This window comes from Haematobia irritans, chromosome 5, assembly GCF_050003625.1.
Source record: "Haematobia irritans isolate KBUSLIRL chromosome 5, ASM5000362v1, whole genome shotgun sequence".
Taxonomy (NCBI): Eukaryota; Metazoa; Arthropoda; class Insecta; order Diptera; family Muscidae; genus Haematobia; species Haematobia irritans.
Window position 1 is genome coordinate 157,518,535 of NC_134401.1, and position 218,588 is coordinate 157,737,122.

At 29.5% G+C, this 218,588-nt stretch overlaps 6 protein-coding genes and 1 long non-coding RNA gene across 14 annotated transcripts; 1 reads left to right on the forward strand and 6 right to left on the reverse strand.

The window, feature by feature from the left end:
• Positions 1-33,855: 33,855 nt before the first annotated feature.
• Positions 33,856-52,226, reverse strand: Phm (Peptidylglycine-alpha-hydroxylating monooxygenase). Its single transcript, XM_075310720.1, has 8 exons — positions 51,383-52,226; positions 45,611-45,668; positions 45,465-45,552; positions 41,157-41,229; positions 40,961-41,093; positions 37,251-37,299; positions 36,843-37,181; positions 33,856-34,316 (listed from the first exon to the last, which is right to left on the reverse strand). Exons 1-8 carry the CDS (start codon positions 51,587-51,589, stop codon positions 34,148-34,150), a joined length of 1,116 nt encoding a protein of 371 aa, XP_075166835.1. The 5' UTR covers positions 51,590-52,226; the 3' UTR covers positions 33,856-34,147.
• A 6,181-nt stretch (positions 52,227-58,407) lies between these two features.
• Positions 58,408-168,395, reverse strand: Obsc (Obscurin). 4 transcript variants are annotated; one of them, XM_075313169.1, is made up of 32 exons: positions 168,246-168,395; positions 167,697-167,841; positions 153,639-153,766; positions 153,404-153,559; positions 153,088-153,258; positions 138,653-138,818; positions 97,177-97,269; positions 88,413-90,912; positions 81,132-81,410; positions 80,590-80,832; positions 76,559-76,694; positions 76,312-76,493; positions 74,817-76,241; positions 74,443-74,730; positions 74,206-74,372; positions 74,023-74,137; positions 69,627-69,863; positions 69,066-69,434; positions 68,752-69,008; positions 68,466-68,677; positions 68,272-68,411; positions 67,142-67,334; positions 66,076-67,068; positions 65,700-66,001; positions 65,285-65,639; positions 65,081-65,221; positions 63,584-63,769; positions 62,701-63,520; positions 61,933-62,633; positions 59,958-61,742; positions 59,780-59,885; positions 58,408-59,113 (listed from the first exon to the last, which is right to left on the reverse strand). In XM_075313169.1, the coding sequence occupies exons 2-32, from the start codon at positions 167,703-167,705 to the stop codon at positions 58,982-58,984; spliced, it is 12,987 nt and encodes a 4,328-aa protein (XP_075169284.1). In that variant the 5' UTR covers positions 167,706-167,841; positions 168,246-168,395; the 3' UTR covers positions 58,408-58,981. The 4 variants fall into 4 exon arrangements, with proteins under 4 accessions (XP_075169284.1, XP_075169286.1, XP_075169287.1 ...); XM_075313171.1 differs by having other exon boundaries at positions 81,132-81,248; positions 89,247-90,912; positions 168,246-168,394; XM_075313172.1 differs by lacking the exon at positions 81,132-81,410 and having other exon boundaries at positions 89,247-90,912; positions 168,246-168,394.
• Positions 168,396-179,699: 11,304 nt separating this feature from the next.
• Positions 179,700-186,425, reverse strand: Ak2 (Adenylate kinase 2). Its single transcript, XM_075313179.1, has 4 exons — positions 186,235-186,425; positions 181,191-181,427; positions 180,956-181,123; positions 179,700-180,887 (listed from the first exon to the last, which is right to left on the reverse strand). The coding sequence occupies exons 1-4, from the start codon at positions 186,337-186,339 to the stop codon at positions 180,672-180,674; spliced, it is 726 nt and encodes a 241-aa protein (XP_075169294.1). The 5' UTR covers positions 186,340-186,425; the 3' UTR covers positions 179,700-180,671.
• A 1,959-nt stretch (positions 186,426-188,384) lies between these two features.
• LOC142241410 (uncharacterized) lies at positions 188,385-208,474 on the reverse strand. Of its 5 annotated transcripts, none has more exons than XM_075313178.1 (8): positions 208,334-208,474; positions 201,822-202,067; positions 201,577-201,751; positions 201,205-201,518; positions 196,772-196,951; positions 196,573-196,704; positions 189,005-189,163; positions 188,385-188,796 (listed from the first exon to the last, which is right to left on the reverse strand). In XM_075313178.1, the coding sequence occupies exons 2-8, from the start codon at positions 202,059-202,061 to the stop codon at positions 188,764-188,766; spliced, it is 1,233 nt and encodes a 410-aa protein (XP_075169293.1). In that variant the 5' UTR covers positions 202,062-202,067; positions 208,334-208,474; the 3' UTR covers positions 188,385-188,763. The 5 variants fall into 5 exon arrangements, with proteins under 5 accessions (XP_075169293.1, XP_075169290.1, XP_075169289.1 ...); XM_075313175.1 differs by lacking the exon at positions 208,334-208,474 and adding an exon at positions 208,179-208,318 and having other exon boundaries at positions 201,577-201,748; XM_075313174.1 differs by lacking the exon at positions 208,334-208,474 and adding an exon at positions 208,179-208,318.
• Positions 189,327-194,440, forward strand: LOC142237758 (uncharacterized). Its single transcript, XM_075309150.1, has 6 exons — positions 189,327-189,333; positions 193,325-193,352; positions 193,425-193,449; positions 193,512-193,670; positions 193,938-194,121; positions 194,188-194,440. Exons 1-6 carry the CDS (start codon positions 189,327-189,329, stop codon positions 194,292-194,294), a joined length of 510 nt encoding a protein of 169 aa, XP_075165265.1. The 3' UTR covers positions 194,295-194,440.
• A 90-nt stretch (positions 208,475-208,564) lies between the features above and the next one.
• On the reverse strand, positions 208,565-217,888 carry mr (anaphase promoting complex subunit morula). The gene is made up of 8 exons (XM_075313173.1): positions 217,782-217,888; positions 216,579-217,026; positions 216,251-216,495; positions 215,813-216,005; positions 215,040-215,747; positions 214,705-214,968; positions 214,403-214,644; positions 208,565-208,846 (listed from the first exon to the last, which is right to left on the reverse strand). The coding sequence occupies exons 1-8, from the start codon at positions 217,833-217,835 to the stop codon at positions 208,646-208,648; spliced, it is 2,355 nt and encodes a 784-aa protein (XP_075169288.1). The 5' UTR covers positions 217,836-217,888; the 3' UTR covers positions 208,565-208,645.
• LOC142240327 (uncharacterized) lies at positions 210,590-211,551 on the reverse strand. Its single transcript, XR_012723234.1, has 2 exons — positions 210,961-211,551; positions 210,590-210,795 (listed from the first exon to the last, which is right to left on the reverse strand). It is a non-coding gene; the product is annotated as an uncharacterized LOC142240327 (long non-coding RNA).
• Positions 217,889-218,588: the final 700 nt, after the last annotated feature.

Here is a 218,588-nt window from a genome sequence, read left to right on the forward strand (position 1 = left end):
TTTTATTTTTATAGAAAATTTTGTCAAAATTTTACTTCTAAAGAAAATTTTATGTCTCTAGAAAATTTTATCAAAACTTTATTTTTATAGCAAATTTTATCAAAATGTTATTACTATAGAAAACTTTACCAACATTTTATTTCTATAGAAATATTAGTCAAAATTTTATTTTTATAGACAGTTTTGTAAAACTTTTGTTTGTATAGGAAATTGTATCAATATTTTAGTTCTATAGAAAATGTTGCCAAAATTTTATTTCTACAGAAAATTTTATTCAAAGTTTTTGTATATAGAAAATTTTGTGAAAATTTTTGGTATATAGAAAATTTTGTCAAAACTTTTTGTCTATAGAAAGTTTTGTCAAAACTTTTTGTCTATGGAAAATTTTGTCAAATTTTATGTCTATAGGAAATTTTGCCAAAATTTTATGTCTATAAAATTTTGTCAAAGTGTTACTTCTATAAAAAGTTTTGCCAAAATTTTATTTCTATAGAGAATTTTGTCCAAATTTTTTTTCTATAGAAAATTGTGTCAAAATATTATTTCTATAGAAAATGTTATCAACATTTTTTGTCTATAGAAAATTTTGTCAACATTTTATGTCTATAGAAAATTTTGTCAAAATTTTATGTCTCTTGAAAATTTTGTCAAAATTTTTTTGTCTATAGAAAATTTTTTTAACATTGTTTTGTCTATAGAAAATTTTGTCAAAATTTTTTGTCTATAGAAAATTTTTGTCAAAATTTTTTGTCTATAGAAAATATAAATTTTGTTTTACAAATAACACTCATAACAATTTAATTTTATAAATGTAATTAAATAAAAACAAAAACTCCCACACACTATGCTAGGAGAGGGAAGCTAATTTCTCTATAGGAATATTTTGCAATTAAGGCATTGGTACAAAAATTGACGTAAATCGAGGTGAGTTTAATAGCTTACTAGCCTACACTGAAAAAATATTATCCTAACATGTACGAACATTTTCTTCTGATTTGTTTAGTATTGAACTTATTTTTATGGCCATTGTAATTTATATAGTTCATAAAATGTTTCACATATAATTGAATTAAAAAATATTAATTAGGCTAGGGAAATTTTCTTAAATTTTTTTTACAAATAAACTAAAAAAAAATAATTTTAGTAGCAATAAAAAGAGCATGCTAACCATTGCACTACGGGAGCCACCGTGCCAAAAATTTCTGTAGAAATAAAATTTTGGCAAAATTTTTTATAAACATAAAATTTTGACAACATTTTCTATAAACATAAAATTTTGACAAAATTTTCTATAGAAGTAAAATTTTGACAAAATTTTCTATAGACAAAAAATTTTGACAAAATCTTCTAGAGACATAAAATTTTGACAAAATTTTCTATAGACAAAAAATTTTGACAAAATTTTCTATAGACAAAAAATTTTGACAAAATTTTCTAGAGACATAAAATTTTGACAAAATTTTCTATAAAAATAAAATTTTGATAAAATTTTCTACAGAAATAATATTCTGACAAAATTTTCTATAGAAATAAAACTTTGACAAATTTTTCTATAAAAATAAAATTTTGACAAAATTTTCTATAAAAATAAAATTTTGACAAAATTTTCTATAAAAATAAAATTTTGACAAATATTTCTATAGAAATAAAATGTTGATAAAGTTTTCTATAGTAATAACATTTTGATAAAATTTTCTATAAAAATAAAGTTTTGATAAAATTTTCTAGAGACATAAAATTTTCTATAGAAATAAAATTTTGACAAAATTTTATAGAAAATTTTGTCAACATTTTATGTCTATAGAAAATTTTGTCAAAATTTTATGTCTCTTGAAAATTTTGTCAAAATTTTTTTGTCTATAGAAAATTTTTTTAACATTGTTTTGTCTATAGAAAATTTTGTCAAAATTTTTTGTCTATAGAAAATTTTTGTCAAAATTTTTTGTCTATAGAAAATTTTATCAAAATTTTATTTTTATAGAAAATTTTGTCAAAATTTTATTTCTATAGAAAATTTTATGTCTCTAGAAAATTTTATCAAAACTTTATTTTTATAGAAAATTTTATCAAAATGTTATTACTATAGAAAACTTTATCAACATTTTATTTCTATAGAAATATTTGTCAAAATTTTATTTTTATAGAAAATTTTGTCAAAATTTTATTTATATAGAAAATTTTGTCAACATTTTATTTTTATAGAAAATTTTGTCAAAATTTTATTTTTATAGAAAAATTTGTCAAAGTTTTATTTCTATAGAAAATTTTGTCAGAATATTATTTCTGTAGAAAATTTTATCAAAATTTTATTTTTATAGAAAATTTTGTCAAAATTTTATGTCTCTAGAAAATTTTGTCAAAATTTTTTGTCTATAGAAAATTTTGTCAAAATTTTTTGTCTATAGAAAATTTTGTCAAAATTTTATGTCTCTAGAAGATTTTGTCAAAATTTTTTGTCTATAGAAAATTTTGTCAAAATTTTTCTTCTATAGAAAATTTTGTCAAAATTTTATGTTTATAGAAAATTTTGTCAAAATTTTATGTTTATAGAAAAATTTGCCAAAATTTTATTTCTACAGAAATTTTTGGCACGGTGGCTCCCGTGGTGCAATGGTTAGCATGCTTTTTTTATTGCTACTAAAATAATTTTTTTTAGTTTATTTGTAAAAAAATTTCAAGAAAATTTCCCTAGCCTAATTAATATTTTTAATTCAATTATATGTGAAACAAATTTATGAACTATATAAATTACAATGGCCATAAAAATAAGTTCAATACTAAACAAATCAGAAGAAAATTTTCGTACATATTAGGATAATATTTTTTCAGTGTAGGCTAGTAAGCTACTAAACTCACCTCGATTTACGTCAATTTTTTACCAATGCCTTAATTGCAAAATATTGCTATAGAGAAATTAGCTTCCCTCTCCTAGCATAGTGTGTGGGAGTTTTTGTTTTTATTTTTATTTAATTACATTTATAAAATTAAATTGTTATGAGTGTTATTTGTAAAACAAAATTTATATCTATTTCTAATCACCAAACATGTTATAGCAAAAAACATGAAAAAATGTAAGTATTCAGATTATTTTGTTATTTTTACAATAAAATTCTAAGCATGCTTGTCATATAGGAGAAGGAATTATTTAAATGAATAGCAAAATATTTCGTCATACCAATTGGCGACTATCCCAAGCATTTCCTGATTGAAATGCATTCGCACGCATATTCAGTGTTTTTTTTTTGCTTTTTTTCGATTAATTTATTTTAAACTGACAACTAAAACCAGGGATTTGATTTAGAATTTATGATATGGAAATTGAAAATTTCCACAACAATGTTGTTGTTGTTGCTGCTGTTGTTTTTTTCTGCTGTAATTGCCGCTATTATGGTTATGTTAGGGTGGCCAGTAAGCCTTATTTTCAAGCATTTGCATTAATAACCCCCTCTAGATGCTGTCACTTGTCTTTCACGCGCTCATTTAGTGGTACCTATGACGATGATTAATAATAATTTTAATAACAGCTTTGCAAATTAACGTCATGTATGTTATAGACAACAACTACGATTACAGCAACAACAACAATAACTACAAAGTAACTAAATCAGCAAAAACAAAAAGAGCGGGTACTCACACACACTCGCATGAGTGCATACAATTTGTATTGCTTGCACTCGTCGTCATATGTTCGCGCCTGGCTTATTACAAACTTACATATGCAGGCATACCATCATCCATCACGTCCATATGTATGTAAGACATTTAAACACGTAAGAATCAATGTTCCTACGCCCGAAATATTTGAATGGTTGACGACATAGCCGGCAAGATGGTACTTTTACAAAAAATACGAAAAACCCTCAAAACAGCATATTCTCAATGCAAGTCGGAAACAGAGAATCAGAGCGGAGAATGAAAATCTAAAGCTGAGTACTGTGTTCAGTTTTCAAGCTGAAATCAAGCTTGTTTTCACGTCTACTTTTTTAAATTAATTATTTTAGATATATAAAATGATTTGCAATTAATTCCTTGGATCTTTTCCATCCTTTATTTGACGAAACTTAATAAAAATATAATAGTCTTCATATATACATTTTTGTATTTTTAATTTAGTGTTTTGGTGAAAAAACCGAACATAGTATTCACCTTAAGGATAAGAAAGAGCATGTTAATAGAATTCATTAAAAAAAATCTCATACTAATTTACCACATTTTCTTTTAGTATTTTAGTTAATTTAATACCATATTATTTAAGATGATTTAATTAAATTAATAGCGTAATATTCTTATCGAAAATTAATTCTTAAATTCAATGAAGTAACCCCCACCTTAAATTTTCCCCACATTTTCAAGTGTCCTAACATCGAGAGATTAATTTTTACACTCAGAAAAGTGAACATATTTCTCTCATGTGGGAGAGAAAGATGTTCACTTTTCAGAGTGTTACGTTGAAGAGTTTTTTCTGTACTCATAATTTTAAACTATAAGGTTCAACACTGGTGAAATTTTTACTCAGTGTAATCAACCCCCGCTTAGCCGAAATTCAACATATAAATGAGGTCAATTATCATTCGAGCTGATCATCGTTTCTTCACATGTCCCTTAAAAAAAAAACAAAAACAAGCAAACCCTATGACGACAATTTCAATTTGCTTATCTCATGCCTAAAAAGCACCATTAGAAATGTCCCAATGTGCACGGATTCAATGAGCAAAGCAAAACCGTGCTATATTCAATTCTACCGAGTAACGACGTTGCGTCAAATAGAACTTTTTAGTCTTTCACTGTACGTGTATGTTGGCCAATTTTAATACTCGTATGGGGCGACAAATGTGATTTTAATGAAAAATCACGAACTTATTGAAAATGTTCGTTCAGGCAAATGAGACAGACAGACAAATGCATCGATGGACGGACAATCATATGGGTGAATGTACACAGACAGATTGATAGAAATAAAGACAGACACAAGCGGAGAACTTTGACAAAGTGTGTACTTTGAGAATTCTAGGAGAAAATTTTCCCATTTTCAAATTAACCATTGGATGGATGATGGATGGTCAGACAGACAGACGGGCATTTTGATGTTCTAGTTCTAACAATATTAGTTTTTAATAGATGACAAATTCATGAATTTCTCTAAGATTCTATCCGGGGGGTTTGCTATGGTTAGTATAGAGAGTTTGCTATAAGTGTCGGGTGACTGATGGAAGTGAATGTGTGAAGTCAGTTTTTGTCTAATGGGGTTTGAATGAGTATTTAGATATACCGTATGATATCTAAATACTCTTTTATCAGTTTTCTGTGGGTCTAACTCTTAATTTCATGCTCATTTTTCCAAATTTAACTTTTCTCCTCAATTTCAAATATGGGTTTACCTAAATATTTTTTTTATTTATTTAGTGTAAATTAATTTACAAAAAATATAAAAAAATAACATTACGACTAGTTCCCAGGACCTTCACCTATAATATCTAATAATTGTTTATTGTTTATAAGAAAAATTTTAAATCATTATATATTTCTAAGAATGTTAGCTGGTACGTGTGATTTCAGTTGGAAGTAGTCGATTTCCTGAATGGATGCTGTAAGCGATTTTGAGTTGGTATGGTTGTCTTACCTAAATATGCATTTATCAGCCTATCTGTCTTTTATTTCAATGGAAATCCTCCTCTCAAGAAGAAAATGAGATCATAATTCAACCGTCCATTCATCTTTAGGTGAAATACTCTCAATTGAAATTCCCCCTCTTCGGAAGGAAATTTCATCTCTGAGAATGATAAGTGTCAAGTGAGCGTATATAGTGAGTTTGCAAAGTAATGAGGTATATCTAATCATCAATTTATCAATTTATCAATCTGTCCATCTGTATTTCATATTTAGAATTTATTTAGAACCTTTTTTAACGTAAATTCTTGCTCTATTTAATTAATATTTTGTTGTTTGTGTGATGAGTTTTATATAGGTATACCTGCATATGCATTTATCAGTCTGTCCGTCTATTATTTTTGCATCCATTGTTAGACGAAATACTCCACAATTGAATTCGCCCTCTCAAGAGGAAATTTCAACTCTGAGATTACAATTCAACTCCACATCCACATCAAACACACTCAAATGAAATTTCTCACTCTAAAGGAAATTTCATCTCTGAGAGTGATAACAGGTTGGTTGATAAGTCCCCGGTCTGACACATAGATGATTCGTATCAAAATTTGACGTCTGTAAGTCAATTAGTTTGTGAGATAGAGCGTCTTTTGTGAAGCAACTTTTGTTATTGTGAAAAAAATGGAAAAAGGAATTTCGTGTTTTGATAAAATACTGTTTTCTGAAGCGAAAAAATACGGTGGAAGCAAAAACTTGGCTTGATAATGACTTTCCGGACTCTGCCCCAGGGAAATCAAAAATAATTGATTGGTATGCAAAATTCAAGCGTGGTGAAATGAGCACGGAGGACGGTGAACGCAGTGGACGCCCGAAAGAGGTGGTTACCGACGAAAACATCAAAAAAAATCCACAAAATGATTTTGAATGACCGTAAAATGAAGTTGATCGAGATAGCAGAGGCCTTAAAGATATCAAAGGAACGTGTTTATCATATCATTCATCAATATTTGGATAAGCGGAAGCTCTGTGCAAAATGGATGCCGCGCGAGCTCACATTTGACCAAAAACAACAACGTGTTGATGATTCTGAGCGGTGTTTGCAGCTGTTAACTCGTAATACACCCGAGTTTTTCCGTCGATATGTGACAATGGATGAAACATGGTTCCATCACTATACTCCTGAGTCCAATCGACAGTCGGCTGAGTGGACAGCGACCGGTGAACCGTCTCCGAAGCGTGGAAAGACTCAAAAGTCCGCTGGCAAAGTAATGGCCTCTGTTTTTTGGGATGCGCATGGAATAATTTTTATCGATTATCTTGAGAAGGGAAAAACCATCAACAGTGACTATTATATGGCGTTATTGGAGCGTTTGAAGGTTAAAATCGCGGCAAAACGGCCCCATATGAAGAAGAAAAAAGTGTTGTTCCACCAAGACAACGGGGCGTTGTCATTGAGAACGATAGCAAAAATTCATGAATTGGGCTTCGAATTGCTTCCCCATCCATAGTATTCTCCAGATTTGGCCCCCAGCGACTTTTTCTTGTTCTCAGACCTCAAAAGGATGCTCGCAGGGAAAAAATGTGGCTGCAATGAAGAGGTGATCACCGAAACTGAGGCCTATTTTGAGGAAAAACCAAAGGAGTACTACCAAAATGGTATCAAAAAATTGGAAGGTCGTTATAATCGTTGTATGGCTCTTGAAGGGAACTATGTTGAATAATAAAAACGAATTTTGACAAAAAAATGTGTTTTTCTTTGTTAGATCGGGGACTTATCAGCCAACCTGATATGTGTCAAGTGAATGGATATGGTGAGTTTGCATACATTTACAAAGTAATGGGATATATCTAGCCATCAATTTATTAATCTTTGTGTTCATCTGTATTTAATATTTATGCCCATCTTTAGAGCCAAATCTCCCAATTACAAAATCCCACCACTTTAGATTTTATTCTAGGAAGCAAATTTTAATTTATTCGTTTCCCATTTTTAACGGTTTTTTTTTTGCTTTGTGGTGATAATGGTGATGACGAAAAAGTAATAAAAATGTATTTAAAATTTACTTTTCGAAGTCAAAATTACATAATATTAAATTTAAAGACTATTGTAAAAGTATATCTATATTTGGATTTGGACAATTTTCTAAAACAATCTTATTTTGCAAAATTTTATTTCTGCGAAAATTTTCTCAAAATTTTATTTCTGCGAAAATTTCCTCAAACATTTTATTTCTATAGAAAATTTTGTCAAAATTTTATTACTATGGAAAATGTTGTCAAAATATTATTTATATAGAAACTTTTTTGAAAATTTTTTTTCTATAGAAAATTTTGTCAAAATTTTTTTACTATAGGAAATTTTGTAAAAATTATATTACTATAGAAAATTTTCTCAAAATGTTATTTCTATAGAAAATTTTGTAAAATTTTATTACTATGGATAAGGTTGTCAAAATTTTATTTCTATATACAATTTTGTCAAAAAATTATTTCTGGGAAAATTTCGTCAAATTTCATTTCTATAGAAAATTTTGTCAAAATTTTATTTCTATAAAAACTTTTTTGAAAATTTTATTTCTATAGAAAATTTTGTCAACAATTTATTTCTATAAGAAATGTTTTTTGTAAATTTGATTCTATAGAAAATTTTGTCAAAATTTTATTTCTGCGAAATTTTTTTATTTCTGGCAAAATTTTCTTTCTATAGAAAATTTTGTCAAAATTTTATTTCTATAGGAAAGTTTGTCAAAATGTTATTTATATAGAAAATTTTGTCAAAATTTTATTTCTATAGAAAAAAATTGTTGCCAAAAATTTATTTCTATATAACTATTTTTTGTAAATTTTAATATATAGAACATTTTGTCAAAAAAAATTGTCTAGTTTTTATTCTTTAGGAAATTTTGTGAAAAAGGAAAAATTTTATTCTTATAGACAATTTTGTCAAATTTTTATTTATAAGAGAACATTTTGTCAAATTTTTATTTCTAAAGAAAATTTTATAAAATGTTTATTTCTAAAGAAAATTTTATAAAACTTTTATTTCTAAAGAAAATGGTATAAAATGTTTATTTCTAAAGAAAATTTTGTCAACATTTTATTTCTATAGAAAATTATGACAAAATTTTATTTCTGTAGAAAATTTTTAAATTTTTTTATTCTATGGAAAATGTTGTCAAAATTTTATTTCTATAGAATCTTTTGTCAAGATTTTATTTTTATAGAAAATTTTGTCAAAATTTTATTTCTATAGAAAATTTTGTCAAAATTTTTTTACTCTAGAAAATTTTGTCAAAATTTTATTTCTCTAGAAAATTTTGTCAAAATTTTGTTACTCTAGAAAATTTTGTCAAAATTTTATTTCTATAGAAAATTTTGTCAACTTTTTTATCTATAGAAAATTTTGTAAAAATTGTATTTTTATAGAAAATTTTGTCGAAATTTTATTTCTATAGAAAATTTTGTCTAAATTTTATTTTTATGAAAAATTTTGTCTAAATTTTATTTCTATAGAAAATTTTTTATAGAAAATTTTTTTTATTTCTCTTAAAAAATTTTGTCAAAATTTTATTTCTATAGAAAATATTGTCAAAATTTTATTTCTATAGAAAATTTTGTCAAAATTTTATTTCTATAGAAAATTTTGTCAAAATTTTATTTCTATAGAAAATTTTGACAAAATGTTATTTCTATAGAAAATCTTGTTAAAGGTTTATTTCAATAGAAAATTTATGAAGAAGTACCTCTTTGAAAAATCTACCATAATCAAGAATTCTACTAATCTACAAAACAGTAAAAACTTTACCATTTTTTTTAGAAATTTACCAACTGCGGCAACCGGCTCAGGGCCCGGCTCCAGGTTTTCATGTTAAGCTCAATGACAAGGGACCTCCTTTTTATAGCCGAGTCCTAACGGCGTTCCACATTGCAGTGAAACCGCTTTGAAACCTTTGAAATGTCACCAGCATTACTGAGGTGGGATAATCCACCGATGCAAAACTTTTTGGTGTTCGGTCGAAGCAGGAATCGAACCCACGACCTTGTGCATGCAAAGGCGGGCATGCTAACCATTGCACCACGGTGACTCCCTCGGCTCTAAGCATTATTGCTATTTCGTCTCCTTCTGGTCGTTTCAAATATATACACTATCTTCAATCTCCGCTATGAACAATTTTTAGAGTTGAGTTTATATCTGAGAAAAGTTCACATTTAGGGCAGAATAACTCTATATAAAAAGTACCAAATGGCTCGAGGTCGTGCCACGGTACTTTTGGCAGTCGAAATGTATCAAAAAATCACAAAAGTGTCTACATTATTAACCCTGCTCTCCATTTGTAAATGTATCAAAAAAGCACAAAAGTGTCTACATTATCAACATTTGTATGTTATATTTATGCTCATGTATAGAATAAAACTCTCTCTCCTCCACCCATCTATGTTATACACTTTTTTAATGTAAGTTATTACTATTATTATTAAAAAATCGTAGTTTGTGTGATGAGTTTTCCTATATACATAAATTAATAGAAATTACCAAAATAGGAATTTATCAGTTTATCTGTCCTTTATTTCTATATAGATTGTTTGACCGAAAACTCTCGAATTCACCCTAACAATAGGAAATCTCATCTTCCCATTCACCTTTAGATGAAATACTCTCAATTGAAATTCCCCTCTTAAAAGAAAATTTCATCTCTGAGAGTGATAAGTATCACTTAAGTGAGTGTATATTGTGAGTTTGCATACATCTACAAAGTAATGAGGTATATCTAGCCATCAAATGTATTAATCTGCCTGCCCATAATTATGCTCATCATTAGAAGAAAAATCTCCCCCTTCCTCCTTTCACATCATAACTATGTTCTAAACCACTTGTGATTGTAACTTCTTGCCATATTAAATCTTTGTTTTGTAGTTTTCCGACTTTCTTACCATCTTGTAATAGCGATTGTGTAGTTGTTGGTTGTATTTTTTTTTTTTGTATTCCATACTCAGTCGTACACATCGAACGTGATAACTCAGTGATTTGCAGTTGTTGAAAAAATTGTTCAACATCAACAATTTGAATTTTACAAATAGGCAAAAAATGAAGTAAAATACTAATGAGTAAAAAAACCGCAATACAAAATCAGCATAACAAAAAAATGGAAAATTTTTACACTTGCCCTATGATTTTCATTCATAAAAGAAAATACGAAATGTATTCATTCATTAAATGACCATTTCTTTTCTTATCACGTTCATGCGTACGTCCATTGCAACTTCAGTATTCTTACACACTTGCACACATCTCCAGCTCATCAACGTAATTTAATCCATTGACTGACTATTAAGCCCAGTGATAAGATCCGTCTGTCTGTCTGTCTGTGAGTCTTCGATAATGGTGATTACAGCACGCTCACACTAGAGGTGTTTTATGCCGCATCAACAAAAATATTGTTATAATCAAGGCTGTGGCTATGGTTCAATTATTCCTTTGTAAGATTATGAATAGATGATTAATATTTCATGACAATTTCGATTTTTTTTTCGCCAAAGTCTACGTGAAATATATCAGAAAGCGTTTAGAAAATAGGGCCGTCAGAGATCAAGGGTCAATGTGAGAGAATTCGATCTGTATATAATCCCAAATATGTGCAATGTGAAAACTGCTGTACACACAATAATGAAATTTGTTAAAAAAATTAAACGAATGTGTTTCAATCATGACAATCTTCGATGAAAATTTTGAGAAGCCCTCAGAACTTTATCATTTGAATCGTACTTCTGGAATATTCTTGGGGACGTTTTACCATTAAATCCGCCAGTTATTCGACGGGTTAATTTTATTAATTTTAATTTAATTTATGCCTATATGCAATTTATTGACCATATGCTGAAGGAGATTGCATGGTGAAAGTTGGCTTAAAGATTACTTAAACTTTTGGGGGTTTCATGTTTATCTGCACAAAAGACAATGTCTTATAACTAAAGAATAATTGTACGATTATTACTAAAAATAAATAAAATAATAAAATTAATTTTAATTTAGTTAATAAATAAAATTAACATAATTTAAAGTGATGAACTCCAAAGCTACTCGTAATAGAATCAAGGCGACTGATGTTCACTAAAACTCTCTCTCTCTCACTTTACATTCAAACCATACGAATGAAATCCGAAGAGAGTTGTAGAAGGAGAAATTCACTTAAAAGAATTTTTCTCATAATCTGAATGAAACGTTTGCCACAAGAGTCTATAAATTGAAATAAATGGTTCGTTTAAAAAAAAATTGTTTAGCAGAGAGATGGGTCATCTATATAAGCAATGCTGCCAATTTTGCCGATTTTTACTCAAAAAACAGAAAATGACGATATTAGCTCCATTCACGTAACCAAAATTTTTTTAATAATTTTTAAAAAGTTTTACCCGATTACGCCAAACAAACCAGCAAAGAGAGCCCGAGAGAGAATACATTTGACAGATAGAGAAAATGCTAGTTTTTGCTAGAGTACAATGTACATGATTCGCAATTACAATTGGAAGTTACAAAAAAAAAATGGATACGTTTATTGTTCCAAAGCTACTCATAATAAATAGAATCAAGGCGACTGATGGTCACTAAAACTCTCTCTCTCTCATTTAAAATTCAAACCATACGAATGAAATCCGAAGAGAGTTGTAGAAGGAGAATTTCACTTAAAAGAAGTTTTCTAATAATCTGAATGAAGTGTTTGCCACAAGAGTCTATAAATTGAAATAAATGGTTCGCTCTGACAATATTTTGTTTAGCAGAGAGATGGGTCATCTATATAAGCAATGCTGCCAATTTTGCCGATTTTTACTCAAAAAAAAACAGAAAATGACGATATTAGCTCCATTCGCGTAACCAATATTTTTTGATAATTATTAAAAAGTTTTACACGTTTACGCCAAACAAGCCACCAAAGAGAGCCCGAGAGAGAATACATTTGACAGATAGAGAAAATGCTAGTTTTTGCTAGAGTACAATGTACATGATTCGCAATTACAATTGGAAGTTAAAAAAAAAATGGATACGTTTATTGTTCCAAAGCTACTCATAATAAATAGAATCAAGGCGACTGATGGTCACTAAAACTCTCTCTCTCTCTCATTTAACATTCAAACCATACGAATGAAATCCGAAGAGAGTTGTAGAAGGAGAATTTCACTTAAAAGAAGTTTTCTAATAATCTGAATGAAGTGTTTGCCACAAGAGTCTATAAATTGAAATAAATGGTTCGCTCTGACAAAATTTTGTTTAGCAGAGAGATGGGTCATCTATATAAGCAATGCTGCCAATTTTGCCGATTTTTACTCAAAAAACAGAAAATGACGATATTAGTTCCATTCGCGTAACCAAATTTTTTTTAAAAATTTTTAAAAAGTTTTACACGTTTACGCCAAACAAGCCAGCAAAGAGAGCCCGAGAGAGAATACATTTGACAGATAGAGAAAATGCTAGTTTTTGCTAGAGTACAATGTACATGATTCGCAATTACAATTGGAAGTTAAAAAAAAAACTGGATACGTTTAATGTTTTAGAAATTAAAATTTTGAATATGGAAATAGTTACTGGATGGTGTTTTACTATTTTTTTAATGGATAAGTTTTGCGACAAAAGTAGCTAATAAAGCGTAAAAAATGGTTTTTGTTTTTTATATGAAAAAAAAATTTAACCAAATTTTTGTTTGTTTGTTGTAATGTTATTTTTATACAATATGTCATTTCAATATGTCATTTTCTGCTTTTTGTTTATATGAAAAAATATTTTTGTTTTTAATTAAAAAATATGTTTTATTTTAATATTATTCACATTGCAGATTTTTTGCAGATTTTTAAAAAGCAAGTGCCGATTATTACAATTTTTCTTGAATGCTTTTATATAACTAAAGTAATATATGAAAGGTTTGGAAAAAAATTCGGAAAAGAGCGTAAAATTTGTTTTTTTATGAAATAATTTAATTTTTAACCAAAAATATTTTTATTACAATGTTATTTACATACAAAATTTAATTCGTTATGATTTTGTATTGAAATACATAGTTGTAATTTTCTGTTTTTTTGTTTATAAAAAAATATTTTTTTTAATAAAAAAAAAATATATATATATAAATTTAATATTATATACATTGCCCACTTTTAAAATGCAAGTGCGGATTATGACGACGTTTTCTCAAAAACAGTGAAGGCTTTTCTTGAATTTTTATTGGCAGCGCTGTATATAGTGCGACAATTTTCTTTTAATCAAAAATTCTTTATTAAAAAAAGAAAAGCCTTTAATATTGTGGAAATTTCGTGGCTTTATAATTTTAATATTTTGCAATTCTAGATAATTATTTCCCATTTGAATTGTTTTTCTGTCAGTGCATGTTAATATGTTTCATATGTCTGCCTAAACATTCGCACATACGACTACATGACGTTAATCAGTTCCTTATTCTACTATACTAACAAATTGCATTACTTGGCCAATTTAACCCGTTTTGATTTATAAGGCATGTATCAAATACCAGTAGATTCAAGTCAAGTGCTTGTGGTTTTGTTGTTCTACATAATGGGTTTTTATACAAAAAAAAATATATATATATATATATATATATATATATATATATATATATATATATATATATATATATATATATATATATATATATATATATATATATATATATATATATATATATATATATATATATATATATATATATATATATATATATATATATATATATATATATAAATAAATAAATATATTCTTTTAATTATTCTCATATAATTGTGATCTTTTTTTGTTGCTGCAATTTTTCAACAACTCTGATCGCAGTGTCTACGAGTTTATTTATTTTGTTTTTGTTTTTGTAAAACAAGTACCCAGGCCAACTCAACTCAACTAGCTAGCCAGTATAGCATTATTGTCTGTCAAGAAACAAAATTGAAACTTGCAAGTAATACATCATATTTAATTAAATTTATTTATGTTTTTTTTTTCTATTCTGAAATTTATTATTGTTAAAAATTTTTATTCCATACATCATATCATGACGGACATGTATTATGTTTTAAGTGTACAAAACAATTGTATTACATTTCTTGCTCTTGTTATTTATGGAATATTTATTTTATATAAATTTTACATATTTAACAATTCATGTTTTTAATTTAAATTTCAACAAGAAACAAGTGCATTTTTTTTAATATTTATCATTATTTAAATACCAAATGCCCATATTCAAAATGGATAAAGCATACAATGTAATGCTGTTATGATTAGTCAGAACTTGGTATTAATCAATACGGATTTTATATTATATAATGCATTTTTGTATGCCTAATGGTATAAAATTTGGATATTCATTCAGGGAAGTAACTACGGTTGCCACAGTTGGTAGAATTCTACCAAAAATTATAGATTTTTTTTTGCAAAATTTTCAATACAAATAAAATTTTGACAAAATGTTAAATAGAAATAAAATTTGGAAAATTTTCTACAGAAATAAAATTTTGGCAAAATTTTCTATAGAAATAAAATTTTGTCAAAATTTTCAATACAAATAAAATTTTGACAAAATGTTAAATAGAAATAAAATTTGGTCAATTTTCTACAGAAATAAAATTTAGGCAAAATTTTCTATAGAAATAAAACTTTGGCAAAATTTTCTATAGAAATAAAATTTTGGCAAAATTTTCTAATGAATTAAGTAAATGAAATGAATGAAATAAAATTATGAAAAAAAAATTCTATAAAAATAAAATGATGACAAAATTTTATATAGAAATAAAATTTTGGCAAAATTTTCTATAGACATAAAATAAAATTCTGTCAAACAAATTTTATTTGTATTGAAAAACAAATAAAATTTTGACAAAATGTTAAATAGAAATAAAATTTGGGCAATTTTCTACAGAAACAAAATTCTGTCAAAATTTTCAATACAAATAAAATTTTGACAAAATGTTAAATAGAAATAAAATGCGGACAATTTTCTACAGAAATACAATTTTGGCACAATTTTTTTTAGAAGTAAAATTTTGGAAAAATTTTCTTTAGAAATAACATTTTGGCAAAATTTTCTAATGAATTAAATAAATGAAATGAATGAAATAAAATTGTGAAAAAAATTTCTATAAAAATAAAATGTTGACAAAATTTTCTATAGAAATAAAATTTTGGCAAAATTTTCTATAGATATAAAGTTTTGGCAAAATTTTATATAGAAATAAAATGTTGGAAAAATTTTCTATAGACATAAAATAAAATTCTGTCAAAAAAATTTTATTTGTATTGAAAAACAAATAAAATTTTGACAAAATGTTAAATAGAAATAAAATTTGGACAATTTTCTACAGAAAAAAATTCTGTCAAAATTTTCAATACAAATAAAATTTTGACAAAATGTTAAATAGAAATAAAATGTGGACAATTTTCTACAGAAATACAATTTTGGCACAATTTTTTTTAGAAGTAAAATTTTGGAAAAATTTTCTTTAGAAATAAAATTTTGGCAAAATTTTCTAATGAATTAAATAAATGAAATGAATGAAATAAAATTGTGAAAAAAATTTCTATAAAAATAAAATGTTGACAAAATTTTCTATAGAAATAAAATTTTGGCAAAATTTTCTATAGATATAAAGTTTTGGCAAAATTTTATATAGAAATAAAATGTTGGAAAAATTTTCTATAGACATAAAAAATTTTATTTGTATTGAAAAACAAATAAAATTTTGACAAAATGTTAAATAGAAATAAAATGTGGACAATTTTCTACAGAAATAAAATTTTGGCACAATTTTTTTTAGAAGTAAAATTTTGCCAAAATTTTCTATAGAAATAAAATTTTGACAAAATTTTCTATAGAAATAAAATTTTGGCAAAATTTTCTAATGAATTAAATAAATGAAATGAATGAAATAAAATTGTGAAAAAAATTTCTATAAAAATAAAATGTTGACAAAATTTTCTATAGAAATAAAATTTTGGCAAAATTTTCTATAGACATAAAATAAAATTCTGTCAAAATTTCCAATACAAATAAAATTTTAAAAAAATGTTAAATAGAAATAAAATTTGGACAATTTTCTATAGAAATACAATTTTGGCACAATTTTTCTTTAGAAGTAAAATTTTGGCAAAATTTTCTAATGAGTTAAATAAATGAAATAAAATTTTGAAAAAAAAAAAAATTCTATAAAAATAAAATGTTGACAAAATTTTCTATAGAAATAAAACGTTGGCAAAATTTTCTATAGACATAAAATTTTGGCAAAATTTTCTATAGAAATAAAATTTAAAATATTGGGAAAATGTTTCTATAGAAATAAAATTTTGACAAAATTTTATATGGAAATAAAATTTTCAGAAAATATTCTATAGAAATAAAATTTTCAGAAAATTTTCTATAGAAATAAATGTTTGACAATATCTATTATAGAAATAAAATTTTGACAAAATTTTCTATAGAAATACAATTTTAGCAAAGTTTTCTATAGAAATAAAATTTTGACAAAATTTTCTATAGAAATAAAATTTTGACAAAATTTTCTATTGAAATAAAATAAAATTAAAATTAATGAAATAAATTTTTGACAAAATTTTTTATAGAAATAAAATTTTGGGTAAATTTTCTATAGACATAAAATTTTGACAATAGAAATAAAATGTTGGCAAAATTTTCTAATGAATTAAGTAAATAAAATAAAAATGAAATGAATGAAATAAAATTTGGTAAAATTTTATATAAGAAATAAATTTTACAAAACTTTTGAAAAAAAAATCTATAAAAATAAAATTTTGACAAAATTTTCTATAGAAATAAAATTTTGGGAAAATTTTCTATAGACATAAAATTTTGACAATAGAAATAAAATTTTGGCAAAATTTTCTAATGAAGTAAGTAAAAAAAATAAAAATGAAATGAAATGAATGAAATAAAATTTGGCAAAATTTTATATAAGAAATAAATTTTACAAATTTTTCTATAGAAATACAATTTTGACAAAATTTTCTATAGAAATAAAATGTTGCCAAAATTTTCTTCAGAAATACAACTTTGGCAACATTTTTTTAGATAGAAAATGTGAACAAAATTTTCTTTAGAGAAAAAGTTTTGACAAAATTTTCTTTAGATTTAAAATATTGGGAAAATGTTTCTATAGAAATAAAATTTTGACAAACTTTTATATGGAAATAAAATTTTCAGAAAATATTTTATAGAAACAAAATTTTGACAAAATTTTCTATAGAAATACAATTTTGACAAAATATTTTATAGAAATATAATTTTGACAAAATTTTCTATTGAAATAAAATACAATAAAAATGAAATGATTGATATAAAATTTTGAAAAAAAAATCTATAGAAGTAAAATTTTGCCAAAATTTTCTAATGAAGTAAGTAAAAAAAATTAAAAATGAAATGAAATGAATGAAATAAGATTTGTCAAAATTTTCTATAAGAAATAAATTTTACAAAATTTTCTATAGAAATACAATTTTGACAAAATTTTCTATAGAAATAAAATTTGGACAAACATTTTCTTTAGAGATAAAGTTTTGACAAAATTTTCTTTAGTTTTAAAATTTTGGGAAAATGTTTCTATAGAAATGAAATTCTGGCAAAATGTTCTATAGACTTACAATTACGAAATGTGTATATGTTTTTTTTTAATTAAAAACTTATCGAAATGAAAGGCCTTGTAAATTTTATTTCCTTCTTTCAAAACACTATCCTTTTCACAATAAATTATGTGTCATGTGAAAAAATTACTCATTACAAAAATAGAAAAAAAAAAAATAAAATAAACAAAAAAATTATCTACCGTTGGTTTGGTTTTTCATAAATGGCTTTACAATTTTGGCAACATTTTATTTAGAGTTTTGACAAAATTTTCTTTAGATTTAAAATATTGTGAAAATGTTTCTATACAAATAAAATTTTAACAAAATATTTTATAGAAATAAAATTTTGACAAAAATTTCTATTGAAATCAAATGAAATAAAAATGAAATTAATGAAATAAAATTTTGAAAAATAAAATCTATAAAAATAAAATTTTGGCAAAATTTTCAATAGAAATAAAATTTTGGCAGAATTTTCTATTGTAGTAAGTAAAAAAAATAAAACTGAAATGAAATGAATGAAACAAAATTTGGCAAAATTTTCTAAAGGCTTTACAATTTGCGTAGCATTTCTGCTTGGCTTTGAGTCGTGTGGCGCATAATCAACATGACCGCTGTCAAGTTAACCACACTGCATATTTTGACAAAATTGTATTTCTATAGAAAATTTTGTCAAAATTTTGTTTCTATAGAATATTTTCTGAAAATTTTATTTCCATATAAAATTTTATGTCTATAGAAAATGTTGCCAAAATTTTATTTCTAAAGAAACATTTTCTTAAAATTTTAAAATTAAAGAAAATTTTGTCAAAACTCTAAATAAAATGTTGCCAAAATTTTCTTCAGAAATACAATTTTGGCAACATTTTTTAGATATAAAATTTGAACAAAATTTTCTTTAGAGAAAAAGTTTTGAGAAAATTTTCTTTAGATTTAAAATATTGTGAAAATGTTTCTATAGAAATAAAATTTTGACAAAATTTTATATGGAAAAAAAATTTTTCGGAAAATATTCTATAGAAACAAAATTTTGACAAAATTTTCTATAGAAATACAATTTTGACAAAATATTTTATAGAAATAAAATTTTGACAAAATTTTCTATTGAAATAAAATAAAATAAAAAAACAAGTAAGTAAAGTCTAAAGTCGGGCGGAGCCGACTATATTATACCCTTCACCACTATGTAGACAAACATTTGTGTTACCATCTCAACTAGTTCAAATTTGCTGGGAGCTATATAAAGGTTTGCATTTCCAGATACAAATACTTTTAATGGAAACAATTTTTTGTACTTCTACAAAAACTCTAGAATTAAAATTTAAATCGGTTAACGTCCTGGGATGAAACACAATGTTAGTAAAAAATATGGTAAATATGAAGCGAGAGAAATTTTAATGCAATTGTACAAAAGAGATTTATGATTTTTCAGGCGATACATATGTATTCGAGATATAGGACAATTTTTGCTACTCTGCAGTGGCGATGTTACAAGGATATTGGTTAGATCTCGCCAAGATATGTGGTCAAGTGTGGGTTGTGATATATTATTTGGTCTAGTCGGGCGACTTGGAGCCTTATTTAAAACTCATCCGTTCTGTGGAAATTTTGGCATTGCAGTGTGTAGGATATGGCTAAGATATGGGGAAATCATCACAGAATTTTGTGTAAAGTGTTAGAATTTTGGCCATATTTGTATTCTCTGAGGAAACTATCCAGTCAATTGGAGGAAAATCCCATTGAAAATGGGTCTAAAATATGAAACAGTTTACCATATTTCCCCAACTCTGGTGTACGTATATATGGGAGCTATATACAATCTGAACCAATTTTGACTAAATTTGACATGCATAGTTAGAATAATAATTCTGCTATCTATGCGAAATTTCGCGTAAATGGGAGTATAACTTTGGTCCCCCTGGTCATATGAGTGCAAATCGGACGGGAGATATATATGGGAGCCATATCTAAATCTGAACCGATTTCAACCAAATTTGCCACAATTACCTATACTACTAAACGTACTCTTTGTGCGAAATTTGAAGCAAATCACGGCAGGCCATATAAGTTCAAATCGGACCATATAAGTTCAAATCGGACGAAATATATATATGGGAGTTATATCTAAATCTGAATCTATTTTGACCATATTATTTGGCACATACAATAGTATAGTTAAAAGTACCGCTTGTGCAAAATTTGAAGTAAGCCAGGACAAAACTCTGGCTTTTGAGACCATATAAGTCCAAATCGGCCGAAAGATATATATGTGAGCTATATCTAAATCTGAAACGATTTTAACAAAATTTGACACACTTAACGATACTATTAAACGTACCCCTTGTGCAAAATTTGTAGCAAATCACGGCAAAACTCTTGCTTTTGTGGCCATATAAGTTCAAATCGGACGAAAGATATATATGGGAGCTATATCTAAATTTGAACCGATTTCAATCAAATTTACCAAGCATTGGTAGAATGTCAATTCTACCCTCTGTGCAAAATTTCACGAAGATCGGTAGTAAACTTTGGCCTCTGTGGTCATATGAGTCTAAATCGGACGAAAGATATATATGGAATCTATATCTAAATCTGAACCGATTTGGCTGATATTTTGCAAGATTTTCGAGATTCATAAAATATTTGGATGTACGGTATTTCAAGAAAATCGGTTGATAAACACGCTAACTATGACCACATCTTGAATAAATATATATGGCAGCTATATCTAAATCTGAACCGATTTTTTCCAAAACCAATAGCGATTGTCTCTGTTCCAAGAAACGGCCCTATGCCAAATTTGAGGACGATCTGACTTAAATTGCGAGCTGTACTTTGTGCACAAAATTACATATACAGACAGACGGACAGACAGACAGACAGACAGACAGACAGACAGACGGACATCGCTAAATCGAATCAGAATTTAATTCTAAGCCGATCGGTATACTAACAGATGGGTCTATGACCACTATTTCTTGGCGTTCCATACAAATGTACAAACTTATTATACCCTGTACCACAGTAGTGGTGAAGGGTATAATGAAATGAAATGAATGAAATAAAATTTTGAAAAAAAAATATAAAAATAAAATTTTGGCAAAATTTTCGATAGAAAATTTTGGCAAAATTTTTTAATGAAGTAAGTAAAACAAAAAAAAAATAAAAATGAAATGAATGAAATAAAATTTGGCAAAATTTTCTATAAGAAGAAAATTTTACAAAATTTTTTATAGAAATACAATTTTGACAAACTTTTGCCAAAATTTTCTACAGAAATAAAATTTGGACAACATTTTCTTTAGAGAAAAAGTTTTGACAAAATTTTCTTTAGTTTTAAAATTTTGGGAAAATGTTTCTATAAAAATAAAAATTTCGCAAAATTTTCTATAAAAGTAAAATTTGAGCAAAATATTCTATAGAAATAAATTTTTGGCAAAATTTTTGGCAAAATTTTCTTATAGAAATAAATTTTCGATAGAAATGAAATTTTGACAAAATCTTCGATAGAAATAATATTTTGACAAAAATTTTTATAGAAACAAAATTTTCTATAGAAATAAAATTTTGACAAAATTTTTTATAGAAACAAAATTTTCTATAGAAATAAAATTTTGACAAAAATTTCGATTGAAATACAATTTTAACAAAATTTTCTTTAGAAATAAAATTTTGATAAAATTTTCTAGAGACATAATGTTTTTTTTTAAAGAAATAATTTCTATACAAATAAAATTTTCAGAACATTTTCTATAGAAATGAAATATTTTATAGAAATAAAATTTTTACGAAATTTTTGATAGAAATAACATTTTAACAAAATTTTCTATAGAAATAAAATTTTGTTTACACAGCACAAATATACTAATCGGGGTCAAAATTAACTGATTCTGATTCGATATAGCTCAGAATTTCCGTTCATTCGTCCAAATATTTACAGTTCACAAGACAGAGGTAGCAGTTTTTAATAGATCTTTGGAAGTTGACAAGCTTTTTTCAGTGCACATATATTAATCGGAGTGAAGATTTACTAATCTTGAGTGGGAGCCTCCGTTGTGCAATGGTTAGTATGCTCGCCATGCATACACAAGGTCGTGGGTTCGATTCCTGCTTCGACCGAACACCAAGAAGTTTTTCAGTGTTGGATTATCCCACCTCAGTAATGCTACTGACATTTCTGAGGGTTTCAAAGCTTCTCTAAGTGGTTTCACTTCAATTTGGAACGCCGTTCCGACTCGGCTATAAAAAAAAGAGGTCTCTTGTCATTGAGCTTAACATGGAATCGGGCAGCACTCAGTGATAAGAGAGAAGTTCACCAATGTGGTTTCACAATGGACTGAATAGTCTAAGTGAGCCTGATACATCGGGCTGCCACCTAATCTAACCTAATCTTGTGTGGATATAGCTTAGAATTTCCCTCCATTCATTTATCTCTTTACAGGGATGGCCGCTTTTAAGAGATCTTCATGAAATTTGGTATTTTTGTCAGCATAGAGACAAACGCTCAAAACTCTATTAAAATTATTTTTTTTTAGTTTTCAAATACTTATAGAAATTTTATAATTCTTCCCATGAGAATGACTCAATTTATGGCTTACATTTGCTATTACGGAATGTGTATATTGTTTTTTTTTTTTAATTAAAAACTTATCGAAATGAAAGGCCTTGTAAATTTTATTTCCTTCTTTCAAAACTCTATCCTTTCCACAATAAATTATGTGTCATTTGAAAAAATTACTCATTAAAAAAAAAATACAAAAAAATAAAATAAATAAAATAAACAAAACAAATTATCTACCGTTGGTTTGGTTTTTCATAAAAGGCTTTACAATTTGCGTAGCATTTCTGCTTGGTTGTGAGTCGTGTGGCGCATAATCAACATGACCGCTGTCAAGTTAACCACACTGCATAGTGAGTGTGAATGCGATTAAGAAAATCAGACGCAGCTGCAGCTGCAGCGGCAGCAAGTAATCCATAATACCACCAACAATAGCATGAATTTGACTTGATCCAGCCATATTCGGAAAAAGCAACTAATTAATTATCCACACTGATCGTTGGGAATAAAAATAAGAAAATAGCAACAAAAAAAATCGAAATAGAAAAACTATATTCTACATAGTATAAATGTCAACATATAAATGTAGGAATGTATTGGGAATATTTGTCCGTCCAGCTCTATTGATTTATATAGAATTATATCTAAAGAAATGTCTGTCCATATATGACAATTTTGTTTTTTTTTGTGTAAGATAGTAACTTTGTATGTTTTCTAATCGCACGATACATTGACATAAATATCGTATTGCTGTATTGAGAATTTTATTGTAATAGACCACATGGCCAATTATTCGTAATGCAGAAAAATGAAATTTTAGAGAAATCATGCCATAATAATAGAGTATAAAAACTATATTGGAACAAGTACGAAAACTATAGTAGAACATATATAGTGAACAGTGATAGCTTAGGTTAGGTTAGGTTAGGTGGCAGCCCGATGTATCAGGCCCACTTAGACTATTCAGTCCATTGTGATACCACATTGGTGAACTTCTCTCTTATCACTGAGTGCTGCCCGATTCCATGTTAAGCTCAACGAGAAGGTACCTACTTTTTATAGCCGATTCCGAACGGCGTTCCACATTGCAGTGAAACCACTTAGAGAAGCTTTGAATCCCTCAGAAATGTCGCCAGCATTACTGATGTGGGATAATCCACCGCTGAAAAACTTTTTGGTGTTAGGTCAAAGCAGGAATCGAACCCACGACCTTGTGTATGCAAGGCGGGCATGCTAACCATTGCACCACGGTGGCTCCTTGAACAGTGATGATAAATGTGTTAACGAAAAAGTACTAAAAAGGTAAAAAAAATGTACTCGAAGCCAAAAGGCGGTAAAATTACATAAAATCAAATTTAAAGACTGTAGTAAAAATATACGTATATTTAAATCTAGACCAATTTGGACATTTTTTTTTAGATTTTCTAAAAATAGTCTTATTTTGCAAAATTTTGTCAAAATTTCATTTCTATAGAAAATTTTGTCAACAATTAATTTTTATAAAAAATTTTGCCAAATTTTATTTTTATAAAAAAATTTTGTCAAAATTTTATTTTTATAAAAATTTTTGCCAAGTTTTTATTTCTATAGAAAATTTTGTAAAATTTTGATTTTTATACAAAATTTTGTCAAAATTTCATTTTTATACAAAATTTTGTCAATATTTTATTTATAAAGAAAATTTTGTCAAAAATTTATTGCTATAGAAAATTTTGTCAACATTTTGTTGCTATAGAAAATTTTGTCAAAAATTTATTTACACAAAAAAAAAAAAATTATTTCTATAGAAAATTTTGTCAAAATTTTATTTCTATAGAAAATTTTGTCAACATTTTATTTCTATAGAAAATTTTGTTAAAATTTTATTTCTATATAAAATTTTATCAACATTTTATTTCTATAGAAAGTTTTGTCAAAATTTCATTTCTATAGAAAAATTTGTTAAAATTTTATTTCTATAGAAAATTTTGTTAAAATTTTATTTCTATACAAAATGTTGTCACAATTTTATTTATGTAGACAATTTTGTCAAAATTTTATTTCTATAACAAATTTTGTCAAAATTTTATTTCTTTAGAAAAGTTTGTCAAAATTTTATTTTTATAACAAATTTTGTCAAAATTGTATTTCTAGAGAAAATTTTGTCCAAATTTTATTTCTATAACAAATTTTGTCAAGATTTTATTTTTATAAAAAATTTTGTCAAAATTTTATTTTTATAAAAATTTTTGTCAAATTTTTATTTCTATAGAAAATATTGTAAAATTTTTATTTTTATACAAAATTTTGTCAAAATTTCATTTTTATACAAAATTTTGTCAATATTTTATTTATATAGAAAATTTTTTCAGACATTTATTGCTATAGAAAATATTGTCAAAATTTTGTTGCTATAGAAAATTTTGTCAATATTCTATTTCTATAGAAAATTTTGTCAAAAATGTATTGCTATAAAAACTTTTGTAATTTTTTTTTTATTTCTATAGAAAATTTTGTCAAAATTTTATTTCTATAGAAAATTTTGTAAAGTTTATTTCTTATAGAAAATTTTATCAACATTTTATTTTTATAGAAAATTTTGTCAAAATTTTATTTCTATAGAAAATTTTCTCAAATTTTATTACTGTAGAAAATTTTGTCAAAATTTTATTTCTATACAAAATTTTGTCAAAATATTTTTATAGAAAATTTTGTCAAAATTTTATTTCTATAGAAAATTTTATCAAAATTTTATTTCCATAGAAAATTTAGTCATTAGCTTAAAGCCATGAATTGACTAAACTACAAGTGTAGCTTAACGAACAGAGGAAAAGTATGCTTGTCAAATTTATTTGGGCAAAGCCCAAATGCATGGCTTTAAGCTGAGATCAAAAACAACAATAACGATTGAAGAGAAGCCAACAATAACAAACAAAACGAATGAAGATAGAGGAAGCACGCTCAAAAACAAACCCAGCCAAATACATTCAAATCGATGATTTGAGTTTGGCAAAGGAAAAGAGATATGCTGGCAAATTTGTTTAGGCAGTAGCCGACTATCAAACCCTTTTTCGGGAGGTTCAAGTGTAGTTCACTTTGGGTTGAGTGAATTACCCGAATTTATTCTGATAATTGGTTGATAGTTTTGCTGCAAGTAGAGGATGCTGATGAGGAATGTGGTAATTCCGAAACGTGCGTCCATCCAACCATCTTGCAGTCTACAGGGCTTTGCCCAAATAAATTTGACAAGCATACTTTTCCTCTGTTGGTTAAGCTACACTTGTAGTTTAGTCAATGCATGGCTTTAAGCTGAGATCAAAAACAACAATAACGATTGAAGAGAAGCCAACAATAACAAACAAAACAATTTAGTCAACATTTTATTTCTACAGTAAATTTTGTCAAAATTGTATTTCTATAGAAAAGTTTGTCAACAATCTATTTCTATACAATTTTTTTAAAAAAATTTTATTACTATAGAAAATTTTCTCAAATTTTATTACTATAGAAAATTTTGTCAACATTTTATTTCTATACAAAATTTTTTAAAATTTTAAAATTTTTAAAATTTAAAATTTTATTTCTATACAAAATTTTGTCAAAATATTTATATAGAAAATTTTGTCAAAATTTTATTGGTATAGAAAATTGTGTCAATATTTTATTTCTATACAAAATTTTGTCAAAATATTTATTTAGAAAATTTTGTGAAAATTTTATTTCTATAGAACATTTTATCAAAATTTTATTTCCATAGAAAATTTAGTCAAAATTTTATTTTTATAGAAAATTTTGTCAACAATTTATTTCTATAGGAAATTTTTTCAATAATTTATTTCTATAGAAAATTTTGTTAAAATTTTATTTCTATACAAAATTTTATCAACATTTTATTTTTATAGTAAATTTTGTCAAAATTTTATTTCTGTAGAAAATTTTGTCAAAATTTATTTCTATAGAAAATTTAGTTAAAAATTTATTTTTATATAGAAAATTTTGTCAAAATTTTATTTCCATAGAAAATTTTGTCAAATTTTTTTTCCATAGAATATTTTGTCAAAATTTTATTTCTACAGAAAATTTTGTCAACAATTTATTTCTATAAGAAATTATGTCAAAATTTTATTTTTATAGGAAAATTGATAGGAAAAATGCTGTCAAAATTTTATTTCTATATAAAATTTTTGAAAAATTTTATTTTTATACAAAATATTGTCAAATTTTTATTTCTATAGAAAATTTTTATTTTTATACACAATTTGTCACAATTTTCCATAGAAAATTTTGTTAAAATATTTTTTCTATAGAAAATTTTGTCAAAATTTTATTTCTATACAAAATTTTGTAAAAATTGTATTACCATAGAAAATTTTGTCAAATTTTATAACTATAGAAAATTTTGTCAAAATATTTATATAGAAAATTTTGTCAAAATTTTATTTCTATAGAAAATTTTGTCAACATTTTATTTCCATAGAAAATTTAGTCAAAAATTTATTTCTACAGAAAAAATTTTCAAAATTTTATTTCAATAGACAATTTAGTCAACAATTTATTTCTGTAGGAAATTTTGTTAAAATTTTATTTCTATACAAAATTTTATCAACATTTTATTTTTATAGAAAATTTTGTTAAAATTTTATTTCTATAAAAAAATGTATCAACATTTTATTTTTATAGAATATTTTATCAAAATTTTATTTCCATAGAAAATTTAGTAAAAATTTTATTTCTATAGAAAATTTTGTCAAAAAATTTTTTCTTCAATGTCCGCTATTTATAATTTTTAGATATCTGAGAAACGTTCACATTTAGGACAGAATAACTCTATATAGAGTAATTGTAATGAAAAAGTACAAAATGATTCGCGGTCGTGCCACGGCACAAAAGTGATAACTTTATCAACTCAGATTGTGATAAAGGTAACTTCACAAGTACAAAAACCATACAAAGAGCGTATAGTGTGAGCCCTCCTTAAGCTATTCACAATAGATCTGTTTGAGTATTTTTCCCGTAAAAAATATCCAGTGTAATCTTGTAAGAGAGGTTGAACGGATTTGGTTACCACCGTGGTGCAATGATTAGCATGCCTGCATTGCATACAAAGGGACATGGGTTCAATTGCAGTTTAGACCAAACATCAAAGAGCTTTTTCAGTGGTGGGTTATCCCCTCTCAGTAATGCTGGTGATATTTCTGACTGTTTCAAGGGTTAACTTAGTGTTTCCACAGCAATGCGAAACGTCGTTCGGGCTCGTCTATAAAAAGGAGGTCCCTTGTCATTGAACATAGAATCGGGAAGTTCAGCACTGTTCAACACCCAACGGACTGAAAAGTCTAAGTAAACCTGAAATATCTGGCTGCCACTACACCTAACCTAACGTTATCTAGAATGGATTTTACTCTCTATACTAAATTTAGTCGAAATACGAGGTTTGCTTTTTATATTTAGGGTTTAGAGGACAAAAAGAAATATTAATTATACGTCGTTGTTTTTCAAAATATTCCCTATTAAGATATATACACTTTTGCATGCCTCTGAACCAAAAGACGAAGCATTTTTGCCACTCTGATTGAGGTATCTCCAAAACAAAAGTTACTGTAAACGACCGATCTGTCAGTTGGCAACACTAGGATTGCCCAATCACGAAATATAAAAGACAACCCTCGTACCATAAAATTGTAAACGGTAATACTACACATAAACAAAATAATGACAGTATTATACAACGTTCACACTATACTCGAAATCTCCTTTTTGTCTTTTGAAAACAGCAATTTGTGAACATAGTGTGAACATATGCATTTTACATAATAAGCAAGGCGAACTAATTAAAAAAAAATTGAACCTACCAGAAAAAATTGGGTTAATTTTAGAACTGTTTAACTAAATTATATTACCAATGCTGATATCATAGAAATAACTTTGGCAAATTCAAGAAAAATTAGTAGACAAAATTATTTGCTTTTCACTCATTGAAGAAGATTTCGTATTTTGGAGGAAAAAAACCTGTTTGCGAACTACTTTGTAGGAAATTCAATAATTATAATTTTATGCTTCATATATTTTCTTCATGTTAAGTTTTTTAACTAAAATAAGCTGAAAATTATTAAAATTAATGAAACTTTCTCATATAAGAAAAATTAAGACTATGACATAAGCTATGAATTAAAATAAACTTAAATTGGCTTCAGTGTCCCCTTTGTTTGAGTGTATAATAGTACCATTCTCGATTACATTTAGAGCGAAAAAAACACTAGCGAATTTGACATGAACATGGGCTTGGAGAAAACCAATTGACTACCTTATGCATTACTTTTTCCAATTGACTACCTTATACACTACCAGTAAACGATTGGTGAATTAGTTCAGAATTTTATTTCTGATTTGTAGTACGCTAATTATCGTTAGTTAATCGATGTACTTACGTGTACACAAACTAAAAAAGTTAAACAATATGAGAAATACAGTAAAAACTCGATTTCACCTTACAATCCTAAACAAAAAATCGATTGCTAAATAATTATTTCTTTAAGAGTAAAACGGTTGTCAATTTTTCCCTTTGTTATTTAGGCCAACTGGGTTGGACAACCAATTCAATACGTATACACATCTGTTACAATGTAACAAAATCATTTGGACATACATAGTCGATATCATTCGTTGGGATATTTAGATGAACATGAAACATGCATACCCGTGCACTCTGTGCCACTTTAATTCGAAACATATCGAAGGAAAGACGTGATGAATTGATTTTCAAGTATTGCTGCTGCACCCTACTTGGTATTGAGGTATTGTGAAGTTATTTGTTGCAATCACCAGGAAATGAAATATCACAAGAATTCAGTTTATTTATTTGGATTAATTTTGTTTTCTATTTTCTGGATAGGCAAATGTAAAAAAAATATCAATAGGAGTGAAATCACGAATTAGATTGTGAAAAAAGTTAAATACAGAGTATGGAGAAGGTCTTTACAGAAGATAAAACTTTGGAATAATTTTAAAGAAATTTATTTGTTAATATATTTTATTAAATTAATTTCAATATTTTACGCGTCTATGAGTTGGATATCAAATTTTTTATTTTCTATTTTTAATTTGGTAATTTTTCCTCATTGTGAATTTTGTATCTTGCTGAACAGTTGGCGAATTAAACTTATTGTGAATTGTCAATAAATACAAACTTAATAACGTAGACTTAATACTTAGGGCTTTACATGAATTTTTGCACTCTTTCTCGGCATCCATTACTGTCAGCATCAAATCTTTACTCTCTTCTCAATAAAACTGAATTTGTACTCACTCACTTCCCACATTGATACATGTTTTCTTTGCATTTTTGCCTTTTGGATACTCTCGAAGTTAATTCAACTTATTATTTCTCATTGCTGAGAGAAATAAGATACAGTTCACTAATACACATAGGGAGCTGTGCTCTTCTCCATCTCGATCTCATCATGCTCCTAATAAAGGCGATTTCAAAGAGACCCCCGTCTAGCCTGTGCAAAGAGTATATTTCAACATAGAAACATAGTGTAATCCAAAAGTCTATTGGTATAGGGTATACACAAATCATCCCATCCATATACATACCTTCATAATCGATCTGACATGGACTTTGATCGCACCTGTCGTCCAGTTGCCAATAATTTAAACGTTTTTGGAGTTTCCAGTATTTTGATTTCTAATGACATTCAGTATTTTATTACATGTTTACAGTTACAATAACACTTAAAATGTACTTGGTTTGTTTTTGTTGTTGTTGTCATGAATTGTATGTTGTCTGGTTGTTGTATATGTTTGTGTGTAGCTATGTGAGTGTATATTTAGTAAATGTATGTACGAAATATATATACGAGAATAGATTTACAGTTGGTTTTTCGTTTTATTTTAAGACTTTTGCTGTTTCAGTTACAGTTTTTAGATATTGTTTTTTATTGGTGTGAAATTTATTCTTATTTAGTATATTTATTTTGTTTTTTTTTTTTAATCTATACAGTTTTGTTTTTTGTTATGTTATACATACAATACAGTACAATATAATTGTATATAGGTTGTAGATATATAATAGATATTTTTATTTATTTATATATATTTGATAGTATATTTATATGTTGTATGTTTACGATATAGTGGGAAATTTGATATTTTGTCACTTTTCCAATGTGACATTGTGATGTTGTGGTCATCCGTTTAGAAAACGGAAATGGAAAGTCACCATTTCTACGTGTGTGGGAGAGAGAGATGGAGAATAGTAACTGTTATAATTTTTGCTCAAATCACTGGGAGTTCTCTGCATTTCACTTTAGTTTGTGAAATAAAACCATGTAGAGTGAGGATAGGCAAAAAAATCTTCCGTGGAGAACGTAGAGGGCAACCAAATTCATTTTTACTTTTTTTAAGCATATTTTTTATCCGTTCGAGAACCCGACAATTTTTTATAACTCTCACATACTTACTTGAGGTCGTTTACTCGAAAAAGCAAGCAAGAATTTTTTTGTCAAAATTTCATTTCTACACGCAACTTTGTCAAAATTTCATTTCTATAGAAATTTTGTCAAAATTACATTTCTATAGGAAATTTTGTAAAAATTTCATTTCTATAGGAATTTTCGGAAAAATTACATTTCTATAGGAAATTTTGTAAAAATTTCATTTCTATAGGAAATTTTGTAAAAAATTTCATTTCTCTAGGAAATTTTGTAAAAATTTCATTTCTATAGGAAATTTTGTCAAAATTTCATTTCTATATGCAATTTTATTAAAATTTCATTTCTATAGGAAATTTTGTCAAAATTTCATTTCTATAGGAAATTTTTCCAAAATTTCATTTCTATAGGAAATTTTGTCAAAATTTCACTTCTATCGGAAAATTTGTCAAAATTTCATTTCAATAGGAAATTTTGTCAAAATGTCATTGCTATAGGAAATTTTGTCAAAATTTCATTTCTATAGGAAATTTTGTCAAAATTTCATTTCTATAGGAAATTTTGTCAAAATTTCACTTCTATCGGAAAATTTGTCAAAATTTCATTTCTATAGGAAATTTTATCAAAATTTCATTTCTATGGGAAATTTTGCCAACATTTCCTTTCTATAGGAATTTTCGTCAAAATTTAATTTCTCTAGGAAATTTTATCAAAATTTCATTTCTCTAGAAATTTTTGTCAAAATTTCATTTCTATAGCAAATTTAGTCAATATTTCATTTCAATAAAAAGTTTTATCAAAACTTTATTTCGTTAGGAAATTTTGTCAATATTTCATTTCTATAAAAAATTTTATTAAAATTTCATTTCTATAGGAAATTTTTTCAATATTTCATTTCTATAGGAAATTTTGTGAAAATTTCATTTCTAAAGGAAATTTTACATTGTTTTTCAAAATTTATTTTTTCTGATTCAATCACGAAATTAATTGATCCAGTTAATTTTTAATTGAAATGTCTTCAATCACAGAAATGATAGTATCAATTAAAAAATTAATTCATCCAATAAAAAAATTAATTGATCCAATTAAAAAATTAATTGATACTATTAATTTGTGTGACTGATTTTTATTTCAATTAAAAAATTTGTTGATTCAATTAAATGTTTAATTGAATATTTTTTAAAACTCAATTAAGATTTTAATTGGAAACATTTTCGTGAATTTTTTTTCTGTGTAGGAAATTTCCATTTCTGTAGGAAATTTTGTCAAAATTTCATTTCTATAGAAAATTTTGTCAAAATTTTATTTCTTTAAGACATTTTGTCAATATCTCATTTCTATCGGAAATTTTCTCAAAATTTAATTTTTATAGGATATTTTGTCAAAATTTCATTTCTATAGGAAATTTTGTCAAAATTTAATTTTATGGGAAATTTGCCAAATTTAATTTTCCTATAGGAACTTTTGTCAAAATTTCATTTCTATACAAAATTTTCTCAAAATTTCATTTTTATAGGATATTTTGTCAAAATTTCATTTCTATACAAAATTTTGTCAAAATTTAATTTTATGGGAAATTTGTCAAAATTTAATTTTCCTATAGGAAATTTTGTCAAAATTTAATTTCTATAGGAAATTTTGTCAAAATTTCATTTCTATGGGAAATTTTATCAAAAATTCAGTTCTATAGGAAATTTTGTCAAAATTTAATTTCTATAGGAAATTTTGTCAAAATTTAATTTCTATAGGAAATTTTGTCCAAATTTCATTTCTATGGGAAATTTTGTCAAAAATTCAGTTCTATAGGAAATTTTGTCAAAATGTTATTTCTGCAGAAAAGTTTGTCAAATTTTTTGTTTCTATTGAAAATTCTGTCAAAATTTTACTTCTATAGGAATTTTCGTCAAAATTTCATTTCTATAGGAATTTTCGTCAAAATTTCATTTCTATAGGAAATTTTGTCCAAATTTAATTTCTATAGGAAATTTTGTCAAAGTTTCATTTTTATAGGATATTTTGTCAAAATTTCATTTCTATAGGAAATTTTGTCGAAATTTTATTTCTGAAGGAAATTTTGTCAAAATTTTATTTCTGAAGGAAATTTTTTCAAAACTTCATTTCTATAGAAAATTTGGTAAAAATTTCACTTTTATCGGCAAATTTTTCAAAAATTCATTTCTATAGGAAATTTTGTAAAAATTTCATTTCTATAGGAAATTTTGTCAATATCTCATTTCTATAGGAAATTTTGTCAAAATTTCATTTCTGTATGAAATTTTTTCAAAATTTCATATCTATAGGAAATTTTGGTAAAATTTCATTTCAATAGGAAATTTTGTCAAAATTTTATTTTTTTAGAAAATTTTGTCAAAATTTCATTTCTATAGGAAATTTTTTCAAAATTTTATTTCTATAGGAAATTTTGTTAAAATATCATTTCTGTATGAAATTTTGTCAAAATTTAATTTCTATAGGAAATTTAGTCAAAATTTCCTATAGAAATTGAATTTCTATAAGAATTGTGGTATGAGAAAGGCGATTTTAAATCAAATTTCGAGTAGTATCATCTCGCATTCGCCTACCAACATTCGCTATGATTGTATATACACACTTAGGTGGTGAAGTTTTCCTTAGGATATTTAGTAAATTCTTTAGGATTTATTTTTGTTTTTTTTTTTTTTTGATATTTTGTGGTTATCCTTATGATTTCTCTTTTTGCTAGTTGTGTTTTTTTTGTTGTTTTTAACAATTACCTCTAATTTTTTGTCTAAATAAAAATTTTTTGCTGTTTTTGTTTTCTTGGAAATAATTAAGTATATAAATAAAGCTGTTTGGTTTGTTTTTTGTTTTCTTTTTGTTGTTGATTTGTGTTGTCGTCGACATTTTGTGATGTTGCCTGATTTCATTATGTTTTCATGAGATTCTCTTCGTTTATAGATTTGCAGCTTCCTACAATGTACTTGCTTCCTTGTGCGGTATATTGTTCAGACCTACGTCAGGATTACTCCAATAATAACTAGGGGGTCCTTGACTAAAGCAGTATTTCATTGTTAGAGGTTCATCATTATCGACATAGTACATTAAATAGAAATTGCACATCTCATCATTGTTTGTAGCTCTGAAATTGAATAAAATAAACAAAAATTAAATTAAAATAGAAATAAAATTTTGACAAAACTTGCTATAGAAATAAAATTTTGACAAAATTTTCTATAGAAATAAAATTTTGATAAAAATTTTCTATAGAAACAAAATTTTGACAAAATTTTCTTTAGAAACAAAATTTTGACAAAATTTTCTTTAGAAACAAAATTTTGACAAAATTTTCTTCAGAAATAAAATTTTGACAAAATTTTCTTCAGAAATAAAATCTTCTATAGAAGTAAAATTTTGAGATATCCTTTACATTTTGACAACATTTTCTATAGAAATAAAATTTTGAGAAAATTTTCTATAGAAAAAAAATGTTGACAAAATTTTATATCGAAAAAAAAAATTCATAAAATTTTCTATGAAAATAAACTTTTGACAAAATTTTCTATAGAAATAAAACTTTGACAAATAATAAATAAAATTGCGAAAAAATTTTCTATAGAAAACATTTTAACAAAATTTTATATGGAAAAAAAATTTTTATCGAAAAAAAATTGACAAAATTTTATATCAAAAAAAATTTTTGACAAAATTTTATATAAAAAAAATTTTTTTGACAAAATTTTCTATATAAATAAAATTTTATCTAATTATACAATTATTCTTCGAGCTTTATGGACAGATATAGATTAAGGAACATGGTCAATAGAGCAATTGAAAAGAAAACGCCAGATACCAATCTATAAACGCCTGGACTGTACATGTTTCGGTTCGGGCGAATGAACCTTTCCACAGCCTTTAGTATAGATCTGGGTATAGGAAAAGCACGACTAATGTACGCGTTAGATCCCACTGAGATCATCGGTCAAAAGTTCCCTCATTGAGACGTTCGGCCTAACAGTTACCCACTGACACCTCAGATCCTGCAGTTTTCCCCACTTAGACCTCTACAAGTCCTTCAGACATACAGTTGCATTTCGAAGCACTGAGACCATCAAACCTATTGTTCCCCCCATACAGTTCTCCCAACAAGACTTTCTGCATACAGTTCCATTACTGAGACGTTCAGCCGTTAATAGTTGCCCCAACGGAAACGTCGGTTCTACAGGTTTCCTCACTAAGATGTTCCGCCTTGGAGACCTTCTGTCCTAGTGTTTCTCATCAGTGAAATCTTCGGGCTTACAGTTATCCCACGGAGACCATCGGTCTACAATTCTTTCACTGTGGAGATCAGCCTAACCGTTACCCCACTGAGAACTTTGGGTCTACAGTTCCCTCAGTATGACCTTCAGACATGCAGTTCCCTCCAATGAAAACTTTGGCCTTACAGGACTCGTATTGAGGCCATCGCCCAACAGTTCCCTCACAGAGACGTTCGGCCTAACAGACCTTCGATCCTGCAGCTTTCCCCAAATGCGACCTGCTACAGTTCCCTCTGCACGACCTTCGAACGCACAGTTATAGTTCTTTCCACTGAGGCATTCGCGCCATCATTTCCCTCTCTGATAATTTGGCATCTACAGTTTCCCCGCAGAGTCGATCTTCTTCTGCGATCTTCTAATATACAATTCTCTCAGTAAGATCTTTGGACATACAGTTACCCCCACTAAGGCCTTCGCAATTCAATTCTACAATTCAATCCACTGAGATTTTCGGTTTTACACTGTGAACCTCAAAGCAATAGTTCTCTCCACTGAAGCATTCGGACCAACAGTTTACTCACTGAGACATTCGAGAAACACCGTGGTGTAATTGTTAGCACGGCATACAAAGGGTCGTGGATTCAATCCCAGCTTCAAGTTTTTTAACGGTGACATTTCTGTGTGTTTCACTACAATGCGAAACGCCGTACGGACTCGGCGTTAAAAATTAGGTCCCTTGTCCTCATGCCGTTGACTGCATCAAAGGCATTCGATACGGTCAACACGGAGATCGAAAACACGTCCTTACGGGCGCCAGTCGTATGTTGAATTTAGGGATAACAGGTCAGGACTCTGTAGAGTGAAATTGTAAGTTCACCAAGGTGGGATGATAACTCCGATACTGTTCAATCTCTACCTATCCTTTATTCCTCTCCCTCCTGAGGAGTCGCGATTGTATCATATGCGGATGATTGTATAATCATGGCATCCGGGCCCATTGTTGATGAATATGCGAACTACCTTGCTGATCTTATCAGTTATTTCGTTGCTAGAAATTTTATTATATTCGCCACCAAATCCTCACTACCCACTTCATGGACGACAGAAGTTGAATGTCAGAGACGATGGCGAAATAAATCCGTCTATAAATTACCCCTAGATACTCGGAGTTACATTCGCTTGCCGGCAGCACTTGAAGTGCGATTTTAATCCTGTTCTGATTATTCGATTTCGTAAAATTCACACGAATTTAAATCGCTTGTAGGTGAGCCCACGAATACGATTACTCAGACCTAATAGACGGACTGAGTTGGAACAAAATTTTTGGTTCCCAATCTTTTAATTTTCCCCTAAAAATATCTTCAAAGTTTTTACACTCCAAAATTATTTCGTTTTTTTTTCATTCTTACCCGATTTCTGTTATTCTCTTTCGATGGCTTTCCATTGTACATCTCGCCGCAATTAAATCACCTTTGACAATTGGCTCCTTATTCTCGACGGGATAGAACATTTGTGGTGTAAGGGGATCTCGTTTGCCCAACAATGTCCAATGATGCATGCCATGATCATCGGGACGGACACGATAACCAGAGACAACTTTACCCAAACTATGGGTATGTGTGCGATATGCAATGGGATAGATGGTTTTATTCTCACTTATCTCACAGGATGTTTCCATATGTTCCACAGACATGGGTGGTATCATGCCAGCTGTGCCCATAAGTAAAACACCAGCTAATTTATCCATGCTGTGTGAAAAAAGAAGAAAGGATTTTAAATAGAATATTTTTTTATTTTTTTTAATAAGAGTGACTTACGGTTTCTCTGTGTATCTTATGAAAACTCCTGAATCATCAGTGCTGCCATCTATAGGTAGATTAAAAAGAATTTCATAAATTAGTGATTTTTAAAAGGGTTATGGTATATGGAACACACACACGAAAAACTTGTTTATGGTTGTAGTGTCGACCGAACCAAAATGTTTAGGGATCCCTTTCATTATAACAAGGACATTTTCTTTTTAAGAGTTCAGCAGTTCATTATATTAATGCTTACATTTGATAGGAAACTATGTTCCCTACGGGAAATGGATCAACCCAAGGACCGGTACAGAACAAGTCCCTGGTGTGTATGGACCAGTCCTAGTTTTAGTCAAAACGGGAAGGGACCGGTCATTTTAAGATCGATTTGTCATTTTCTATAGAAACTAAAAAAAATTCTATAGAAATAAAATTTTGACAAAATTTTCTATAGAAATAAAATTTTGACAAAATTTTAAATAGAAATAAAATTTTGACAAAATTTTCTATAGAAATAAAATGTTGATAAATTTTTCTATAGAAATAAAATTTTAACAAAATTTTCCATAGAAATAAAATTTTGACAAAATTTTATTTCTATAGAAATAACATATTTACAAAATTTTCTATAGAAAAAATGTTGACAAGATTTCCTATAGAAATCAAATTTTAACAAAATTTTCTAGAGTAACAAAATTTTGATAAAATTTTCTAGAGTAACAACATTTTTACAAAATTTTCTAGAGTAACAAAATTTTGACAAAATTTTCTAGAGTAACAAAATGTTTACAAAATTTTCTAGAGTAACAAAAATTGCTAAAGAAATAAAGATTTTACAAAATTTTCTGTAGAAATAAACTTTTAACAAAATTTCCTATAGAAATAAAATTTTGACAAAATTTTCTATAGAAATAAAATTTTGACAATATTTTCTATAGAAAAAAAAAATTGTCTATCACAATGGACTAAATAGTCTATGTGAGCCTGAATCTTAATCGGGCTGCCACATTAACCTAACCTATAGAAATAAAATTTCGAAAAAATTTTTACAAAATTTTCTATAGATAAAATAGTTGACAAAATTTTCTATAGAAATAAAATTTTGACAAATTTTTCTATAGAAATAAAATTTTGACAAATTTTTCTATAGAAATAAAATTTTGACAAAATTTTCTAGAGTAACAAAATTTTGACAAAATTTGCTATAGAAAAAATTGTTCACAAAATTTTCTATAGAAATAAAATTTTGACAAAATGTTCTATAAAAATAAAATCTTGACAAAAGTTTCTATAGAAATAGAATTTTGACAAAATTTTCTATAGAAATAAAATTTTGATAAAATTTTCTATAGAAATAAAATTTTGACAAAATTTTCTATAGAAATAAAATGTTGACAAAATTTTCTATACAAATAAAATTTTGACATAATTTTCTAGAGTAACAAAATTTTGACAACATTTGCTAGAGAAATAAAATTTTGACAAAATTTTTACAAAATTTTCTAGAGTAACAAAATTTTGACAAAATGTTGTAGAGAAATAAAATTTTGACAAAATTTTTACAAAATTTTCTAGAGTAACAAAATTTTGACAAAATGTTGTAGAGAAATAAAATTTTGACAAAATTTTCTACAGAAATAAAATTTTGCCAAAAATTTTCTATAGAAATAAAAATTTTGACAAAATAGTTTCTATAGAAATAAAATTTTGCAAAAATTTTCTATAGAAAAAAAGTGTTTACAAAATTTTCTATAAAAATAAAATTTTGACAAAATTTGCTATAGAAATAAAATTTTGAAAAAATTTTCTATAGAAATAAAATTATGACAAAATTTTCTAAAAATAAAAAAGTTGACTAAATTTTCTATAGAAATAAAATGTTGACAACATTTTCTAGAGTAACAAAATTTTCTATAGAATTAACATTTTGACAAAGTTTTCTATAGAAATAAAATTTTAACAAAATTTCCTATAGAAATAAAATTTAACAAAATTTTCTATAGAAATAAAATTTTAACAAAATTTTCTATAGAAATAAAATTTTAACAAAATTTTCTATAGAAATAACATTTTAACAAAATTTTCTATTGAAATAAAAGTTTGACAAATTTTCTAAAGAAATAAAATTTTGACAAAATTTTCTATAGAAATAAAATTTTTACAAAATTTTCTATAGAAATAAAATTTTGCCAAAATTTTCTATAGAAATATAATTTTGACAAAATTTTCTATAGAAATAAAATTTTTATAAAATTTTGACAAAATTTGCTATAGAAATAAAATTTTGACAAAATTTTCTATAGAAATAAAATTTTGACAAAAATTTCTATAGAAATAAAATGTTGACAAAATTTTCTATTGAAATAAAATTTTAACAAAATTTTCTATTGAAATAAAATTTTAACAATATATTCTTTAGAAATAAAATTTTAACAAAATTTTCTATAGAAATAAAATTTTGAAAAAATTTTCTATAGGAATAAAATTTTGCAAAAAAAATCCTATAGAAATAAAAATTTTGACAAAATAGTAAATGTTGATCAAATTTTCTATAGAAATAAAATTTTCACAAAAATTTCTATAGATATAAAATTTTGACAAAATTTTCTATTGAAATAAAATTTTAACAAAATTTTCTATTGAAATAAAATTTTAACAATATATTCTTTAGAAATAGAATTTTAATAAAATTTTCTATAGAAATAAAATTTTTACAAAATTTTCTATAGGAATAAAATTTTGCAAAAAATTTCCTATTGAAATAAAAATTTTGACAAAATAGTAAATGTTGATCAAATTTTCTATAGAAAAAATTGTTGACAAAATTATCTATAGAAATAAAATTTTGACAAAATTTTCTATAGAAATACAATTTTGACATAAGTTACTATAGGAATAAAATTTTGCCAACATTTTCTATAGAAATATAATTTTGACAAAATTTTCTATAGAAATAAAATTTTGAAAAATTTTCTATAGAAATAACATTTTGACAAAATTTTCTATAGAAATAAAATTTTGAAAAATTTTCTATAGAAAAAAAATTTGACAAATTTTTCTATAGAAATGAAATTTTCACAAAATTTTTATAGAAATAACATTTTGACAAAATTTTCTATAGAAATAGCATTTTGATAAGATTTGACTAAATTTTCTTGAGAAATAAACTTTTGGCAAAATGTTGATCAAAAATTTCAAAATAAAATTTTGGTATATTGGTTAGAGTTTTATATAATTTTCTTCAAATTTTGGTAGATTATTTTTGGCTCGAGGGGCAACCTTAATGAGGCCACGTCTTGGACTCATTCCAAAGGACATGTCCCATGGCAAATTAGTAGGATTACTCCTAAATAACTCATCATCATCTAGTCTGGGACAAACTCTCCACCAGAAAGGAATATATAGAACAATAGATTATTCTGATAATTGTATTTCAGAAAATGGATAGATCCAATTAGATTTTAATACCAAGAGTATAGAAATCAATAAATTATATGAAAATTTCAAAATTGCGATAAACTGGATCACTTGTACCAGTCCTTTGATAGATCCGTTATTGGCAATTAGCACCAATTTCCCGTAGGTTTAATAAATCTTAGTTTGTTTCTAGAGAAGAAATCATGACATTTAAAAATCTGCGATGGATGGCATGGAATATAAATCGAAAACTACAACCTTGTCAAGTTTTTTTTTTTGCATGTATTAGGAACTTAATTTTCTGCTCTTACCTTTGAATTTTGCTATGCTGGCATAATGCACCTGCAACACTATGTATTTTATGGGAGAATCACTGCCCACCTTAAATCCTACACCTTCGGGTAATTCCAATTTGGGTGCATCTCTAGCCCAGGCATATAAAATCTGTTAAATAAAAAATGCTTTACACTTTGAATTTTAATTAATTTTTTTCTTTTAGTTTCATACCTGTGAATGTGATTGGACCCCACAAGGACTTGCTGTCTCTTCGGAAGACTTTTTCGCCATCTCTCCACAATTCCTGAAAAATTAGTATAATAATAATTAAATAATTGGAATTATTAAAGTGGGCTTGATGAGATTTGGAACCATTTCCTAATGAAATCATCCCTGAGGAAAACCAAGCATTGATTGACAGAATTATCCCCTGGTTTACTATTCTACAAATTATGGCTTCTCCCAAAAAAATAAGGAAGGATTTAATAGCGTTGAGGGCGTAAAGATGCCAGATCGTAACCGATTTAATACCAACTCTGGTAGGATAAAATTGCTTTCTGAACCGTTTCCGTATGTGGATTTTTCCAGGCCACTTTTTCGATGTTTTAAAGGGTACTTTTCTTGGCTTTAGTATAAATAAGGAAGGGCCTAGAGATGCCAGATCGCTGCCGATATACAGTCTAGTGAGCCTTCGCTATAACTGTACCATAGTAAACGAGTAGGATGAAATGGCTTTCTGCACTATTTCCGTATGTGGCTTCTTTCAGGTCACTTGTTTGGATTTTTAAAGGGTACTTTACTTGACTTTACTAAAAATAGGGAAGATCGTAGAGATGCCAGATTGTAACCGATTTAATACCAATCAGCTATGTCTTCGCTATAACTGAACCATACTACTCTGGTAGGATAAAATGGCTTTCTGAACTGTTTCCGTATGTGGCTACTTCGAAGCAACTTCTTTGGTTTTTTAAAGGGTACTTTTCTTGGCGTTAGTACAAATAAGGAAGGGCCTAGAGATGCCAGATCGTAGCCCTTATACCACCGATATGGCATGTCTTCGCTATGAGAGTATCCACACTATACTTGTAGTATGATATGGCTTTATGAACTGTTTCAATATGTGGCTTCTTTCAGGTCACTTGTTTGGAAGTGACCTGAAAGGCGTAGAGACGACAGGTTGTTGTCGATTTAATGTCGGTCTGCTATGTCTTCGCTATAACTGTACCATACTTAACTGACATGATGAAATGGCTTTCTGAACCGTTCCCGTATGTGGCTTCTTTCAGGTCACTTGTTTGGTCTTTTAAGGGTACATTTCTTGTGTTTACAAAAAATAGGGAAGGTCGGTAGAGATGCCAGATCGAAACCGAATTAATACCGATCAGCAATATCTTCGCTATAACTGTACCATACCACTCTGGTAGAATAAGATGTCTTTCTCAACCATTTCCGAATGTGGCTTCTTCCATGCCACTTTGTTCGATTTTTAAAGAGTATTTTCTTGGTTTTGCTAAAACTAAGAAATGGCCTAGAGATGCCAGATCGTAGCAATTATACCACTGATATGGTATGTCTTGGCTATCACAGTGTTCACACCACACTTGTAGGATGAGATAGTTTTCCGTACCGTTTTGGTATGCGCTTCTTTCAGGCCACCTGTTGGATATTCTCAGATGGTACCCTCTTAAAGACAGAATGTTTTTCTGTGGAGTAGGTTAGGTTAGGTTATGTGGCAGCCCGATGTATCAGGCTCACTTAGACTATTCAGTCCATTGTGATACCACAGTGGTGAACTTCTCTCTTATCACTGAGTGCTGCCCGATTCCATGTTAAGCTCAATGATAAGGGACCTCCTTTTTATAGCCGAGTCCGAACGGCGTTCCACATTCCAGTGAAACCACTTAGAGAAGCTTTGAAACTCTCAGAAATGTCACCAGCATTACTGAGGTGGGATAATCGACCACTGAAAAACTTTTTGGTGTTCGGTCGTAGCAGGAATCGAACCCACGACCTTGTGTATGCAAGGCGGGCATGCTAACCATTGCACCACGGTGGCTCCCTTCTGTGGAGTAAGAAGTGCGAAATTTAATATCAACGAAAAAATACCTTCAGATATCAATATTAGCTGGGTTTGGTTCTCAGAGATACCCTTCCAAAATTCCAAATGGTTTGGGTTGTTGTTGTTGCTACAGCGTATTGCATTATCATCCTTTTCGTGTTGCGCTGTTGTTACATGAATCCAGATCGAGGAACTCTGCGACTAAGATGGTATGCGTCCTCAGTGATCAAGTGGGGAACCGAGTAAACCTTCCTAACCAGGAACTCTGCGATTACATAGTATGCGTCCTCAGTGATCTGGTGGGGAGACGAGTAAGCCTACCTAACCAGGAACTCTGCGACGAAGATGGAATGTGTCCTCAGTGACCTGTTGGTGAGACGAGTAAACGTACTCGCCAGTCAATCCTGGACAAGTGAAAATATGACGATGTGTCATGTGACCCTTGAATACAGATGGGTCACACGTCAGCTATGCTGCTATCAATCACTGATAGGTAGGAATTGAGGCGGTTGCGCTGGTTTGATCTTAGTTAGACAAAATATGCTCTAATCTGCCGTGGGAGGTCGAGCTCCGAGAACGGGATTATCCTTGTATCCTTCTCACCGCTTCAGCTAGAGTATCCTCATGAATCCTAGATCAGATCTGCATGATATGTTGTCTGATCTAGAGGACTGATTCTCGCGCTCTAGATAATGTAGATCAATCCTTATATTCCTGGGTGGTGGTTTGGATGATTACTGCGATAACAACCCAGGTGATACTGCTTTGACAACAAAAAATTGTGTCTACGTACTGGGAGGATCTTGGTCTCCACATAAAGGTCATCCAGGGATGTGCTGCTGAGACATGCTATCGCATTTCTAAGGGAAGCGTTCGGGCAGGTCTGTATTCCACTGTGTATCACTTGTCTGAGGTGTCCCCACTGGCGCATACTGGGAGGATCTTTGTCTCTACTGGCTTATAGGTATTCAACAAAGTTTCTGTGTCCGTGATTTGGGTGCTCAATCTCACTGAACCTGGTAAGGAGTATGTCTACGTACTGGGAGGATCTTGGTCTCCAAATAAAGGTGATCCAGGGATGTGCTGCGGAGACATGCTATCGCAGTTCTAAGGGAAGCGTTCTGGCAGGTCTGTATTCCACTGAGTATCACTTGTCTGAGGTGTCCACACTGGCGCATACTGGGAGGATCTTTGTCTCCACTGACTTATAGGTAGTCAACAAAGTTTCTGTGTCTGTGATTTGGGTGCTCAATCTCACTGAACCTGGTAAGTAGTATGGATCGCTGCTTCACTGAGAGTTTTTCGAGCTAATGATGCAGATTTCGACGTTCTAGATTGAATTACAGTGTCAGATTACGTTACACAAGCTCTTTTTGATATGCAAATCCGCAGGGCATGTGGCAGTACTACTTAGAGAAACGTTGAAACACTCAGAATAGACAACAGCATCTCAGAGAGGAAAATGGGAATGAAACTCCTAGTGGCCGGTGTTGGCGTGGCTCTTGCTGCGCCTCAGAAGCACAGACAGAGACGGCATTTTGAGATTTCTACAAAAGGAGGCCACGTAATCGATAAGTGGTTGATTACACCAGTAAAAAATTTATCTTGTATCGTCTCCTTGTCGTTTTTGGCAAACAATGTCCCAGTTTTACTAAAGCTAATAAAGTTATTAAACGTGAGAATACTTCTGGTTTAGGTTAGGTTTAGGGGCAGATCGCTGTTTCAGCCTCACTTCAATTATTCAGTCCATTGTGAGATCACAGAGGTGAACTACTCAAATATCACTGAGTGCTGACCGATTCCATGTCTAACACAACGACAATGGACCTCTTCTTTTTGGCCGAATCTGAACGGTGTTCCACATTGTCATTAAACCACTTACAGAAGCTCTGAAACATTCAGAAATGTCACCAGTAATATTGAGAGGGGATAATCCATCACTGGAAAACTGTTTGGTGTCGGTCGGATTAGACTCATGACTCCTAGTATGTAAGACCCTACTCCGTACCGACCGATTCCATATTTAACTCATAGAAAAGGTACCTCCTTTTTATAGCCAAGTCTGAACGGCGTTTTGACATTGCAGTGTAACTACTTAGAGAAGCTCTGAAACACTCAGAAGCGTCACCAGTATTAGTGAGAAAGGATATTCCACCACGCACAAACATTTCGGTGTCGGCCGGATTGGACCCATGACCCTTTGTATGTAAGATCCTACACATGGGTAAAAATGTGAATACCGAGAGGATGTATTAACATCTGTCCGCATCACGGAAATTTGTAACCGGATGAAATGTGTTCTGACTGGTGTGGAGTTAACTTAAGTAGATTTGGCAGAGCTAGTAAATAAGAGACCTGTTTCGTACCGCCCTTGGATAAAGACATTGCACTCATCGGTCACACTGCTATCAATTGCGGATGACTAGGAGTTGAGTTGTTGGCTGCGAAAACTTTCCTTCGATTTTCATAAGAATACTCACCACACCGTTTTACTTGAGCCTGGTTCTCCACATCCATAAACCAGCATGTGATGCGCAGTATTCATGGTAGCATTTGGCTCATAACCCACTAAAAATTTCATCGATGATTAATTTGGGGAACCCATATTTCAAAATTCATTACTTACCAATGTAATAACTCTTGGAGTAATCCACTTTAATCGGTGTACAGAGATACAATTCGGGCTGAAAGACAACACAAGACAATATAGATAAATTAGATGATATTGTCCTCAATTAAATTTATAATAAATTTTTTGGTTGTTGCAAACTAATGCTTGAGGATAAGAAATCGAGTAGACAGACAGTCTAATAACAAATTTCTTTGGGTGTTAGATTATGTTTATAATAAGAGTCAGATTATCTAGGTTCCCTATCTTAAACCTAAGCTTCCACTTCCCAAATTTATTGTGTTTGCTGAGTAGACTTCATTATATTATCTCCCGCAAAGTCACGATGACTATGTCTTTTGAATCCAAGACAGCGACATGCTTGCCATACGCCTTTCAGTAATTATAGTCAATCAATTTATTGGACACAAACGAGTTTTACTCCCCTTCGAGACCCCGTGGATTGAATCAGGGTGTTCCCCAAGGGGGCGGGGGATATCTCCGGCCCTGTTTAACCTCTACTTATCGTCTATTCCACCCCTTTCTGGCAGCATCGAGATTGTATCATATGCGGACAGAATTCACTACACGGACGGCAGAAGTACGCAGGGATTTGAATTTTGGAGTCGACGGTGAAATAATTCCTTCGACAAACTTCCACAAATATTTTCGGGTTTACATTCGACAGCCTTTTCTTCTACCCAGGCCACAGAAATTTGTAATAAGATCTGCGGTAGAAATAAGGTCCTCATGTCGCTTACTGGCAGCACTTTGGGTACGGATAAAGAAACCTTGTTCCTTACATCTAAGGCAACTGTGGTAGTCTAACATATACAGGGAATAATATAATACAAACCTGTCAGAACTCTGCTCATAGAACTGTGACAGGATGTCTCTTCAGTACACCTATATGTGGAGACCAAAATTTTCCCTGTGCGAAGACACACATGTTGTCAAAGCGGTATGTCCTGGGAAGTTATCGCGGGACATCTTACCCAGGAATGTAGGAGTTGGTCTTGACCATTTAGAGCGCGAGATCTAGCGTTACAGACCAGGCAGCGTACTTGATAGGTCTGAACAGGATCCATGAGGATACTGTAGCTGAGGCGATGGGAAGCTACAAGGTTAATTCTGTTCTCGGAGCTTGACCGGCGCCCGTAACACCGGAGGAAAGAGACCTCCCGCGCATAGTTTTGACCCAACTAAGATCAGACAAGTGCAGTCATCTACCCATGCCACTCAAATTTGTTATAATATCTGCGTTAGAAACAAGGCCCCTCTTATTGAATGCATATAAGGCAATTGGCCGGATGGCATTAAACTATACAGCGAATAACATACAGACGTGACAGAACGTTGATATTAGAACTGCGACAGAATGTATCCGCAGTACATCCATGGATGATCTATGTGTGGAGAACAAGATCTTCCATATGCAAATACACAATTAGATGTTGTTAAAGCAGTATGTCCTGGGTTGTTATCGCAGTAACCATCTAAATCACTACCTGGTGAATGGGAAACCACCACCCAGGTATATAAGGGTTGATCTTCATCTTCTACAGAACGAGATCCAGCTCAAAAAAAGAGAACCTCTAGACCAGACAGGTCTGAGAAGGATTCATGAGGATACTGTAGTTGAAGCGGTGAAAAGCTCCAAGGTTAATCCTGTACTCGGAGCTCAACCGCCGCCCTTAGCACCGAAGGAAAGAGACCCCCTGCGGCAGACCAGGGTAGTTCTGGCCCAACTAAGGCCAGTCAAGTGCGGTCATCTCAATTCCTACCTATTAGTAATTGATAGCAGCGTAGATGACGTGTGTCCCATCTATAACCAAGCGCCACGTGACACGAGTCGACTTTTCACTTGCCCAGCCAAATTTACTCGCCTCGGTACCAGATCACTATGGAGGATTCCATCCTAGTCACAGAGTTTCTTGATCAGTATACCAACTGATGGACCAAAGCATAGAAAAAAATGGATGAAATCACAAAAACATGTGAAAACAAGAACTCCCCTTCACAAGTTCCCGGGTTTTGCTTTGGTTGGGGCTCGAAATAATTTTCACGTCGACCATTCAATCCAAACTTGCATTCTCCAACCATCCGTTCCACCTTGCGTTCTCCATGTTTGATGGTGGTTTGATGTGGTATGCTCCACAAACCGGATTTGTCTCCTCAAGCGGTATAGTATAGTAGTCGGGGCAGAACATAGGTTTCTAGTTCCATTGTATGTATCCCCAAACTCTTACTGTCTCTTATTCTTTTTCAGTCTGTATAACAATTTGGATGATTTCTAGGGTTCTTCCTTTAACATTTAGAGTAATTCTCTCCACCTTGCTTGAAATATTGCGATATGACCTAATGTATCAACCTCATTAACGTTCATCAAGTGAGTGAGAACAATTCATCGAAAGTATTTTTAAATTGAAATCAAGACGACGATCTTGCTACGTCTCCGTAATCAAAACTCACCAAAGGAGGGCCTCTGTTCTATCAGCAAGAGTCTCGAGAATACATGAGACCATGAATAAACAATGATTAGAGTGACGCTCATTCACTCATTTTATTCTTGACCATTCAAGGCAAATGAAAAAACAAACAGCAAAGACGAAATTCTCTAGAAGGTTGGTAAGAATCGGGAAACGAAGGAAAGATGTAAGACAAACACACCGCAAAATACAAATAAATGGTTAGGGAATGTGTCTCGCATATTTCTAGCGTGGGTAACATTAGCCAGCTCAGCAGGAGAATATGATGATGACAGTGTTACATTGTTACTGAGAGAGTGTAGGTGTTTTAATTGCTCCATTTTCTTCATTCGGCTTTGGGGGCTTATAACAGTGACACTAATAGCAACAAAAACTATATAAACACAGATGTCGAAGTATTAACACTAGGGTGGAACGACAAAACATTTGACACTAAACGAATGGGTATTTAGCAGAGCGCATATTAGTAATGTGGGATTGACAGATGGCATAGAGACAATATTCTCTTAGTTTCTATAGAAAATTTTGTCAAAATTTTATTTCCATAATTTCTATATAAAATATTGCCAAAATTTTGTCAAAATTTTATTTCCATAGAAAATTTTCTCAAATTTTTATTTATATAGAAAATTTTGTCTAAATTGTCTAAACATGACGTATTTCTTTTAATTTTGCATTTAAAAAACCTGAACACCCCTCATTTTGAAGGTGTGTGTGAAAAATGTTGCTCCTATTTTGATTTTGGAAGTGAATTCAGTTGTCAAAATGCCGTCCAAGCAAGAAGAGCAGCGTATCAAAATTTTGCTCGCGCATCGCGAAAATCCGAGCTACTCGCACGCAAAGCTGGCAAAATCGCTAAAAGTTGCCAAATCAACCGTTACAATTGTAATTAAAGTGTTTGGGGAACGTTTGTCGACAGCCAGGGAGTCTGGATCGGGGGAAATCGAAAACCGGAAGCCGCTGAGACGACAAAGAGAGTTGCCGGTAGTTTCAAGCGAAACCCTAACCTCTTTCTCCGAGATGCCGCAAATAAGCTGGGTGTATCGTCTACAACCGTGCATCGAGCCAAAAAACGAGCCGGACTATCGACTTACAAGAAGGTAGTGACTCCAAATCGCGATGATAAACAAAATACGACGGCCAAAGCGCGTTCCCGGAGGCTGTACACGACGATGCTGACGAAGTTTGATTGCGTGGTAATGGACGACGAAACCTACGTCAAAGCCGACTACAAGCAGCTTCCGGGAGAGGAGTTTTGTACGGCAAAAGGAAGGGGAAAGGTAGCAGATATTTTCAAGCACATAAAACTGTAAAAGTTCGCAAAGAAATATCTGGTTTGCCAAGCCATCTGTACCTGTGGCTTGAAAAGCAGCATTTTCATAGCTTCCGGGACTGTCAACCAAGAAATTTACGTGAAAGAGTGTTTGAATAAACCGCTGCTGCCTTTCCTGAAGAAACACGGTTGTTCCGTACTGTTTTGGCCGGATTTGGCATCTTGCCATTACGGTAAAAAGGCCATGGAGTGGTACGCCGCCAACAACGTGCAGGTGGTTCCCAAGTACAAGAACCCTTCCAACACGCCAGAGCTCCGCCCAATTGAGAAATACTGGGCTATTGTCAAGCGGAACTTAAAGAAGACCAAAAAAACTGCTAAGGACGAGCAGCAGTTCAAGGCAAACTGGCTTTCTGCGGCGAAGAAGGTGGACAAGGTGGCTCTACAAAATCTGATGGCAGGTGTCAAGCGTGAGGCCCGGCAATTCGGATTTGGAAAAGGAAAGCCTAACTGAATATTTTTCCTGAATTTTATACTAATTGAATTTGAAAAAGAAATTTTATTTGATTTTTTAAATAAACAATTTCAACGATTTACACGCGTTTTCCCTTGACCAAATTTTGACCGTATCACCCTTTATATAGAAAATTTTCTCAAATTTACGTATAGCCCCCATATAAACCCAAATTTGGCTTGCGGAGATCCTTGGAGGAGCAAAATTCATCCGATCCGGTTGAAATTTGGTACGTTGTGTTATGTTATTACATGGTCTCTAATAACCGTGCAAAAATTCGTCCATATCGGTCCATAATTTTATATAGCCCCCACACTCAAAAAAAAAAATTGAACTCTCTATTTCACTAAGGCCAATATAACTTTATTTTAGTTCATAGAATTATTATGTTTGGAGAAAGTTGCCTTTACTCTAATAATTGTTTGCGTACGTTATTTAAATTAACTAAAAAAACGGGAAACAATTATACATAAATTAAGCATAAAGACTTACTAAATTCGTATTTCTCACAACATAGTTCATTATTTCTTTAATTTTGTAAATTTTACTAGAAATGCGTTCATCATGTACTTCGTATGTCACTAAAGACATTCTTGCAATTTTGAACTCCAATTTTTTCCTTCAAAAATTTTGTCAAAATTTTATTTCTATAGAAAATTTTGTCAACATTTTATTTCTATAGAAAATTTTGTCTAAATTTTATTTCTATAGAAAATTTTGTTAAAATTTTATTTGGATAAAAATGTTGTCAAAATTTTACTTCTATAGGAAATTTTGCTAACATTTTAATTCTATAGAAAAAATTGTTAAAAATTTTATTACTATAGAAAAATTTGTCAAATTTTTATTGCCATAGTAAATTTTGTCAAAATTTTATTTCTAAAAAATTTTGTCAACATTTTTTATTTCGATAGAAAATTTTTTTCAACATTTTGTAAAAATTTTTTTCTATACAAATTTTGTCAAAATTTTTTTCTATAGAAAATTTTGTCAAAATTTTTGATTTCTATAGAAAATTTTGTCAAAATTTTATTTCTATAGAACGTTTTCTTTAGAAAAAAAAAAAAACAAAAAATATTGAATAAAAATTTTAATGCAGGGGGACACTACTACCCTAATAAACACATCAATACAATTGAAGTTGTTGACGATAATCCCAGCGTTTGTTTGATGGATGAGTTCTATTGTGATTCTATGACGTTCAAACACAAGTGTGTAGGAGTTTATACGCGTACGTGTGGGTTTATGACAGTGTGTATCAGGCAGATGAAAAACTGCCACCTGTTAATTTTTCCTCCATATATATGTAGACATAATTTTCTTCCTTATCAGATATTTAATAAAATCACAATATGATATGAAATTCTTGATTATGGACCCCACAATAAAATGTGTTTTTATATGTGGGCTTATTTATGGCTGTGGGTATTCATTACACAAAAGGCCAAAGGTGAATGTTTTTTTTCACCTACCAAACTTTTGCACTTGCCTTGCGAAAAAGTTAATCAACTTACCGTTTTCGGTCGAACATTTGGCATTAAGAATGGAAATCTCCCCACTTCTTGATTAAGCTGCTCCCGCATTTGTTCTCTATACACAGAATTGTATTCATCCTCATCCAAGATACCATATGTTAGGCGCAAACAACAAACGGCCAATACGGCAAGAAATGTTAACACTTGTAGCCTCTTTCGAGCCATCCCTGAGTTAAGAAATGCCATAGCGCAGTGTGTGTGAGTGTGTGCCGATAGGGAGTGGGGGATTTTTGTGTGGCGTTGTTGTTTTCAAAACTGAGTACTAAGCTGCTGTTGTTGGCTATAGTATATTGGTATGTATGTGGTGGGGGGTTTTTTGTTTAACTTTTATTTTCTTATTTTTGACACAATTTTGTTTTTTGTTTTGTATTATTATTATTGGATTATTCCATTTGGCTTTCAGCTATTGGGGTACGACTAAATCTGATTCTAAACCACTTTGCACTTTTTGTTAACAATTTGGCATAATATTAGGTTTTTTCTCTTTTAGGTTCTCTTTCTTTTATATACAATTTTTTTTTACAATATAGAAATATGGAATTGACTATAGTTTCTTTTTTATTTATTTTGCTATTATTGATATTGAGTTGAGTTTTGTTTCCTTTTTTTGTGGGTTGTATGTGCGCAATATTGTACAAAAAAATCCGGAATTTTACTTTAAAAATCACAATTTAATAAATAGAATTATGTGTACTCATCGTCTTGAGATTTCTATTTGTTCTCTAGTTTTTCTATATTCCACTCTGACTGACCGAACTCTCCGGTATTTCGGTATTATTGACTGCCGTCGTCAGTGGTTGTCGTTCGTTTGATGTATGGTGGACTTTTGTTTGGCTCTCTCTCTTAGCTCAGAGCTCTGAGTTAAAATACTAGTTAAGGCAAGTGTCAAATTCAGAAAACCAAGCAATTGATAACAGTGATGCTAACTAACTAACACAGCACATTGGGCCACAGTGAGAGGTGAAATCATTTTCTCACCTTATTGGAGAAACAATGTGAAATGAAATGAAATTCTCTCTCTCTCATATAACATATGTAGCTTAAACCAAAGCATCAGGGGTTTATTTTGTATAGATACCTTTAAGGAGAACATTTAAATGTATGAGAGAGAGAGTGGAAGCCCCCAGAAACCTGTATTGTATTGGCCTACCACAATCCATTTCAGTCCAAAAAAAAAAACAAAATCAGCTGTTTTGTAATTTGCTAATGTCATGGCATGCATGTACAGTGAAATGGAATTATATTTCCGTTTCCTTTTAGTCTTTAACATGGCATTGTTGTTTTGACATTGAAATTGTTTAGGGTTTATATACAAATTAAGTGTTCGAAACATGTTAAAGGGGGTTGTGTACAAATTGGATTATGACACTATATAACGTTAAAATAAGTGTGCTTAAAACAAAGTGGAATTTCTATTAAAATGTTGCATCAACAATTAATATGTTGGGGTAGAAATGCACAAAGAAAATAGAAATGGCGACAATTATGAATGAAAAAAAATTTAAAAAATATATATGAAAATTTTCTGCGGACATAAATGCTTTCAAACTCGGCAAGAACCAAAAGAAGAGTACGATCAGGATGTAATTTCGATAATAGCAAATTCATATCAAATGTATATCAATAAAGACAAGATAACTGAAGAGAAGTTTTGGGAGAGTATAAGTACGGCAAAAGTGTTTAAATATAACAAAAGCGATAGGCGAAGACTTGTTAACGTGGATTTCAAATGGGAAGGCCAAAATCAGCAACAACTAGCGTTGTGTCGCCAAATTAAAATCTATTCTAATTGGTGGAAAATAGGATAGTGTTGCCATCGCTTATCAAAATTTTTAACTCACCATTAGGCAATGCTGTTGCCTGGCTCGTGGTATTCTTTTTTCTCTTTCAAGTGTTTAAGTGTTCAACTTCAATGGTATTTATCGAACGAGGTACTCTATAAAATATCCAGGAATACTGCTAAGAAAACAACGCCGATAACCCAATAACTCAACAGACTTAGGCGGTCCGTTGCCAAAAAAGGGAAAGCTCCTAATGGAAGTATGTAATAGTGTTCTATTAACAAAAGCGAGATATGGGAATGCGCGCTAAAACATGCAGGACACAAACTCTTCGTGCAGTACACTGTTGGTAAAATTCTATCAAAACTAGTAGATTTTTTACTGTTTGGTAGATTGGTAGAATTCTTGACGTTTTGGTAGATCTTGCAAAATATTCCTCTTCACAAATTTCCTATAGATGTAAAATACAGACAACATTTTCTATAAAAATAAAAATTTGACAAAATTTTCTATAGAAATAAAATTTGGACAAAATCTTCTATAGAAATAAAACAAAATCATCTATAGAAATAAAATTTTGACAACATTTTCTATAGAAATAAAATTTGTACAAAATTTTCTATAAAAATTAAATTTTGACAAAATTATCTATAGAAATAAAATTTTGACAAATTTTTTGTAAAAGTAATATTTTGACAAAAATTTTTATGGAAATTAAATTTTGACAAAATTTTCTATAGAAATAAAATTTTGACAAAATTTTCTATAGAAATAAAATTTTGACAAAATCTTCTATAGAAATAAAATTTTGATAAAAATGTTCAATAGAAATAAAACGTTGACAAATTTTCTATAGAAATAAGAAAATTGACAAATAAACTTTTGACAACGTTTTCTACAGAAATAAAATTTTGACAAAATTTTCTATAGAAATAAAATTTTGACAATAATTTTCAATAGCAATAAAGTTGTGACAAAAATTTTCAATAGAAATAAAATTTTGACAAAATCTATGGAAATAAAATGTTGACAAAATTTTCTATAGAAACAAAATTTTGACAAAATTTTCTTTAGAACTAAAATTTGGACAAAATTTTCTATAGAAATAAAATTTTGAAAAAATTTTCTATAGAAATGAAATTTTGACAAAATTTTCTATAGAAATAAAATTTTGAAAAAATTTTTCATAGAAATAAAATTTTGACAAAATTTTCCCTAGAATTAAAATTTTGAGGAAATTTTCTAAAGAAATAAAATTTTGAGGAAATTTTCTAAAGAAATAAAATTTTGACAAAATTTTCTACAGAAATAAAATTTTGACAAAATTTTTCATAGAAATAAAATGTTGACAAAATTTTCCAAAGAAATAAAATTTTGAAAAAATTTTCCATAGAAATAAAATTTTGACAAAATTTTCTATAGAAAAAAAATTTGAAAAAATTTTGAAAAGAAATAAAATTTTGACAAAACCTTTTATAGAAATAAAATTTTGACAAAATTTCCTATAGAAATTAAATTTTCAACAAATTTTTTATAGAAATAAAATTCTGACAAAATTTCCTATATAAATAAAATTTGGCAAAATTTTTATTGAAATAAAATATTGACAAAATTTTGTATAGAAATAAAATTTGGACAAAATTTTCTATAGAATTAAAATTTTGACAAAATTTTCCATAGAAATAAAATTTTGAGGAAATTTTCTATAGAAATAAAATTTTGACAAAATTTTCTATAGAAATAAGATTTTAAAAAAATTTTTCATAGAAATAAAATTTTGAAAAAAATTTCCATTGAAATAAAATTTTGACAAAATTTACTATAGAAATAAAATTTTGAAAAAAATCCTATAGAAATAAAATTAAAAACAAAATTCCTATAGAAATAAAATAAAAAATAAACAATTTTCTATACAAATAAAATTGACGTTTTGGTAGATCTTGCAAAATATTCCCCCTTCACAATTTGTCTATAAAAATAAAAATTTTACAAAATTTTCTAAAAAATTTAAATTTTGACATAATTTTCTATGGAAATAAAATTTGGACAAAATTTTCTATAGAAATAAAATTTTCAGAAAATTTTCTATAGAAATAAAATTTTGACAAAATTTTCTGAAAATTTTCTATAGGAATAAAATTTTGAGAAAATTTTCTATAGAAGTAAAATTTTGAGAAAATTCTATAGAAATAAAATTTTGACAAAATTTTCAGAAATAAAATTTGGACAAAATTTGCCATAGAAATAAAATTTTCAGAAAATTTTAGATAGAAATTAAATTTTGAGAAAATTTTCTATGGAAATAAAATTTTGAGAAAATTTTCTATAGAAGTAAAATTTTGTCAAAATTTTCTATGGGAATAAAATTTTGAGAAAATTGTCCGTAGAAATAAAATTCGGAAACAAAATTCTATAGACATAAAATTTTGAGAAAATTTTCTATAGAAATAAAATTTATTTCTAAAGAAATAACATTTTGAGAAAATTATCCGTAGAAATGAAATTTGGAAAACATTTCCTATAGAAATAAAATTTTGAAAAAATCTATTGAAATAAAATATGGCAAATTTTTAAATTTTGACAAAATTTTCTATAGTAATAAAATTTGACAACATTTTCTATAGAAATAAAATTTGGACAAAGTTTTTTATAGAAATAAAATTTTGACAATATTTTCTATAGAAATAAAATTTTGACAAAATTTTCTATAGAAATAAAATTTTTACAAAAATTTCTATAGAAACAAAATTTTGACAAAATTTTCTATAGAATTAAAATTTTGACAAAATTTTCCATAGAAATAAAATTTTGACAAAATTTTCTATAGAAATAAAATTTTGACAAAATTTTCTATAGAAATAAAATTTTGACAAAATTTTCTATAGAAACAAAGTTTTGACAAAATTTTCTATAGAAATAAAATTTTGACAAAATTTTCCATAGAAATAAAATTTTGAAAAAATTTTCCAAGAAATAAAATTTTGAAAAAATTTTCCATTGAAATAAAATTTTGACAAAATTTACTATAGAAATAAAATTTTGACAAAATTTACTATGGAAATTTTTGACAAAATTTTCTAAGAAATAAAATTTTAACAACATTTTCCGTAGAAATAAAATTTTGAAAATAATTTTCATAGAAATAAAATTTTGACAAAATTTTCTATAGAAATAAAATGTTGACAAAATTTTCCATAGAAATAAAATTTTGAAAAAATTTTCCATAGAAATAAAATTTTGACAAAGTTTTCTATAGAAGAAAATATTGACAAAAATTTCTATAGAAATAAAATTTTGACAAAATTTTCCATAGAAAACAAATATTGACAAAATTTTCTATAGAAATGAAATTTAGACAAAAATTTTGAAAAGAATTAAAATTTTGACAAAACCTTTTATAGAAATAAAATTTTGAAAAAATGTTCCATAGAAATAAAATGTTGACAAAATTTTCTATAAAAAAAATATTGACGAGATTTTCTATAGAAAAAATATTGACAAAATTTTCTATAAAAAAAAATGTTGGCAAAACTTTCTATAGAAATAAAATTTAGACAAAAATTTTGAAAAGAAATAAAATTTTGACAAACCCTTCTATAGAAATAAAATTTTGACAAAATTTTCTATAGAAATCAAATTTTCAACAAATTTTTTATAGAAATAAAATATTGACAAAATTTCTATAGAAATAAAATTTGGACAAAACCTATAGAAACAAAATTTTGACAAAATTTTCTATAGAAATAAAATTTTGACAAAATTTACTATGGAAATTTTTGACAAAATTTTTATAGAAATAAAATATTGACAAAATTTTCTATGGAAATAAAATTTTGACAAAATTTTCTATAGAAATAAAATCTTGACAAAATTTTCCATAGAAATAAAATTTTGACAACATTTTCCTTAGAAATAAAATTTTGAAAAAAATTTTCCATAGAAATAAAATTTTAAAAAAATTTTCCATAGAAATAAAATTTTGACAAAATTTTCTATAGAAAAAAATATTGACAAAATTTTATATAAAAAAAATGTTGGCAAAACTTTCTATAGAAATAAAATTTGGACAAAAGTTTTGAAAAGAAATAAAATTTTGACAAAACCTTCTATAGAAATAAAATGTTGACTAAATTTTCTATAGAAATTAAATTTTCAACAAATTTTTTATAGAAATAAAATTCTGCAAAAATTTTCTATACAAATAAAATATTGGAAAAATTTTCTATAGAAATAAAATTTGGACAAAATTTTCTATAGAAATAAAATTTTGACAATTTTTTTTTTTGTAAAGGTAATATTTTGACAAAATTTTTTATGGAAATGAAAATGAAATGAAAATTTTCACAAAATTTTAACCAAATTTTCTACAGAAATAAAATTTTGACAACATTTTCTATAGAAATAAAGTTTTGACAAAACCTATAGAAACAATATTTTGACAAAACCTATAGAAATAAAATTTTGACAAAATTTTCTATAGAAATAAAATTTTTACAAAATTTTATATAGAAATAAAATTTTTACAAAATTTTCTATAGAAATAAAAATTTGACAAAAGTTTCTATAGCGTTAAAATTTTGACAAAAGTTTCTATAGAAATAAAATTTTGACAAAATTTTCTATAAAAATAAAATTTTGACAAAATTTTCTATAGAAATAAAATTTTGACAAAATTTACTATGGACATTTTTGACAAAATTTTTATAGAAATAAAATATTGCCAAAATGTTCTATGGAAATAAAATCTTGACTAAATTTTCTATAGAAATAAAATCTTGACAAAATTTTTCATAGAAATAAAATTTTGACAACATTTTCCATAGAAATAAAATTTTGAAAAAAATTTTCCATAGAAATAAAATTGAAAAAAAAATTTTCCATAGAAATAAAATTTTGACAAAATTTTCTATAAAAATAAAATTTTGCCAAAATTTTCTATAGAAATAAAATGTTGGAAAAATTTTCTATAGAGATACAATTTTTACAAAATTTTCTATAGAAATAAAATTTTACATAAGTTTCTATAGAAGTAAAATCTTGACTACATTTTCTATAGAAATAAAATTTTGCAAAATAAGATTTTTTGTTTGGTAGTCTTTTTGGTAAAATTTTCTCACAATTATAGAATGAGACGGAATGACCGCGAAAAGAGATTCTTTTTTGATTTCTTTCAAATATTTGCCTAGTGTGACCGTACCTTTAGTGTTTATAAAAAAAAATAACTTGTGATGAAAATCATTAATTAAAAAATTTTCAAGCATTTTATTGTTTTTTTTTTAATAAATATTTATTAAATAAATATACAACTTAAATTGCTTTTCTTTAGTTTTTATAATTTTTTTTTTGTAATTTATTTATTTTTTTGTAAATAAATTTTCTAAAAATAGTTTTTCTTAAAAATTTTTATACCAATAATTTCAACAATTTTTTTAGATTCCTTTTTAATTTCTATAGATTTTTTTCTGCATAAGTTTTTTTTATTTTAAATAAATTCTCTATAAAAATTGTAAGATTTTATAATAATTTAAGATGTGTGTTTTTCGTTTCGTTTAATTATGGACATGGGCATTATAATGCGCTTGTTGTTGTTTCTGTTTTCTTTTCAATGAAGAAGAAATAAATTCGTTAATATTACAGAATTTTCTTTCATAACAGCGATGAAATTGAAATTTGTTGAGTGAAAGTGACTAGTGAATGATGTTTTTGTTCCACAGTCCCAAATTTTTATATTAAAAAAAATAATAAAATAATAATTTTAATAATAATGCATTTTGTGTGTGCGTGTGTGTGATAAAACTTAATAGGTGGTGAAGAGCTCTTCCTGTATGCTATTAGATCGCAAAAGTTGTGAAGGTGTGGGACCACCTTCATAGGAGATTTTAGGAGCAGCGCTGGAGGATTTTTCTGCATGATATTCATCAGAGTATTCCTAGAAAGAGAACATAAAGGAATTACAATTAAAATTGTGATAAATATTATAAATTAAAAAAATATATTTTTTAGGTTTCCTTAAGGCAAATAAAGATATGGCAACTCTTCAACTTTTAGGGTAACAAAGAGAATCTAGTTAATAAGCGAACAAAGTGCTGTGGAAGAAAATACATTTTCTGCTATTTTTTTCAAGAAGCCGAAATAAGTGTCACAGACACTTTCTTTATTAATTTTCTATACTAATATTTTGCCAGTATTGGCTAAATATTGAATACTTCAACATTTTTCAATCTTTAACTAAAATTATTAATATTTATATAAAAAAATTTATGCAAGAGTTGGAAGTATAATTAAATTGGGGGATTGATAATGTTGTAGAATGGGCGCCATCTAGTAGTCGATAGCAGCATTTAGTGCTATCTTATTTTTAAAAATTCTTTTAGGCGCTAGATGTCACTAGTTGTAGGTTCGGCTTTAAGATGTCTTGGAGTTGGCATTTTGCTTTGGCTCACAGCCCAAAATTTTTAATTTGGACGAACAAAAATTGAAGTGGACATTATGACACAAATTGTTTAGAGAACTTTCAATGAGAGCATCTCCCGATTACATCGCCAGTCCCCAAATACCAATTTTTGTGTTTTTTTTTTGTTGACTTGCAACTTACCTTAAGACGATTGCCTAAGAAATGTGCTCTCTCACGCTTCTTAACCATATAATCGGAGGCCATAAGCCATCTGTGTTCTTGACACTCTTCGGTGTAGGGACGTTTGCTGTAATGAAACAAAAATAAATAAATGATTAAAAATCATTCCCCACAACTAAAATCTCCTAAGAATACTTACTGTGGATGACGCTTGAACAAGAACATAATAAATCTTGTTGCCTCTGGAGTCACTTCCTTGTAGAGATTCTCAAATCTATAACGGACAAAGGCAATATTCTGTTTAGTCTCATGCTCATCAACACCACGGAATGGACTGGTGCCAGACAACAAGAGATAGGTTAGGACACCCACTGACCAAATATCAGATTGTGGGAAGACAGGCTCTTCCAATACCATTTCGGGTGCCTGGAAGTCCAAATTGCCACATGGCTTGACGGGAATACCCAATTTGTTGACACGCTTCGTACAACCGAAATCAATCAATTTCACTTGCATGGAACGCACTGAAGCCATGACCACATTGTCGGGTTGTATATTCAAATGGGCAAAGCCACGCCAATGCAAATATTGCAAAGCATCCAACACCTGAAGAATAACGGTGGCTACCATTTGTTCTGTGTATTGATGGCGACTGCTGAAATAGGTTAGAATATCGGCTCCCTGTAGTTTCTCCATAATGAAAATGGCTATGGGAACATTTAGAGGTTTGTAGGCAGCAAAGAGAGCGGGTATACGTTCATGTCTCAAGGTCTTGAAGTTATCGAATTCGGCTACTATGTCTTCTTCATTCTGTTCGTTGATCTCGAAGATTTTGGCTACTACCACGGCGTCACTGGACTTCTGGATACCCTTTACAATGGTGCTGAACTGGCCACGGGCAATTTCTGAGATGAAACTGTATTTCTCATTGACCGAATGATCTGTGACCCAATTTGGAGGTTCCCTCTCACAGTGATAGTCGGTATGGACACGTTCCTCTTCTGGGAATACCTCATGGCCACTCTCGGTCAATTGTTGTAAATGTTTCATGGCCTTGGTAATGTGGATCTTGGCAGCATCCTGGCCACCTGTAGTGGCTGTTATGGGAATTCCCATTTCGCTCCAGCCAATGCGATTGCGGGAAGCCAAACGGAATTGATATTGGGTATTGGGCTGTAGATCATGCACCAAATAGAACTCGTGGTCAATATTATCGGCAATGGTGGTCCAGGCATCCGTATCGGCTCGCTTGTATTGCAAACTGTAGCATAGAACAGAAGTGTGGCCATCATCACGTGGTTGTTTCCAACGCAACAGAATCTCGGTGGCACTGGCGGCAGATATTTCGGGCGAATCTGGAGCATCGGGCAACGTGGCAATGACGACACGACATCTAGCTACAGTCTGGCCAACCTTATTACGAGCCACAGCCTTGTAGACACCCACATCGAATTGCATGGCAGGCTCAAAGCGCAAAATCGAACGACCATCCTCGTCAGTGTGGAACTTAATGCGGGAACTTTCAATCAAAACCATATCATTCTTGAACCATTGGACCAAGGGTTTCGGGTCACCGACAGCAAAACAATGGACATGGGCTGGCTGACCTTCAGTGATGGCCAAGGTTTGGGGCTTCTCACGGAAGAAAGGTGGATATCCTTCACGGCGGGTCTCAATATACGCCTCAGCTTCGGTGTATTCATCCAAGCGAGGTCCCAACTCAGTACGCAGCCGACGAATGCTGTATGAGTCTTGGGCCGAGTACATGCTAATGCGACTGCGTGTGCGTTCGTCATCGATTTCTTCGTCCATGATGTCGGTGAAGCGACGACGTTCACGAATGATGGGCAAAGACCAATCTAAGCATTCATTGGCTGCGAACGAGGGGGAACGGCGGTGAGCCACTTTCATGTATTCACGCAAGCGTACAGGGAAGCTGACGTCACGTAATTGCAGCAAATAGGTATCAGGTCCATATTGATAGCTACAAAGAAAAAGGGCAAACAAAAAGAAAATTCAAATTAAATCTATTCTCTTAGCACAAATCACATCACAAGTAAGCCTGGTAAGCCAAAAGCGTTGCGAAAAATGTCCATTCATAAGCATTTCGAAAGCAGTTTCTAAGCCTTAAGCATTGCGGGGGCGATCCATTCACTTCCCCTTTCTATACTTACTGGCTCTCCGATTGTATAATACCCAATTCATAATCAGGATGCAAGAATTTCGAATATGTCTCCACACGCTTGCTGCGTATTCTGGGCTCTGGTGTACGTTCGGGAGTGTCCTCGGGAGTATATACCATACCGGGAGGATAGACCATTTTTGAAGGATGAGTCCAGCATGTACTCAAACGCCGGCGTCTGAAATAGTGTTTGCACGAGGCATTGGCATACCAATCCCTGAAATCGTTATAATAGTTCCTCAAACGATCGGTCTTAATGAGATATTCATCTTCGGAAGCCTTGCGGTCCAACATAAAGAACCAAGGATGTCTCAAGGCAGTCTTTACATCCATACGCTCCTCGGGACTATAGACAAGTAAGCGTTTAATGAAATCACGACCATCATCAGAGATATGAGTCCAAATGGAATCGCTAAAGTCCCAATGACCTTCCTTGATGCGCTGCAAAGTTTCGCGATCATTGGAGCCGCGGAAGGGATTAAAACCAGAGAGTAGAACATAGGTGATGAGACCCACACTCCACATGTCATGAGAGAAGCTAACGCCCTCCTTGTTAACAACTTCAGGCGAAACATATTCGGGCATACCATAATCCAAGGTAGTCAAGGCATGGGTATGAATACGACGGGCCAAACCGAAATCAGAGATTTTCAAAAAGTCTCCACCTACCACCGAGATCAAAAGGTCCTTGATCTGTAAAGGAGACATAGGAAAATTAGCATTGCAAATCGAGGATAACCTACACCATCAATCTACTCACTGTCAAACCCATATGGCCCACACCAGCCTCATGCATATGTTCCAAACCCCAAAGGGTCTGTCTAATATAATTGGCTATGTCACGTTCTCTAAAGTAGTCACGTTTCAAGAGATTATCACGAACCAATTGACCACCTGCCGCCAATTCCAAAATCAAAGTAACATTCCTGTCCAAGTCATAGGCATCATGTAAACGTATCAAATTCCTATGGTTCAGCATGTTCATCATCTCCAGTTCATTCAACATGAATGGACGAATTTCCGATTTGCCAAACATAATCTTCGCAGCATAATTATCACCTGTGGCACGTTCTACAGCATGGTAAGTAATACCTTGAGTACCACGACCCAATTCATCGCCAATATCATATTTATCCTCGAAACGGAAGTTCTTGGCTCGCACATAGGGATGTCTGCCGTAGGTATTGAAGATGTAGGTATCTTCGTTATCTTCAATGTGGACCATAACCGAAGAGGTTACTGTACCAGCTACATTGCGGGCACTAATGGAATACAAGCCACGATCCTTAAGGATAACATCACTCAATGAGAGAATATATACATTTGGTTCCAAGAAACGCATCTTAATGCGTGTCGATTCGGCCAATGGTTGCCAATCTTTGTACCAGCGAATTTCAGGATGTGGCACTCCCACAATATGGGCCTCAATACGACCATTCTTGCGGGCCATAATAAAGGTCTCCTCGGGGCGCTTAAGGAAACGAGGATGTTCAGCAATTTCCAAACGTACACGTTGGCGTGCTTCACCATGTTCATTGGTGGCCACAGCTTCATACCAGCCAACATCACGATCCAACATTCTACAAGAGATGAAATTCGGATTAGTTGATGAAGGTACGCCTATTAATTGTTGAAAAACTTACTTGTTGACGAACAATGTTGCTTGGCCATTACGAGTGTAACTGTAATCAAATCTGCCGCCAGGTTCAATAAGCATATCATCGAAGTAGTAAGTCATCTTGGGCTTAGGATAACCATACACGTACCAGGTAAGTTCAGCATTATGGCCCTTAACACCATAAGAATGTTCATTTTCACGACGCAAGAACCTGAAAAATTAAGGAAGAATACATCAAAACTAAGAAGCTGGGCCATTCACGAGATCATAAAACAAATTGGGGGACTTCTCTTGATATAGATTGGAAAAATATTCATAGGGAATTGAGATGACCCTGAAGGTAGAATATCGAATTATAGATATTAGAGAGAGCGCGTTTGAAAATCGCGACATCTTGTGTCAGGAGTGAATCGGGACCACGACTACGATTGGGGGGTTTTCTCTTAATATAGATGTAAAAATATTCATAAGGAATTGATATGTTCCTAAAAGTAGAAGATATTCAGGAGAGAGAGAGCGTTTGAAAATCGCGACGTCTTGTTGTCAGCAGATAAATAGGATACACAATTCTTTGGAACCGGAACCGCAACCACGACCACGATCTAATAGTGCTTCATTGGGGGACTTCTCCTGATATAGATTAGTTCAATATCTATAGGGAATTGATATGACCCTAAAAGTTTAAGATATTCCAGAGATAGAGTGTAGGTTAGGTTAGGTGGCAGCCCGATGTATCAGACTCACTTAGACGATTCTGTCCATTGTGCTACCACATTGGTGAACTTCTCTCTTATCACTGAGTGCTACCCAATTCCATGTTAAGCTCAATGACAAGGGGCCTCCTTTTTATAGCCGAGTCCGAACGGCGTTCCACATTGCAGTGAAACCACTTAGAGAAGCTTAGAAACCCTCAGAACTGTCACCAGCATAACTGAGGTGGGATAATCCACCGCTGCAAAACTTTTTGGTGTTCGGTCGTAGCAGGAATCGAACCCACGACCTTGTGTATGCAAGGCGGGCATGCTAACCATTGCACCACGGTGTAATTAGCGTTTGAAAATCGCGACATCTTTTGGTCAGGAGAGAAATTGGATACACAATTCTTTGGAACCGGGACCTCGACTACGATCTAATAGCGCTTCATTGGGTATAGTTCATAGATCACCCCAACGATAGGGTATCCGATTTAAGATATTCCAAAGATAGAGAGAGAGCGTTTGAAAATCTTGACATCTTGTGGTCAGCAGAGAAAGAGGATAAATAATTCTTTGGAACCGGACCGCGACTACGATCTAATAGCTCTTCATTGGGGTATAGTTCATAAATCGCCCCATAGATGGCCCTAAAGGTAGGATATGGGATTTAAGATATTCGAGGGAAAGAAAGTAATTTGCTTTTGAAAATCGCGACATCTTGTGGTCAAGAGAGAAATAGGACCCAAAAAAATTTTGAAACGAGACCACCCACAATCTAACAGCGCTTCATTGGGGGTATAGTTAATAGATCACCCCAAAATACTTACTGTGGAGCTTGAGCCAAACCATCATGAGGAGGACATTCAATATCAAAGTCCTTGGGGAAGTAAGGAGATGTTTCCGGTCTAAAATCAACACCAGGAGCCAAATAAGTATAGCTCTTAGGAGAATCAGGCAACAATTTCGATCTGTAATATGGGTACAAAAAAAAGCATTAATCACATAACTCCAAACAATCTGCCTTGTCTTACCTATAGGTCTGAGCATAAGGACTGGGATCGCTAACACCAAATTTATTCTCAACACGAATCCTGAAACGATAATCTCTGAATGGTTCCAAATCCTTGATGTGACAAGCACAGCTACGGACACCAGTGCGTACAGTTCTCCAATCACCTTCGGGCAAATCCATCATCTCTACTTGATAGGTGACTGGATAGCGGGGCATATTGGGAACCGAAGGTCTCCAGGCCAATTGTAAATAACGATCGGTCATCTTGAGAATGATAGGAGCATCGGGCAAGGGATTAGGAACACCGGTATGCTTATATTTCTTATAGTCACGATATTGATCGGCAAGGGCACCTTGCATGGGACTGTCAATGGCTGCAAACGGATAATAAAGTTAGAACACAGGACTACCAAGGATATCACACACACACTTACTGTCAAACATTAATTCTGCTTCACACTGATCATCACCATGGGGATTGAAAACACGACAACTGTAACGACCCACATCCGATTCATCGGCATTCTTAATACACAAACGCATTAAGCCATTGCCTTCGGTTTCAATGTGGATACGATCGGTGGGGAAAAGTTTTTGGCCATTTTTGAACCACTCAACCTCGGGTCTGGGATAACCAGTGGCCATGGCAGTGAATTTAGCATCCATTCCAGGATAAATATCACAATCACCGATTTTCTTCAAAAATACTGGAGGCTCCGAGCGGGCATGTTTCTTACTGCAAAAAAAAAAAAGAACAAAAATCAAAATTGGGCTTGGTTCCCAAAGAAATGCAATCCTCGCCCTACTTACATTTCATTGACAACATCCAAGCGTCCTTGAGTAATATCCTTACCCTCACGATTGGTGGCAATGCACTTGTAAACACCCTTATCACCATCACCACAATCCCTAACGGTCAATGTATGATGATCACCATCGTGTTTAATGTAGTACTTATCGCCATCCTCGATGGGTTTATCATTGCAATACCAAGCCAGCTCGGGATAGGGAACTCCGGATACGCTAACCGATATTTTGGCATCACCACCGTATACTTGCTGTTGGTCGGTAATCTTTTGTGTGAATACGGGCTTCTTGTAAACCTTACGGACATTGGCATTACATTTGGAAGTGTCCTCACCCAAAGGATTGGCCAACAAACAGCTGTACACACCCGAATCGGAAGTCTCTGCAGGATTAATTATCAACCCGACATGTTTGCCATCACAGGTCATCAAAATACGTTCACTGGGCTGCAGAGGAACACCATCCTTGCTCCAGATAGTCTCAGGCATGGGATTACCCAAGAAGGGTGCTGAGATCGACAATTCTTGACCTTCGTCGGCATTGGCATCACGCAGAGATGAAATAAAACTGGGAGCTTCTTCAGCAGCATTTTCATCGGTAACTGGAGCCACAAAGAGTTTAGCCTTAGAGGCAGCACTGCCCTTGGGATTAGTGGCAATGACTTCATATAGACCGGAATCAGCCACCGAAGGTTTTTCAATGATCATGCTATAGGTGTGATCAGGATTTTCCAAGAGGGCATGACGTTTGTCGGCCGCGGAAATTTCTGTGCCATTGTGGAACCATTTAACCTCGGGTTGAGGATAGGCCAAAACCTTAACGTCCATTTTAACGGGGAAACCTTCAATGCTACGAGCATCCTTCAATTCAGCAACAAATTCTGGTACAGTTTCCTTGGGCAAGACTTGGACTTTGGAAACGCCCACCAATTCACCGCCCTTGTTGCTGATGACGCACTTGTAGATACCAGCATCTTGGGGTGTGGTGGCATCAATACTGAAAGCCAAACACAGACATAGATAAATCCCTGAAATCCTCGATCTACTCGTAGTTTGGGAAGTATACTCACGCAATACCAATTTGACCATTGGGATTATTGATGAAATTAATGGCCTTGCTGGGATGTAATTGTACACCATCTTTGTACCATTTAATTTCGGGAGCAGGGAAACCATTAACCTTAGCATTCAATTTCAAGGGTTCGCCAACTGTGAGTTTTTGATCTCCAATGGGTTCTACAAATGTGGGACTCAATGGTTTAGCTGGAAAGGAAAGATGGATCAAGAATTAATACATGCGAAGAAGTCCATGAAACTAGGAATATAAGGCAACTTAGGTTAGGTACAGTGGCAGCCCAACATTTCCGGTTCACTTACAGCCTCATATCCGAAACGAATGCTTTCGTTCGACTAAAATGTCCAAAACAGCCGAATTTATAAAAGAAAATCAGCCATTCTTGGGATTTCAGTAGAACCCAAACTTTCGTTTCGGATATAAGAAATTGGCTATTAGACTTTTCAGTTGTAATAGCACTAGCGGTAAACTCCTCTCTTATCATATCACATTTATAGGTTAACACCCAAGGAGACATACATAGTTAACAAATTCTACCTGAATTCCTTTTTTAGCATAGTCAATACAAACCTCCCTGGCTACGTTTAAGGATATAAAGCCGTATGCCCATATAGGAACAACGAAAAATCGGTAGGGCAAAAAGATACGGAAAGATGACAAAACGTAGCGGGAAACCCCGAATACTATCAATCCCAGGGAGTGAGAGCAGACAATACGAACTATCTTTCCTGAAGTTTAGAATAGGCAAGTTCAAAAGGCTGAGTTAAAGCTATTGGTCGCAAATATTGGATTGTTGGCCAGGGAGATCATCGGAATACTATGACGCGTTGTGAGCGAGAGCGTATCCGGGATATCGCTGAAGGAATATAGGATAAAAATTCTGATGTTACCGAACTCCTCTCTTATCATTGAGTGCTGCCCGTTTCTATGTTGAGCTCAATGACAAGGGATCTTAATTTTATAGCCCAGTCCGAACAGAATTTCACATGGCGGTGAAACCACTTAGGGAACCTTTGAAACACTTGGAAATGTCACCAGCATTACTGAGAGGAGCTAATCCACCGCTGAGAAACTTTTTGGTTGATCCCATGACCTATTCCCTATTTTATTCCCCAACCAACTTACGTGTTACAGCTACAGCACACAAAGCCACCTTCTTGCCATGTTCATTGGTAATGGCCAATTTGTAAGCACCCGAATCGTTGGGTGTACATTCCTCGATTTCCAATTTGCACAAACCCTCAGGAGTGGTGGTGATTTTAATACTAAAACAAAAATATTTACTAATTGATCTTTTTACCCATAAATTGCTAACTTACTGTTCACTAGGTTTAACTTCCTCATTATCCTTGAACCATTGGATAACAGGCAAAGGACTACCATCGACAACACATTGCAAAGTCAAAGGTTCAGTTTGATGGACCTCCTTGGTGGGTTCCAGATTCTTAACGAACATGGGAGCCATATCCAAGAGAGTGAGTTTGAAGGGACCCTCAGTGGTACCAATATCATTGGTAGCCACGGCAGCATACTGAAATCGAAGAAAATGGGAGAAAATTGCATACCTCCTGGTTTTTCAACGATATTGCCAATTTCGCTACTCACCTTTCCAATATCGCTCATTCTGAAATGTAAAACCTCTAATTCACTGGCAATTTGATCACTGGCCACAACATTTTCCTTAATGCGATATAGATTTTCACCACTAGCCTTATCGGTGGCTTTCTCATCAATTGCTTTGCCATCCTTGGTCCATTGTACCTTGGGCAAGGGAACACCATGGACAACAACTTGGGTTAAGGCAGGATGATAGTCGTGGACCACCTTATCCTCAGGTGGGGTAATGAAGGTAGGCTTCTCAACTAGAAAGAAAAATTTATTATTTCGGAGTACGAAGAAATTAATTTCAATATACTCACCATGAACATTGAGTTTAAAGTCCTGGGCTGTGGTACCCTCATTGTTAACCGCTGTCAAGGTATAGGTACCCACATCGTTCGATGCCACCGATTGGAAGACCAAACGATATTTGTTGGCATCAACATCGGCAATAACTTCACAATTTTCATTATTGCACAAATTTTCGTTGCCACGGCTCCAAGTGACTTTAGGCTTAGGATTGGCCTTGACCACAACATCAAAGCAAACAGTTTGACCAGGCATGCAGCCTTGATCCTTGAGACCAATAATTTCAGGTTTCGATAGGACATCAGCATAACAGCCAACATTAACTTTGCCAAATTTATTTTCCAATTGTAATTCATAACGGCCATTATCCTCGTGGACAGCTAAAATTAAGAAAAAAAATTGAAATTCATTACATCGGAAAATAATTCGATTACAGCCAACGAAATTTTCCAACACTGAATTTTATTGGGGCTATGCTTATTGGAAAATACGAAACTTCCAATTTGGATAGTTTGTGTCCGTCCATCATTCAGTTGTAGTTACTAATTCGTTTCGTTTGTCCCAATACTTACTCGAGTCAATATTTAATGTGCAGGTATATTCCACCAAGCCATGTTGCAATTCCTTCTTGTTCACACTCAATTTTATGTGTTCATGATTACTGTCAATTGGTTTACCATCCTTAAGCCAAACCATTTTGGGTTCTGGGTCAGCAGTGAAGACAACTGGCAAACTAAGGGGTTTACCCTTATGAGTGCTAATGTCACTGAGGCCCTTTTTGACAATGGGTTTGCGATATTCAGCAATGCCTGGAAAGAAGAAAAGTTGGGGAATCATAATAAGGTTTAAGGAAATTTTATAGTTCTAACGGATCACCCTTAACCTAGACGTTCGCGATACGTAGCTCAATTCATAGACGCCGAGCGAAATTAATTAAGTAGCCTTCGTTTTAAGACATTGAAAGCACTGTTTGGCTTCACTGATTGTTATTGATACGTACACACACACATACTCGCGGACGGAAATGTCAAAATTATCAACGATACCCAAACCAGCGATCAAATTTAATTTGGACATCTTCAGATCCATTTTAATTGATTTTAAGAGATCAATTAATTCCACTGTTGTTATGTAAGTAAATTCATCTCACATTTTGAGGTTATGTAATACACCCAGAGAGAGACGTAGATAACAAATTCAGGTATTCCTTCTTGAGCATGGTCAATATAAACCTCTCGGACTAAGTTTAAGGATAGGCAGTTGTATGCCCATATTGGAACAGCGAGAAATCGGCAGAGCAAAAAGATACGGAACAATGACAGGACGTCGCGAGGAAACCCGAATGCTCGCAATCCCAAGGAGTTAGGGTCGGACAATATGAAGTACCCTCCTGAAATTTAGAATATGTAAGCTCAAAAGATCTCACACAGGCTAAGTTGTTGGTCGCTAATATTCGATTGTGGACCAGGGAGAACATAGGAATACTATGACGCGAATTGAAAGAGAGCTGATCCAGGACATCACTGAAGGAATATAAGTTGAAAATTCTGATGCTACCGAAGGTAAGCATAAAGTCTTTGAGGCTTTATTTAAAGGAATGATCTTTAGACATAAATACAGGATGGAAGAATAGGTAGAAGAATGTTGACAAGACATCACGTAGGACAGGCACACAGTACGAACTAGCTCCCTGAGAGAACATTGAAGGTACAGGGAGCCATGCAGGCTGAGTTAAAGATGTTGGTCGCATAAAGTGGAATGTGAACCAGGTAAATCGTCGGAAGAATTATTGGGAGACACGAGGCTAGAGATCTAATGAAGGAAAGTCACATGTATATATCGACTGGAGGGTCCAATAATTAACTATAATCCCAACTTCAGCATGCGCACTATTGATTAAGTCCACGAGGGCAGGCAATACCAACTACCTTCCTGAAGGTTAGAATATGCAAGTTCAAAAGATCTGCCACAGACTGACTTAAAGGTGTTGGACGCACATATTAGATTGTGGACCAAGGAGAGAATCGGAATACAATGACGCGATGTTAGCGAGAGCAGAACGGGGATATCACGGAAGGAAAGTAAGTTGAAAATTTTGATGCTGCAGGATCGACGAATATGTAGAAGGACGTCGACAAGATATCCACAGAAAAACTCGAAGGACACCAATCTCAGGGAGTAATAGCCACACGCTACGAACTAGATCCCTGAATTTTAGAACATGTAAGGTTCGCAGAGCCCATGCATGCTGAGTTAAATATGTTGGTCGCATATACAGGAATGTGGACCATGTAAATCATCGAAAGAATGGTTGAGTGGCCCAACGACGCCAAAAAACTAATTATGGAGAGTAAAGGCGACGATTGATAGGACAAGAAGAGTGACATGTATACATCGACTGGAGAATCTTTAGTTCACTTTAAACCCAACTTCAGCATGGGCTTAATCGATAAATTCCACGAGGATTGATTTAAAGTAATGAGCGTTGAACACAAATAAAGTATCGAGGAACAGGTAGAAGGTCGGGAAAATCCGAACAATATCCATCCCAGGGAGTGACGGAAACACACTACGAATTATTTTCCTGAAGTTTTGAACATGAAAGGTCCAAAATGCCCACGCAGGATGAGTTAAAGATGTTGGTCGCATATACTGGAATGTGGACCGGGTATATCGTCGAAAGAATGTTTGGCAGGCCCAACGAGGCAAGAGAACTAATGAAGGAGAATAAATCGACGATTATAGGACAAGAAGAGTCATATGTATACATCGACTGGGGGTTCCTATAATTCACTTTTAACCCAACTTCAGCATGCGTACTATGGATTAAATCCCCGAGGATTGATTTAAATGATTTAGCGTTAGACACAAATAGAGGATCGGGGAACAAGAGTGACGGGAACACTGTACAACTTAAGTTTAGAACTTGTCCAAGAGTCCTAAGGCCCACGTAGGCTGAGTTAAATATATTGGTCGCACCTATTGGATTGTGAACCAGGTAGAGCATTGGAGTGTCATGACGAGATGCGAACGAGAGCAGAACCAGGGAATAACTGAACGAAAGTAATGTGAGAATTCTGTTGCTTTCGGTAGTTGAGTATTCTATATTCAGGGTACACAATATCTATAGAGTCCACGAGGCTTAATTTAAAGGAAAGAGCTTTAGACATAAGTACAGCATCGAGGAATATATAGAAAGTCGGAACGTGACAATGACGGAAATTCCGACCGACATCAATTCCAGGGAGTGACGGGCACTCAGTACGGACCATCTTCCTGAAGTTTAGAACATACAAAGTCCATAGAGTCCACGCAGGCAGAGTTAAAGGTGTTGGTCACACATCTCCCTTTTTATTAGGTTTTATACTGCGTTTCTAAGTCACTATATATGGCTGTCACGTTTGGTGAACAATCGAGAACCACTAAAATTAATAGGATAAATAGGACGACAAGCCCTGTGAGGACCACAGCCATTGCCGCTGTAGAGCTACTGATGGGAGGCTGCCCACTCAATTTGCACATAAACAAAATAACAGAGGGGACGCTCACAAGACTTAAAAGCTCAGATATCATGAAAAGCCGAAATTTAATGTACCAAGTATGGAAGAGTGGGAAGAAAGGAAGTTACCGTTCGGATAACTGGTAAGGGAATTTCTACAGCCACAAAAGCTGCTGAGTCGCTGAGGATGAGGCCGTTATTTAAAAGCGATATCAGCTTTTTTCTTCGACAGCCAAGTTCTCACTCGACAGTATATTGTACCTCTATTTTGGGGACCTTTGCTGGCAAAGGAGGGCGCTCGTGGAAAGAATAATGTACTTAAAACCATGAAGTGATGCGAACGAGAGCAGAACCAGGGAATAACTGAACGAATGTACTATGTGGATTCTAATGCTTTCGGTAGTTGAGTATTCTATATTCAAGGTACACAAGCCGAAATTTATTGTACCAAGTATGGAAGAGTGGGAAGAAAGGAAGTTATGTTTCGGATACCTGTTAATGGAATATCTATAGACAAAAAAGCTGTTGAGTCATTGAGAATGAGGCCGTTATTTAAAAGCGATATCAGCTTTTTCATCGACAGCCAAGTTCTGACTCCAGGGTATAATGTACCTCTATTCTAGGGACCTCTGGGCACTGTGGAATAATGGGAAATGAAAATGCAGATGTGCTGGCAAAGGAGGGCGCTCGTGGAAAGAATAATGTACTTAAATATATTTTTCTTCCGCTGTCTTTATATCTTTACAGGAGGCATGTCGAATATGATGAACTATGGGTAGGGCATTGGTTCTCCTCGAAAAATTTGCTAGAAAACCAAGTTGATGTGGGACATAAAGATCCATAGGAATAGGCATAATAAGATAGTGTCGGAACCCTGAAGTTGCGGAAGGTTCGTACTACTTCTTGTATCAGTGTCCAGCATTATCCTTCAAAAAAGAAACTGGACTCCTTTTTCCTTTAGGCCCCCCGATCTGCATGAGTGTAGCGTAAAGAACATACTCGCCTTTGGCAGGGCCTAGTTGGACGTTTTAAGAACCTTTAAAGAAGACTGGTAAATGGAAGTTCTTGAGCAAATTTCACCTCCCGAAGAATAAGATGAGAAAATTACCTCGAGGATTGACAATGAACCTTTAGTGGTCCATCAACTCCATTTCAAAATTGGTGTCACCCTCTACAACCTAAACTAACCTATTGGATTGGTGAACAGAATGATAGGAAAACTAAGAGGGAGACCAAAGGAGGCCTTACAAATTTTTAAGGAGATTAATCAACGAATATAAGGACAAGTAGAGTCACAGTTATACCTCGACTTGAGGATCCTATAATTCACATTTTTAACCAAACTGAACCCATGATCCATGAGATGGCAAAGAAATCCAGAGTGCTCTCAGCCAGCTTCCCGAAAAAAAACTAGTTTCATACTGCGATCTAAGATTTTAAGGTGATCATGTCAAAAACAATTCACTTACCTTGCAAGGAGAGAACACCTTGATGGATCTTCTCACCCACTTTGTTCTTAATGACAACTTTATAGGTGCCAGCATCTTCCAATTTCAAGGATTTCTTTTCCAAACGATATTTATCCTGGAAGAACAAAAGAACAGAAAATCATAAATAAATAAATTCTCTCCAAAGAATATTTCCACACTTACTCCTTCCACAATAAGAGCTGTATTGACATCCTCTTTAATTTCCTTGCCATCCTTATACCAAATGGCTTCTGGTTTTGGTATACCATGAGCAATGACTTCATATTTCAAAGGCACCGACTCGAAACTATTTTGTTCAAAGATATCAACATGATCGATTTCAGGTTGAGCTAAACGACACAAAATAAAAAGATTATGGTCGCTTTCATTCTCTATTATGGTCTCATTTCCAAAACTTACTCAATACATTAACCTGGCACTTGGATATACTTTCGCCGACATTATTCTTGGCCCGTACTTCATAGACACCAGTATCCTGGACTTTGCACAAGTTCAAGGTCAAGTTATATTCCTCATAGCGTTTAGAGTCATGGATGATCTTCAATCGAGCATCAGCTGAGCATTCTTGGCCATTCTTATACCATTTGACTGTGGCCTCAGGTTCCGAATAGATTTCGGATTCCAAAGTGAAGGACTTACCTTCTTCAACTTCAATGTCCTTCAATTGTTTCTTAATCTTGGGTTTGCCTTTATTGAGAGAAATTACGGTCAATCAAATGATTCTTTTGGAAAAAGATCTAATTCCCCCAATTTATCCTTTACCCCATACTTACAGTTCACAGTGACCACACATTCCTGTTGCAATTTACCATAGTCATTCATAATGACCACACTGTAAGTACCTTGCAAAGCGGTAGTGGCCTCTTTCATGATCAATTTGTATTCATTGCCGCCATCTTCTTGACGACGGAACTCCTTACGCTTCTCATCGATTTCAATGCCATCGATGAACCATTTGATTCCGGGTTTGGGATAGGCATCAACGGCCACATTCAATGTGACATCGGTATCACCCTCGGTAATTATGAGGTTCTTCAAACTCTTGGTAATCTCTGGAGTACATTTGATCAGCAATTTTGTCTTACTAGTTGAGGAACCATGCTCGTTCTCAGCCTTGACTGAATATTCACCAGCATCGACCCGTGTCACTCCAGTTATTTTCAGAGTGTAGGCATTGCCATCGGAAGATACCGAATATTTGGTATTCGTGACATTGATTTCCTTGCCGTCCTGGTACCAGGTTAACTTTGCGTCAGGGAAGGCATCCACGCGACAGGTCATAATAACGGTTTCTTTTTCACCGTGAATGTATTCCTCTTCCAAAGACTTGACAAATTCAGGCTTGGAATGGACTGTTACATTCCAGTATTCTGAGGTTTGGCTCAACTCATTGGTAGCCCTCAAGGAGTAGCTGCCAGCCTGAGACAATTTGATTTCCTTAACTTCAATGGTTATCTTCTCGGTACTCTTGCCCACATTCACTGCGGACATCTTAATGTTCTTCTCCTCGGTAATGTCCTTACCATTGTTGGTTAGATTCAAAATGGGTTTGGGACTACCCTCAACCTCTACCTCAATTTTAACAGTCTCCTTGACATGGCAGACAACATCCTTGACCTTTTTGATCTTCGGTGGTGCCTTAACGACCAAGCTAATCTCTGAAGTGTCTTCACCCAATTCATTCATGGCATGAATGGTATAGATGCCAGCATCATCGGTGGTGGCGTTCTTGATCAACAGAGACATGCTCTCATCACTCTCGTACAAGAACTTGTGGCGATCATCCAATTCAACCACCTGGCCTTCGTGTTTCACCTGGACGGCTGGTTTGGGGAAACCCTTGCATTGCATTTCCAAAATGGCAGTGCCTCCAACGTGCGTATTAGCTTCACGGTGCTCAATGATCAGGGTGGGCTTCTCTGGTTCCCGATATAATGTTTGAACAGATCCTTGAACCGAAAGCTCAGCACTGCAGGAGATATTACCAGTAGAGGTTTGTGCAACACAAGTATAGATACCAGCATCCTCGGGTTTGACATGTTGGAATACCAGGGCCAAGGAATCTTCGTCTTCGCCGAACAAAACTTTAAAACGTTCTTCGGGATCAAATGGAGCACCATTGCGTTTCCAGGTAAATTCGGGCTTTTCACCAGGCTGGAGAATTTGGCCAGCCAAAGAGCCGAAGGGATTTTTGTCCTCTACGAAAGCAAGAGACCCAGATTATTAGCCACAAATATAGAGATCAAAATGTCCAAGGTAATAACTTACCCACAGTGGTTACTTGAGCCTCGCAAAGAGCTTCACCAAACTTATTGACAGCCTTGCATTGATAGGTGCCAGCATCTTCCTTCATGACTTCATTGATAACCAATTCATAATAGCCCAAGTAGTCCTTCTCTCGTACAATATGAATACGATCGGATTCTACGATTTCCTTGTCATCCTTAAAGCTACAGAAAGGAGATGGAATCACTAACACATCATCCTCAAGATTGATTATTTGCAGTATACTTACAATTGCACCTTGGGCTTGGGATCGCCCATCAATTTGATTAAGAAGCGGAATTGTGTAAATTCCAACATCTCGGCATCCTTAAGGCTGCAAAGGAAGACAGGAGCCACATTTGTTTGGCTTTCATCGTGACCGGTAACTAAGGATGAAATGCGAAAGATGAGAAATAATTAATAAAGACGATTCCAGCTATTTATTTCACTCCATTTAAATATGTAAACACAACCATAGAGATAGGCGAAGGATTTTTCCGCGACGACCAAGCGTAATAAGCTTTCCTCTTTTCTTTTTTTCGAGAGTTTTTCATGTCAATAAAGCATTTTTTTTAATAATCAACATTGGAGTTGAATAAAAACGTATTATGTTTTGTTATTTATTGAGTTATTTCAAGAAAAAAGAATTTCCACGTGGCTAGGCAACGATAATGACTGGTGAGGAGTACAAAAATTTGATCTTCGATGGCAACACTATATCATTTTCAGCCAAGGAATTAGAATAGATATTCCGTCCACTGTTGCCAACGTCGGTAGAATTCTACCAAAAATGGTAGGTTTAACATATATTCCTCTCCAAAAATTTTCTGTATAAATAAAATGTTGACAAAAATAAAATTTTGACAAAATTTTCTAAAGAAATAAAATTTTGACAAATTTTATGACAAAATTTTATATAGAAATGAAATTTTCACAAAATTTTCTATAGAAATAAAATTTTGACAAAGTTTTCTATAGAAATAAAATTTTGACAAAATTTTCAACTAAAATAAAATTTGACAAAATTTTCTATAAAAATAAAATGTTGACAAAGTTTTTTATAAAAATAAAGTTTTGACAAAATTTTCTGTAGAAATGAAATCTTGACAAAATTTTCTATAGAAATAAAGTTTTGAAAAAATTTTCTACACTACATTTTCTACAATAAAATTTTGGCAAAATTGTCAACTAAAATAAAATTTGACAAAATTTTCTATAAAAATAAAATTTTGAAAAAATTTTCTACACAAATAAAATGTTGACAAAATTTTGTATAGAAATAAAATTTTGGCCAAATTTTCTATAGGAATAACATTTTGGCAAAATTTTCTACAGCAATAAAATTTTGGCAACATTTTCAACTAAAATAAAATTTTACAAAATTTTCTATAAAAATAAAATTTTGACAAAATTTACTATACAAATAAAATTTTTACAAAATTTTCTATAGAAATAAAATTATAAAAATTTTTTTTTTTGACAACATTTTCAATAGAACTAAATCTTGACAAAATTTTCTAAAGAAATACAATTTTTGAAAAATTTTGACAAAATTTTCTATAGAAATAAAGTTTTGAAAAAATTTTCTACACAAATAAAATTTTGACAAAATTTGCTATAGAAATAAACTTTTGGCAAAATTTTCTATAGAAATAAAATTTTGGCAAAATTTTCTATAGCAATAAAATTTTGGCAAAATGTTCAACTAAAATAAAAGTTGACAAAATTTTCTATAAAAATAAAATTTTGAAACAGTTTTCTACACAAATAAAATTTTGACAAAATTTTCTATAGAAATAAAATTTTGACAAAATTTTCTATAGAAATAAAATTTTGACAAAATTTTCTATAGAAATAAAATTTTGGCAAAATTTTCTATAGCAATAAAATTTTGGCAAAATTTTCAATTAAAATAAAATTTTACAAAATTTTCTATAAAAATAAAATTTTGACAAAATTTACTATAGAAATAAAATTTTTACAAAATTCTCTATAGAAATAAAATAGTAACAACATTTTTTTGACACCATTTTCAATAGAAATAAAATCTTGACCAGATTTTCTAAAGAAACACATTTTTTGAGAAATTTTCTATAGATATACAATTTTGATAAAATTAAAATTTTTTATAGAAATAAAATTTTGACAAAATTTTCTATAGACATAAAATTTTGACAAAATCTTCAATAGAAATAAAATTTTGAAAAATTTTCTATGGAAATAAATTTCTGACAAAATTTTCTATAGAAATAAAATTTTGACAAAATTTTCTATAGAAATAAAATTTTGACAAAATCTTCTATAGAAATAAAATTTTGACAAAATTTTCTATAGAAATAAATTTCTGACAAAATTTTCTATAGAAATAAAATTTTGACAAAATTTTCTATAGACATAAAATTTTGACAAAATCTTCTATAGAAATAAAATTTTGACAAAATTTTCTATAGAAATAAATTTCTGACAAAATTTTCTATAGAAATAAAATTTTTACAAAATTTTCTATAGAAATAAAATTTTTACAAAATTTTCTATAGAAATAAATATTTTACAAAATTTTCTATAGAAATAGAATTTTGACAAAATTTTCTATAGAAATAAAATTTTGATAAAATTTTCTATAGAAAAAATTTTGACAAAATTTTCTATAGAAATAGAATTTTGACAAAATTTTCTATAGAAATAAAATTTTGATAAAATTTTTACAAAATTTTCTTTAGAAATAAAATTTTGACAAAATTTTGTATAACAATAATAATGTATAAAATGTATAAAAATGTTGATGTATAAAAATGTTGACAAAATTTACTATAGAAATAGAATTTTTACAAAATTTTCTATAGAAATAAAATTAATACAAAAAATTTTCTATAGAAATGAAATTTTGACAAATAAAATTATATAATTATATTAAGAAATACATTTTTTGAAAAATTTTCTATATAAATAAAATTTTGATAAATTTTCCTATAGAAATAAAATTGTTACAAAATTTACTATAGAAATAAAATTTTGACAAATAAAATTATAGAAAAAAAATGTCAAAATTTTCAATAGAAATAAAATCTTGACAAAATTTTCTAAAGAAATAAATTTTGTGAAAAATTTTCTATAGAAATAAAATTTTGAAAAAATTTTCTATAGAAATAAAATTTTGATAAAATTTTTACAAAATTTTCTATAGAAATAAAATTTTGACAAAATTTTGTATAACAAAAAATTTTGACAAAATTTTGTGTAACAATAAAATTTTTACAAAATTTTCCATAGAAATAAAATGTTGACAAAATTTACTATAGAAATAAAATTTTTACAAAATTTTCTATAGAAATAAAATTAATACAAAAAATTTTCTATAGAAATGAAATTTTGACAAATAAAATTATATAATTATATTAAGAAATAAATTTTTTGAAAAATTTTCTAAAGAAAAATTTTCTATAGAAATAAAATTTTTACAAAATTTTCTATAGAAATAAAATTTTTACAAAATTTTCTATAGAAATAAACTTTTAGAAATTTTTCCTGTAGAAATTAAATATTGAAAAAATTTACTATAGGAATAAAATCTTGGCATAATTCTCTAAAGAAATAAATTTTTTGAAACATTTTCTATAGAAATTAAATTTTTGATAAAATATTCTATAGAAATAAATGGCAAAATTTTCTGTAGAAATAAAATTTTGACAAAAATTTTCTATAGAAATAAAAATTTGATAAAATTTTCTATAGTAATAAAATTGTTAAAAAAAAATTCTATAGAAATAAAATCTTGATAAAATTTTCGATAGAAATACAATTTTGACAAAATTTTCTATTGAAATAAAATTTTGACAAAATTTTCTTTAGAAATAAAATTTTGCCAAAATTTTCTATAGAAATAAAATTTTGACAAAATTTTCTATAGAAATAAAATTTTGACAAAAATTTCTAAAATTTTGAAAAAAATTTCTATACAAATAAACTTTTGGAAATTTTTTCTATAGAAATAAAATTTTGGCAAAATTTTCAACAAAAATAAAATTTTGACAAAATTTTCTATAGAAATAAAATTTTCCAAATAAGATTATTTTATTTTTTTTTTTTTTGCTTCCCATACAAAATCCACGTAAACAAGTGTTCACCTATCGCTATGGTTATATTTAACAAACTAATGAATAAATTTCGGTTGCCAAAAACAGGGTGGCACAGCTGAAGTTTCTATCTTACTTAGCTAGTCATACCACAATATTCCTTTTGAATATGCGAAACTGGATGTTAATTTTTATTAAACCAACTTACCTTGACCTACGGCCAATTGAGCGGTGCAAGTGGTAATTTCGGCGCCAGTGCTAGCCTTGGCAGTATAGGAACCAGTATCACGTTCACTGCAATTTTTAATGTCCAAACGATATGAATTCATTGGAGCTTCAGTTTGCACAATGCGATCGGCTAATACGTCATCCAAGGGTTTGTTATCTTTTAGCCAAGTTACTTTGCCGGGTTTTTCTTTGTATTGAATTTCAAAATGGGCAGGTTCGCCAGCTAAACAAATCAAAGGGAGAGCGACAACAAAACAAGAGAAAAAAAGAGAGAGAGGAAAATATTAAAAATCGTCTATTCGTTACCATGATAGATGGCAACACTGGATATCTACAGCATTATAGCACTACAGTTTTGTTCTCATTTTCTTTTTTATAAACGAACACAATTTACGTTTCATGCCATTGTGTGTCTTGTTGATATGAACAAAAATCAAAAAAAAAATCAAATGAACAAATAACAAAAATACAACTTTGTGACAAAAAAAAAATTGTTTCTCTTTTTTTTTGGAGACCACTTACGTTGAACCTGTACACATCGTAGCATACGGATGACAACAGGTTTCTCAATTGATTTGGGTGCACGGCCCTCCATCATTAAGGATGTGGTGGAGCGTGCTCCGATGGTTCTATTAGATGCTACAGATAAACGGGAATAAGGACGATCTTCTAATTGACTGTCAGGACGTAGTGTTAATGTAGTAGTGCTTCCAACTAATGCATTTCTTGGTGCCTTTAATGCATCTACATCAGCTATACTATCGTACGAAGCGCCTCTCGAAAAATCGCGTGGTCTACTGCCTTCGCATTGTTGAAGGGCAGTAAGGCCAGGCGATTGGCGCAATCGAGTCAAACGATCAATCGATCATTCACAGCAATAACACACAGCAATCGAAGCAGCGGAGCCATTAGCATAAGCCATAAGGATATGATTGTGTTTCGTAACATGCCCGAGCAGTAATGATTCGGGAACGGGATCGTGATTGTGTTGGTGCATAAATTTTGTTTTGGTGATATTGGCAGCGTGATGATTTTTTTAGCGGTGGCATGGGATAATTTTGAAAAAATATTGTTTTTTTTTTTGTGGGGGAAAAAGAATAATAGAGAAAAGAAAGCTTAAGGTTAGATTTTAGATTTATGAAAAATTTTACATTTATTGACATTCATTACGAAATAGTTTACGCTCAAGAAACCAACAAAAAATTACTCAAAAAAACATATAGAATGACATTGAAGATCTTCACATATCTTTCACAAACATACAAGGACATTTCAAAGAAAATATAACAAATGTTGAAATATAAAAATTAAAAAAAAACTTTGACTAGAATGCCTAAAGAAACAATTAAATGCGAAATGTTATAATCAGCTATCCACAGCTGATTGCTGAAAACTCCATTTAAATGTCAAATACCCTATATTGACAATTGACAAGTTCGATGTATTTTTTTTTTTTTTTTTTTTGAAATAGAGCCTGCACCTTGTGCCTTTATAGTATGATTAGTAATATTTCATTTTTATCCCAAATCCCACAGAGATTACAGATTTAATCGGTATATAATATATTATTCAATTATATTGAATAAACTGATATAAATTTGTTTTATTCGGATTTTTATCATATAAAAAGTGAGTGCAATTGTGTTCATCATTTCCTATGTTTAGGAGGAACAGTAGATGCCAATTCGATGGACTTTTTATTTTGTCCATTTCAGAGGGTAAAACGAGGACTACAAAAATATGCCAGTATGTGGGCATATGGAGCAAATGTTAATTAAAACATCAAAACATTTAACATGAACCTTGAAATACAACGGTAGACAAATATGCTATTTACGTAACTTCATAAGATTGATATCGATGCAATCGATAACAAATACCAAACAATAACAGTCATCACCACGGTTGCCACTTGAGCCAAAAAAAAGTTGGAGAAAATTCTACCAAACAAAAAATCTCCTTTTGGAAATTTTGTCAACATTTTATTTCTATAAAAAATTTTTTCAAAATTTTATTTCTATAAAAAATTTTTTCAAAATTTTATTTCTCTAGAAAATTTTGTCAAAATTTTATTTCGCTAGAAAATTTTGTCAAAATTTTATTTCGCTAGAAAATTTTGTTGAGTTTTTTTTTCTACAGAAAATTTTGTTGAAATTTTATTTCTATAGAAAATTTTGTCAAAATCTTATTTCTATAGCAAATATTGTTAAAATTTTTTTCTATAAAAAATTTTGTCAAAATTCTCTTTCTGTATTAAATTTTCTCAAAAATTTTCCAAAATGTACTAAATTTTTGTCAAAAATGTTTAAAATATTTTATTTCTATCGTAAATTTTTATTTCTATCGTATTTTTATTTCTACCGTAATATTTTATTTCTATCGTAAATTTTGTCACAACTTTATTTCTATCGTAATTTTTGTCAAAATTTTATTTCTATCGTAAAGTTTGTCACAATTTTATTTCTATCGTAATTTTTGTCAAAATTTTATTTCTATAGAAAATTTTGTCAAAATTTTATTTCTATAGGAAATTTTGTCAACATTTTATTTCTATAGCAAATTTTGTAAAATTTTTTTTCTATAAAAAATTTTGTCAAAATTTTCTTTCTGTATAAAAATTTTGTCAAAATTCTCTTTCTGTATGAAGTTTTCTCAAAAATTTTCCAAAATGTACTAAATTTTTGTCAAATTTTTTTAAAATATTTTATTTCTATCGTAAATTTTTATTTCTATCGTATTTTTATTTCTTTCGTAATATTTTATTTCTATCGTAATTTTTGTCAAAATTTTATTTCTATCGTAAATTTTGTCACAATTTTATTTCTATCGTAATTTTTGTCAAAATTTTATTTCTATCGTAAATTTTGTCACAATTTTATTTCTATCGTAATTTTTGTTAAAATTTTATTTCTATAGGAAATTTTGTCAACATTTTATTTCTATAGCAAATTTTGTTAAAATTTTTTTCTTTTTTTTTTTTTGTTTTTTGATCTCAGCTTAAAGCCATGCATTGACTAAACTACAAGTGTAGCTTAACCAACAGAGGAAAAGTATGCTTGTCAAATTTATTTGGGCAAAGCCCTATAGACTGCAAGATGGTTGGATGTACAGCTGTTTCGGAATTACCACATTCCTCATCAGCATCCTCTACTTGCAGCAAAACTATCAACCAATTATCAGAATAAATTCGGGTAATTCACTCAACCCAACGTGAACTACACTTGAACCTCCCGAAAAAGGGTTTGATAGTCGGCTACTGCCTAAACAAATTTGCCAGCATATCTCTTTTCCTTTGCCAAACTCAAATCATCGATTTGAATGTATTTGGCTGGGTTTGTTTTTGAGCGTGCTTCCTCTATCTTCATTCGTTTTGTTTGTTATCAGCGTTGCCAGAATTGTTTCACCAAAAACCGCTAGATTTGTCCCAAAAACTAGCCAAAAAAAGCTAAAAAATTTTAAAAAAATAGCTAGAAAAAAAGCTAAATTTTTTTGTATCAAAAGTCACATTTTTGATTGAAATTTAACAAACTTAAAGGCTTTATTTCACTTAAAATGCATATTATTTTTTTGTATTTATTTTAATTACATTTCTGTGAGACTGTAAGAAAATCTAAGTCATATTTGCTTACTATCACAAATGTTTTCTGGAAGTCCTTCTTTTATATCTCCTAGTAAAAACATTTTTCCCAGTAAACTTGCAATTGTCAGCTGGTTAATCATCAACAAGTCCAATGTGCGATATATTGCACAATGTCGCATAGAACTGCATTAGAAGATATCGATATATTTCGTTTTAACCGAATTAATGATAAATTCGTGAACGTGTACACTTTTCCTAATTTTACCCAAGAGAATAAAACCCATTCTGTCTTGAAAGTTTATACTGAATAACTTTTATTCAAAAATTTCCCATACAAACCTATTGTTGTCCAATTTTCGTAAATGTAAATCCATTCCATTATAGCAGATTTGTTTTGATCCTATCACTACGAATTTTTTATTGCATTTTTGTGATGTTAAAAAAAATAATACCACATTCAAAACTCTATTATTATTTTATTTATTATTATTATATTATTTCTATATTTGGTTCCAAAGATTTTGTACACTAATGATTTTGGTATTGATTCCGAGTCAAATTTCAATTTATTAGTTTTTTTTTTCAGCTATTTCTTCATGAGCTATCACAGTGCTTTAAAAACGTGCTAACGACAACTTATATTTCCAAATTCAGACTCGACTTTTAGTAGAAATTATTCTATGTATACTTAACTATAAGGACAAAACGACTTTATCGGCTTTTAGACAAGGAAAACAGTTTATATAAGAGAAATTCACAAGTGCTATTATAACCAAAATTCGCGTTCGTATTTTAAGGACATGAAATCTTTGGCCTCACGACAATATTGTTTCAGTGTACAAAGCAATTCACATCTACTATTTTAATTTAGTAATATCATAATAAGTTTAGAATATTAAAATAACATAAAAAGGATAAACGAGTCAAATGCTTATATTCCTAATAATTTAATGACAGTTTATATAAGGAATTTGTATGGTAATAGTAGAATTAAAGTTTACCATAACTTTTATGAATACGGGGAAAAAAAATTACAACAAGGTGCATTTGCTGCAAAAATGCCCGCATAATGGCTGGAATAATTATTAATGTTTCAATTGAGCTTTGAAATATGTAGAAAACCTTATTCTGGCAGCAAGGCTTAGATAAAAACGAAGTTTTATCCATATTTCAATAGAAACATGTCGAAAATAAAAAAAGCCAAAAATAGCTAAAAGGGTCATGAAAAAAAGCCAGAAAAAAAGCTAAAAGCTAAATGCATACTTTTCCCGCTAAACGTCTTCAAAAAAAGCCAAATCTAGCGGGAAAAAAGCTAAATTGGCAACGCTGTTTGTTATTGTTGGCTTCTCTTCAATCGTTATTGTTGTTTTTTTGTTGTTGTTTTTCTATAAAAATTTTTGTCAAAATTTTCTTTCTGTATAAAAATTTTGTCAAAATTCTCTTTCTGTATAAAATTTTCTCTAAAATTTTCCAAAATGTACTAAATTTTTGTCAAAATTTTTTAAAATATTTTATTTCTATCGTATTTTTATTTCTTTCTTAATATTTTATTTCTATCGTAAATTTTGTCAAAATTTTATTTCTATCATAATTTTTGTCACAATTTTATTCTATCGTAAATTTTATCAAAATTTTATTTCTATCATAATTTTTGTCAAAATTTTATTTCTATAATTTTGTCAAAATTTTATTTCTACCGTAAATTTTGTAAAAATTTTATTTCTATAGAAATTTTTGTCAACATTTTATTTCTTTTGAAATTTTTGTCAAAATTTTATTTCTATAGAAAATTTAGTCAAAATTTTATTTCTATAGAAAATTTAATCAAAATTTTATTTTTATAGAAAATTTAGTCAAAATTTTATTTTTATAGAAAATTTAGTCAAAATTTTATTCCTATTGAAAATGTTGTCAAAATCTTATTTCTATAGAAAATTTTGTCAACATTTTATTTCTATAGCAAATTTTTCAAATTTTTTTCTACAAACATTTTGTCAAAATTTTCTTTCTGTCAAAATTCTCTTTCTGTATAAAATTTTTTTCAAAATCTTTCTGTATAAAAATTTTGTCAAAATTCTCTTTCTGTATAAAATTTTGTCAAAAATTTTCCACAATTTACTAATTTTTTGTAATTTTTTTTTAAATATTTTGTCAAAATTTTACTTCTATCGTAAATTTTGTCAAAATTTTATTTCTATTCTAAATTTTGTCAAAATTTTATTTCTATCGTAAATTTTACCACAATTTTATTTCTATCGTAATTTTTGTACAAATTTTATTTCTATCGTAAATTTTGTCAAAATTTTATTTCTATCATAATTTTTGTCAAAATTTACTTTCTATAGAAAATTTTGTCAACATTTTTTCTTTTTTTTTCAATTTTGGCAAAATTTTATTTCTATAGAAAATTTTGTCAAAATCTTATTTCTATAGAAAATGTTGTCAACGTTTTATTTCTTAGCAAATTTTGTCAAATTTTTTCCTATAAAAAAGTTTCAAAATTTTCTTTCTGTAGAAAGTTTTCTAAAATTTAATAAAATTTTGTCATTTTTTTTTAAATTTTGTCAACATTTTATTTCTATCGTAAATTTTGTCAAAATTTTTTTCTATCATATTTTTTTCAAAATTTTATTTCTATAGAAAATTTTGTCAACATTTCTTTTCTATAGAAATTTTTGTCAAAATTTTATTTCTATAGAAAATTTTGTCGAAATTTTATTTCTATCGAAAATTTTGTCAAAGTTTTCTTTCTATAGAAATTTTTTTTCAAAATTTAGTTATTATGGAAAATTTGGCCAATATTTTATTTCTATATGACATTTTGACAATATTTTATTTCTATAGGAAATTTTGTAAAATTTTGTTGCTATAGAAAATTTTATCAATATTTTATTTTTATAGAAAATTTTGTCAAGATATTATTTTTATTGAAAATTTTGTCAAAATTTTATTTCTATACAAAGTTTTGTCAAAATCTTATTTCTATAGAAAACATTTTATTTCTTAGCAAATTTTGTCAAAGTTTTTTCCTATAAAAAAGTTCGTCAAAATTTTCTTTCTGTAGAAAATTTTCCAGAATTTATTAAAATTTTGTCAATTTTTTACAAATTTTTTCAAAAATTTATTTCTATCGTAAATTTTGTCAAAATTTTTTTCTATCATAATTTTTTTCAAAATTTTATTTCTATAGAGAATTTTGTCAACATTTTGTTTCTATAGAAATTTTTGTAAAAATTTTATTTCTTTAGTAAATTTTGCAAAATTTTATTTCTATAGAAAATTTTGTCAAAATTTTATTTCTATAGAAAATTTTGTCAAAATTTTATTTCTATAGAAAATTTTGTCAAAATTTTATTTCTATAGAAAATTTTGTCCAAATTTTATTTCTATAGAAAATTTTGTCCAAATTTTATTTCTATAGAAAATTTTGTTAAAATTTAATTTCTATGGAAAATGTTGACAAAATTTTAATCCTATAAAAATTTTGCCAAAATTTTATTTGTATAGAAATTTTTTTCAAAATTTAGTTTATATTGAAAATTTGGCCAATATTTTATTTCTATAGGAAATTTTGACAAAATTTTATTTCTATAGAAAATTTTGCAAAATTTTATTTCTATAGAAAATTTTGCAAAATTTTATTTCTATAGAAAATTTTATCAACATTTTATTTCTATTGCAAATTTTGTCAAAATTTTATTTCTATAGACATTTTTGTCAAAATTTAATTTCTATGGAAAATGTTGTCAAAATTTTATTTCCATAGAAAACATCATCTATACAAAAATTTTGCAAAATTTTATTTCTTTAGAAAATTTTGTCAAAATTTTATTTCTATAGAAAATTTTGTCAAAATTTTATTTCTATAGAAAATTTTGTCAAAATTTTATTTCTATAGAAAATTTTGTGAACATTTTATTTCTATAGAAAATTTTATCAACATTTTATTTCTATAGAAAATTTTTGGAGAGGAATATTTTGCAAAATCTACCAAAACATCAAGAATTCCAATCTACCAAACAGTAAAAAATCTACAATTTTTCGTAGAATTCTACCAACTGTGGCAACCGTGGTTTCACTCATGAATATCACCATAACTATCATCTCAGCTAAAATGACATGACAACTATCACTCAGCCAAACACATGTATGTACATATAACGACGCTCTCTCTCTTACACTCAAAACACACGCACACACCCACACATACAGTAATAGCTTACTGTCGTATTGCCTTCGTGAAGCAACCGAATGATAATCTTCAGTACGAGCCACACTATGCTCTCGGGTATGCATTCCACTATACATCGATTCCGGATAATCATCTTCGTAATCACTGAGTCGTGAAGGTTCCTCAACAATTTCATAGATGGGTCGCTTATGCTTAATGGGTGGATTGAAAATGTGAATGAAATCTCGTGAAGAGGCTTTATTGACCGTATCCACGGCATATTTTGTAGAATCTTTGGATTTCATAACCGTCGATTTGATGGAGCGAATTTTCTTCTTGGCATTACGCAAAGAATTATCAAAATCATCGGTGACATAGATGCCCTCCAGGAAATTGGCCGATTTCATTTCCAGGGCCTCATTGTGAACAACAACTCTCGGAATTAGGGTAATGGGTGGTGGGGGCAAGGGGACAGATTTTACAAGGAGTATCTCAATAGAGGTCTCATAGGCAATACGGGGTAGGGGTTGAAAGAAGCCTGGCATGCGTACATAATGCGGTGGCAGGGGAGGAAGCGGTGGTTCCGAACCATCGCTAAAGCCGTCACGGCTGTGTTGTATGCTAGCAAGGCGATTATTCCACAGGGCAAGCGAAGCATTATCTTTAATGGTGTAAACATTGGAAGGACCCCCAGAGCCACCGCCGCCGGAGGTGGAACCTTCACCTCCGGCAACTTGGCTTAGGGATTCCTGATAGCCAGCAATGTCGGTAAGCTCTATGGTCTTGTGTCGGGGTACTAGTTCTTGTGTAACGGTAATACGTGGTAGAGCTATAGGCTCGGGTTCTGGCGTTAAAGCGGTTTGGGGTTCAGGCATTTCGATCTTACCAAGATTTTCAGATTGAATTTCAGTTGTTTGCGACTGACTGACAGCAGATGAAGAGATCTGCTCTTTAATGATTACCTCCTCCTGCTGCTGCTGCAGCTGTTGTACTTGAGAACTTTCTATGGCCTTGATGCTGGATTTTTGTTCGGTTTCAGAGATTCTCTGAGTGTCAGTCACCTGTGGTTGTTGTTGCTGTTGCTGTTCGGTGGATTGTTTGAATTCCTTGAGTTTAGCCTCAATATGTTGATTACCCTCGGAAGATTGTTTTACACCTACAGTCTCGATGGATGATTGTTGTGTTGTTTGTTTCAATTCCTTGAGTTTGATCTCTAGGGATTTGTCTTTTTCGGAAATTTGTTTTATCTCTGAGGTTTGTTGTTGTTGTTGTTGAACAAGACTCTGTTCTCTTATGGCAACAGACTTTTCCAATTCCTTGGTAGCTTCGAGTGTCTGAGATTTAACAGATTCCTCGGATGTCGGTGTTTTAGGTTCAGGGGTTTTGGCCCTAGGTTCTGGCAATACCTTAGGGTCTTGGGGTTCGGGACTTGTTATTTTCTTGGTCGTAGAAGGAGGTTCCGTTGGCGTCTGAACTCTTGGAGGTTCAGGACTTGTAATTGGCTTTGGTGGAGCCGGAACTTCTTTGGAAGGCTCCGCTGGTATTTGAACAACAACCTCGGTTTTAGTATCCTCCGATGAGCTAATATTCTTTTGATGCTGTTGATCTACAATCTTATCATCGTGAACCACAACCTTTTGTTGTTCCTGGATAGATTGTGATTGGGTTGTGGTGGTTGTGGTCTGCTGACCACCTTCGGTCTTTTGAGTTACCTGTCTTACAACTTCAGATTTATGTTGTATTTCAGATTGTTGTTGTTGTTGGTGATGATGATGGTGTTGATGAAGTTGCTCCTGTTGTTGAACCACTTGATTCGAAGCTATGGACTTTTGTACGGATATCGTTCGATTGTATAACTCTATGGATTCCTGCTCCAAACGTAATAACTCCTGATATTCAGCCTGATAGCGTTCCTTTTCCTCTTTGGTTAGGAAATAATCTTTGGCCACATCCGAAGCCTTAACACTTGAATCGGGATTATAGGCCTCAGCCTTTTGGGGTAAACCCAATGTGGTATCTTCCAAAACTTGTGTCGAATCTATGCGTATATCATCGGCTCGATGTTCCTGCCACGTTACATCCTTATCCAGATGCGTACATATTTCCGCATACCATTTCTGTCGCAAATTCGTATCGTCCTTATGGGGCTTTAGGCAAATCGGTAAATTATGACTATCCTTGGCATTCGGTTTGGCTGTAAATCGTATTAGATTCTGACCGGCATCCTCTTCCACCTGACACTCAGGCAATTTTATCAGATCCTGTAGCACAAAAATCGATTTGTCGTCGCCAACCTTTCGTACCTTACAAATCAGTATGCGTGACTTGAATAGAAAGAGATAACGTTCGTGGGCCTTATTCTCTTTGTCTAGCACCGTCCACCATTCATGGAGTAGCAGACGTCCGATTTTACTGATATTGCCGCGATATCCTTCAATGCTATTTAGAAATGCGCTATCATAGGCTCGGCTGGGAACGCTAAGCATTAACTCTAAAGCCTTTTGGATATCTTTGATATTTTCTTTTAAGCTCAGTGAAAATTTAAGCAAATCCTGTGAAGTAAAACAAATTTTGGTTTGGTTTGGTTTTCGGTTTGGTTCGGTTCGTTGGTTCGTTAATTTCTTGTTTTTTTTTTTTTTTATTTTGTATTGATCACGTTAGAGTTTTGTGGTGTTTTAGGGAGTGGTGTTTTATTGGTGTTGATGGTTAAGGAGCATATTTATAAGAGGTGTGTGGTGGTGGTGGGGGGGGGGGGGTGGGAGGTCAATTAATTTGAATAGAATTTCAAAAGAAACATTTGACTGAAGAAAATATACTCGGCAATAATGTGTATGTTTATAGCAACTATTCATAATTTTGGAGAGAAACAATACATAATTGCAACACAACTATTGTTTAGCCTTTGTAATTAAATTACAAAATTATAAATATATAAATGAATTCATAAAAATTGTATTAAAATATAAATTAGAATTAAAAATAAAAATAAGTATAAAATGCGATTTAAAAAATTTTCGAAATAAAACATTTCTATATTAATTTTATTTTTTTTTTGTTTTTTGACAATATAATTAACATGCTTTTATACCCTCCACCATAGGATGGGGGGTATATTAACTATGTCATTCCGTTTGTAACACATCGAAATATTGCTCTAAGACCCCATAAAGTATTATATTCTGGGTCCTGATGAAATTCTGAGTCGATCTGAGCATGTCCGTCCGTCCGTGCGTCCGTCCGTCTGTTGAAATCACGCTACCTTCCGAACGAAACAAGCTATCGACTTGAAACTTGGCACAAGTAGTTGTTATTGATGTAGGTCGGATGGTATTGCAAATGGGTCATATCGGTCCACTTTTACGTATAGCCCCCATATAAACGGACCCCCAAATTTGGCTTGCGGGGACTCTAAGAGAAGCAAATTTCATCCGATCCGGCTGAAATTTGGTACATGGTGTTAGTATATGGTATCTAATAACCATGCAAAAATTGGTCCACATCGATCCATAATTATATATCGCCCCCATATAAACCGATCCCCCGATTTGGCTAGCGGAGCCTCTAAGAGAAGCAAATTTCATCCGATCCGGCTGAAATTTGGTACATGGTGTTAATATATGGTCTCTAATGACCATGCAAAAATTGGTCCACATCGGCCCATAATTGTATATAGCCCCCATATAAACCGATCACCAGATTTGACCTCCGGAGCCTCTTGGAAGACCAAAATTCATCTGATTCAGTTGAAATTTGGTACGTGGTGTTAATATATGGCCTCAAACACCCATGCAAAAATTGGTCGAAATCGGTCCATAATTATATATAAATAGGACCTATATAAACCGATCCCCAGATTTGACCGGACCCCCTTGGAATAGCAAACTTCATCCGATTCGGTTGAAATTTGGTACCTGAAGTTAGTATATGGTATCCAACAACAATGCAGGAATTGGACCGATATAGATCAATTTTTGCATGGTTGTTAGAGACCATATACTTACACCCTGTACCAAATTTCAGCCAGAGCGGATGAAATATGCTATATCTTACAGGCTCCGCAAGCCAAATTTTGGGGTCCGTTTATATAGGGGCTATACGTAAAAGTGGACCGATATGGCCCATTTGCAATACCATCCGACCTACATTAATAACAACTACTTGTGCCAAGTTTCAAGTCGATAGCTTGTTTCGTTCGGAAGTTAGCGTGATTTCAACAGACGGACGGACGGACATGCTCAGATCGACTCAGAATTTCACCACGACCCAGAATATATATATACTTTATGGGGTCTTAGAGCACTATTTCGATGTGTTACAAACAAAGTTAATATAATGGTTAATAAATGGTTCCAAGAAATGGCAACAGTGGATGATCAATTTTCGAAGAAAATCATCTTCATCATCAGATGAGGCACATTTTCACCTCAGTGGATTCGTCAATAAACAGAATTGCCGCATTTGGGCGAATGAGAATCCAAGAGTGTTTGTCGAAAAACCAATGCACCCACAAACAGTGACTGTTTGGTGCGGTTTTAGGCTGGCGGCATAATCGGGCCGTATTTTTTTCCAAAATGAGGCCGGTCAGGCAGTTACTGTGAATGGTGTTCGCTATCGTGAGATGATAACGAACTTTTTATGGCCCGAATTGGAAGATATGGATGTGGACGATATGTGGTTTCAGCAGGACGGTGCCACTTGCCACACAGCTAACGAAACAATGGCTCTTTTGCGCAACAAATTCAATGGCCGTGTTATCTCACGTAATGGCGATGTCAATTGGCCGCCAAGATCATGTGATTTGACACCGTTGGACTTTTTTCTTTGGGGTTATTTGAAAGAAAAGGTGTACGTCGATAAGCCGGCAACAATTCAAGAGCTAAAGGATGAGATAATTCGGCACATTAACGGCATAGAACCTCCATTATGCCTCAGCGTCATCGAAAATTTGGACCATCGAATGAAGGTGTGCCACAAAAGTCGCCCATTCAGCCAATATATTGTTCCATACATAATTGAGTAAACCAATATATCATTATAAAATAAAATTACAATAATTTGCTAAATAGTTTGTCAACATCGGCCCTTGAAATTTTAACCACCCTTTAAATAAACTATACATTTTTAATTTAATTTTGAATTAGAATTAAAAATCTCCACTACATATGATTTAAAATAATTTTTTTAGGAATATATATATTATTTAATTTAATAAATGAATAAATAATTTAGAAAGTATATATTTTTAATTTAATTTTAAACTTGATTTAAATTAAATTTCCACCCTATATGATTTAAAATAAATTCATTTGCGAATAAAAAAAAAATTTTACAAAAATTTATTTTTTTAATAAACTGAAAATAAATTTAAATACCATCAGATTTTCCTTAATTATTTTTTTATATATTCCTTAATTATTTTTTTTATATTATATTCGAAATGGTATTTAATAATTTATTGTTCCTCGTATAAATTTAATTGCAACTGAAATCCTTCGTATTCATTTGGCTCTCATTAAAAAATTGTATTTTTGTTTTTTGTATGTTTGTTTGTTTTGCGTCACACTGTGGAACAGGGTATTATAAGTTAGTGCATATGTTTGTAATACCCAGAAGGAGACGAGATAGACACATGGTGTCTTTGTCAATAATGCTCAGGGTGGGTCCCTGAGTCGATATAATGTCCGTCTGTCTGTGAACACATTTCTGTGATCAGAGTCTAGGTCGCAATTTAAGTCCACTCGCCTTCAAATTTGGCACATGTTCCTAATTTGGGTCAGAATAGAACCCTATTGATTTTGGAAGAAATCGGTTCAGATTTAGATATAGCTCCCATATATATCTTTCGCCCGATATGGACTTATATGGCCCCAGAAGCCAGACTTTTGGCCGAATTTGGTTGAAATTTTGCACTAGGAGTACAATTAGTAGTATAGTCATGTGTTCAAAATTTGATTGAAATCGGTTCAAATTTAGATATAGCTCCCATATATATCTTTCGCCCGATATGCACTAATATGGACCCAGCAGCCAGAGTTTTATACCGATTTGCTTGAAATTTTGTACAAACATAACACTTAGTCGTATAGTCAAGTGTGCAAAATTTGATTGAAATCGATTCAGATTTAGATATAGCTTCCATATATATCTTTCGCCCGATATGGACTTATATGGCCCCAGAAGCCAAATTTGTGGCCGAATTTGGTTGAAATTATGCACTAGGAGTACAATTAGTAATATAGTCATGTGTGCCAAATTTGATTGAAATCGGTTCAGATTTAGATATAGCTCCCATATATATTTCGCCCGATATGGACTAATTTGGTCCTAGAAGCCAGAGTTTTGGTCCAATTTGGTTGAAATTTTGCACTAGGAGTACAATTAGTAATATAGTCATGTGTGCCAAATTTGATTGAAATCGGTTCAGATTTAGATATAGCTCCCATATATATTTCGCCCGATATGGACTAATTTGGTCCTAGAAACCAGAATTTTGGCCCAATTTGGTTGAAATTTTGCACTAGGTGTACAATTAATAGTGTACTCAAGTGTGCTACATTTTATTGAAATCGGTTCAGATTTAGATGTAGCTCCCATATATATCGTTCGCCCGATTTACACTCATATGACCACAGTGGCCAATCTTTTACCCCGATTTAATTGAAATTTTGCACAGGGAGTAGAATTAGCATTGTAGCTATGCGTTCCAAATTTGGTTGAAATCGGTTCAGATTTAGATATAGCTCTCATATATATGTTTTTCTGATTTCGACAAAAATGGTCAAAATACCAACATTTTCCTTGTAAAATCGCCACTGCTTTGTCGAAAAGTTGTAAAAATGGTTCTAATTTTCCTAAACTTCTAATACATATATATCGAGCGATAAATCATAAATAAACTTTTGCGAAGTTTCCTTAAAAATGCTTCAGATTTAAATGTTTCCCATTTTTTTTTTTACTAAAATTGTGTTCCACCCTAGTGCATTATCCAACTTAAATTTTGAGTCTATAGATCTTGTAAAAGTCTATCAAATTCTGTCCAAATCGAGTGATATTTAAATGTATGTATTTGGGACAAACCTTTATATATAGCCCCCAACACATTTGACGGATGTTATATGGAATCGAAAATTTAGATCTACAAAGTGGTGCAGGGTATAATATAGTCGGCCCCGCCCGACTTTAGACTTTCCTTACTTGTTTTTTACTAAAATTGTGTTTCACCCTAGTGCATTAGCCAACTTAAATTTTGAGTCTATAGATTTTGTAAAAGTCTATCAAATTCTGTCTAAATCGAGTGATATTTAAATGTATGTATTTGGGACAAACCTTTATATATAGCCCCCAACACATTTGACGGATGTGATATGGTATCAAAAATTTAGATCTACAAAGTGGTGCAGGGTATAATATAGTCGGCCCCGCCCGACTTTACACTTTTCTTACTTGTTTTGTTTTGTTTTAATTTTAATTTGAATTACAAAAATAATCATCGTATATGATTAAAAAAAATTGATTTAAAAATAAAAATTCTCTAGAGACACTGTTAATAAATTTAAATACCATTTGGCTTTCATTAATTATTTTTTAAAATTTATTCATCGAAATGATCTATTTAGTGGGAAACTTTTAAAATAAGTGTGTCAATTTGATAAACGTGTTATCTTTTATAGTTTTTTATCTCTCCGTGAGTGTGAGTTTGAGTGTGTGTGTGTGAAGCCTAAACCAGAGAATGAGAGAATGAAGCCATCGAGTAACGCTGACGCTATTAGCCGTCATCATTTAATTTTCACCGTTGATTTCTAGAATGTAGGCGACTATTTATTAAAAATTTCCAATATTTACGAAGGGTGATTTTTCAAAAATTTCTGATATTATCACCACAAAATTAAGAAAAATCTAAATAGAACATTTTAATACTATAATTTTATGCTCAATTGATCAAAATCTTGCTCAAATTAAAAATTGTCAAATAATCTTAGAAATGTGCGTAGTCGTGTACATTCTTGCGACCAAACTGCTAAGCAGCAGCCGAGGCTAAAAAGTCGACCGACCAAAATGGGTCGACTTAATTCTCTGCTTTGGATCAAACCAATTTATAGAATTGAATTAAAAAAAATCCCTTATTTCTCTACAATTCTATTCATTTAAGGACTGTTATGTGGATCAAGGATATTGCTGGTATCTGTGTGGTTATCTAAAGTTTCTTTAGGTTTGGATAAATGCTGATGTTTGTTTCTGGTGGGGAGTTCATGCATGTTTGAGGGAAATATATTGTGTATTTGTAAAGCTTTTTAAAAGCATGGCTTTCTATGAATGTTTAGTTTAGCTTTTTCATTGTTCACTGTGAATGTGAATATGCGAGAGTAATGTTGTTTTAATTTTTTTTTTTTGGTTTGAATTTCTGAAAGTGATCTTTCCAAAACGGCCCAAAAATTTGTGAAATTTATTAAAATTTTAAGTTTCAATTTTTAATTTACTCGATATAGTGAATATGAAAATGTTTGTTTAGATCAAAACTATAAATATATGTTTGCTTGTTAAATAATCGTATGTAGTATTTTCTTGAATATATTTTTATGATTTATAATGTGAAAATTTATTAATTCAACAACTGTTTATAATAACAAAAAAAAAACATAGTTGTGCCTATACATATTTATATGTAGGTAGAGTAGATATGTGAGTATTAAATATGTATATAAGAATATACGAAATTAATTAAAAATTGTGTATTCTTGTGCATAATTGTAATAACTCAATAAATTATAGGTATTGAGGGGAATAATTGTGTACGTATGTATATATTCATTACATACCTTTAGTAATAATTGATAGTCGTTAATTCGTTGTATGGGTAATTTCAAATGTTCACTTAAAGTTTTTTCGTCGTTATATCTAGTCGAAATTTCCTGGAAAAAAATAAATAAATAAATAAAATAAGAATTGAAATATAAAAATAAAAATTGAAACAAGTATAGCACCTCCCTTTAATATGCTATAAAAATATACTTTTTATATATAGTGCAATCTCTCAAAAAATCTCTCTCGGAAAAACAGATATTTCAATATTTTAGTGAAACAATTAACCAATTAACCCTTAAATGGGCACTGTATCTTTTAAGATACAACCAGGAAAAAATTCTTACATCTTAAAGTTTTTAATTCTATGAAAATAAGTTTGTTTAATGTTAATACATCATAAGGCTGTTTTTAAAAATATATTTTTTCCGGGAAATGTGTAGAACTTCTGAGTAATCTACAGTCAAAATTGAAAATTAAATTTTTACCAAAAATTCATAAAACTACAAATTTGAAGATAAGTAATATTTACCAGTGATGTCAATAATGTTGGTAAACAAAACTGTGTAGTGTTAATAAATATTTATTAATATTCTCTACTAAAATCAAATTGTGTATTTGTAAATAAAAACTTAGTTTAATACGCACTAAATTTTTTAAGATACTGTCACCGTTTAAAAAAAAACACATAAAATGTTTTTTTTTTTTTTTTTTTAATGTGGTATGCAGATTTTCTTTATTTACCATTTGGGATATTAGATATTTTTTTGCGGAAGAATCGGTCTTGCCCATTTAAGGGTTAACTACCCATAAAAGGACTTATCCCAAATGTGGACAAAATTCTACACTCTCAGAAAAATCGCTTCTGTAACATATACCCCAAACACATTTTCGGGATATTTTCAGGATTGGTCCAAACAAAATATTGTTTGTATTATTCAAACATATTATGTTTCACCTTAGGGCATACACTGGTAGAAAAAATTTTATGAATTTTTTTTGTGTGTATATATTTTTATGGCGCCAATTGGATGCTTCCATTATTTTACTTGCAGCATACTCTCTAGGTCTCTCTTTCTAAACACATATATGTTTATAGGCTATTTCTAAATTAATATATGTTTGCATCCAAGCATATTATATTTACAAACAATTTATGTTGCAAACATAATATGTTCTAACATATTAACATATATGTCCCAAAAATGTTATGCTGGTTTAGTTTGAATATTATATGCTTGCACTTATTTTTTATTATTGATTATTGTTTTATTGTGAATAGTAATGATCAGTGCAATTGTGAGGAGTTGGTGTAGTTTACAGCGCCGATATTTCTGTAGCAGAATTTCTGAATTTTTTACCCTTTGTCATTTGTAGAAACTATCAACATTTTTCTCTATAGAAAATTTTGTCAAAATTTTATTTCTATAAAAAATTTTGTCAAAATTTTATTTCTATAGAAAATTTTGTCAAAATTTTATTTCTATAGAAAATTTTGTCAAAATTTTTCTCTATAGAAACTTTTTTCAAAATTTGGAAAAATTTTATTTCTATAGAAAATTTTGTCCAAATTTTATTTCTATAGAAAATTTTATCAAAATTTTATTTCTATAGAAAATTTTCTTAAAAATTTATTTCTATAAAAAATTTTCTTAAAAATTTATTTCTATAAAAAATTTTATCAAAATTGTATATCTGTAGAAAATCTTGTCCAAATTTTATATCTATAGAAAATTTTCTTAAAAATTTATTTCTATAAAAAATTTTATCAAAATTGTATATCTGTAGAAAATCTTGTCCAAATTTTATATCTATAGAAAATTTTATCAAAATTTTATTTCTATAGAAAATTTTGTCCAAATTTTATATCTATAGAAAATTTTCTTAAAAATTTATTTCTATAAACAATTTTGTCAAAATTTTATTTCTGTAGAAAATTTTGTCAAAATTTTATTTCTATAAAAAAAATTTTGTCCAAATATTATTTCTATAGAAACTTTTGTCAAATTTTTTCAAAATTTGGGAACATTTTATTTCTATAGAAAATTTTGTCAAAATTTTATTTCTATAGAAAATTTTGTCAAAATTTTATTTCTATACAAAATTTTCTTAAAAATTTATTTCTATAAAAAATTTTGTCAAAATTTTATTTCTATAGAAAATTTTGTCAAAATTTTATTTCTATAGAAAATTTTGTCAAAATTTGGCAAAATTTTATTTTTATAGAAAATTTTGTCCAAATTTTATGTCTATAGAAAATTTTCTTAAAAATTTCTTTCTATAAAAAATTTTATCAAAATTTTATTTCTGTAGAAAATCTTGTCAAAAATTTATTTCTATAGAAAATTTTGTCAAAATTTTATTTCTATAGAAAATTTTGTCAAATTTTTTCAAAATTTGGGAACATTTTATTTCTATAGAAAATTTTGTCAAAATTTTATTTCTATAGAAAATTTTGTCAAAATTTTATTTCTATACAAAATTTTCTTAAAAATTTATTTCTATAAAAAATTTTGTCAAAATTGTATATCTGTAGAAAATCTTGTCCAAATTTTATATCTATAGAAAATTTTCTTAAAAATTTATTTCTATAAAAAATTTTATCAAAATTGTATATCTGTAGAAAATCTTGTCCAAATTTTATATCTATAGAAAATTTTATCAAAATTTTATTTCTGTAGAAAATTTTGTCCAAATTTTATATCTATAGAAAATTTTCTTAAAAATTTATTTCTATAAACAATTTTGTCAAAATTTTATTTCTGTAGAAAATTTTGTCAAAATTTTATTTCTATAAAAAAAATTTTGTCCAAATATTATTTCTATAGAAACTTTTGTCAAATTTTTTCAAAATTTGGGAACATTTTATTTCTATAGAAAATTTTGTCAAAATTTTATTTCTATAGAAAATTTTGTCAAAATTTTATTTCTATACAAAATTTTCTTAAAAATTTATTTCTATAAAAAATTTTGTCAAAATTTTATTTCTATAGAAAATTTTGTCAAAATTTTATTTCTATAGAAAATTTTGTCAAAATTTGGCAAAATTTTATTTTTATAGAAAATTTTGTCCAAATTTTATGTCTATAGAAAATTTTGTCAAAATTTTTCTCTATAGAAACTTTTTTCAAAATTTGGAAAAATTTTATTATTTCTATAGAAAATTTTGTCCAAATTTTATTTCTTTGTCATTTGTAGAAACTATCAACATTTTTCTCTATAGAAAATTTTGTCAAAATTTTATTTCTATAAAAAATTTTGTCAAAATTTTATTTCTATAGAAAATTTTGTCAAAATTTTATTTCTATAGAAAATTTTGTCAAAATTTTTCTCTATAGAAACTTTTTTCAAAATTTGGAAAAATTTTATTTCTATAGAAAATTTTGTCCAAATTTTATTTCTATAGAAAATTTTGTCCAAATTTTATTTCTATAGAAAATTTTATCAAAATTTTATTTCTATAGAAAATTTTCTTAAAAATTTATTTCTATAAAAAATTTTCTTAAAAATTTATTTCTATAAAAAATTTTATCAAAATTGTATATCTGTAGAAAATCTTGTCCAAATTTTATATCTATAGAAAATTTTCTTAAAAATTTATTTCTATAAAAAATTTTATCAAAATTGTATATCTGTAGAAAATCTTGTCCAAATTTTATATCTATAGAAAATTTTATCAAAATTTTATTTCTATAGAAAATTTTGTCCAAATTTTATATCTATAGAAAATTTTCTTAAAAATTTATTTCTATAAACAATTTTGTCAAAATTTTATTTCTGTAGAAAATTTTGTCAAAATTTTATTTCTATAAAAAAAATTTTGTCCAAATATTATTTCTATAGAAACTTTTGTCAAATTTTTTCAAAATTTGGGAACATTTTATTTCTATAGAAAATTTTGTCAAAATTTTATTTCTATAGAAAATTTTGTCAAAATTTTATTTCTATACAAAATTTTCTTAAAAATTTATTTCTATAAAAAATTTTGTCAAAATTTTATTTCTATAGAAAATTTTGTCAAAATTTTATTTCTATAGAAAATTTTGTCAAAATTTGGCAAAATTTTATTTTTATAGAAAATTTTGTCCAAATTTTATGTCTATAGAAAATTTTCTTAAAAATTTCTTTCTATAAAAAATTTTATCAAAATTTTATTTCTGTAGAAAATCTTGTCAAAAATTTATTTCTATAGAAAATTTTGTCAAAATTTTATTTCTATAGAAAATTTTGTCAAAATTTTTCTCTATAGAAAAAACTTTTTTCAAAATTTGGCAAAATTTTATTTCTATAGAAAATTTTGTCCAAATTTTATTTCTATAGAAAATTTTGTCCAAATTTTATTTCTATAGAAAATTTTCTTAAAAATTTATTTCTATAAAAAATTTTATCAAAATTGTATATCTGTAGAAAATCTTGTCCAAATTTTATTTCTATAGAAACTTTTATCAAAATTTTATTTCTGAAGAAAATTTTGTCAAAATTTTATTTCTATAGAAAATTTTGTCCAAATTTTATATCTATAGAAAATTTTCTTAAAAATTTATTTCTATAAACAATTTTGTCAAAATTTTATTTCTGTAGAAAATTTTGTCAAAATTTTATTTCTATAAAAAAAAATTTTGTCCAAATATTATTTCTATAGAAAATTTTGTCAAATTTTTTTTCAAAATTTGGGAACATTTTATTTCTATAGAAAATTTTGTCCAAATTTTATGTCTACAGAAAATTTTCTTAAAAATTTATTTCTATAAAAAATTTTATCAACATTTTATTTCTGTAGAAAATCTTGTAAAAATTTGGTTTCTATAGAAAATTATGTCAAAATTTTCTTAAAAATTTATTTCTATAAAAAATTTTGTCAAAATTTTATTTCTGTAGAAAATGTTGTCAAAATTTTGTTAATTTTTTTTTTGTATAGAAACTGTTCTCAAAATTTTATTTCTAAAGAATATTTTCTTAAAAATTTATTTCTGCAGAAAATTTTTTCAAAATTGGTTTTCTATAGGAAATTTTGTCAAAATTTTATTTCTGTAGAAAATGTTGTCAAAATTTTATTTCTATTTTTTATTTCTATACAAATTTGGTCAAAATTTTATTTCTATAGAAAATTTTCTTAAAAATGTATTTCTATAGAAAATTTTCTTTAAAATTTATTTCTGTAGAAAATTTTGTCAATATTTTATTTCTGTGGAAAATTTTCTCAAAATTTATTTCTATAGAAAATTTTGTCAAAATTTTAGTTCTGTAGAAAATTTTATTTTTATAGAAAATTTTGCAAAATTTTATTTTTATAGAAAATTTTGTCAAAATTTTATGTTTATAGAAAATTTTGTCAAAATTTTATTTTTATAGAAAATTTGTGAAATCTTCCAGTAAAAAATTTACTATATTTCGTAGAATTCTACCAACTGTGGCAACACCTCTAGAGAAGCCTCTCCATTCTCAATGTGAGACTACCGGTCCGCCCGGGTCGTTGGACTTTATATAGAATATGGGGTAGTCACTTTGTAATATGACTATGAAAAATATCATGAAAATGATAGAATTCTGCCAAAAATGGTAGATTTTTTTTACTGTTAAGTAGATTTGTAGAATTCTTGATTTTTGATAGATTTTGCAAAATTTTGACAAAATTTTCTATACAAATAAAATTTTTACAAAATTTTCTACAGAAATAAAATTTTGACAAAATTTTCTATAGAAATAAAATTTCGACAAATTTTTTTATAGAAATAAAATTTGTACAAAATATTCTATAGAAATAAAATTTTGAAAAAATTTTTATAGAAATAAAATTTGTACAAAATTTTCTATAGAAATAAAATTTTGACAAAAGTTTTTATTGAACTAAAACTTTGACAAAATTTTCTATGTAAAAAAATTTTGACAAAATTTTCTACAGAAATTAAATTTTGACAAAATTTGGAAATAAAATTTTGACAAAATTTTCTATAGAAATAAACTGTTAATTTTAAAATGTATAGAAATAAAATTTTAACAAAATTTTCTATAGAAATAAAATTTTGACAAAATTTTTTATAGAAATAAAATTTTGACAAATTTTTCTATAGAAATAAAATTTTGAAAAATTTTCTATAGAAATAAAATTTTGAAAAATTTTCTATAGAAATAAAATTTTGACGACATATTTTATAGAAATGAAATTTTGACAAAATTTTCTATAGAAATAGAATTTTGACAAAATTTTCTATAGAAATAAAATTCTTATTTGTAGAGTTTGTAAGTTTTTATTTGTAGAGTTTGTTTAGTTTTTTTTTATTTTCAATTTTTTTTCCAATATTTCGAACACCATCGTTGTCCGTCCTCAGGGAAATTAACTTTAACAAAAGAAAATAAACACAAATTAACCAAACAAAAATACAAATATGTAAAAAATATGTTACAAAAATTTACATATTTGTCTTTCTGTTTGGTTAATTTGTGTTTATTTTATTTTCTTTTGTTAAAGTTAATTTCCCTGAGGTTTTTCTCTGCTTAACCCTTTATTTCTTGTTTTATTTTAATCATCGACGAGCAAAATTGTTCTGTTCATTTTCTATCTCTTCTTTTAAAATCATTTGATACCATTCGATTGTCTGTCCATTTTTATTTTTTGCACGTCATTTGCTTTGGATGATCATCATGATGACGATGACGACGACGATGATGATGATGCGCTGACCCAACCACCCACAGTTCTAGTGAGAGAATATTAAAATCGTCTATTTTTAATTCGATTTCAAACTTTGTTTACGATTTTTCACCCACAATTTGGCAACAAGCTAAATATTCTATTTGGCTATGTTTCATCAAGAGATGGCTGCGATATTTTTGACTTCCATTTCTCAAAAATATTTTTTTTATTTTCCTTGTATCGCTAAGATATTACACTTTTATAATAATTTAATGTTTCACATTTGTTACTTAGTAATTTTTTGTTTGTTTTTGATATTGCCGTGTGTAGTCATCTTGAAAGATTTTAAAATTGTAAATTATTTGATAATATAACGACATGACATAATTAATCAACAGTTTTTATTTTATTTATCAACAGGATTTCTTTGAGGGGAATTTATACAAATAGACAAACATTTTTAATATACATAAAATTTTGTTATGTCCAAGGGAAGTACATAATAAATGCAGATCTGTTACATTCTTAAGGCATAAAGGTTCAATTCAAATATTATTGCATTAATTCATATTCATCTAAATAAGATTTTTGCTAAATAAAATTTTCTATAAAAATAAAATTTTGACACAATTTTCTTCAGAAATAAAATTTTGGAAACGTTTTCTATAGAAATAAAATTTTGAGAAAATTTTCATTAGAAATAAAATTTTGACAAAATTAGCTAGAGAATAATTTTAGTAAAATTTAAAATTTTTTATAAAAAAATATATGTACAATTTGCCATAGAAATAACATTTTGACAAAATTTTCTATAGAAATAAAATTTTGACAAATTTTTCTATAGAAATTAAATTTTGACAAAATTTTGACAAAATTTTATACAGAAATAAAATTTTGACAAAACTTTTAAAGAAATAAAATTTTGAAAAAAAATATAGAAGTAAAATTTTGACAAAAACTTCTATAGAAATAACATTTTGACATAGAAAAAACTTTTGACAAAATTTTCTATAGAAATAAAATTTTAACAAAATTTCATATACAAATAAAATTTTAACAAAATTTTTTACGCAAGTAAAATTTTGACAAAATTTTCTATACAAATCAAATTTTGACAAAATTTTCTTTACAAATAAAATTTTGACACAATTTTCTTTAATAACAAAATTTTGACAAAATTTTCTATAGAAATAAAATATTGACAAAATGTTCTATAGAAATAAAATTTTGACAAAATTTTCTAAATAAATAAAATTTTGACAAAAATTTCTATAGAAGTAAAATTTGATAAAATTCTACAGAAATCAAATTTTAGGAAAATTTTCCACAGAAAAAAAAATTGGACAAAATTCTACAGAAATAAAATTTTAGGAAAATTTTCTACAGAAATAAAATTTGACAAAATTCTACAGAAATAAAATTTTAGGAAAATTTTCTTCAGAATTAAAATATTAGGAAAATTTTCTACAGAAATAAAATTTTGAGAAAATTTTCCATATAAATAAAATCTTGACAAAATTTTCTATAGAAATTACATTTTGACGAAATTTTGAAAGAGATTTTTTTAAATTTAGTAGACTTTTGGTAAAATTTTTATCAAATTTTGGTAGTTTTTTTGGCAAGAGTGGCAACCATGGTCCTAATGCATCCGTGCATTTACAAAAAATTTCTATAGAAATAAAATGTTGACAAAATTTTCTATAAAAATAAAATTTTGACAAAATTTTCTATAGAAATAAAATTTTGACAAAATTTTCTATAGAAATAAAATTTTGGCAAAATTTTATATAGAAACAAAATGTTGTCACAATTTTCTATAGTAATAAAATTTTGACAAAAATGTCTATAGAAATAAAATTTTGATAAAAATGTTTATAGAAATAAAATTGTGACAAAAATTCTATAGAAATAAAATTTTGACAAAATTTTCTATAGAAATAAAATTTTGACAAAATTTTCGATAAAAATAAACTTTGGACAAAATGTTCGATAGAAATAAAATTTTGACAAAATTTTCTATAGAAATAAAATTTGGACAAAATTTTCGATAAAAATAAAATTTTTTGACAAAATTTTATATAGAAACAAAATTTTGCCACAATTTTCTATAGTAATGAAATTTTCATTTGTTTTGTTTTGTTATTATTGGTTTTGATAAAAATGTCTATAGAAATAAAATTTTGATAAAAATGTCTATAGAAATAAAATTTTGACAAAAATTCTATAGAAATAAAATTTTGAAAAAATTTTCTATAGAAATAAAATTTTGACAAAATTTTCTATAGAAATAAAATTTGGAGAAAATTTTCGATAAAAATAAAATTTGGACAAAATGTTCGATAAAAATAAACTTTGGACAAAATGTTCGATAGAAATAAAATTTTGACAAAATTTTCTATATAAATAAATTTTTGACAAAAGTTCAAAAGAAATAAAATTATGATAAAATTTTCTATAGATATAAAATTTTGACAAAAATTTTCTATAGATATAAAATTTTGACAAAATTTTCTGTAGAAAGAAAATTTTGACAAAATTTTCTATAGAAATAAAAATTTGCCAAAATTTTCTATAGAAATAAAATTTTGATAAAAATGTCTATAGAAATAAAATGTTGACAAAAATTTCTATAGAAATAAAATTTTGACAAAATTTTCTATAGAAATAAAATTTTGACAACATTTATTATAGAAATAAAATTTGGACAAAATTTTCGATCGAAATAAAATTTTGACTAAATTTTCTGTAGAAATAAAATGTTGACAAAATTTTCTAAAGAAATAAAATTTTGACAAAATTCTACAGAAATAAAATTTTGACAAAATTCTACAGAAATAAAATGTTGACAAAATTTTCTACAGAAATAAAATTTTGACAAAATTCTACAGAAATAAAATTTTAGGAAATTTTCTTACAGAAATAAAATATTAGGAAAATTTTCTACAGGAATGACAAAATTTTCTATAGCAATAAAATTTTGACAAAATTTTCTATAGAAATTACATTTTGACGAAATTTTGAAAGAGATTTTTTAAATTTAGTAGATTTTTGGTAAAATTTTCTTCAAATTTTGGTAGATTAATTTGGCAAGATTGGCAACCATGTTCCCAATACATCCTTGCATATTTTATATATAGATATAAAAGTGTGACACAATTTTCTACAGAAATAAAATTTTAGGAAAATTTTCTACAGAAATAAAATTTGACAAAATTCTACAGAAATAAAATTTTAGGAAAATTTTCTTCAGAATTAAAATATTAGGAAAATTTTCTACAGAAATAAAATTTTGAGAAAATTTTCCATATAAATAAAATCTTGACAAAATTTTCTATAGAAATTACATTTTGACGAAATTTTGAAAGAGATTTTTTTAAATTTAGTAGACTTTTGGTAAAATTTTTATCAAATTTTGGTAGTTTTTTTGGCAAGAGTGGCAACCATGGTCCTAATGCATCCGTGCATTTACAAAAAATTTCTATAGAAATAAAATGTTGACAAAATTTTCTATAAAAATAAAATTTTGACAAAATTTTCTATAGAAATAAAATTTTGACAAAATTTTCTATAGAAATAAAATTTTGGCAAAATTTTATATAGAAACAAAATGTTGTCACAATTTTCTATAGTAATAAAATTTTGACAAAAATGTCTATAGAAATAAAATTTTGATAAAAATGTTTATAGAAATAAAATTGTGACAAAAATTCTATAGAAATAAAATTTTGACAAAATGTTCGATAGAAATAAAATTTTGACAAAATTTTCTATAGAAATAAAATTTGGACAAAATTTTCGATAAAAATAAAATTTTTTGACAAAATTTTATATAGAAACAAAATTTTGCCACAATTTTCTATAGTAATGAAATTTTCATTTGTTTTGTTTTGTTATTATTGGTTTTGATAAAAATGTCTATAGAAATAAAATTTTGATAAAAATGTCTATAGAAATAAAATTTTGACAAAAATTCTATAGAAATAAAATTTTGAAAAAATTTTCTATAGAAATAAAATTTTGACAAAATTTTCTATAGAAATAAAATTTGGACAAAATTTTCGATAAAAATAAAATTTGGACAAAATGTTCGATAAAAATAAACTTTGGACAAAATGTTCGATAGAAATAAAATTTTGACAAAATTTTCTATATAAATAAATTTTTGACAAAAGTTCAAAAGAAATAAAATTATGATAAAATTTTCTATAGATATAAAATTTTGACAAAAATTTTCTATAGATATAAAATTTTGACAAAATTTTCTGTAGAAAGAAAATTTTGACAAAATTTTCTATAGAAATAAAAATTTGCCAAAATTTTCTATAGAAATAAAATTTTGATAAAAATGTCTATAGAAATAAAATGTTGACAAAAATTTCTATAGAAATAAAATTTTGACAAAATTTTCTATAGAAATAAAATTTTGACAACATTTATTATAGAAATAAAATTTGGACAAAATTTTCGATCGAAATAAAATTTTGACTAAATTTTCTGTAGAAATAAAATGTTGACAAAATTTTCTAAAGAAATAAAATTTTGACAAAATTCTACAGAAATAAAATTTTGACAAAATTCTACAGAAATAAAATGTTGACAAAATTTTCTACAGAAATAAAATTTTGACAAAATTCTACAGAAATAAAATTTTAGGAAATTTTCTTACAGAAATAAAATATTAGGAAAATTTTCTACAGGAATGACAAAATTTTCTATAGCAATAAAATTTTGACAAAATTTTCTATAGAAATTACATTTTGACGAAATTTTGAAAGAGATTTTTTAAATTTAGTAGATTTTTGGTAAAATTTTCTTCAAATTTTGGTAGATTAATTTGGCAAGATTGGCAACCATGTTCCCAATACATCCTTGCATATTTTATATATAGATATAAAAGTGTGACACAATTTTCTATAGAAATAAAATTTTTACAAAATTTGATAGATAAATTTTTTGGCAAAATTAAAATTTTCTACAATAAAAAAATTATGGTACAATTTTCTATAGAAATAAAATTTTGAGGAAATTTTCTATAGAAATAAAATTTTCTATACAAATAACATTTTAACAAAATTTTCTATAGAAATAAAATATTGACAAAATTTTCTATAGAAATAAAATATTGACAAAATTTTCTATAGAAATAAAATTTTGACATAATTTATTATAGAAATAAAATTTTAACAAATTTTTCTGGAGAAATAAAATATTGACAAAATTTTCTATATTTAATAAAATTTTGATAAAATTTTCTATAGAAATAGAATTTTGAACATTTTCTTTACCATTCATCCTCAAAATGGAGACAATGTTAGATATATGTAGTTTTCAAGCTTTTTTCAATATTTCAATCTTTATCTCTTTTTATTTAATGGAATATCTTGATTTATGTTTTTGATATTTATTTTCAATTTCTATAGAAAAAAAAACAACATATTCTATAGAAATAAAATTTTGACATAATTTTCTATAAAAATGAAATTTTAACAAATTTTTCTATAGAAATTAAATATTGACAAAATTTTCTATAGATACAAAATTTTGACAAAATTGCCCATAGAAATAAAATTTTGAGAAAATGTTCTATAGAAATAAAATTTTGACAAAATTTTCTATAGAAATAAAATTTTGACAAAATTTTCTATAGAAATAAAATTTTTACAAAATTTCCTATAGAAATAAAATTTTGACAAAATTTTCTATAGAAATAAAATTTTGATAAAAATTTTCTATAGAAATAGAATTTTGAATATTTTCTTGACAATTCATCTTCAAAATGGGGACAAAGTTAAATATATGTAGTTTTTTTCTTTGTAATTCAATATTTATCTCTTTTTATTTAATGGAATATTTTGATTTAAGTTTCTTGATATTTATTTTCAGTTTCTATAAAAAAAAAAAAAAACAAAATTGTCTAAAGAAATAAAATTTTGACATAATTTTCTATAAAAATGAGATTTTAACAAAATTTTCTATAGAAATTAAATATTGACAAAATTTTTTATAGATACAAAATTTTGACAAACTTTCCTATAGAAATAAAATTTTGAGAAAATGTTCTATAGAAATAAAATTTTGACAAAATTTTCTATAGAAATAAAATTTTGACAAAATTTTCTATAGAAATAAAAATTTGACAAAATTTTCTATAGAAATAAAATGTTCTATAGAAATAGAATTTTGAATATTTTCTTGACAATTCATCTTCAAAATGGGGACAAAGTTAGATATATGTAGTTTTTTTCCTTTGTAATTCAATATTTATCTCTTGTTATTTAATGGAATATTTTGATTTAAGTTTCTTGATATTTATTTTCAGTTTCTATAGAAAAAAAAACAAAATTTTCTAAAGAAATAAAATTTTGACATAATTTCTATAAAAATGAAATTTTAACAAAATTTTCTATAGAAATTAAATATTGACAAAATTTTCTATAGATACAAAATTTTGACAAACTTTCCTATAGAAATAAAATTTTGAGAAAATGTTCTATAGAAATAAAATTTTGACAAAATTTTCTACAGAAATAAAATGTTGTATAGAAATAGAATTTTGAATATTTTCTTGACAATGATTTATGTGATTTATGTTTTTTGATATTTATTTTATGATTTATGTTTTTTGATATTTATTTTCAATTTCTATAAAAAAAAAAACAAAATTTTCTATAGTAATAAAATTTTGACATAATTTTCTATAAAAATGAAATTTTGACAAAATTTTCTATAGATACAAAATTTTGACAAAATTTTCTATAGAAATAAAATTTTAAGAAAATGTTCTATAGAAATAAAATTTTGACAAAATTTCCTATAGAAATAAAATTTTGACAAATTTTTCTATAGAAATAAAATTTTGATAAAATTTTATATAGAAATAGAATTTTGATAAAATTTTCTATAGAAATAGTATTTTAAATATTTTCTTGACAATTTATCTTCAAAATGGGGACAAATTTAGATATATGTAGTTTTTTTCTTTTTAATTCAATATTTATCTCTTTAATGGAATATTTTGATTTATGTTTTTTGATATATATTTTCAATTAGTTATTGCATTTTAAAAGGGGTACATAGAAAACCACAATATATCATTTATTGTATTTGATGTGTGTTCAAGCTAAAAAGCTAACCAACACTTTCACCAAAAGCTCAACTACTTAAATTTGTGCTTGTAAAATAGAAAATAATTTTAATGGTTTTCAAATTGGCATCGTTAAATCACAAAATGTCCTAATTTCAAATGATTCGATGAAGAAGCTCAAGCAGCTAGCAAACCAACCAGCCAACCAACCAACCATCTAACACAAATCACACCCAGAGTACATGCAGTTGTCATTTTCTGATGAAGTGGGACAACATTTGTTTCGATTTTTAATTGAAGGAAAAATGTTGCTGAGATCTCTGTGCTTGTTTCTTCTTCAATTTTCCTTCAAAAATAGATTTTTTTTCATTTGCGTATGCATTTTGGGACACTTGGATACATAAATAACAATTCTGCGAATATATGAAACTCTCTATCCAATATCATCATTCTCCATCCCCAGAATGGGACGAAGGCCTTTTCTCGAAACAGAAATAAACAAAATCATGTCGAACATTTTTTTAAAAATGAAATGACAATTTGTATCCATCATAATAATTTTCAGTTTCCAGTTGAGTGATTGAGACGACGACTTCATCGCCGCGGCGGGTATAATTTCTCAATATGTTTTTACCAAAAATATTGTGATTTTCCTACAGTATTATGACGACAATAATTATGTATGGGTACTTTTGAATATGTATGTATTAATAAATATTTGTTTTTACGCATATTGATTTACGAACAAAATATTGTACACTAAACAACAAAGTTGTCCGTCCGTCCATATATTTGTAGTTTTCAAATGGGATGTCGAAGTTTTTAACCGATTTTAAATATCATTTGTAAGCACATCCATAGCGAAAAGCGCGACGGTTAACGGCATGTCGCCAAATAAAAATCTTTTCTAATTTATTAGCTGTAAATTATATAGTGTTGCCAATTCTTTCTAAATATTCCAACTCTAAACTAGGCATTGTTGTTGCTTTGCTAAATGAAACTATCTAAATGTTCGTGGAATTTTCGTTCGCCTCTAGATGAACGAAACGTCAAAAATTGATCGTTGATATCTCGAGAACTAGAGTCACAATTATTTCGGTGTGCGATAGTAAATCATAAAGAACGTGTTCATAGCAAAGTTGGAGTTTTTGTAGCGAATATATAGCATTTTCACTTCAAATGAAACCTTTTTCAACTCAAATGAATCATTTTTCAAATCAAATGAATCATTTTTCAAATCAAATAATCAACTTTTTCCACTTCCGATGCAGTCCTTTTGGACAAGTATAAGAAAGTACGCAATTAGGCTATTTTAAGTGAAAATTTTAGTTTTGGACAATTAAATTTCACAACAAAAAATACAAAATCAAAAAAAAACAAGTAAGGAAAGTCTAAAGTCGGGCGGGGCCGACTATATTATACCCTGCACCACTTTGTAGATCTAAATTTTTGATACCATATCACATCCGTCAAATGTGTTGGGGGCTATATATAAAGGTTTGTCCCAAATACATACATTTAAATATCACTCGATCTGGACAGAATTTGATAGACTTTTACAAAATCTATAGACTCAAAATTTAAGTCGGCTAATGCACTAGGATGGAACACAATGTTAGTAAAAAAATATGGGAAACATTTAAATCTGAAGCAATTTTAAGGAAACTTCGCAAAAGTTTATTTATGATTTATCGCTCGATATATATGTATTAGAAGTTTAGGAAAATTAGAGTCATTTTTACAACTTTTCGAGTAAGCAGTGGCGATTTAACAGGGAAAATGTTGGTATTTTGACCATTTTTGTCGAAATCAGAAAAACATATATATGGGAGCTAAATCTAAATCTGAACCAATGTCAACCAAATTTGGCACGCATAGCTACAATGCTAATTCTACTCCCTGTGCAAAATTTCAACTAAATCGGAGTTAAAAATTGGCCTCTGTGGTCATATGAGTGTAAATCGGGCGAAAGCTATATATGGGAGCTATATCTAAATCTGAACCGATTTCAACCAAATTTGGCACGCATAGCTACAATGCTAATTACACTCCCTGTGCAAAATTTCAACTAAATCGGAGCAAAAAATTGGCCTCTGTGGGCAAATGAGTGTAAATCGGGCGAAAGCGATATATGGGAGCTATATCTAAATCTGAACCGATTTCAACCAAATTTGGCACGCATAGCTATAATGCTAATTATACTCCCTGTGCAAATTTTCAAATAAATCGGAGCAAAAAATTGGCCTCTGTGGTCATTTGAGTGTAAATCGGGCGAAAGCTATATATGGGAGCTATATCTAAATCTGAACCTATTTCAACCAAATTTGGCGCGCATAGCTACAATGCTAATTATACTCCCTGTGCAAAATGTCAACTAAATCGGAGCAAAAAATTGGCCTCTGTGGTCATTTGAGTGTAAATCGGGCGAAAGCTATATATGGGAGCTATATCTAAATCTGAACCGATTTCAACCAAATTTGGCACGCATAGCTACAATGCTAATTCTACTCCCTGTGCAAAATTTCAACTAAATCGGAGCAAAAAATTGGCCTCTGTGGGCACATGAGTGTAAATCGGGCGAAAGCTATATATGGGAGCTATATCTAAATCTGAACCGATTTGGCTGATATTTTGCAAGTTTTTCTAAACTCTTAAAATATTCGGATGTACAGAATTTTAGGAAGATCGGTTGATATACACGCCAATTATGACCAGATCGGTGAAAAATATATATTGCAGCTATATCTAAATCTGAACCGATTTTTTCCAAAATCAATAGGGATCGTCTTTGAGCCGAAACAGGACCCTATACCAAATTTTAGGACAATCGGACTAAAACTGCGAGCTGTACTTTGCACACAAAAATACATCAACAGACAGACAGACAGACAGACAGACAGACGGACAGACAGACGGACAGACAGACAGACGGACATCGCTAAATCGACTCAGAATTTAATTCTAAGCCGATCCGTATACTAAAAGGTTGGTCTATGATTACTCCTTCTTGGCGTTACATACAAATGCACAAACTTATTATACCCTGTACCACAGTAGTGGTGAAGGGTATAAAAAGTAAGGAAAGTCTAAAGTCAGGCGGGGCCGACTATATTATACCCTGCACCACTTTTGTAGATCTAAATTTTCGATACCATATTACATCCGTCAAATGTGTTGGGGGCTATATATAAAGGTTTGTCCCAAATACATACATTTAAATATCACTCGATCTGGACAGAATTTGATAAACTTCTACAAAATCTATAGACTCAAAATGTAAGTCGGCTAATGCACTAGGGTGGAACACAATGTTAGTAAAAAAATATTTAAATCTGAAGCAATTTTAAGGAAACTTCGCAAAAGTTTATTTATGATTTATTGCTCAATATATATGTATTAGAAGTTTAGGAAAATTAGAGTCATTTTTACAACTTTTTGACTAAGCAGTGGCGATTTTACAAGGAAAATGTTGGTATTTTGACCATTTTTGTCGAAATCAGAAAAACATATATATGGGAGCTATATCTAAATCTGAACCGATTTTAATCAAATTTGGCACACATGACTATACTACCAATTTTACTCCTTGTGCAAAATTTCAAGCTAATCGGGATAAAACTCTGGCTTCTGGGTCCATATAAGTGCATATCGGGCGAAAAATATATATGGAAGCTATATCTAAATCTGAACCGATTTCAATCAAATTTGGCACACATGACTATACTACCAATTTTACTCCTTGTGCAAAATTTCAAGCTAATCGGGATAAAACTCTGGCTTCTGGGTCCATATAAGTGCATATCGGGCGAAAGATATATATGGGAGCTATATCTAAATCTGAATCGATTTCAACCAAATTTGGTACGCATAGCGACAATGCTAAATCTACTCCCTGTGCAAAATTTCAACCAAATTGGGCCAAAACTCTGACTTTTAGGACCATATTAGTCCATATCGGGCGAAAGATATATATGGGAGCTATATCTAAATCTGAACCGAGTTCAATCAAATTTTGGCACACATGACTATACTACCAATTTTACTCCTTGTGCAAAATTTCAACCAAATTGGGAAAAAACTCTGGCTTCTGGGGCCATATAAGTCCATATCGGGCGAAAAATATATATGGAAGCTATATCTAAATCTGAACCGATTTCAATCAAATTTGGGACACATGACTATACTACCAATTTTACTCCTTGTGTAAAATTTCAAGCTAATCGGGATAAAACTCTGGCTTCTGGGTCCATATAAGTGCATATCGGGCGAAAGATATATATGGGAGCTATATCTAAATCTGAATCGATTTCAACCAAATTTGGCACGCATAGCGACAATGCTAAATCAACTCCCTGTGCAAAATTTCAACCAAATTGGGCCAAAACTCTGGCTTTTAGGACCATATTAGTCCATATCGGGCGAAAGATATATATGGGAGCTATATCTAAATCTGAACCGATTTCAATCAAATTTTGCACACTTGACTATACTACTAACTGTACTCCTAGTGCAAAATTTCAACCAAATTCGACCAAAAATCTAGCTTCTGAGTCCATATAGGGCGAAAGATATATATGGGAGCTATATCTAAATCTGAACCGATTTCATTCAAATTTAGCACACTTGACTAGAGTACTAATTGTTTTTCTTGTGCAAAATTTTAAGCAAATTAGGGTAAAACTCTGGCTACTGGGGCCATATAAGTCCATATCGGGCGAAATATATATATGGGAGCTATATCTAAATCTGAACCGATTTCAACCAAATTGGGCACGCATAGCTACAATGCTAATTCTACTCCCTGTGCAAAATTTGAACCAAATTGGGCCAAAACTCTGGCTTTTAGGACCATATTAGTCCATATCGGGCGAAAGATATATATGGGAGCTATATCTAAATCTTAACCGATTACAATCAAATTTTGCACACTTGACTATACTACTAATTGTACTCCTAGTGCAAAATTTCAACCAAATTCGACCAAAAATCTGGCTTCTGGGGCCATATAAGTCCATATCGGGCGAAAGATATATATGGGAGCTATATCTAAATCTGAACCGATTTAAATTTTTCACACTTAATTTTTCACACGATTCAAATTTTGCACACTTACGACTAAGTGTTATGTTTGTACAAAATTTCAAGCAAATCGATATAAAACTCTGGCTGCTGGGTCTATATTAGTGCATATATGGGAGCTATATATAAATCTGAACCGATTTCTTCCAAAATCAATAGGGTTCTATTCTGACCCAAATTAGGAACATGTGCCAAATTTGATCACAAAAATGTGTTCACAGACAGACGAACTGACGGACAGACGGACATGGTTATATCGACTCATGGACCCACCCTGAGCATTATTGCCAAAGACACCATGTGTCTATCTCGTCTCCTTCTGGGTGTTACAAACATATGCACTAACTTATAATACCCTGTTCCACAGTGTGGCGCAGGGTATAATTAACAACAAAAAAATAAATAAAAATAAAAAATTAAATTTCATGCCCACTGCGATTTGAACTTGTGCCGTTTGCCTTTTTCAATTCCATGGAAGTTCTTTTGAGAAGGTTTTGCAATTTATAATAATTTTTAATTTTTTGTCGATTTTTAATGGAAAAAATATATTTATACAAAAATATAGGCCGAAAATAACAAAATAAAAACGATATATAATTTTTTAGAAAAATATTCAACAAAAAAATTACTGCTGGTGAGATTTGAACTGGCGTTCTTTATTCATTCATTCATTCATAATAATAAAGAACATCTCAGGAAGTAGTTAGAATGTCATGCCGTGATGTCATATTAGAAAGTAGTTAGAATGTCATGCCGTGATGTATGACAAACATTTGAATAGACGTTTTGATGCCTCGTGTTCAATGGCGTTTTTGGCTGAGTGTGCTAAAGCCTTGTATTATGGGGCCAAAAGACTCAGGTTCAATCCCCGGTGAAAACGAAGAAGTTTTTCAATTTGGTAAAATTAGATAATAGGAAAATAAAAAGTAACAAAAAATACTGATAAAAATAAAATGTGAAATTGGAGAAAAAAAATTATTTTTTTTAAATTTCTTTATCCAAATGAACATTCAAGCACAACATCTAAAGCAATGCAAAGGATCCAAAAATGAAGTACTTCCGTCCTATGACAAGCCCATGTAAAATTCATTGGAGATGATACAAATCTGCACTACTTCCGGATCACAAATTGGGGATCCAAACTACTTTTTTGGAAGCTCTTTTTATACCCTCCACCATAGGATGGGGGTATATTAACTTTGTCATTCCGTTTGTAACACATCGAAATATTGCTCTAAGACCCCATAAAGTATATATATTGTGGGTAGTGGTGAAATTCTGAGTCGATCTGAGCATGTCCGTCCGTCCGTCCGTCTGTTGAAATCACGCTAACTTCCGAACGAAACAAGCAATCGACTTGAAACTTGGCACAAGTAGTTGTTATTGATGTAGGTCGGATGGTATTGCAAATGGGTCATATCGGTCCACTTTTACGTAGAGCCCCCATATAAACGGACCCCCAAATTTGGTTTGCAGACCCTCTAAGAAAAGCAAATGTCATCCGATCCGGCTGAAATTTGGTACATGGTGTTAGTATATGGTCTCTAACAACCATGCAAAAATTGGTCCACATCGGTCCATAATTATATATAGCCCCCATATAAACCGATCCCCCGATTTGGCTTTCGGAGCCTCTAAGAGAAGCAAATTTCATCCGATCCGGCTGAAATTTGGTACATGGTGTTAGTATATGGTCTTTAACAACCATGCAAAAATTGGTTCACATCGGTCCATAATTATATATAGCCCCCATATAAACCGATCCCCCGATTTGGCTTGCGGAGCCTCTAAGAGAAGCAAATTTCATCCGGCTGAAATTTGGTACATGGTGTAAGCATATGATCTCGAATGACCATGCAAAATATGGTCCACATCGGTCCATAATTATATATAGCCCCCATATAAACCGATCACTAGATTTGACCTACGGAGCCTCTTGGAAGACCAAAATTCATCTGATTCAGTTGAAATTTGGTACGTGATGTCAGTATATGGCATCCAACAACCATGCAGGAATTTATTTATATCAACCCATAATTATATATAGCCCCCATATAAACCGATCACCAGATTTGACCTCCGTTGCCTTTTGGAGAAGCAAAATTCATTCGATCTGGTTGAAATTTGGTACGTGATGGTAGTATAAGATATTTAACAGTCATGCCAAAAGTGGTCCATATCAGTCCATTATCATATATAGACCCCATATAAACCGATCCCGAGATTTGGTTTGGGAGCCTCTTGGAAGAGCAAATTTCATCCGAGTCAGTTGAAATTTGGTACATTGTGCTAGTATATGGCCGTTAACAACCATGCCTAACTACGACCATATCGGTATATAGTTATATATGGCCCTCAGATAAATCGATCCCCAATCACATAAAATTGGTCCATATCAAGTTCATAATTGTATATAGCCCCTATATAAGCGACCCCCATATTTCATTTCTGGTTCTCTACCACGTATGGACTAACTCAAAATTTAGATGCAATCCATGGTGGAGAGTACATAAGATATACTTGTTTTTTGTTGGGTTGTTATCGTGATACTGGCTATTATGCATCCAAAAAGTAGACAAATAAACAGTCACAACACCGGTTGGAATTAAAAAAATCTAAAATGTCGATCATATGAAGACGGAGCTTCGACGGCAATGGATTAAAATACAGCACAGCCACATTCGTGGAGCGTCAAGCGGAACCTAAAGAAGACCAATTTTATACTAATTGAACTTGAAAAAGAAATTTAATTTGATTTTTTAAATAAACGATTTCACCGATTTACACGCGTTTTCCCTTGACAAAATTTTGACCGTATCACCCTTTACAGGCATTTCAATATATTTTGGATTAGGCCTTTAGAGCGAAGGCCAATATATTTTAGATAATAAAAAACATCAATTGGAGCGTTGTGGTAAATATAAATGTATTATGGAAATTTATTTGGTATAAATAATTTTACCGATGTACAATTCGACGTATAAATCTTATTTAATTGTCTTATGTGAATTATCAATACTTTTGTTTTCCCAGATAGTCATGAATTGATTTTCCTGATTTTGATGTTTCTTGAAAATTTTCTCTCAATCTATGTATGAACATTGGTTCAAGGTCTATATTTGTAATTATTTATGTTTATAATTTATACATATGAATTTTGTAGATTTTTTTCATCGATTATATTAAAAAAAATTCAATGTTTTTTTCCATATAAAATTATTTTTTTTTTTCATCCAAAAGATTTCCTAAAACATAGCTGATCATCATAAAAATGTTGTCATTTCAAAATGTTAACATTAACCTATTGAAAATCCTATAGCCGAAAAATATAAGGCACACGATGCACCATGGCCTTGAGCTACTGATGGACCACAGGCCAACGGACAAACGACACTGGCGGCAGACAAAAATAAAAAAAAAATATTTACATAAATCTTAAGTTTATCCACTAAATACGACGTTCCATTATAGTATAGCATTCCAACAACATAAATAAATATTTATTTAAATAAAAAAATTTCAAATTTTCAAATGTTTTCTTTGCCCTGTCTTTTCTTAAAAAAAAAAATAATAATAATAAATAAAAAATAATTCGGAAAATATTTCTTGGCCAAATAACCGCTAAGACAAAGATGAAAGTCAAGTGATGCCAGATTTGATAGAAAATCAAAAAACAAAAATGAATGTGGTCTATGAAAATATTGCTCTAATAAATTAACAAAATATTTTGTAATTATTCTCAAACAAACCACGATGGTCATTGTATTGTCGTTGTTGTTTGAATAGAATTTTTTTCTTTTTTGGCCAATGTCAGCAAATATACTTTCTTTTTGGCAAACATAGTTTTTGGCATTTTTCATTTACGCTTTGAATACATTAAAAATTGACTATATCATGTTTTCACAAACAAAAAAAAAGATATCAAATGAATGTCTTGTGCTAATATCTTCTTAATGTTTTTTTTTTGCAGCATTTATATTTCGTATATGTGCTGTTTTAATTTTCCTTAGCTTTTTGCTTTATGTACACAATTGAATTTTAATATATTTGTTAATTGACTGTGAAACAGAGGCGCCTTTTCGGTAAATGCTAAGTGGGAATTTTTGGGATTTTTTTTTTCAACAAATTTCTCAATGTTAACATAAGAGTTGTTCACAATATGTGTATGTAGCGAAATTAAAAATATTTATATTTTAATGAAAATCACTAAAGGGTACCCTGAAAAAAAGTATGACCGATTTTGTCTTTACATTAATTATTTTGGTATTAATTCCGAGCCAATGAAGCGGATATTTAAAGTAAGAACACCTTTCTCTTTTAAATTTGAGTTGTGCACACAAAAAAATTCCACGAAAATTTTTTCAATTAAAATTTTAATTGAGTTTTAAAAAATATTCAATTAAAAATTTAATTGATTCAACAAATTTTTTAATTGAAACAAAAATCAATCACAAAAATAATAGTATCAATTAATTTTTTAATTGGATCAATTAACTTTTTAATTGACCTTCAATTAATTTTTTAATTGATACTATCATTTCTGTGATTGAAGACATTTCAATTAAAAATTAATTGGATCAATTAATTTCGTGATTGAATCAGAAAAAAAATTTTGTGTGTGTGTGTACTTAATTACATGAAACAAATGTTAATTTTTCGTTTCTTTTTTTCCAGCTGTTTTCATTTTCTATCAAAACGCTTTACAAACGTGTTAACGGCAACTTAAATTTCCCAATTCTGACTCGACTTCAAGTACAATTTATGTAGTCAAGATCAGGGTTGCCATTTTTGTTCGATCGGAACAAAATTGGTCCAAAAAATTATTAATTTTTAAATTTGGTCGAACCAAATGGAGTTTGGTTGATTTTGATCGTCAAAACGGCATTTTTTACATAATTTTCTATAGAAATAAAATTTTAACAAAATTTTTTATAGAAATAAATTTTGACAAAATTTCCTATAGAAATAAAATTTTAACATTATTTTCTATAGAAATAAGATTTTGACAAAATTTCCTGTAGAAATAAAATTTTAACAATATTTTCTATAGAAATAAAATTTTGCCAAAATTTTGTACAGAAATAAACTTAAAAAATTTTTTTATATTGATACAAAATTATGCCAAAAGTTGTGTATGGGAAGAAAATTTTGTCAAAATTTTATATAGAAATAAAATTTTGCTATAACTTTCTATAGAAATAAAACTTTGGCTAAATTTTCTATAGAAATTAAATTTTTACAAAATTTCCTAAAGATATGAAATTTTGACAAAGTTTTCTATAGATATGAAATTTTGACAAAATTTTCTATAGAAATAACATTTTGACGAAAAATTTCTATAGAAAAAAAAATTGGACAAAATTTCTAATGAACTAAAAATTTAGCACAGTTTTCTACAGAAATAAAATTTTGACAAAATTTTCTATAGAAATAAATTTTGCTATAGAATAAAATGTTGATAAAAAAATTTCTATAAAAATACAATTTTGACAAAATTTTTTATAGAAATAAAATTTTGATAAAATTATCTATAAAAATAACATTTGGACAAATTTTTCTATAGAAAAAAAATTTACAAAATTTCTAATGAACTAAAATTTGAACAAAGTTGTCTACAGAAATAAAATGTTGACAAAATTTTCTGCAGGAATAACATTTTGACAAAAATATCTATAGAAATAAAATTTTGCAAACATTTTGTACAGAAATAAACTTAAAACAAATTTGTTTGTATAGATACAAAATTATGCCAAAAGTTTTGTATAGGAAGAAAATTTTGTAAAAATTTTATATAGAAATAAAATTTTGCTATAACTTTCTATAGAAATAAAACTTTGGCTAAATTTTCTATAGAAATTAAATTTTTACAAAATTTCCAAAAGAAATGAAATTTTGACAAAATTTTCTATAGAAATATAGTTTAGACAAAATTTCTAATGAAATAAAATTTTAACAAAGCTTTCTACAGAAATAAAATGTTGAAAAAATTTTCTACAGAAAGAAAATTTTGTTAAAATTTTCTATAGAAATAAAATTTACTATAGAATAAAATTTTGACAACATTTTCCACAGAAATAAAATAATGAAAAAATTTTCTATAGAAATAAAATTTTGAAAAAGTTTTCTATAGAAATAAAATGTTGACAAAATTTCCTATAGAATAAAATTTTGACAACATTTTCTACAGAAATAAAATTTTGACAAAATTTTCTACAAAAATAAAATTTTGACAAAATTTTCTGTAGAAATAACATTTTGACAAAAATATCAACAGAGATAAAATTTTGCCAAAATTTTGTACACAAATAAGCTTTAAACAAATTTTGTATAGATACAAAATTATCCAAATATTTCCTAAAGAAATGAAATTTTGACAAAATTTTATATAGAAATGAAATTTTGACAAAATTCCCTAAGGGAATGAAATTTAGACAAAATTTCGTAAAGATATGAAATTTTGACAAATTTTCCTAAAGAAATTAAATTTTACAAAAGGTCCAAAGAAATGAAATTTTGACAAAATGTCCAAAGAAATGAAATTTTGACAAAGTTTTCTATAGATATAAAAAATTGTGTACAAAAAAAAACTTTAAAAAAAGTTTGTATAGGAAGAAAATTTTGTAAAAGTTTTATGTAGAAATAATATTTTGAGATAAATTTCTATAGAAATAAAAGTTTGGCTCAATTTTCTATAGAAATGAAATTTTGACAAAATTTCCAAAAGAAATAAAATTTTGACAAAATTTCCTAAAGAAATGAAATATTGACAAAATTTTCTATAGAAATATAGTTTAGACAAAATTTCTAATGAAATAAAATTTTAACAAAGCTTTCTACAGAAATAAAATGTTGAAAAAATTTTCTACAGAAATAAAATTTTGTTAAAATTTTCTATAGAAATAAAATTTCATATAGAATAAAATTTTGGCAACATTTTCCACAGAAATAAAATTTTGAAAATATTTTCTATAGAAATAAAATTTTGGAAAAGTTTTCTATAGAAATAAAATGTTGACAAAAGTTCCTATAGAATAAAATTTTGACAACATTTTCTACAGAAATAAAATTTTAACAAAATTTTCTATAAAAATAAAATTTTGTCAAAATTTTTCTACAGTAATAAAATGTTGACAAAATTTTCTATAGAAATGAAATTTTGACAAAATTTTCAACAGAAGTAAAATTTTTTCAAAATTTTCTATAGAAATAAAATTTCCTATAGAAATAAAATTTCCTATATAATAAATTTTTGACAAAATTTCCTATAGAATAAAATTTGGACAACATTTTCTACAGAAATAAAATTTTGACAAAATTTTCTATAGAAATGAAATTTTTACAAAATTTTCGTTAGAAATAAAATTTTGTAAAATTTTCTATAAAAATAAATAGAAATAAAAATTTTTAATAGAAATAAATATTCTAATTTTTGGTCCAATTTTGGAAAAATCTTGATCCAAAATAAAATTTCATTGTGGCAACGCTGGTCAAGATACCAAAATTCAACAAACTTAAAGACTGATTTCATTAATTTTAAAGAATTTTCAGAATTTTTAAAGCCAGTGTCAAACACATTTTTCATTCATGTAAAGATACTCAGTTTTGAGTCTATAAGGACAAAATGACTTCATTATCGACTTTTGGGCAAGGAAAAAATTTTATACCATAGGAATGCGTCTTCATTGTGGCAACGCTGGTCGAGATACCAAAAGTCAACAAGTTAAGGAGCGATTTCATTATTGTTAAAGAATTTTCAGAATTTTTAAAGCCAGTCAGTCGAACACATTTTACATTCATGTAAAGATACCCAGCTTTAAATCTATAGGGACAAAATGACTTCATTATCGACTTTTGGGCAAGGAAAAAACTTTATACCATAGAAATGCCTCTTCTATGGTAAGCAAAATTCGAATTCGTATTTTAAGGACATGGAATCTTTGGCGCCACCACATTTTTCTCCGTGTATATCTAAATGAGTAGAAACCCTCCAATAAATGAAAATGACTTTGAAAATCTTGGTTTTATCCGTTTTTATAGACAAACTAATACATTGTGATATGGTAAACATCTCTCTTATCAATGAAAGCTGCCCCATTCAATACTTTTGGCTTTTTTTTTTCTTGTAAAATATGTACACATTTTCGCAATTTATCCGGAATATGACCATTTTTGGTTCATTTGGTTGAAAAAAAAAATGCAACAGTACTATCAATTGCACCGTGGTGCAATGGTTAGCGTGCCCGCCTTGCATACACAAGGTCGTGGGTTCGATTCCTGCTTCGGCCGAACACCAAAAAGTTTTTCAGCGGTGGATTATCCCACCTCAGTAATGCTGGTGACATTTGTGAGAGTTTCAAAGCTTCTCTAAGACACTACATGTCTATCTCGTCTCCTTCTGGGTGTTGCAAACATATGCACTAACTTATAATACCATGTACCACCCTGTGGCACAGGGTATAAAAATATCCGTTATATGTTCAAATAAAAACAAAAATGAAACATGATAATAATTTATATCAAAAATTAAATGATTACAAAATTTTAATAAAACATTAAAATTAAGATTAAATTGAAAAGTTTAATAAATTAAAACATTTTGGAAATTTTGTGTGCTTATAATAATACCCTCCACCATGGATTGCGTAGAAACTTCTTTTAAACGTACCAAGAGGCTCCAAAACCAAATCTCGGGATCGGTTTATATGGGGGCTATATATGATTATGGACTGATATGGACCACTTTTGGCATAGTCAAATCTCGGGATCGGTTTATATGGGGGCTATATATAATTATGGACCGATTTCGACCAATTTTTGCATGGGTGTTTGAGGCCATATATTAACACCACGTACCAAATGTCAACTGAATCAGATGAATTTTGGTCTTCCAAGAGGCTCCGGAGGTTAAATCTGGTGATCGGTTTATATGGGCGCTATATACAATTATAGACCGATGTGGACCAATTTTTGCATGGTTGTTAGAGACCATATACTAACATCATGTACCAAATTTCAGCCAGATCGGATGAAATTTGCTTCTCTTAGAGCAATCGCAAGCCAAATTTGGGGGTCCGTTTATATGGGGGCTATACGTAAAATTGGACCGATATGACCCATTTGCAATACCATCCGACCTACATCAATAACAACTACTTGTGCCAAGTTTCAAGTCGATGGCTTGTTTCGTTCGGAAGTTAGCGTGATTTCAACAGACGGACGGGCGGACGGACGGACATGCTCAGATCGACTCAGAATTTCACCACGACCCAGAATATATATACTTTATGGGGTCTTAGTGCAATATTTCGATGTGTTACAAACGGAATGACAATGTTAATATACCCCCATCCTATGGTGGAGGGTATAAAAACACAATTTTTGTTATGAGAAACTTTCTGTTTGCCGGTAATATAAAAGTTTATTTTTTTATTTTTTTAGTACAATTTATTTTTATTAGTACAATTTTAAATGTTTACCGCTTAAAACATCCTTTTTACACTACACCGGATTTTTTTTCGTAACCTCCCCAAACATTCTGCTTACCGGTAAGTTTTGAACTTAAGAAAATTGTAAATTATAGATTTTTTGGAACATTTTTTTCCCTCTTGGCATTTGGAAAAAAATTGAAATATTTGCCGCTTAAAATCATTCATTTTACACTACGCAGCCAATATTTTTTTTTTTTTGTAACCTCCCCAAACATTCTGTTCGCCGGTAAATTTGGATCTTAGTAAAAAATGTAAATTATCGATTTTTTGGAACATTTTATTCCCTATTTGCAGCCGGTATTTTACCCTAACCCATCCCTACCCCCCATAGCCTACGCTCCTGTTTAAAGATAATATTTATTTAAAAAATATGGCATCTTTATCAATTTTTGTTGTTTTTTTCATGGGCAGTGCTGATTTTTTTTCTACATCTAACAAAAAGTCTTGGCCTAGAATAATCATTTTCGGTTCTTTTTTTCGGAAAAACATAGTGGGCGTTTTGAGAATACAAATGGCAAATAAAATCAGACATTATTTGTGAAAAAAAAGAAAATAAAAAAATTATATGCCCCAAGAGTTAAACACAGGCAGTCCTACTAGATATGTATCATACATTCGAATATTAAAAAAAAAATTAAATAGGTCCAATTTTTATGACAATATTTGAAAATTTTTTTTTTCAAAAATTATTCATGAAAATTTTTTAATAAAAATATAAATATATTTATGTATTTAATCATATATTTTAAATTAAAAAAAAGTATATGCCCGAAGAGTTAAACACAGGCAGTCCTAATACATATGTATCATTCATTCGAATATAAAAAAAAAAATTATAAATAAATTCAAAAATTATTCAAACAAAATGTTTAATATAATTATTTTCATATATTTAATCATATATTCTTTTGTTTAAAGATATTTCACTAAAACATATATATAATATTTTTTTATCATTTAAAGTCCATATATAAAGTCCATTAAATGTCAGAGTTAATTAATTTTCGATTATCGATAATTTTTTTTTGGTTCACGTTGATTGACAGTAACAGAAAGTTCATATAGTGTAGGTGTTGTATACTTAAGGCTTTTAGTGTATATGTTGGTAGCTAAGTGTATATATATATATATATATGTGTGTGTACGCGCGAGCAGCATATATTTTTCTATATATGTAATAGTGATGGGACGTTTTCCATATTGCAATTTTTGTATATTTTTCGCTTCTATTTTTTTTTTGCTCTCATTCACTTGGTAAAATGTAAATTTAAGTGATTTTTAATTTTTTTTATACACAATTTGTATTTCTTTTTTTTTGGTTTCTTTAAATAATTATTTAATTTTAATGAAAAATTTATATAATTCATTTGATATTTGTAGTTGTTGTTTTTAGTGGGTTTTTCTTTCTTAATTCCAATATGTTCTCTTATTTTTAATTTTTTTTTGTTTCAAACACATACGCACTTATTCACTCTCTCACTCACTCACACTTGCACAGTGTTACTGATTTTTCTCCGGTGATTTATATATATATTGGACGATTTTTTCAAATAATATATATAAAATCTATATCTAAATATGAAAAACAATTTCTTCGTGTGTTCTCTTTTGGAGAAAAAAATAATTAAAAAAAAAAAAATGATTTTTGTATCCACCTAAAATATCCACCACGTTAGAGATCCCCACAGAAAAACAGACACAGTGTTTCAGCGCGACACGAACACCAGCACGTCTAAAGAGTGACTGAGATTCTCTAGTGGAACTTTTAAAAAAGCTTCCAAGACCATTAGCATCGATAGCCACCGCCGCCGATGATCTTCATCAGCATCATCATTATCATCGTTATAAGATGTGTTAGCAGAAATTTGATGTTGTTGGCGTTGTTTTGGTTTCTGATTTTTTCGCTTCTTGGTCGAAAATCTAAATATAAATATTATGTCTTTAGCTCTATTTTAGATAATTATTAAAAAAGCGAACGTGAAGAAAAAAAATTGCGAGAAATGTCAAGAGTTTTTTCCCCCCAAACGGTTTTTCACAATGCAAAAGTTCATTAAGGAAATCCCTTCTCTGGCATTGCATCCGCAAAAAAGGGTTGCTTTTCTAATGGATTCGTCTCACATGTCACTTGAACGTGTGGGGGAGCTTGACATTCGAAAAACAATTTGCACAAAGCAAAAAGCTTTTGTTTTTAATTGTTTAACAAATTACATTTGCCCACCCCGTAAGAAATCTTAATTATTTTTAGTGAATTCAACAAGTGTTTAACTTTTTTGCATTTAGCAAGGATTGTCAGAGGAATGTTTCGTCTGTCCGTGCTTTCATTCAAAGACTGCCACACAGCAAGACGATGATAAATTATTGTGTGTCAAAAGGCAAACGACGAAATGAAAATTACACTGATTCACAGAGAATTGAAATTCGTTGAGACATTTTAAAAATCACCTTATGTTTTTTTTCTAAAATCTTGACAAATTTTTTTATAGAAATAAAATTTTGAAAAAATTTTCCATAGAAAAAAAATTTTCTATAGAAATAAAATTTTAACAAAATTTTCTATAGAAATAAAATTTTGTATAGAAATAAAATTTTGACAAAATATACTACAGAAACAAAATATTAACAAAATTTTCTATAGAAATTAAATTTTGACAAAGTTTTCTAAAGAAATAAATTTTTTGAGAAAATTTCCTATTAAAATAAAAACTTTTGAGAAAATTTTCTATAAAAATAAAATTTTGACAAAATTTTCTATAAAAATAAAATGTTGACAAAATTTTCTATAGAAATAAAATTTTGGCAAAATTTTCTATAGAAAAAAAAATTTTGACAAAATGTTTAACCAAATATTCTATAGAAATAAAATTTTGACCAAATATTCTATCGAAATAAAGATTTGACAAAATTTTCTATCGAAATAAAATTTTGACAAAATTTTTTATAGAAATAAAATCTTGACAAAATTTTGTATAGAAATAAAATGTTGACAAAATTTTCTATCAAAGTAAAATTTTGTATAGAAATAAAATTTTGACAAAAATTTCCATAGAAATAAAATTTTGACAAAATTTTTTATCAAAATAAAATTTTGTATAGAAATAAAATTTTGACAACATTTTCTATAGACATAAAATTTTGACAAAGTTTTCTATAGAAATAAATTTTTTGAGAAAATTTTCTATTAAAATTTTTGGGAAAATTTTCTATTAAAATAACATTTTTGAGAAAATTTTCTATAGAAATAAAATTTTGACAAAATTTTCTATAAAAATAAAATTTTGACAAAATTTTCTATAGAAATAAAATTTTGACAAAATTTTCTACAGAAAAAAGTTTTTAACCAAATATTCTATAGAAATAAAGTTTTGACAAAATTTTTTATAGAAATAAAATTTTGACAAAATTTTCTATAGAAATAAAATTTTGACAAAATTTTCTATGGAAATAAATTTCTGACAAAATTTTCTATGGAAATAAATTTCTGACAAAATTTTCTAAAGAAATAAAATTTTGACAAAATTTTCCATAGAAATAAAATTTTGAGAAAATTTTCTATCAAAATTAAATTTTGTATAGAAATAAAATTTTGACAAAATTTTCCATAGAAATAAAATTTTGACAACATTTTCTATAGACATAAAATTTTGACAAAGTTTTCTATAGAAATATTTTTTTTGAGAAAATTTTCTATTAAAATTTTTTGAGAAAATTTTCTATTAAAATGAATATTTTGAGAAAATTTTCTATAAACACAAAATTTTGACAAAATTTTCTATAGAAATAAAATTTTGGCAAAATTTTCTATAGAAAAAAAATTTACAAAATTTTGTACAGACAAAAGTTTTTAACCAAATATTCTATAGAAATAAAGTTTTGACAAACATTTTTATAGAAATAAAATTCTAACAAAATTTTGTATAGAAATAAAGTTTTAAAAAATTTTCTAAAGAAATAAAATTTTGACAAAATTTTCTATGAAAATAAAATGTTGAGAAAAATTTCTATAGATATAAAACTTTGACAAAATTTTCTATAGCAATAAAATTTCCAAAAAATTTTCTAAAGAAATAAAAGTTGGACAACATTTTCTATAGCAATAAAATGTTGACCAAATATTCTATAGAAATAACATTTTGAGAAAATTTTCTATAGAAATAAAATTTTGACAAAATTTTCTATAGAAATAAAATTTTGGCAAAATTTTCTATAGAAATAAAATTTTGACAAAGTTTTCTATGGAAATAAAATTTGAACAACACTTTCTATAGAAATAAAATTTTGACAACATTTTCTATAGAAATAAAATTTTGAGAACATTTTCTATAGAAATAAAATTTTAACAAAATTTTCTGTAGAAAAAAAAATTGACAAAATTTTCTATAGAAAAAAATGTTTGACAAAATTGTTTATAGAAATAAAATTTTGATAACATTTGCTATAGAAATAAAATTTTGACAAAATTTTCTATAGAAATAAAATTTTTGAGAAAATTTTCTATAGAAATAAAATTTTGAGAAAATTTTACATAAAGGTTTGCTAAATAAGATTTTTTTGTTTGGTAAAATTTTCTCCAAATTTAGGTAGATTAGTGATTGTGAATCGTTACTGAGAGACAGTAACAGTAAGTGTGTAAACATAATCATAGCGGTAGGCGAACACTTGTTTGCGTAAATTTTCTTTGCGTAGCCTAAAATACGCGTAGTAATTTGCGATTTGCGATTCCGAATATCGGAACATGGGGGATTGTGACTTCATCTTTTGGGGCTACGTTAAGGATAAAGTCTACGCCAACAATCCAACGTCTGGGGTTTCCCAATAATTCTCAAAATCGAGAAGGATTTGCACCTTCTCGATATTGCTGATATTGCTTTTCATTAAAATGACATTCTTTCTTTACAACCAAATCCATTTGTACTCCATTTAAGGCATGACATTAGTTACAAAATCTTTGTGTACCAGTGTAAAAGAAAGATTCTACGAAAATTGCAATATTCTCGGTCGGTTAATACAAATTGGGTTGACCGCAATCAAGCTTGAAAAGCCAACGCATATCTGTACAAACCAATAGACTTGTGTTGTTGATATATACAGAGGAGGATGGATCCAATTGAATTGATGTGAGTGGCATGTGTGTAGTACGTGAAACAGTGTAGACATGAATAATCCCACATAATTCCCCCCCACAATTATGAAATATATTTCGTTCTCAACACTCAAAAGCTCCTAAGATCGTACAATCCGATCCGATACGAAATTGAACTTTTTTGCTCACGACATCTATCACTTTCGTTAACACTTTATCGTGGCGCGCATCGTCATCATCGTTTACTCACTCGGAACGGAAATGGGAGCTTTTTTGTATTTCACTTTGTCGAAACATATGTATGTGAATGAATGTATGATGCATAAATGATCATCAGCTACCACATAGCGCTTTTAATAAATCTCGATATTTCTTTTCTCTTTCACTGGAATATGGAAACTCAACGGAAAAGTCATTGAGACCATTTAGAAAGAAACTATTAGAGGAGAAATAAGATTTATAAATAAAAGATTGGCTTATAAGTCCCCGGTCTAACAAAGAAAAGCACATTTTTTTTTGTCAAAATTCGTTTTTATTATTCAACATAGTTCCCTTCAAGAGCGATACAACGATTATAACGATCTTCCAATTTTTTGATACCATTTTGAGGTCTGAGAACAAGAAAAAGTCGCTGGGGGCCAGATCTGGAGAATTCGGTGGGTGGGGAAGCAATTCGAAGCCCAATTCATGAATTTTTGCCATCGTTTTCAATGACTTGTGGCACGGTGCGTTGTCTTTTCTCCTTCATATGGGGCCGTTTTGCCGCGATTTCGACCTTCAAACGCTCCAATAACGCCATATAATAGTCACTGTTGATGGTTTTTCCCTTCTCAAAATAATCGATAAAATTTATCCAATGGCATCCCAAAAAATAGAGGCCATTACTTTGCCAGCGGACTTTTGAGTCTTTCCTAGCTTCGGAGACGGTTCACCGGTCGCTGTCCACTCAGCCGACTCAGAAGTGTAGTGATGGAGCCATGTTTCATCCATTGTCACATACCGACGGAAAAACTCGGCTGCAAACACCACCCAGAGCTTCCGCATATCCAAATATTGATCAATGATATGACCAAAACGTTCCTTTGATATCTTTAAGGCCTCTGCTATCTCGATCGACTTCATTTTACGGCCATTCAAAATCATTTTGTGGAAGCAGGAAGCGGGGTCCACTGCGTTCCCCGTCCTCCGTGCTCATTTCACCACGCTTGAATTTTGCATACCAAACAATTATTGTTGATTTCCCTGGGGCAGAGTCCGGAAACTCATTATCAAGCCAAGTTTTTGCTTCCACCCTATTTTTTCCCTTCAGAAAACAGTATTTTATCAAAACACGAAAATCATTTTTTTCCATTTTTTTCACAATAACAAAAGTTGCTTCATAAAAGACACTCTATCTCACAAACAAATTGACTTACAGACGTCAAATTTTGACACGAATCATTTGAAGGTTGGTACTATATAAAAAATAATATGCATTTAATACTAGCGACGCCATCTATGTGTTAGACCGGGGACTTATCAGCCAACCTGTTAATCTTATATTTATTTATCTGTTTATTTGGTACCTATATAAGATTGAGAGCGGTTTATATCGGGGTCTTGGCTTGAGACGGAATTTGAAAGTAATGGGATAAATGAATTACTGCAACACTCAAATGTGAGCTATGGAGTAAGGTGGTGTATAAGGGGGACACATATGGGTCTGTATTCTTTAGCTAAAAATGGTTTCATAGGAAGTATTTGAGTAAAAGTTCAATCCGTTATCGCATATAATCTACAATCCTGGGAGAGACGGGGAGAGAGAGCGAGCAACAGATGGACTACAGATCATTCGTATAATAAAAAACGGCTACGGATCTGGAGACGGAGACAAATCGATAGACGGATCATAGATCATTCTTAAATATCTAATAAAAACCGCTACGAATCGAACCATTTATCAACTATTATGTTGCACGTCGTAGTTCACAGGAGAGCCTTTCTTGTAGTGCATGATCGGTAAGGAAAAATATATGGGGAAGCCGTTTAAAAATCTCCTCGAAATCTGCGCGGAGTACGGCAGGAAGCAGCAGAATATCGCAGCAACATTGAGGAGATGAAACGCCGAGAGACAATCGTGAAGATCCTCCAACATACAACACCATAGAAGAGAAGCCAATTAATGCCATTTTCAGTGAACAATATGGAAGGAAGAATGGCAGATCGGTTTAGAAAGGTAAGTCTTAAAGCTAAAATATGACTCCAGTTACGAGTTCGATTAAAAGTGGAATGGGGAACCATTGATCCAGACATATAGCGACGACCATCCGGCGAAGCGGATGTGAGGGCATTATTTTTAGTCGGAGTAGACAGTAGCCGGAAAATCCTTAGATACATACGCAGACCAATCGTATTGAGGCTCACACATAACATGTAGCGGCGAACATAGAAGACAAGCCAACTCTACGACGAAGCGTATGTAAGGGCATCATATCTAACGCCTGAGATGGTACTATGCAAAATAATAGACGGAAAATCGCAAGATACATACGCAGATCCCTAGCACCTAAAGGGTGATACGGTCAAAATTTGGTCAAGGGAAAACGCGTGTAAATCGGTGAAATCGTTTATTTAAAAAATCAAATTAAATTTCTTTTTCAAGTTCAATTAGTATAGAATTCAGGAAAAATATTCAGTTAGGCTTTCGCTTTTCCAAATCCGAATTGCCGGGCCTCACGGTTGACACCTGCCATCAGATTTTGAACAGCCACCTTGTCCACCTTCTTCGCCGCAGAAAGCCAGTTTGCCTTGAACTGCTGCTCGTCCTTAGCAGTTTTTTTGGTCTTCTTTAGGTTCCGCTTGACAATAGCCCAGTATTTCTCAATTGGGCGGAGCTCTGGCGTGTGGGGAGGGTTCTTGTCCTTGGGAACCACCTGCACGTTGTTGGCGGAACAACCGTGTTTCTTCAGGAAAGGCAGCAGACGTTTATTCAAACACTCTTTCACGTAAATTTCTTGGTTGACAGTCGCGGAAGCTATGATGGCTTGCCAAACCAGATATTTCTTTGCGAACTTTGACAGTTTTATGTGCTTGAAAATATCTGCTACATTTCCCCTTCCTTTTGCCATATAAAACTCCTGTCCCGGAAGCTGCTTGTAGTCGGCTTTTACTTAGGTTTCGTCGTCCATTACCACGCAGTCAAACTTCGTCAGCATCGTCGTGTACAGCCTCCGGGATCGCGCTTTGGCCGTCGTATTTTGTTTATCATCGCGATTTGGAGTCACTACCTTCTTGTAAGTCGATAGTCCGGCTCGTTTTTTGGCCCGATGCACGGTTGTAGACGATACACCCAGCTTATTAGCGGCATCTCGGAGAGAGAGGTTAAAGTTTCGCTTGAAACTACCGGCAACTCTCTTTGTCGTCTCAGCGGCTTCCGGTTTTCGATTTCCCCACGTTCCCCAAACACTTTAATTACATTTGTAACGGTTGATTTGGCAACTTTTAGCGATTTTGCCAGCTTTGCGTGCGAGTAGCTCGGATTTTCGCGATGCGCGAGCAAAATTTTGATACGCTGCTCTTCTTGCCTCAGACGGCATTTTGACAACTGAAGAGTGAATTCCAAAATCAAAATAGGAGCAACATTCTACACACACACACCTTCAAAATGAGGGGTGTTCAGGTTTTTTAAATGCAAAATTGAAAGAAAAACGTCAAGTTTATATTGACCAAATTTTTATCGTATCACCCTTTATCGCATTTCACGAGCACAACAACCTAAGTGGTAGTGGCGATCTGCGAAATGGGATATGAGCAAGCTAAACAAAAAACTCCTACTGTCCCAAACAAGCCTATTGTCAGGCTCAGACTAATGACGATAAACATAGAAGTAGCGCCAGTCTTCCGACGGAGCGTTTGCGAGGACATCATACCTACGAAGAGTATGAAATCACAATGAGCAGTATAAGAGACTACAAAGTTCTAGATACTTATACAGATATTGACCACTAGTACATATCGTATTTCTCGAATACGACAGCTTAAGAGGTACCGTGGTGCAATGGTTAGCATGCCCGCCTTGCATACACAAGGTCGTGGGTTCGATTCCTGCTTCGAACGAACAACAAAAAGTTTTTCAGCGTTGGATTATCCCACCTCAGTAATGCTGGTGACAATTCTGAGTGTTTCAAAGCTTCTCTAAGTGGTTTGACTGCAATGTGAAACGCCGTTCGGACTCGGCTATAAAAAGGAGGTCCCTTATCATTGAGCTTAACATAGAATCGGGCAGCGGGAGGGCACATACAAGCAGAAGAGTTTAAAGTCGAAGTTGAAAACAGGAAAGACTGCATTTCCCAACGGTCCGCACTCCAAGTGCTACTGGCAAGCCATCACTATTCCCAGATGCTTCGAAATTATTGTAGAAATCCCAGCCCAGAGCCTTAGTTTGTTTCACGCTGTTGATGAAATTGGTAACTTCGGCTAAAAATCAGTCACCATCTTGTAGAGGGGTTCGGTGATCCAAGGTTTTGCTGCGAGAAATCCTGTCATAGTTTTAAGGACAGCGTTCTGGTAGGTCTGTATATTATTACAATTGGTATCACTTGTCTGAGGTACAGCAGCGCTGCATAGTTCACCACTGACCGGCGATTTGCCTTACAGTCAACAAGGTTTCTTTATCCGCACTCCAAGTTCTGCCAGCAAGCGACTTGAGGATCAGTATTCCCAGATGCTTCAACATTAGCATAGAAATTCCAGCCCAGAGACCACGATAATCAATCATTTTCGCTACGGAGACATCGTGTCGTAGTTTTAAGGGAAGCGTTCTGACAGATCTGTATGTTATTCCGCTGCGTATCACTTGTCTGACCGGCGAATTGCCCTATATCAACAAGGTTTCTTTGTCCCACTCCAAGTGCTACCGGCAAGCCATCACTATTCCCAGCTGCTTCGAAATTAGTGTAGTTAGGGTTTTACTGCTGAGACATCCTGTCGTAGTTTTAAGGACAGCATTCTGGTAAGTCTTGATGTTATTCCAATGCGTATCACTTGTCTGATGTACAGAAGCGCTGCATAGTTCATCACTGACCGGCGATTTGCCTTACAGTCAACAAGGTTTCTTTGTCCGCACTCCAAGTTCTGCCAGCAAGCGACTTGAGGATCAGTATTCCCAGATGCTTCAACATTAGCATAGAAATTCCAGTCCAGAGACCACGATAATCAATCATTTTCGCTGCGGAGACATCGTGTCGTAGTTTTAAGAGAAGCGTTCTGACAGATCTGTATGTTATTCCACTGCATATCACTTGTCTGACTGGCGAATTCCCGAATTCTGACAGATATGTATGTTATTCCACTGCGTATCACTTGTCTGACCGGCGAGTTGCCCTATTGTCAACAAGGTTTCTTTGTCCGCACTCCAAGTGCTACCGGCAAGCCATCACTATTCCCAGCTGCTTCGAAATTAGTGTAGAAATCCCAACCCAGAGTATTAGTTTATTTCACGCTGTTGATGGCATTGTTAACTTCGGCTAAAAATTAGTCACCATCACGTCGCCAAAGGTGACTGAGATCCCATCATCCTTTATAGCGGGGTTCGGTGATCCAGGGTTTTACTGCGGAGACATCCAGTCATAGTTAGTCTTGGGCAAAATCGTTCACCGTAGTGATTCGGACTCATCGTCCCTTTTGTAAAGGAACTAGTTCCTTCAAATCGTTCCATCGTTCCGGATTTTTATATTTGTCATCACTGTCATATACTAAAGACAGACATGACATTGTTTGTTTACTTTGTGCAACGAAATTCGTGGTCAATTGTAAAATACAAAAATATGGAAAATTGAGTGAAATTACTTCAAATAGTTTATAGTAATATAGTAAGAAAAAATAATGAATGGAATGAAAAATTTAAGGAAGTAAGTAAACTTTTACGATTACGATTTTTTTACGTTTTGTGAAGAGCCTGAGATGGAATTAATGATTCTATTTAATAGCAGCATATTAATCAATGAGTTAAATACATAAGCGCCAAAATGAATGAATTGGTAAATAGCTCAAACAGAAGTAAAAAATTCAAACTGCGATCCGCGGAACGATGGAGCGTAAATTGAAAATAAAACTAAATGACAAAAGGAACGATGAGAACGAAAGAGATGGAACTAGTGACAGTCGTTCCTTTTAGTGAGCCGTTCTTTGGAACTAGTTCATTCCGGAACGACACAAGACTAGTCATAGTTTTAAGGACAGCGTTCTGGTAGGTCTGTATGTTATTCCAATGCGTATCACTTGTTTGAGGTGTCGACACTGGCGCTGAATAGTTTACCACTAACCGGCGAATTGCCTTATAGTCAACAAGGATTCTTTGTCCGCACTCCAAATGCTGCCAGTGAGCGACTGGAGGACCAGTCTGTCTAGATGCTTCAACATTAGCATAGAAATTCCAACCCAGAAACCACGAATGTGACGAATGGCTCTCTTTTTGGCTCAATCAGACAATCAATCTTTTTCGCCAAGGAGACATCCTTTCGTAGTTTTAAGGACAGCGTTCTGGTAGGTCTGTATATTATTTCACTGTGTATCATTTGTCTGACCGGCGAATTCCCTACTTGAGGATAAGTATTCCCAGATGCCTCGACATTAGCATAGAAACCCCAGCCCAGAGCCTTAGATGGTTTCGTGCTGTTGATGGCATTGGTAATTTCAGCTGAGAAATCAGTCGCCATGGGATGGGATCTCAGTCGACAAAGGTGTTTGAGATCCCAGATGTAGACCACAATTTAATTGTTCCCGTGTCTGGGTTACATTGCTTCAAGGGCTTTACCCATGTGTTCGGCTTGCGCTCGTGGAATATCTTACTAATCTTTAAATCCAGATCCCTTATTCTAGGAATCAGCAGAGTAGGCAAAAGGATAAGGACAGTTGACGAACTGTAATGCAACATGAAGTTTTGCGAAATTTCCAATAATGATAGCCTTCATACGGCCTACTAGTATAATATCCTCTCTCTCTCTATTGGACCTAGTATCGATGAAAATGCGACCTATTTGGAAACTTGTTTGGAGGCATGGAGACGCATACATTCGTTCAAGAATCTCATACATCATGTCAGCTACCTTTTATCAAAAATATCATTTTAATTGTCCAAATTATTCCAAAAACTATACCCACAAACAAAATGCCCACCATAGTTCAAGTGTGCGATTTTGAACGAAGGACATAAAATTATTTCAAATCGAATTTTGTTTATTTTTACTACAAACATGTGTGAAAAGAACATAAAATGTTCATCTAAAATAGACCTAATAATTGTGGAGAAACAATAACAAATCCGATTCCTCTTTAGAAATTTTCAATATCATTCAGATAATTATGTCTATCATCACATACTCCATTCCAAATGTTTTCAAATGGAAACGGAAATTTTCAACAAACAAAAATTCATCCAAAAACAATTTCTAGGTCATTTCACTTTCATATTGATGTGTAGTATAGGAGTATATATATATATTTTATGGTGGACATTCACTTGAGGAGATATCTGTTGAATATCCCTCCCTCAAGATCGAGAAAATGTTGTTGCTTGTAATTAATTTATGTTTACACCTACCTAATAAAATTCAAAATTAGGTGAACTTGAACTTGTTGTTGCCCGAGAACGTAAATATATAAAAAAAATAAACAACACCAAAAAATATAGAACACCAAATATTCAGGTGTATATAAACGAAGAATGATAATAATGATCGCGATGATGATGATGACGATTTGGTTTAAAAATGACATCTATGACGATCTCACCCATGAGTTTTGTTAAGGAGTAATAATGAGTCCACAACCACCTCCTCATTTTCAGTTTTATGACTACCTATGTAGGTGGTGGTTGGTTCTGCTGCTGCTGATGATGATGGGAAGATCTTTAAAAATATCCACAAAAATTTCTAAATTTACCAAAAACTACAAATAATTTTCAGAGTTTGTTTTGACTTTGGCATTATACTAATCTGTTTTTATTTTTACTTTTTTTTTTTTTCAATCATAAATCATTCATTCACCATTAAAGAATGACGAAGAATTTTTTTATGTTTATAAGTAAGCGATGCAAATGCATTTTTATTTTTTTTTTTTTGTTTTGATTTTTAAATAAAGTAAAATTTACCTGAAAGAATGTAAAAGCCTCTTTATTCGATGCCAAGTATTCTTGTGCTAAAGGTTCGGTTTTGCAATATTTCACATGCATATCAAAATCGCGTTCCAGTCGCAAGAATGTCTTAACGACCATATTCGGTTTATCCTTATAGTATTGGACGCCATCATTAAATACTCTGAGAATTTTGTAAATAAAAAATTAAAATTATTAGAAAAAAATGAAAACATCTAACGTAAGGTAAATAAAAGCAAGTGTCAGGGTAATCACAATTAAAGCGGCAGGCGAGAGCGTTAAATAAGTGTGTAAACATAATCCTAGCGATAGTCGTTAAGCGATAGGCTATAAGTTATAAATACAATACAAGCTCGGTTTAACGAATATCCCATTTAGCGAAAATCCAATTTAACGAACGTCCAAATTCATTACATTGACTATTCTAAATAACGAACGGCTGAAAAAAATTACGCTCGATTTAACGAATGATATTTAAATCATAGGAAAATAAATACAAATACAAAATGTGAGTAAAGAAACAAAAGACAAAGAAGAACAGCAGCATGTAATACCGTTAGTTTTTTTATACCCTCCACCATAGGATGGGGGTATATTAACTTTGTCATTCCGTTTGTAACACATCGAAATATTGCTCTAAGACCCCATAAAGTATATATATTCTGGGTCGTGGTGAAATTCTGAGTCGATCTGAGCATGTCCGTCCGTCCGTCCGTCCGTCTGTTTAAATCACGCTAACTTCCGAACGAAACAAGCTATCGACTTGAAACTTGGCAAAAGTAGTTGTTATTGATGTAGGTCGGATGGTATTGCAAATGGGCCATATCGGTCCACTTTTACGTATAGCCCCCATATAAACGGACCCCCAAATTTGGCTTGCGCTTGCTTTAAGAGAAGCAAATTTCATCCGATCCGGATGAAATTTGGTACATGGTTTTAGTATATGGTCTCTAACAACCATGCTAATATTGGTCCACATCGGACCATAATTATATATAGCCCCCATATAAACCGATCCCCAGATTTGACCTCCGGAGCCTCTTAGAGGAGCAAAATTCATCCGATCCGGTTGAAATTTGGTACGTGGTGTTAGTATATGGTCTCTAACAACCATGCTAGAATTGGTCCATATCGGTCCATAATTATATATAGCCCCCATATAAATCGATCCCCAGATTTGTTCTCCGGAGCCTCTTGGAGGAGCAAAATTCATCCGATCCGGTTGAAATTTGGAACATGGTGTTAGAATGTGGTCTCCACAAAACACGCAAGAATTGGTCCATATCGGTCCATAATTATATATAGCCTCCATATAAACCGTTCCCCAGATTTGATCTCCGGAGCCTCTTGGAGGAGCAAAATTCATCCGATCCGGTTGAAATTTGCAACCTGGTGTTAGTATAAGGCCGCTAATAACCATGCCAAATTTGGTCCACATCGGTCTATAGTTATATATAGCCGATCCCCAATCACACAAAAATTGGTCCATATCGGTTCATAATCATGGTTGCCACTCGAGTCAAAAATAATCTACCAAAATTTTATTTTTATAGAAAACATTGTCAAAATGTTATTTCTATAGAAAATTTTGTCATAATTTTATTTCTATAGAAAATTTTGTCAAAATTTTGTTTCTATAGAAAATTTTGTCAAAATTTTATTTCTATAGAACATTTTTTCCAAATTTTATTTCTATAGAAAATTTTGTCAAAATTTTATTTCTATAGAAATTTTTTTCCAAATTTAATTTCTATAGAAAATTTTGGCAAAATTTTATTTTGTCAAAATTTTATTTCTATAGAAACTTTAAACTTAATTATATACGTATTTAATCGGTCTTTTTTAGTTTAATATATACCACGTATGGACTGTAAGGTATATATTACGGTGTTAGGAAGTTTTAAGATACCTTGCCATCGGCTTCAGTAGAAGTTTCTACGCAATCCATGGTGGAGGGTACATAAGCTTCGGCCTGGCCGAACTTACGGCCGTATATACTTGTTTTTTTTTTTTCTTTTTTTGTTGCGTTCATCAAACATCAGTAAGTTTAGTTGCAATTTAGATGTGAAAGTGAATTAAAAATCAATGAGTCGAAACAGAATTCCTTTGGGTAAAAAAGCAGCAATACTAGATGATTGCAAAAACGGTTTAAGCCTTTCTGAAATTTCAAACAAGTACGGAATTCCTAAGTCGTCAATATATATATATGTCCTTTATTTACATATCGTGCATACATGTACAGTAAATCACAATAATTAAAAGTTCAGTTCTCTGAACATAGGGCGATATGCACCCTTAAAAAACAAAAAGAAAAAATCTTTTCGAATCTAAAAGAAACAAACAATGGGGCAAAGTCTCGTATGAATGTAAGAGCAGAAAGAAAAAATCTTTTCGAATCTAAAAGAAACAAACAATGGGGCAAAGTCTCGTATGAATGTAAGAGCAGGAGAATACCCAGAAATGGAAAACAAACTTTACGCTTGGTTTCTTCAGCAAAGGAAAAAATTTGTTCTCGTGAGTGGAATGACATTAAAAACAAAAGCTATTGAAATTCAGAGAAAACTGAAGGGTGGCAAATTTAATGCAAGTGACGGCTGGCTTACGAAATTCAAAAAAAGATATGGTATTCGTCTACTTAAGGAATCTGGTGAGAAGTTATCTTCGAATGCAGGCGCTTTTGAACCGTTTAAAAAAGAATTACAGGATATCATTAAATAGAATATGTTAACACCTGATGCAGTTTTTAATGCCGACGAAACAGGTTTATTTTGGAAAATGCTTCCAAATAAAACATTTGTCCACGCGGAAGAAGTTACGGCCCCCGGAAGAAAATTGTCGAAAGAAAGAGTTCTCCTTTGTGCTAATTCTCCTTTGTGCTAATTCGTCTGGTACGAAAAGAATAAAACCCTTGCTTATAGGAAAATCCAAGCAGCCGCGCTCCTTCAGAAACAAGACTTTGCCCTTAAACTATCTCCACGCAAAAAAACTCGTGGATGAATTCCAGTATATTCAAAGTTTGGTTTTATGAAATGTTTGTTCCAGAGGTGAGTAGTTTTTAGAGCGCAATTCATGTAAATTATTATTGATTTCCTTTCTGCCTAGGTTGAACATTTTTTAAAATCGAAGAAGGTTCCAGTAAATGCGTTGTTAATTTTGGATAATGCTCCTTGTCATCCACCAGCAGAAGAGTTGACAAAGCAAACTAAAGATGGGAAAATATGGACGCTTTATATGCCACCAAATGTTACTCCACTTGTTCAACCAATGGATCAAAATCCAATTCGTATTCTGAAAATGCATTATAGAAGTAGCGTTTTATCGAAAATTGTTTCGTCGCAATCAGACAACATAGTGGAATTTTTAAAAAACTTAAGTCTGTATGATGCAGCAAACATGATTGGGTTAGCTTGGAAATCCGTAAAGCCGGAAACATTGGTTAACTACCGATGAAGAAGACATTCCTCTCTCCATCCTAACTCAACAAGATAAAGTTGTTTGCATAAGGCGCGGAGTACGATTGCTCAGTTCGATTTTTCCCACCGTGAGTAAACACAAGTTTTTAATCACACAAATTTACAATACTCTCCAGCTCACTTTCAGTCCAGCCGATATAATTGAATGGAATGATCATGATTTGGAGGATAATTTTAGCGATGAGGAAGAGAACATTGAGGTAGTACGGCATACATCAAGAACTAAGACCAGAGTAAGACATGTAGATGCCATGAAATATTTGGAAACATGCATTCAATGGAGTTAAATTTCAGTTCGATTTAACGAATTTTTCTAAATAACGAAAGGGCCTGACAATATATCGTTCGTAAAACCGAGCTTCGACTGTATAACCATAGCGATGAGCGGATACATGTTTACGTGTATTTCTTATGGGAAACCCTAAATTCGCGGCGAAATACCGTGTCGGCTAAAGGTGAGTACTATGTTCGGGGTTTTCACCAAAACACTAAATTAAAAGTACAAATATATTTAGGAAGACGATTATATTTTGATCAAGTCTTGCAAAATAATGGACGGAAAAGATCCAAGCAATTGATTGTAAATAATTTTATATTTCTAAATTAATTAATTAAAAAAACTAACCGTGAAAACAACCTGGTTTTCAGCTTGAAAACTGAAAATAGTACTCAGCTTAACGGAGTATCGCCAAATTAAAATCTATTCTAATCCCTTGGCGGAAAATGGTATAGTGTTGCTATCGCTTATCAAATTTTGGCATTGTTGAGGCGTTTTTTCTACTTTTCAAAGGAAATTGAGTTATCCACCTGAATAGTTTATCTACATACAAATCCTATTTCCTCTAGCAGTTCCAATATGGAAGACGGACATCCGCCACCCCTAACGATGGCAAAATTAATAGTGTTGCCAATCTCTGTTACTTTTTTAAACCCGGCTCTAGGCGTTGAAGTCAGATAATATAGAAAACATAGTTTGCCGGAGGCTAAGCCGACATAAATTGGTCTATACAGCGTCGGCGGACAATTATCCACTATAAAATTAATTTGAAGTTATTCGAATGGTAATGAGATTAGTTGTACAACCAATCTTACAATCAAATTCACATATCATTCAAATTTTCTGAGCTACATTTTTGGAAAAATTTTTTAGTAGCTTGAAATTGATTGTGGATGAAAGGTTCAAAATTTTGGCAAAAAAAAAATACGACAATTATTAATACATTTTTATACCCTCCACCATAGGATGGGGGTATATTAACTTTGTCATTCCGTTTGTAACACATCGAAATATTGTAAAGTATATATATTCTGGGTCGTGGTGAAATTCTGAGTCGATCTGAGCATGTCCGTCCGTCCGTCCGTCCGTCTGTTGAAATCACGCTAACTTCCGAACGAAACAAGGTATCGACTTGAAACTTGGCACAAGTAGTTGTTATTGATGTAGGTCAGATGGTATTGCAAATGGGCCATATCGGTCCACTTTTACGTATAGCCCCCATATAAACGAACCCCCAAATTTGGCTTTCGGAGCCTCTAAGAGAAGCAAATTTCATCCGATCCGGCTGAAATTTGCTACATGGTGTAAGTATATGGTCTTTAACAACCATGCAAAAATTGGTCCACATCGATCCATAATTATATACAGCCCCCATATAAACCGATCCCCAGATTTGACCTCCGGAGACCCTTGGAAGAGCAAAATTCAACCGATTCTGTTGAAATTTGGTACGTGATGTTAGTAATGATGTTAGTAACAACCATGCATGAATTGATTCATATCAGTCCATAATTATATATAGCCTCCATATAAACCGATCCCCAGATTTGACCTCCGGTGCCTTTTGGAGAAGCAACATTCATTCGATCTGGTTTAAATTTGGTACGTGGTGGTAGTATATGATATTTAACAACCATGCCAAAAGTGGTCCATATCAGTCCGTAATCATATATAGCCACCATATAAACCGATCCCGAGATTTGGTTTGGAGCCTCTTGGAGGAGCAAAATTTCGGCCCAGTCAATTGAAATTTGGTACATTGTGGTAGTATATGGCCGTTAACAACCATGCCTAACTAGGTCCATATCGGTCTATAGTTATATATAGCCCTCAGATAAATCGATCCCCAATCACACAAAAATTGGTCCATATCAAGTTCATAATTATATATATGCCCCATATAAGCGACCCCCATATTTCAATTCTGGCTCTCTACCACGTACGGTCTAATTCACAATGTAGAAAACGATGTTAAGAAGTTTTAAGATACCACAACCCAAGTAATTCCATTGTGGATGACAGTCTTTCGTAGAAGTTTCTACGCAATCCATGGTGGAGGGTACATAAGATTCGGCCTGGCCGAACTTACGGCCGTATATACTTGTTATTTGTTGAGTTATTTCAAGAAAAAACAATTTAAAAAAATGATAAGCGATGGCAACACTCCACCATTTTCCGCCAAGGAATTAGAATAGATTTTAATTTGGCGACACGCCGCTAGCCGTCACGGTATTCCGTCGTGGATGTTGGGCTTCCCATAAGAAATACACGTAAATAAGTGTTCGCCTACCGCCTATCGCTATGGTTATATTTACACACTAACTCTAGCGATAGGTGGTGAGGGAAAACTTTCCCAGCAAACAAATTTGGAAGTTCTTCCAAAGGCACAACTTTAAAAGCACTTCCAGAAGATGCACTCCCAATGATGTTCTTTATTTTAATTACCCAGCAAGTTCTTTTAATTCAATTTTTATACCCTTCCACTACTGTGGTACAGGGTATAATAAGTTTGTGCATTTGTATGTAACGCCAAGAAGGAGTAATCATAGACCAAACTTTTAGTATACGGATCGGCTTAGAATTAAATTCTGAGTCGATTTAGCGATGTCCGTCTGTCTGTCTGTCTGTCTGTCCGTCCGTCTGTCTGTTGATGTATTTTTGTGTGCAAAGTACAGCTCGCAGTTTTAGTCCGATTGTCCTAAAATTTGGTATAGGGTCCTGTTTCGGCTCAAAGACGATCCCTATTGATTTTGGAAAAAATCGGTTCAGATTTAGATATAGCTGCCATATATATTTTTCACCGATCTGGTCATAATTGGCGTGTATATCAACCGATCTTCCTCAAATTCCGTACATCCGAATATGTTATGGGTCTCGAAAAACTTGCAAAATATCAACCAAATCGGTTCAGATTTAGATATAGCTCCCATATATAGCTTACGTCCGATTTACACTCATTTGCCCACAGAGGCCAATTTTTTGCTCCGATATAGTTGAAATTTTGTACAGGGAGTAGAATTAGCATTGTTACTATGCGTGCCAAATTTGGTTGAAATCGGTTCAGATTTGGATATATCTCCCATATATAGCTTTCGCCCGATTTACACTCATATGACCACAGAGGCCAATTTTTTGCTCCGATTGAGTTGAAATTTTGCACAGGGAGTAGAATTAGCTTTGTTGCTATGCGTGCCAAATTTGGTTGAAATCGGTTCAGATTTAGATATAGCTCCCATATATTTGTTTTTCTGATTTCGACAAAAATTGTCAAAATACCAACATTTTCCTTGTAAAATCGCCACTGCTTAGTCGAAAAGTTGTAAAACTGACTCTAATTTTCCTAAACTTCTAATACATACATATCGAGCGATAAATCATAAATAAACTTTTGCGAAGTTTCCTTAAAATTGCTTCAGATTTAAATGTTTCACATATTTTTTTTACTAATATTGTGTTCCACCATAGTGCATTAGCCGACATAAATTTTGAGTCTATAGATTTGTAGAAGTCTATCAAATTCTGTCCAGATCGAGTGATATTTAAATGTATGTATTTGGGACAAACCTTTATTATAGCCCGCAACACATTTGACGGATGTGATATGGTTTCGAAAATTTAGATCTACAAAGTGGTGCAGGGTATAATATAGTCGGCCCCGCCCGACTTTAGACTTTCCTTACTTGTTTATAACTTGGTTTTTCATACTTTTAATGGATAATTTTAACTTTTTTTTGCGAGTACCTAGTAATTCAGAATAAGAATTCATAAAATGGTACAAATCATTTAAATTTTATCGACAAAAATGCTAAATCCAATCTGAAAAAAATGTGAATTTTTGAACATATTTGAGTTGAAACGTTTCCGACAAGCGTTAGAATCCATTAAAAAATATAAAAAATTAAAAAAAAAATAATTATTTGACAAAATATAACAGAATTTTTTTAATTTACACCCAAAACATTGAATTCGACTCACAACTAAAGAAGTGATGCAAACTCAGTGCAACGGCTGTTGAAATGGATTACTTCCGTCCTATGACAAGCTCATGTTAAATTCATCACTTCTGCGTCAATTTTGCACCACTTTCGGATCCGAAAAGAACATTTTCATTACTGTTTTGGCGACCCTTTTTTTCCTGGACTATTCTTGAGGGAAGACAAAAAATCCCGACGGCTAGGAGCGTGAAGCAAAATTATTCTAATTTTGTGTTTAAAAATAACCATAGCGACAAGCGAGTATTTGTTTACGTGGATTTCTCATGGGAAACCGAAATCGGCGACGGAATCCGGCGTGTATCCGAATTAAAATCTATTCCAAATGTGTAAACATTGTCGTCACAGTGCGGACGATGTGCCGCACTGTGAGCAGATTTGTGCTAGATCGTGTCGAGGTTCAGGAAATTGATGAAATTGTGAGGAATTTGAAGCGGAACACTTCTGCAGGGTATGATAGAATTTCGGCATAATGTCTGTTGAATGCCGGGGGTTGTTGGCCCCATCCTTAGTGTCAATCTTTAACAATATTGTAGATAGCAGCAGCTACCCCGATTGTTTAAAAATAAGCAAAGTTACACCGATTCCAAAAGTGTCAAATTCTACGCAACTTCATCAATTTCGACCTATATCTGTGTTGCCAGTAGTGGATCTTGTTGTCGAGAAATTGATTCAAGCCAGGATAATGAAATATCTTGAGGAAAACGATATCATTTATAAATATCAGTTTGGTTTTAGGAGAGGTTGCGGACAGATGAAGCAGTGCTAAATGTGTTGAATTATATATACTGTAATATAGATCATGGTCATAGAGGTGTAGGTGCCCTATTTTTAGATTTGACAAAAGCCTTCGATATTGTAGATCATCACGTACTTCTTCGGAAGTTGTCATATTATGGTATTCGAGGTGATGAATTACAATTGTTTAGAAGTTTTTTGACAAATCGGATGCAGTATGTGGTAGTATCTGGAGAGGAAAGTAATGTATCAGTCGTTAGGCATGGAATTCCGCAGGGAAGTTGCTTAGGTCCACTACTTTTCCTTATCTATATAAATGATTTATCCAATCTGGGGTTAGATGGCCGGATGTATATGTTTGCAGATGATATATGTCTGCTTTACCCTTATAGAAACGACGTGACATTAAAAAAACGCTATGGAAAGGGATATGGCCTTGATCCTTGAATATACGAGGTTAAATAAGTTAGTATTAAGTTCGTCGAAGACGAAATTGGTGCGTTTTAGACCGACTTCGAAGCAAGCTGTTAGTGAGTTTTCAATATCCATCAATGGTGTTGTAGTTAACGAAGTCAAGGAAGTGAAATATTTGGGTATATTACTTCAGCATAATTTATCTTGGGACTCTCATATATCTAGTCTGAAGAACAAAGTAGCTCCAGCGTTAGGAATTCTTTTTAAGATGAGGTACCTTTTGGACTCCAAAACTAAGATGATGCTATATCAGTCATTGGTGCAGAGTCATCTTGGTTATTTGGCAGTCATTTTTGGATGGAAGAATACCTCAGCTCTACATTCCTTACAACGCATTCAGAATAAAGCCCTCAAGGCCGTCCCATGAGGTTTTCGACGATACCACTATACGCGGAAATTTCTAAAAATATTTTGCCTGTACATGGTTTGTATAGATATCAGTTGTTGCTATATATTTATAAGACTGAGAAAAATATCGGCTATTCTACGTTAAAGTTTTCCAGGAATCAATCTGCTTTTAACACTAGAAACAGAACATCTTTAAGGGTAGTGAGGTGTAGATTGGAAATTACCAAACAGAGAATTGAGTTCATTGGTACTTCCCTATTTAATGCATTACCCCATGATGTGAAGCATGCATCTAATATATCGCTGTTTAAGACCAAACTTAAGAAATATTTGCTTGAAAATGTTGAGATACTTCTAGCTTAAATTACATTCAAAATTTATGGTTTATGGTATGGATTTATTTTTGTAATTTCTTTTTATTATTTTTTTCTCTTTCGTTTTGATTTTTTAATTACGTACTTATATTTTTAAAATTATAATATATTAAAAACATTTATCTTTGACACAAATTTGCCAACTTGCCTCAAAAATGCCTTAAGGCGCTGAGGCCTTAACATAATTGTAAAGTTTTTAATAGAATAACAAATAATATTAATAAAAAAAATCATAGCGATGGACACTTATTTTCTTGCATTTCTTAAGGGAAGGCCAAAGTACGCGACGGCTGGCGGCGTGTCCCCAAACTAAATTCTATTCCAGTTCCTTGGTGAAAAATTACATAGTGCTGCCATCTCATGTCAAATTTTTGAACTCACCACTAGGCATCAGTGTTGCCTGGGAAAATTTTCGGTTTATCCTACAAAGACAAAAAAAATTTCTCTACTTTCCCCTATATTCTGTAGAAATAAAATTTTGAGAAAATTTTCTAGAGAAATAAAATTTTGACAATATTTTCTATAGAAAAAAAAATTTGAGAAAATTTTCTAAAGAAAGAAAATTTTAAGAAAATTCTCTATAGAAATAAAATTTTAAGAAAGTTTTATATAAAAATAAAATTTTGAGAAAATTTTCTATAGAAATAAAATTTTGAGAAAATTTTCTATAGAAATAAAATTTCGAGAAAATTTTATATAGAAATAAAATTTTGAGAAAATTTTCTATAGAAATAAAATTTTTAGAAAATTCTCTATAGAAATAAAATTTTAAGAAAGTTTTATATAAAAATAAAATTTTGAGAAAATTTTCTATAGAAATAAAATTTTGAGAAAATTTTATATAGAAATACAATTTTGAGAAAATTTTCTATAGAAATAAAACTTTGAGAAAATTTTCTATAGAAATAAAATTTTAACAATATTCTCTATAGAAAGAAAATTTCCTCTAGAAATAAAATTTTGAGAACATTTTCTATAGAAATAAAATTTGTATGTTAGTCTTATATCTACGCAAGCTGATTTTTCGTTAAAATCAATTGCGTTACATATTATTATAATTTTAATACTAGCTAATTAGACATGAAGATTAAGGAATTGGTATTATTAAGCTATTGAAAAGAAAATGCCAGATACCCATCTTGCAAGCCTGACTATACATATGTTTCAGTGTAGGCCAAATCACATTTCCATAGTCTCTAGTAAGATCTGGCTGGGTGAGATGATTCAATTTGGGTCTTATATGCTAATAATGGTTCAACTTGGGAGAAAATAATTCAATTAGCTCGTATTAAAATTGTCATAATATGTAAATAAAACTTTGAGAAAATTTTCTAAAGAAATAAAATTTTGAGAAAATTGTTTATAGATATATTTTTATACCCACCACCATAGAATGGTGACGGGGGTATAATAAGTTTGTCATTCCGTTTGTAACACATCGAAATATCGATTTCCGACTATATAAAGTATATATATTCTTGATCAGGGAGAAATTCTAAGACGATATAACGATGTCCGTCTGTAATGAAGCAATAATGAAGCAATCGTGCTGAAATTTTTCACAAGCTCGTCTTTTGTCTGCAGGCAGGTCAAGTTCGAAGATGGGCTATATCGGTCCAGGTTTTGATATAGTCCCCATATAAACCGACCTCCCGATTTGGGGTCTTGGGCTTATAGAAATCGTAGTTTTTATCCAATTTGCCTGAAATTTGAAATCTGGAGGTATTTTATGACCATAAAGAGGTGTGCCAAAAATAGTGAGTATCGGTCCACGTTTTGGTATAGCCCCCATATAGACCGATCTCCCGATTTTACTTCTTGGGCTTATAGAAACCGCAGTTTTTATTAAATTTACCTGAAATTGGAAATCTAGAGGTATTGTAGGACCACAAATACGTGTGCCAAAAATTGTGAGTATCGGTCCATATTTTGGTATAGCCCCCATATAGACCGATCTCCCGATTTTACTTCTTGGGCTTATAGAAAACGCAGTTTTTATTCAATTTACCTGAAATTGGAAATCTAGAGGTATTGTAGGAGTACAAATACGTGTGCCAAAAATTGTGAGTATCGGTCCATATTTTGGTATAGCCCCCATATAGACCGATCTCCGGATTTGGGGTCTTGGGCTTATAGAAACCGTAGTTTTTATCCAATTTGTCTGAAATTGGAAATCTATAGGTATTTTAGGACCATAAAGAGGTGTGCCGAAAATGGTGAGTATCGGTCCATATTTTGGTATAGCCCCCATATAAATCGATTTCCCAATTTTACTTCTTGGGCTTCTAGAATCCGAAGTTTTTATCCTCTTTGCCTGAAATTGGAAATCTAGAGGTATTTTCGGGTCACAAAGAGGTGTGCCGAAAATGGTGAGTATCGGTCCATATTTTAGTATAGCCCCCATAAGAACGATCTCTCGATTTAACTCCTTGGGTTTCTAGAAACCGTAGTTTTTATCTGATAAGCCTGAAATTGTAAATATTCTGGTATTTTAGGCTCACAAAAACGTGTATCGGATTAAGTTTTTATCGGTCTATTTGGTAATGCCTCCATATAGACCGACTTCACTTCTTGAGGGTGTAGAAGGCGCACTGATCATGAAAATTGCTTGAAACTCAATGTAAAATTTCCAGATTTTACTTCTACAGATTTAAGATTTCAAATCAAGATGTTATTTTATAATTTTCTTGCACACTTACAAGAGATGTTAATGATTCCTCTAAAACTCAAACAAAATGGTTCTTATAATTCTGATATAGTCTTCATAGGTGAAATATTTAAATTTATCTTCGGGAAGTGTCCTCAAGTCCTCAAGCCCTCCTGAAATTTCAAAGGAAACCCTAATATTTGGTTCATGGTGGTGGGTATTTAAGATTCGGCCCGGCCGAACTTACTGCTGTATATACTTGTTTTTGGTAGATTTGTGGTTTGATTTTCTTAAAATTTTGGTAGATTTTTTTTTTGCACGAGTGGTAACCGTGATTACAACGCATTGTTAAAGATCAAGCCTTGTCGGCTTCTAATTTCATCCTCTAGAGCCACCAAAATGTAAAACTTATTAAAAATTGTGTTGAGTGAAAAAGTCCCTACATTGTTCCTCTACACCCCTACAAGACGCAAAATATTGGAAAAATCCTACATGTAGGAAATTTCTCCTGCTAGGCACTGTTGTTGCCTGGCCACATGGAAATCAGTTTTTCTTAAAAACAAAAACTCAACTCAATAACAAAACATTACATATGTTCATCCTAATCGCTATCACAGACGTGTCGTAAGTGACACTACAACAATCGCCAACTGTGATAGGGGGAAGCTTATCACAAATTACGAAATGTACATGAAAGTAATTTGCCATCACTACTGACTGTTACAAGAGCCATTTTATATTTTGTGAAACACCAAGCGCAACTTGCTTATTATAATTTATTTAAATACAAACGAAAATTAAGTGCTGAAAATATAGTTATTACGCTTAATATTGTGAAAGGTATATTAGTGAACAATGTTTGAATTTCCAAATAGAATAAATTGAAAGTTTTTTCAGATATTTTTCCACACACGCTGCCTCCATCGAGAATAAACACTGATAGACGCTAGAGCATCAGCCGAATATAGCAGAATTGTAATAACGCTAGAGCATAGCAGAATTGGAATTATTTATATATTTTTATTCAAATCAAAAAACATCTAAACAAACGTTTTTAAACTTGACCACAATGTTCCGTTTACAACTATCATAAAATACACTTTCTCTAATAGTTAGAAGAGGCTCTTATTGGCCTCGTTCTAAATTTATCTAAGAATGCACCTAATAATTGCACTCATGTGATACTTTTTTTGTGTAACTTGGCGTTGTACAACTTCTCAATAGTGACGACAATTTTGCGACGAGTATACGACTGTTGTCGACGAAAAATGTTGGCAGGGGAACTTGCTCCCATGAAGGCGAATAATAGCCCATCGGGCAGAAAAGCCACGACCACCGTTGTTTGGAGTCCACATTGACTGTGTGGAGAAAGGAAAATGAGTTTTATATTGGGATGTGTTATCTTTTAGGCAGAATACTCAACGGACCACCCTAGTAATTCTAGACGCAAAGTCGTAAACCATAGCCAATATTGGGGACGATATATTTAAATCCGCTTGAGTGTGTAAATATAACCATAGCGATAGGCGGTAGGCGAAACATTTTTGCCGCAACGGCAAATACAATAAGCTTGACAGCGAATAATTCCCTTTGTCACGTTTCCTAGCGTTTTTGTTGTCAAAACAGCATGCTTTGGCAATATTAGACAATGAAGTTGAATAAAAACATACAATGGCTTGTTATTTGTTGAGTTATTTCAAGAAAAAAAATAATCTACACGTGTCCAGGCAACAGCAATTCCTAGTGGTGAGTTAAAAAAATTGATAAGCGATGACAACACTATACCAGTTTTCGCCAAGGAGTTAGAATAAGTTTTAATTTAGCGACACGCCGCTAGCCGTCACGGTATTCCGTCGCGGATTTTGGGCTTCCCATAAGAAATACACGTAAATAAGTGTTCGCCTACCGCGTATCGCTATGGTTATATTTACACACTGATGTTTACTTGCTTAATAAATTTTACATGTTTATTATTTATACACATTGAATATTTTATCGCAAAACGCTCTAATTGTGATCAAAACAAAAAAAATGTGAAAGCAAAGCAAATTATTTAACATTCCATGCAAAATAAGAATAAATAAAAAGAATTAAGATCTTATGACTTACTTATTGTGAAATTCGGCTATTTGTTGGAAGTTTCCAAATATTATGTCCTTGCTATCGCGAACTGTCCTTGGTGCACCAGCACCATCTACAGCCTTAAGATAACGATCGACTACATTTTGCAAATCTCTACCGAATTCCTCCTCTGTATCTAAAAGTTCTCGTATAACAGCCCTAAAACAAAATGGACAAATAAATTTATAGAAATATTCTCCAAGATCACAAAAGAAAAATGAGATTTTCTCTCAAAAATGAAAATTTTGTTTTATGAAAATGAGAGAAATGCATGCATTGAGATGAATAGAACAACGGTACATACTTCTTTTGGAAATCGACACTTTCCTTATCGTTGCCATTCAACATGGACGCTGTGGAACTATCCTCTAAAATATTTCGAGGCACCCAACCCTCTTTGGCATTATCACCAAAAACTCGTACCAACCATTTCGCCGTGGCATTGGGATCGTTACCGCTTCTAAAAAAAATTTAAAAAGCAAATGTAATTTAATGGCAATACTTGGAGAGGCAGAGGAAAAAATAGACATTTTACATACTTTTTAACGCTACTCTCAGTGGTCTCTGTTGAGGTCTTTAGAACCTCAACAATATCACCTCGTTGAAGAGTAACGGAATCGGAAGCCTCTGATTTGAAATCCTGATTAACAACTAATATGTCAAATGTCTGTAATGATAAATTCGATTAGTTCTTGAAAGTCGTTTTCAAAATCGATGGAAGGAGGCAAATACACTGCGTAAAATGTTTGCAATTTCCTGTCGAGCAGAAATTATCTGCAATTTGGCTACAATTTCAATATATTTATTATTAAGGCAGACACCATCATCGATTTCAATAAAAAATGGTAAATTAATTTATCTTCAAGTAACAAAACGTTACATGTTTTTATTCAACTCTACTGCAGAATATTTCATAAATCATTTTATATAGACATCAAAAACACTCGGATACAAGAAAGGAGGGAATTTATGCCGATAAGTTTATTGTATTTGTTCGTCGCGTAAAAATGTTTCGCCTACCGCCTATCGCTATGGTTATGACACTCTAAGTGCTGGTAACTCTGACCTGTCTACATCACGGTTGCCACCCGTGTCAAAAATAAGCTAGTGCAATTTGAAAAACATTTTACACAAAAACGACGAAATTTTAAATAAAATCGTATTTTGAGATTTCTAAAGGAAATTTTATCAAAATTTTATTTTTATAGAAAATTTTTCAAAATTTTATTTCTAAAATTTTCCGCCAATTTTTTTTTTTCCATAGAAAATTTTGTCAAAATTTTATTTCTGTAGAAAATTTTGTCAAAATTTTATTTATATAGAAAACTTTAGCAAAATTTTATTTATATAGAAAATTTTGTCAAATTTTATTTCTATAGAAAATGTTGTCAAAATTTTATTGCTATAGAAAATTTTGTCAACATTTTAGTTCTACAGAAAATGTTGTCAACATTTTATTTCTATGGAAAATTTTGTCAAAATCTATTTCTATAGAAATTTTTGTCAAAATTTTATTTCCTTAGAAAGTTTTGTCAAAATTTATTTCTATAGAAATTTTTGTCAAAATTTTATTTCCTTAGAAAGTTTTGTCAAAATTTTATTTCTATAAAAAAAAACTGAAGTACTTCTTAATTCTAGAGGAATATTTTAAAAAATCTACCAAAACATTAAGAATTCTACCAAACAGTAAAAATGTAATATTTTTGGTAGAATTCTACAAACGTTGGCAAATGTTTCGCCTACCACCTATCGCTATGGTTATATTTAAATACTAACTGTTGGTGACTCTGACCTCTCTACATCACTCTTGCCACTCGTTCCAAAAATAATCAACAAAAAATTGAGGAAAATTTTACCACAAATCGACAATTTAAAAAAATATATTTCGAATTTTTTTCAAAATTTAATTTCTATAGAAAATTTTGTAAAAATTTTATTTCTATAGAAAAAAGAAAATTTTGTCAAAATTTTATTTCTATAGAAAATTTTGTCAACATTTTATTTCTATAGAAAATTTTGCCAACATTTTATTTATACAGAAAATTTTGTTAAAATTTTATTTCTATAGAAAATTTTGTCAAAATCTTAATTCTATAGAAGATTTTCTGAAAATTTTATTTCAATAGAAAATATTCTCCAAATTTTATATCTAAAGAAAATTTTGTCAAAATTTTCATTACTATAGGAAATTTTATCAACATTTCATTTCCATACGAAATATTGTCAAAATTTCATTTCTATAGGAAATTTTTTTCAAAATTTTATATCTATAGCAACTTATGTCAAAAATTTATTTCTGTAGAAAATTTTGTCAAAATTTTATTTCTATAAAAAATTTTGTCAAAATTTAATTTCTATAGAAAATGTTGTCAAAATTTTATTTCTTTAGAAAATTTTATCAAAATTTATTTCTCTAGAAATTTTTGTCAAAATTTAATTTCTATAAAAAAAATTGTTTCTATACTTCTTAATTGTAGAGGAATATTTTGAAAAATCTACCAAAACATTAAGAATTCTACCAAACAGTAAAAATCTACAATTTTTGGTAGAATTCTACAAACGGTGGCAAATGTTTCGCCTACCACCTATCGCTACGGTTATATTTACATACTAACTGTTGGTGACTCTGACCTCTCTACATCACTCTTGCCACTCGTTCCAAAAATAATCTACCAAACAACTATTACCATTAAAAAAAACTTATTTTTTTTTAAGTTTTTGTCAAAATTTAATTTCTATAGGAAATGTTGTCTCAATTTTATTTCTATAGAAAATTTTGTCAAAATTTTATTTTTATAGAAAATTTTGCAAAATTTTATTTCTATACAAAATTTTTATCAAAATTTTATTTCTATAAACAATTTTGTTAAAATTTCATTTCTATAGGTAATTTTATCAAAACTTCATTTCTATAGGTAATTTTATCAAAACTTCATTTCTATAGGTAATTTTGTCAAAATTACATTTCTATAGAAAATTTTCTCAAAATTTCATTTCTATAGGAAATTTTGTCAAAATTTCATTTCCATAGGAAATTTTGTCAAAATTTCATTTCTATAGGAAATTTTGTCAAAATTTCATTTCTATAGGAAATTTTGTCAAAATTTCATTTCTATAGGAAATTTTGTCAAAATTTCATTTCTATAGAAAATTTTGTCAAAATTGTATTTCTATACAAAAATGTATCAAAATTTTATTTCTATACAAACATTTATCAAAATGTTATTTCTATAGAAAATGTCGTCAAAATCTTATTTCTATAGAAAATTTTGTTAAATATTTTATTTCTATAGAAAATTTTGTCAAATATTTTATTTCTACAGAAAATTTTGTCAAAATTTTATTTCTATAGAAAATGTTGTCAAAATTTTTTTCTATAGAAAATTTTGTCAAAATGTTATTTCTATAGAAAAATTTATCAAAATTGTATTTCTATAGAAAATTTTGTCAAAACTTTATTTCTATAGAAAATGTTGTGAAAATCTTAATTCTATAGAAAATTTTGATAAAATTTTATCTCTATAGAAAAATGTATCAAAATTTTATTTCTATAGAAAATGTTGTCAAAATTTTATTTCTATAGAAAATGTTGTCAAAATCTTAGGCAGTAGCCGACTATAAAACCTTTTTCGGAAGGTTCAAGTGTAGTTCGAATATGTTCTCATAATTGGTTGATAGTTTTGCTGCAAGTAGAGGATGCTGATGAGGAATATGGTAATTCCGAAACAGCTGTACATCCAACCATCTTGCAGTCTATAGGGCTTTGCCCAAATAAATTTGACAAGCATACTTTTCTCTGGTTGTTAAGCTACACTTGTAGTTGAGTTAATGCATGGTTTTAAGCTGAGATAAAAAACAACAATAAAATTTTATTTCTATAGAAAATTTTGTTAAAATTTTATTTCTATAAAAAATGTTGTCAAAATTTTATTTCTATAGAAAATTTTATCAAAAATTTTATTTCTATAGAAAATAGAAATTTTATCAAAATTTTATTTCTATAGGAAATAGAAAATTTTGTCAAAATTTTATTTCTATAGAATATTTTATCAAAATTTTATTTCTATAGAAAATTTTGTCAAAATATTATTTCAATAGAAAATTTTGTCAAAATCTAAATTCTGTAGAAAATTTTGATAAAATTTTATCTCTATAGAAAATTTTGTCAAAATTTTATTTCCATACAAAAATTTATCAAAATTTTATTTCTATACAAAAATTTATCAAAATTTTATTTCTATAGAAAATTATGTAATGATTTTATTTCTATAGAAAATTTTGTCAAATTTTTTTTTCTATAGAAAATGTTGTCAAAATTTTATTTCTATAGAAAATAGAAAATGTTGTCAAATTTTTTTTTCTACAGAAAATTTTGTCAAAATTTTATTTCTATAGAAAATTTTGTCAAAATTTTATTTCTATAGAAAAATTTATCAAAATTTTATTTCTATAGAAAATTTTGTCAAAATTTTATTTCTATAGAAAATTTTGCCAAAATTTTATTTCTATAGAAAATTTTGTCAAAATTTTATTTCTATAGAAAAATTTATCAAAATTTTATTTCTATAGAAAATTTTGTCACAATTTTATTTCTATAGAAAATTTTGTCAAAATTTTATTTCTATTGAAAATTTTGTCAAAATTTTATTTCTATAGAAAATTTTGTCAAAATTTTTTTACTATAGAAAATTTTGTAAAATTTTATTTTTATAGAAACATTTATCAAAATTTTATTTCTATAGAAAATTTTGTCAAAATTTTATTTCTATAGAAAATGTTGTCTAAATTTTTTTTCTATAGAAAATTTTGTCAAAATTTTATTTCTATAGAAAAATTTATCAAAATTTTATTTCTATAGAAAATTTTGATAAAATTTTATCTCTATAGAAAATGTTGTCAAAATTTTATTTCTATAGAAAATTTTGTCACAATTTTTTTTCTATAGACAATTTTATCAAAATTTTATTTCTATAGAAAAATTTATCAAACTATTATTTTTATGGAAGGTTTTTATCAAAATTTTATTTCTATAGAAAATTTTGTCAAAATTTTATTTCTATAGAAAATTTTGTCAAAATTTTATTTCTGTAGAAAATTTTATCAAAATTTTATTTCTATAGAAATTTTTTTCAAAATTTTATTTCTATAGAAAAATTTGTCAAAATTTTATTTCTTAGAAAATTTCCCAAAAATTTTATTTCTATAGAAAATTTCCTAAAATTTTATTTCTATAGAAAGTTTGTTAAATATTTTATTTCTATAGAAAATGTTGTCAACATTTATTTTGCTATAGAAAGTTTTTATCAAAATTTTATTGCTAAAGAAAATTATGTCAAAATTATATTTCTCTAAAAACTTTTGTCAAAATTTTATTTCTATTGAAATTTTTGTCAACATTTTACTTTTATAGAAATTTTTGTCAACATTTTTATTGATATAGAAAATTTTATCAAATTTTTATTTCTATAGAAATTCAAAATTTTATTTGTATTATTTATAGAAATTTTGTGAAATACCTCTTAGTTGGAGAGAAATAAGAATGATAAAAATTATTTAATTTATAATTAATAAATAATTACTATCATCGTAAATTAAAATAATGTTTTTGCAATGGCTAATAACACAATGAATTGTACACAAAATTATTATTGCACTCTAACAAACAACAGATGTCGCTAAATAGCGCCCTCAACAATGCTGCTAACAGTACAGTGGTCTAATTGTCAACAAAAACACGATATCTTGTTTACAAAACAAAATAAATCTTTCTTTTGATCTGTTCACGTTTAATTACTGGATGTTACCTTGAGAAAACATAAAAATTATAAATTCATTAATCTTAACAAAAGAAGAAAGAAAATTGTGAAGGTAAATGTTTTTTGTTTTTGCTATACAGTGAATGTAAAAACAAACTAAAAATAATTTTGCTAATAATAATGAAGAGCTAGAGAAGGGAAGAAATTGTAAACTACAGCGTTTACGAAACTAAACAGAGTATAAATATTTTGGGCATGCCAATTTCTCTCATTCGTTGTGCTTGCCACCACTCAGCTGAGGGCAAAGGAAGAAAATGTCAACAAAGCATAACGACATAAAGTGCAAAATTGTCTCGTCATCTGTCAACAGTTTTCTGGTGCCATGATTAAAATTGACAGTGCGATGCTAAACAGCACTAAGATTTTCCTTTTACCATGTAAACAACAACAACACCCATATATACACACGTACACCACTACCCAAACATCTTATATATTAGGCTATTTGGACTCGTGTTTTTTGCCCGTTTTGCATATCACAACTGTTTTTTGTTTTTATTGGCATGGTGGTGGACTTTATTTTCACTTTTTTCACTTCATTTTATCTCCTCCCTTTTGTGTCCATTGAGGAATGCAAGAATTTGTTAAAGTATTTTCTTTTCGTTTATTTGTATTTGTTTCAATTTTTCCTCACTGTGTCATTGGTTCATACGAAATAACACCAGAACCAGCAACAACAACAACAACAGTATCAATTTTTAAGAGAAAAAACAAATCTAACTAAAAATAATTTTTGTTGAGCCAAAAAAAAAGCTGAAAAAAGTAACGAACCATTAAATTAAATAAGATGCTATTTGAATGCTACATGATCATGCAACGAAATATATCTACCAGCTGGTTTCTCATATCTGACTTTTGACTATTCGAGTTATGTTAAAGTCGAGTTTTCACAAAATTGGAAAAGTCAATTTTTCGATTTTTTAGTGTTATAAAAAAGTCGACAAAAGTCGCTATAAATCGATTAGTCCACTTAAAAAGTAATTAGTCCATTTGACTTGATTTCCAAAAAATTCAAAAGTCGATTTTGAGGATTACAAAAAGTCGACTTCGATTGTTTTGCCAAAATGTCGTGTTTACAAGTCTTAAGAGATCAAAAATATCTTATATATTAAATATTTCTAAATTTAACGAACATTTTTATGCAAGCTAACATTCGGTTTTTTGTTTACCATACTCTCCTTTGTACAGTGATGCCAACTCCCGAATTGCAAAAAGCGCAAAAAATTTTTCCAATTTCTAACACACTAATTCCCATCACAACAATTTCCAACCAGTTAAAATTCCGTCAGCAAAACACACCTTCGCACTACAATATGGATAACTTAAGATCATTTAAGTTACATAGTTAGATAACTTTTAAAATAGATATTGATTTGAAGCAATTTTAAAATATATTAAAAATAATTAACCTCTAACAAAAATCAATCTTTTCAATGTACGTTGTACACAGCTTTATATTTGTAATGCTTATTTCCATTTTAATTGGTATTGAATTTCATTCAGTAAAGAATTCTTCGACAAATTTAAATTTGTGTGTTTTCAGAGGACAAAATAAATATGTCGACATTAAATATGCAAATACAATAAAGAAGCAATTTGGTGCTTTTTGGAAATTATGTTAAAAACCACTAAATTTGGTTATGAGAAAATTTTTTTAATAATTGTTGTATTTTTTGTCAAAATGTTTAATTTTCCACCCAAAATCCGTCAGTATCAATAAATGTAGCTCCGAAAATTTTAATGAAATGTAAATGTGATTGTTAGATTGGTTGTACAACTAATCCTATTACCATTCGGATATTTTCAAATTGATTTTATAGTGGATAATTGTCCGCCGCCGCTGGAGGCAAAACATTAGTGTCAGCCGCCGCCGACAAACATTGGTCGACTTCATTCTCTGAACAGAGAATGAAGCCGACCCATTTTTGTCGGCGGCGGCTGACATTAAATTTTTGCATCCGGCGGCGGCGGCTTGACGGCTAAGCCGATATAAATAAGTCTCTTCGGCGGCGGACAATTATCCATTATAAAATCAATTTGAAGTTATCCGAATGGTAATGAGATTAGTTGTACAATCAATCTTACAATCAAATTTACATTTCATTCAAATTTTCTGAGGTAAATGTTTGCAAAATTATTATAACACTTTGAAATAGATTGATTGGGGGTGAAAGGCTCAAAATTTTGACTAAAATTACTACAATTATTAATAAAGTTTTTTGATTTAAACTAATATTTTTGATTAATTGGCGGCTAAATTTGAGTCGTGATGAGCCGACATATTCGGCGGCGGCGTCGACTGGCAAAAATTGACCGGCGGCGACTGAAATCGGCGGCGCGACTCGGCGGCTTCATTCTCTGTCTCTGAATTGAGGTTATCGTAATGGTTATGCGATTAGTTGTACAACCAACCTTACAATCAAATTTACATATCATTTATATCTTTTGGGCAAGATTTTTGCTAACTTAATATTGAAACCTAATATTGAATAATTGTGGATCAAAAGTTGAAAATTTTGGCAGAAAATACAACAATTATTAATACATTTTTATGTTTGTAATAAATATTTTTGATTGATTGGCAGCATCGACTGCCAAAAAGGCGAGTCGGCGGCTTCATTCTCTGATTGTAAATGTTTTAAATCCCCTTTTCAAAATTCAAAAACCAAAAGTAGGCTTTTCTAACCTCTCGTAAATGAGGTAGTGATATTTGTATAAATGCCCTAACAGCGTAATCCACTCCACCTTCTTAAGTTCAGTACAATATTCGCTTGGAATATTGTACTGAACAGTTCAATACAAAGCGGATAAATTAATTCAATTGATGCGCAGTTTCTTGTTCCTCTAGAGTTCGGCAAGACTTTACAAAAAAAAAATTTTTTGTTTTCATTTATAATTTTGGTTATATGGCTATTTCTTCGTCCAGTAGTAACTGTAAACCAAACTGCAAATAAATATTCTGATTCTATCGTGTCACCCTGTATAATAACGTACCAACAGGATAACATAGTAACAGGGTGGCATCGCTGAAACAGGTAACTACTAATTTGAATCAATTTTAGCAGCCAATTTCTCAGCTGTTTTGAACATCCTTGTCGAACGAAAGCATTTGTTTCGGACATGAGAAATTCGTTGTAAGAGTCTGGCTACCAAAAGAAGTTCTGGTTCGGGTGAATTGTGTTAAATCGAATCATTTCCCCAACAAATGGTAATAGCAGACGAAAAGTGAATCAAATACAACAATAGGCCTATTTTCTTTTAGTACTGGATACAACATTTATATGATTTATCCAGAACCATAGATCATAAAACATACACGCAAAAAAATAATTCTTTCCTCCCAAACGAAATTTTAGACAAACAAAGTTCGTTTCTCATTTGCTTTTCGCTGTAAGGAAGTGTATTTGGAAGAAAAGTATATACTTTTTGTGATAAACGTTTATTCTTTTCCAGGATGTAAAAACAATTTCATAAAGACAAACTCAAAAAAAAAAAAACATTGTTTTCTTGCTAATTGCATTTTCACCCAAATCTTTCTCACATCCACGAGGTTTTTTAGTTCTTAACACCTTTTCCTGTAATACCAACAATGTAGAAGAAATTATACGATTTTATAAATTTTTAAAATTTTTTTACCTTTCGCCTGGACGGAGAATCGAACCGCGGACCATGCACTTTGTAAGCCAACACACTAACCACTGAGCTATGTACCTGTTATTGTCATCAATAGATAATTATCCATATAAGCTATATTTATATAGCATAGCTTACGGCGCCCACGAATCGAATAAACAAAGTTTGTTTAACAGAAACAAACATTTAGTTTGGCACCGTGGAGCAGTGGTTGCTATGTCCGACTTGCATGCCAAGGGTCGTGGGTTCGATCCCTGCTTCGACCAAAGGTTTTTTTTGTGTTTTTTTTTTACATATATATTCAAGATATGTTCGGAAGATTCCGAAAAAATGTTCAACATTACATTGTAGTATATTAAATTTTGAACTGTAAAATGTGTCTTATTAAAGACCTAAAGTCAGAAAAGAACAGTGGTTGATATAAACGAAATGGACTGTGTTGTTGTTTCAAAAATAACTTTTTTTATTGAAAAAATAAAAATTTTGTAACAAACGAATTTTTTTGGTGATAAAAGTTTAAAATTTTCGAAGCAATTCAAAAAACTCTAACAAAAGAAAAACGTTTTCGGCACACGTTTTCCAAACGTTTGTTTTCTTTGCGTGTATAGAAGTTGCAAGTTCATTCATAATTATTTAAGATTTAAATTACTATCCATCTTCATATTTAAACAGCTGATGCCAGTGTTATCCAATTTCGTATATATTCTTGATAAAAGTTAACTGTGTTTTATTTTAGTCCCTCACGGATTGGTTATCCAGTACTAAAAGAAAACAAGCCACATAATGTGCGAAAAATACTATTGACGCCTCGAATCGTTATGCTGAGTGTTCGGTGCATAGATAACCTAACTAATAGATGACCCATCTGTGTCAAACGCAGTCTGACAGTTCCCAAAATGAGGAATAAACGAAGAAAATAGGGGGAATTCCAAATTCTCTCTGAGTTTCGTTTTTACAATATTCCTGTTTTATCCACAATTTTAACATTTTTGATACACCAGATGATTTATAATCAAATTAAATATTAAAAAGTTTAAATTTAAGCAATAAATTGCGACTAAATCCGCAGAAATACAAAATTTAATTTTGAGCAAATGTTCTCTTTACGAAAAACACAAAACGAAATGTCAGAAAATTCGTTTGGGCTTCTTCAACATTTTCTGGTCGAAGAGCGACGGGCCATCTATTAGTTAGGTTATCTATGGTTCGGTGCTATTAGAAAGAAATCATTCACAACGACCTAAACCATCCTGATCGAAAGATCGACCGGGACGAAATTTTCTATAGAAATAAAATCTTGACATATTTTTTTAATAGAAATAAAATTTTGACGAAATTTTTTATAGATATAAAATTTTTGAAAATTTTCTTATAGAAATAAAATTTTATCAAAATATTATATAAAAATAAAATTTTGTCGAAATATTATATAAAAATAAAATTTTGAAAAAATTTTCTAATTACATATAAGATTTAACATTTAAAATTTGGACAAAATTTTCTAAAGAAAATTTTTATAGAAATAAAATTTTAACAAAATTTCTTTAGAACTAAAATGTTGACACAATTTTCTATAGAAATAAAATTGGATCTAATTTTCACTAGAAATAAAATTTTGACAATATTTTCTATAGAAAATTTTGGTTAAGCTATACTTGTAGTTTAGTCAATGCATGGTTTTCAGCTGAAATCAAAAACAACAGCAATGATTAAATGAAAAAACCAACAATAACAAAACAAAACGAGATAAAATTTGGACAAAATTTTCCATAGATACAAAATTTTGGCAAAATCTTCGATAGAAATAAAATTTTAAGAAAAGTTTCTATAGAAATAAAATTTTGACAAAATTTTCACTACAAAACAAATTTTGACAAATTTTTTCATAGAAATAAAATTTTTACAAAATTTTCTATAGAAATAAAATTTTGACAAAATTTTCACTACAAAAAAAAATTTCGACAAATATTTCCATAGAAATAAAATTTTGACAAAATTTTATACATAAATACAATTTTGACAAAATGTTCTATGTAAATAAAATTTTGATCAAATATTCTATAGAAATAAAATTTTGACAAAATTTTCTACGGAAATAAAATACTGGAAAAAATTTCAATAGAAATAAAATTTTTGAAAAATTTCCTATAGAAATTAAATTTTTCAAAAATTTCCTATAGAAATAAAATTTTGAAAACAATTTCTATACAAATCAAATTTTGAAAATAATTTCTATAGAAATAAAATTTTCTATAGAAATGAAACTTTGAAAAAATTTTCAATAGAAATGAAATTTTGACAAAACTTTTTATAGAAATAACATTTTTGACAAAATTTTCTATAAAAATAAAATTTGTAGAAAATTTTCGTAAGAAATAAAATTTGGAGAAAATTTTCGATAGAAATAAAATTTTGACAAAATTTTCTATAGAAATATATTTTTTAACAAAATTTTCTATAGAAATACAATTTTGTCAAAATTTTCTATAAAAATAAAATTTTGACAAAATTTTCTATTTACATTTAAAATTGATCATTTAAAATGTGGACAAAATTTTCCATGGAAATAGAATTTAGACAAAATTTTCTAAAGAAATCAAATTTTGAGAAAATTTTTTATAGAAATAAAATTTTAACAAAATTTCTTTACTTTTTACTAGAAATAAAATTTTGACAAAATTTTCTCTAGAAAATTTTGGTTAAGCTACACTTGTAGTTTAGTCAATGCATGGTTTTAAGCTGAAATCAAAAACAACAAAACAACAACAAAAAATCAAAAAAAAAAACAACAATAACAAAACAAAACGAAATGAAATAAAATTTGGACAACATTTTCCATAGATACAAAATTTTGGCAAAATTTTCGATAGAATTAAAATTTTAGGAAAATTTTCTATAAAAATAAAATTTTGACAAAATTTTCTATAGAAATAAAATGTTGACAAAATTTTCTATAGAAATAAAATGTTGACAAAATTTTCTATAGAAATTAAATTTTGACAAAATTTTCACTACTAAAAAAATTTTGACAAATGTTTCCATAGACATAAAATTTTGACAAAATTTTCTATAGAAATAAAATTTTGACAAAATTTTCTATAGAAATAAAATTTTGACAAAATTTTCTATAGAAATAAAATTTTGACAAAATTTTCACTACAAAAAAATTTTGACAAATTTTTACATAGAAATAAAATTTTGACAAAATTTTCTATAGAAGTTTTGACAAAATTTTCTATGTAAATAAAATTTTGATAAAATATTCTATAGAAATAAAATTTTGACAAAATTTTCTATGGAAATAAAATTTCCTATAGAAATTAAATTTTTGAAAAATTTCCTATAGAAATAAAATTTTGAAAACAATTTCTATACAATTTAAATTTTGAAACCAATTTCTATAGAAATAAAATTTAAAAAAAAAAATCTATAGAAATTAAACTTTGACAACATTTTCTATAGAAATGAAATTTTGACAAAATTTTCTATAGAAATAAAATTTTTGACAAAATTTACTATAAAAATAAAATTTGTAAAAAATTTTCGATAGAAATAAAATTTGGAGAAAATTTTCTATAGAAATATAATTTTAACAAACTTTTCTATATAAATAAAGTTTTGACAAAATTGTCTACGGAAATAAAATACTGGAAAAAATAGAAATAAAATTTTTGAAAAATTTCCTATAGAAATAAAATTTTTGAAAAATTTCCTATAGAAATTAAATTTTTGAAAAATTTCCTATAGAAATAAAATTTTGAAAACAATTTCCATACAAATTATATTTTGAAAACAATTTCTATAGAAAAAAAATTAAAAAAAATAAAAAAAAAATCTATAGAAATGAAACTTTGACAAAATTTTCTACAGAAATGAAATTTTGACAAAATTTTCTAAAGAAATAAAATTTTTGACAAAACTTTCTTTAAAAATAAAATTTGTAGAAAATTTTCGATAGAAATAAAATTTGGAGAAATTTTTCTATAGAAATATATTTTTTTCTATAGAAATAAAATTTTGACAAAATTTGCTATAGAAATACAATTTTGACAAAATTTTCTATAGAAATGTATTTTTTAACAAAATTTTCTATAGAAATACGATTTTGACAAAATTTTCTATAGAAATACGATTTTGACAAAGTTTTCTATTTACATTTTACTGCCAACAACAGATGAGATTGAAGAAAGCAATCCAAATAATGAATAGAACTTGGCGAAAATTTTTTGTCACAGTTTTTCGCGGAGAATCCACAATAGTTGTAATAATGTCTCTAGAGCAAAAATGGTTAGAGATGGCAGACCAAAATGGTACATATTTAATCCAAAGAAGTTTAAAAGAAATATTAAAATAGAATTGAAGTTTGATTACAAATACCGAACGATTTTTCGATTTTTCCAATATTTGTTCTAGCCAGAAACTAGAGTTTTCTCTTCGTATAGATTAAGATGGTGAAGCAAGTAAGAAGTATTGAATTGACGAAACCGATAGCCTTTTAACACATTCTTATGTATGGTGTTTCAATTTATATTTAAATAAATTTCTTACTAACAGGTTTTTTTCGTATCACAGTGTTTTTAATCACATTTCAGTAAAATATATTTTTAAATTTATTTGTTTTTTTTTAAGTAAATATTAAACCAAAATTGTATATAAATTACTCTTTATTATTTCTATAATTATTTTTATTAAAAAAAAAAGGATTCCAAAACGAAAACTTAACACACCAGATAATTTTAATTAAATATTAAACCAAAATTGTTTATAAATTACTCTTTATTATTTCTATAATTATTTTTATTTAAAAAAAAGGATTCCAAAACGAAAACTTAACACACCAGATAGATTTTAATATTTTTTTTTATTTTATTTATTTTTTATTCATACATGGATATGGATCAAACATACGATTTATAAATTCAATTTTATTTTTTTTTTTTTTCTAAAAACATATTTTATATAATTTTTACTTTTGCTAGTAATTTTTAATATAACTTGGAAACTCATTGCAAACATTTTAACACAGATATTTTGATTTCTTCAAGTGTATTGCTGCCATACAGCCACCGTAAAATTCCGTCAAACATATTTTTGACACCTTAAGTGATATTGCTGGCATTGGAGGGGCGAAGTTTTTTTTTCACTCACCGTTTCCATTTTCAAAATTTCAAATTAAAAAAATCTTCGTATTTCTTCGTTGTTTACACTCTCGTTAGATATTCTTTTTGTTTGTGTGGTCACTTTTATTTAAATTTCTTACATTTCATATTTCAGTAATAATTTCATAAATTCACTAAAAATATACAAGAAAAAGGGATACAAATTAATTTTTTTTATACAATATGGTAACACTAGGTACAACAGCGCGAATTTATGGCAATTAGATTTGAACTTTTTTCCAAAGGGATTTTTTTTTTTAAATACTAATTCAACCGTATTATGTAACATCTATTCTTTCGGTTGATTTTTTTTAATTATTTCAATTTTGAATCTTTTTAAAAACTCTATTGAATTATTTCTTTTCAATTTGGTAACTTGTTAACACTGTTCAGTAGTGCCTATATAGAGGCCTTATATTCGTTTTATTTGTCAAGCTTTATGAATTATTGCAAATATATGTAATTTTTTTTTTTTCATTTCTGTCAAAGCAAGTGGATTGCAAAATTTCTTGGTAATGCGTTTTTGCTGTGCGAATACTTGACGATATGGCGGCAGCGGCGAATAGACGAATTATAACCGAAATTTGAAATGAACAACGTTCAAGAAGCAACTAATCGACAACGAGATCACAAACGAAACAACGACGACGAATTCTACGAAATCTGGTCACGTTAAGTGATGTTCAATTGAATTATATGCCACTCGAACTCGAAGAGACATCGATCGATACGAGTCACCACTGATTGATATTTTATCACAATTCTATTGCAATCGGGATATTTTTTTTTTCACTTTTTCTACAATTCAATTTCTTTAGGTTCCTTTTGTTTTAATGCACGGACGACAACGACGTCTACGGGAAAGTATTATACGGCTATTGTAAATCACCCAACGACATGTACGAGACACAACCCATGTGTTACAATAAACAATTCGGTTTGTGCCTGTTGAGTAAAGTCGGTCGATATTTTTTTACGAAATTTTTGCTGATATTTATAGCCGAAAATATATGTATAGATGAGATTTGTTGTTGTTGTTGCTTTTTTTCTTGTTCTTTCTAGTCTTTGTGGTTCCTTTCTGTTTGACCATTGCAACAAGCAGAAGAATAGTGGCCAAAATAATACTACATGTGCAAACTCTTTCCTAAGTACACATTCTTCTCTTTTGGTGATGTATGATGAAAACAAAAGAAAAATTTTGGGCATGGCCACCAATGGTCGACTATAAAGTGGAGGTACATAATAGAATAATGTGCTTTCGAATAGCAGAGTTATAGTTATAGAAAATAAAAATAATTTACATATTACCTCATTCACATTATACTTCCAAAATCCACTTTAACTAGTGCCTTATAAAAAGGGATTTCAAATACACTATTTGTAGTTGATGTTTTATAAAACTCTGTGTAAGCCTGTAACTGCTGTCGTTGATCGATATCATAAAGTATACGCACCCCCTCCCTATAAAGGTATGGGTTATATTTTACAGTAATGTATACAATACACACACGCACACTTATTCTCTCTGGGACTCTATTCTCGCATCTTTAATATGGTTAACAATACTCAGAGAATAATCGTTAAATTGTCAAATACTCACATACATATAAATAAACACACAAAATACAAGCACACCTTTTACTGGATGTATGGTTATCTTTATAAGGCAAAGAATTGTAACCAATGTTGAAAAATTTTATAAGATTTTAATAAGTATTAATAATGAAATCTTCATTAAAAATGACAAAAATACCAACAATTTTAAAATTTCAACATTTCTTAAAAAATATTTGATATTTTTGCTAGAATTCCATTCAACATTATTCCAATTCCAAGACAAACATTAAATTCTAATACAAATAAAATTTTGACATTTGTAGAAATCAATATTTTCCAAATTTTAATTTATAAATCACATTTTCACACCATAAATAATATAAAAGTATTTCAAAACATTACTTTTGAAATATTATATATTCTCATAAAATGTTATCTTGTTACCCAAAAAATTTAGTATATCTCTAGCCCGACTATAGTGTGCACACTCTCTTTAAATTATGTGCAGATTTTATCTGTTGCTTAAATTTGATGTGGTTGATTTTTATATCTTTTATAATTTATTCCTACTCAGCCTAACAATAATATATCACTGCATATATATAAGTACATTGTTTATATATACTTCTATCGAAAAATTTCTATATAACATAGCACACACAATCATAGGCATATTTGCAAATGTAGCATCGCTTAACTAAACAACTATTCGAATTTATTCACTAGGAATATAATACGTCAGACTAAACCATGAAATACGAATCATATTACCATTATAATGAATATCTCAAAATGTATAAGAATATATATATGAAGATTTTGTCAAAATTTCATTTCTATAGAAAATTTTGTCAAAACTTCATTTCTATAGAAAATTTTGTCAAAACTTCATTTCTATAGGAAATCTTGTGAAAATTTCATTTCTAAAGGAAATTTTAACACAGTTTCATTTCTATAGGACATTTTGTCAAAATTTCATTTCTATAGGACATTTTGTCAAAATTTCATTTCTATAGAAAATTTTCTATAGGAAACTTTGTCAAAATTTTATTTCTATAGGATATTTTGCCAAAATTTCGTTTCTATAGGAAAATTTTATCAAAATTTCATTTCTATAGGAAATTTGACAAAATTTCATTTCTATAGGAAATTTTGTCCAAATTTCATTTCTATGGGAAATTTTATAAAAATTTAATTTCTATAGAAAATGTTATAAAAATTTTATTTCTATAGAAAATTTTGTCGAAATTTCATTTCTGTAGGAAGTTTTGTCAAAATTTCGTTTCTATAGGAAAATTTTTATCAACATTTCATATGTATAGAAAATTTTGTCAAAATTTCTTTTCTATAGGACATTTTGTCAAATAGTCATTTCTATAGGAAATCTTGTTAAAATTTAATTTCTTTAGGAAATTTTGTCAAAATTTCATTTCTATAGGAAATCTTGTGAAAGTTTCATTTCCATAGAAAATTTTGTCAAAATTTTATTTCTATAGGAAATTTTGTCATAATTTCATTTCTATAGGAAATTTTGTCAACATTTCATTTCTATAGGAAATGTTGGGAGCCACCGTGGTGCAATGGTTAGCATGCCCGCCTTGCATACACAAGGTCGTGAGTTCGATTCCTGCTTCGACCGAACACCAAAAAGTTTTTCAGCGGTGGATTATCCCACCTCAGTAATGCTGGTGACATTTCTGAGGGTTTCAAAACTTCTCTAAGTGATTTCACTGCAATGCGGAACGCCGTTCGGACTCGGCTATAAAAAGGAGGTCCTTTACCATTGAGCTTAACATGGAATCGGGCAGCACTCAGTGATAAGAGAGAAGTTCACCAATGTGGTATTACAACGGACTGAGTCTAAGTGAGCCTGATACATCGAGCTGCCACCTAACGTAACCTAAGCATAGAAAATGTTGTCAAAATTTCATTTCTAAAGGAAATTTTGTTAAAAATTTTATTTCTATGGGAAATTTTGTCAAAATTTCATTTCTATGAGAAATTTTGTCAAAATTTCATTTCTATGGGAAATTTTGTCAAAACTTCATTACTATGGGAAATTTTTTCAAAATTTCATTTATATAGGAAATCTAGTGGAAATATCATTTCTAAAGGAAATTTTGTAAAATTTTCATTTCTATAGGAAATTTTGTTAAAATTTCATTTTTTTACGAAACCTTGTAAAAGTTTCATTTCTATAGGACATCTTGTGAAAGTTTCATTTGTATTTTGTCTAAATTTCATTTCTATTGGAAATTTTGTAAAAATTCATTACTATAGGAAATTTTGTTCTATAGGAACTTTTGTTAAAATTTCATTTTTATAGAAAATTTTGTTAAAATTTCATTTTTTATAGAAAATTTTGTCACAATTTCCACCTAACGTAACCTAACCATACGAAATGTTGTCAAAATTTCATTTCTAAAGGAAATTTTGTTAAAAATTTCATTTCTATGGGAAATTTTTTCAAAATTTTATTTCTATGGGAAATTTTGTCAAAATTTCATTTCTATGGGAAATTTTGTCAAAATTTCGTTTTTATAGGAAATCTTGTGGAAATTTCATTTCTAAAGGAAATTTTGTAAAATTTTCATTTCTATAGGAAATTTTGTTAAAATTTCATTTTTATAGGAAGCCTTGTAAAAGTTTCATTTCTATAGGACATCTTGTGAAAGTTTCATTTCTATAAGAAATTTCTACAGAAAATTTTGTCAAAATGTATGAAAATTTTGTCTAAATTTCATTTCTATAGGAAATTTTGTAAAAATGTCATTACTATAGGAAATTTTGTTAAAATTTCATTTTTATAGAAAATTTTGTTAAAATTTCATTTTTTTATAGAAAATTTTGTCAAAATTTCATTTCTATAGGAAATTTTTTCAAAATTTTATTTCCAGAAGAAATTTTGTAAATATATATGTATAAATTTTTGTCCAAGTTTCATTTCTATAGGAAATTTTGTCAAAATGCCATTACTATAGGAAATTTTGTCAAAATTTAATTTTTATAGAAAATTTTGTTAAATTTCATTTTTTATAAAAATTTTTTCAAAATTTCATTTCTATAGGAAATTTTTTCAAAATGTTATTTCCAGAGGAAATTTTGTAAATATATATGTATAAATTTTTGTCCAATTTTCATTTCTATAGGAAATTTTATAAAAATTCCTATAGTATATTGTGTCAAAATTTTTATAGGAAATTTTATCAAAATTTAATTCCTATAGAATATTGTGTCAAAATTTTATTTTTATAGAAAATTCTGTCAAAATTTTATTTCTATAGGAAATTTTTGTCAAAATTTCATTCCTTTAGACAATTTTTTTTTTTAACTTTTAATTTCTAGAGGAAATGTTTTCAAAGTATTGTTTCTATAGAAAATTGGACCAAAAAAAGTGAAAATTTGTCCCATGTCGTAAAATTTTTGTTGAAATTTTGGAGCATGTCATCAAATTGTTGGTGAAGATTTGTCACATGATATCAAATTGGAATAAATCTGTAGCATGAGAATTTTTTTTTTTTTTGTGAAAATTGGTAGCATGATACAACAATACAAATGATACAAATGTTAAAATTGTATGTTAAAACAAATGTTAAAATTGTATGTTAAAATTGTTCATGTGAAACTTTGTCGAATTATGCAAAATTTTGATGAAATTTTCTTGCAATGGTTTTCATCAAAATTTCCTTTTTATAAAACAAAAATTGTGAAACTTTGCCGCATGAGACTAATTTCCATCGAAAAATTTCATAAAAAAATAGTTTGAAAGAATTTGTCGCAAGATATACGGAAAATTTCATTTATATAGGAAATTTTCGGAAAATTTCATTTCATTTTTATAGGAAATTTTCGGAAAATTTCATTTCATTATATAGGAAATTTTCGGAAAATTTCATTTTGGTGAAAGTTTCTTGCACCAAACATTTCTTTTCATCGAAATTTCATTTTTATAAAAAAAATTTATCACAATTTCATTTTTATCGAAAAATTTTTGATGGAGATTTGTCGCGTGAGAATTTTTTTAATGAAAATGTTTTTCATGAAATAGATTTTTTGGGAAAATTTGTTACATGAGAAACAGTTGTTGTGAAACTTTGCCGCATGAGACTAATTTCCAACAAAAAATTTCATATAAAATAGTTTGAAAAAATTTGTCGCAAGATACAATACGGAAAATTTCATTTCTGTAGGAAATTTTCGGAAAATTCCATTTCTATAGAAAATTTGTGGAAAATTTCATTTCTATAGGAAATTTGCGGAAAATATCATTTCTATAAAAAATTTTCGTAGTAGAAAGACAATTTCCTATAAAAATAATTTTCGGAAATTTTCATTTCTATAGAAAATTTTTGGAAAATTTCATTTCTATAGGAAATTCATTTGGTGAAAATTTGTCGCTCGTCCCATGAGAAATAAATTTTGTTGGAAATGTTTAGCATGATATTACATTTTTGAAACGAAATTTTCGCATGATACAATTTATTTGTGGAATTTTGCAAAATTGTTGGTGAAAAACTTTTGCACAAAAAATTTGTTATCAAATTTTAAAAATTTGTATAAATTCAATATCTTTAGAAAATTTCTCTGTTAACATTTCATTTCTATTATGTTTGTTGTTTATTGGTATTTAACTCAAGTCCAATAATCTAAAAGATAATTGCGAAACTTCAACACAAAATGCATGTGGCATTTGTTTATTGTTTCCCTTTTTTAAATATATTCTACATAGAATACAGCCCATTGTATTAACCATGTTGCACTATACATAAATATTATGTTTAAAAAAAATGTCATTTATATCTTTATTTATAGTTTCAAAATAGACTAAACAAATTCGTGTAATGAATAATGTCAAATTAAGAAATTGTAATCTTTTCATTATAAATTTTGCAAATGTTTGTACAACATGCTTAACACTTGTGTTTTGTCTATGGCTATAAATTTATATTAAAAATCTTTCAATTTCCTTTCTACACTATATGCCCTTGCCACCGACGTATAGGCATATGCTTCAGTGGAAAGGCTAACAGGCTGATGAAAATCTTTGCTTTCTATAAATCTATACAGACACTCACACATGTATGTAAGAGAGAGAGAGAGAGAGAGAGAAAGATTATATGGCAGCATCATCGTATATTAATTTCCTTAGTCTATTTGTCATTATAATGTCAAAAAGTGCTTATTGTTATTGTAACGAGACAATTCAATGGTGGTATATCGAAATATGTTAGTATAACGGGACATTTGCTCACTCACCCATCGTATTCATCCCCCACCCTTTCGAAATGAAAGTGTATTTAAGTGGGTGCCAAGAAAACAAAAGACATGAAAACAATTCGGCTCAATGAAATTATGACGATAATAATTAACCGAGAGATGACGAGGCAACAACAACAGCAGCAAAAACAATATTAACGATCGCCCAATGAATGAAGAGATCTTGTAAACAAACATAGTTTTGAATTTAGTCACACAAAACCAAAAATAACCGAAAACACTAATAACACGCCATTGCGCCTCGGCCATCAACAACAAAACATCACAAAATACACCTGTGAAATGAAAATTATTTTTTGGTTTTGCGGTTTGTTTCCTTAAAGCTAAACATCTTCTATAGATATATAGGCACACATAGACATACGTGGTTTGTATAAACATTCAAATACATATTTATATGGCTTATTTCGTAAATATCAAAATAAAAATAAGGAAAATATGATTCCATTGACAGAAATTAATTATGGCCTTCAGATATCAATCTGAGGAAATATTACGGAGACAAATTTTTCTATTAGATGTTTTCAAATACTATATATATGCGTTTCCATGAGAAATAAGGAATTTTCGGAAAATTTAATTTCTACAGGAAATTTTCGAAAAATTTTATTTCTATAAGAAATTTTTGGAAAATTTTATTTCTATAAGAAATTTTTGAAAAATTTTATTTCTATAAGAAATTTTTGGAAAATTCATCAAAATTTTCATTTCTATAGAAAATTTTTGAAAAATTTCAATTTTCATAAGAAATTTTTGGAAAGTTTAATTTTTAAAGGAAATTTTTGGAAAATTCATCAAAATTTTCATTTCTATAGAAAATTTTCGAAAAATTTCAATTTTCATAAGAAATTTTTGGAACGTTTAATTTTTAAAGGAAATTTTTGGAAAATTTCATTCTATAGGAAATTTTCGGAAAATTTAATTTCTATACGAAATTTGTTTTTTATAAGATATTTCACTTCTGTAGAAAATTATCGGAAAATTTAATTTCTATAAATTTTTATACCCTCCACCATAGGATGGGGGGTATATTAACTTTGTCATTCCGTTTGCAACATATCGAAATATTGCTCTAAGACCCCATAAAGTATATATATTCTGGGTCGTGATGAAATTCTGAGTCGATCTGAGCATGTCCGTCCGTCCGTCCGTCTGTTGAAATCCGAACGAAACAAGCTATCGACTTGAAACTTGGCAGAAGTTGTTGTTATTGATGTAGGTCGGATGGTATTGCAAATGGGCCATATCGGTCCACTTTTACGCATAGCCCCCATATAAACGGACCCCCAAATTTGGAGAAGCAAATTCCATCCGATTCAGCTGAAATTTGGTACATGGTGTTAGCATATGGTCTCTAACAACCATGCAAAAATGGTTCACATCGGTTCATAATTATATATAGCCCCCATATAATTCGATCCCCCGATTCGGCTTGCGGAGCCTCTAAAAGAAGAAAATTTCATCCGATCCGGCTGGAATTTGGTACATGGTGTTAGTATATGGTCTCTAACAACCATGCAAAAATTGGTCCATATCGGTCCATAATTATATATAGCCCCCATATAAACCGATCCCCCGATTTGGCTTGCGGAGCCTCTAAGAGAAGCAAATTTCATCCGATCCGGCTGAAATTTGGTACATGGAGTTAATATATGGTCTCTAACAACCATGCAAAAATTGGTTCACATCGGTCCATAATTATATATAGCCGATTTGGCTTGCGGAGCCTCTAAGAGAAGCAAATTTCATCCGATCCGGCTGAAATTTGGTACATGTTGTTAGTATTGGTCTCTAACAACCATACAAAAATTGGTCCATATCGGTCCATAATTATATATAGCCCCCATATAAACCGATCCCCAGATTTGACCTCCGGAGCCTCTTGGAAGACCAAAATTCATCTGATTCAGTTGAAATTTGGTACGTGATGTTAATATATGGTCTCAAACACCCATGCAAAAATTGGTCGATATCGGTCTATAATTATATATAGGCCCCATATAAACCGATCCCCAGATTTGACCTCCGGAGCACCTTGGAAGATCAAAATTATTCCCATTCGGTTGAAATTTGGTACGTGATGTTAGTATAGGGTATCCAACAACCATGCAGGAATTGGTTCCTATCAGTCCATAATAATATATAGCTCCCATATAAACCGATCCCCAGATTTGACCTCCGGGGCTTTTTGGATAAGCAAAATTCATCCGATCTGGATGAAATTTGGTACGTGGTGGTAGTATATGATATTTAACAACCATGTGAGTTGAAATTTGTGGATGACAGTCTTTCGTAGAAGTTTCTACGCAATCCATGGTGGAGGGTACGTAAGATTCGGCCTGGCCGAACTTACGGCCGTATATGTTTTTTTTTATAAGAAATTTCACTTTTATCAGAAATTTTTGGAAAATTTATTTTCTATAGGAAATTTTCGGAAAATTGCACTTTTATAGGAAATTCTCGGAAAATTTCAATTCTAAGAAAATATTCGGAAACTTGTATATACATACGAAATTTTCGGAAATTTTCATCTCATCAAAATTTTCATTTCTACAGGAAATTTTCGGAAAGTATTTATTTATAAGTAATATGTATTTATATACGAAATTTTAGGAAAATTTCATCCCATCAAAATGTTCATTTCTACAGGAAATTTTCGGGAAATCTCATATTTATAGGAATTTTTCATATTTATAAGAATTTTTTGGTAAGTTTAATTTCTATAAAAAAATTTCGGAAAATGTCATTCTTTAGTAAATTTTTGGAAAATGTAATTTTTATAGAAAATTCTCGGAAAATTTAATTTTAACAAAATTTTCGGAAAATTGTATTTATATACGAAATTTTCAAAATGTTCATTTTTACAGAAAATTTTCGGAAAATATATATTTATAGGAAATTTTCGGAAAATCTCATATTTATAGGAATTTTTCATATTTATAAGAAATTTTTGGAAAGTTAAAAAAATTTAATTTCTATAGGAAGTTTTCGAAAATTTTCTGTTTTATAAGAAATTTGTGGAAAGTTTAATTTCTATAGGAAATTTTCGGAAATTTTCATTCTCTAGAAAATTTTCGAAAATTTCATTTCTATAGGTTAGGTTAGGTGGCAGCCCGATATATCAGGCTCACTTAGACTATTCAGTCCATTGTGATACCACATTGGTGAACTTCTCTCTTATCACTCACATCTCTCTTATCAGTGCTGCCCAATTCCATGTTAAGCTCAAGGGACCTCCTTTTTATAGCCGAGTCCGAACGGCGTCCCACATTGCAATGAAACCACATAGAGACGCTTTGAAACCCTCAGAAATGTCACCAGCATTACTGAGGTGGAATAATCCACCGCTGAAAAACTTTGTGGTGTTCGGTCGAAGCAGGAATCGAACCCACGACCTTGTGTATGCAAGGCGAGCATGCTAACCATTGCACCACGGTGGTTCCCATTATTCCCTATCATTTCTATAGGAATTTTTCAAAAAAATTAATTTCCATAGGAAATTTTTTGAAAATTTCTTTTATATAAGAAATGTTATTTCTATAGGAAATTTCGGGAAAAATTTATTTCTAATAGGAAATTTTCGGAAAATTTCATTCTATAGGAAATTTTCGGAAATTTTCATATTTATAGGAAATTTTTAGAAAGTTCCATTTCTATAGGAAAATTTCGGAAATTTTTTCTTCAAAAGGAAATTTTCGGAAAATTTCATTTCTATAGGAAATTTTTGGAAAATTTCATTTCTATAGGAAGCCACCGTGGTGCAATGGTTAGCATGCCCGCCTTGCATACACAAGGTCGCGGGGGGTAGATTCCTGCTTCGACCGAACACCAAAAAGTTTTTCAGCGGTGGATTATCCCACCTCAGTAATGCTGGTGACATTTCTGAGGGTTTCAAAGCTTCTCTAAGTGGTTTCACTGCAATGTGGAACGCCGTTCGGACTCGGCTACAAAAAGGAGTTCCCTTGAGCTTAACATGGAATTGGGCAGCACTCAGTGATAAGAGAGAAGTTCACCAATGTGGTTTGGAAAATTTCATTTCTATAGGAAATTTTGGAAACATTTCATTTCTATAGGAAATTTCTGGAAAAATCCATTTCTACAGAAAAATTTCGAAACATTTGATTTGAAAGGAAATTTTCGGAAAAATTTTCAAAAATTTTTCGAACCATTTTATTCCTATTAGAAATTTTCGAACAATTTCATTCCAATAGTACATTGTTAGAAAATTTCATTTCTATAGGTAATTTACGGAAAATTTTATTAAAAGAAAGTTTCGTAGTATATGTAAAAATTCCTATAGAAATAATTTTCCGAAATAGTAAATTTTTGGAAAATATTTCTATGGGAAATTTTTGAAAAATTTAATTTTTTATAAAATTTAATTCTATAGCTAATTTCCGGAAATTCACTTTTATAAGAAATTGTAAGAAAATTGCATTTCCATAGAAAATTTTCGGAAAATTTCATTTCTATAGGAAATTTTTGGAAAATTTCATTTCTATAGGAAATTTTTGGAAAATTTCATTTCTATAGGAAATTTTGGAAACATTTCATTTCTATAGTAAATTTCTGGAAAAATCCATTTCTATAGAAAATTTTCAAAAATTTTGATTTCAAAGGAAATTTTCGGAAAAATTTTCGAACAATTTTATTCCTATTAGAAATTTTCGAACAATTTCATTCCAAGAGTACATTTTTGGAAAATTTCATTTCTATAGGATATTGTCGCAAAATTTTATTTCTATAGGTAATTTTCGGAAAATGTCATTAAAAAAAAATTCGTAGTATAGGAAAAAATTCCTATAGAAATAATTTTCCGAAATAGTCATGTCATAGTAAATTTTTGGAAAATATTTTTATGGGAAATTTTTGGAAAATATTTCTATGGGAAATTTTTGGAAAATATTTTTATGGGAAATTTTTGGAAAATTTAATTTCTATAGGAAATTTTGCAGAAAATTTCATTTCGGAAAATTTTATTTCTAATGGAAATTTTTGGAAAATTTCATTCTATAGCTCATTTCCGGAAATTTTCATTTTTATAAGAAATTGTAGGAAAATTGCATTTCTATAGAAAATTTTTCGGAAAATTAAATAAGAAATTTTTGGAAAATTTCATTTCCAAAAATAAAATAAGGGATTTTCTAAAACACTTAAATTTTTTAATTTTTAATTTAATTTTCTTTTTTATTTATTTCTTTTACTTTCCATACTCAAGGTACAATTCTCATTTGATAACAAACATCTTTAGTTCATTTGATAGAATTTTAATAGCTTAAGTTTTTATTACCTTTAACATATTTCGTTTTTGTTTTTTGCACAAAAGTTTACATTTTATTTTATAAATATTCCAAGAATATATTATTTTAATGAAGTTATCTTCAAAATGGAGTATTGCGGTAATTGATGATGTTCCAGGATGGAATGTGGTGCCAATCAATTTTGGAAAATTAAATTTTGGGAATTGCGAGGATTTTTTTTTTTTTGGATCAATAGATGGAAAGAATATTTTGGGCTAGAGTATTAAAAAGACCACGAATTTATAAGCCAATATTGGTAAATAGGATTAGTCATTGAAATGCATGTAGAGTGAAATAAAAAGGTATTTCTTAAGAATCTATGGTATAAATGCTGGTAAAATCTTAAAGGAATGGGATTTAATTAGTTGCTGTTCCTATATTGTTGGCATTTAAGATATGTTTGTTATTAAGAATTGGACAGTGTTTTTTATTCATATTTTCTTTCTAGGCTTCTCAAACAACTTAAGAGAAATATTTATGGTATTTTCATTTTTATCTTACTTTTTCATTTAATTTATTACACATTTACAATCATTATAATAAGATTTGCTTATTTTGTTTTTCAATTACAACATACACATAGTATGATATAGTATTTTACTCTATATGTTGCTATAGTAGAATGTTAAATCATACTTCTTTTCATTGAAGAACGGAAATAAAAATTGTTTAATACATAATTAAATTAAATTGTAATATAAACTTTGTTTATATAGTTTTTTTGTTTTTCATTCACTTAAAGTTTGTGGCAGTCAAAAATAAAGAGAAAATCAATCGGCATCAAATCAAGTAAAAGCTTTATCAAATAAATTACTTAGAAAAGCCCCCAATCAAGATTGCATTTTCTGTTTACGTTGACGTGTGAAAATGGAATCAATATTGGCAAAGACATCACTTGATTTTTTAGCAGCATCCACACTGAAATGCAAACCGCGCAGGGCATAGTAGTCAACCAAAGGTTTGGTTTGTTTGTGATAGGCTTCCAGGCGTTTCTTTAAAGCTTCAGCATTATCATCACTACGTCTGATCAATGGTTCGCCGGTAATCTAGAAAGTAAATTTAAATATTAAAGCAATATGTTCCTATAAACATTTTTAGTAATTAATATCCATACATCATCTTTCATTGGTACTTTGGGTGGAGCAAATTCTTCATGATATGACCGACCACTGCTAACATGAATCAAACGGCCCGTAATACGTCTCACCAATAAGCTATCGTCAATGGCAAATTCAATGACAGCATCCAATGCACTTTTTCTTTTGGCAAGCAAATCGTCCAACTGAAAATATTTTGGATTTAAGTGACTTGTTTTTCTATTTTGTTTGATTTTTTTTTAACAAAATTACCTTCTGAGCTTGTACAACTGTGCGAGGGAAACCATCTAATAGAAAACCATTTTTACATTCGGGCTTATCCAAATTCTTATCAATCATATCCACGACTAATTCATCAGATACCAATTTGCCTTCGTCCATTACTTTTTTCAAGGTAGCACCTAGTTGCGATCCTGAACCAATTTCAGCACGCAACATATCACCAGTGGACAAATGGCAAACGCAGTATTTCTCCTTCAGCAAAGGAGCCTGGAATAAGACAAAAATTTTATAAATAGGTGGCATTCTATGAAATTTGTTAATTTAATAAAGCTTTGCATCAATGAAAATTTTTACTGTGACTTACTAGAAATTATATGGATTTATATCTAGTAGCTATTTGTATTTCAGGTCGGGGAGTATCATTTCTCACTTTGCTAAAGCAATAACTATGAAATGAATACTTTATTTTCAAATTTGAAAAATACAATATAAAAGGTCAAGTTTGGACGACTTGAAACGTCGTTTAAGAAGCCGATTGTTCGATTTGGACTAACATAGCAATATACGATTTTTTGGTATAAATTGATTTTTAACTTTAACTACACCACACTAGTAAGAATTTTCGTCCAATGTAGACTTTTTTAAAACTTGGAATTGTCGAATTCTAGATATTTTCGGAATATAGACTTTTCCATAATTTTGGAAAAAGTCAATTTTTCGACTTCCCGACTGTTTAACTTTTTCATCTTTTGCGATTATTGAAAATTCGAATTAAATGAATAGCAATCAAAATAGTGTTGGGAAAGTAACGAGTATTTGATTACAAGTACTCGTTACTGACTAATTTTTTGAGTACTCGTTACTAGTAAAAGAGTACTCAATATCTTCAATGCCAGTTTTTTTCTTCTGACGGTAAGTAAGTTGGCGGTTTGGAAGTAAAATTCTTGACTTCTTGGAAAATATTAATTGAAGTTTTCGAAAATCGTTTTATCAGTTAAAATAACACGAAAAGAATATATGGCTTCTTCCTTTGAAGAAAGTGAACAATTTATCTGATTTCTTAAAAACGTTTGCATTTGAAAAAATTTGCATTGGGTGTAGATGGGAGCTATAATTTAAAGCATCACGTGGATCACGTCTCATGCGAATAGTATGAATAATAATGTCGTTGACTTCAGCTGGTTCAATCCAATTGTTTTCAGAGAAGGTACCCAAGCTTATTCAAAAACCCTTGGAAAATTTCAACATTAGGTCTCACGATAAAAATGATCGCTTAATATTTTCATCCACAGTCAATGGTGGATTTAAAAAGTTGGCAAATTGCAAGCATCAGTAATACACAATGTCAGTTAGATATACCCTGACGAAAAAATACCAAATAGTGAATACGAAATTGGCTCTAAAAATTTGAATGATTGGTGAAAATCTTTTTCTAACGAGACCCATATATCTACAACACCACATTTTATAACACTAGAATAAAACTGGATAATGTAATTTGCTTTTCTATACTGTTTTTAAATTAAAAAAGGAAGATATTATTAAAAAGTGCCCACAATGTCTTTTTTAATTTTTTTTATAAAAGTAACGAGTACTCAATTCAAAAGTAACGAGTAGTAACGAGTAGTCAAAAGTAATCAAAATTTACAACACTAAATCAAAAGTCGGTCTTTTTAAAATTTGGTATGGTCGACTTATAAAAATTTTCGGAAAATAGACTTTTTCAAATTTTGGAAAAAGTCAATTTTGGACCTTCCGAATTTTTGAAATTTTTAATTTGGCGATTATTAGAAATTCGAGTTGAAGGGTTTGTAAACAAACCTTCAATTACCGACTTTTAGTCTTCCTGAAAGGGTTACCATTTTGGTCCGATCGGACCAAAATAAATAAAATTTTGACAAAATTTTCTAGAGAAAAAAAATGTCAAAATTTTCTATAGAAATAAAATTTTGTCAAAATTTTCTATAGAAATAAAATTTTGACAAAATATTCTATAGAAATAAAATGTTGATAAATTTTTCTATAGAAATAAAATTTTGTCAAAATTTTCTATAGAAATAAAATTTTGTCAAAATTTTCGATAGAAATAAAATTTTGTCAAAACTTTCGATAGAAATAAAATTTTGACAAAATTTTCTATAGAAATAAAATTCTGTCAAAATTTTCTATAGAAGTAAAATTTTGACAAACTCTTCTTTATAAATCAAATTTTGACAAAATTGTCTATAGAAATAAAATGTTGTCAAAATTTTCTATAGAAATAAAATTTTGTATGGTCGACTTATAAACATTTTTAAATTTTCGGTCCGATCGGACCAAAATAAATAAAATTTTGTCTAGAGAAATAAAATTTTGTCAAAATTTTCTATAGAAATAAAATGTTGTCAAAATTTTCTATAGAAATAAAATTTTGTCAAAATTTTCTATAGAAGTAAAATTTTGACAAACTCTTCTTTATAAATCAAATTTTGACAAAATATTCTATAGAAATAAAATTTTGACAAAATTTTCTATAGAAATAAAATTTTGTCAAAATTTTCTATAGAAATCAAATTTTGTCAAAATTTTCTATAGAAATAAAATGTTGTCAAAATTTTCTATAGAAATAATATTTTGTATGGTCGACTTATAAACATTTTTAAATTTTCGGAAAATAGTTTTGAAAAAAGTCAACTTTTGGACCTTCCGAATTTTTTAAATTTTTATGGAAGTCCACTTTTAATTTGTCGATTATTAGAAATTCGAGTTGAAGGTTTTGTAACAAATCCTTCAATTACCAACTTTTATACTTCCTGACAGGGTTAATATTTCGGTCCAATCGGACCAAAACAATAAATAAAATTTTGTCAAAATTTTCTATAGAAATAAAATTTTGACAAAATATTCTATAGAAATAAAATTTTGAAAAAAAATTTAACGTTTAAATTATATTAATTTAATTTGGAAAAATTGTCCGATGGTACGACTTTTGGCCGAATTTTGGAAAAATGTTGTTCCAAAATAAAAATTCATTGTTTAACATTTTTGAAAAGGATAAAAGTGTGTATTAAGTTCGAGTTTAGCCGCTAAAACCGTCTTTTTTTCACTAAAGTGAAAACTAAATCAGTAAAAAAAAGGCATATAATTATGCATTTTTGTTTCAGATTTCATTATAACTTGATGGGGAATAGCCGAAAGCAAATGTTCAAAAAGTTTGTATCCCTTAAAATGGATTATTAAAGAAAAGTAATCGTGAAAAAAATAACGATTTTAGCGGCTAAACTCGAACTTAATACCCACCTTTATCCAGAAGTTGAAAGTGGCCTTTAACTTAATACCCACCTAATACAATCTTTGCTATAATTTGCTTTGGGCTATTCCCCATCAAGTTATAATAAAATTTGCAACAAATATGAATAATTTTATGCCTTTTTTTGCTGATTTAGTTTTCGCTTTAGCGGCTCAACTCGAACTTAGTACTCAACTTTTTTTTGAAAATTCGAATTTTGATTTACAACACTTTTCGAGAATTTCATTAGTTATGGCAACAGCAGGCATTTGAGTATAAAGAAGCCCTACAACAAGAAGACCTTTTAAATCGTATCCTTAGTTATGAAATTTCGATTTTCGTCAACATCAATCGTCGTTTATTCGATTTTGGCCAATATCGAAAGTGGATTTTCAAAAGGAAACCTGCATTTGACTACGACTTTTGGACCTTTTTAATAAAAAGTCGATCACTCCACTTTTTGACTTTAGGATATACAAATTAATGTAGCTCTGGATACATTCATACGTAATTAGCATTCATTATTTTTTAATATAGAAAAACAATTATTGAATTTTGTTTTCATTTTAATCCCTAAACCCCATTTTCATGAAGCTCCGTTAGTGCTACATTAGCTAACGAACTTTTGAATCGCATTATGAACATATCTGTCATCTTGCGTATATATTCTGTATGCCAGTTAGGAGCTTAACTGCTGAAAATTTTTCAGTTAAAGTTGACCGGAGAGATAATATTTGCAATTTAATTTCTGTTAACTGGCAGTTAAAGCCTAACGGAGCTACATGAAAATGGCCGTAAATGTCATAACGCATATACTTTATAGCCTTTATTTTTTCTTTCTATAAAAAGAATGACTAACGAATAACGGATTCTTGCAGGTTGATAATAAAAAAATAAATATCGTTAATATGTCTAATCAATTATTGGTAACCTATGGTCAATGCATGCAATATTTATTAAATAGAAAAGTATTATGTGCAAAATAAGCTCACATGCCTTTCTTATCAGTTTTGTATAGAAAGGGGAAATAATAAATTTATCGCTTAAATTAAAAAGAAACTTTCCCAATTTCTAATCTATACATAAATGTTTATAAATATATCTTATGAAGGCCAAAGGTAAATCGAATCGATACCAAAATAGGCCTTTTTGTTGAGTACAATATTAGACTATAATCAGGGATACAAAATGGTCTTATTTGTCCCTAAAATTTATGAATGTAATATACTATTTTTCTCCTAAATCTTTAAATGATCATCAGTTTACAATTTTATATTCAAAGTCAGCTATTGATATTAATTGCAAGCACTGAAGGGCAAAGTTATGATTTTGTGGCTAAATATTCATTCGATGGTACCTTCTCATATTGGTATTTTCCTAAGGCTGTTGTTTAATGAAAGCAATAACAAATGTATATATTTATGCATATACATATTATGGATTTTCTCCATGTGATTGGGATTTCTTCCATTCAAGGAACGTAAATGTTTGGCTCGACCTTGATCTGCCCTATGCCGCCGCCGCTATCAAATCACAGTGTCATATCAAACACATTACTCTATTTATATTTATGTATTCCATTTATATCAACCAACCAATCAGTCCAGTTCATTCCATTTCATGAAATTATGTAACTTTACTACACTTCTGGCTTTCATTTTTTTCCCGCAAGTCTTACGATTTCTTTACCACCTTTGACCGTCAAAACATTATTGTAGATTGTTAAAACGGCGGGCGGTAAGGAGGTTGGCAAATTTATATAGAAGTTTCATCGTTATGTGGACACACTTGAGGGATTGTACTTACTTGAGTTCCTTTGCCGGAACCGGGAGGACCCAATAAAATGGCATTGATACCGATTTCTGGTTCATAGCGTGATTGGGGAACGGCTTTAGCTGCGTTTGGTGCCATTTTCACTTAGGAAAATATAGAAATCAGTAAAAAAATTCCTACTCGGAGCTCACTCCCGCAAACGTGGATTGAGAAAAACAACTGGGGGCCCCACACGCACACAAACACTCAGTGTCAAGTTTGACGTTTGTAACGCCGTTGAGAAGAAATAGTGGCAGCTAGGTATTTTAACTAAATAACAGCATCTGGCGTCACAAAGCACAGTGGTTGGCATTTTGAAATATTTGAATTTTAAAAATATTATTGTAATTGTAACAACAAGACAGTGTTGCCAGGTTAGGGGTTTTCCCCCAAATTTAGGGAGTTTTTCCACGTTTAGGGGGATTTTTAGGGGTAACATTTATTTGGGGGGATTTTTGGGGGTAACAAATTATTTTACACCTTATAAAGTGGAGCAATTCTCAAGCAAATACGGAACAATTCTAGCATGAGTTATGAGAAAATAGATGCGGAAAGTCAACAAGAAGATCCTAAATACAAACAAGTATCCAATAGCAATATTTTCGTTATCTTTTTTTAACTCTTCTGTTGAAAGGGCATTTTTAATATTTGACAAAATTAAAAACAATCGTATTTTAACTTAGCAGCTGAAAGCTTTTTAAGAGTAAGTCCGCTTTTTAAATTGATATACGTATTGTATTATTACATCCATAAAAAAATAATTTCCTCAGGTTAGAAATAAAATTTTCTATAGAAATAAAATTTTGACATAATTTTCATTAGAAATAAAATTTTGACAAAATTTACTATAGAAATAAAATTTTGACAAAATTTTCTACAGAAATAAAATTTTTACACAATTTTCTATAGAAATAAAATTTTGGCAAAATTTTCTATAAAAATAAAATTTTAACAAAATTTCCTATAGAAATAAAATTTTGACAAAATTTTCTATAGAAATAAAATTTTGACATAATTTTCTATAGAAATAAAATTTGGACAAAATTTTCTATAGAAATAAAATTTTAACAAAATTTTCTATAGAAATAAAATATTTGACAAAAGTTCCTATAGAAATAAAATTTTAACAAAATTTTCAATAGAAATAAAATATTTGACAAAATTTCCTATAGAAATAAAATTTTCTCTAGAAATAACATTTTGACAAAATTTTCTATAGAAAATCTGTTGGTTTAGCTACATTTGTAGTTTAGTCAATGCATGGTTTTAATCTGAAATCAAAACAACAATAAGGATTGAAGAATAAACCAACAATAACAAACAAAACTAAAAAAAAAGTTTTGTTAAAATTTTCTATAGAAAAAAATCACATTTTCTATAGAAAAAATTTGACAAAATTTTCTATATATATTTTGAGAACAAAAATTGTACAGAAATAAAACACCGAAAAAATTTTATGGAAATATGTTTTGAACAAAATTTGTATAGAAATTAAATTTTGATAAAATTTATCTATAAAAATTTCCTATAGAAATAAAATTTGGACAAAATTTTCTATAGAAACAAAAAAATTGACAAAATATCTATAGAAATAAAATTTTGAAAAAAAAATCCTATAAAAATAAAATTTTGCCATAGAGAATCTATAGAAATTAAATTTAGATTTTAATAAAATTTCCTATAGCAATAACATTTTGACAGAGTTTTCTATAGAAAAAAATTTTGAGAAAATTTTCTATAGAAAAAATTTTATTGACAAAATTTTCTATAGAAATAAACATTTAACAAAATTTTCTACAAAAATAAAATCTTGACAAAAATTCCTATAAAAATAAAATTTTGACAAATTTCCTATAGAAATAAAATTTTGGAAAATAAGATTTTTTTGTTTAGAAGTTTTTTTGGTAAAATTTTCTCCAAATTTTGGTAGATTATTTTTGGTTCGAGTGGCAACCGTAGTTTCTTTCTGCAATTTTTTAGTTTCATAAGAGAAAATTTTACGCAATCAATTATATAAAACTTTTCAATGCATGCTTTACGAAAAATATTTTCGCATTTCCAATCTACTGTTTTGGTGAAAAACCGAACGTAGCACTCACCTTTAGGAGTAACCCCAATTGTTGCCTAACAAAAACATTTAAAAATTACATTTTCAGATGATCGTGATATTCTTTTCAAAACATACATTAATTTTATTTAAATAAAAATTGGTGATTTTCATTTGTTTTACAATGTTGTTCATTTTTGGACAACATTTCAATAATTAAAACATTGCAATAAAAATTATCAACTATGGCGGCCAATAAGTTTAGTTATACATTTTTGTTGTTGTGTTTAAAATCGTAATTACATTCTTTGTGTGTTTCGTTTACTCATTATCGTCTTACGGTTTGTTGTGTTTAAGAAGGACAAATTTAAAATTATTTTGAATTTTGTTTTGTTTTATCTCTCTAATATTAATTTAAAAATTAATTAAATTTGTTTTCATTTACTTTTGTTATTTAATAAACATACACATACACACTACACATTAGAAGGGCGTAAAGTGGTCGTTGTCTGTAAGAAAAAAAAAATAAAAATATTACTTGTTCAATATTAATAGAAAAAATCTTTTAACTACTGAGAAAAAATATTTGTTTAAAAAATAAAATAAAAATAAAAAACAATTAAATTTATAATTGGATTAAATTAAAATTTAATTGTATAAATCAATTAATTGATTGACATCAAACAATATTTTTCTCTATAGTTTCAAGATACCAACCAATTTCGTTTCAGACGGTTTGATATTTTCTACAGCTTTTTCTTTCTCCTCCACAATATTGTGCTGTTGTAAGGCTTCAATGTAAGAATTCTGGCATTCTTTGCAGATATTTTTGAATGACATCTCCAATTTTTGACTGCTCAGAGTTAGAAGAGATATCTAAAAAAATGAGATTAATTTTCAGTAAATACAATAACAAGCAAAAAGTCTACTAAGATTATGAGGACTATGTAAATCTGGTCCAATGCGGTTAATACTGAGGGCGTTTAATAAGTTTAATTTGCTTTATATGTAGCCAAATTTGGAAGAAAATCGGTTAAGTATGCAGGGTAATATTGTCATATTTGTGAATATTAGACGACAAACAAGATTTTATATATATTGATAGTTTGAAATGGGAACAAAATAGCTTTCACGTGTTAAAGGACTAAAATTAATCTATAGCCCCTAGATAGACCGACTTTTACTGAGTATTTACAATAATTCCATTCCCCGTTATGTATTCAAAACGACGTGGAAACTCCAGTTTAGCAAAGACACTAAAGTTATAACGAAGCAAACTAGCAACCGCTAGATGGCGCCCATCTTTTCGACGATTAGAACTTTAAACGGAATTTTCTTTTCCAGATTTATTTGTGTCACAACATATAACTTTGAGATTGTATATTCAGGCTTGTGTAGATTGGTATCTGACATTTTCTTTTCTATAACTTAATAGTATCAATTCCCCTAATCTTCTTGTCCAATAAGCACGAATAAATATCGTAAAAATTTGTAGTATAAACAATTTGGATATTAAACCAGACTGCATTGATTTCAGCCTAACATAAAGATTGTAAAATTTTTTAATTTATGTACATAAATAAATAATATTAGCTAGATATTGGCCAAGTATTCACACTTACAGGGTTGCAATTTTGGTCCGATCGGATCAAAATTGGTCCAAAAAATTATTAATTTTTAAATTGGGTCCGATGGTCGAACCAAATGGAATTCGTTTGATTTTGATCTATTTTCGTCAAATCGGCAATTTTTCAAAATTTTCTATAGAAATAAAATTTTTACAAAATCTTCTATAGAAATAAAATTTTGACAAAATGTTCTATAGAAATAAAATTTTGACAAAATTTTCTATAGAAACAAAATTTTGCCAAAATTTTCTATAGAAAAAAAATTTTGCCAAAATTTTCTATAGAAACAAAATTTTGACAACATTTTCTATAGAAATAAAATTTTGACAAAATTTTCTATAGAAATAAAATTTTGACAAAATTTTCTATAGAAATAAAATTTTGACAAAATTTTCTATAGAAATAAAATTTTGACAAAATTTTCTATAGAAATAAAATTTTGCAATTTTGACAAAATTTTCCATAGAAATAAAATTTTGACAAAATTTTCTATAGAAATAAAATTTTGACAAAATTTTCTATAGAAATAAAATTTTGACAAAAGTTTCTATAGAAATAAAATTTTGACAAAATTTTCTATAGAAATAAAATTTTGACAACATTTTCTATAGAAATAAAATTTTTGCAATTTTGGCAAAACTTTCTATAGAAATACAATTTTGACGAAATTTTCTATAGAAATATAATTTTGACACTATTTTCTATAGTAATACACTTTGACAAAATTTTCCATAGAAATACAATTTTGACAAAATTTTTTATAGAAATAAAATTTTGACCAAATTTTTTATAGAAATACACTGTGACAAAATTTCCCATAGAAATACAATTTTGACCAAATTTTTTATAGAAATAAAATTTTGACAAAATTTTCTATAGAAATACACTGTGACAAAATTTCCCATAGAAATACAATTTTGACAAAATTTTTTATAGAAATAAAATTTTAACAAAATTTTCTATAGAAATAAAATTTTAACAAAATTTTCTATAGAAATAAAATTTTGACAACATTTTCTATAGTTATAAAATTTTGACAAAATTTTCTATAGAAATAAACTTTTGACAAAATTTTCTATAGAAATAAAATTTTTACAAAATTTTCTATACAAATAAAATTTTGACAAAATTGTCTATACAAATAAAATTTTGACAAAATTTTCTATACAAATAAAATTTTGACAAAATTTTCTATAGAAATACAATTTTGACAAAATTTTCTATAGAAATAAATAAAAATAAAAATTTTGAACAGAATTAAATATTTTAAATTATATTAATTGAATTTGGCAAAATGGACCGCTGGTACGAATTTTGGTCCGATTTTGCTGTGATTAATGATTAATAAACCAAATCTCGTGCGTTAGCGTGATTTTAATTTTTAAATTGGGTCCGATGGTCGGACCAAATGGAATTTGGTTGATTTTGGTCCATTTTCGTCAAATCGGTAATTTTTCAAAATTTTCTATAGAAATACAATTTTGACAAAATTTTCTATAGAAATAAAATTTTCATAAAAGTTTCTATAGAAATAAAATTTTGACAAAATTTTCTATAGAAACAAAATTTTGACAAAATTTTCCATAGAAATAAAATTTTGACAAATTTTCTATAGAAATACAATTTTGACAAAATCTTCTATAGAAATAAAATTTTGACAAAATTTTCTATAGACATAAAATTTTGACAAAATTTTTTATAAATAAATAAATTTAGACAAAATTTTTTATGGAAATACAATTTGACAAATTTTTCCATAGAAATAAAATTTTAACAAAATTTTCTATAGAAATAAAATTTTGACAAAATTTTCAATAGAAATAAAATTTTGACAAAATTTTCAATAGAAATAAAATTTTGACAAAATTTTCAATAGAAATAAAATTTTGACAAAATTTTCAATAGAAATAAAATTCTGACAAAATTTTCTATAGAAATAAAATTTTGACAAAATTTTCGATAGAAATATAATTTTGACAAAATTTTCTATAGAAATAAAATTTTGACAAAAGTTTCAATAGAAATAAAATTTTGACAAAATTTTTTATAAAAATAAAATTTTGACAAAATTTTCTATAGAAATAAAATTTTGACAACATTTTCTATAGTTATAAAATTTTGACAAAATTTTCTATAGAAATAAAATTTTGACAAAATTTTCTATAGAAATAAAATTTTGACAAAATTTTCTATAGAAATCAAATTTTGACAAAATTTTCTATAGAAATACAATTTTGACAAAATTTTCTATAGAAATAAAATTTTGACAACATTTTCTATAGAAATAAAATTTTTGCAATTTTGGCAAAACTTTCTATAGAAATACAATTTTGACGAAATTTTCTATAGAAATATAATTTTGACAATATTTTCTATAGAAATACACTTTGACAAAATTTTCCATAGAAATACAATTTTGACAAAATTTTTTATAGAAATAAAATTTTGACAAAATTTTCTATAGAAATAAACTTTTGACTAAATTTTCTATAGAAATAAAATTTTTACAAAATTTTTTATACAAATAAAATTTTGACAAAATTTTCTATACAAATAAATTTTTGACAACATTTTCTATAGAAATAAAATTTTGACAAAATTTTCTATAGAAATAAAATTTTGACAAAATTTTCTATAGAAATAAAATTTTGAGAAAATTTTCTATAGAAATAAACTTTTGACTAAATTTTCTATAGAAATAAAATTTTTACAAAATTTTCTACCCGTGTAAAAATTGAGAGATCTAATCATGTCTAATAATATCAAAGTATATATAATTATATCTGCTCAGATATGGTGGTAGATATAAATAGATCTACGGAGATATGTTATGTATAGTGTGATATATGATTAGATCTGTTTCAAGATCTAATTATATATGTTGTTATATCTATTTATATCAGTCATATCTGGTAAGATCTAATTTTATATCTTCATATATGACATCATATCTAATTATATATACTATATATAGCTCCATATCTAATTATATATATATCGCATTAAATCATGAACCAGTTCTGTAACACGGATAAAAAAATATTTGTATATGTTTGTGTTTAAAAATAATGTGTTTGTTACGAGAATATTAACGTGATATACTTGGTTACAAGCACGTATGTTTGGTCGCACATCAAAACAAGTGGTGAACATAACCAAACAATCTTTATATATTGCGACAGTTTCAAGAAACCCTTTTAAATATCATTTTGAAGTGTCTTCATAAAATGCTTGACTTTCAGACACAACTGTCTTTTTGTTTTCAAAAATGTCACCCCATAACTATCACCATTAGCAACGCCTGTTGTTATTAAATTTGAAAAAAAAAAAATGATCAAATATTTGATAATGCGAGTTTGATATTTTTATTTCATATAAAAATCTAATGTCTTCTCATTTTTCGAGGAAGATAAAAGTGTAAGAGAAGCTGTGATAAGGTAAGTTTATTGTTTTGTTGCAATTTTTATATATTGATGAAATGCAAATGCAAATAAAAAAACCATAAAAAGACGTATAACTACGTCCAGTGACGAGGTAAGTTTTGTGTTTTGTTATTATCTATATATAAATATAAAAATAAATGGTTTTTCTTTCAGGAAAATGAAATTGAGGTTCTGCAAAAGAAAATAAGGGAGACGGAGGATCAACTAGAAGCTCTAAAACAAAGCCAGGCTTTACCAGAAATTACGGTAGAGCAATCCGTCCAATGTAGTGATGATGAGGAGCAGCTTCTTTGCAGCAATTTTAATGAAAAGGTAAGTATCAAGAGCAAATCTAATAGTTGTCAAAAGTGTTTTGTTGGACCTATTTTTACTTTTTTTGAAACAATGAATTTAGACAAAATTAAATATTTTGCAATGCTCTGGATGCTTCCCATCCATAGGTTGATAAGATTTGATAGAAATATAAATGTTTTGTGGAATAATGAATAAAATGATTTCAACATAACCATGAATAATTAAGTAATTTTATTTTTGTTTCTTTACAGATGATATGTATTGGGAACAACATATACTGTCGAGCCATCATTCACAACATGGCATTGGGGACGTCCCACAAGGCTTCGCAAGTTGCTGGAAGGCGTATTCAAACGAAATGTACTTAAGAAAGCCACCCTCACTGGACAACCCCCAAGGGCACAGGGTTTGGAGAGACAGTTAGAACCCGTTTTTGCCCTAAATTACAGGGCCAGAGAAGCTATTGTTGGTAAGTATACCCTTATACCAAATCTATAAATTTCAAATTAACTGATAAATCTGTTTCTGTCTTTAGATTTTTCATTCTGGGTTGCGAAAGAGCGGAATTGGGAGCCACAATCGAAAAAAGGCGTCGAGAGGGCAATGTCCCAACGTCTTGGCGAGATCAAACGACAAAAGTAGTAAATAGACCACTATTGTTTAACTTTTTCGTTTTTTGTTTTTAATGAATTCTAAAACTTAAGTTACTTAACATACATAAAATGTACGATATTAATAGTAATTTATATAATACAGTTTTACCATTATTAATATAGTATATTATATAATTCGTTTTATTAAATAGGGTAATATTATATGTAACGGGGAAGTGTTACAATTTGTAGATAAAATTATATATAATTAGATATATTAACATCTAATTATATCAGATTAGATATAATTAGATGTGGGCCAAATTTGAGATCTGGTCAGATCTAACTCCTTTAGAATTAGATCTGATCAGATATTACCATTTTTCGGATCTGACCACATCTGCCTAGATATACTACCGTATCTAATCAGATATGGCGGCAGATCTAATAATATCTGGTCAGATCCACCAATTTTTACACGGGTATACAAATAAAATTTTGACAAAATTTTCTATACAAATAAAATTTTGACAACATTTTCTATAGAAATACAATTTTGACAAAATTTTCTATAGAAATAAATAAAAATAAAAATTTTGAACAGAATTAAATATTTGACAAAATTTTCTATCGAAGTAAATTTTAGGAAAATTTAAACTTTTAAATTATATTAATTGAATTTGACAAAATGGACCGCTGGTACAAATTTTGGTCCGATTTTGCCGTGATTAATGATTATTTTTTAATTTTAATTTTTAAATTGGGTCCGATGGTCGGACCAAATGGAATTTGGTTGATTTTGGTCCATTTTCGTCAAATCGGTAATTTTTCAAAATTTTCTATAGAAATAAAATTTTGACAAAATTTTCTATAGAAATACAATTTTGACAAAATTTTCTATAGAAATAAAATTTTGATAAAAGTTTCTATAGAAATAAAATTTTGACAAAATTTTCCATAGAAATACAATTTTTACAAAATTTTCTACAGAAATAAAATTTTGACAATTTTTTTTATAAAAATAAAATTTTGACAACATTTTCTATAGATATAAAATTTTGACAAAAAATTTCTATAGAAATTAAATTTTGACTAAATTTTCTATAGAAATAAAATTTTGACAAAATTTTCTATAGAAATAAAATTTTGACAAAATTTTCTATACAAATAAAATTTTGACAAAATTTTCTATAGAAATACAATTTTGACAAAATTTTCTATAGAAAAAAATTTTAACAAAAATTCCTATAGAAATACAATTGTGACAAAATTTTCTATCGAAGTAAAATTTGGGAAAAAAATTTTAACTTTTAAATTATATTAATTTAATTTGGCAAAATGGTCCGCGTGATTAATAAACCTAATGTCGTGCGTTAGCGTGACTCACCAATATAATTTCTTCGTGAGTGTACGTGAGTAACAAATTTCGGAAAAATACGCTCACGAAAATAATCCCGCCTACGCACATAAAACGCTTACGTGTTGAAGTCATTTACAATTTTAGTGACACCTGGGATTTTAAGAGTTTATGTTAATAACGCTCTTGATTTTAATTATGCTAATTTTTTCAGACACGTCGTTAAGGTAAATTACTCGTGAGTCACAACCTTTTCGTGAGTCACGATATTTTTCGTGAGCCACTTTATTTTTCGAGAGTCATGACTTTTTTGTGCGTGGGTACAAATGTTCTTTTCGTTAGTGTGCGTGAGGTGAGTCCTACCAAACAATATCATGGGTGAGTAAGATTTTTCCGTCGTGAGTGTGCGTGAGAAAAATATTACTCAAGCGAACACCTCTAATTCCAATACCACCTATGCGACATCTACTAAATAGGGATTGTAATCCGAATCAAAAAAATTGAATTTTTGAGTTTTTTTACATTATAAAAATTTGGAAAAGTCGACTTTTCGATTTTTTCAAATTTATAAATTTAAAGAAAAGTCAACTTTGCCTTTTTCGACTTTTTGGATAAAAAAGTAAAGAAAAAAATATTCGACATTTGTATCCCAAAATTAAGAAGCTGTCGCTAAAAAAGGAACCAATATAACTCGTCTTCATTTATGTCTTTGAAATAACAAAAAATTCTAAATTCCCGGTAAGACATATTGAAATTGGAGCTTATTAATATTAAAAAAAATCCATCGGAATATATATTTGGGAATTTAAAAGGACAATAAATTCCAAATATCTGGGTAATTTCATTAAAGATGCGAAACGTGCCTCCTAGATCCTCAAAAAGTAAAATTTGGATATCGTTTAATATGACAATATATAAAACCCAAATTTCACCTTCAATTTGAACCCTATTTCCAATTTTATATACTTACGTCCTTTTCCAAACGTGGCACATCATTGCCTAAATTAATGATTTTTTGTTTATATTCCGGCCATGAATTTTCCAATGATGTTACATGTGATGTTATATTGGCACTGCGATCAAATAATTCATCCAATTTGGTCTATGCGAAAAAAAAAAACAAACAAATTATTTCCGAATTATATCTTAAAAAAATTTAATTCAATTACCTTATGTTTTACTAACTCTTCTTGCATAATAATTGACTTTTGTGTTAATGTGTCATTGATAAAACTGGCATTAGCTTCCAGTTTATCAATTTTCGATTGTAGATCTGTTCGTAATGATTTTAATTCTTCGGTGTAATTAACAGGCAGGGCCATATTCTTTAATCCATCACTGAAGTTGGACTGAAAACATAACGAGAAATTTAAAATTATTAAATTTGTTTTTAATGGGTTATAGTTTTTACGTATTAAGAAAATTATTTACATATTTTAGGCTAAAATTCATATAAAGGGTGATACGGTCAAAATTTGGTCAATATAAACTTGACGTATTTCTTTCAATTTTGCATTTAAAAAACCTGAACACCCCTCATTTTGAAGGTGTGTGTGTAGAATGTTGCTCCTATTTTGATTTTGGAATTCACTCTTCAGTTGTCTAAATGCCGCCCAAGCAAGAAGAGCAGCGTATCAAAATTTTGCTCGCGCATCGCGAAAATCCGAGTTACTCGCACGCAAAGCTGGCAAAATCGCTAAAAGTTGTCAAATCAACCGTTACAAATGTAATTAAAGTGTTTGGGGAACGTTTGTCGACAGCCAGGAAGTCTGGATCGGGGGGAAATCGAAAACCGGAAGCCGCTGAGACACCAAAAAGAGAGTTGCCGGTAGTTTCAAGCGAAACCCTAACCTCTCTCTCCGAGATGCCGCAAATAAGCTGGGTGTATCGTCTACAACCGTGCATCGAGCCAAAAAACGAGCCGGACTATCGACTTACAAGAAGGTAGTGACTCCAAATCGCGATGATAAACAAAATACGACGGCCAAAGCGCGATCCCGGAGGCTGTACTCGACGATGCTGACGAAGTTTGACTGCGTGGTAATGGACGACGAAACCTACGTCAAAGCCGACTACAAGCAGCTTCCGGGACAGGAGATTTATACGGCAAAAGGAAGGGGAAAGGTAGCAGATATTTTCAAGCACATAAAACTGTCAAAGTTCGCAAAGAAATATCTGGTTTGGCAAGCCATCTGTACCTGTGGCTTGAAAACCAGCATTTTCATAGCTTCCGGGACTGTCAACCAAGAAATTTACGTGAAAGAGTGTTTGAATAAACGTCTGCTGCCTTTCCTGAAGAAACACGGTTGTTCCGTACTGTTTTGGCCGGATTTGGCATCTTGCCATTACGGTAAAAAGGCCATGGAGTGGTACGCCGCCAACAACGTGCAGGTGGTTCCCAAGGACAAGAACCCTCCCAACACGCCAGAGCTCCGCCCAATTGAGAAATACTGGGCTATTGTCAAGCGGAACCTAAAGAAGACCAAAAACTGCTAAGGACGAGCAGCAGTTCAAGGCAAACTGGCTTTCTGCGGCGAAGAAGGTGGACAAGGTGGCTGTACAAAATCTGATGGCAGGTGTCAAGCGTGAGGATTTGGAAAAGCGAAAGCCTAACTGAATATTTTTCTGAATTTTATACTAATTGAACTTGAAAAAGAAATTTAATTTGATTTTTTAAATAAACGATTTCACCGATTTACACGCGTTTTCCCTTGACCAAATTTTGACCGTATCACCCTTTACACCCAAAGAAAAAATACTTTCCTCTAGAACGAAATTTTCGACAAACGAAATTCCCTTATGTTATAAAGTATTTTCTTAAAGAGCAAATAAACCCGAATTTGTGACAAGTGCTGCAATGATTTTATCTAATGATTTTGATTTACTTCAATAGAAATAAACATTTTTTATAAAAATTTCGGAGCTGCCGCGAAGACACCTTTCAACTTCAAGAGAATAAAACCGCTATAACCCAAGATTGTCCACACTTCATTTCTATATATAAGATTAAAAATTGAGAAGAAATACAAAGGATTTCTAACACCGGAAATATGCTTTAAATGCAAGAAAATGCAGCGCCTCTAGTGGAGAGTAGTGGTGTAACTCAATCAACATTCACATACTTTAACAATGCAAACAACATAACCGGCAGTGTTGCCAATATTTTTCTGGCTCTTGTCCGCAAATTAGGACCCAAACGTCCTAAAAAATCCTAAATGTAAATTAAAATTCCTCACAAAAATCCCCAACCAATTTTTATGAAAAAAAAGAAATAGAGCCTCTATTGTAGAAAATCAATAATAATTAAAAAATTTTTTAAATGTATAGTTTTTGTCATACCAGGTTGCGAGCCGTAATAAGATCAAGATTTCGAAACACAACACTAGGAGACCGGGGACCATTCCTCAGAAAAATCTCCAAGAAATTTTTATACAAAAAAAGTAAAGAAGTAAAAATCTCAGGGGTATGTAAACTTGTGTAAGACTGTGTATATGTCCCCAAAAATTCTCAAATTAAATTAAAATTTTTATGAAAAAATAAAAAAAGCTCTGCTGTAGAAAATCAGTATTAATATAAAAATTTCAAAATATAAAGTTTTGGTCACACCAGGTTGCGAACCGTAATAAGATAAAGTTTTCGAAACACAACACCAGGAGATCGGTGACCATCTTCTGGGATTTCGGTTACCATGTATTAATGAACAAAAATTTACTTCTACACACTCAAGTAAAAAAATTGGATAGTAGACACGGTTGCCACAGTTGGTAGAACTCTACCAAAAATGGTAGATTTTTTTACTTTTTAGTAGATTGGTAGCATTCTTGATGTTTTGGTAGGTTTTGCAAAATATTCCTCTCCAACTAAGAGGTACATTAAATTTTTGATACGATTTCCTACAGAAATAAAATGTTGACAAGAGAAATATATTTTTGAAAAGATTTCCCATAGAATTAAATTGTGACAAAATTTTCTATAGAAATAAAATTTTGACAAAAATTTCTACAGAAATAAAATTTTGACAAAATTTTCTAAAGAAATCAAATTTTGACAAAATTTTCTACAGAAATAAAATCTTGAGAAAAATTTTCTATGGAAATAAATTTTGACAAAATTTTCTATAGAAATAACATTTTGAGAAAAATTTCTACAGAAATAACATTTTGACAAAATTTTCTAAAGAAATAAAATTTTGACAAAATTTTCTACAGAAATAAAATTTTGACAAAATTTTCTAAAGAAATAAAATTTTGACAAAATTTCTACAGAAATAAAATTTTGAGAAAATTTTTCTATAGAAATTAAATTTTGACAAAACTTTCTACAGAAATAAAATTTTGAGAAAAATTTTCTATAGAAATTAAATTTTGACAAAATTTTCTACAGAAATAAAATTTTGAGAAAAATTTTCTATAGAAATTAAATTTTGACAAAATTTTCTATAGAAATACAATTTTGACAAAATTTTCTATAGAGATAAAAAATTTTTCTATAGAAATACAATGTTGATAAAATTTTCTATAGAAATAAAATTTTGACAAAAGTTTCTATAGAAATAAAATTTTGACAACATTTTCTATAGAAATGCAATTTTGACAACATTTTCTATAGAAATAAAATTTTGACAAAAGTTTCTATAGAAATAAAATTTTGACAAAATTTTCCTTAGAAATAAATTTTGACAAAATTTTCTACAGAAATAAAATTTTAACAAAATTTTCTACAGAAATACAATTTTAACAAAATTTTCTACAGAAATATTATTTTGACAAAATTTTCTATAAAGCTATATTTCATAGACCAATATAGGCTATCTATCTATCTAGTTATCTAATATCAACACGACACTTTTCTCACTTACAGTGTTGCCAAAAGTAGGGGAAATTGCCTACATGTAGGTTTTTTTCTTTGTCAACACAATTTTTAATAATTTTTACATTTTGGTTGCTCTAGGGGAGGAAAATGAGAAGCCGGCAAGGCGTGATCTTTAACAATGTGTGGAAACCACGGTTACCACTCGTGCCAAAAAAATCTGCAATTTTCTCAAAACTTTATTCCTATAGAAAATTTTGTCAAAATTTTATTTCTATAGAAAATTTTTTCAAAATTTTATTTCTATAGAAAATTTTTTCAAAATTTTATTTCTATAGAAAAAAATTTCCAAATTTTATTTCTATAGAAAATTTTGTCAAAATTTTATTTCTATTAAATTTTGTTTGAATTTAACGAAAAATATTGTAGAGGAAATTGTAGGGAAATTTTTTTTTGGGAATGTAGGGGAAAGTAGGAAACTTTTAAACCGAAAAATTTTCCCTGGCAACACTGCTCACTTAAACTGTAGAACAATTTTTGCCACAAAACCAATGGATAGGGGAGCCACGGTGGTGCAATGGTTAGCATGCCCGCCTTGCATACACAAGGTCGTAGGTTCGATTTCTGCTTCGTCCGAACACCAAAAAGTTTTTCAGCAGTGGATTATCCCTCCTCAGTAATGCTGGAGACATTTCTGAGGGTTTCAAAGCTTCTCTAAGTGGTTTCACCTATCCTGCCACCTAACCTAACCTAATGGAAAGGCTCCCAGACGAACACTTCAATAGAAACTCACCTTTAAACTTTCAAAGACTTTCTGCAAATCAGTTTGTTGCTCCTTAACAGCATTGTAATGATCTTTCATACTTTCCACATCTGTAGCTATTGCTTCAATTTTAGCACCAAAATCTGCAACGATTTTCTCTTCCTTATAACTTTTTTGTGCTTCTTGAGAGGTACGATATTCACTGAAATTCTTCCATAACACCTGTAATGATTGCTGCAACTCAGAGAGTTTCGAGGAAATTGAAGTTTGATTTTTAATCAAATTCTTTGAGGTCTCATGCCAGGCCTGTAGAGTATCCGGTAAAATTTGACTTGCGGCAGAAACTGAAAATCAAAATATTACACTCCGTGTTTATCAAATGAAAGATTTTTTTCCACTTACCTTGTTCAACTTTTTGCCTATATTCATAGATTTGTTGTTGTAAATTGAAATTTAACCAATATGTAAAACCAACAAATATCGACAGGGTAATGACGAACAGAAGAATGCCATATAAACGAAAAATTATATGTTTATTATGGCCACAATGATGAGTGGGTTGTTTAACTTTGGGCTGCTGGAAAATTTGGAAATTTGAAATTTGTAAAACCGATGTCCATAGTTTTATTGGTTTCATGTTGCCTTACCCAATTGTAATCTTCCTGATCATCTGTGGACACATTATTCAGCAATTTATCTTGGGAATATAAGGTCCCCCTATTGTTGTTGTTGCCGCGTCTCAGAGGACCACCACCCCCACCTGCACTACCACAACCTCCGCCATTTTTACTATGGCCCTGTGATAGCAAAGCATCTAAATCTCGACGTTTTCTCATTTTCTTAATACCATAACGTAAGGGCACCGTAACATGATGACTAGAATCCATTCTGAACTATAATTATGTATGTGATAATTGGTTACTAAATTATTTTGGAATAAAGTTTATTTGGTTTTCTAACTTGAATAACTAAAACGAATAGCGAGCGAGCGAGCGAGCAATTACAACCCAAGTTTCGTTTTTTTCTTATTGGTTTGGGAGTTTTTCCGCTTTCCGTTTCCCGTCCTATTCCTGTTTTCGGTTTCTTGTTTCTGCTGCCACTGCTACTGCTGCTGCTTCTCACAAATGATGTAAATTAATTTTTATGAAAAACATTATTATTATTATTGATTTCTTTTTCCTACAATGTTCCCTCTTTTTTGTAAGTATAGTCCAATAGTCGTAGTAGCACTAAGAGTGTTTGGCTCAAGCTTTGCTCGCTGTAGTGTCAGAATAGCAAGAAATAAAAATTTCACCTCACAACCCTTAGTGTGGCCGCTCTGGCAAATGCCAAATAACTCTAGAGACGACACATTCTCATTCTCATTGGTTTACAACATTTCATCACACATTCACAAATTGAACCCAGAGATTTTGTGGGTGCATTTTCCGGATTATGCGCACTATACTATGGCCATACGATTTTTCAGCTTTTGTTTATATCTACACACATTTACATTGAATTGTGTCAAATTTGTCATTGAATAGCTCTCGTGTCATACAATTCCACAACAATTGATCCAAGTCTGGTGTTGTTGTGTTTTTTTTTGCTACTGTTGGTCCACTCCACCACCACCACTATCCCCCTCTCGGAATGTTATAGAAAATAGTCAGCTAGCCAGCCAGCCATCCAGCTTTTTTAGAGTGGCAGAGAGGGTTAACGTCATTCATTTAATCTACCTTTTATTCATTTTTTTTATATTCTCACATTTTTTCATTTATTTTTTGATAAGACCCCATCAGAGAAATAATTCTATGTGCAATTATTTAACTAAATACATTTATGTGTGGGGGATATGGGGTAAGGTAGACGTTGTGTAGAGATGATAACCGGGTTGGAAGTAAAGAATTGTGAAAAGCATTTGAGTAAGGTTCATTGATAAAAACATAATACAAACATTTCGGTTTGAAACTCCCCACTCCCCCCCCCATCACCCAAAAAAAAAACAAGAATGGAAAACAAATTTTTGACAAAATTTTCTATAAAAATAAAATTTTGACATAATTTTCTACAGAAATAAAATTTTAATTTTTTTTCTATAGAAATACATTTTTGACAAAATTTTCTATAGAAATAAAATTTTGACAATATTTTCTATAGAAATAAAATTTTAATAAATTTAATAATTTAATAAAATTTAGACAATATTTTCTATGGAAATGGAAATGGAAATTAAATTTTAACAAAATTTTCTATAGAAATAAAATTTTGACAAAATTTTCTACCCAAATAAAATTTTGACAAAATTTTCTATAGAAATAAAATTTTGACAATATTTTCTATAGAAATAAAATTTTTGACAAAATTTTCTACCCAAATAAAATTTTCTATAGAAATAAAATTTTGACAAAATATTTTATAGAAAAAAATAAAATTTAATAAAATTTAGACAATATTTTCTATGGAAATCAAATTTTAACAAAATTTTCTATAGAAATAAAATTTTGACAAAATTTTCTTTAGAAATAAAATTTTGACAAAATTTTTCTATAGAAATAAAATTTTGACAAAATTTTCTATAGAAATAAAATTTTGACAATATTTTCTATAGAAATAAAATTTTAACAAAATTTTCTATAGAAATAAAATTTTTGGCAAAATTTTCTATAGAAATACATTTTTGACAAAATTTTCTATAAAAATAAAAATTTGACAAAATTTTCTATAAAAATAAAATTTGGACAAAATTTTCTATAAAAATAAAATTTGGACAAAATTCTCTATAGAAAAAAAAATTTTGACAATATTTTCTATAGAAATAAAATTTTAACAAAATTTTCTATAGAAATAAAATTTTTGGCAAAATTTCCTATAGAAATAAAATTTTTGGCAAAATTTTCTATAGAAATAAAATTTTGATAACATTTTCTATGGAAATAAAATATTTACATTTTCTATACAAATAAAATTTTATTGTTGTTCTTGATCTCAGCTTAAAGCCATGCATTGACTAAACTACAAGTGTAGCTTAACCAACAGAGGAAAAGTATGCTTGTCAAATTTATTTGGGCAAAGCCCTATAGACTGCAAGATGGTTGGATGTACAGCTGTTTCGGAATTACCACATTCCTCATCAGCATCCTCTACTTGCAGCAAAACCCACCAATGAACCACACTTGAACCTTCCGAAAAAAGGTTTTGCATGTATGGTTCTTGAATAAGAACTATATCTATGTCTCCTTTCATCAGGAGAACTTTTAAGGCAGCACAAGCGGCCTTACAATGGTGAAGATTTATCTGGAGGAACCGTAGAACCATCCAAATTTTCAACCACCGTCACATCAGCCGCTTCAATTGAGTCATCAAGGGCTTCCTCTTCACAGATCTCGGTGGATCTCGCAACAATCCGCGGTTCAGCTTTGGTGAGGCTTGAGCCTGTAGAAACTTCCCGCATATGATTTTCGCCATAGTCTGCAGGTTTTATGTCTCCTTCGGCTTCGCTAGGAGATTTTTTCACTGCTGACTCTACCGGAGGCTTGTCCGTTTCGGTATCCTTTGGCTGATCGCTTTTGTATACCTTCATATGGATATCATGAAAGCCATAACTTACGCGTGGCAGCGACTCTATGTTTAATATAAACACCGCATGTCGTCTTGGTCCATCCACCTCATCCAAACGACCAACCTTCCAATCGGCGGTTGGAAGATCTGGGTTACATTCTTTTAGTCTCTCTAGTATTGACTCAGGATCAGGAGGGTTTGCCGGTATCCATGCATGTGCTCTAGGTTTAGCCGGTATGTCTTTTTTTATCGACTAACTCCAAAGCGGCTCCTTCCCAAACTTCACCAATTAGCATCAATGCAGCTTTAAAGCAATCCATAGACCTCTGGTCTGCAAAAGCTATTAACTTATATCGTCCTTGATACCATCCAGCATCTTGCCGTCGAGGACTTGGTCCGGGAAACTTTTTTTCGCACCTCTGAGTAGACACCAGACATCGCGTTCTCAATTTCCCCCCATTTTTGCCTTGGAATCATAACGTCCAATGCTCCTTTATTAATAATAGCCATCACAAGGCTGTCTTTTGCAACTGAAGCAAACGATCTTTGATCCCGTTTAGAGGATGGTAGCTCATCCGGTGATCGTTCCCTTTTTCCAGCTTCAAGAATTCCTTGAGCCCATTTTAAGGAATCGCTTTGCTTAGCCGACAACGTGCTTGGGTCGACTGATCCTAATTTCTTTAGGATAAACAAAGCATTTCTACGTTCCTTGAATCTCTTTCGAGAGGGATTGCCTCCTTTTGATGTCGTCACCTTAGAAAAGGTTCGACTTGCCAAAGTGTCACCGCCAGTCGACCCGTCTACAGGTCGACTAATTGGGCCTGACTCTTGGTCGCTGCCCAAATTTATAACTTCAGTCGTTACCCGTCCACTGGGCCCTGAAGTTAACAACCCAGTGGATGACTTTGAATTTCGCTGCATGGTGGTTTATTATTTCCACCACACGTGAAATTCGTAATAAGTACTTATTACGATGAAATACTCCGCTATTAGAAAACACGTCCGTTCAGTTCGACGGTTGAATAATAAGTAGAGGATGCTGATGAGGAATGTGGTAATTCCGAAACGTGCGTCCATCCAACCATCTTGCAGTCTATAGGGCTTTGCCCAAATAAATTTAACAAACATTATTTTCCTCTGTTGGTTAAGCTACACTTGTAGTTTAGTCAATGTATGGTTTTAAGCTGAAATAAAAAAAAAAAACAACAACAATGCTTAAAGAACAAAACCAACAATAACAAAACGAATGGAAATAAAATTTTGACAAAATTTTCCATAGCAATAAAATTTTGACAGAATTTTCTATAAAAATAAAATTTTGACAAAATTTTCTATAGAAATACAATTTTAAAAAAATTTTCTATAGAAATAAAATTTTGACAAAATTTTCGATAGATATAAAATTTTGACAAAAATTTCGATAAATATAAAATTTTGACAAAATTTTTTATAGAAATAAAAGTTTGGCAAAATTTTCTATAGAAATAAAATTTTGACAAAATTTTCTATAAAAATAAAATTTTGACAAAATTTTCTTTAGAAATAAAATTTTAACAAAATTTTCTATAGAAATAAAATTTTGACGGATGCTGAATTGAGGAATAGTCAGGCCTGTCGATATTGCAGGACAAGCAAAGACCTGCCTCGTGATGTGAGGGGAATGTCAACAATTCGGGCAGACATCTTGAATTGCCAGCTTTAAAAAAGAGGTAACCGTTGAAAGATCTGGAGGTGTCAGAATTTAGCTGAGATAGCACTGATCTGGTCTCTCCTGACAGCATAACGCTGGACTTGTAGGAAGAAATTGCACCGTTTGAAGATTTCTCTATTTGGTCTCACTAATACTGGGATTCCAAACAGGAGGGCTTTCCAAAACGAAACAAACTATCAAACGTTACAGCAAGAAATTTTGAGTTCTTCCATGTATGAATGCTTCTTTTAGTTAATATTAAAAAAAAAAGTCAATGCCTTTTTTAATTGATTTAGTCTTTCGAGCTCGATTAAAATGTTAATTGCATCAATTATTTTTTAATAAAAAATTTCAATCATTGACTTTATTAAGTTAAAGTTGCTATCTTGATTAAAATGTTAATTGATTCAATTAATTTATTAATTGAAAAAATTTCCAACTTCAATCAATTTTTTAATTGGAAATATTTTGGTGATCTTTTTTTCTGTGTAGTCTAACAGAGAGCTAAAATGTTTTTTTATTCACATTTTTGATATAATTTAACTTAAACTAAGAAGTACTTTTTTTCAAATTAAATTTATTTATTTTTTTATTCATTAATTTCATTTATGCATAATAAACATTAAACATTTTTTTATTTTTAATTCTCTAACCCCAAAAATTTTACCCATAGCCTAAAAATTCAAAACAATGTGTGGAAATTTCAAATATAAAAATTCCTTCACATATTCTCAACCCCTAAAAATAATTGCTACAGAGTTTCTACAAAATAAAGCAAAAGCTTTAGGGTTGAAAATGTCCTCTTTCGAACAGACAGTTAATATTATTTAGGTTATATTGGGATAGGTCAACGTCTACCACCCCAATCATGGTATTTTCTCATTCATTCACACCCATAACTATGCACACATATTCCTTTTAATATTTGAAATCCTTCGATATATTATTACTTTTTAGTTCCTGGGCAAAAGTGTTGCAATATTGTTGTGTTTTCTTTTCTTTTGTTTTTTTTTTTTTTTAAATCAGTATATAAAATATCTATGAAATTGTATTGCCTTTTGTTGCAAATTATCTACTATTTTTATCAGCTACAATGATTAATAAAATAAATACATTTATTATAGGCTATTTTATGTGTGTTCGTTCAATGGGGCTAAATAAAACATGATCGCTGGAAAGCAAGTTTCAGTTTTTGGTTTCATTACAATCAACCTGAATTTCAATGTCATTGTCACGATGAAAAGCAAATAAAATACATATAATTACAAATTGGCATGGGAAATTGTTGTTATTATTTAGGTATTTAATATTTCAAATAATAAGTAATTATTATGTATACATTACCGATTTGTTTAAAAATCAATTATAGCCTATAATAAAAATTCGCTCAAAATCCACATTTTTTTAAATCTCTTTTTATAAGGCAAATTACAGTTGAAATCTATTAGGGTATTTATATTTTCGAAGAAAATATATAAATCTATTTCGAAATGGGTTATTAAATTCTACATTATTTTATTTTGAAATTTAATTTTATTTAAAAGTATCACGATTTTACCCCTTAACACAATCATTCATATCAAATAACAAAATGGCCAAATATTAAAAATAAATTGTTTTCTTATGTATTTTTGATAACATTTTTTTTTATTTCAAAATTATATGAAACATTAATTAGTTATTACCTTCTCCGTTGTTTTTTTTTCCCGATTTTTAAAAATTTTTCTTAGCAGTGTCTATGTTAGTATTTTTTAATTTCCAATCTTTTACAAACCATTATTAAATATTTATAAACTTTTCCATAGAGGACAACACCATCATACTGTCTATACTCCACATTCGATGTTTATCAACTAAGCTCTTTATCGCTTTTCTTTTTTATATAGATGATTAATAAAAAACAATATACAACGGTGTAAATATACTCACCTCACGGACAGCGAGAAAATGAATAGTAATATTGAATCTTACTCACTAACACACGGTCTCCGTTTTGTATAAACGATGTCTAGAGTAGCCTTATAATTGACACTTCTATTGTGATAGCCGTGAATTTTTTGTTTGTTTACACTCTTTGGCCGACAGTGGTGGGGTTTCTGCCAATTCATTTGGTTTTAATATTTTTAATATTCTCTTAATAATAATGACAAGTACACAAAATGAGAAACAAAATTGTTTATTACGCACTGACAACACTTTTTAGCATTAATTCAATTTGATAGCGAGGCACAGGGAATGTACTCATTTGGCTAATTGATATACACCACCGGAATAGATTAACTTATGATCGCGTACTTTACGTTGCAGGAAATCTTTTAAATCATCTTGTGTGAATTCAACACCCAAACCATTGGAGGCAAATAATTTTAACATCTGGTGTATACGTTCAATGGGTAAAGAATCTAAATTGGTTAGCATACCAACAATATAAGACCAGAAGACCTGAAAAAGAAAATGGATAGATGTTAATTAAAGTAAATCAATATTTCACTGGTGTTTATTGAAAAAAAAAAATAGAGCACAATATAGACGTAGTGATATTATATTTAGTAATTTTATTAACATATTTCCTGTTAGAGATAGGGGAAGGGAGGTATTGCGTAGTCAATATTGTAGACTTTATTGGGAAAAATTGGATTTGATATTGATTTTATGGGCTTTTGTATGACAAAATGTCAAAATTTCATTTCTATAGAAAATTTTGTCAAAATTTAATTTCTATACGAAATTTTGTCAAAATGTCATTTCTATACGAAATTTTGTCAAAATGTCATTTCTATGCAATATTTTGTCAAAATTTCATTTCTATAGGAAATTTTGTCAAAATTTCATTTCTATAGGAAATTTTGTCAAAATTTCATTTCTACAGGAAATTTTGTCAAAATTTCATTTCAATAGGAAATTTTGTCAAAATTTCATTTCAATAGGAAATTTTGTCAAAATTTCATTTCAATAGGAAATTTTGTCAAAATTTCATTTCTATAGGAATTTTTGTCAAAATTTCATTTCTATAGGAATTTTTGTCAAAATTTCATTTCTACAGGAAATTTTGACAAAATTTCTTTCTATACGAAATTTTGTCAAAACTTCCTTTCTATAGGAAATTTTGTCAAAATTTCCTTTCTATGGGAAATTTTGTCAAAATTTCCTTTCTATAAAAATTTTGTTAAAATTTTATTTCTATAGGATATTTTGTCAAAAATTCATTTCTATAGGAAATTTTGTCAAAATTTCATTTCTATAGGAAATTTTGTTAAAATTTTATTTCTATAGGAAATTTTGTCAAAATTTAATTTCTATAGGTTATTTTGTCAAAATTTGATTTCTATAGCTTATTTTATCAAAATGTTGTCAAAATTTGATTTCTATAGAAAATTATGTCCAAATTTTATTTCTATAGAAAATTTTGCCAAAATTTTATTTCTATAGATAATTTCTTATTGCTAATCCTAACCGTAATTCATATTTTGTCAAAATTTCCTTTCTATAGGAAATTTTGTCAAAATTTAATTTCTATAGAAAATTTTGTTAAAATTTTATTTCTATCAAAAATTTTGTCAAAATTTCATTTCTATAGCAAATTTTGTCAAAATTTTATTTCTATAGCAAAATTTTGTCAAAATTTAATTTCTATAGGAAATTTTGTCAAAATTTAATTTCTATATGAAATTTTGTCAAAGTTTAATTTCTACATGAAATTTTGTCAAAATTTCATTTTTATAGGAAATTTTGTCAAAATTTCATTTTTATAGGAAATTTTGTCAAAATTTCATTTTTATAGGAAATTTTGTCAAAATTTCATTTTTATAGGAAATTTTGTCAAAATTTCATTTCTATAGAAAATTTTGTCAAAATTTCATTTCTATAGAACTTTTTTTTTAAATTTTTTTTCTATAGAAAATTTTGTCAAAATTTCATTTTTATAGGAAATTTTGTCAAAATTTTATTTCTACCCGTGTAAAAATTGGGGGATCTGATTTGATATGGTTAGATCTGAGCCAAGATATGGTCAGATCTGAGCAGATCCGAAAAATGGTTATATCTGGTCAGATCTAAATACTATGAAATTGGATCTGATCAGATCTCAAAAATGAGACACATCTAATCAGATCTAATTTGATATAATTGTATATTATTTGATACAATTGTATCTTTCGAGATCTTTCAACACATAAAAGCCCATAATTTGTATATAAAATGAGATCAATTGTTTTATTTAATAATACAGACGAAAAGTATGTGCATAATAAATATGTTTAATTTAAATTGATCCATCAAAGCTATTTAAGAGTATTGACAGTTGAGTTAGAGTGTTGTCCAAGGGTTTTTTCGTTTGTTTCTTCTGCTTTGGACTTAGACACGCGACTAAAGTATTACAGCGTTAAGGCAATCTGCAATGAAATTAAGTAAAAAAACAATTATTAAACAAATATAGGAATAAACAAATATGGGAATATATTGAACTATGTAAGCAAGTATTAGTATTGTTTTGGATCATTCTTCTTTAAGTTGCAATAAAAATTGCCATATAATTTTATGTTGCTTTTAATACTCACATTTAAAGTGTATTCGGGATTAGGTTAGATATAGCGATAGGCTGTTATTTTAGGCTCATACATACTATTCAGACCATCATGACATCACAGTGATCAACATCTCACTTATCACTGACTGCTGCTCGATTCAATAATTAGCTCAATAACATGGGACCTCCTTGCTATAATCGAGTCCTATCGGCATTTCACGTTGCGCTGAAACAACTTAGAGAATCTTTGAAGCAGAAATGTCACCAACATTACTGCGAGGAGTTAATCCACCGCCGAAATAATTTTTGGTGTTGGTCGGAACTGGGATTGAACCCGTGACCTTTTGAATGCAAGGCGGGCATGTTAACCAGTACACCACTGAGGTTTCCTTTTTTTCCAAATCTAGAAAATAGTAAAACAATATGAAAATGACTACTAAGGAAATAACAAATACAATCTACTTACCTACATAATCTCCGCAATAAAAGAAACGATATACACTTTATCAGCTAGTCTGGCGTTAAATTTGTTTAGAAGTGATGCCCCTGACGGCGTTGACATTTGACATAAGACATTGAGGTTTAGACGTGTATTTCAAAAATCTTTTTAACTTGTTCATGATTTTTTTATTATATTTTGGACCGTATTTAACACCATATATAGTCAGATATGATGTTATATCTACCATATCTTATTAGATATAGTGCTATATATGGTCCTATCCAAGCATATATTATTAGATATGCCAGATATAATTAAATATTATACTATATATGATGAGATCTGCAATTATATGTAACCAGATCTAGCACCATATATAGCATATCTGTGCATATCTAATTATGTCTGAACCAATATCTGAACAGATCCAATTAGATCCAATTTGATATTATTAGATAGGATTGGATCCTCCAATTTTTACACGGGTATAGAAAATGTTGTAAAAATTTTATTTCTATAGAAAATTTTGTCGAAACTTGTCGAAAATTTGATTTCTATAGGAAATTTTATCAAAATTTCATTTCTATAGGAAATTTTGTCAAAATTTCATTTCTATAGGAATTTTTTTTTTAAATTTTATTTCTATAGGAATTTTTTAAAAAATTTTATTTCTATAGGAAATTTTTTAAAAACTTTATTTCTATAGACATTTTTGTCAAAATCTGATTTCTATAGGACTTTTTTCAAAATTTAATTTCAATAGGAAATTTTGTCAAAATTTCATTTCTATAGGATATTTTGCCAAAATTTCATTTCTATAGGAAATTTTGTCAAAATTTCATTTATTTATTTTTTTATTCATTTATTTAATCAACCAACGCCCTATAGGACAACATGTTGATAGAATTTAGTACAATTCAGGAAAAATTGACTTAAAACTAACTATTAATTATTATTATAGGAAAATTTGTCAAAATTTTATTGCTATAGGAAATTTTGTTAAAATTTTGTTTATTTTTTTATTTTGTATGACAAAATGTCAAAATTTCATTTCTATAGAAAATTTTGTCAAATATTCATTTCTGTAGGAAATTTTGTCAAATTTTATTTCTATAGAAAATTTTGTCAAAATTTTATTTCTATAGCAAATTTTGTCAAAATTTCATTTCTATAGGAAATTTTGTCAACATTTCATTTCTATAGGAAATTTTGTCAAAATTTTATTTGTATAGCAAAATTTTGTCAAAATTTTATTTCTATAGAAAATTTTGTCAAAATTTCATTTCTATAGAAAATTTTGTCAAAATTTCATTTCTATAGGAAATTTTGTAAAAATTTAATTTCTATAAGAATTTTTTTCAAAATTTAATTTCTATAAAAAATTTTGTCAAAATTTTATTTCTATAGGAAATTTAGTCAAAATTTTATTTATTTATTTATTTATTCATTTATTTAATCAACCAACGCCCTATAGGACAACATGTTGATAGAATTTAGTACAATTCAGGAAAAATTGACTTAAAACTAACTATTAATTATTATTATAGGAAAATTTGTCAAAATTTTATTTCTATAGGAAATTTTGTTTATTTTTTTATTTTGTATGACAAAATGTCAAAATTTCATTTCTATAGAAAATTTTGTCAAATATTCATTTCTGTAGGAAATTTTGTCAAATTTTATTTCTATAGAAAATTTTGTCAAAATTTTATTTCTATAGCAAATTTTGTCAAAATTTCATTTCTATAGGAAATTTTGTCAACATTTCATTTCTATAGGAAATTTTGTCAAAATTTTATTTGTATAGCAAAATTTTGTCAAAATTTTATTTCTATAGAAAATTTTGTCAAAATTTCATTTCTATAGAAAATTTTGCCAAATTTCATTTCAATAGGAAATTTTGTCAAAATTTCATTTCTATAGGAAATTTTGTCAATTTTTTTTCTATAGGAAATTTTGTCAATTTTTTTTTTTCTATAAGGAATATTGTCAAAATTTCATTTCTATAGGAAATTTTTTCAAAATTTCATTTTTTATTGGATATTTTGTCAAAAATTTTTTCTATAGGAAATTTTTTCAAATTTCATTTCTATAGGATATTTTGTCAAAATTTCATTTCTATAGAAAATTTTGTCAAATATTCATTTCTGTAGGAAATTTTGTCAAATTTTATTTCTATAGAAAATTTTGTCAAAATTTTATTTCTATAGCAAATTTTGTCAAAATTTCATTTCTATAGGAAATTTTGTCAACATTTCATTTCTATAGGAAATTTTGTCAAAATTTTATTTGTATAGCAAAATTTTGTCAAAATTTTATTTCTATAGAAAATTTTGTCAAAATTTCATTTCTATAGAAAATGTTGCCAAATTTCATTTCAATAGGAAATTTTGTCAAAATTTCATTTCTATAGGAAATTTTGTCAATTTTTTTTCTATAGGAAATTTTGTCAATTTTTTTTTTCTATAAGGAATATTGTCAAAATTTCATTTCTATAGGAAATTTTGTCAAAATTTCATTTTTTATTGGATATTTTGTCAAAAATTTTTTCTATAGGAAATTTTGTCAAATTTCATTTCTATAGGATATTTTGTCAAAATTTCATTTCTATAGGAAATTTTGTCAAAATTTCATTTTTATAGGAAAATTTGTCAAAATTTTATTTCTATAGGAAATTTTGTTAAAATTTTGTTTATTTTTTTATTTTGTATGACAAAATGTCAAAATTTCATTTCTATAGAAAATTTTGTCAAATATTCATTTCTGTAGGAAATTTTGTCAAAATTTTATTTCTATAGAAAATTTTGTCAAAATTTCATTTCTATAGGAAATTTTGTCAAAATTTCATTTCAATAGCAAAGTTTGTCGAAATTTCATTTCTATAGAAATTTTTGTCAAAATTTTATTTCTATAGAAAATTTTGTCGAAATTTTATTTCTATAGAAAATTTGTCGAAATTTTCTATAGAACATATTTTATTTCTATAGATTTCTTATTGCTAATCCTAACCGTAATTCAAACATATTCATACCTGTAATTCTTCTTCCCTCTGATCCGAAGCACTGGCCATAGCAGATTCATTGTCCTCATCTTCGGCAATAATTTCATTTATGGGTAATTTTTGGGATTTCGGTAAATCATCTTCAATTAACTTATAGATTCCGGGTTGAGATTCAGCAATTATGCCATGAGATTGCCAAAAGGCCATGCGTCTTCTTAAAATCGAAGGAGGTATTTTCACCAAAGAACTCAAGTCATCCAAGGACCATTCATCTGAGATAAATTCATTCAATGAGTTTCTAATTCATTTAAATATTTAAGCAGCATACTTACTTTTATTTTGAAAGTGATAGATTATCACCGCCTGTGTTGGAGCCACTGTCATATCTAAAACTCTATCTCCCAATTCTATGGTGATATTGACTTTTCCTGTAACCGTGCGCCAATTTAAAGTCCGATTACCTTTATATTCCTCATAAGATTTGGTATATTTCTGAAATTCATTGGCAATTGGTTCGGGTAATTCTACGCTCTCCTTATTAAATGAAGGCCAAAATTGGGCCGATATTATTAGAGAGGAAATATCAAATTCTTTGTCTAAACGAAACATACAATTTGTCATTAGTGATCATTTTCGAAATTTATATTAAACCACCATTATTACTTACTTTCCACATATTTGGGATCACTATGTATATGACTATTGATGCGTTTCGAATCGGCTATATCCTTAAGCATAACTTCACAATTGTGTAATAGCGATTCACCAAATCTCAATTTTAATAATTCCAAATTTCTTATTTCTTTTTCGGGATTAAATTCTAATTGTGTGAGTAAACGATCTGCCAGCAGATTACGATATTCACTCATAAATAATTCCTTGCTACCATAAATATCGACAACCATAGATATAATATCGGCACAACGTGATGTCTTCACAGGCCGAGGCTGTATGGGATTTTCCAGGCCAAAAGGGTCAGGTTGCCAGTTCTCCCAATTGCTTAACTCATCATTGACATTACCCGTAGTGGCATCTTTCGCAGCATCACCTTTGGCTAATTCCTCAGATAAATCAGTGGGTCCAGATTCTGTTTCCGTTAGGCTAGTAACTACACAACGTACTGTATCACTACGCTTCCTTAAATACTCTTTAATGGGGGCAGTAACAGTTTCCAAAATAACTCCACTGTTATCTAGATAACGTATAGCTTTTATAGCTGCTACATAACCGGTTAGTATGTCCATAGTGTTTACACCAGGATGTAGAATACGAGCCTCCAAAGAAGATTTCAATGTATTGATAATTTGTCGGCGTAAATTTATTTTTTCCATACATATTTTCAAATCATCTATGGCCGGTATGGAATCGGGGAAGTCTAAAAAGGAATAAATTATAAAATTCGAGCAAATCTGTCATAAAATAAATTCCTAATAACTTTACCTATGATAATACTGAAAAATTGATCTATTACACTAATGGCATAATTTTCATAGACATAAAATGTCAGCTTGACCTTTAGACTTTGTATGGCATCAGAGGTCCTTGAATTATCATCAGTGAGCATAGCATCGGCAGCCATTGATTTATTATGGAAAACTTGCATCAACCAATTAATGACCACATCATCGAGCCACTAGATAGATAATAAAAAAAAATAATTTAAATAATTAAAAGAAATATTTCTTGGTAATATTTTTAATTTTAATTATTAGTAATTTAATTGATGTAAAGTACTAAAAATATAGATATGGGTAATAAATTCAAAATTTTGTTAAAATAAAAATATTCAAATTTATAGTTAATATCAATTCGATTCAAATAATTTGTTTATAATCCGAAGCCATTCTAAGGCCAAAATTGATCAAAATAATATCTTACCGTCAAAAGCACCTTCAAATGACTTCTATCAAATATCCCATGACATGTATTCTTGATGTGATCCTTTATGCGTAATTGTACCAAAAATGTCATCGATTGACCTGCCAAACGATCCAGTAGTTCCAAATCAACCAGTTTCTGATTTACTTCATTTATAGTCTGCAGTAGGGCTTGACATTGACATTTCTCTAATTCCTGATTGCAACCTTTACAAGGCATACCCGACTCATCAAGATCTTCATTGTCTGCAAGTGCAATGTAAGCAAAAATATTTTAATTAAAATTGGAAACATATAAAATCCCCCATATTGAGGTACTGTTTTCTCACCCTGAGAAATTTCTGTCGACTGATGTAGATTAAAGAATACTCGAAAGGATACACTATAAAAGGAAAATACCACATTATTGAAATGTGTTGGCAATTGTGACAATAGCGAAGAGCGTAAGAGTTCATTTAGTTTTGCCAATGATCGACTGTGATCCGTTATTTGGCGTATAGTATCCAATTTCTCTAGACTTGATTTAACAAATTGATAATACGCATCCAGACTCTTGACAGCATTTACAAAATTTGTAAATAATTTATATTGAAGTTGTAAATTTTCCGTCGTTTCACTTTCTCTTTCGAACTTCGAAAGAATTTCGGTGTCTTTGAAATAGGACCAAAATGTTGGAGATATTTTGTTGCGAACAAATGAACCAATTTCAATCCAAAGAACATCGTAAATATAATCCAATGTGTCTTGATTTTCGCCACACAAGTCTGGTGTCTCCAACTGGAAATAGATAAGTAATTTAATATTGATAATGTTCTAGTTATTTTAAATGTATATTGTTGGAAGAGATTTGAAAAATAACAATAAATCTGACCACTATTGGATGTTCGAAACTATTCTAAAAACATTGCAAGAGTATTGATTATTCGGAACAAATATGAGAGTAGGAATTGGACTTTCCCTGTAGTCAGGTCAGACTATAAGCGCCCATTTTACACCACTCTGCAATAGCAACCACCCAGAGAGAGCCACCGTGGTGTTATAGGTAGTATACCCGCCTACACAAGGGTCGTGGGTTCAAACCCAGTTTCGACCTAACACCAAAAGGTTTTCAGCGGTGGATTATCCCACCTCAGTAATGCCGGTGACATTTCAAAGCTTCTCTAAGTAGTTTCACTGCAATGTGGAACGCTGTTAGGACTAGGCTATAAAAAGGAGGTCCCTTGACATAGAATCGGGCAGCACTCAGTGATAAGGAACAAGTTCACTACTGTAGTCTCACAGTAGACTAAATAATCTGAGTAATGAAATATAACCACCCAGTGGTGATCAAAGACTGTTGATGGTGGCAATGATACCACAAGGGTAATTTGATACCACAATAATATTAATAATTTATGTAAACAAACATTTCCAAGCTAAACAACCAAGCCATCACGGAATGTTTGCCTTTGTTAAAGTAATATCAAGCACCCTAAAAGTTTGGCGAAATGTTTCGTTTATATCTATAGGCATGATAGTCATGACATACTTACACATTCTTTTATAATGGGACAAGTTTCACTGAAATCTGACCAAACTATTTCCATTTTGAACCCAAAGTTATTTTGTGCCGGTCAAACTCTAGGGGCAAGTCAAAAAATTAACGCCGCCAAACTATGCGACAATGAACGCCGAGTACAGATGATTGACGACGACAGCTGAGCAGAAAACAGGGTGACAAATGGAGATATAAATGTATATATTTGATGTTGTATTGAATACGATCCGTTATAAAATCATTTGTTGAACATTTGTTTATTTTAAACGGAAACAAGTATCATCAAGTATTATGTAAAATGTGTGTAAGGCACAAACATAGTTTTTCACCTACTAAGTTAATGACCTCTTGATGCTATTTTTAATTGTAATGTTGCGAAATTCGTAAGTATACATCATGTGATGCAATTATATTGTACATTGCCAAAATCAAGATCACATTTCAATCATGTTGGTACTAACAATGAACTAAATTCTTTAGTTAAATGGAGGAAACTTAAACTGTCAAAGTAAGATCATTTTGGAAATATAATAAAAATGTGAATTTTTTTTTGAACTACATAAATCATCTTTGAAGAAAGTGGTCGTAATCCATTTTTCTCATTGGCATTTGTTTTGGGGATACATATACATGGACTTTTTATTTCAATTGTTAATCCCAACCTACGTTAATAATCAACCCCAGGACACGTACGGCACTAATTTCTGGTGTGTACGAACCAGCTCTAGTTCTGGCCAAAATGTATGTAAGGAGCCAGTCACTTTAACATGGGCTTATCATTGACGGGAATGTTTCCCAGTGA

Excerpts from the sequence above, each read along its gene's own strand:
- Phm (XM_075310720.1), bottom strand. The coding sequence starts at position 51,589 with ATGGCATTTCTTAACTCAGGGATGGCTCGAAAGAGGCTACAAGTGTTA. Across the intron at positions 45,553-45,610 it reads CTCCAAGAGTTATTACATTG|TGGGTTATGAGCCAAATGCT; the intron begins GTAAGTAATGAA and ends TGAAATTTTTAG. Across the intron at positions 41,230-45,464 it reads GGCTCAAGTAAAACGGTGTG|GAATTGTGGAGAGATGGCGA; the intron begins GTGAGTATTCTT and ends CTAATTTTTCAG.
- Obsc (XM_075313169.1), bottom strand. Across the intron at positions 74,731-74,816 it reads ATGTGTGGTCACTGTGAACT|GCAAACCCAAGATTAAGAAA; the intron begins GTAAGTATGGGG and ends CTCTCAATAAAG. Across the intron at positions 62,634-62,700 it reads TGGGCCATATGGGTTTGACA|ATCAAGGACCTTTTGATCTC; the intron begins GTGAGTAGATTG and ends TCTCCTTTACAG.
- Ak2 (XM_075313179.1), bottom strand. The coding sequence starts at position 186,339 with ATGGCACCAAACGCAGCTAAAGCCGTTCCCCAATCACGCTATGAACCA. Across the intron at positions 181,124-181,190 it reads CAGTTGTACAAGCTCAGAAG|TTGGACGATTTGCTTGCCAA; the intron begins GTAATTTTGTTA and ends AAATATTTTCAG. Across the intron at positions 180,888-180,955 it reads AAGTACCAATGAAAGATGAT|ATTACCGGCGAACCATTGAT; the intron begins GTATGGATATTA and ends TTTACTTTCTAG.
- LOC142237758 (XM_075309150.1), top strand. Across the intron at positions 193,353-193,424 it reads GTAAGAGAAGCTGTGATAAG|ACGTATAACTACGTCCAGTG; the intron begins GTAAGTTTATTG and ends AACCATAAAAAG. Across the intron at positions 193,671-193,937 it reads GCAGCAATTTTAATGAAAAG|CCATCATTCACAACATGGCA; the intron begins GTAAGTATCAAG and ends TATACTGTCGAG.
- LOC142241410 (XM_075313174.1), bottom strand. Across the intron at positions 201,752-201,821 it reads ATCAGGAAGATTACAATTGG|CAGCCCAAAGTTAAACAACC; the intron begins GTAAGGCAACAT and ends CAAATTTTCCAG. Across the intron at positions 188,797-189,004 it reads AACCGTCTGAAACGAAATTG|ACAACGACCACTTTACGCCC; the intron begins GTTGGTATCTTG and ends TTTTTCTTACAG.
- mr (XM_075313173.1), bottom strand. The coding sequence starts at position 217,835 with ATGGAAATAGTTTGGTCAGATTTCAGTGAAACTTGTCCCATTATAAAA. Across the intron at positions 214,969-215,039 it reads TGATCCCAAATATGTGGAAA|ACAAAGAATTTGATATTTCC; the intron begins GTAAGTAATAAT and ends TGTTTCGTTTAG. Across the intron at positions 208,847-214,402 it reads AGAGGGAAGAAGAATTACAG|GTCTTCTGGTCTTATATTGT; the intron begins GTATGAATATGT and ends TTTCTTTTTCAG.